The sequence below is a fragment of the Eutrigla gurnardus genome (genome assembly GCF_963514095.1).
Source record: "Eutrigla gurnardus genome assembly, chromosome: 13".
Lineage (NCBI taxonomy): Eukaryota > Metazoa > Chordata > Actinopteri > Perciformes > Triglidae > Eutrigla > Eutrigla gurnardus.
The window spans coordinates 8,004,779-8,248,571 of NC_139936.1; the positions used below are offsets into that span (position 1 = coordinate 8,004,779).

At 42.2% G+C, this 243,793-nt stretch overlaps 25 protein-coding genes and 1 long non-coding RNA gene across 41 annotated transcripts in view; 15 read left to right on the top strand and 11 right to left on the bottom strand.

Annotated features, from left to right (window-relative positions):
• fam222aa (family with sequence similarity 222 member Aa) overlaps positions 1–2,835 on the top strand; it is a 47,563-nt gene extending 44,728 nt beyond the window's left edge. The window contains exon 3 of the mRNA XM_084023918.1: positions 1–2,835. This exon is cut by the window's left edge and continues 4,163 nt beyond it. The gene's annotated coding sequence lies outside the window, so the exon portion shown is untranslated.
• Positions 2,836–5,635: 2,800 nt separating this feature from the next.
• On the bottom strand, positions 5,636–16,749 carry trpv4 (transient receptor potential cation channel, subfamily V, member 4). Its single transcript, XM_084023904.1, has 17 exons — positions 16,597–16,749; positions 15,480–15,561; positions 14,784–15,220; positions 14,032–14,207; positions 13,226–13,378; positions 12,694–12,834; positions 11,037–11,335; positions 10,741–10,920; positions 10,442–10,600; positions 10,075–10,167; positions 9,882–9,955; positions 9,400–9,565; positions 9,254–9,320; positions 8,596–8,900; positions 7,678–7,805; positions 7,478–7,599; positions 5,636–7,371 (listed from the first exon to the last, which is right to left on the bottom strand). The coding sequence occupies exons 2-17, from the start codon at positions 15,486–15,488 to the stop codon at positions 7,271–7,273; spliced, it is 2,610 nt and encodes an 869-aa protein (XP_083880030.1). The 5' UTR covers positions 15,489–15,561; positions 16,597–16,749; the 3' UTR covers positions 5,636–7,270.
• Positions 16,750–17,981: 1,232 nt separating this feature from the next.
• gltpa (glycolipid transfer protein a) lies at positions 17,982–21,332 on the bottom strand. Its single transcript, XM_084023935.1, has 5 exons — positions 21,133–21,332; positions 19,483–19,541; positions 19,237–19,370; positions 18,979–19,129; positions 17,982–18,829 (listed from the first exon to the last, which is right to left on the bottom strand). The coding sequence occupies exons 1-5, from the start codon at positions 21,233–21,235 to the stop codon at positions 18,647–18,649; spliced, it is 630 nt and encodes a 209-aa protein (XP_083880061.1). The 5' UTR covers positions 21,236–21,332; the 3' UTR covers positions 17,982–18,646.
• Positions 21,333–22,060: 728 nt separating this feature from the next.
• Positions 22,061–26,475, top strand: tchp (trichoplein, keratin filament binding). 2 transcript variants are annotated; one of them, XM_084023922.1, is made up of 13 exons: positions 22,061–22,197; positions 22,499–22,696; positions 23,433–23,643; positions 23,733–23,789; positions 24,134–24,202; positions 24,720–24,893; positions 24,963–25,075; positions 25,174–25,240; positions 25,342–25,514; positions 25,591–25,672; positions 25,774–25,959; positions 26,105–26,248; positions 26,337–26,475. In XM_084023922.1, the coding sequence occupies exons 2-13, from the start codon at positions 22,506–22,508 to the stop codon at positions 26,367–26,369; spliced, it is 1,500 nt and encodes a 499-aa protein (XP_083880048.1). In that variant the 5' UTR covers positions 22,061–22,197; positions 22,499–22,505; the 3' UTR covers positions 26,370–26,475. The 2 variants fall into 2 exon arrangements, with proteins under 2 accessions (XP_083880048.1, XP_083880049.1); XM_084023923.1 differs by lacking the exon at positions 22,061–22,197 and adding an exon at positions 22,231–22,252.
• Positions 26,454–40,867, bottom strand: git2a (G protein-coupled receptor kinase interacting ArfGAP 2a). 7 transcript variants are annotated; one of them, XM_084023906.1, is made up of 21 exons: positions 40,479–40,867; positions 37,736–37,869; positions 37,265–37,377; positions 37,037–37,142; positions 36,832–36,918; positions 36,608–36,738; positions 36,396–36,490; positions 36,142–36,187; positions 35,655–35,703; positions 35,483–35,555; positions 34,953–35,050; positions 34,730–34,841; positions 34,495–34,637; positions 34,231–34,380; positions 32,309–32,557; positions 31,342–31,431; positions 29,815–29,897; positions 29,452–29,643; positions 29,086–29,217; positions 28,550–28,613; positions 26,454–28,232 (listed from the first exon to the last, which is right to left on the bottom strand). In XM_084023906.1, exons 1-21 carry the CDS (start codon positions 40,528–40,530, stop codon positions 28,020–28,022), a joined length of 2,412 nt encoding a protein of 803 aa, XP_083880032.1. In that variant the 5' UTR covers positions 40,531–40,867; the 3' UTR covers positions 26,454–28,019. The 7 variants fall into 7 exon arrangements, with proteins under 7 accessions (XP_083880032.1, XP_083880031.1, XP_083880037.1 ...); XM_084023905.1 differs by having other exon boundaries at positions 35,655–35,706; positions 40,479–40,866; XM_084023911.1 differs by lacking the exon at positions 29,086–29,217 and having other exon boundaries at positions 40,479–40,866.
• Positions 40,868–41,862: 995 nt separating this feature from the next.
• On the top strand, positions 41,863–48,751 carry ankrd13a (ankyrin repeat domain 13A). The gene is made up of 15 exons (XM_084024795.1): positions 41,863–42,326; positions 43,222–43,357; positions 43,668–43,792; positions 43,897–43,942; positions 44,140–44,283; positions 44,372–44,561; positions 45,198–45,264; positions 45,380–45,461; positions 45,554–45,615; positions 45,704–45,834; positions 45,949–46,106; positions 46,206–46,337; positions 46,430–46,590; positions 46,680–46,744; positions 46,905–48,751. The coding sequence occupies exons 1-15, from the start codon at positions 42,219–42,221 to the stop codon at positions 47,113–47,115; spliced, it is 1,818 nt and encodes a 605-aa protein (XP_083880921.1). The 5' UTR covers positions 41,863–42,218; the 3' UTR covers positions 47,116–48,751.
• Positions 48,752–53,325: 4,574 nt separating this feature from the next.
• On the bottom strand, positions 53,326–59,056 carry slc6a4b (solute carrier family 6 member 4b). Its single transcript, XM_084024806.1, has 13 exons — positions 58,816–59,056; positions 58,071–58,205; positions 57,671–57,890; positions 57,384–57,522; positions 57,146–57,280; positions 56,119–56,222; positions 55,357–55,484; positions 55,140–55,252; positions 54,795–54,926; positions 54,582–54,681; positions 54,377–54,477; positions 53,841–54,008; positions 53,326–53,735 (listed from the first exon to the last, which is right to left on the bottom strand). Exons 1-13 carry the CDS (start codon positions 59,042–59,044, stop codon positions 53,652–53,654), a joined length of 1,788 nt encoding a protein of 595 aa, XP_083880932.1. The 5' UTR covers positions 59,045–59,056; the 3' UTR covers positions 53,326–53,651.
• Positions 59,057–62,660: 3,604 nt separating this feature from the next.
• Positions 62,661–83,987, top strand: sgsm1a (small G protein signaling modulator 1a). 4 transcript variants are annotated; one of them, XM_084024788.1, is made up of 26 exons: positions 62,661–62,726; positions 62,851–62,894; positions 68,454–68,529; positions 72,790–72,952; positions 73,259–73,411; positions 73,494–73,561; positions 74,721–74,866; positions 75,375–75,512; positions 76,000–76,124; positions 76,568–76,635; positions 76,734–76,897; positions 77,239–77,374; positions 77,455–77,598; positions 78,157–78,286; positions 78,679–78,743; positions 78,871–79,016; positions 79,839–79,967; positions 80,050–80,232; positions 80,329–80,394; positions 80,571–81,746; positions 81,843–81,967; positions 82,220–82,302; positions 82,431–82,540; positions 82,690–82,786; positions 83,198–83,365; positions 83,772–83,987. In XM_084024788.1, the coding sequence occupies exons 1-26, from the start codon at positions 62,708–62,710 to the stop codon at positions 83,858–83,860; spliced, it is 4,011 nt and encodes a 1,336-aa protein (XP_083880914.1). In that variant the 5' UTR covers positions 62,661–62,707; the 3' UTR covers positions 83,861–83,987. The 4 variants fall into 4 exon arrangements, with proteins under 4 accessions (XP_083880914.1, XP_083880915.1, XP_083880916.1 ...); XM_084024789.1 differs by having other exon boundaries at positions 80,634–81,746; XM_084024790.1 differs by lacking the exon at positions 77,455–77,598 and having other exon boundaries at positions 83,772–83,986.
• Positions 83,988–86,477: 2,490 nt separating this feature from the next.
• Positions 86,478–92,168, top strand: LOC311023132 (D-amino-acid oxidase-like). The gene is made up of 12 exons (XM_084024805.1): positions 86,478–86,609; positions 88,111–88,412; positions 89,114–89,309; positions 89,404–89,518; positions 89,834–89,910; positions 90,105–90,170; positions 90,491–90,545; positions 90,725–90,829; positions 90,907–90,989; positions 91,151–91,268; positions 91,489–91,587; positions 91,668–92,168. Exons 2-12 carry the CDS (start codon positions 88,217–88,219, stop codon positions 91,791–91,793), a joined length of 1,236 nt encoding a protein of 411 aa, XP_083880931.1. The 5' UTR covers positions 86,478–86,609; positions 88,111–88,216; the 3' UTR covers positions 91,794–92,168.
• A 770-nt stretch (positions 92,169–92,938) lies between these two features.
• Positions 92,939–98,983, bottom strand: svopa (SV2 related protein a). The gene is made up of 16 exons (XM_084024799.1): positions 98,827–98,983; positions 97,482–97,639; positions 97,158–97,243; positions 96,970–97,068; positions 96,435–96,506; positions 96,126–96,250; positions 95,971–96,034; positions 95,753–95,878; positions 95,537–95,665; positions 95,384–95,457; positions 95,192–95,268; positions 94,690–94,794; positions 94,198–94,309; positions 94,030–94,111; positions 93,801–93,890; positions 92,939–93,715 (listed from the first exon to the last, which is right to left on the bottom strand). Exons 1-16 carry the CDS (start codon positions 98,859–98,861, stop codon positions 93,503–93,505), a joined length of 1,647 nt encoding a protein of 548 aa, XP_083880925.1. The 5' UTR covers positions 98,862–98,983; the 3' UTR covers positions 92,939–93,502.
• Positions 98,984–99,654: 671 nt separating this feature from the next.
• Positions 99,655–105,138, top strand: usp30 (ubiquitin specific peptidase 30). 2 transcript variants are annotated; one of them, XM_084024800.1, is made up of 13 exons: positions 99,655–99,764; positions 101,076–101,185; positions 101,286–101,459; positions 101,555–101,658; positions 101,763–101,861; positions 102,146–102,191; positions 102,276–102,370; positions 102,477–102,536; positions 102,645–102,731; positions 102,935–103,015; positions 103,207–103,429; positions 103,519–103,630; positions 103,787–105,138. In XM_084024800.1, the coding sequence occupies exons 1-13, from the start codon at positions 99,694–99,696 to the stop codon at positions 104,037–104,039; spliced, it is 1,515 nt and encodes a 504-aa protein (XP_083880926.1). In that variant the 5' UTR covers positions 99,655–99,693; the 3' UTR covers positions 104,040–105,138. The 2 variants fall into 2 exon arrangements, with proteins under 2 accessions (XP_083880926.1, XP_083880927.1); XM_084024801.1 differs by lacking the exon at positions 99,655–99,764 and adding an exon at positions 99,823–100,039.
• A 570-nt stretch (positions 105,139–105,708) lies between these two features.
• On the bottom strand, positions 105,709–106,827 carry alkbh2 (alkB homolog 2, alpha-ketoglutarate dependent dioxygenase). The gene is made up of 3 exons (XM_084024812.1): positions 106,546–106,827; positions 106,270–106,468; positions 105,709–106,188 (listed from the first exon to the last, which is right to left on the bottom strand). Exons 1-3 carry the CDS (start codon positions 106,820–106,822, stop codon positions 105,879–105,881), a joined length of 786 nt encoding a protein of 261 aa, XP_083880938.1. The 5' UTR covers positions 106,823–106,827; the 3' UTR covers positions 105,709–105,878.
• A 394-nt stretch (positions 106,828–107,221) lies between these two features.
• Positions 107,222–109,469, top strand: unga (uracil DNA glycosylase a). 2 transcript variants are annotated; one of them, XM_084024811.1, is made up of 7 exons: positions 107,222–107,460; positions 107,800–108,000; positions 108,084–108,179; positions 108,434–108,531; positions 108,635–108,723; positions 108,815–108,993; positions 109,071–109,469. In XM_084024811.1, the coding sequence occupies exons 1-7, from the start codon at positions 107,362–107,364 to the stop codon at positions 109,209–109,211; spliced, it is 903 nt and encodes a 300-aa protein (XP_083880937.1). In that variant the 5' UTR covers positions 107,222–107,361; the 3' UTR covers positions 109,212–109,469. The 2 variants fall into 2 exon arrangements, with proteins under 2 accessions (XP_083880937.1, XP_083880936.1); XM_084024810.1 differs by lacking the exon at positions 107,222–107,460 and having other exon boundaries at positions 107,667–108,000.
• A 658-nt stretch (positions 109,470–110,127) lies between these two features.
• pxmp2 (peroxisomal membrane protein 2) lies at positions 110,128–111,930 on the top strand. Its single transcript, XM_084024814.1, has 5 exons — positions 110,128–110,280; positions 110,638–110,766; positions 110,962–111,124; positions 111,577–111,696; positions 111,792–111,930. Exons 1-5 carry the CDS (start codon positions 110,171–110,173, stop codon positions 111,858–111,860), a joined length of 591 nt encoding a protein of 196 aa, XP_083880940.1. The 5' UTR covers positions 110,128–110,170; the 3' UTR covers positions 111,861–111,930.
• A 553-nt stretch (positions 111,931–112,483) lies between these two features.
• Positions 112,484–113,194, bottom strand: isg15 (ISG15 ubiquitin like modifier). Its single transcript, XM_084024816.1, has 2 exons — positions 113,079–113,194; positions 112,484–112,999 (listed from the first exon to the last, which is right to left on the bottom strand). The coding sequence occupies exon 2, from the start codon at positions 112,992–112,994 to the stop codon at positions 112,503–112,505; it is 492 nt and encodes a 163-aa protein (XP_083880942.1). The 5' UTR covers positions 112,995–112,999; positions 113,079–113,194; the 3' UTR covers positions 112,484–112,502.
• Positions 113,195–114,516: 1,322 nt separating this feature from the next.
• gatc (glutamyl-tRNA amidotransferase subunit C) lies at positions 114,517–116,720 on the bottom strand. Its single transcript, XM_084024815.1, has 5 exons — positions 116,373–116,720; positions 116,232–116,282; positions 115,562–115,731; positions 115,338–115,441; positions 114,517–115,139 (listed from the first exon to the last, which is right to left on the bottom strand). The coding sequence occupies exons 1-5, from the start codon at positions 116,568–116,570 to the stop codon at positions 115,078–115,080; spliced, it is 585 nt and encodes a 194-aa protein (XP_083880941.1). The 5' UTR covers positions 116,571–116,720; the 3' UTR covers positions 114,517–115,077.
• Positions 116,721–117,086: 366 nt separating this feature from the next.
• ssh1a (slingshot protein phosphatase 1a) lies at positions 117,087–136,663 on the top strand. Of its 2 annotated transcripts, XM_084024792.1 has the most exons (15): positions 117,087–117,482; positions 120,647–120,684; positions 126,602–126,702; positions 129,251–129,315; positions 129,982–130,103; positions 130,481–130,549; positions 130,723–130,788; positions 131,092–131,286; positions 131,429–131,522; positions 132,003–132,131; positions 132,289–132,335; positions 132,454–132,600; positions 132,961–133,161; positions 133,279–133,978; positions 134,104–136,663. In XM_084024792.1, exons 1-15 carry the CDS (start codon positions 117,402–117,404, stop codon positions 135,199–135,201), a joined length of 3,153 nt encoding a protein of 1,050 aa, XP_083880918.1. In that variant the 5' UTR covers positions 117,087–117,401; the 3' UTR covers positions 135,202–136,663. The 2 variants fall into 2 exon arrangements, with proteins under 2 accessions (XP_083880918.1, XP_083880919.1); XM_084024793.1 differs by lacking the exons at positions 117,087–117,482; positions 120,647–120,684 and adding an exon at positions 124,357–124,617.
• Positions 136,664–138,056: 1,393 nt separating this feature from the next.
• LOC311023143 lies at positions 138,057–208,313 on the top strand. The gene is made up of 3 exons (XR_014598185.1): positions 138,057–138,141; positions 140,196–140,454; positions 208,304–208,313. It is a non-coding gene; the product is annotated as an uncharacterized lncRNA (long non-coding RNA).
• On the top strand, positions 143,220–173,609 carry coro1ca (coronin, actin binding protein, 1Ca). 2 transcript variants are annotated; one of them, XM_084024802.1, is made up of 12 exons: positions 143,220–143,356; positions 151,159–151,179; positions 155,795–155,991; positions 166,603–166,725; positions 167,816–167,945; positions 168,087–168,268; positions 168,631–168,750; positions 169,062–169,166; positions 169,250–169,395; positions 169,632–169,689; positions 169,781–170,014; positions 170,842–173,609. In XM_084024802.1, exons 2-12 carry the CDS (start codon positions 151,164–151,166, stop codon positions 170,959–170,961), a joined length of 1,431 nt encoding a protein of 476 aa, XP_083880928.1. In that variant the 5' UTR covers positions 143,220–143,356; positions 151,159–151,163; the 3' UTR covers positions 170,962–173,609. The 2 variants fall into 2 exon arrangements, with proteins under 2 accessions (XP_083880928.1, XP_083880929.1); XM_084024803.1 differs by lacking the exon at positions 151,159–151,179.
• LOC311023138 (uncharacterized protein) lies at positions 177,434–178,490 on the top strand. The gene has a single exon (XM_084024813.1). The coding sequence runs from the start codon at positions 177,449–177,451 to the stop codon at positions 178,184–178,186; it is 738 nt and encodes a 245-aa protein (XP_083880939.1). The 5' UTR covers positions 177,434–177,448; the 3' UTR covers positions 178,187–178,490.
• tmem119a (transmembrane protein 119a) lies at positions 182,282–184,230 on the top strand (the record flags this gene model as incomplete). Its single annotated transcript, XM_084025669.1, has 2 exons — positions 182,282–182,404; positions 182,836–184,230. The coding sequence occupies exon 2, from the start codon at positions 182,842–182,844 to the stop codon at positions 184,228–184,230; it is 1,389 nt and encodes a 462-aa protein (XP_083881795.1). The 5' UTR covers positions 182,282–182,404; positions 182,836–182,841.
• Positions 184,246–185,638, bottom strand: iscua (iron-sulfur cluster assembly enzyme a). 2 transcript variants are annotated; one of them, XR_014598184.1, is made up of 6 exons: positions 185,484–185,638; positions 185,172–185,285; positions 184,975–185,085; positions 184,811–184,889; positions 184,357–184,673; positions 184,246–184,319 (listed from the first exon to the last, which is right to left on the bottom strand). XR_014598184.1 is itself a non-coding variant. In XM_084024817.1 (5 exons), the coding sequence occupies exons 1-5, from the start codon at positions 185,580–185,582 to the stop codon at positions 184,603–184,605; spliced, it is 474 nt and encodes a 157-aa protein (XP_083880943.1). In that variant the 5' UTR covers positions 185,583–185,638; the 3' UTR covers positions 184,246–184,602. The 2 variants fall into 2 exon arrangements, 1 of the variants encoding a protein (XP_083880943.1); XM_084024817.1 differs by having other exon boundaries at positions 184,246–184,673.
• sart3 (spliceosome associated factor 3, U4/U6 recycling protein) lies at positions 185,774–193,587 on the top strand. The gene is made up of 19 exons (XM_084024794.1): positions 185,774–186,001; positions 186,972–187,098; positions 187,203–187,307; positions 187,397–187,581; positions 187,791–187,896; positions 188,370–188,494; positions 188,601–188,756; positions 189,481–189,619; positions 189,724–189,831; positions 189,931–190,008; positions 190,096–190,154; positions 190,562–190,671; positions 190,771–190,883; positions 190,977–191,053; positions 191,140–191,311; positions 191,399–191,853; positions 192,200–192,352; positions 192,437–192,621; positions 192,729–193,587. Exons 1-19 carry the CDS (start codon positions 185,804–185,806, stop codon positions 192,904–192,906), a joined length of 2,829 nt encoding a protein of 942 aa, XP_083880920.1. The 5' UTR covers positions 185,774–185,803; the 3' UTR covers positions 192,907–193,587.
• Positions 195,348–197,603, bottom strand: ficd (FIC domain protein adenylyltransferase). Its single transcript, XM_084024804.1, has 2 exons — positions 197,011–197,603; positions 195,348–196,878 (listed from the first exon to the last, which is right to left on the bottom strand). The coding sequence occupies exons 1-2, from the start codon at positions 197,276–197,278 to the stop codon at positions 195,800–195,802; spliced, it is 1,347 nt and encodes a 448-aa protein (XP_083880930.1). The 5' UTR covers positions 197,279–197,603; the 3' UTR covers positions 195,348–195,799.
• Positions 208,314–209,146: 833 nt separating the features above from the next.
• Positions 209,147–211,395, top strand: cmklr1 (chemokine-like receptor 1). Its single transcript, XM_084024809.1, has 2 exons — positions 209,147–209,276; positions 209,406–211,395. Exon 2 carries the CDS (start codon positions 209,425–209,427, stop codon positions 210,466–210,468), a length of 1,044 nt encoding a protein of 347 aa, XP_083880935.1. The 5' UTR covers positions 209,147–209,276; positions 209,406–209,424; the 3' UTR covers positions 210,469–211,395.
• A 2,088-nt stretch (positions 211,396–213,483) lies between these two features.
• Positions 213,484–242,740, bottom strand: wscd2 (WSC domain containing 2). The gene is made up of 9 exons (XM_084024798.1): positions 242,303–242,740; positions 226,191–227,112; positions 222,739–222,853; positions 220,312–220,496; positions 218,081–218,202; positions 217,825–217,999; positions 216,537–216,701; positions 216,236–216,436; positions 213,484–214,222 (listed from the first exon to the last, which is right to left on the bottom strand). Exons 2-9 carry the CDS (start codon positions 226,579–226,581, stop codon positions 213,870–213,872), a joined length of 1,707 nt encoding a protein of 568 aa, XP_083880924.1. The 5' UTR covers positions 226,582–227,112; positions 242,303–242,740; the 3' UTR covers positions 213,484–213,869.
• Between the last annotated feature and the right edge of the window lie 1,053 nt (positions 242,741–243,793).

Here is a 243,793-nt window from a genome sequence, read left to right on the forward strand (position 1 = left end):
CATTAAACCCTGTCATATGATGTTGAAGTGAAGAGAAGACACTTGGGGCAGTGGAGTTTCTGGTGTCTGGCCTTTCCCACCAGTGGAGGTCTGAGGCACCAGTTCCCTCTGCTAATGGGAATATTGGGTGACGCCTGGCTGCTGGACACTGCCAGTAGAGAGAGTATTCATTCGCTCAAAGGGTTGAAATCAAACACTTTTCAAATAGCAAGGGATTTCCTATTAGGCACTGTGAGTAATCTGTCCATTTTGAATGAAACGGAGAAAAAGACGGCACAAAATAAAACTGTTTTTGGTAGAAACATTTCAATCAATTCACAAATTGTATGAAATATAAGATGGTATTTAGATACTCTCATACCATTGTTGCTTGGTGGCTACATTGTCTACTGTACAGGCTCCAAACTGTCTGCTGTCTGTCCTTTACACATAATGAGTTCCTATTGATGGGGATGCATCTAAGCCCCGCAACTCTGGTCCATTCCACAATTCCCGATTTGGACAATGGACGCTTAGCCCATATTAGGATAATAGAATTAAATTTCAAATAGATTTGTGCCTGAGCCGATCCGTGCACGGCTCACTCAGCTGCAGAGAGTGGCATATGGCATGTCATTATCTAAGCCCACCCTCCCCCTGTCCGGGGCCAACAGGGTTCAGCAGTGCTTAAACAAACTGAAGGTTGGAACTGGCTGGCTGGTGTTGAAGGGGAGGACAGTGGGGTTTTTTAGGGGGGGTGGGGGGTGGGCTCCATCACAGCCTCCACAGCGTCTCAGAGGGCCTCAGCACCGCACCACGGCGCCTGGGCTCAGAGGCCTGCTTTAAAAAGCTGGGCCGTGTTTGATGGAGGGGATTTGTTTTTTGTTGGATTATACATGGTTGCTCCCTGCCTGGCTGAGGGGCCCTGTGCAATGTGACAGATCTCCGCGAAAGAAAGAAAGAGGGGAGAGAGATACAGGGAGGGATTTGGGGTCAGAGGAGCCTCGAAGCATCAGTAATCAGGATAATTGCCATGTTCCTGGTGCTGGTTTCAGCCTCCCCTCTTTGGCTCTGCGGCCTCGTATTCAGATTCAATCTTCACTGAAAGATTTATACTGCGCATACATTTACTAAATTCTAGTAAGTGAACTCTTCATTTATAATCATCATTATAATCATTTTTAATGCGCGGAAAAAAATATTTTAATTCGTGCTGCCCAGGAAATGATAGATTACACCCATCAAACCCCACCTGAACGAGGACATGGAGATCTATAACTTATCTCTGTGGCTGCAGACTATCGACTGTTAACGTGTTTTCAAGGGCAGCGAGACGCTCACGAGGATGGCCTGAGGGCAGAGTGGAGGGGAATTGACGTATGCTGGTTGTAAAAATCCCTTAGTAAATCCCAATAAGTCCATGAAGACCTTTAACCAGTGCAAAGGTCTAGTCGCATATTATGCACCTTAAATAGTGCTGAGAAGGAAGGCGGAGCGTTCATCGCAGGGTCAGCTCTCTCACTCTCAAAACAGAGGGGACGGAGGGATAGAGGGGAAAAAAGGCAGCTGCTCGCTCTGTAGAGTCTTGGCGCTGCTTCTCTAACCTACAGATGACAGAGGGGGGGTGGTGAGGGGGGTGACGTCCCCTCCACACCACTTTAGTCATGTCCCCTGGCTGCCCTTGGGCCCCTGGGGCTCTCATCTCAGAGTTCTTCCCAGCATCCCTCCTTAACGTCTGCAGGAGATAAAGTCATGAGGCCAGTCCTCTCCATTTGGCTCCTACCTAGCAAGAAAATACTTTAATCAATAACACAGATGGTCCTGAGGAGGCTTGTATAGTTAACCCGCCAGCCGTATAGCTCTCTTGCACAATATCATTAAAAGATGTGTTGTGATTTGCTACGGAGTTGCAGCATATTACCGCTATAGTGCTGCTGAATGAAACTGGATACGATTTTTAAATGTTGTTTTAAACATTTATGCACACACAAAATCAGGATCTTGAGCCCCAAAGCCCGTTTTTGTAGGCGATGCAGGAGGTCACAAATCCAGGACCTCACAGCTTTTTATTTATTCATTGTCACCTCTATGTATGCTCAGCTGAAAAAAGCTTATGGCCTCCAAATATTCATCTAGTTTATGTGGTGGGTATATTGCTGTATCCGACCTAAACACAAAAGTCTGGGGATTTTGCTTTTTTTCTCCTTCCTGTTTCATTTTTACTGTTTGTGTGGCTCTCAGAATGTTCCTGTGGACAAACAGGGCTTTTCCCTCCCCGAATGATCTCAAATGCACCAACGCTGCCAAAGTCTGAGGGTGCCGCAACCTTGAGAAAATAATATATATGGAAATGGGAAATCTATTAAGCATCTCTCTTATTGTTCTCCCTGCAGTGTTGTGTTTATGTTTGAAAATGATTTTGTCTCCTCAGGATGAAAAAATGTAAAGAATACCTTGCTTTTCTTTTGAAAATGATAATATATGAGTCTTGGATTTCGAAATAAGAAGTCTGAATATAACAACAAAAAAAAAGCTGTAAAATCCTTTCGTCGTGGGGTTTTCAACTTTTGAATGTGCCTACAGCCAAGCATCCCAGTGATTGCTTACCTTCAACCCCCTCTCCAGTTCTGCAATCTCCCTCTCATCACCCCACAACCATCATCTTGAATTTGCTCAAACTGCCACTAACCCCCTCCATCCCAACGACCACAGTAGATATTTTGTCTGTTCCCTGCTTTTTGTCAATCTCAGGACTGAAATTTCTTTATTTTGATGTAGATTGTTGGTTTTCCTTTGACCTCTCCTCTCTTATGTATTATTGTTTGACATAAGTAAATAAAGCAGATGACTTCTATGCTTGTCTTGTTGCTATAATCGACCGTCGTCGTCGTCTTCTTCTTCTTCTTTTTCTTCTTCTTCTTCTTTTTCTTCTTTTTCTTCTTCTTCTTCTCTACTGGTAATATTATTAGTATTTCATTTACACATCTCATATGCCGACCTCCACAATCCTGTTCTTTGCCTGATCTTTTTCAGCTTTGCAGTATATTGTGCCGTCATTAAGGCCTCAAAGTGTCTGGAAAACAGGCAACAGTAGAAGTTGACAGGTCCCTTCTTTACTGTGGAAGTCGTTTCCTGTAGAGGATTTGGAGAATCTGCTCTTAAGCAGAGGCGAAGGTAAGCTAAGTCTCTTTACATGCAATTTACCAAAGTGCTCAGACAAGATGCCTCATGTCGTACAGTAAGGTCATATCAGCTGTTCCAATACCTGAACCTATTTTGTGTTACTGCAGCTCACACCACTTAAGCCTCCAAAGAAACGCAACAAAACAACAAACAAAGAAAACCTCCTTCTGCATTATATTTTAATTTAGTCGTTAATAGTCTATATTCTAATGTCAAGCTATCAGAAAAGGTTTTTTTGGTTCATTTGCGTTTCTAGGTCTCACTATAAGTCCACTTCCTGTGGATGAGGAGCACAACATACGCTCAATCTAAATGTATAACAACATAGGTACCTTCAAGAACTCAATATTGACGCTTCCCTCCTTCTCTCCTCGATCCCAACTCCTCCACCCACCTAAAACATCAGATAACCGTAGACTGATGAGCCAGCCGCCTCCACCCGAGCGTACGGTATTGCGATGGCTGCACACTGATTTCATAGATGCTCGCTCAGACAGAAAAAGAGCTCCGTGGAGCAGAAATGCTTCTCTTATTAGCAAAACTCATTCACCTGCACGCCACATTGAGTCCCTGGCAATTTCACAATAAATCATAAGAGATGCCTATAGAGGCCGTGCAGCCGGGCAGCAGGCTGACGCTCCGCCGCGGCCGTGCCCTCGCCTGTCAGTTTAGACACTCTGAATCATCTCGGGTTCAGCAGCCTTGTTTCATCTGAGATGAACCGAAAGGTCATATCACACGCCACCTAACCAATATGTCTCCTGGCTCCTCATCTCCCAGTGCTTCCAGTGATTGCTCGTTCTATTTAGAAATACCACACCTGGGTGGAATATTTCACTGGGGAGGGGATTTCTAGGCACCGACTAAAATCTATGAGAAAACTGTTTTTAGCTGCCCTTAATGTATGTCTTTGTCTTATAAGCCAATACATTATTCAGTGATGATCCAGCAGCCTCTTTTGCAATGTTAGTCAGTGAAATGTTTAGTGAGAGTGTGACCGATACGTTGGGAGGCTTCCCACTCTGTCAGGCTGTTGGAGCTCGGGCAGACGCTGAATGTTGTACTTGAAGCCATCAGACAGTCTGGACTGTTGGTTAGTGAATAAAGGATGAGTTGGCCCGAGTCCAACCCGGTATCCGGGACTCATCAGCCTAAACACCTTAAAGCTTAACTGTCTGGACAATAGCTGAACAATTTGTACTGCCAATATCTAAGCTAGATAGTTTACTGGAAACCTTTGGCCGAGGCTGTCGTCTTTCCCTAATGGGCGGTTGCTAACTGAGGGCCGTTACAACATGATCCCGCTTTGGTTTGTTGAGACACATTTGTGGCGGCGAGCACATACATGCTGCAAGCAAGTAAGCCATTTTGTTAACAGCTCACACTTCCTGTGCGAGTGTGTGGTTCCAGAGTTGCTGACAGTGACACTTGCAGGACCGAGCCCTGCCCTACTTAACAGGCTGCGGGGAGGAGGGCAGGCCAACTTGTCAGCAGCGTAGGTGCTCACTGCTTAGATAAACCTGGAGGATTAGTGGCCCAGTTAAAGTTGGGGCAAAGAGGATTAGCCTCTTCTCTGAGGTGGTGAGAGATTCCCTGTGTCCTTCAGCAGTGCCGGCCTCAGAGTGGGAAGAGAGGAGGAGGAGGATGGGAGGTGAGGGGGTGAGGATCCAGTTATCATGAGTGGGAATCACCGCTGTAGCATTTAATAACGAAAACGTGAGGTGGAGGTGGAGGTGGAGGTGTAATGATCAGAGGTGAAAAGCAGTGAAGAAGTTCATAAATTGTTACCAGCCTGTGGTGTCATTAGGAAGGCAAAAGCCCATAATTACTGGCCAGGTGTTACTGTGAGGTCAACCAGACCTGAGATCCACAGGAAGCAGACTGCATTCTACAAACCATGACCTATTAAATGTTAGAGTGCTAATAACAGTTAGCCCTGATGATTTAATATGTACAGGTATAGTTCCACACACACACACACACACACACACACACACACGCTACATATAGCCTCTATATATAAATATCCATCCATCCATCGTCTACCGCTTAACCTGTATTCAGGGTTGCGGGGGGGCTGGAGGCGATCCCAGCTGTCATTGGGCGAAGGCAGGGTACACCCTGGACAGGTAACCAGTCTATCACAGGGCTAACATATAGAGACAAACAACCATTCACTCTCATATTCACACCTACGGGTAATTTAGAGTCATCAATGAACCTATCCCCATCCTGCATGTCTTTGGACTGTGGGAGGAAGCCGGAGAACCCGGAAGAGAACCCACGCTTACACGGGGAGAACATGCAAACTCCACACAGAAGGAACCCAAACCCGAACCCATACATTTTCTACAGGAGTAGACACAGCTGACACTTGTCTGCCTCAACTGGGATCTACATGCAACGCCGCAGAGAAATTTAGAGCTCTGCAGCCATCAGTAGGCCAGAGAAGGAACTGCATATGACAATTAACAGAACTCAAAATTCTTAGTTTTTGAGAATTAGGTTTATTGTGGAATACAATGATTATGCATTTTGTAAAAAAAAAAAAACAATTAAAAAAAGAAAACACACAAAAAAAATACGATTTTTAACTTTAGTAATATAACCGGGTCACCGTTTTACTTTACCTCAAAAATGTATTTGGGACATCTGGTCAAATTAAATAAATTCTGGCTGATGCTGTTTAGTAGCAAATGTCCTCGTATAAAATAATGCAATCAATCCTTTAAATACTTATTGTAAAACATCTACAGAAAAAAGGAAATCTCATATTTCTGTGCAATTATTGGAAGACAGATTAATGTGTGTTTCACAAAAAGAATACAGTGTTTATTGTTCTGTGCAAATGTAATGTAAAAACAATATAAAAATGCCTCTCTTTAAAAAAAAGATAATGTACACATAGTGAACAACTACCTGTGACCTTCAACAGCAATTAATCTGTGAAAATTAATTGTCTGGTCTATTTGCTCTTAATCAAACCATGTCATGTAGTACAAGAACACACAAATGTATACATACAGTAGTTGCGCATCCATATGATGCTCTATAGGGCAAGGAGCCAATTGCAATGAAAATACTGCAGCAAATATGGAGAAGCACATAATGGCAAGGCCTGAGAGTTGATTATGCAAATACCCCAGCTGCAAAGGAACAATAACTCTGGAAATTCAAAGACAAACCATAACAAGGAAGGCTATTGTCTCGCATTTGCATATTTGCTTGACAACTATAACCTGCTCATCCTGCCCATCTTGTTCAGAACAATGTCTTTGTGTTCATATAATAATGCACACATCACAAATTGGCATAGTGCATTGTTTCAGTTCAAATAAAAGCTGGGCTGCCTGAGCTAGCGGTCCAAGTCTGAGACTTTGAAACTGTTTGATTAATACGGTGCAGAAAACGGGGGAAAATACACTTTATAGTGTCTCCATACACTGAAACCCCATAGCTTGAACAATAAACATTAAATTATCATATACAACATCATCTTTATGATACATCATATAGGGAGCTCTGAAATATAAAGCAAGTAAATAAAAAAAGCAACATTCTATGAATATCTATTGCAATGCTTCCTGGAAGAATATCTATCATTGTGATAAGATCTGTAGATGGCGCTTCTATCAAAGCTTCTGCTTACGCCGTGAATGCAATCACACAGTAATTATGTTTCTGCTCGCTATTAGAAAACCCACGATTCTGTTTTCTGCACAAATATAATGAGACTGGAAATGCAGAAATGTTGACTTGAATCCCTGAGTGATCAGCCACTGATGTCTGAAATGCAGATGTACAGTACATATGTATAATAAGTGTTGTTGAAAAAAACTAATTACAGCTGGCGAGTCCTTAATGCTACTTTTGCTTATATTTTTTTGTACCTCACCCGCGTGTTTTAACTCTGTTTTGGGTATTCCATCAGTCCTCTCCTCTATCACACTGACAGGCTGTAATATTTCCTATACCTTCTCTGAACAAAGGGCACATGAAATCTGTGTAAATGAGTACAGTTATTGGCTAAATCGTCCCCGGCAGAGTGATCTCACTGGTGCTGATGGCTCACTGCTGTCTCTTTGGAAGAACTGGCCGTCTGCAGGCCTCAGTGCCTGGGCGCCAGTGGCTCCATCTCCACCACCAGATCCCGGGGCCGCGGACCCTTACTCAACTCCATCACCCGCGGAACCACCGTGGACCAGCGGTCTGGAGGGAGAAAGGTCAAACAGAAGGGTTTTCTTTGAACTGCATGGATTAGTTAGTGTGCAATAGGCCCATATATTTATGTATAAGAGCGCAGTGAGAGTCTCACCTCTCCGCAAGGCTCTGACACTCTGCTGCAGCCCGTTGGCTTGGCACGTCTCATTCTTGCCGGGGTCCTCGTTGATTATTGCCAGGTTCTGATTCCAGTGGCACCAGTTCACTTCGTCCACCCTGATACAACGAGACCACCATTGTGTTAGACCGTTTTCTTCGAGGTGGTCTGGTGATTATGAGCCGTGCGTCGTATACCTGAAGCACCAGCGTCGGTCAGGTGTGCCGTCCCAGCTCTTCCCCACCGTCACCATCTCCCCGGCGCGGAAAGACCTGCGAAGGCAGACCGGGAAAGAGCGCTCGATGTCCAAGATGGTCGTTGCCCACTGTGAGAGTACACATCATGTTTAATTACACTATCCAAGACACTCAAATGACAAACATATTTTTGTTGTGAGCCATGCAGGTAGTTTGGGTTTTAGTTGTCCAGGTTGTGAGACAGACTCATCGTATTTCAAACATTGTGCTCATTGTGTTGTTGCAGTATTCTCCGAGACGCCAGAGGGCACAACAACACATTTGGAGAAGTGAGAAGTCAACCTGTCCTAACCTCACCTGTCCGAGTGCACACCTTTGACTCCGCCCACTGACCCGAGTTCAAACTGACTGAACTTCTAACTGACTCACTGAAGTTCTTCTACTTCCCTGGAATCACCAACAAGCTGATAGTCCACCAGAAGAAGAATCCAACCAGAGTGTATTCAACTGATGTGTCGCTGTGAGTAACACTGTATTTCCTCTTGTCTAATAACCCCAAAAATCCCCCAGCTAATTACATCCATGCTCTACTTTATTACGTCAAAGCAAGCCACTAATAGCTACACCGATTTGGAAATGACCAGGAGTCAACCATGACTTCGGTGTTTTCACTCAGGGGCGGATTCTGTGAATTGGGGGCCCGAGGCAATCGCCATTATCTTTCATTTTCACCCTCTCTCTAACTGGGAAGAGAGGCCTACTCAAAACTTTGTTCTTCACTTCTAGGTAAAACTATTGATACCACATAGTAAAAGAGAGAGGCATTATCAGCACAATGTACTTAAATGTACTCAATGTCTGTTAAATGTGGAGCTTTCAAGTCTAATATACTGGATAAGTATAGGTAACTAGGCTCACCTGAAGCTTCCAGATCTTCTTGCTCTCCTTCGACACCTGCCCCACCGTCTCCCCCATCAAAGCGATCAACATGTTTAGCAGCAGGACAAACGTGAGGATGATGTAGGTGACCAACAGAATGAGGAAGACTGCGGGATACTGTGCACTCTGGACCATGTCCAGTTCTCCCATCCCGATGGTCAGCTTAAAGAGGTCCAGCAGGAAGGAACTGAAGGTGTCCGGGTCTCTGCAGTTGGGATAGGTGGGGCAGCCCCCGTCACACTCTGTGCCCAGGGGAGGACACGGTGTCAGCAGGGACACCAGTGCTGTGGGGTGGAAATAGAGGAGGTTGGGTCATGTGTCACGAGCACTTAAAGGAACAGTTCAACATTTGGGGAAAGGTGCTTATTTGCTTCAAGATGAGATGAGATAAACTTTATTGATCACGCGATGGGGAGATCGATACCACTCTTATACGTTAATTCTAATAATAAATAATTAGACATTTAGCTTAGCTTCGACTTTCCTTTATGCTAAGATAAGCTAACAACCTTGTGACTGTGGCTTAATTTAAGTCAATGGAGTGTTATTGATATCTCCTGATTCCTAAATGTCAAACTATCCCTGTTGGTAATGCTGACCTTCACCTGCTGGTTGTTAAAGGTGACCATAAGCCTACCTGATGCATATCCAATCATGAAGAGAACGTACACCAGTAGAAATCTGAAAAGGTCTTTGAATAGGATCTGTAAACCATAAACATAAGAGAGGTAAGACATTGTAGGTTAATGAATTTATCTGAGTTAATTTCCTCCATTATATCACCTTCTGGATCATGATGCTGTAGGTGCCGGTGAGCTTCAGGCCTCTGGTGAAGTAAAGCGTGTTCATCCAGCCCAGGACAAGTGCAAACACCATCACAGACACATAGGCCTTAATGCCAGACAGGTAGAGAGCAGCTGTGACTACAATGAGCACAGAGTAGATGAAGCTGGAGAGGACAGACAGGACGTTTGATGGAGGCAAGAAGACACTGATTGCTGGCATTTTGAGCAGAATGTAGACATCACAGCCAAGTTGCTAATGATTTATATTAACACGGTTCAGAGAGGTGCTTGACATTTCCTGCCCTTTATTTGGATCATTGATTAAATTAAAGTATAAAACAGGGCCAGGGAGGAGGTGGAGAAATTAATTAGATGACTTAATTTAGAGGATGCAAAATGTGCCTGGAGTAACAGTCAGCAAGAGCTTTTAGAGCAGAGGTGAGGAAGACGAGGGACCAAGGATGGAGAGGGGAGACTTACTACAGCAGTTGAAAGGATCCATCAATAAATAAGGACTTCACCCCGGGGCACTTCTTCAAGAACAGGTCCTTAATCTGCAGAGAACAGGGGAGACAGTTCTAAAATGAAAACACTGTTGTTACAGGTTTGAGTTTGATGCAAGAGCACCGAGCAACGAATGATCAAACAAAGAGGATTCAGAGGATTGACTGACATTGGTGAGGAAGAAGAAGATTCCTGATGCCAAGGTGACAATTTCTCCTGCCATACGCAGGTAGTCCGAGGATGTAGTGTAAGGGTACGGAGGCTGGAAGGAAGGAGGAAATAAAACATATATATAAATATATATACACAAAATATATCATGTCAGCGATAAGACGAAAGGAAAAAAAACGTGAGTTAAAGGATTCGTATGCACTATATACTACATACATACTAAATATGCAAAACATTTGCTAGCTGATATAATGTATGTTCTTATAATATCCTGACGATTCAGTGCTGCATGGGCACATTCAACAATTTCATATGATGAATTATTGATCTGTTCCTATGAGATCTAGTGGTTGTTTCACACCCACCGTGCCCTGTGTTGGGTGGTAATAAGCCACGAGGGTGAAGATGATCATGGTGGTGAGGTAGGAGACCACGCTGATGTAAAAGGTGACGGCGGCAAACTTCTGCCATTTTGCCCTCAACAGCTCATTGATGGGCTCCACTGCCAGCATCTCATGGCGGTTCTGACAACAGGACCAGAGACACGACGCTGATGTTATGTAATAAATCATCTTTGCACACACCCAAACATGTTATGCCTTGCTGCTATTAATACTCAGATCTTGAGAGAAACAACATTTTTTAAAAGCATGAACTTAGTCACCTCATTGCGGCTGTTGTAGACGAGGATTTCCAACACAGACGGTTCCTCTCCACATGTGTCCAGTGAAGACAGATCATAGAGGGAGGAGTACACCGGCCCGTATGCCCAGTCCTTAAACTTGCGTGACAGATGACGAACTTCCTCATCTTTGATCTCACGTCGGATGATGTGCTGAAAAACCTGGAGGAGTTTGCAGAATTTGACCTTCTGACATTCGACCTAATAACTTAATAATGGCGAAAACTTCTTTCACTACGCTGATGTCGCCTGACACACTGATGTGGAATGGTCCCTACCCCGATCTTGCCCAGTTTGGCGGCCATCATGAGGGGTGACATGCCATCATTGTTGAACACTGTCTCCAGGCTGCAGTCTGGGTAGAGCTTGGCGCTCTTGATTAACAGCAGGTCGTACATCTTTGTGAGGAAGCGCGTGTTGTCCTTGGTGTTGTCTGCGATGTGCACCAGAGCGTGCAGCACCGTGTTTCCACGTGAATCCTGGCGCCGCAGGTCGGCCTTCTTGTGTGGATTCTCAGTCAGGTAGTGCACTATGTCAGGCTGGTTGGTGCATGCAGCCAGGGAGAGCGGCAGCTCACCTAGGCAGACAGACGGAGAGACAGAGAGATGCTCATCCTGAATTCACAGGAGATTAAAAGAACTGTATTTTCAGATTAAAAATACCACATCAACAGGAGGGTTAATTAAGAACTGTAGCTGGCGTCTGTGTGTTTTTGCAAAGCATACTAAACATGGATCAAAGATCTGACTTAAATCCCCGCTATGAAAACAGCACAATTAGCAGTTGTTTGAGGGAGGGGCGCAATGAGGCCACAGTGCCAAAAGCAGCTGCTGAAAATGAGCCGTTGCCATGGGTGACAGATTACTTTGTCACCTCACATAGAAACGCTCCTCTTCATGGATTTGCACGGGTGCATGCAGAGTGTTAGCGTGAGTCTAAATCCCATTAGCCATCAGCCCTGCCAGGTTCCTGTTCACCTCGCTGCAAAGCTCCGCAGCAAATTACTCACACTGTGCCCGGACACGCAGGGATTTGGGAATGACAACCGTGCTAAGTGCAAATAGAAATCATCTCCTCTGTGATGAGTGAGAAATACAACGCATGAATGTAATCAAATAAACAATCCTTAAAATTGGGTTGGGTAAAAAAATAAAACGGTAGTTCGTAACAAGACTTTCTTTCAGTGTTTTTTTTTTTTTAAATAACATTAAAATCAATTATATCTGCTATAATTATCTTCAGAAGGCTGAAAAGGAAAGCTAAACATCTTTTTTTGTTTCTGGGGTCCACAGTGTGATGTAGGCGGTTGTGCCTCGACAGATGCCATAGAGGGCAGTGTTGAGTTGACTTCTCAGGCTCTAAGTCCTAGTCCTGCCCAGGGGAGGGTCAGCAGAGGATGTTTACTTTTCTTCGAGCGTGACAACCTCTTGAACGTATGACATAATGCTTGTCTTTTCCTGTGTTTTTGGAAACACCACTAATAACGGTTGCTTGTACGATACTTTAGAAAATGTTTGGTCATGAGGTGGACTTCTCTGGACCACGACAGGATCCTGACTGTGTTTGCTCAGCCAAGACCTGCCCCGTTAAAAGGGTGGGGTCTTAAGTTTCTCTGCCATACCCAACTATTTAATCTTGGCAGGCACTGTACTGCACGACGCATTGATGTCAACTCTGTGTCGTAAAAGACAGAATAACCACTTGTGAGTAGAAGCAGAAACACAGAGGCAGTGTGGAAACTGAAGTCATAGAAACCACAGACGCACCACATCATTGCCACCGTATGAAGGAGAGAAAAAAACACATCTTCCTGTGACCGTTTAATCTATTCCAACACCTCAAATAGATTAAACGTTTGCTGAAAACGAAACGGCAGAAGCACGATGAACTCTTTTGGTTTTCACACTAGATCGATGTGCTGACAAAGGTCATTACCAAAGTAGAAGTAGCCCCCCTCGTCTCTGGGCTGGAAGAAGCGTCCCCTGGCCTGGGCGTGAACATCAGCTCCTATCTCCACCAGCAGCTCCACATACTGCTTACAGCGTCGCTCTATGGCTATGTGCAGCGCCGTCTGGCCTGACAATGCAAAGAAAACACGATAATACAAAAACATTTAATGGTATACAACGGTACTGTTGGTGTCCCATGATCTTTTGAATAAATAGCAGCTGAAATAATGTATTCCAGGAGATAATTATATATATTATATAACCCATTAGGGATGAGGCCTGGATCTTCTCAATTAGAGAGCTGTAAATAGTCACTGTACATAATGTAAATACCGTCTTTTCCTCATAATCAACCACCAGCCAGACAGGCTACAGTAACTCTCAACAAAACACTGTTTGCCAGCTTCAACTCGGTGGAAAATGACGGGATCACAGTCTTGTATAAAACTACAAAATTCAACTCCTTTAAATAACAATAGACGTAGCTGCATGTCATCATTATTGGGTCATGTCCATACCTCTGTAGTAGACATCCCTGAAGGGCGTATTTATGAACTCTCGGAGGTTTCCGGTCTTCTCCGCTATGTCCACCAGCAGTGGGATGGTGACGTTCTGCCCACCGTAAAGGTTCAACAGGGCTTTAGGCAGACACGTCTTACCCGTGGACAGCTCTGGTGGCAAAAAAAAACTTGATATTGTTATTCATTTTTTCTGCTTGCTCAAAATTATGATTTACTTTGAAATCATTTCACACAATGTTTCCACAAGTGGCAGCTGCAGAAGTACCCGCTGGGTTAAAGGAAGCCCTGGTTGTTAATCGCCTGTCATATGAGTTGTGACCTACTGGTGTGTTGCTCTAAATGTACTGGGAATGAGTCAGCTACATACAGAAGAAGATAAAGAGTGTTGGGAAAGTAGGGTTCATAAGATCAAACCGTAAAAGATAGGGGTCAAGAAAGCCATTCACTATTTTTAGTCCTTTTGAAGAAAAAAAAGCTGTTTAACTATCTGAAGGAGATGTCAGTTTGCTGTTATTTCTCTCTGCTCCTTGTTATAAGCCTCAGGACGCTTTCCTTGAGCCGGCCTCTAGCAGGACAAAGACTCAACTCCACCTCTTCCCCTATCACATCCTGCCGAGCCAAAAACAAAAGAGGGAGAGGAACAGGGGAAGCTGCAATAGGCCAAAGGTAAAACCATCGCTAGATAAATCAGAGTTTCTGCTTTAGAGCGAGGACAACATTTAAGAAGAAGAACTTTGTGAAAGGGGGCAAGAGTTTCATAACAACAATGTTGCTTCTATGAAATGTTGCTTCTACAGTCTCACCTTTGAACTCCTCATCAGTTAACCTCTTTTCGTGACTTTGCAGGTACTCCAACAGGCCCTCGAGGGCCACGGGGTCTGCACGTGACACGCAGTCGAAGAGGATGGAGCGGTTGAACATTTTCATGACTTTCGGTGGGTCTGAACTCGGACCTTCATCACAGGACGTCTCGGTTTTACTACGAGGACATATAAACATGACATGATGTCGCACATTCACTGTAAGATGCAAATTAATAACCAAATCTGTTGAGCTCCCTTTGAATACATGGCTTCCTTTTCCATTTAATTGACAGAAAATCCAGATTTGAATGGGTGTTTGATGCACAAACCGTCTTTGAAGTAATCATCCACACCCTTTGGTGCTCCAGTAAATAGACCTCTGTGTGTATTGGACAGGTAGGCCAGCCTAAATATTACCTCAACGGCTGCAGGGGCACCAACAACATGCTCTCTGTTAGCTCAGTGAATGGACTGAATGAGGGACCGCTTAGTCCACCTTGGGTATGTGTGGGTGTGTGTGTGCATACTTCCTCCTGTGGCACACCTCTGTCTACAGAGTGGTAGCTGTAGAAGGTTTTCATTTTCATGACAACATTTTTCCAAACCAGCCCTGTTGTCCCTGGGAAAGAATCCAGCCTAGGTTCACTTCTGTTGAGCCACACAGCCTAAACTAAAAGGTCTGAAGGAACACACAATTATTAAGTGCTGGAAACATATGAATTATATTTTAGAGACTGTGAGCCCCTCCTCACCCTCTTGGGAGCTTCTTCCTGCGGCGCTTCTGATTGCTGGTGTTCCTGTAGGTACCATAGTCAAAGAGTGAGTCCATGGGTGCTTTCTTGGGACCTGGAACCACATTTGACTCGTATATGGTGGATTCCAATAGGTCCATATGGGTGGAAATGCCCTTCTTGAAAGCACCCTGGAACTTCATACGCAAGTTCTGTTTGCCGTCTGGCTGAACCAGCTCCGGGGCCGACTCCTGACTCGTGTCCTGAGTTGACGGGGCGCTGTCCTCGTTCTCAAACAGGTGGGAGAACTCCGACAGGGCGAGCGCGGCATCGCTCTCAGGCTGAGCGGCGCCGCCATCACCTGAGTCCAGAGAGAGAGCAGCATTGGCATGAACAGAGCCGAGGGTGTCGGCCTTGGACAAGGCAAGGTGGCACCTTCTTAGGAGAGCAGAACGGCCCTGGAATAAAACAAAAAGGTTCTGGGTGAGCTGCGTGGCCTTTAGGTAGTCAGAAAAGTATAGTTCATGGTGTGAGAAAAACAGCTCCATGACACTAGTAAAAGGTACATTTTCTTTAAACTCAACAGGGAACCTTTGGATATTCTTAATTGATCTGTTTAAGATTTTTGTACTACGATAACTAATTGGAGAACTAATTATATTAAGACTACAATTCTCCCCTTCCTGAAAATCCCACTTAAATTGAACCACTCTGTACCTCATTCATCCCTTTTATCACAATGGTGTGCCAAATTCCTCTTCAGGGTAAACTGGAAGTGATGCTGAAGCATGTGGGCGTCCTGGAGAAACAAACAAAAAAAACAACTGACACAGAAGTACAGACAAAATAAATGTGTAGGTGATATAAGAAGAGCTCTGTCGTTTGGGGATGGAATATATGAGGGAGAAGTAGGAAGGGACCGATGCCAACACCAATAACATGGCTGTGAATCCAGGCTGTCATGGGTCAGAAGGATGTGTTTTCTCTTGCAGGCAGAATCACACCACCCGCGTGTTCAACACTGGGCATGTTTGCTCAATACAACTGCTGCTTCTCTGCACCGGCAAACCAAACTTTACTGCTACAGTGTGCTTTCTCAAGGGGATTTATACAACATGACATCCTCACATGTTCCCCCTGAAGCTTCCTTTCGAATGAGAGAGTTTCCCCGAGTCTTTTCAAGACTTTGACAACTTATCTAAACCAGACTGTGCTGCAAAGGAGCAACATAAACAAGGAAACTAGGGACCCACAAAGGGGAGGCATGATTCACAACCCTGTCTGGCACACAGGGATTACCATGCCTTTACAAGTCAACGGGCATTTGGGAGTAAAAAAAAAAGAGAACAAAGAGAGACTGCCCTTGATGAACTATGACAGAGGATGAGCAAAGGGTTTAGTTAGGTGATGTGTCTGATGTCAGCCAACAGACTGGAAAACAGAATGGTGAATAAAATACAATTTAAAAAAAAAGTAGTTAAAAAGCTCAGTTTATGTCGAGTTATTGGGTCAGGAAGTGGAAATTCCCTTGTGAAAGTTTGTAATGTGAGTGATTGTAAAGCCTCAGAGATGAGGGACTTCCTGCTCACTGTCACTGCTGATGTGACATTATCCAGAGCAGGAGAGGCTGGATGCCTCAAACCACACAGAGACAGTGTTAACTTGTTAAATTATAGCAAAATACATGATGAATATTCGTCAATCAAACGAGATCTATAATAATAATTATAAAATGAAGGTCAGTTAAATATTTATCCCCCCCACACAAACCAGTTCATGTGAGATTAGATCCCTTGGAAAGCATTCAGTGGAAACTATCAGAAGTCTTACTTACCTCGATCTGTTGTTGTTATGTTGTGTTTCTTAAGAAAAGACAAATAGTCCTCAGCTTTTTTCCCATAGTTTGAAACTTATTTAGTCTCTCTTCCTCTCGTGTTGAGCGCTCCAGTGCTGCCTCCTCGGGTTTATGGGACCAGATGACACAAACGCTTTGCCTAAATCACAGCGTCCCTGTGATTGGTGGGTCCGACCGCCGCTGACCTCACCCGAACAACGGATGCTTTCACACCTAGGGCGCGATTTACCGGGGGGGAGGGGGGCTGGGCCACAGTGGCCGCGACCACCCCTCCACGTTACAGTCCGAAAACTTTTATAAAAAAAAAAAGAAAGAAAGAAGAAGAAGAGCAGCAGGCACTAGGACCATGCGGAGTCAAACTCGCGCTGCATTCTTTATTCATTATATTAGCAATGTCCAACCCTCCAACTTCAGCCAGGGAGCACATCAGACATGTCTTTTTCAAATGTACATTGCTGAATGTTTTTTTATTTATTTATTTTATGTACACATGTTATTTAAAAAAATGAGCACAGTCCAGTCCTGTCAACATTTTTTTGTGAAAATCATTTACTGTGTCAGTAACTCAGCAGGAACAGCTGTCCCACCTGTCCTTTATGGACCTGCTTCATCGTGACTTATGGAGGATAGGCTGTAGAGGCAGACAGGCTGGGGAGTAACAACAGTGTGAATTATTAGGTCAGTAAAAGGCTGAAGGGCCACACAAGCAAACACAAACACACGGTCGCTGCCTACACCAGAACCCTGATCAAAATACTACTGCATGATTTTTTTAATTTATTTTTTTACTTTTTTCGCCATGCTATACTATGACTTTTTATGACTTTTTTTCAACATACTATTACATGAATTTTTTTTTCTTCTTTTTTCGGCATTCTATGACTTTTTTGACATCTTATACTAGTAAAAAAATAGTTTTTTAGGGCCTTTTTCTACATACTATTTTTTCGACATATCAAAAAAAGTAATTAGAAAAAGTCATTCTATAGCATGTCGAAAACAATCTTTAAAAAGTCATAAAAAAAAGTAATTCTATCACATGTCGAAAAAAAGCATTAAAAATGTCATAGTAAAATATGTCTGGAAAAAAAGTTATATTATAGCATGTCGAAAAAGTAAAAACTAGGGTCAAACTATAGCATGTAAAAAAAGGCATTAAAAATAAACCTTATGTATCAAATCATTTCATAGTAAAGTATGTTGAAAAGTTCTATGTCGAAAAGTCATAAAAAAAAAGTCATACTATAGCATGTCAAAAAAGTAATAAAAAGTAACCTTATGTATAAAATAATTTTAGTGGGGTTAAAAGCACAATATTGTACAAGATGTACAAGAAAACCACATGGATTATTGCATGTTTTTATTGCAAATTATGGTTTTACATACATTGAAAATACAAGATTAGTTCATTATCATTATACACACACTGCAAGATGATTTCAGCCTCAAGCGACACATCAGACAAGCATTTCAGCACATGAACTACTGATTAACCAAAGGCCACCAACACAAAATATCATATTTGACATTTAATCCAGCTTTGCCAAGCATCTAAAAGTCTATCTGCCCTTATCTTATCTCAGGATAGAGAACATTAATAACATTTTGAATTTAAGATATTAAACATTTTTACAAAATAACTTTAAAAGTAACAAATTATTACAGCAGAGATTACATTTTTGTATTATATTCAGTGTTGACTAATTATATCTGTCAACATCAGACACCTCACTCACTTCAGGCTTTTGTAATAGTCTTAAAAACATTTGCTGAGCAGCACTTAGATTCTTGTTATGGTTACCTTGAATATTAATATCTGGCAAACAAAGACATGTTTTATTCTGCAGTTGCTTTGGGGAACTTGCCTCAAAGTGAAACAATAGTGAGAAAGGAATAAGGAAGTCAACGACAGTGTTGTAAGTACACTCCCACTGTGAGCTGTCTGATAACCTGAAGCGAGTAATGTCACGGATGGAAATCACTCCATAAACTAAGTGGATCACTGGAGGAAAGAGGAATATCTTTGTAGTCACACTGTGTAATCGAGATCAGCGTGCATCTTATTGTACAAATCATAAATAGCATCAACAGTGGCAGTGAAGTTGATGAGGAATTTTCGGATTTTTTCCAAGCATTCCTCTTCCTTGACATCCCGACCTTTGGAGAGGGCTTTCAGGAAATCTGTCTTATATGGAGCCGTGAAAAGAGCTGCCTGGAGAAGCAAATAAAAATGGCAAATTCATACACAACTCTAAATTCTGTTTGCTCGGCAGTATGTTCCTTCCAAATCAACTAGACAAACTCATACATCTGTTCTCTTATATCTCTCATAAAAGACATTTCTATCAATGCGGAGCTCACCTTGAAGAACTGTTGCACAAACCAGCCATGATACTTTTTCAGGGATAGTTCATATGCTTTGGTGACATTGACTCGGATAAGGTTTGGGTTGCTGTCATCCTTTTCGCCATCCACCAGGCTCTGTAGGAAGACTTGAATGAATCTTAGACCCCTGGATGATAAAGAAGCGTGCACAGTGATTATGCATAAGACCTTGCTCACAATATTCATGAATATGTGCCAAAATCTGTAAACTGTGGAGTGTAAAGTTTCTCAAACCTTTTAAGCCACATAAGTGCCAACGTTGCTCCAGCTTTGGGCCATTCTGCTCCATGCATTTCCTTCTCTGCCTCCAAAATCTGCTGGAGTGTCTTGTACCGTCCCGGGTTGGTATCGAAAACCGCCTTGATCTTCTATTGGGTTAAAACAGAACCTTTTTTTTATTGCATTAGAGCGTTAATAAGAAATGTAAGAGCAGAGCCACAGATTTAACTCAGGTCACGTGAAAGAATTGATCACACTTACTGTGATGTTGCCAGATATGTCTGCCTTTATTGGTGCAAAGATAGTCGAGCCAAGGCAGTCTGAGGAGGCATATTTACACAGAGAATGACTGAGAATATTAAAAAACTACACATGCAAACAAAACATGTTGAGCATTAATGAGAATATCAGCATCTTGATTAATGCGACTGTACATTAAACTGGGGAACGGAGGTGAGGTGAGAAGTTAAAACACAGGAGGTTTCCAGAAGGTGTACCTCTTTAAGTGAAATACTTGCAACATACTTAAGTGGATAAACTGTCTTGTGACCTACAATAACTACACAATGATGGATTACGTATTCAGTGTCTGCTGTCTGTTTTCACAGACAATTCATCACAGTATTACCAGGTGAATTAGGTGTCCTTTAATTAGGCTACTAGAGTATTTGGTGACGGAACAGCGAACAATAGGACATCTAGAGTTGACCCAGAGGCACAAAGGAGAGCTTTCAGCTCCTAGTCTGTTGGTGGAAACTACTCATGACAAAGTCTGCTCTATTGTGCTAATGTGATGCATCGCCACAACACTGGTGGCAACAAATCTCATTTGGGAGGCATCTTCATCTTTTATGACTCTACACAAGATTTCTGTTAAAAGGGACAATGCATCTGAAAAGTAAAGTTAACTGAAATTAAACTAATATAATTTACAAACATGAATAAGACCTTTAATACTTTTGTGTTACAAATAATGTCAATTGTTCGGTTCTCTATTTTCTTGCATTAAAACAGGTTTTAACCTAAAAGGTCGGGAAGTACTGTCCACAGTGTCCTGAGAAAGAGGTCTAAGTAGACAAAAACTAATTTAAAACACCTGAATGAATGTACTATGAAAGTGTGCAGGACTTTAATGGCTTGTAGGAAAGTTGGCCAATAAATTTCTAGGTCAGGAAAAACAATGGTGACAAGGAGGAAAGAGCTTAATACTGACATCAGACTTGGTTCCTCTCAAGGGTTTCACATGGCAAATTCAATAGAGGACCTTTGGCATATTAATACAGAATGAAGTCGCACAAAGATGCCCTGGTGCAGCATGCCGCCGGTGAATGGGCAAGGGGAACTCAACACCGTACTAATCAATTTTCACAACTTAAAATCCAGGCCAGTGGATTAAATTATGCATGCTAAAGGATTGTGGACAGCTTGATGGTGAGAAATACGATCCAAAAAAGATTATCAATTGGAAAGAGCGAGATCGTTTCATTAGGTTTGATGGAAGTGTTGTGACAGATTTCCCTCACAACAAGTTTTGTGTTTATTAATCAAAGTTGAAAGATGGAGCGGAAAGAGGTCTAACGCAGGAGACATCTGTCACATAAAACCCTGCAATTAAACAGCCAGTTGGCTTAAATCATACAGTACAAGTCTACGTGATTCAAATGAATGAATATCCCTTATTCAGTGCCATGAATCTGGCCCATACAGTAACAGTCCAACACTGACAACTCAACCTTTATAATAAGCTGAATAAAAATACACTCGTGTATAGAGGTGCCTCTTTTCTCTGCAGCCACTGACATCACATTATTTCCTCACCTTTATTCCCACACAACCTTCTATCCAGGCAATGACAGTGGAGTCTGTCTACATGCTCTCTGAACTGTGTCACACTGGGAAAACTCCACTTACCAAAGAACGGTGGAAGGTATGACACAGCCTCCAGAAAAGGTCTTGTTTCCACCTGTCTGTCAGCTGGCATCTGTCTGAACTGGTGCTCCATTAGCAGAGCCATCTCTTTGGTCCGGGCACACTCTTACCGCTGAAACGATAGCAACAGGCTGTCAACCCTCCACTGTGGATTTATGGAGACACCAGAGGAGGCTGTGTGCCATACCCCACCCCGAGAGAACCAACACACACACACATGCACACACACACATGCACGCACGCGCACACCAGTCACCTTCATTGAACCCAGGTAGCGGCGCGTGAGATGCACGTGTTACTGATAGATCCGGGTCATCGCCCACTGCCAGGTAAAAGGGCCGATAAACGGCGTTTAGCCAGAAGTCCAGAACAAACACAAGAACTGGTCGTGACGTGCTCGAATCAGCTGATCACTAGTTAATCACCCATGCTGTTTTACAGACAACTAACGGAGTTCTGTGGAATATCTTCAACTACACTATTTGTATTTGTAGCCTGACAATCTGACTTCATTTTCCATTCTGCTGCACTTCATAATAGCCTATATTTTTTGTGAAATATTATTTGATTCATTTTATCCCTGGCCAAATGTAGTCGGCAATTCAACAGTCTGGAACCAGATTATACCCTAGTATTTACAATATCCAATGTATAATAATATATGTGAGTGTTTTGTTTTCTGCATTGAAATATTCGAGATAGAAACTAGTGAATCACAAATCGATGATCAGATGTATGATCAGCTCGAAAAAGTGCATTGATCACAACAGAAATGAATGTACATCTTATGATGCTAAATGTTTTTAAATAAAAAGAAATAAAAATAGTACCCGATGCTTAACGGAAATGCGTTTCGCGTTTTCTTCCAGAAAGTAATTTTGACCTTTACTTCATCCCGTAGCGTGGGAGTAACTAGGAAGTGCATGGGTAACTAGGGAAACCGGGGGGTTGAGTCTATGGAATAACAGCGATTTTCCCTGTAGAAATGCAAAACTTCATCTTGTTTTAACGAATATAGAGAGAAAGGAACAGTTTACCACCAAACGGGTAGGTGAGCTGAAAGAGTCATTAACTGAGCAATGTTTCCGGGTGCGAGTGAGCGGTATAACGTTAGCGCTTTGTTTACAGTGTTGATTTCCCTTTTGTATTGCATTTAGCTAACTAATAAACATTACATGGACGAAAATATCTAGCAAAGACATGAAGGTAACTAGATACTTTCTATATGAATGAACCTCAATTTAGCCTCAGTGTGAGGTTGGCCAGGTATTAGCTAACTAGTTCTAAGCAGTTAGGAAGCAGTTGGTTGAGCTGATTCTCTCCATGTATGCTCATCATCATGATTCAGGTCTATAATGGCTCTGCCGAACCATTCCACCCATGTGCCCAGTCGGTCCCGGGTGTTGGCCGGACAGTTGGCCCTGCAGCGGGAGAAGGAGGACCGCTGCCGGCAGCAGTGGCAGCTGCATGCTCACTACTTGAGAGAGCAGAACGTCCGCAGCCAGAAACAGGCGGCGTGGAGCTCCCGGCAGTCCCACGAGCAGAGGTAACTTCATGCACCGGAGCTGGACCGACTCAGTTACCACATACAGCTTTCTCGTATTTCATTACAGACATCCCTGCAATAGTAGGAGGTCAAATAAAACAATGCAATTAAGGATACATCGGTTTGAATCTGTTTTGTGTTACATGTTCATGTTTATTATTATGAATGCCAAGGGTCTACTACAGTATTTCTACTGCGTTTCTCTTTCTCTGCTCTCACTAGATGGCTATGTGAGTACTCATCATTTGTATAGAAGGTGTTTGTATGATAAACGTTTATAAAGAGACAGTAATCTGCTATTACTGCTCCCAATACATATGTACTTATTGGGTAACATGTGAGGCTTTCTCAAACTTACTGTAGAGAGAACATGTGTAAGTATCGTAATGACAAAATATCTGTTCATGACTAGAAGCGTTATGAATCTTTCCACTATGAAATATCATAGTCAGACATGTCAATGATATTTACAGTGAGTAATAGTGAGGGAGTCAAGCCTCTTTTTTAGTGTTTAGTTATTATATGTACACAGTATTGGGCTCAGAAAATCAATATTAGTGTTTCCCCCCCTTAAATACGTGCTGTGATAAAATGTTTGAATGTGTAATGAGCATAACTAACCCCGTCATTTTCTCCTCTAGTATATCTCTGGAATCCTGTTGTTTTCAGCAGACAAATGACAAAAAACGGTGGCAGAGAAGAAGAGCTAATGTCTCTTAATTCTCCATTTTGTCAGTATGTGGGCATACCATGAACAGAGACTGAAGGAGGAAAAGAAGGCGAGCCTGGAGCAGCGCAGGAATCAGCTCAGGGTCATGCTTCAAGAGGAGCAAGACCAGCTGGAGGCGGAGCTGAGGGAAGTAGTTCCTAACAGGAGCACGTTGGCAGGTCAGCTGGTGCAAAAAGCTGAAGAGCTCCGTATAGCAAGAGAGGAAACAAGAAAAAAGGTAGTTGCATTTAATGAGTTGTATATGTATGATCGTGGTACTCTGCCAGAGATGTGTAATCCCTGTTATTTTTGTTTTTTTATCCCAAGCTTGCACAAGGACTGCTGAGGGAGCACTGGAAGAAAAACAACACAGACTTGCAAGAGGTAGATACGTTTAAACTATTAATGGAAATGTGACAAGTTGCCAAACCTCTTACTTAAAAGTCCCACTGCTGGTGAGGTGATAAATGGCCTCGGGACTCCTGTATCCATTCTGTGCGTCTATAGAGCTCTGCAAGAGGATAAAACAGAGACTTTTTGTCAAGACGTCCACTTGATCTGTAAACAAATAGGGCTTGTGATACAGATATTCCACGACTTTCTGTTAACCTGAGTCCAGTGTCGACTTTAGAGAATAAAATGTTCTGGTGTCCCTTCCGCGGAAGGTCAAGTTCATCAGTATCTCTGTCTCGTCTACGTCCTTAATCGCTCTTTTAATCTGTCCACAGCTTGAGTCGTCACTACATAAAGATCATGTTGTCAGCCAATGGCAGGAGCAGATATCTGAGAAGAAACAGGTAAGACATTCATCACAGCTATGAGGCAAAATAGTTGATTTTCTTTTCATTCAAGTGTTATAATAACTGACCAAGGATGATAAGTGTTTTTGATCCGTGGCTCCTTGTTAGGAGATTCAGAAGACTTCAACTCTACCGTTCAAAAACAGTTATTATTCTTACACAGTCATTACCACAGACATAGAATGAGAGAAGAAACCAACATAGGGTGGTCAGAGTGGCATTTTATGTGTAACGTTGCCTGTGCAAAGAGCTGTGGTAAATGCTATTCAAACAAAATTGTGTTGCTCACAAGGACATTTTACATCACCTCCCTCAAGTCAGCGATGACACTCAGGACCCACAAGTCATTAAACGTTGTCGAGACTAATTATTTATGTAACAAAGCAATGTTTCATTAAACAGTCCTCATGTCCTCTGTGAGCACAGTATCAAGTCTGAAATCTACCCACGTTAATCTCCTCAACATGGTACATAATAGAGACTGTAAGACACCCATCTCTCTTTGAACATGCAGAAAGAAGTGGCGGAGCTGGAGCAGAAGAAACGCTTCGAAAATGAGTACGAGAGGACCCGAAAAGAGGCTCTGGAGAGGATGAAACAAGCGGAAGAGGAAAAGAAGGTAGAGGAGCGGAAGAGGGGGGAGGAACTTTGCAAACAGATGGAAGACCTGAAGCTGAAGGAAGAAGAGGTATTTACAAATAATTTGTGTTGGGAAAAATGATGGCAGATGTGTTTTTAAGCTATTTCTCTCTCTCAGGCAAATCGCCTGAAGAAGGAGCAAGAGGCTCTGCTGGTAAAACAATGGGAGCTGGAGAAGATAGAGGAGGAGAGGAGAACAGTGGAGGAAAGGCGAAAGAAGTCTGAGATGGGGTAAGGGAAGCTCTTTCCGTGGATAACTTATCTCAAGTAATACAGTTCTTCATTCTGGTGAGGCATTGGCTTCATTGGATTTGTGTTCCACCAACCAGGCATTTCTTGATCCGTCAATATCGCGCTCAGCTGAAAAGGAGAGCCCAGCAAGTGCAGGAGGAACTGGTTGGTCCACTTCCCCTCCCTTTTGATACAGTATATCTTTGTACATGGAATCCAACTTGCCTGGCTTTCACACCTTCCTCGAACTCTTCTATGCCCACCAGGAGGCCGACCGTAAGATCCTGGCAGCTTTGCTAGATGGACAGCAGGAGGACCGAAGGATAGAGACTGCACGAAGGGAAAGGGCCATCGCCGATGCTGCCTGGATGAAACGTGTGATTGAAGAGCAGCTTCAGTTGGAGCAGGAGAGGGAGGCCGAGTTTGACAGCCTACACAGGTGAGTACGCAGATTCAGTAAGCTTCTGACTGTATGAATGGACTCCCTGAAAACCAATGCATGTCATCCATTTCAGAGAAGAAGCTCAGCGCGTGTGGGAGAAGCGAGAAGCACAGTGGGAGAAGGAGAGGAAAGCCAGAGAACGGCTCATGCAAGAGGTGAATTACTTTTAAAAAAAAGATGAAATTTTAATTGAATATGTCATTTTTCAAATACAACGACTAAACAACAGCTGTCTTTTCTGCTTCTTCCTGGAAAGGTACTTGCAGGGAGACAGCAGCAGCTGGAGCTTAAGATGCAAAAGAACAGAGAGGCTCAGGAAGAGTCCCTGAGGAGACGAGAACAGCTGATCCAGGAGCTGGAGCTGGAGAGAACGACCAGACGCCAGGAGAAGGAGCAAGAAGAGGGACGTAGGACAGCACGGATGCAGGAGATAAATGATCAGGTTGGCACAGTGGTTTCCATAGCAGTAGCTGTCAGTTAATATTTGAGAAGAATCATGAACAGGCATTTCAACCAGCAGCAAAGCATTAGATTCTATAGCTTTTTTAATAATAAAACTGAACTAAAGTTCTTTATGTGTACTCTAGGTGGAGCAGCGGCGCAGAGAGCAGTGGGAGGAGCAGTGCAAGATAGAGCAGCAGGAGAAGGAGGACAGGGAGGCTCTTCAAATCCAGGAGGAGGAGAAGAGGCTGGAGATGCAGAGGATGGCCAACAAAGGGTACCAGGAGAAGGTAAAAGATGAAAGTCAAGCTGAATGTTCATATTCAAAGTCGCCAGGTTGCTTTATTCCTAAAATGTGCTCGAAACTTTCCCTTTCAGATTCACAGCAGACATCGATCAGCCTGGACATGAGAAACCTGGAAGACTGAAGTCTTGTGAGATGCATGTTTTTCTACCTGTAAATTAGCTTTTAAACAGTTTCGTTTTTTTCATTCGTGTTTAAGAAACAATGATCCCATGCCTACATGTAAATAATAACAGTTAGTGGTCAATGTAATGGTTCCTCCTCTCCATAAAAATATGTGATGTACAATGTACAATTTCAACAACCAATAACTCTTTAAATGTACATATGGAAATCTTAGTATTGTTTCTAGACAGATTCATCCGTTTTAAGTGATGAATGGCGCATATATATAAGTTATGAGTTCATATTTTGTGCCATCCTGGTGTTAATAATTCAATGCTGGTTGATGACTTTGTTGTGCACTTTTAGAGCTGAATGTTTTCTATGCCTATTTTTTTAGGCTGTTTTTAATAAAGCTTTTCCTATATAATTATTCCAGTATTATGTATTTAGGCAAGTGAAACTCGATAAATACAACATCTGTAAAATCACAAACAGGCTGTATTTATAAATTAAGTTTATTTAGAAAATAATTATTTTTTCCAAAGTGCAACTTTAACAGCTGCATCACATACATCCCTGCACTCCAGTCAAGTACAGAGAGGGACATTACCTTGATGCGATTTTAAAATGCAGATGGACTCTGAAACACTTGGTGAGGATGAACGTTATGAGACGTCTAGACTTCTATCCCATATGTTGCACATTTAATACATAACTAGCAGCAACGGAACAGAGCACAGAACACGAGGACATACACGCTGTATGGCTATTACCTCTAAATACCTTGTAACGTCACCAACACTGCAAATGGCACAGCAGACCGCAGAATACAGTGCTGTGTGGAGAAACACACCAGATCATTTGAACTCAATACAACAACATCCCGGTGCTGGTTAAGAATACAACTTGGCCCCCCCCGATCAAGCATTAATTGCATTCACTGACTTGACAAATGGGCTTACATGTAAACAGCCGCAATAACTGCACTGCAGACTGGACTCCACTGGAACGGGACAAACCATAGAAACAGCTTTTTTCGATGCAACAAACAGCAAATAGCATGTGCATAAATGACGTTCCCAACATTTACTGGTCAATTTGTTTTTCTGAGATTCAAATTTACAGTATGATGATGCTTGCACAGTGCAATTAGTTAGATTCGTTCGCTACAAGAGTAATAGCATTCAGCAGATTCATGACTCATTTATGGCTTTCAGCATCCATTTCTGGCTTTGGATTGATAACATTAACCATTATCATCATGTGGATTTACTGTGCTGTGGTTTATTCCCTCTCTCAATGAAAGGTATTTACATCGTAAAGGTTATTTATAACTAAGAGCAGGCATTGCTCAAATTGTAATTAATCATTACAGTCCCAAGGCTTGCTAGCTGCTGCTTGATTTAACATGATTTGTGGAAGTTATTATTTGACCTTAAGAGAAATTGTGCTATTACAGCAGCTGAAGTAAAGTTGCTGAATTTTACTTTACACTCAGATTTTGTCCAGAGTTGGCTTTAAATATTTATTCATAAATTAAAAAACAATGCATGCATATACGACAAATACGGAAAACAACACAATCATTAAAAAAAATAGATATATAAGAACAAAACTGAGATGCTGACTGCTCTGCAGCCCTGTAAGTGCTGTTAGTTGGTATTCTCCTTTGTGGTGATGGTGACGAGCTGCTTCGCTGCCTTGGCAATGTCATAAGCACACTGGATGACCTGCTGAGTGACCAGCTGCATGTCCGGTCCTGGGCAGCCCTCGGAAGGCAACGCCTTCCTGCACTCATTCTGGAGCCGGTAAGCACTGGACGTCAACAAGCGCAGAGAGCCTCTCACAGTGTCCGAGCGAGGCTTCTGCAGAGGAAGATTGAAATATATTCATGCTAATGCAAACGTGTTTGTTCAAAAGGTTAACAGATTTGTGCAAAATGAGGCAGAATAGTGCAGATCATTAAGAACCACAGTGTATCTACTTTGGTTAATACACATTTAGGTGGAATGATATGCTTTTTGATTCGAACCAAGTAAAATAATACATCAGAAATTGAAAATATTGCTGTAGTTGGACCTTAAAACTCTGGTATTTGTGCTGGTGATGTTTTCAAAATAACAAATAAAAAACGTCTGACTTCAACATTCTCTCAAAGCAAAATATCTAAAAATGTTATTACCTTGGGAAAGAGGGCAGCCATTTCTGTTACAGCCACATATATTCTTTCTGAACAGGGTATGAAGCTGTGAAGAGAAGAGATTTGTTGATAAGATAAATGTATTGATATCACACGCATACAAATCTCAACATTATTGAAGGAATATTGATAACATCAATTAACTATAAGCTCTTACATGCAAGTCAACGTACTGTATAGTATTCACACCAAACCGTGCATTATCACCTTCAACAGAACATGCTATTCAACACACACATTTTTAGCGTTGTAAGTACAAGGTGTTTTTATTCCATAGCACATTTTTGTATTATTATGGCAACACAGCTGAAACAAAATCAACAAGAAAAATGTATTACATGAAATTCACTGAAAAGCAAGTCACTGCATAGATGTAACTACGCATCAATCAACTGAAGCAAATTCAAGGTCAGCACACTGAAGAAAAAGAGATAGCTTGTTAGCGGGTGAGGCAGAAACGGTGAGAGGGAGAGGAAAATAAAACTGTGCCTGGGAGGCAGGGACAGAGGCCAGAGTACCAGGAGGTGGGGTCAGGGGACCGCAGGCTGAGCGGCTGGAGGGGAGGGGGGGCCTTCTCGGCCCAGGGCACCAGAGTGCTGAAACATCCCAGGCTGTGCCTGAGCCGACGCACACCTTCACGCTCGCAAGGTCTGCTCACAGGCGTGAGGGACGGGGGGGACACGGCGACACCAAAACATCAAAACAGCGAAGCAGATCGGGGGTAGAATGAAAGGGAAGAGTGACGATAACGGACAAAAAGGGGAAATGATGGGCGATAAACACAACTAAACAGAATATTGATGAATGTAAGAGGAAGTCCTGGTTTAAAATGGAAGGAAAAGAAAGCTAAAAAAAACCCAATGAAGGTCCATTTCTTTTCTGACCTGTCGTGCTTGTTCTCCTGAGCAGCTCGCAACAGCTCCTGGATATTCTTGGTGATCTGCTCGGTTTTGCGGATGACGTCCTCCGTGCTGGGAAGTGTGGGGTCTGACTCCATCTCCGAATCATCCAGTTCAGGAATAGAGCTGCCCTCCCCCAGCCAGCCACTGCTCCTCATCCTCCCTCTCCGACATAAACTGCAGAGGTAAATTCAGAAGAAATGATGTTACTGCTAAGTCCCTGCTGTTCACACTAAAGACAAAACAGCACATTATTCTACTTAAAAATGCCTTTAAACTGTATTAAGGAGCTTGAAGACGGTGACATATTTTTGCTCTCATTACAAACATTCTAGACGACGCTCTTACCCCGAATCATCCATCTCAGAGTCAGTGAATGTGTTGTCATAGTCACTCTCCGGCATGCTGCTTTGCTTCTCTAACTTTGAGGCCTAGAAGAAAGAGACGAGAGAAAGAAAGAAAATGACAATGTGCCTCATGCATCCCATGTCACCGACGATAGAAACCAGAAACAGCTGTGGTGAGATCCTAATGTCTGTGCTCGTCGACAAAGAACAAAAACCTATACTGGAAATATACTCCTCGCTGTTGGTCGTAGGTCAAATTGGAAGATAGACAAGTAAAAGCGATGCAGACGACTGACTGAAAATAAGCCAACACAGCTGTGAAGCAAGAGCATAGGATGAGTAAAATAGATTTCAGAGACAGTTTACTCAAATCAGTATGACACAATCACTAACACAGACCTTCTTAAAATGATCTTCTTCAGCGAGTAGGTATGATCATCATCAAATGTGACAATATGTTAAATTAAGAATGCATTAACAAAACTGTCAAACTGAAGCCAGTTCTAATAACACGTGGCCAGATACATTACATCAGAACCATGACAGCAGAGCTTTACTCAACCTCCAAACCAAAGAGAAGTGGACCCATGCAGAGGGTCACGGTTTGAAAGTGGGAAGTTAAGTCATAAATGAAAGTAGATCATAAGCAGAACATTCATAAATTATACTAGATAGGATTTCCTTATGCGATCTGCGGTATTCACTGAAACTCGGCTCCATGCAGTTTCACTAACAGACTCAAGGTTAAATATATAAACAGGAAGCAGAGACAAACAAGTACACTCACAACACAGCACCGATTGTACAACATGTCCATACTCCATCAATCTAAACAGTCTTCCTCTTGTATGCAGTACAAAATGCAACGCAGCACACATAAGCGTGCCTCAGGGAATGTGGTTCACACATACAGTTTTTAAAGATCTTTGTTTTGTCTGAGCAGAAGATAAATCTTTTTAGACCTTAAACAACTCCTGGATCAGCCCGTCGTTTCTGCGTTACTGGAGGAAGTGAGAGCATGCTGTTGGAAGCTCACTATGCAAAACAGCCAAGCAGTTGTTAGAGACAAGGTTAAACATATGACTTCTCTTTATACTGTGAGTGAGAATGTTTGAAATTGAGCTTAGCAACTCACGAGGCATTAAATATACATTTAACAATCTAATTTACTCAATTTCTTTCCTTTTTTTACAGACAAGTAGTATTAAAACTTTTTCAACATCATCTCAAGAAAAGAAAGCATTAAAATTAGCAGGTGCTGCATCACAAGCGCAACTTTCTGCTCGACATTCAGACAGAGGCTTCGCCTCCACAAAACCATACAATTCCAGTTGTGTAGCCGCGCTGTGAGGATGATGCTGATGGAAGGCAGGTGTCTGATGGCGAGGGCGGCTGGTGGAGGGGCGGCTCATGCAGCAGGGCAGATAAGGAGCACAGAAGGAGGTGAGGGAGGGGCAAGAGGAAGAGATGGCCCAGAGTGGATTTGCCGTGTCCCACAAGACGTGAACCGAGTGAGGATGTACTTAACCTTTTGAGCACTTTCGTCCTTCGACCAAGACAGTGTGGATGGAAATGAGGGGAGGGATGAAGAGGTGGTCACAAAAGCGCCCCTTTCCGTCTAAAGACAGGGTTCAAATCACATTTTAAGAACACAAATTTCATAAATTAAAAAGAAACAGACTAAAATGTGAGATGAATGAGATTTGATCATGTTATATTGATTCAAGTTTGTTGTCTCAACTCCAAACTGTATTTTGAGAATAGAGTGATTTCTGTGTTACGAACATGCCATTAAATTCAGGATTAGAAGATTCTATTATTTTAGAGGGGTGATTTTAAGATAAATCATTGCTTGGTTGTTACAGATTATCCTCCTACATTTGTTCGCTGAGCTCTAATGTCTGAGAACAGTGTGCTGGAAAACATATGAGTGAAGAGCCTCAGAGTTAATCCATCGAGAGAAAAGTACCAGAAAACTATGATTCACAGGCTCAAATTTAACTGCATAATCTTATTTGAAAGAAAGAGAGAATCAAACTGATGAGAAGGCAAAGAGAGCTTGTGAAATTATCATGCATTACAAAAACACAGAGTATTTTTATGGTAGTTTTAATGCTTCATCAACATAAAAACACAGTACAAACCTTCAAAGTATATCATAATAACAGCATCTCCTTGCGGTTACAGCTAAGTTCTGTCTGACAAACAAGCAGCACTCCAGTAAACAACAGATAGATGCAGATTATGGTTTTGAATATGGATCTGGACAAGATGAGATGTGACTGGCTGTGTCTAAATGCATGACATTGTGGTTTTGATGACTCCGTCTTTGATGCTGCAAAAAAACTTCCCAGTCGCAAATGAGTAAGGAAAACCATTTTTAAGAAGGCAAGAGAGAAAGGTTTGCAGACAGGGTGAAGACATGAGGAAAAGTGGTGGAAACAGGGCAGTGGGGAGGAAATGGCAAAGGGTAGCAGGGAACAGGTGTTACTTACATGAGGTGGGAAGGGTTGCAGGGTGGGGATGCCCTCCTCTGGGTAGGGAGTTTCCCCTTTAGGGAGATAGGGCTTCAGGCCTGAGCCGGTCTCATACATAGACATGGGCCGACTGGCCCTTGCAGACTGCCGGCGTTTCAGGGCTGAGGGGCTGGAGGGATCGGGGTAGTCTGACCCGCTGGGGATCTGATAGATATTGGCTGGGACGTGCCGCCTGAGAGAGGTGTTCTCGCTTTGCAGAGATTGCAGCTGGAAGAGACGGTCAGCAATACACTAAGAGATGCTCTCAGCAAAGCAAGCTGTGTTCCCTGTTCTGATCCACTTTACAGCACAACATCATATTCCTGTTATACTTTGACAGTATGCCACTGTCAGCATGCTTATAGTCATTTAATTTTGCCAAGCTTTCCATTTGGCATCACTGTTATATTATAAAATTTGAGAATTCTGTTATACCCATGATATAGAAAGTTCAGTCAATATTTGGATAATGCTCTCATAATAATCTACCATACCAGAGAAACGTACGTCTTTGGGATTTAAGTTTACAGACTTGACATGACAATATCATCTTATGTTTTCCTTAAATATCTATTAAGTTGTCAATCAACCTCCTAAAAATCATAGGAATAACATGAATTTTGCTCTGGGAGGGACTTCCTCTAGGTCTAAAAAAAAGCAAAAGCAAGAGATAAGCAAGCAAAAGACTGTTGCGTAGGTAAGCAACACAGGTGCAGTTTAAGTCAAAGATGTAGCCACAGTAGAGATGGATCAACTCCAGCCTTATGAGAGGATAAGGCCTGGTATAGTGGTCAGAAAAGGGAGTAGCAAGGTAGTAACCTCCGCCATAGTGACCCATTATGTTGGGTCATGGCAATGTCATGACAAGCCACATGTCCTGCTTTCTCCACCACATCTTTATCTGAATGTGGTCATTATAGTGAATCTGTTCAACCATAAGCCAGATCACATCATCCAAAACAATACAGTATGCTACATTGCTGTATGTCTACTGCAGTGTCACAATGACCTCGTGTGTGCAGCCGGGAGTCACACACACAGAATTAAGAGCGACTAATTATCAGCGTGCTCCTTCAAAACAGCCAGATTTGATCGATTTTAACATAAGAAAAAAAAACCTCAGTGCCGGGGGTTCGTTTTAACACAATAAAAGCTGTAACATGCTTAAACATCTGTGACCAAAAATGGTCATCGTTTGGGTTTTAGCAGGATATAGATGTTGAAGCACAGTGAATACATGTGTGCAGAATCTCAAACGTAACATTGTCATGTCTATAAATTAGCAGTTCGGTGCAACAGAAAAACAGTATTCCAAGTTTGTATGAGCTAAGGAGTATGATTTCTATGACGTCTCTATGAAATGTGACCACTTAGACAATATATCAAACAATAAATCCACATGTGCTAAAAGGGTGTTACCAAAAACAACTGCTGGAAACATTCAAGGCACACACATAAAATCTAAATTAGTCTCTATGAAGGGATTAAAAACCACTGTCAATTATGTCATGCTTTTTCTTAACATGCTTGTTAGTAACATTAGACAGCATGGATTTATTACAAAAAAAAAAAAGGAGGACTATGGATAAAATGTTTTGTTATTAACTGGAGAAAGGATGCATTTCTTCTGAAATCCAGAAAACAAAGCAACAAAAAAAACAAAAAAAAAGAAAAGCTCCAGTTTCCATTCAAGCTTTGAAATTGAACATGCTGGCCAAAACAGAGGGTGGACCAGCAGGGTGTCACAGCAGCTTATCTTTCAACACAGCATTCCTATTCAGATAGCTCCACACCAGAGAGCGATCCCACTGGGCAGGAGAAGAGCTCTGCTGACCACTGTGGCCCCCCCTCAGTCCGGCCCCCTGGTGTTAGTGATCTTATTGGTGGAGCGCGGTGGATACCTTTTTCTGCATCAGCCTCAGCTCATCACTCAGGTTGTTGTTGGCTTTCATGAGGTGCTGGATCTTTGCTTCGGAGGCAGACAGTGCGGTTTTTACCTCCATGTACTCATGCATAGTAATGGGGCCATCTGAGAGGTCAGAGTCCAGGCTCTGTTGGAGAGAGCGGTTGAAACAAATTGCTTACAGAAAGTCTGACAGACAGACAGACAGACAGAGAGAGAGAGACTGAGACTTTCAAGGTTTGTCGAAGGGACGCCATGATACCTTTGTCCTATCTCCTTTGTTCGAGGGCTGCTCGTGATCTGTATCCTCATCAGACGCCACACTATCGTAGTCAGGCTGGTCGTTGTCCTGGCTGTCACTGCAGTGCCTGACAGCCGTACTCTTCAGGATGAATTCAACGTTGTCTGGAATGAAGGGACACAGAGTGGAATATCATATCTGTGCCACCCTTCAGTTTCAATCAGATCTTGGAAGAAGGTAACAGTAAGATGCTGACCTTTGGGACTGGCTACTGAATTCCCTTGTTGTCTGCGCTTAGCATCACTTAATATGTCAATCACAAGAGTTGCAAATTCATGTGCATTAAATCTTGCCAGCTTCTGTCGTCCCTGAATAAGAAAAACGAAGTCACATCAGCTGTGCGATCTAACTTTCAGAGTAAATGTGAGCAGAGGGAAACGTTACGACATTTGCATGGGAGTTCCTCAAAGCTGACTCGCCTGGTTTCGCGTGGATGAATACTCTGGATTCACGGGAAGGAAAGGCACCACCGTCGTCTCCGTCACCAGAGTGCTGTGATTCTGTGTAGCCAGCCACACTACAGATAATAGGAGAAGAATGAGCTCCGGTTTAGAGGTAGGAGCACAGCTGCAACACCAGTCAAGGATTTCAAGTTTCTGAAGAAGACATTTCTTCTTAAAATCCACCTTTTCAAATGTGTTCACCACCTTTAATTTTCAGTGAACTGCACATTTTTAATTCCTTTTTTTAAACGTCTATTCCCCAGCTCCTCACAGTAGCAGATATATGTAACTATGACAGAACAATACAGTATATATATTGAGTTCTGATTCATTCTTATCTTCCTATAAAAGTTTTAGTGTGATGGTTATTTATTTGAAAAGATTGTAAAATAATGAAAATAATTATTAAAAAAAGCATACAAAGAATATTGTTGTTATTTGAATCCTATGTAATACAACTATAGAACTGAAGAAAAGAGAGATTTTCTTGGATGATCTGACTTTACCTGCATCAGTCTCACGTCTGTCCACCTCATCGTACACATCCATGGCCAGCTCCTCAAATAAATGGTTACTGAGCTGCAGGAAAATGAGCAAATTACACTTAGTTAGACTTAAGTCAGGGTACAAATGATAGTTCAGAACAGTGGAACTTAGGGTTAGGGCAAAAACACTTACAGACTGCAGTTTCTTCTTTGCTACCTTGGCCAGTTCTGATAAATCTAAACTGCTACAAAAAAACACAACTTTCATAAACACAGGCTGGTGCGTTGTTGGGTCCACATAATGCAAACTTAACTCTGTGTAATACTTACATGTTCCTTATCCATCAAAAGAGAGCAATAAAAAAAGATCAAACGTGTGATTTGAATTGAAAAGCCACAGTTTTACAGTGGCTGTTCTGCTCGTTTGGAATTCGACTTGTTTGGAATAATAATTTGAATTATTTGCTGCAATTACAGTGTTTGGATAAGTCAGCTACTTCACAGGGTGGGTTCGCTTTAAAACTGATAGTAGATGCTGCAGAGATCTCAACTGCGTGTCGGAGCAGGCCTCGGAGCAAAAATTCAATCATAAACAAGCGCCTGACTGTACTCGCTGCGTTGACTCGGTTCAAGTTAAATTAGACGTGCATCATGATGAATTACAGCTTGTACTTTCTTACCTGTCGGCCATTTGTGGAACAATGAAGTGCTGGCCGTTTTTATGATCTGTAAGGAACAACAAGAATGATCTGGATGACTGCCAACAACATCATCGATACTTATGGAAAACGTAAACTTTATATATATATATATATACCGGTATATATAAAGTGCATAATGGGTATTCAAGCACATCAAATACAATGAGTGCTTGTGCCTAATCTGCCAAGCCAAAACCATCTTTCATGCATGCCAACACATCCTTAAAACCTACCTGGCTTTCTCCCACACAGGTAGAATGCCAGTCGATCAGTCAGTTCATACTGAATTTCCACCAATCTATCTGCCAGGTCATGTTGGCCAGCTTCCCTACAAAAGGCACATGTTAAAACAAAATTACACAGTGTTTCAAAAGGAGAAACTACAGGACCATAATAATTTGTGTTTGATTCACGAAATTGTTTAGAATGCTTGAAAACAGCCAACCTTGCATAGTCGATCGGCGTTTTGCCGTTGCTGTCGGGGGCTCCAGGGTCTGCTCCATAAACAGTTAATAGTTCAGCCTGAGATACTTGTCCTGCCTTTGCAGCTACATGCAAGGGAGAGTTTCCTTTTTCCTAGAGGGAAGGTTCATTAACAGGACAAACCATTAGGATCTAAAATCAAAAAGAGTAAATGCAAAGATTCTAAATACAGCATTTAAATCTTACTGGGTGAAAGAAATTTGCTTGTGCTCCCAGGGACAGCAACCGCAAACAAGTCTCCAGATTCCCAGTGCGTACACTTGAGTGAAGTTGCTGGAAAAACAAACAAAAAACATTCCATTACTATGGACTGATAAAGTTACAAATAAAGCGTTGTACAAAACATGTTTTAAGTTTACTCTTAATCACATTGAGCAGCCATTTTCCTCACCTTGCTTAAATCCTTGGCTGTCGAACTGTCATCTTCCCGGCAAGGCATGCGATGGACAAATGCCAGCATTTGATATTTGGCTTTAATAAATTCTGATTTGTTTGGGCTTTGGGGATAATATGAAACATAGAGGTTCAAACAGAAAGAAGGAGACAATTAATGAGTCAGTGGCACATACTAAACTTGGAAGTTCATCAATCAATCGCCTTTGTTAACATTTTCACTCACTGCAGTTTGTCCTGAGGGTTGGCCTTGCGTTTGCCACTCATCACAGACGCAGGGTCCAGAAGAGAGTGCTCCCATATTGAATTTGCTCCGTTGCTGTATAATGTCTGAACCATCTAGGATGAGATGTAAAAGAAACCTGTGATGCGTGTCCCACTGAATTAAACTGCAGAATGCTGACTGGCTTTTAACAGTTCCCTTCCTGAACAAACACTTTCTATGTTTGGACGAAATCAATACACCTCAGTGGGATCAGATGTACAACTGTTGTCAACAGATTTATCTTGAGCAAAGACACAGAGACCAGCTGAATTTCAAACCACAGTAATACAGACAAGGGTAGCGTGATCTCAAGGCATTTTAGGAGACATAATACAGCCGAGTTAGCACTTATAAACTAAAGGAAGAGCAAAAGTAGAAAGATATTTACACAGGCAAATATAAATCTACTTTTTTCCTATTTCTGGTTATTACCTGTAGCTGCGTTGGAGGCCATGGTGTGTGTGTCAGGTGGCGGACTTGGGAGCTGTGTCTACCCAGACTTCGATGGACACTGCAGCACTCGTCGCAAATTAACACACCCCTGTTCACCGAAGCCCAGCGAGGTTCTGAGAGGGAAGAGACAAATACAAAGTGTAAATCATGATACTTGCAGTGATCCAAGTGATTTATCACAACTGACTAAAGCTGTAATTTAAGAAGTGGCTAAGCGGCTCTCGCAGGTTGGATTTGCTCTAGCTTTATTTGTGTTTTCTCAGACGAGTTAGAAATGTATCATAAATCATGTCCTCTCTTCACAAGCGGTACCATTATTCAAACCACTGACATGCTAAGTCGTAGCATTGCACTTCTCCTTTTTTGGTTCACCGCAAGAAACTCAGATTCTACATTTTTCTTATTGTCAACAAATCCCAGAGAAAGATCCAAACCCACACTTAATACACCTAACTACACCTTCAATAGACCACTCTAATAAATGTGCCATCATTAGATCAACTTGATATTGTAGTTAATCCCACATTAAACGTCCTGCTGCTACAGATACTCTGAAGCAAATGTGTATTTATACATAGCTGAAAATGATCCTTAACAAATACTATTTAATACGGCTTAAGTAACATTGCTGAAAACTGCACTGTCCAGCTGTTTTAGGAAATTAAGTCTTTTTAATAATGAAAGTCTAATGTTCTATTTTAATTACATATTTGTTAAGATTAAATGGGATTGGGTTTGAGTGACAAAGATGGGTATGGAAATGTTTTTTGAGGGCCAAGCTCGGACCACTGGAAGCATTATTTAGGCTAATGTAATATGAACAAAATAGGGCACAAATATTACAGACTGCTAAATTCAAATCACAACATGTGTTGCGAAGGCATTCACATGCAGACACTAACACATCTAACTAGACAGAAGAAAGATAAACCCCAGTTGGCTGTAACAACGGTAGATATGGGATTTTTTGATCCCATACTGGCTGAACCCATGCGTTGTGCAACAAGGAAGTGAAGACTAGCAGTTGTAGGTTGAAGCACCTCAACCTTATTGTTGAGAAATAGAGCAGCTTCCTCTTTCATATCATTGTAAGAAAAAAAAACTTAAACAAAACAGGCAGATGCTGTCGATAATATCGGTGCTGCACATTCAAGAAATGTAGAGGTACAGAAATAGAGACAGAGTGCACAAGATACAGTATAGTCAGCAAACATCTCAAGACAAAAATACTGTAAATCATATGACACTCCTAGCCGATAAACTATTAAGCAGATTGAGGGGCTGGTACTGTGACAGGACAGTGAAGACTGTAAGTGTCTTAGCAGCAGCTGAGGTGTTGGAGGAACAGCTGCAGTGGTTGCTGGTCAAATTCTGGCACCTGGTTCCCAGTGTTCAGAGTCTCCTCCTTTCTCTCCACCAAGACCTGAGCGTTGGTGCTGACATGCCTCTTTTACCCTTTCCTCAACAAGTGCTGCTAAATTTAATACCACATCTTGAAACTCTAAAAATATTCACAGCCAACAACTGGTAACAGCCGTATGGAAGTGCAGTCCAGGCCAGCTGCTGTGGAGACCTGAGGGCTTTAACTAGTCTGAACAACATGATGATAGCCAAACTAGAGTATTACCGACTATACTAGTCCATGTGTTTCTCGATATTTAATGAGAAATTACACTGTCATATTTATGATATATTGTGCTGCCACAATAGAAAAAAAATAACTTCTGCACTGAAAGCATGCAGTCAATTCACTCAGCATCCTGTTTTGCTTCCTGTGCCTGCTGAAAAACATCACGTCATTTCTATATAAATGAGACTTCCGAAAGTACCTCAAACACAATGCAACTAGGCTATTACTGGTGTGGCTTTCACAGAAATGTTTTATTTTAAAGGCTCAATCCCATTTTCCTCTCATCCCTACTTATCATAACCATTATGTAACAAATAAATATCTGTTAAATGATGCTGGTTAGTAACAAATGACGGACAGAGGATTCAACTGTCTTCATCCAAACGGATAAATCTCCTGCCAATCACTATAGCCTACAGGGAGCAGAGTGCAGTGATTGGTTAAATCTGACTTTCACTTATCTTTTCATTAAATCATTCATTAAGACAGACTTTTCACTGCTTAGTGAATGAAATCATTAAGAGTCCTTTCATTCAGTCATGAAAACAATTAATTTGTCACAGTCACACTTTGTTGTCATAAGATAGGCTTCTCTGTTACTAGACATACAGGAGACCAGTGTGCCCGCGAACTTTCTATGAATGATGCAGTCATGCTAGTGAGAGCTCACGGAGCAGGATGTGTAATTACATTTCAAATTTGCTGGAAACGTTCACAGTCATAATTTCATATATATAAAAACAGTGTGTTACCTGTGACAAACACCTTTGCAGTTACATTGACGCATCAAACGTGCATGCCTGATTATTTAGGGCAAGTTATACAGAGTGTAAACAGTTAAAAACGACAGCTGCCTCAGGTCTAATTGCATCCTCAACCAGGGAGCTATAACGTTAGTGACCTGTGAGCAAAGCCGACTTGCCCCCATCAAAACAACAGTACACTGCATTTCTGATTTACTGTTAAGGAAGAGAGCAGCATGGGCCAGCACGGATACTCTGATTAAAAGTGCAAGGCTTTGGTTTGACGTTACCGTTGAATAAATAACGCACAGCGGCTAAAACCCTCCAGGGTTGGTGTGCATTTGCTTACCTGGAACATTGCAATCAGCGCAGAGCTCAGTGTTTCGCAGGCGTTTAGACATCCTTAACTCAGGAAGAATTCCCTTCAAATGACCACAGTATCACACCCGTTGCGTTATGCTAACCATTGATTACTCTGTGGGGATGCCTTCCGCGTTAGCTAGACCTAGCTAATTAAAAAGAACCCAAACAACGACCTGCTACTTCATTTAACTGTTGCTAGCCCTCTTCGTTTTGGCTAGCGTTTGCGTAACAACAATTCTAACGTTACCCCCGGAATAGTAAGGTACAATGCCGCTTGTCTGCGAGTTAGCTGACTTAGCGCCTGATTAGCTAACTAGCCTGTGACCGTTTGGCAGTTTACTCTTCAGTCTCTAGTAGACAGACAGCGGGGCTACGAGAGCTCGAGCGTTCCCAGTGGCAGCTGCGACTCTGACCTATTGGCTGTGGGCCTAATGCCCGGAGTTCAGCCTCTCAGGAAATAAAACGCATCCCCGGAAATAAACGCCCCTCGTCTCTTTCGCTTGGATTTGAAAAAAATCCATTGGTGGCCCAGGTTTTTTACAGCTACTTTTAAGAATAAAACCAAAATACACCGCAACCATGTGTGTTTTGGTTGAGTTTGTTATGGGTCTGGGCGGTTTACAACCTCGTAGACTAAACTGAGGGGAAACACCTTCAGAAGTAGGGGAGTTTGATCCATTCACCTTCGTGCCACGGTACAAAAAGTATGTTTTTTTTTCCAACTAATAACGGGATGACGCCAACTTTATTTCCATCCACCAGCGGTCGTCTTTTCGTACAGCCTTGGACAAATATCACTATTCTACTGTTACTTACGAGAAAACACGTCATTAACAGTATTACACAACCGAGGTCAGCCTTGAGACAGGGTGGCCCAACAGACCAATGTGTTTGTTGTAGAACTGACTCTAGGCAAGCATATGCTATCAGAGCAAACCGCCGCCGGTCATATGATATAACCTATGATTAATATAGTTTCAAACTACCAAACGCAGTTGTGTACATCCACCACACTGGTACGCTGGCGATTTTTCAACCTCTCAAACCCCCCCCCCCCCCCCCCCGTGACGTAAACACGCCGATCTCATTTCGACGTTATAGGTAACTATCAATTTATTGTCTGGGATAGTTTTTGCTGTGTTTATGTTTGAAGAACCAATTTTCTTTCACATTTAATAAACGTATCGAATGTGAAACGTGTAAAACAGAATCACGTTTCCAAAGAACTACACAAACTATATTTTCGCTCAGATGTTTGGCGACCCCCATACGGATATGTTGAATGGTTCCGTCCAACTGGAACAGACTATTCCCTTTTTTTCTAAAGGCGATGATTTTATTTACAATGCACGTTTCTGTCGTGTATTTACCAAATGCGTGCTTGTTATAACATATAAATTAACTTCCGTTTTAAAGGGAAAGGTAGGCGATCTTTATTAGATTGTATGAATTCGATTGTGAGTCTGTTTCAATAAATGACACCCCTGTCATTATTGGGAACTGCTCCTGGCACTTCCTTGTTCAAAAGTTTTATTTAGGGGAAGGCTTGCTGAAAAGTTGGACTCCGGTTAGACATCTCGACGTTGTTATTGTCAAATGTTGAGGCCATGGATCGTATTTGTCGTGGATATTTGCAGAACTAGCGTGTAGCTATCTCAGTTTTTCCAATGGCTGTAATTACTAGAAGCTGGCTAACGTTGCACTGAGCGACTCCACAAAGAGGAAGATGTCCACGGCTAACGTTAGCGAAGACATCCGAGAGAAGTTCCCCCTGCATTCCGCCGTGTGGGAGAATGACTACAGGACGCTGGAGGCACAAATCACGGTACCACAGGTTGGTGGAGCACGGAACATGTTTCAGACCGTCACACCGATGCTGGGCTAGCTAGACGAAGCCCGTAGTGAGCTGTTGAATCATCCGTAGCCATCCGGTAAAAGTAGGCCAGTCATGTTGACAGACGCTCCGTTGTGCCACACGCAGATAACGTTTGAAATGTCTATGAGATCGTAGCTATTCACCGATCAACAGGTTCGGAAGTTTACTTGAAAAATCTATTCCAATACAGATTTGAAGCACGTTTCCAGCTGTTACTTTTGAGCTAGTACTATCCCAATTTTTTTTGGAATACTCAAACGCAATATCTACATGTGATAACAAAGAACTGCTTTAGCAATTAATATATATATATATATATATATATATATATATATATATATATATATATATATATATATATATTTGTGATGTGTGAATATATGAGAGTTTAATTAGTGTCATATGAATCGTGCTATTATTATTCTGAAGAGTTTGAGTATGTCTGTTGTCTTCTCAGCTTCATTCCTTTCAAACATGCAACTGACCAATCTCACAACTTCTCTCTAAATATTACACGTTTTCAAAGGCATCTCTTATCTCATTGTGTTATTCCTCTTCGTAACCCACCACAGTTAATACTGTGTTTTGGTGCAATGACTCATTTGACATGGTGCTCAACGTTCCAACGTTTTCAGTCCTATATCATTACCAGAGAATACCTAAATTAAAGGTTTAAAACTATGACTCTTTGGGGTATAATCTGAAGGTGCTCAGTTGCAATTGAAGTAACATTACAAGGCCGGGACAGCTTGCTCTTTTGTTCATGTTGTTCGGGTCAATAATGCTTAGATTTTACCACACAAATAGAGGTGCAGGGGAAACTAATGTGTTGTTCACTCCTTGGTTTTCTCAGAATGACATCGAGGCTGTGGATCCCAGGGGTCGGACACCTCTGCACCTGGCTGTGTCGCTCGGGCACCTGGAGTCGGTGAGAGTCCTTCTAAGACACGGTGCTGAAGTGACGAAAGAAAACTCCATGAATTGGACAGGTTAGTCATAGAAATGATATCGAATGCTGTACTATAAATGTTTCCCTCATTTGTTTTGTAAAAAAAATACTTTATGAGAATATGTGGGTTGTCTGATCACTTAGAGCCCTTCTCTGTTAATGTTGTTTCTGGTCAAAAAAAAAAAATCCTCTCCCCGACTTCAATAGAACACTTCCCCCTTGGTTATTGCCATAATTTCTTGAGGTTGTCTAATGGATGTTTGCTACTCCTGGGGATCAGATGCGTTTCTTAAAAGGTTCAGTGGTTTGTTATATTATAATTGTCTGTGTCTGTGTCTGTGTCTGTGTAGTACTGCAGGAGGCCGTCAGCACCGGAGATCCGGAGATGGTTCAGTTAGTGCTTCAACGCAGAGACTACCTCAAAGCCTCCACTGCCCTGGGAGGAGTGCCTGAGCTGCTGGCAAAGATCCGAGAGGTTTTACTTTGTGTATTTTCCTGTTGCCTTATTATTCCATCTGTATGTGTGCCTGGTAACAATTAACGGCAAAGGAAATAATCGCTTTATCTTTTCATCCATAGTCTCCAGACTTCTATATGGAAATGAAGTGGGAGTTCACCAGTTGGAGTAAGTTATTTTATATGTGTAGATGAATATCATAAAAGTTTCTAACACTGTACCAAGCAATTAAATAGCCATGGTTTCATCATCAGGCAGGGAAAACTAGATACCTGCCTCTGAGTGGGGTGATGAATTTGTTTCGGTTTCGTAATGAGTGACTTGGATTTTCACGTGTGGCACATTTATATGCTGTTGCTTCACAGTCCCTCTTCTGTCCCGGGTTTGTCCAAGTGATGTTTGTCGCATTTGGAAAAGTGGCGCCAGCCTGCGAGTGGATGCCACTCTGCTAGGCTTTGAAAACATGACTTGGATCAGAGGACGCAGAAGCTACATCTTCAGAGGAGATGGTGTGTGATCTAACTCTCTTACACCTCCTTTGATTTGGACTTTTTCTGTAAAAATGATTGAAATCCATCCCCGCCTGTATTCGTACAGATTCGTGTGCAGAGTTAATGGAGGTGAACCATGACGATGAAGTCGTGGACACCGAACGCTTCAACATATCTCAAGAAATTGAGGATGTCACGCTAGAATCGATGCAGCCGGCTGAACAGGAAGTTGCCAAAAGGTTGACCACGTCTATTGTCAACACCTACCTGGACACCAAGGACATTGCTTTTGAGAGGCAAGAGTCCCATCTTTTTAAATGTGTCTTTTTTTCTGACAGCATGCATAGACTAACTCCACAAAGTGACAGTTTATCATGAGATAAGATCCCGTTGCTGTCACGCTTGTTTTAGTGGCATTACACTCTGAGTGAGGTTAATGTGTAAACACTGATAACATCAGGCTGATTAATCATCACTTTGAACTGGGTGATGATGTGACTACAAACTAACAACATGCAATAGATATTAACAATGTGAGCAAATGTAACTCAAACATCATGTAATTAGTTTAAAATAATATATTGTCTCTACATAATCTTGCACATCTTCATCTGGATAATGTCCACAAACACACACTTGTCAAACAAACAAAGGTGTAACTAATAACTTTAGTGATGGCTGCATTCCATATAGGTGTTTAGTGCTGTGATATTCTGGCTCAGCTGCTTATTGGAACACCTGAATGGAACTGAGTCCTCTGTAATGTTATTAAATACAGCAGGGCTTCTGCTCAATGTAAAAGTAAAATATTCAATACCTATAGGTTGTATAATTTCTTCCAAACTAGCTAATGTGATGGTTGTTTTTGCCTGTAATGATGCTTTAGTTTTCACAAAAGATAACCATTTTGGTTTTTGGTTTCTTTTTCACAGGAACAAGTCTGGAATTTGGGGCTGGAGAGCTGACAAAACTGAAATGGTCAATGGATTTGAAGCAAAGGTTCACAGTAGTTTACGACATTTTCCTTTTCATTACAACTAAATATTGGTGCCACTCAAAACGGTGGAGCCTATTTATAACAGTGTATGAGTTTAGATTCTGGTTGTTTTTGCAGGTTTTCAGTGTGAACAATGTAAATGTGGTAATCAGGACAAGGACAGAGCATCTTACAGACGAGGAGAAAGCCAGGATAAAAAGTAGGTGGAAAATATGCGACAAATATGACTCTATAACCCACATTTGATGGAAACCGAATGAGCGTTCTGTAGTAAGACTTTATCGTTTAAAGGTGAAAGGAACATCTTGGAGTCGCTGCTTGGGACTGTGGAGCAGCACATTAGTGCACAAGGGGTAAGACATTCGTTCAGTAACCGTATTTAAGTTGTGAGTTTGTGTTGTTTATGCGTGGCTGATTTGATACGAGTGCTCAACTTTATAGGACCTGACTCTGGAGTATGCTACTGCCACCAATCCCACTGCCATCACTCCAGAGGAATACTTTGATCCTGACTTTGACCTGGGGAACAGAGACATCGGCCGACCCATTGAACTGAGCATTCGAACACAGAAGTAAGGAACCGCTTTTCTAGCCACAGAAACATCCTGTTTTATTCCTCATTGCCACCCCTTTTTTCTTCATTGCACATTTCAACAGCATTTTTGCTTTAATCTTGTCGCACCCAGGTTCAAAGGTACATTATGGATGAGCGAGGAGCATCCTCTGTCCCTGGTGGAGCAGGTGACACCCATCATTGACCTCATGGCTCGGACCAGTTCCCATTTTGCCCGTCTACGAGACTTTGTGACCCTGAAGTTTCCTCCTGGATTTCCTGTCAAAATAGGTATGTGGCATTCCCATCAAGTTTAATAGAAACTACACTTTAAAGAAGCTCCCTCTGTTTTTTGTTTTTACTAATCTGTTGTGCTTTCCTCTGTTGTAGAGATTCCCCTGTTTCATGTGCTGAATGCCAGGATTACCTTTGGTAACGTTAACAAATGCAGCACTGAAGAGGAAGCGATCCCAACACCAGCAGCCACACCAACGTCCTCAGGAGAAGAGGAAGAAGCTGCAGGTAGGAACGCAGACAGTATAACCAGTAAATGAGGCAGTCGTTTAAAATAGCCTGTCATTCCTAAACCACTTTTTCTTTTTTCTTGCATCCAGCACTGCCTCTATTTCAGGTGTCTTCTTCAGTGTTTGAGGTGCCTGCCACTTACCACCGCCGAGGAGGCAGCCGGCACACACCCATGTCCAACAACGACGAGGAGATTTTGCAGTTCGCCATCCACCAGAGTCTCCTGGAGTCTCGAGGAGCGCCGGGCCAGGTCCGAACAATCATCGGTTGTTAGAACTTTTAAAAGTCCCTGCAAGTTGCTGCATCCTTTAAATGCCCCTGATGTTTTTGTCATTGCAGGGGGGGATTTGGGATGATGCTGATGGGGATTTCACTGATGTCATGCCCAGTAGCCAGAGTGACAGGTACGAACACAGGTTAAAGTTGCAATTACATAATTATTTGTCATAAAAGGAACAGTCCTTGGCACTTGCTTTTCCTTGACGGGGATTATGTTTATCAGTCCGTCCACCGAACCCTGAGAACTGAGCTGGATCTCACTCTCTCCTGTCAATGTCATTCTAGGAGTATCCCAGAGGGGGTGCTAGTGGAATATGGAGACACCCCCAGCACTGTCAGCTCCCCGTCTGCGTCTGCCTCTGCCTCGAGCCCCGACTCAGAGCTCCGCCTGGCCATTGAGCTCTCTGCCCGGGCTCAAGAGGAAGAAGACAAGATAAGGAAGCAGGAGGCAGAGGAGCTGGAGATGATCTTGCAGCTATCACTCACTGAGAAGTAAAAGGAATACGAGGGAATAATAATGCAACATTTCCAGATCCAGAAGAAACCACCACACCTCAATTTTCCTTCCTAACCACTGTAGTCATCTATGCAACTGCAGGTTTCTTTCTGTAGCAGATCATCCTTGCACAGGCAATATTTTCCAAAAGGTATTTTTGGTAAGATCATACTCCTTTATATATTTGTATCTCAACATAGTGTGTCTCCATCTTCAAGCTTAGTTCATGGACTCCTCCAGATGATTTCAGGGTCTGTTCTACTTTTTATTAAGTTTCTATCCAAATCGGAATCACAGCAGCAACTCGTGTGTTGATCACACTGTTGCTCGGAGTGGGGTCAAATCAGTGTAAATTGTGGTTCTATGAACAAAATGACTACTCAAGATGGCTTCATGTAGTGCTGACACTCAAATGTGCCACTTAAGTTCCAGAGCGCCGTTTGTTGTTTTTTTCCCTCCAACCTGTTGCCTCAGTCACTGGTATTTAGATTGCTAGAATGAAAACAGCCTAGCACAATTAAAAGCCTCTAATACTGTGGACCTAAAGGGACAGATTTGAGTGTTCTTCTGAGCGTGGGCTCACAGAATAACAGAAATCTCAGGGTTCCAATTTTACACACTTTCCCTTCACTTTGGAATTGGTATATAAATCTATTGGGAATTCTTCTTTGGTGCAAAATGGTATCACCCCTGCATATCTGCCATATTGATATTAATTCAGTAAGTTTTGAGTCAAAGGGTCATAAGTAAATCCACTTTCTTGTGCTTTGTGAGTGTACACTCTACAGATTGGTAAACAGAAGCATGTTGCTGTGAGATAAATTTTAAATCGGCTGCATGCTAATTTAATATCTTTGCTGCAGAACAATGGAGTTTTCAAATTTCCCGGATTGTTAGTGAACATTTTCTCAGATTTCATGGTGAAAAAAAATACATGTTTGTTAACTGTCATTGAGTAACTGCACCTCCAGTTCCAAAACGTAATAGCAGAGCCCAATCTGTCCGTGGGTTTACAGCCGGCATGCAGTTTAAAAGCAGTCGCACAACCAAGGCTGCAGAGATTATTCAGATTTCTAAAGGCAGTCTGTTAGCCTTGTGTAGCCTCGAACAACTCTTGACCTCTGAGCGAAAGTAAAGACAGCACAGACTCCTAGCATGACCGCCATATGTAGGATTAGGTTCTTCAGCATGTGCCAAGGGATTGCTTTGACCTGACGATGCTGTGGTGGGGGGCAAGAGGTGGTGATTTTATGTGGTGCCACTTAAGACTAAACATTTTTTAATTTTGTAATATAAAAATGAGATGAAGCGGTTTCAGTTGTACCAGGATGATGCTGAGTAACATGCATTAACCACTAGAGTTGCTTTCACTGACAACCAACCACTTATCAAAGATATCTGCAAAGCTGCTTCTCATATTTAGGGGCTGCAGCTCACAAACTACTTATACAATGAACAAGTTTCCAAACTGCTGAACATTCGACTTTAAAAAAAAAAAAGCTACCTTTGGTTAATTTAATGCAGGTCTTTGTAATATACCGTTCCAGCTGCAAACTTGTTGTTTTTTTTAATGTTAAAAATTTTAAGAAAATGTGTCCGTTTCAAAATGTTCTAAAATAAAAGCACTTTATTTCCATGAGGACTAAACGGGACTTTGTTCATGTGCTTTATTTACAAGAACACAGCTGATAACAAAAGAGACAACCTTATATGCTTTTCTATCATAATGATTTGGATATGTATGTATTTAATGCTGTAGGTTTCTTCCCACTATTGTCTTGTGAAGTTTATTATTTCCTTTTTTTTTTAAAGGCCAAAATGGTTTTAAATTTAGTAATTTTCAATTCCAGAAAAGTGATGAGCAGATTTCCACATTCCACTCAATTAAACCACTCTGGTTTAATTGATGAACATTTAAACAATGACAACTTTGATTTTATAATACCACTGATTTATTGAACGGTTGCAGAACTCCAGGCTTATAGACCAAAATTCCCTTAAATAATAAAATACTTATAACAAACTGCACTAATTACAGCGTTTTCATTCAGATGAAGTGCAAAAAAGGCAATCATTTCTATAATTCCGATGTCCCTTTGTCAGAAGCTAATCAAATACAAATTACTGCAACAAAATCCTGATATCCTGACGCATCAAACATACATCCAGTCTTAAATAACCTGATTTCATGAAAAAAAAGAAAACCCAGTTCATATATAATTGTGCAGTCTGGGTGATAGACGTATATTGCGGTGGCAGAGCTCGGCTGCTCCCGTCGGAGGTCGTTGTGGCTCCAGCGCTGCACTCCGCGGTTCTCGGTACGCGGTTCTCGGTCCTCGGTCCTCGGTGCAGCGGGCGCGTGGACACACCTGTCTGTCTCTCGTTCTTTATCCCACAGGCTTCACCGACGAGACAGCGGTTTGTAGACACAGACAGCCATGATGATCATCAGCACCAGCAGCACCGCGAGGACACTCCCCAGCGTGACTGTGAGCACATCAAACACACGCCGACACAAATTACACACCAGTAAGACGATGGCCTGACTGGTGATGCTGGTTTTAAGTAAGTCTGTTTCACCAGTGACTAGTTGTCACTCTAGAATAAAGACAGAAAGGCGTTTTTGAAGCGTTTAAACGCCTCGCGAGACCGCTAGTCATTGGCTGCACCTACGGGCCTCACGTCGGTTTCTATAGCAACGTCGAGTCTCACCTAAATTCTGCTTCTGTAAAACAACATAAGCTCTCTCGGCCACTTTGGAGTCGGCGGGTTGTCCGTTCACCAACACGCTGAAACACATGATGAGTGTGTGCGGGATGAGACGCAGCATCGTAGCGGCGGAGGCTGGAGGAGGATGAGGAGGATGATGATGGTGGTGATGACAGTCAGGCGGTTCTTCTTCCGCTGTCGCATCCGGGTCCTAAAGCCGTTGGGTTGTTCCCACTGAGCAATTACGTTCACATAGAGACCATATTTTACTGAGATTTGAAACGCAAAGATATTGATTTATTATTATTATGGTTATTATTATTGTTATTATTATTATTATTATTATTATTATTATTATTATTAATATTATTATTATTAATATTATTATTATTATTATTATTATTATTATTATTATTGATTTATTATTATGATTATAGAGGACTAAAGAAACAGGAATATTCCCATGTAGACGCTTCAAGCAGTGCATTTATTTGACAGTGCATGCATCCCAGGGGTTTCCAGGTTTGACTGTGAAAATACAAAGTCTATAAGGTCTCTTTTCTTACTGGTAACCATCACACAAGTGTGAGGCCTCCATCTCATTTCCCCATTTCTGAAATGTCAAAGAGCAATGAAAAATAGACACAAAGGTCAAGCTCCTTGCGGTTATATCCTTATATAATTACTCTGCATGAGTGATGTATATGGCCTTTACCTTCATCCTGCATAGAACGTAGGAGTGCACACCATTGCAAAACACTTATGGCTCTTAATTTTATGCCGGGGAAGCTTAATGAATGTTAGGAAATGTCAGTCATGGTGGCCTGAAATTAAAAGTGGAGACTTCCTCGATAAACTAATCAAAACAAACATTTCATTAAAGCACAAACTCAGAGATCCTGTTTTTAATAGGCGAAGACATTTAAACTGTATCAAACTTTTTCTCTGCTTTGACCTGAGTCAAGAATGGACGCTTGATAGGCTTAATAAGCTATCAAGGTACGGTAATGCACTCTTTTTAGTTATAAACTTCGTATCATTGCCTGACTTTCATCTTTTGTCTGTATGTCTGTGTCGATTCATCAATGGATTGCAACATTGTCATGACAGCACATGAGAGTCTTACATAAGCATAACTGCTTGTTTCATATGCATGCAGATTACTGAACTCATTTATTAACACAACAGTCAAATGAGGCTTCTCAGCAAATCAGCTTTCCAAGTCTCAACTGTCCCAGCACGAAACATTCGGTTCCCAATTGATTGGTTAATGACAAAGAGTGCTAATTTAAAAACATTACCTCCATCTTTGTGTGAAGCACAATACCCACTGGTGGTTGTGTTTCACTGTTTAATGCAGGTTTGGTGGCCCATTAAAACGTAGGAAGGAATGAGCGTTTGTTGTCACCGATATAAATAAAATCTTCTATTACACTATGTGTCATTTTATATCATGAAATCAAGAAAATACAGCAATTATATGCCAGACCAATCGTCACATTGATACAAGGATTATGAAGATCCAATATTAAAACATCAGTCCTGCTCACTGGGAGTATTATACACAGACAGACAATATGACTCTCTGAGGGCTGACAAATCTATGCTGTCTTCTGGCCCCTCATTAGCATAGTAATAGACTAGCAGCCCAAAACATATATATATATATATATATATATATATATATATATATATATATATATATATATTATTCTGACAATGATTGCTTCAGTATACAGAACTGTACCTGGAATCCCTATTTTACAGTAATCTCGTTTTACTTGGATAGAAAGCTACTGCTCTGTGATTCGTCAGGAATAATGGATACATAGTATCAGTCATGTTACCCTAAATATATATGGTTTGTGGAGGTGTTCATGTCAGGCACAGAAGAAACCGGCTATTTAGCAGTGTCTCTTTTATGTGTCTCCTGTGTTTGCCTGTTCTCTACTTCAATGGCAGTCAGTGACACAAAAGGGCTTTGATCTGCACGTCCGTCAACCAGCAGCTCAGCACGGAATCAAATGTTTCCAACCACTTTCTCATCTCGTATACACATAAATACAAATCAGTTCAGTAAGTAAAGATCTGATGTGATTGTGTGTGTGCGTGTGTGTGTGTGTGTGTGTGTGTGTGTGTGTGTGTGTGTGTGTGTGTGTGTGTGTGTGTGTGTGTGTGTCTGTGTGCGTGTTTGAAGGTAGAGGCTGCTCTATTTCCTTGTATGTTGATGGATTCTGGATGTTGCAAATTAGTTTGTTAATTAGAATATCTAATTGAGGTGAGCAACAACAGCCAACAGCCATTACAAAGACATGAAGATCACCATATGGAGATTTACAAGAGAAAATCTCTCGTGTGTTCTGCTACACATCTACCATTTAGGAAAAAATGTAGTTCCCGTTGTAATATACATAGTGGAACTTAACGAAATGCTGTACAACGTTTGGTTTTGATTGTTCGTCTTAATGTTTAACCTCCAGAAATGAAAAGAAACACAAAGATGAAATTTGTAATGTTTACTGTAATTAATTCATACACATCTGACTAGTACATAAACCAGGTTGAAAAGGACTGAAATCACACAACAGTCATCAGTCACATTATTCTCTGAATATAAATAAAATATAAAGCACTTTTAGATAATTTTAACATGGGGTCAAGACACATGTGATATTATTCTGTATCTGCAGGTGGAAAAAACATATTTTTAAATTAGAGTGAAAACATTGGAGAGGCACAATATCAATACAACTTTTACATTGTTTGTACATACAGTGTTTTAAGCAGATTAAGGCATAACAGGCTACCTTGAGTTAAATGAAGGTGTCAGATGAAGATCAAAAAGTTCATTTTGAATATGAAGAACCAATATACAGTCCAACTTCAACTTTTTATTTTCTTGGAAAATGAACTGATCTTTGTCTGAGAGCCTCACGTATCTCCTTGACAAACACTTGTAGGGAAAAACAAAACATTTTAGCAGATATATCCAGCAGCTGGTGTGAAATCCTATACAAACACTGTATAACAGATCTACTGTATAAATATAAAATACAGCATTGGCAAAAACATAACAGGGAGTGTTTTTATTGGTGTATTTGCTACCATTTAATCTCTCTCCTCTGGCTGTCCAGCAAAAACACGATATCTGTTCAAATTGTCACAAAAAAATACAACCGAGCTGGAAAAAACTGTAAAAAAACATTAGCTGACAGTATTCTGTCTACGGAGTGGAGGAATAGCCTGCTGACGTTTTTTATTACATGAAATTACATGCAAAACACTGCTACCACCATTACTCAAGTGGTGAAGTGCACCAATGGTGTTTCCATTGTTTCATCTAACTTTCACAAACCACAGAAAATCTAGAAAAAACAGTCCCATGCAATAGAAATGATGTGCTGAACGTTACATATAGAAATGCATGTTTTTTGTTGTTTTTTTTCCTTGGCATATTGTTGTGAGATAAAGAAGGCTGATTAAGGGGAAACAGACCATTAAGGGACTACTACAAACGCAAGAATGTAACACTTGAAAATGGCAACATGTGAAGCTACATATATATCTGAATACACACAGACCATACACAAAGGTACCAGTATTGCTATCTCAGTTCCTCTTGGAATTAGAAATTTAGCAGCATTTACCATTTTACATTTTACAGTGTACATGTGCAGTGAAAAGTTTGACATGTTGGACATCGTCATCATCAGCAGGTCACAATGTCAGATCGTGTTCCTGTTCGGTCACAAATAATAACTTATAACTGTGGTTTGAATAGAAACTACAAGCAGGGGTATTTTATCACGTGTTGAGGTGTTTTTCTTTCACACGGGCACACTGGCCATGTTGAGGCTGTCAGTGTGGATGTCCGGTATGGTCCTCTCTGGTCTGAGACACACCGCCAACCTCTGTGGAAAACCGAGAGATTTTATTCATAGTGTCATATCACAACAAAAGTTATCTTACATCGAGCAGGACTAGACACGTTCACCCCTCCCTCTGGGTCCACTGACCTGTTTTAGAGATCCAGGGGTCCACACCAGCTTGTAGACCATGTAGACGGGGATCCATATGAAGGATGAGAAGCCAATGATGTATCCCACTGTGATGCTCCAGTCGGGGTACTTATAATCGAACAGCGTGAGGGGCGGCGCTTTCAGCAGGGAGCTCACTATAATATACTGAGGATATACATATACATTTCCACATTTACCATTTCCACATGTAAATGTATTCTATAGGAAATAATATAGAGGAAGGGTAATATATCTGTCACACAAATAAATATATAAAGGAAGTAATAATAGTGTCATAATCCTAAATGTCAACAGGAAGAAAACCAGAGAGAGTCATGCATATAAGAGGGAAGTATATCAAACTATATTTAGATGAGGGATCGATCAACTGTTATGTCTTAAAAGGCCTTTGAGATTGTTTGGTCCTGGTCCTCTTCAGCCCATTGATATCTGGATGACTTAAATGTATGACATCATCAAAGGACTACAGATAAAATATTTCTTCTGAAATAAAAATAAAAATCAAATCTTACTGCTAGAAATGCTGGACTGATGGCGACCCAGCACACCTTCCAGAATAACCCTGGAGCCTGGCCCAACATGGACTGAATATCACTGCTAAATCTTTGAACGCCTGAAAGCAACAACATAAACACAAGATGTGTTTTTCATTGTCATGGATTTTCATTTCAAAATAAAAAGAAACTGAATACCAGCCGATCATAATCTCTTGTTTACCGTAGAACCAGGAAACTGCAATGACCTCAAGGAAACCCACGGCTATAATAGAGGATCCTACTCCGAACTCCTCCAGCAGCTTCACCACGTAGGCACCGCCCTGCCGATAACAGTTTACACCGACTAATAACACAGTCCATCATCAGACTGCACATATTTAATTCACGTGTCCAGAACAACCTGAAAGATGCAGGAAAATGTGAAAAAACTTACATTTGTAAGGGTGCTTAGAGAACCCAAAAAGCAGACAATTACCAATCCCAGAACCAAAAGTTCACGTCTGTGAGAGAAACGGTCTGGGTATTCATCCAGCACGGCGGTGATGATCGCCTCCAGCCCACCAAACTGAAACACACAATAGCATTGTTGTTGTTGTTGGAAGGTTTCAAATATACAGGCGTATATGGTAGCTTCTAGAAATTTATATCAGAAGCCATTCAATATATTTGGAGGCTTTGTTTCAGGTAAAAAAAACAAATTCTCAGTCAAATTAACCACTAGCTGGATAGTTTTCTGACCCAGTGGCCACAACGTTAGTCCAGTGATCACAGTTCGTACCGTGCTGTCCAGTCCCAGCGTGATCATCATCACAAAAAAGATGATTGCAAAAAAGGTTGAGCCCATCATGTTTGCAATGGCTTCTGGGTATGTGATGAAGAGTAAGCTTGGTCCTGAAGGCGTGAAAATATCAAATTAGTGGAGATCAGGGTCAGCGTTTGTTTTCTGATTGAGTTTGATCTTTTCATGATTTGAAATTTAAAACATCTTTGCTGACCTTTATCCTTGGCTACATCCTCCACCTCCACCTTCCTCATCTCTGCCATGTAGCCCAGCACGGTGAAGATCACGAACCCCGACACGAAGCTGGTCAGACAGTTCACCAAACTGGTCACAATGGCGTCGCTGTTGAGGAAGAAATGAAAGCCTGTTCAATAATGACTGTCATCCCTATAATTCTTCCGTAAACCTAATTTTTCATTTCTACCAGAGACACGCCTCGTTGACCCTTCTGACCTTTGTTGAATGGGTTCCTTTATGTTTTCTCTTCAGCTTTGTGTCTGACACACTGAGGATACTCCTGGCTAGTAACCATAGACATCTCACTACAATAGCAATGAGGAATACTCTACTGTAGCCTGGCGACCCCTTCAGGGGTGACCCTGCCTTCGCCCAGTGTCAGCTGGGATCAACACCAGCGCTCCCTGCGACCTGGAATTATAGAAGTGGCTACAGATAATGGATGGATGGATGAATACTCTGCTGTAGTTTGTTGTGTGTTCATTAGAGATGGAAAACATCTGTCCAATGAAACGAATTTGGGAAATAATAACCAAGTGTCAGCTTTTAGTAAAGAAATATCTTCCATCTCCACAGAATTAGTCACTTAAGATCAGCAAATAAACAATCAAAACTTACACTCCAGACTTCTGCTAGTTGTTTTCTTTCTTTTACATAAAACAATCTGTTTTCAGCCAGAATTGACCCTTTTTACTTTGCAATTGAAATGTAGTTTCATAAAGAAATCAGTGTGTCGTACCGATAGCAGTTATTTGTGAAAGGGTTGTAGCTTGAGAGAGCCAGGAGCACCCCGAACCCAGGCCCCAGGGAGAAGAATATCTGAGCGGCAGCATCCACCCATACCTAGAAAAGACAGCAAGGGGGACAGAAAGGGACATTACACTATCTGAGACTATAAGTGCTTTAGGTTGCCATGGGCATTGATTAGCATGAAAAAACAGTATTTCTTTCACCGATTAGACCCAGTTTTTCCACCCTCCAAATGAAATTAATATCTTTAAATGTTCATTTTTATTTGTGTGTTTGGATCCCTCAGAAGCAGAAGAGGTGTTGTGTCAGTGGTATAAAAATCGAGTTGCCGCACACCTGTACGCAGGGAGATCTGAAGAGCAGCACGCGTTCGGTTTTAAAAAGAGGAGGGCAGCTTTGGATATTGGTGAGTGAGACAGAGAGGGAGTCCTTTGTTAATGGTCAGAAAATCTAAACCAATTATGCATCTTATTATCCTGCTCTGTGGCTTATTTATGCATCTCATTTGGTCTCATCCATATTCCCTTCCCACCAAAGCACTCACACATGTTTAGCAAACAGCCGCACTGAGCTGGAGAGGAAAATGAGGACGTTTCATGAATCTCAAAAAAATATATAGGCAGATTCTCCAGGGACTAGTGGGTAGAAATGAATTTAAGGTTTATTCTAAGCCACTGCCTCTTATGCGTGAGAGATCCAGTTGTGTTTTTTTTAATTATAGCAGGTTTAATATGAATCAGCAACGCTTAAATGTTGGCAGGACAGTGGAGAAGTAGTCACATCACTGTCTTACCCACAGTTAAAGAGCTTTGGGAGGTGATACACAATCAAATGGAGTATATCACACTTTTGTACTTGAGAAATGGTGGACAAAAGACATATATCTTCATAATATTAATATAAACATATAAAATAGGATTCTCAAGGGACCAAGCTTACAAGGCGAGACCATGTTTCGACCAAATTTGTATTGTTTTCTGACAAACCAGCAGAATGACCAAGTTTGTACAACTCACACTGGTCTCCAGCAGCTTCCCCCACTGGGGCTTCAGGTAAAACACCACTCCTCTCCAGGCTCCTGGCAGAGTGGCCCCTCGGATGAGCAGGATGAAAAGCACAATGTAGGGCAAGGTGGCAGTCACCCACACTACCTGGTGTGGAGATAAATCAGAGACACAGACGTCGTAGCTATGTGGATGGGAGGATCGTAATTTCCTATGTTATTATGGCTGTGATGCAACTGCAGTGTGTTACCTTCCCTGAGGTCTTCACGCCCTTCCAGAGACTGAAGTATACGATGGTGAAGATGAGAAAAAGGCAGAGCATCAACTGCCAGCGAACCCCCCCGACGTCTCTCAGGCCCGAAGACTTGTGGAGCTCAAGGACATTCCTCCTGTCACGATCAAACAAGCTTGTTCATCGCAGCGTCGGCACGGAAGACAACCTTTCCCGGACGGAATCACTAGCCGGCTATATTTACGTATTACTGTAAAGGCTATTTATACACGTGGTTTCTGTAACTCACACTTACATGCACTTACGTGTAAAATTCCTCGGCCGGAGACCTGGAGGAATTCGTCCAGGTGACGTTGTCGACACCGAAATAGTTGGTGCAGTCGGGGGTGTTCCACACGTTGTCGCAGTTCGTCCAAGGCAAGATGGTGGAGAACGAGGAGTAGAAATAGAAGAGGGCCCAGGCGATGATGGTGTTGTAGTAGAAGGACACATACAGGGCGATGATACATATGGCATAGCCTAAACCTGAAACAGACGAGGCAGGTAAGAGAGGAGGTCTCCTTATCATTCACTGGCCCTCTTTGAAGATGCATTTACATTAATCAAATCACTTTTTGACAACATAACCTCAAACGCAACCACAACCTTTCACTGAGTGACAGCTTGTGAACATCTGCCCTTGAGCAGTTCGGTGTGAAGCCTTACCTTTGAAAATGGGACAGATGTGTTTCCATATGGATATGGCTCCGGTTCTGTGGAACTGCCCCAGTGCCAGCTCCATGTAAAAGAGCGGCACACCGCCGAAGATAGCCATCAAAATGTAGGGGATCAGGAAAGCACCTGCAGAGATGCATGAGGGGTGAATGGTCCATGAAGGTGGTGATGCCTGTCAGCGCTGTCTCGTGTGTGAAGACAAAGTGAGGACATTCATAAAAGCATGGAGACTTAACAGGGCTTGAATTCTTCTTTGAAACATTAAATTATAATGTGAAAATGAGACTTCTCATTGGCCTTTTTTTTTATTTTTTTTTTTACATCAACTCACTGTTAAATTGTGGTTTACATGTTTCAGATCAAAGGGGGATTTACGAGAATCCATCACGGCTGTGTCAACACACTTCTGACGCACTTACTGTATATTCATATACACACAATCATAAAATGAAATGAAAACAGAACCAATCCGTGCAGACATTTTTTTAAAGTATTCACTAAAACGCTCTTTTATTGTTAACAATATTGATAAACACGTGACCAAAGAAGAGTATAGAGGCGATATAACTTTTCTGTGGACTTCAGCACCATGGACAGTTTCTACAAACATTTTGAAACCATTTGAGCACAAATTCTGAGATTGAATCCATTTGAAGAAAATATAAAAGTGTTTCCGTATATTAGATTTGTGAAATGAAGCTGAATGGCGATGGTTTAAAATCTCTAAACCACTTACCGCCACCGTTTTGGTAACATACGTACGGAAATCTCCAAACATTTCCCAGGTCCACCGCAAAACCAATGACAGACAAGAGAAAATCCATCTTTTTGCTCCATTTGTCCCTGGAGTCCGTCTGCGTGAGGGCCGGCACCGGGACCGCGTTGTTGTTGGCGCTGTAGCCGGGGTTCGGGGAGCCTTGGCGGGTCAGACTGCCGGCCATGACTGCTGAGTCCTGTCGGGGCATCGGACTGTGAAAAGTCAGTCAGAGGAGCAGCTCCACGGAGGAGAGGATATTTCTCCTGTGATGACGATGACAGGAGGAGTGGGAGGAGTTGATGGAGCTGCAGCTCACACTTAGGGATACCTGGTAGTTGTTGGAACACCTTTGAACAACCCTCAAAAAGCTCCCATGTGTTTCTGCTCATCAATAAGATGGATGTGAGTCAGTTAACATGCAGCTTTTATTCAAGCAACAGGTTGTCAAGCAAAAGTTGCAGTTTTTCTCAGTCGCTTTGGTGCTTTTCTCAGATCAGAATGAAAATTCTCATGACTATTAGTTCAACCTCCACAACATTTAGTCATTTGTGCACATCATAGTAGGAATTTCTCCTTCCTCTGAACAAATTGCAAATGCTTTTGGACATGTATCAGTTGCTTTCATACAATTCTCTGCTGTTTTATAACATTATCATTTGCTTATGTCATGTCAGTCAAAATGAACTATACTTATGGATGCTTAATAGTCCCCAATAAAACGAATAGTTTTCATTTCATTGCTTGAGTCATTAAATACAAAATTGATGAACTAGTTATCAAATTCTGTCAAGCAAATTTTATACCTTTCTTTATTTATTTATTTTTTTCCTGGAAATGTCTCCTAAATTGAACAATTGCTCTCAGGTGAACTTCAACTTTCACTCACTCCAGGAGATACTTTCCTCGCTGCATTGAAGGGATGATATCCGTTGTGATGTAGATGAAAATATGTTGCCAGACAGACAGGAACGTCTGGATGTGCCAGCATGAAAAGATGACAAAATCATTTGACTATCTTGTTCATAAACGATGGTGTCAAGACTTCTCATTTGATGACACTGGCAGTTTCATTGACATGAATACTTGCTTTTGAGGAATGGACAATCCATTTTGAGCAGGTGACGTGCTTTTGCAGGTCATCCACTAGGTTTTGCAGTTTGCACTAATTGTCTTGAGAAATGCACTAACTGCTGTGAAAATGTTAATAGTGATGTGAGAAAAGCACCAAAGCAACTGAGAAAACTGTATTTTATATTTTTCATTTCCAATATTAAAATAAATAAAATTGGAGACAAAATAAAAAAAATGTAAAGGCGATAAAAGATCAAAGATGGAGAATAAGTTAAACTGGTAAAAAGGTCAAGTCCATTTGAACTTCCAAAAGTTTGAGAAAGCTATAAATAGCTCCTTGAGCCATCTTGCCTTCCTGATCCTGTGCTAATAAAGTTTGGTGAAGAGAATCACAGCAGCTTAACTGCACTCATTAGGAAAAACCTAATAAAAAGACTTTGTAATCAAATCCCCCGCTTTTAGCACTCAGCACTTTGAAAACGCTGCTAACTGGATATTCAGAGAGCAGCAGGAGAGAGTGCATCAAATGAAGTTACTCTGGGAAATGGATATGACACAAATATAGGAGGATCCAGCGATATCATAAAAATGTCACTAACTGTAAAAGCCAAGTGGCAGCCAAACTGTCTGACTTATTGTCCGGCAGACAGACAGATAGACAGACAGACAGACAGACAGATAGATAGATAGATAGATAGATAGATAGATAGATAGATAGATAGATAGATAGATAGATAGATAGATAGATAGATAGATAGATAGATAGATAGATAGATAGATAGATAGATAGATACACATAGACAGCTCAGGTTCCTTCAGATTCAACATGTCTTCTCATTGCTAGGACAGGGAAGAGTAAACAATCAGCCGAGGGAAAAGGGCTGTGGTTGCTCAGCCGAGGTGTGGTGGCCCCTCAGGGTCAAAAGCGTAACAACAAACCATATAGCACTGGCCTTATCTAGCATACAATCCTGTCAATCTGCATTGGCACACATGGGCAGAAGAACATCAGACTGACAGGAGCCTCCATCGCATGCCCCGCTGCCTGTTAGTGCACGTCGGGTCTAATCACACATGGACATGTGCATGTTCTCTGCCGACAGACAAACATGGACATGACACAGCACCGTTATTTGTAAAACGCTGGGTTTGATTTCATTCTGAACTCTTTACTGTTGTCATCTTTATACATTCTTCTCCTCTCTATTGTCTCCTGAGCACATGGAACCATGTGAATGTAACTTTCCTCTTCACTGGGGTTTGGATTATCTGCTGAAATGTGACGACATTAATTCACAAAGTCGCGTCTCCGTTCTTGCAGATTTCTCTCTTCGCTGTAAATGAATGCTGTTGCTTATTGTGTGCACTGAACTGGAAAACACACACACACACAAATAAACACTGTTGTTTTCCCCATTGATAAGTAAGCAAAGGCAAACTGGAGAGGAGCTCTGGTTCGCTGCTTACTCAGGCAGAAGTCCTGGTTTGGCATTTAACAAGACATGCTCCTACCTCACATTAAAAGCCGCTGCAAGGTGTGAGTCATCCCAGCGAGGGAATCCTGGGTTGAAGAGGATGCTTGTGAGGAAAATAAAGAAACAGTCGTCACAATGAAGTAGCAAGGGCTTCTTCTTTTCAACCAAGGACTGCTGCTTTGTACTTTAATAGTTTTTTATACCCAATAACACTTGAAAAGGCATTGGAATTTAAATTGTATTGGAATTAGGACTCAGGGTTTAGGACTAGAAGGCAAGGATTCGCATCTTGATATGTTATGTTCATCCAGAGTGAACATGTGGGTTTTGTTGGTTCTGAATCTATGAGAGGAGTCTGTCATCCTGTGTTATCCCTCCATCCTTTCACCACCTGATCTACCTGACAGCTCTGTCCTGCAGGCACAACTGGTATCATGGCCCAAAGAAACTCCACACTCCGGTGCACTGAAGCCTGCCGACCTCGCCTGCTCACATTTGGGCTCAGATGGAGGTTTTCCTGAACATGTCCTCCCTCATACAATACACACGTACTGTGAAAAATTGCTGTTGAAAGGAAACCCTGATTCTGATTGAGCTGAAAATACTTTTTTTGAGTCCGGGGAATCCAAAATGGCACAGTCGCCATCTTCTGGACAACGTGTGCTATAACTTTTGTGTAACCACTACTTATAGAATAAGTAAAGGTATCATAAAACAGATTTGTAGAATTTGTAAGCATATTAAAACATTAACGTATAAGCATAATAACTTTGTTTTGTGTGAGAACCCAGAAAAGGAACCTCAAGTTTCCAGGAGTGAATCCAGCAACAGCTGCAGGGAAGTATATTTGCTTTAAAAATGCAGAGTATCCCATTCATGACACATCATAAAGGCTCTACTGAATCATCATGAAAGAAAAAAAGATTTTCAGATTCAGTATCTGTTTTACACAAATTCTGTCGTTCCTGATCTTGACCACTAGATGGCATAAAGGTCAAATGTTTCCATGCACAGGACTCCCCTCTCCCCACTATTGCATGTCAGTAATATTTTCTGTATCTATGTGTGTTTGTGCGATGATATAACATTACAAAGAGGATAAAGTGAAGCTTCCCTTTGCTTTAAAGGATATGGACAACAACATATTCTGAATGTGTGCATCTCTATCCAGTGGTGAGCTTATCCTCAGTAGCAGCTGCTGCTGGGATGGAGACACCGCGTGTGTCTTTAAGGGGCGTGTTGGAGGAGGTGGAGTTGTGGTCGCAGTGTGCAAGCGGCACTCAGCTGATGAGAGGGCTGCTGCGTGCAGACAGGAGACAGGATCCATGGCAACAATCATGGCAGGTAGGAGCAAAAAAACCAAAGCTTTCAGGATGAATATCTCCATCGTCTATGTGTGTTGTTTTGTGAATAAAGAGCAGGTGGACGGAGGGTTAACATGTGGAAACTGTGTGTCGCCGTGTCTTAGAAGCAGAGACCCGTCAGAAGCTGCTGCGCACCGTCAAGAAGGAGGTGGGTGTTTTCAGCTCAGCAGTTATCCAGTCGGAAAAACAAACACGTTGGTTTGTATGAAGCTGTTTATGTCAGCGCCTGCAAACAAACACCTGTGCTGAAGGATTTGTCTTCTCCTCAAGATGACACCTCGTCTGAATCTCAACCTCTTTGGAAAGATTTGAAAACAAGCAAATATGACTTGTCTTGTCTTTAAAGTATTTTTTTCCCCCACTTTAAAAATCGAATATATCTTTTTTTTTCCCTTCATTGAATGTTCGTGTTGCAGCTCAGTAATTATTCGGGTGGAGAAGCAACGTGAAGGAAACAGATTGTCTTCAGTCAGTGTTTGTGGTGTTTATGGCAGAGCAAACCATCAGCCTTCTGCTGAGCCATTTGGTCGTTACAGTCACACAGTGTGTGTGTGTGTGTGTGTGTGTGTGTGTGTGTGTGTGTGTGTGTGTGTGTGTGTGTGTGTGTGTGTGTGTGTGTGTGTGTGTGTGTGTGTGTGTGTGTTAGTGAGATGCATGTAATGAGTTATATGGTGTTGAGTGGAAACAAATATGGAAGCAGCTCTGGTGGTTTTGCTTTAGCTCTTCATGTCACTCATCATCATTTGAGGTTACTGCAGTAAAACCGAGTTCAGCAGAGCTCAGATGAGACGTCGCTCCCATTTAGTCTGTCTGACATTCAAACCGTGGATGAGGAGATCTTACAGCAATCTTTTTGTGATAGATGAGAAAGGATCTTTATGATCCTTTTTCCTTTCCTGATTGTTTCGCCTGCTATGTATGTATGTAATATTCTTGGTAAACAAACTTTGGTTGTTTATTCACAAATCCATTACTAAGTTTGTTCCTCATAAACACTCTGGTTCCAATCTTGTGATATTACAGATGGATTAATGTTTTGTTAAAATGATCAAAGGACAATAACAGAACGAAAACCAGTTAAAAGTGATAAAAGTATTCATTCAGACTAAACAAAAGGGGTCAGATGGACTGGCACAAATTAAAATCAGGGGGCTCAGGCCAACCACGCCACGGCAGACTGCCAAAACAGGAAACTAAACTTACCAATCAAAGTAAAACATCTACATATATAAACCTCAAAACAAAGCACAGGCTCAGACAATGAGAGTAAGAGAGTTCAATGTGGACTTTTCCAACGAGATGAAGGTCGTCAGACGACACGGGGCCAGCCAGGAAGCCAAGCCACCAATCAGGAGCACCAGTGGAGCCGCCAGGCAGGAGCACTGTGAAAACAAGACAAACGGTCAGCTCGACGATAAGAATAGTGGGAACGCGTAACAGCTGTACATTAGCAAGCAACTTTTAAAAAACCTGAAGAAGCAGAATATTAACAGTAGATTATTGCTATTCACTCCCCTTTCCTCAACAGATTTATCCCAGTCAGAAACATTTTCTTTAACATCCTTCAGGTTAGAACTGCTTGATTTATTTCATGGGTTTCATCTCCGATTGCCTCAAATTACAAGCTTTAATTTCTGCCAAACAAACAAAGATAAAGATCACATCCTGGATCTAGTGAAAGGAGGATTGAGGAGACTTTGGTCTGATTTGTTTTCCTCCGAGTCCTGTTTGTAGTCTTATCAGCGGAGAGCAGACCTTCCCCATGATTAAAGCTGCCTCCTGTGCGCTGATATGGCCTCACTGGGATTCGCACACCGTGGCTCTTTTACTGTCTATCCCAAATGCAGCCCGATGGAGTCTGTGGACAGAACGACAGCGTATGATAGCTCACTTTATTCACAGATGGCACTACATAAAAACAATAATCTAGGGTGGGTAAACAAAGAATGTATTTCCAGGATATTCAATATATTCCCATAAAAGAAGGATGGATGTTGTTTGTGTTGCTTTCACATTGGTTATTATTACCCCGTGTGGGTTATACCATATGGTGTCTCTATGCTGTGTGTTCTCACGCTGTCCTTGTCCAGCTGGTTATGTGCCACCAGTCTGCTCACATATACCTGGATGAGGGCCATCATCCACGGAGCGCTGGACGTCTGTGGCGGCAGAATCACCTTCTGAGATCTCTTATAGCGTTGATACAGAAGTCCTCTCAGTCCGTCTGCGTCCCTTTGTCTTGCTCTGATCGTGCCTCCGACTTGTGCTCCTCCCACATTCAAACACACACCTGTGTTTGCTAAAGGAGAGAGAGAGGGAGGGGGAGAGACTATTAGAAGAACAGGCCACAGACATCTGCGCCGTGTGCCGTGCTGGGTGCTTGCTCAGGATAAGGTTTCAGGCGGTGGAGTGTAAGATAATCCAGCGGTCTTGTTCTTTGTTTTCTGCTAAATAGAGATTTTTCTGATTAGTAGAAAACGTTTAGACGGGGACAAGCTGCGGGGAAATCATCCAGTATTATTGTTGTCATAGATACTGATAGAGTTACATTGACACTATTTTACAGCTGTTGACCTTCCTCGGTGAATGTATTCATAATAAGGTGTTTGTATGGATGAGACGGGATTACCTGAGTACACAATTATAATCAAACTGAACAAGGTGCCGTTGGCGTGCCTTGTGGTACACCTCAGCCTTGAATGGTAGTGTACGTATCACACTAAACGACTGAGAGTTCACTCTTGACCTTGGTAGTGGACAAAAGAATCAGTCGGCTTATTCATTATTACATTGTTACCCAAATAATAGTCTAGTCTGCTAGTCTGTCTTCAGATGTGTAACTTTAAAACAGAAATGTAGCTCCATGCATGGATTAACATGCATAACTAATGATCATTCCCCCCCCCCCCCCCCCCCCTCCTCAGTGGCCACAGAGATGATTAATAATGAAGGCTGCATGTAAATGGATGGGGCTTTCTCCCAGACTCTTATGTCTTGGCTCTGCAGTTGCAGGAGTTAATTGGAATACTCTAAAGATCCTTTATCACTGTGGCTGACGCCCTCCGGCTACAGTGGTTAGTTCGGAGCACATTCGTCAGGCTTTGCTGCTATAAAAGAGACGTTTAATGGTTGTCACATCGTGCACATTGTTTCATCTGTGAATTCAAGTAAAAGCATATGTTGCGGTGCCATTTTAGTAGGTATTGTACATGTTGTGTAGATGTGTGCTTTATTGATGCCGAGGACTTGGTGGCTGGATGAAATGTGAGACGATGACATCACAGTACAGCAGAATCAGAAACGGTTTTATTGCAGAGTATGTTAAGAAGCTGAAGGACTCCCTAGTGTTGACCGTTTAGTCACATGCGATGATGGGGGCGGGTGGGGCTGCGTTCATCAGGAAAATTCATCTCCACTGTTTTCAGAGTGTTGAGTTTTGTCTGCAACAGGTCGCCAGATCTGGGGCCGACTCATCCCCAGATGAGACAAATGAGGGCGGTGTCATCCGTAAACTTCAGACGGATGACACCGTCTGAAGTTTAGACGGTGGTAGAGGGAACATCAAAGCCTTGAGGGGAACCAGGTCAGCTTTGCCTGCGAACCTACCGTCACACAGGAAGTCTGTGATCCACCTGCATCTAACTGCATCTAGATATGATTCGTTACTGTAGTCGGGGAGCGGCAATGATTTCTGTTTATTTCAGCCATGAATGAATGTTGTTGATGCATCTTCTTAAGCAGAAGCAATCCACTGTGAGACACGTGCCATCTCCATAGAAACCTGCAGGTTGTCTGAGCTTAGACACTTTAGCATATGAATTCCTAAGAGGGCTGATCTGTAGCCCAGACGAGAGATGAGAAAACACGAGGAGTCTGCGTCTTCAAGTTGGCAAATCAATCAGCTTCCTTTATCTCAGGTGCACTCAGAAAGAAGACTATAGCCCCCCGTGTGTGTGTGTGTGTGTGTGTGTGTGTGTGTGTGTGTGTGTGTGTGTGTGTGTGTGTGTGTGTGTGTGTGTGTGTGTGTGTGTGTGTGTGATTGGAGCAGGTGTGTATCACATCAGACTGGCACTGTCTCTTTTGTGTTGACAGCATGAATCATTTCTGTTTACAGTGCTGCGATCAGGCCAAATCTGTGTAATGACTGCCGTCTAATGAGTATGACATTACCTTTTATATAACACTTTTTTCACAAGTGAGAGATTAGTCAGTTTTAGGACCTCGTCTTGTATAAGTGATGGTGTTCAGTGGGCAGATTGTTCCCAGCAGCATCGCAGAAAAACAAGTTGTTCTGCTTCTCTCAATTTTAGACTTCTAATAGGTTTGGGCGATATTACTTTCAGTTAAAGCTCCAGTGTGTTGGACTCAGGGGGATCTAAAAAAATCTATATCATGTTTCATGTCGCCAAAAAACCTAATTTTCTAAGATTAAATTAGCACACATCACAGTAGTTTGTTCATTTTTGTCCGATACTATTTGTTTTGAGCCTGAACGCATCATAATGTAACTCAATGCAATCTCTGCGAAACTCTATCGCTGTTAATGTATATTTCTATTGAATATCCGCCGATACCGATTGGTGACTGATCCAACGGAGCCTCCCTAAGGGCCTTAGAAAGGGAAGGGTGAGTGAAGGAGTACTCGGTTAGTTGCAATCTTTAACCTCCATGCTAGATGCATCTTAAATCCGACACATTTGACCTTTTTAAGTAAAAGATCGCAGCACATCTCCCACCACTGAAAGTTACAGGTATTGTAATCCGTCTGTATGTAGCAAGTAACCTGGATATTAGTATTATTGGTCCATAAAACTGAGCCGTAGTTGAAAGACTAACCTGAAGACCGAACTTTATCTAAGAGAAAGTAAATATTTGAAACCATGAAAATGATATTGCTAGACAGCTGGTTGCTTCTTGGCCACTGAAGAGATTTATTCACATGAAGGATTGAATCAATGCGGATTGGAAAGAAGGTTAAAATAGGGCAGAGGGAAGGCCAGCCTCTGGAGCGAATAGCTGTGTGTCTGTGTTTGTGTAGAAGGTGAATCTGGCAGTGTAATATGGTCGTTGTGGACAGAATCATTTCAACAGGAAATTACAGCTATCTGTGTGGCTGTGTCACACAGGGGGGGGGGGGGGGGGGGGATTGATTTATCAGTCATCTTAACTGTTGGTCTGTAGCTGTTGTCAGGCCAACAAGGAAAGGGGCACATCGCCGTGACGACAAAACCTGACTAATGAGCGTTACCTTGTGAGCACGTGTGCGACCTCCCTTTTTTAAAAAAAAGAAGTTGGGTTTGCGTGGATGGGATGTCATCATCCGTTGACGCAACAAAATCAATTGCTTCCACTGAGGATTACAAACTGTTCAGATAAGGGGGGTCTGTGATGGACATCTCTATTCCCAGTAGAGGATGAGAGCTGGTGACTCATCCACCAACTTAACATGCACTCTTCCCACTCACAGTTTTACTCTCAACTTTTCAACCCCAGTCCCCCCCCCCCCTCTATACATGTTTCTCATTCTCATAATAATTCTATTATAAGTGTTTTTGTAAACTGTGTGTGTGTGTGTGTGTGTGTGTGTGTGTGTGTGTGTGTGTGTGTGTGTGTGTGTGTGTGTGTGTGTGTGTGTGTGTGTGTGTGTGTGTGCCAGTTGTGGCATGTTAATGAGTGAGTCATTCAGCATCTGCAATGTCATTGACAGGTGAAGCAAATTATGGAGGAAGCCGTCACCAGGAAGTTTGTTCATGAAGACAGCAGCCACATTGTGTCCTTTTGTGGTGAGTAACCAAACGTACAAGTGAATTACGTGGCGTTTTCTCTTTAACAACCTCTTCAGCTTGAATAATCTTTCATTGTCATCATTCTGTCATGTATTTATTTAGCCATGGTCACTAAATAAAGGACAATGAAACACAGTTATACGTAGGAAGCTAATTAAGCATAACTGTATTGGAAAATGTTCATTTCTGTTCCACTCTGCAGGCATCTTAAAAATAGAAGGTTACTCACAAAAACAGTACAGGTTTTACATACAGTTCTCCAAATAGACAGCAACAACCCTTCCTTGTTATTGTTAGTTATTCACATTTATCAACAATCATTTGCATAAATATTCTTAGCAGTAAACATGCAGTCGTCTAGTTTACGTGGCGACACCAATCTTAATCCATAAGAGATAGAGATGGAGGATGGAGAGGATAGAAGAAAAGTGTTTCCTTATTATTGGATTAATTTTCCTTTAATAGAGGTCTGTGTCCATCAACAAGAATATATTTGACACCTCTTTAAGTTGAGATTGTAGCTGCTACATTAAAATCAGGTGACATGAAGATCCATCATCTGCATAACCTTTGTATAACCAGTGTTATTTAGAAATAAAGGACACTTAAAGTTCATTATTTCACCAAAATGTTATTGTTCTTGCCTCCAAATGCCACTAACAGAGTGCCGTGTGATCACTGTGAGAAACGCGCTGCCCACATGTAGGCGCTGACACTCATCAGATGTCTGGCTCAGTCCAGAGCTGTGATCAGTAACAAGATATATTTAGGGATTTTCAGTGTGAATAAGTGCGATTCGCAGCTTGCAGAAAGGTTGGATATTCTTACTAGCTGTAAGCCGTGTGTGCAGGCGAAGACTGCTCTTAACTCGCGTGATGAGACTCTCAGAAAGCCATGGAGATGTAGGAGAAGTTATTTATGTCAAATCTCTGGAGGCCTGTCTGCTTTACATGTTGTGAAAATGTAATTGCATACTTATATTTCACAGACTGTGAGTGTTGCCCTTTGTGTGGCAAAGGGCAACACTGCTTTATTGAGTAAGAAATAGTGAGGAACAAAAGTTAAAATCATAGTTTTACCAACTGTCATCCGTACAAAAACAGCTTGAAGGAAGTTCTACCCATTCATGAATAAATCCATTACATTTTGGAAGTCAAAGGTCAAGTTCACTGACCTCTTCTCATTATATTTCAGAATAACTGGAGCTGAATTCTTCAAAAATGTTGCACAAAAGTCCACTTGGACTCAAGCATGAACTGGTTTTAGTGGTGAAATGTCACTGTGAGCTCACAAAGCACATATTTGGGCATAACTCAAGAATGTATATGCTAGTTATGAGAATTCACACAACGGATGACATTTGAGCAGACATGGATCTAAACTGCAACATGATGGTCGGTGGAGGCACACAGCTGTGAGGCAGTGATTCCATTCTTTGTCATGATTGTGGGTTAGGCTTGGGGTTAGTTAGGCTTTGTATGTTTCCATTAGTGCCTCCATGTTCATGCATCATCATCAGTACTCGTGGCATTCAGCGTGGACATTATCTGTTGTATCATCTAACAGCCTATAATAGCTGCTGGTCAGCCTGAGGCCCATCATACGTCCTAGTGGACACATAAAAGCTGGGGATGATGACCTTCTCTCTTTTTCGTTGCCAGCTAGCTTCCTCCTCCTCCTCCTCCTCCCGACTTCTCCCCTGATCCTTATAGACAATGGCTCTTGTTACTCCATGTCCTCTTTCAGTTGTGGTCTGTTTAGAGATGAGAGGGAGTGGAGGATGGGAGAGGAGCTCGGCCAGCTCACCGGGGAGCAATTAGCCTCCACCATCATGGCTACTTTGATGAGCTGCCCAGGCGGTCCGAAAATGTAGGAGCTGTGGAGGGGATGCGTGTCAGAAAGCCACCATTGATTTAATTTATGACACAATGAAAAGCAGCACAGCGAAGCTAAAGACAACCACACGGCGTAGTTTTATTGACGGATTATAAAATCTGATTCTTTCCTTAATTTAGCTGTTGATCAGTAGTTACAAATGGAACGTTCTTTCTTCTTCCTACAGTACATCAATCATGACAGGTGAAAACAATTCTTTTAAATGGAACAATGGCCAATTCGATAGTATTGAGTAGAATTGTTTAATCTGTTTGTGCAACACTGTTGCTTCAAACAGAGTAAAATGTTGTCTTTTTTTTGTTGACTATCTTTAATCTATATCCAAAATGTCAAATGATAGGGAGGAAAATACTGTTATACGGAAATGTCATTAAATATGCATATTTCGGTCTGAAGCTATGGCTGTTTATTAATCAGCAATCAACTGACTGTAGATAAAGATCACGAATGATAAATTGATAAAAAAATATATAGATTTTAATGGATCACCTATTGAATTATTCACTTATCATTTCAGCACCGTCTATGTTTAGACTGATGGTGCCTTTGGCTTCTGTGAGTGAGGTATTGGTCAGCTGTGTGTCACCGTCCAAGAGTCTCTTTATACACTCCCGTTGCCTCAGATACAGGATGGTGAGAGGCAATTTAATGTGTTATCAGTGGAGGAACCACACAAAGCACCGATCCGACTGACATGTCGCCCATTTTCTTCTTGTCACCGCTCGTCGTGATTATCGTTGGGGGAAGATGGTTCGGATAAAACATTTAATTTCACAGAATACCTGTTACATCTCCCTGCCTCGTGTCTCACGCTGAACCCGTTATGTTTGTATTTGCATTGTATTTGTAGTCTGTGGTAGACAAGTGTCCCAAGTGTGTGATAAACAAAGTTGTTGCCCTGCCATTGATGCCGTTCATTTCAGAGTTTGTTACTGAGGCGACTGTGACACGTGGGAATCTTCTCTATAGCTTGGCAGATAGACAGTAGCTCTCAAAAAGTGGGAAGGCTTGGGAGTTGCTTTCTTTTGCACTTTTGCCATCTGGGGCTTGTTGGCAGAAATGATAGTAAGGATGATGAGCTATATTTGGAGACCTTTTTAATGTTACTCTTTGTTCTGACATTTAGCTTCTTGCTCCTGTAATGATGTGGGGGGGGCAGCACAGAGAGATCAGCGAGGGAGAGGACAAAGATGGACATATTTTAATAAAAAGAAAACTGAAAGTCGATGTCTGTGCTGACACTTTTATTGCCCAGATAGAAATGAACCCTGTTAACAGCGAGCGTAGTAATAGCGGCGAGAGAGAAAGTGACAGCGGTGCCGAGTGATAGCGCGGAGGATAGAAGCCGTTGTATGAAGGGGTGAGAATGATGGGAAAGAGAACGAGAGATCGTGATGCTGATGAGCTGCCGCCACCCCTCCCTCCGCTCGTTCTCTTCCCAGAGCTCCATCAACAGGGGTTCCCATGGCAACACCAGCCTTCCCCCTGACCCCATGTGAACAGAGCCACAGGATTAGGCCTGAAAGAGAACTCAAATGTCAACACGGCTCCAGGCGCTGCCACGTAGGCCTGAGAGAGAGAGAGAAGAGGGGTGTCTGTTTTTCTGCACAGCTGAGTGATTGTGCAAGTGTGTCATCGTGCCATTGATTTGTGTTTCCACTACAGCTTATTGGATGGACTTACTTAATGCAAAGATGATTATGTGAAGGCTTGAATTAAATTAAGTTATATGCAACACATCAAATCAGTCAAATGTGCAGTATCTGATAGGTTTGTGCATCCATACACCATATAAAATAAACAATAGATATGCACTGTGCAGTGGATGGTGATGAAGCTCACATCTGACATGTGCATAAATGCGTTGTTGCTATCGTTTGGGGGGGTTTTTTTGCCAACGACTCCCGCGGCACAAAGCACCTGTCGTCACTGAGTGGATTACCCCGGTGAAATAAACTTAATTGAATTGCACCACATGCTATTATGTAAGGCACAAAACTGACTGACACTAAATACCATTGTGAGCATTTTGTGCCACAAACCTATAATAACGATTATGCTGATCTTAAGTGGTGCACATAAAGCTGTACTTTTAGGACTACTCACATTTTCTGTGTAATGTGAGCGCTCCATGGCATCGTGTAGCTGATTATTTTAATTCTACAGTTGTATTTCTTGTATAAGAAGAGCCAGATATTTCCCCCAGCCGTTGGTGGAGACCCAAACAGAGCTAAAAGCAGAGTGAATATTGGATCCGGTTGACTTTATTGATATGCTATTCAGCATACGGCATTATTAAAGTACACTCTGGTAAAGAGGATATCTTGGTTTTGTCCAACCATGTGTTTTTTGTCCACACAGCCGCAGTGGAAGCCTGCGTTCTACACGGGCTGAAGCGGCGAGCGGCGGGCTTTCTGCGTAGCAACAAGATAGCGGCCCTCTTCATGAAGGTGGGGAAGAGCTTCGTCCCGGCTGAGGAGCTGTGCAGGAAGGCCCAGGAGCTCGAGCAGATCATGGAGACAAAGTGAGAGACGCGCGCGTCATGGCTCGCACATCACAGCAGACTTCAAAGCTCACATCAAAGCCTCGTTCAAGCGAAAGCGCTGAAAACAAATGGCTGTGTGCTTACTTGAAGGGCTATTTTTCTTTATGAAAAGCTTCTAAATAATTAATGCTTCTGAGCTTTTATGAATCATGAATCACTGAGGCCATTAGCCTCATGCAGATGCAATTTTACTTAATGGAATTTTGAAACCATGTTATACTTGTTTTATTGGTATTGAAACGCATCTCCCTCTCCCTCTCTCTCTCTCTCTCTCTCCTCCTGCAGACGAAGTCAAAGCTTGCAAAGTCAAGACAGCCTTCGCAAGATGCCCCGACTGCCCAGCCTCACCCCCCAGGGAGTAAAGAACCTGTGGATCCGGACGGCTCTGTTTGAGAAGGTTCTGGACAAGATTGTCCTTTACCTGGCAGAGAACAGCAGGTATGTGGATGGGTCAATGAAATGGCTGTGTTACAAGAGCTCTTTGTCCCCTCAAAATCAAACTTTCACGTCTGTGTTACAGTAAATACTATGAGAAAGAGGCCGTTCTAATGGACCCTGTGGACGGACCTATCCTCGCCTCTTTGTTGGGTAATTATATGTGACATCGTAAGCATGTGTGTGCTTTAATGGAATCACCTCGCATCATGTGCCATACTCCAGATGGGGCTCATGTTTACATGAAAATGTTATATCATGGTGGTCTTAGAAACAACTTTAGCAGATTTTTTTAGGACCAGTATCCTATACAAGGATTTTATCATGCTCTTTTCTCTTTTTTTTTTTCATTTTTCTCCCAATTTGTACTAGCGCGACATTTGCATGAAATCAGGCAGATGGTAGACGGCAGACGGACAATACCTTCTGGACAGCACAGGAAAAACAAATAGTCAGACATAATGGCAGGAGGGCAAAAGAAAACATGCATGGCGACATGTTGCTATGGTGATGGAATAAAACCTATGAAATAAAATGATGTCTAATAATCTCTATAATATTCTGGTCTATTGTGGCTAATAGTTTGTGTAATTATTCTAGTATCGCATGTAGTTATAAACTGCAGCTTTCTCTGGGTGTCTACCCTTACCATAGTCTGTATTCTTACATGATAACATGATATCTGGTTTGCCATTTGCTCGTACTGCAGTCTTTGTTTCTGCTAACTCCGACTTTTTACCACAGGAGGTTTGAGACTGAAGTAAACTAGTAGGGGCCGATTCTGCTGCAATAGGGAATAATTCTTCACCAGCTTCCAATTAGTGAATGGAAGCCCTCATTTTTATAAATGAGGCCAAACCAAAAGCACTGCTGCTGGGGGCTGCATTTGCTTCTCAGCAGGCAATTTGTTCAGTGTTCTCATACCCGTAGTTTTAGATTATGCTGGTATCATTTTCTAGCCCAAAGCAGCAATTCCCAACCAAGAGAGTCACAAGATACATCAGAGGTGTCGGGAGTTGATTAAAAAACATATTTCTGCCAGATACAAATTCAGTTGATAGTTTTTTGTTTGCTTGTTTTTTAACTTTGCCATTGCTTTGTGAATTATTGGATTGTCTCGCACATTCAAGTGGGATGGAAAAACCTCTGTTTGAACTTGCCATTATCTGGCCTCATATGCAACTCAAACACATGTTTCTTAGTTTACAAATATTGTAAGGGTTGCAAGTGAAAGGGATCTCATCTGAGGCCTGTTACAATATGTCTATGAACAATCTATGAAATCTAACAGCTAGTGTCTGCACTCCCACAGTTGGACCTTGTGCTTTGGAGTACACAAAGATGAAGACAGCAGACCACTTCTGGACCGACCCGTCTGCTGACGAGTTGGTGCAAAGACATCGCATACATGGTGGCCACTGCAGACAGGACTCCCCCACTAAGAGGCCTGCACTGTGTGTGAGTATTAACACTGGTAATACATTAGATGAACATGCAGAATTACTTTTATTTTATCCCACACTGCTAAAGCCGGCGGGATTTAAGTGGTGCGCCCGATGTGTTCCCTTCCCTTCTGAGATGGCGACTGTCTGATTAAAGACAACCTGCTCAGGTTACTGCATAAAGTGAAGAGCGTGTCCCAGGAGAAAGAACAGAGTGTATCTGAGACCTTCGTACTTGTTAAGTATTCAAGTTATCAGCGGTGCTTCTTTACAGTTGCACGGTGCCGTGGATGTGTGGGTTTCAAGCAAAAGTCATTGGCATCAGAAACCAGGGAGGATGCAGTGGTGCACATGAATGAATCTTATATTTCTCTTATCTTGAGTCATGTAAACACGAGATGTTATTCACGGCAGAGTGGCTGTTCTGTGATTGGCCAGCTGTAATTTATTCAGTCATCAGTTTGGCGCCGGTTTACGATGTTTGTTATGTGGTGTTATATATTTCTTGTGTCCGTGTTGTGCAGATCCAGAAGCGGCACTCCAGCAGCAGCATGGATGAACGTCCTTCCCCCTCGCCATCAGCTCGTGAATATGTGGAGTCGCTGCATCAAAACAACAGAGTGACTCTACTGTTTGGCAAAAACAATGTGCTTGTACAGCCGGTAAATGTCTTGATGCCTCTTATTCACTCATAGATATATAGGTGTGCTAGCCCCTAGAAATAACATCTAAAATTTAGAAGAAGTGTGAATAATAGAATAGAAGATAAAAAAAAAATTGTCCAGGTTGTCCAAAGCATGCAACATGAATATTTTAAAAACAGATTTATGTAAATGTCACACAGCTATATCATTTCTGTAAAACCGGAGCAATGTTAAAGCCCTGAATAAAATGATAGGTTGTATATTATATTGTCATCTCAGAACGCTGTATAAGAGCCAAATATGCTCTCTGGTTAATAAGACCAAAATCCTATCAGCAGCAACTGATTCAAACAAAATATTTTATGAACTGGAAGATTTATGATTATATATGCAATATCTGTAATGCATGTAAGCTATTTTGTTATTTATGTGTATTATCAATGTAAATGCACGCACAAGACTCGCCGTACTTGAATGAGAATATCCACCCTCATGGTTGTTTCAGAGGGACGACATGGAGGCTATCCCAGGTTACCTCTCTCTGCACCAGAATGCTGACCTCATGACCCTGAAGTGGACACCGAACCAGCTCATGAACGGCTCGGTTGGAGACTTGGACTACGAACGCAGGTGCAAAATGACGCAGTCATACTTCTCATACAGGAATATGTCCCTTTACATACTTGTTGCTGAATAATGCAGCGTGTTTGCGTTTGGCTCGGGCTCAGTATGCAGAGTCAATGCTGCTAATCTGATGAGGCTTATTTGCAGCACGCCAGCAGCCAGCAGATGGTTTATTGACTGAGGCGCTGTCAGACATCTCTCAAACCTACAAACCGTGTTATGGTCCTGTGCCTGTGCATGGTTCGTCTCACCCAAAAAATTGATTATTGCATTAGCCGACTCCTGCTCTTCTGCGCGCGCACTTCGTGACTACTCTCTTTATTAGCCATAAAATTAATGTTCCTTGAGATTTTGACTTAGACAGATGTATTTTCCCTATTTGCTTCTCACTGCGAGCTGAGTCTGGGCTGTTATTGAATTGATTATGTATTTGGTATAATGTTTTTCAGTGTGTACTGGGACTACGCCATGACGATCCCTCTAGGGGAGATAGTTTACTTGCACTGTCATCAACAAGGTGGGTCCTCATGGATCATTTCCTTTATATTCTTATTTATATTTGTTGTTATTGTCTGCAATGAAACACAGCTGTCACGGCCTGTATATCTCCTGCAGTTGACAGTGGGGGGACGGTGGTGCTGGTCAGTCAGGATGGGATCCAAAGACCTCCACTTCGCTTCCCCAGAGGAGGCCACCTGCTCCAGTTCCTCTCCTGCCTGGAGAACGGCCTGCTTCCCCACGGCCAACTGGACCCTCCGCTCTGGTCTCAGAGGGGAAAGGTCAGCACAGTTTCTTTTCTTTCAATAATAAGGAAACGATGCACTGCGTGGTCATTTGTTTGAGTGAAACTAATGAACGTGTGCCTTAATGTTCTCTGCACCACCACACAACACATGTCTGCTTTAATGAATGGATGCTTTTGTTGGACTGCGAGTCACATTGTTTTCTGCAACTAACCAGAATAATGAAAACCACCCACGCATGTTCAGCGACTATTAATAAGCTGTAGCTTGCAGACACTCATCATATTTAATTCACATGGGTGGCTTAGCTGGTCTCTAATGCTTGAGCAGTTTTTGTTGTTGGCATTAGTCTAATATCAGTTATATTCTGATCGCAGGGGAAGGTGTTTCCCAAGCTGCGGAACAGGGTTCCTCAGGGATCTGGAACCGCAGACTCGGCCTCAGATAAGGAGGAGGACGAGGCCACGGATTATGTCTTCCGCATCCTCTTTCCAAACAGCCAGTCAGAGTTTGGTGAGATTCCCTCCAGAGAAGCAAATGAACGCTCCAGATTGTTGCATTTTTATGTAAATGTTACTCATTGTTTGTTCCAGTGACTGTAACCCATCCTCCCCATCTGACTTCCTCCCTCTCCCTTCAACCGAGTGGACAGTCCCCCTCCAAAACAGGGACCCTGGTTGTACCCAAGAGGTCTTGCAGCTGTCCTGAAGCATCCCCCTCACTCACAGGACGCAGCTGTAACACTGTCACACCTCGGCTCGTCTGTCCATCTGTCAGCTTGCTTTAACTCTCTGCATCTAATATGCTCCTGGCCTGTCCTGAGCCTCTGGCAAAGTTCATTGATGTGCGCCATTATTAAAAGCCCCCCCCCACGCCCTACTGCCTTGGGTCACACCTTTTTTTTTTTTTACTGCATTACAGCGCAGTAACCTTTTACCAGGCGATGGGTGGATAAGTGATTGATCAAATATGACTTGAGAACGGCTCTCGCTCAATAGATCTTTGTCTCTATAATGATGTAACTGATGATGACTGCTCCATGCTTTCAAATTGTGCATCAATTCCAGATTGCATGAATGTTTTTCCTCTAAATGCCTTATCTTTGCTCTAACAGGAATCAAGCACAAGCAAATTGTACTGTGGAGTGCTTTCAGCAGATCACCCTTGATCAGCATAATGTTGCTTATGCAAATTGCTTCCAGCTAGTGCAAATGTAATCGTTGTTGTTGTTGTTGTGAGCCTGCACGGCATTATGCTCCTTAAGTGACAGTGATGGTGTGTGTGTGTGTGGGCAGTGACTCCTCCGGACTTGATGGACCAGGCAGCTACAATGTGGCACCCCACCCTCAGGAAGTCCTCATGTTCGTCCTGTTCTCAGGGGAGCTTCTCTGATGGGGCGACACCCAAGGGGTGCAACCATGAGAGGTGAGCGTTACATTGGGAAACCGCCGACCGCAAATCCTCCGCAACAGAGATGAAACCGAGGAAGGGGCAAAGATACAAGAATCTAGCAATTATCCAGAAGACAATTATGTGACATTTAGCTCGCTGACATGAGAATGTGTTTGAAAAATGAGGTGATAAGCAAGGCAGATGCAACGGTTGAAGGCTATAAAACAAAGCAGGCAGCAGAGTAATCACCCGAATGATAAAAGGTCAGACCCCACACCGTAATAAACTCCACATTAGATACAGTATCTCAGGACAACATGAGTGATAATGAGTTACTTCTCCTGCAGGTGATCAGTTGAACGATCATCTTTTAAGGACAGATAAACGTGTTTCCTCCACGTAAGTGAAGGTCTATCTTCCTGCAGGGCTCCTCTGAAGCTGCTGTGCGACAACATGAAGAATCAGATCATCAGTCGGGCGTTTTATGGTTGTAAGTGATTGCTTATTGTTCACATTCACGATGAAAACGTGTTGGAAATGGGGCGTAATATCCTCATTTTAGTTATCAGTGACTGGCGTCTGCGGAGCCGTTGTTAATGAGCTGTATTGTCGAGCAGGGTTGGCGTACTGCCGTCACCTGTCCACGGTGCGAACACACCTCTCTGCTCTCGTCAATCACACCATCGTGGCGCCCGAAGTGCCGTGTGACGCCTACAAAGGGCTCACCGCAGACGTGTGGCAGACATTCCTCCAGGACTGCACAGTGAGTATCGCTGGTGTCACAGCACTGCTGACAGTATCCACACACACTAACATGCATGTCCACTCCCAGGCTCTCTCTTTCACTCTGTCACTCTTCTGTCTCATCCATATTCATCCTCTGCTGATCGCCATTAGTCTCACGACAGTGTGCATGAAGTGTTACTAATCGCCACGTCACGACAGTTACTTTTACTGGGAGTCATGGTGAGCTTAACCTGAGCATTTCCATGTACATGTTATATAAGCAAATATGTGTCTTTAAAGTAAATGCAATAATTAATTGTAATAAGGGAAGTCACTCAAATTAATTTATCTCACTATTAGTGGATAGTTTATTATGGAGACGTTGTCATCACATGACCCGGGGCTAGAAAGATTGTTAAATATAAAAAGATACCTTTTTTTTTACTTTTTGATAAAACCAATTACTCTGTTCAGGTTTTTTCCTTCAAGTGACCCTATAAAACCCAAACAAATCTGTATCAAAACAGAACGTATATGGAGAAACACAACGTATAATTAAACTATGGATTAATGGCTGAGTAACAGCTGTGGACGGCTGTTTTTGAGCTGGACTTTTTATTTATCTTCCTGTTAAGTAAATTCAAAATAATGAGCACATGCATACTGTATAATCACAGTTGAGAGATCGACCGTCGTTTCCAACCTCTTGGATGCATTAGTCATCGGTCTCCAAGCCGCCATGTTGCTCATGATGTTGTTTTGAAGCACTATTGAATGGTTTAAACATACAGAAAGATTGTGGTTTTCTCTTTTTAATGTATGAGGTCACAAAACAGGTACTTGTGTTTTGTGTCTTTAGGCCTACGATGAGGAGGAGCTGCTTCGTCGGGTGTACTTCGGCGGTGTGGATGCCTCGCTGCGTAAGGAGGTGTGGCCTTTTCTGCTGGGACATTACCAGTTTGGGATGTCACAAGCAGAGAGGAAGGAGGTTTGTTAGCTTCCATGATTATGGCTTTGCATCCAAAAGCATTTTCAGCCTGAACCACTGACCCCTGACCCCTCAACCCCAGGTGGATGAACAGGTGCGAGTCTGCTACCAACAGACCATGCACGAGTGGCTCGGCTGTGAGGAGATCGTCCGCCAGCGGGAAAAGGAGCAGCATGCTGCTGCTTTAGCAAAATGCTCGTCAGGAGCAAGCATGGACAGTTCCAGTCAGAAGATGATCCATCACAGCTCCACTGTCAGCAATGAGGTGATGCAGTACTGCACACTTTTATTCAGAGTTAGAAAACAAATGTCTTTTTTATAATAACCTCTTTGCCTGATTAACTTTATTGTTCGCTCCCAGTCCTCCCAGAGCTCAGACAGGCAGAGTCTGGCTCGCCTGCAGAGTGACTCCAGTAGCAGCACACAGGTAACACTCACTACATTACAGCCTGCGAAGATGGTCTTTGAAAAATGCTCTTTCAAACTAACTAAATGACACCACTGTTAGTCTTTGGATTTTAAATATCCTGATCCTGAAGTAATGCATGTGATCTCAACCCTCTGAACCAATACTCCTCACCCCTGCATTCTCTCCCTTGCTAGTTCTTCACATCCTCCCACCCCTTCCCCTGGAGTAGCCTGCTTCCCTTTGGCTTGTTCTTTCAGGTGTTTGAGTCCGTAGAGGAGGTTGACCAAATCGAGACGGAGCCCAAAGGCGAAGAGGCCAAACAGGTGGCAAAGATACCCAATGGAGCCCTGCAGAACGGGACGAGCTCTCCCGACTCCGGACATCCCTCCTCCCGCAACTTCTCAGTCACCTCCGGCCTGTCAGAAGGCTCACTCAGCACAGAGGACAGCGCTGCACCCGATACAATCCCGAGATCTGCAGCTGTCCCTCAGGTACCGCAGAGCCCAGCCAAAACTGCAAGGAGTGAAGGTCCGACAGGGGAGACGGGGAGGCAGGTGAACAACAAGGAGGAGGTGGAGGAGGAGAAAGCACCTGATGTGACCACAACTGTAGAAGATACCAAGACTGGGGAGATGGCAAACGCCAACAATGAGACAAGTCTACAAAGCAAAGCTGAAGAGTCTGCTGAGGAGTCTGGAGCCATTCAAACAGAGGGGCCCGAGTTTGAAGATGCACTGTCTGACTTTGAAGGACTGACATCTTTAGAGTCGGGGGAAACCAGAAAAGAAGTGCTCGACGAGGAGACGATGAGGGCGTCGATAGCGGCCACAGCGAGTATTGAGGAAACCTCAAAGCTTAAGAAAACTTCAGACACAAATGTGGAGAAGACTAAGGAAATGGACGAATCAAAGACAAGTAAACCCCAAGAGGTTTTGTCGGCAGAATGGAGAGAAAATATATGCGTTCATCACGTGGCCCCTGAAGTTGAAAAGAACCTGGTTTTCCCAGCAGACACCAGGGTCCCGAGAGGAGGAGAAGCGTACCTCGCCTCTCAAACAGACGAGGCTCGGGCCACGACTGAATCTGATGAGTCTCCCACGGCCATAGAGATGGAGGACATCCCCAAAGCCAAAGTTTCCATGGTGCCTTGGAGCAGGAAGGGACATTGTGAAGCGTTGTCTTTCTGTGAGGACTCGGCCCCCCGCACGGATCTCAGGCAGGAGGACGAGCAGGGAAAGCCCAGTCCTGAAAGCTCAGAGTCCATCCTGTGTGAGGAGCCAGAGATGGAAAGCCTTTACCCGAACTTTGACTCCCTGGTCGACACGAAGAAAGGAAGGACCTCTCAGGAAGCTGCCGGCAGCACCTTCTCTGTATGCGCACGTATTCCTTTCAGAGTTCAAATTGATTTATAATATATCGTGAGTTTGTTTTATCTGTTCATTTATTTATCGCTTTGTTTGTTTCAGCAAGAGCTTTTGGACTTGTATACACTAAATCTGCACCGCATTGAAAAAGATGTCCAGCGCTGTGATCGAAACTATTGGTACTTCACTCCCGTCAACCTGGAGAAACTGCGTAACATCATGTGCAGGTAAAACACGAAACGTGCTCATTTCACATTTATCTACATATATACAGAAAATGTCTCACATGCCTTTCAAGGCTAACGGTGTGAATGTAAATGCTGGGATTCTCTGCTTATCTTGTTCTTATGAAATAAACGCTCCATAAATTACATTTTAATATTATTTTTGAAAAACACCAACAAAAAACTAGCGTATGGAGTGTTTGAGTGGCAGATAAAACCAGATAAAATCCACGTCTCTTGGTTGTTTATTTCCAGCTATATCTGGAAGCACCTCGACATCGGTTACGTTCAGGGCATGTGTGATCTGCTGGCTCCACTTCTAGTCATTCTGGATGACGGTGAGTCAACACCAAACACTTATCCTCTCTGACATTCGGTGTATTTTTACGGTTATCGATGGAACAACAGCGGACGGCTTTCCCACTCACTTTCTCACCTCAGCTTCCTCTCTGTTTCCTGTTTTCAGAGGCCATGGCCTTCAGCTGCTTCACCGAGCTCATGAAGAGAATGAATCAAAACTTTCCACACGGAGGCGCTATGGATACCCACTTTGCCAACATGCGCTCTCTCATCCAGGTGACACAGTGATAGAAAAGTGTTGACATACACCGTAGGCGTCACTGAATCCATTCATCACCTACAAACGCCCACCTTTTCCACACTTCTCCTCCACCACCAGGCTCATTGCTTATCTTCCTGAATCTCCTCTGATCCTCTCTGTGTAGATCCTGGATTCGGAGCTCTTTGAGCTAATGCACCAGAACGGAGACTACACCCACTTCTATTTCTGCTACCGCTGGTTCCTCCTCGACTTCAAGCGGGGTAAAGTGATGGCATGGTGCGAAAGAGTTTGTGCCAATTAGAGGAGTAGAAGATTTACTCCCCGTCGGTGGATAAAATGCCAAACAACTTGGCAGCCTGCTAACAAGACATTTAGTTATTATCAAGCCTCGGAAGGGATTTGGGAGATATATCTTTTGGAAAAGCATTCCTGGGAGTTTCTTATGAAATAATTACCATGAACTGCAGCTGCATAGGTTTAATCAGACTTTATCCTGGAGATTCAACAATGGTCTTGTTTTCTCGCCTGGGTATCTCTCCCACCCCTGCAAACTCCTGCTTTGAATCTTATCTCTGATAATCCCACTTCCTGCTAACTCGCCTCCCATCCGAGCCCCTCAAAAACACAGATTTTAGCCTGACTCTCGTTTCTTTATGTGGTTTGCCTTCCAGAGCTGGTGTACGATGACGTGTTCGCAGTGTGGGAGACAATCTGGGCAGCCAAGTGTGTCTCTTCGAGTCACTTTGTCCTCTTCATTGCCCTGGCGCTGGTGGAGATCTACAGGGACATAATCCTGGAGAACAACATGGACTTCACAGACATCATTAAGTTCTTCAACGGTAAAATGTGCCGCTTTACATCTGATGTTGTTGTCCTTGTTAAAGGTGCGCTCCACTGATTTTACACATTACACTTTACTCATCATGGGGACTGCTGTTCGGCCTGCCAAAACAGTGGTATCATGTCATTTGTGGACGTGAGTATGGAGTTGCATTATGGGAATTGTAAGAACCAGAATTGTAAGAGCTTGATTTATATGAGAGATTAAAAGCCATAATAATGAATGCCGCTCCTGCGCCAATTTTGTTAATTTGAGTCCTCCAGTATTATTGATTGATTGATTAACAAATTCGCTTTGATAATTCTGATCCAGCGAAATAAAATCTGCTTCTTGTGTGGTTTGAAGTAGTAGAAAAGTATTTTCAAAGAAAAGTTAAACACGTGTTGTTGTTTTTTGTCTTTCAGAAATGGCTGAGCACCACAACATAAAGCAGATTTTGACCATGGCCAGAGATCTGGTGTGTAAGGTGCAGATGCTGATAGAGAACAAGTGATTGTGCTCTTTGTCTTCTTCTTCCTTCCAAGTAGTGTGACCGGCTGTAGCAGCACAAGAGCAAAATACATCTGAGCACACACGCCCTCTCTCTCTCTCTCTCTCTCTCTCTCTCTCCCTCTCTCTCTCTCTCTCTCTCTCTCTCTCTCTCTCTCTCTCTCTCTCTCTCTCTCTCTCACACAAACACACTCACACTACACAAAGCCTTTACAATCACAGTTTGCTGCTATGAGCCTTCTTCACTGTATCCACAATGTTGTTTGTGTTGTCAAAAGATGTATTTGAATATTATGCTTCATATTTGTCCGTATGTTCAAGTTAATAACAAATGTATCTGGGGAAAAAAATCTTTAATTTCTATATATTTTTTTGTCAGAAATCCCTAAAGTGTCAATTTTAATCTGAGTGCACTTAATATTTTGAGATAATGATGGTTTAAGTTGCACATTTCAAGCCAAAATACAGAGCAGAATTCCACCAGAGATTATATTTATGATAAAAATCCACATCGTGGTAATAGTTTATAACATTATTTTAATAGTAAAGTCTACAAGGTTAAACTTTAAATATATCAGTGAGTTATCCCTATAGTCCTATCCCTTATTAAAGGAGAGAATGTCAGCAGACTTTTAATGTTCTTTAAATGCAACACCCCAAAATTAAATTGCTTTTGACTGATGATTGATTCGTCCAAAAAGTAATTTAAACTCCAGTTCTGTTAATAATTTTGTGTTTAGAACCATGTCAGATATTTAGCATCCAACAGTGTTTTGAATGTTTTAATTGAACTGCCTCGTCTGCCAAATATTGTCTTTATTATGTGCGAATTGTACTGTACTAAGAGAAAAATGTGTTTAACGTATGAGGACTATATAATGTAAAATCCTAACCTTATATTTAAGTGTCTCACGGATGTGTGGGCAGAGATTAACATAAAGCAACAAGAATGATTTGATAGCTTTTTAAGTTATTTTTCATTATCTAGTGAACACTGTATATTTTGTAAATTGTGCAGTTTACTCACCTTGTGTTTTTTTTCTTCTTGTATCGTCTGGCACCTATTTGTTGAATTAAATGTTAATTTTAGCTTGAATATGATTTTGGAAGATCAGATGAGACGGTGAAAACATTTAGCTGCAAATGAAACATATTGTGGCGCCACATTATTCAGAGTCATTGAGAGAATGACAAGATGAAAATGAAAGGTGGAGATGACGTTATGAGGGAGATTACTATTTAATAGTAAAAGTTGGCCTCAGTTACCAACATTCATGTTTGTCATCGCCTAAAATTTCACTCAGTTAGTTGGTCTTCAAGTGTTGTGTCATGAATGTGGTAAAATGAATTGCTTTTAATATTGTTGCTTCTGTGAATGCTAACTGCTGTCAGAAAACCTATTTTTTAATTCATTGTAACATTTATTTAGCAAGTATTTATTTATTTATTCATTAATTTCTCATTCAGATGCTGCTTTGTTTGTAAAGCTGACATTTTTATTTTGTGGCCAGTTCTTAATGTGTACTGTAAAACAATCAAATTCTATACTAAGAGTTCATATATAGTATATATTAAATGGTATATGTTCTTATAATAAAACAATAAAAACATGGAATCATAATTATTTTTCCAAAACATTGTGTTATGTGTATTTTTCTCAATTTAATCAAACTGAGGTAAAAGAGTTTGCTGGTTGGTCCACCTCTTTAGTCAGGGTGTAAATATCGAAACCATTGGTTGTGAATCATTTCATGTGGAAATTTCAAGGTTGTACCATTAGCTAATGTTAGAAATTGGGCTTTCCTCAAAGAACAATGCATAATCATGACATTTCAGTAACACCCTCATTCTACGTTAGTAAAACATTAGAGCATAACTGTTGCAATTCTTCAATATGCTTTAAGAATGAGAATAATATTCAAGGTAATACAATGCTGCAGCTGCTACGTGACAAGGCTAAACAGGACCAAGTGGGTACACATAATTACCTGCGTTACGCTCACTGTGGCTATAAATAATTACCGCCCGAACAGGGACTTGAACCCTGGACCCTCAGATTAAAAGTCTGATGCTCTACCGACTGAGCTATCCGGGCTCTGACAGCGCAGTGATCCTTAAATCAAAGGTTCGAAACCCGTGTGGGCCATGGCTGTCTTAAAATCATTGTCTTACCAAGCATAGACAAAAGGTCAAACAACAACAATGTCGATATTGAAGAGTCATACATAGTTGCTAGCATGGCTATAGACGCCTAATAAAAACGGCGTCTGTCTGTCATTGCCAGCTCTGTTAAAAATGGAGACTCGAAAATTTGAATTTTGGTGGAGGACAATGTTGACGTTCATTTTGGATAAAGGTGGAAACACTAAGGAAGAAAGAAAAACTGACGCCCGAACAGGGACTTGAACCCTGGACCCTCAGATTAAAAGTCTGATGCTCTACCGACTGAGCTATCCGGGCGCTCTGCAACGACGGAGTACCATATCATTTTTAAAACTAAACAGTTTCGGATGACTTGATGTATAATATGTACTGCAATGATACGAAAGGCGGAACAATTTTGATTCGACCACAGAGTTTAAATTAAAGAGAATGGTCATCTCCCTCCAAAACAACGACCACCATGGAATGGAGACTGCTGTGGCCTCAACGTTCTCGTCGGAGCCTTTAGAGCGGTACACACCAGCGGTAACGATCCGCCAGCTCTGATCGGAAGCAACCAAGACATCAGACGTTACCGTGAAGAATAAAGGGTGAACAAAACACGTTATTTGTGTAGTCTAATTGTTAAGACTGGCCCGCTAACTTAATAGCATTAGCAGTCAGCGTGAACAGTTTAACGTTGACTTTGCGTTCATAGTTGAAAGTAACGTTAACTGAAGATAAACAGCGGGAAGTGGAGAGCTACAAGGAAGGAAAGCCAGCAGACTTGTTATGTGATTATAGGTTTTCAAAGTGAGGCCACAGAGCAGAAAGGAGACGCAGAGGAAGATCCAGATAGTGAGCCTTTGACATACAAACAGTATGTCATACAAACAGTATGTCACCCAAAAGTGCTTTCGGTTTCGGTTCCAACCATAAGTGTGTAGTCTTGTGCTTGTCCCACCGTAATATCATAGACTACGAGCTACAAGGACCAAAACATACATTTTTTTGCATGAATAATAGTCCTCCGAGCTGGACGGAGAACATTGATCTCTATGCGCAGCCGGCAGCCGGGCGAGTGCGCAGGGACCGTCTGCAAATTGCAAGGCAAGAGCAAGACGCTGCAAACAAAAATCAATTACTCCACTTTTATACTGTACAGAGACTCCAAAATCACTACACACACCAAGGGTGTCCTTATGGTCATACAACAGCTGTTCTGTGCAATGCAGACTGAACGAACCCAAAAGCATATATATATATATATAAACATAGAGACCACCTGACCCTAATAAGAGGACGTTATGATGTGTCTTGGACATGTAGCTTGTCGGTTTTGTTATTTTAATTTCTGTCTTTATCTTCATCTCTCTCTCTCTCTCTCTCTCTCTCTCTCTCTCTCTCTCTCTCTCTCTCTCTCTCTCTCTCTCTAACATTTGCACCTAATAATAATTATAACAATAATAAATATAGCCGCAAGCGGCAATCTGCGGGTTCCAACCTCTTTCGCCCCAAACCGGCCAACCTGACCCTCAAGGAGACCCTTGATGTGTGCAGTGATTTTGGAGCTTCTGTACTATTACAGTGGTGTTATACGGTCCCTACGCACACGCCCGGCTGCCGGCTGCACATAGAGATCAATGTTCTCCGTTCAGCTCGGAGGATGGCTTATTTATATAAAAAACAAATCGGAGTTTTGGTCTTTGTAGCTCGTAGTCTGTGATATTACGGTGGGACAGAGGCATACTTTGTGTTTGAAAAACGTTTTACATCTGATTTATTGATCCCGGAAGTCCAACTCTGTGAATATCTTTCTAACTTTACCAAACTTCAAAATTATCTCGTTATCACTGGAAAACGGATCAAAATTATGTCGTTATCACTGGAAAACGGATCAAACGAGATAAGTTTGATCTGTTTAATAATTGATAATTTAATTGTGATAACGTATTACTGGAAAACGGAGGAAAATTATCTCGTTATCACGGGAAAACGGAGGAAATAAAAAGTATGTATGGATGACCTTTTAGGGCTTCCGTACTTTTAGGGCTTCCGTAAGAAAGTGTATTATGTGCCTTACTTTTGTTTTTTGTTTTACTTTCTCCACAGAAATCAAAGATCAGCAGGTGTAAAGTGTGTAAAGAAGCGCCACCGAGGAAGCCACGCATGAAAGGGTTTCCACGAAAAGCAAACACTAACATGAGAACGGAAAACAATGCTTGGAGGGTTTGCAAGACTGTGTGGTTGGCTAAAGAGTGGCAGACTCCGCCCCTCGCCTCTGTGGAAATCAGGGAGTGATTTGAGGTCGCGCTGGGAATGGCCGGTTGTTTATCGACTTCCCAGAACTCCTTCAGTGGAGGTCTTCTACCACTCCGAAGGTGCAGCTTCACTCCCGAAATCACACAGCTCCGGTAAGTTTTCCACGTCTGCGATTTCCTCCGAAATGCTTCTTCGCTAAACGAATGTCTATTTATACATCCTTTACCATTATATAACTGTTATCGAGAGTTTGAAAACACTTCTCCTCAGATCTCTACCACTACTACTTATTATTAACAACAACAACAATAATAACTGTCCAATCTTTTACAATCTCAATTAAATATCCATATATATTTGAATAAAATACAACATCTGGGTAATTCTCACGCTCATGGGTGGACTGGCAGTTGCCAGAAAGGCTGATTCACTCTTTGGCCACTGGAGAACGAAAACTAAATAGAATGGATCGGCCACTTTTGTGTGTGTGTGTGTGTGTGTGTGTGTGTGTGTGTGTGTGTGTGTGTGTGTGTGTGTGTGTGTGTGTGTGCGTGTGTGTGTGTGCGTGTGTGCGTGCGTGTGTGTGTGTGCGTGTGCGTGCGCGCTGCTGGTGCCATAAGCTCAGGTGAGCCTGATATTTGTAATCTTAAAGCAAATATGTTTCCTTCTTTTGATAAATGTACTTAATGCAATTTGCTTTGGACAAAAGCGTCTGCTAAATGACCTAAATGTAAATGTAATGCAAATAACGCCCGCCCTTCTGAAATTGGGCAGGTGAGGGATGGGATTGCCAGGGCCAGATTCCGGTCCCGGTCCGCCCCTGCTCACACTGTTGTGTCTCGTGTGAATCCAGACATGCGGGTTGCCGTGATTGGAGCTGGAGTCATCGGACTGTCAACAGCTCAGAGCATCTACGAGCAGTATCACTCCACCGTCCGGCCACTGACCATTGAGGTGTACGCAGACCGGTTCACTCCACTGACCACTAGTGATGGAGCCGCCGGCTTCTGGCAGCCATATCTCTACGATAAGGGCAACATCCAGGAGACGTAAGAGCATTCTCCTTAAGTCTCTTGAGTCTCCACTTTATCTGTCAAAAAATGGCCAAAATGGTGATGCTGTGTTTTTTTCCCCCACATTTAGAAAATGGAATAAAGAAACATTTGACTATTTGCTGAGCCAGCTTAGTTCAGCTGAGTCCATCCAAATGGGTATATTCCTTCAGTCTGGCTACAACCTTTGCACTGAACCATCTCCGGTGAGTAGTGTCCTTGGAGTCAATACGGCCTCAACGATACGATGTGAGAACCTTTTTCAACTAAGAGCACTCGAATGTAAACTCGTATGTTTCCCATTCAACTCCAATATCTACCATGACACAGTCCATTAAAATGCAGCCTGAGTTTGTTCCACCACACAAAGACGGAGGCTTGCTTTGGTTGGAAAACCGTAATAGAGAGGCCTCCCCGGGGATTGGGTTTTAATTGGGGTTCTGTATTGTGACAGGAAATGAATCCAGCCAGGACACGTTCAGGACATAAAGGATGTAATCTTGACTCGTTTTTGATTGCAGGATCCCTCATTTAAAGATACTGTCCTGGGCTTCAGACAGCTCACTGACCGAGAACTGCAGCTGTTCCCCGGATACAAGTAGGTGTCGTTCTCAAACTGCCATGAAAACAAAGACTATTTAGTTGGTTAGTTGTTAATATGATACTCAGTCCAAGTGCATCATTGATGTTTAGAAAATCTATTTGTTTTTTATCTTAGGAATCAATATATTGTGTGGTTCCCAATAAAAGTTACAGATATTTATGATTGCCCGTCTCTTCTAATGTGTCCAGTCATGGGTGGTTCAACACTGCTCTCATGGTGGAAGGTAAATCCTACTTACCTTGGCTGATGGATTGGTGAGTGATTTCTTCGTCCTGAGTTATACCGTAGCTGTAGCTGTTTGCGACATCATTTACTACACAATAAAAAGCTGGAAGGAAGCACCTTATCGCTGTCATCGCTCAGTGTTATCTTGCACGTAAATCTGTTCAACACGTCGTGTCTGAAATTGTTAACCATTTACTGAGTTTACAATTTTGTCGTGCAAAAACTACATTGTCCTTGTTCCATGTGTGCTCTGTAGATGTAGACGAGTGAACAACTGAGTAGTTTCAGTTTAACAGAATTTTTAAAAAGTTCTTCTCATAATATGCATCTGATGTTGTGTCATTCTCAGGTTGAAGAAAAGGGGTGTGAAATTTTATCACAGGAAAATAGGATCCTTCAATGAGGTTAATAATGGCTTTTCAATATCATATTTGCATATGTATTTTTTGATTCTCTACTGTTAATCTTTATTAATCATTTTAAGAATGCTTTTTATGTGGAGTCTGTAATATAATAGCCAGAATGCTGTATTTACTTCCAGAAATGTTACTATATGTTACTTCTCACGCTTCCCTTTATTAAGCTGGCAGAAACTGGAGCAGATGTGATAATAAACTGCACTGGGATGAGATCCGGAGATCTCCAGCCAGACCCTGATCTCATACCAGGTCGTGGTCAGATATTGAAGGTGAGAGCGATGATATAACCAGCTGTTAAGGAAACATGGAAATAGTGGCTGAATCTGTTTATTCCTTTGTGTTTTAGGTGGATGCTCCGTGGCTGAAGCATTGGATTCTTACCCACAACCATGAAGCAGGAGTCTACAATTCACCATACATCATTCCTGGGTAGCTCTAGAGACACACGAACATCTCCCGTAGTGGATTTATGTATCATACATGTAATGCATGTTGCCATGTTGTTTTTCCCACAGAGAGTTTCTGATGAGATGACAGAGTTTGTTTTTTTTTGTAGCCAGAAAGCCAACGTTGTTTTTCTGCGTCTGCAGGAGTCGTCTCGTGACGGTCGGGGGCATTTTCCAGTTGGGTAACTGGAGTGAACAGAACAGCTCCGTTGACCATAAAACAATCTGGGAAGGAGCTTGCCAGCTCGAGCCGAGTCTCAAGGTGAGATGGTATAATAAATATTTGCCAAAGCCCATAAAAAGACCTCTTATCTCAACTGTTATAAATAATTTACAATGAGTGTGAAGAGCTAAAGTATTCAAATGTTTATTCATGTAATTAATTTAAGTCCTCAAACTTGTTAGTGGCAAGGAACAATTTGATTTCTCGACAAAATGTCAAGCTTGAGAACTGCTTATTTCCTTGTTGTTACTAACGCCAGCATGCCAGGATCGTAGATGACTGGTCCGGCCTCAGGCCTGTTCGCAGCAAAGTCCGCCTGGAGAGGGAGACCATACCGTCCGGTGCAACTACAGTGGAGGTAAGCTCTTAACAGCACAGCAGTTCTTTAAATAGGAACGTTGGTCATTCTACATCTAAAATATGGTGGCTCCGATTCAGGTGATACACAACTACGGCCATGGAGGTTTTGGGCTCACCATCCACCGAGGCTGCGCTCAGGAGGCAGCGAGGCTCTTCGGTCAGATTGTGGAACAAAAAGGCAAAGGTCCGAAAGCCCGCTTGTAAATCTGGAGTGATGGATGCACTTCCAAATTTCAATGTCAGTGCCTTGTATCCCGTACTGCACACGCTGCTCTGGTTAGTCACTAACATTCAGAGCAAACATGTGTTCAGTATTATATACATTTGTGGTAATTTGCACTACTTTTAAACCAACTTGTGTGTAACCTTAAAAAGGAGACAAGTAAAGTTTTCATCTTTTACAAATGGACACATGGCTCATTCATGTGTTACAAACACCAAGGTTTGGGTCATTTAAATAAGTATATAAAGTGTATAAATCTTTTATAATATTTACAATAAAAAAGTACACAAACTTACTGAAAATGATTCTCACTGATAAAATCATGTTGTTGGGTAATAAATAACCAATTGAATCCACTTCTCTTTTTGAAAGATTATTTACTATAGTATCATACACATTTACATCCAGTGCATTGACAATAATCTGTGCACACAGACACATTAATGCAGCACTATATCTCAAACACTGGTAGGTAAAGAGTCAGCTTGCTTGACATGTATTAGTGAATCTTTTATTCTTTTTTAAACAAATTTTTGCTCACTGACTGGGCAGAATCCGTCTCCACTTCACCCTTATTACAAGCAAAGACAACAACTAAACCAGGTATCGTTACACTATTTACAGAAAGACAGAATGTAACCTGCTAAATGGTTGTGTAGGTCTACGTGTGCACAGCCGCAGAGTAGAGCGAAAAGACGCAGCATTTATAGAACCTAACACCATATACTTGTGTCAGTGTCACTTTTTTAAATCACGTTACTCTCACAAACTTGGGTGATGAAAGTACTCGGATTGAGATTTACGTCTACGTTCATGTTGACAGCATGTGTGGACTCAGACTCCAGTTGTGCTATAATTATGGCATTTCTTCAACTGTATGGTGCCTCTGAGGTTATTTTGCTCTAAAGAAGGCTTCGGCACATTTTAAGATTGTTTTAAAATAAAACAGCCACATAAAATATGCAATTATTGTCCACGTTGAAATGTGAAATAACACTGACACGAGAAAAAAAAAATTAACATATTGATGTGATGTACTGTGCAGTAGATCCTTTCACTGCCTTGACACAAGTGAATCTAAAATGAAGTAACCCTAGACCTCATTTCATCTAATGATCTGTTGATTTGACAATGTGGAACTGTTCCTCAATCCGGCAATACACATTTTTTTATAAAATGTGTTTTTTTTTTTTTAACAGACTATCATCTGTGTCCAGTATGCTAACAGACGCAGGTTTTTGAAAAGGAGTTAACAGGTAGTTTTAAGGCTCTTTGAAAACAAGATGGTTATTATAACACTTTCACCCTCTTCATTCTCTTTTGCTTCCCTTTGCTTTAGAAAAGGAGGATTCAAATACTTTGCTTGAAGTATTTGAATTCTCACTTTTCCATGTTTCACATGTCGTCCACCATTTCTTTTATCAATCACCACTCTAGTTCATTTGGTCTTTCCAGTCACCCTGTGTGCGGTTATTCAGTGGCAAAATTATGACAGCAATGGTGTTTGGAAACTGTATATTACAATATATAATGTTGTGCTGCTTGGCTCTGTGAAGCCACCGTAGCTGAAGAGTCATAGGATGGGACTGGAGATGGACACCGAAAGCTGATCCAGCTTTATTTTCGCCTCTCCTTGCCTCTTTTCCTCACTGTGGTCGCCCCTCTCAGTTGCGCTCCAGCCAGTGTGTCCTCAGCCCTGGGACGCGGAGCTGGAGGGAGGGATTCCCCCTGAGCTTTGGGAGGAGGCCCGGCCCACCATCTCCTGGCCCCACTCCCGGTGGCTGGACTCCTGCAGGCCCCGACCTGTTGTCTCTATCGGCAGTGCACAGGAGGCGATGGCGGCTAGGAGACAGCAGCAGCAGTAGACGGAAAGAGCCAGGTACACCGATGACTCCAACATCACCTGCAGGAGGAAGCACAGGGATGAAAAAATGAGCATCTTCCTTGTGTTTAAAGGTTAAACGAGAAGGCTGATAGAAGGGTTTTACCTGTGCAACAAAAGGTGTGATGAGTGCACCAACCCTGGCCATTCCACTGCTCATTCCCAGACCTAAAGCCCTGGTTGCTGTTGGGTACACCTGCAGGGTTTCAGAGAATACTGAGTAGGCTGCCCTGATGCTCCATTTGCCCAGCTATTGATTGGCTCTGAGCTCGACTAGTAACTGAACTAATCTTGTTTGTAATCTAAAAATACAGCCCTGTGGTTGGATATGTTACCTCTGGAGTGTACACATAAGCAGCCTGGAATCCTCCTGCGATGAAAGCTCTGGCGATGAATATCAACACCGTCATGGATGCTCTGCAACGGAGAAACCAGTCATGCTGGACGAACGGTGGAGCCACGATATCACGTTTAACATGCTCATCAGTATCTCTGCAGCTCACCTCCCGACACAGCCGTAAAGCGGGATTATGCACATGGAGAAGACGAAGAAACACAGCGCCATGGTCTTCCTTCTGCCCAATCGATCAATGGCCCACAGTGTCACCAGCAGTCCTAGACGGTGCAGAATTCCAGGTTTGTAAAATATAATAATCCGGTTTGTATATTCATTTACAGAGCAGAAATTACACAGATTCATGTATGCTTTTACTTATTACTGTGACATTTTGACACATCAGGTTAGCCAGGAGTTTGCCAACAATTCATTCATTAATTATTAACTCCTTTTCAACGCTTTATTATCATTATTATATTAATGATTAACTTGTTCTACTTAAGTGCTTTTTCCTGTGTTATTGGCCTGTTCCTGAGATACACTGAAGTAATGTAGTAACAGTTGTAATCATGGAATAATATTTAGCATTATCATAATTACCTTTTTAATGCCAAGAAATAATGTCACACACACACACACAGAATGAACTGATGTGCACCTGGGAATTCAGATAAAGTGGTCCACAACAGGTCTTTGTAGTCGTCAGAGTTCAGATATTTACACTCCAAGTTGCATCGCAGCTCCCTCTTGTTCCCTTTGGACACTAGAGGGAGATAAAGAGATGAAAACAACAGTACACACCCACCACTGGCTTCATCTATGATTTTGCAAAACATGTACAGATGTAGAGAGACCTTTTTCATAGCAGACATTTTGTTTTGGCATAATAGGAAAATCACAGGTGTAACCACTTAACATTACCAATGGCTCTGTTCCCTTACGTGTTATAGTAGCCTGTCGTTAATGTTATCAGTTACACTTTTGTGCCTCCTGCTGAAACGAGTAAAATGTTGGCCAAGAAACCACATTCATGTCCTGGAAGACATTTGTTTTCTAGTTCAACACACTGAACTACAAAGTCTCTCTAATCACTGTAGCAAATGAACTGTGTGTGTGTGTGTGGGTGTGTGTGTGTCCTTGAGTGTGTGTAGGCTGCTTACTTCCACATGCACCTCCCTCCTGAAACAGCTCTGTAGTGAGCAGCACCAGCCCGTAGTAAGAGAAGGCATTCGCGAACCTGAGGATGGAAACGGTACGAAACGATGGTGTTGAGAAACTACAAATGAATAATTGGAGAATTTTAAAGAAAAGGAAATGTATGAGTGTTTGTTTTTGTCATTCGCTGCATTTACCAAATGAACCACAGCAGAACTGTGGTCCAGCGAAAGTGAGATGAAAATAAGTCTTGAATCTTTCCACGCTCCTCCTAATTAAAAAACAAAACAAACGCATACATTAATAATAATAATACATATTTTTTCGGTTCTGCAGAAACTGCCTTTCACCTGTCTGGCAGCGACGAGTTTTCCCAGTGGCATAGGTGCTCCGTTCTCCGTAGCGATGCGCTTCAATGTGGCCAGAGCTTTTTCCTGGTTCCCTGTCAGCACGTCGTACCGAGCGCTCTCTGGCAGCCACTGTTCCCACCCCACCAAAAAAAACACTGTCATTTGTTATCATCGCACACTTGCAGAACATCTGAAGACTGATAACATCATACTCACGAAACACAGGATGGAGAAGATGAAGAGAGGAATGGTGGAAAGGCCAAGCAGCCAACGCCAGCCCAGAGTGGGCATCACCAGGATCGCGAGGAGGACCTCAAACACAGTGCCCAGCGCCCAAAAGATCTGCAAGGAGCATTTCAGTGCTGTGCAGTTATGGCTGCATGTTTTGTCATTGCTGTACCGTTAAGTCTGAATGATAAGATGATAGTCCATACCTCAATCAGCAAGATGCATGTGGCTCTGGACTTCATGGGCAGAAACTCAGCATACAGTGTCACTCTTATTAGGAAGAATATTTCACAGTTAATCCAAACTCACATCGTTAATAATTAAAGCGTCGTTTTTAAAAAGATGGATGAGGGTTACTCACGACTGTGGGGCTCCTCCGATACCAAAGCCCACCAGCGCACGAAGGACGAGGATCCACCCATAAATAGGTGCAAATGCACTCAACACACCATAGAACATAGTCCACAGCACACTCATCTTGAGACCCTGTGTGTGCATACAATCAAAACCCAACAAGCTGCTGAATAAAGTGTGGTGGTCTGATTAGGCTCAGCAACACGGCACAAAAAAACCCAAACTAAACTTCCAATGCCTATAAGTTTGGTAAAGTTTAAGGGAAACGGAAATATAACTCCTCACCACGTCAAACACAGGCTTTATTAGAACTTACTGTCTTTCTGCCGAATTTGTCGGATATGTTCCCCCAAAGAGAAGAGCTGATCATCATCCCAATGAACACTGCCTGCATCAATTACAAACATCATGTTAATGGCACTGCAGCAGCTTAAAGGCACCTAGCTGTTATTATGCACATCCTGTCAGGTTTACTAAGTGAAGTCTGCACTGAAGTTTTTTTTGTTTTGGCGTGAGCCACTAGAAGTCACTAAATGTGCAGATTTATCCTTTAATGAAAGTTGCATGAATTACATCTCAATTAAGTGATGCTATTAAAAAGATGTGCCATTCATGGCTTCTTATGTTATACCTTTAGTCAAATCTACTGCATAATATGCTTTTGATGGTCATTAAAATCATAATATTGCAACACATACAGTATCTAATGGCATTAGACACATTACGGTTTTCACGTGGCTGTCACTGCTCAATAAAAGCACTTAAAACAATCCCTAAACACTTAACAAATAACTATGAAGACATATAGCGATGCAAGCAGGAGCACTTTACAGACATTAGAGTGCCATTACCGATGTAAGAAGTGCCACCTGGAGGCTGGGCAGCCTCCATTCACAGTGAAGCTGTGGGGCTAAGATGCTGAGGATCATCATCTCCATAGCATCTGCCATCTGGGCAAACAGGAGACACATATTGTAATATGCACACACATACACAGCACCTGAAATAGCCTGTTTTTTAAATAAAGAGCAGCTCTCACCCAGGCCAGACCAGTGAGGATGGAGAGCTTCCACTGAAAGGTCCCAAAGCCGATGGCCTCTACGGCATCTTCTACCATGAAGGTGTCTGAGGGAATGAGAAAGTATTTAAAGCCCTATTCAGGAAATGAGCAGACAAAGCTTCTCTGAACAGTAAGATGCTATTATTTTATACACAAGCTTGTACTTTTGAGAAAGTTCACTCTAGATCTTGGAAGCCCATATAGATGGATGTTACTTGACTGAAATCATGTTATTTCAGGGGAGTGAATAGGAGTTTATTATGACAGACAGGGTGTGTATAATGGAGCCCTGTCATACCGTACCATCAGTTGGATTGGCAAACTCCCGAGGAACTGGAGCTCCGTCTGTAAGCGCCACAGACTCCAGATCAGTCTGCTCCGCAATCCTGACAACCTGTTCTCTGTTCTCGCCATCGTCCTCGGAGCGTGTGCTCTCACCTGTGCGACGGAATCGGACGACACTGCAACAAAACCATTAAATGAATTGTTTTAAAAGCCCATGAGGATTGACATCTCCACAATAATAAGTCTGTTCGGGGGACTTCCAGAAGATTAGTACCAGGGCAAAGCTGAGTGCAAATGAGAGTTGGGAGGCTGTTGCCGTGGTGATGGGAGCCTTTTCTGGCTGTGATTTTTTTTTTAAATGGGTGGCAATATCGTCCTATGGAAGAAACACATCAGGCCAACCGACAGCTCTGAACACTACACTTTACTGCTCGGCAAGCTTACAAAGCCTAAATACCCAGAGATATGCATGTTCGCTACAGATGAAGGTATAATCTTCTCCAACATGTAGATAATAGACGGTTCATTAAGGATGAGACACCATAAGAGAACTCTGAGAGTGCCAATGACATCTTAATCACTGTAATTGTATAGCATCGCCTTGCAATGGGAAGTATCGGTGATGCAGATGGGATTGTAAGATCCAGAAGTGTACGTCTTGTACTGTAAAACACTGTAATTTCCATTTTCAAGCTCTTTAGAGAGAAATAAGTGACCACACATCCAGCAATACGGTAACAAACCTTTGAATCTCTCTTTCTTTTCTTTTACTGAATGGAATATTTTTGTAATGGATGCTTTTCTAATTTCGATATTCACCTATCTTTAAATTTTTATTTAATTCTTGTCAGGAGACTAGGCTGCATATCGTTATTTTACTGTATGTCTTTGAGGAATCCCTGATGACGGTCACGCTAGACTGCTACGAGCCAGCCTTTAGCTTAATGCACGGCAGAGGTTAAAATAAATCACGGCATGAAAGCAAACAACAACAAAGTTATGGCGAAAAACTGAATGAGCTTAGCAAACCTGCTTCCAATCCTCTGAATGAATGAATAGTCTAATTGGGAAATAGTCGTTATATAGCTTACGACTGTAATTAAACTGCACCGTCAGCTGACTGTTTCTGATGCTTAGTTATTTTTTATGTTACCCTCAATGTGGAGCATTTCTATGCATTATAACCGGATACATGTCGTTGTTGAAAGAAGGGTCCTTTTGAGGAACGTCGGGCTATATATGGTCCTATAATCAAACATGCCAGGCTGTCAGAGGGCGAACACGCTGTCACGGTTCAAGGAAATGGACCGAATAAAACCAAAAAGGCGTCAATTATAGTAACAACAGATTGCAGTCTACTCACGGCAGCTGTCTCAGTTGGAACAGATCATCGTCCATTTTGGTGTTTACTGGCTCTGTTTGGCCCTCATCGCCGTTTACATTATCACGACGAGCAGCGATTTCAGCACCGAGGAGAGCTACCTGCTCCGGGTTGTCCGCCGGCAGCCAATGAGAAGCGCCCTGCGCGAGTCACCGCACGAGACACATATGGAGGGGAGAGTGGTTGGACCAGTGAGTCCTCCACGTGACCAATCACTTATTATGCACTTGATGAACAGCGGTAGTGAGTAGGCTGAGGTGATGGGAATGAAGATCATTAAGGTAAAGACGATATATATAAAACAATATTATTAAATACAATATAAATACGCTAGAAAATAAATAATAAATAAAACGAACATGATCAATTCTGATTGGATGTTAACAACTGTGAACCAAAATCTACAGTGTGTTTTGTATTATGTACTGGAATCATCAGAATACTAATTATGAAAAAGGTTTTATTGTTGTAACGATTTTTTTTTTCTTGAAAAAATGTGTTTTGGGCTTGTGGTTCTTGTTTTTTTTAAGCATTTCAAACAGTAGAAAGACATCTCTACACAGATATTTATGGAAAAATATCTCTATATATCTTCCCAAACCGTGAGAGAGAGAAAACAAAAATAAACCAGACGCTTCTTTAAAGAGGGAACAATTCATCAACTGGTTCAACTTTGATATATATCCGCTTGAGAGTTTTGTAGCTATGAATAATTCACATGACTTCAGAAATGTGCGCAACAAACGTTTAAGTGGTCGGACTGTAAACTGTGAGCACATCGGTACGCCCTCCCCGTGGGTCCGTCCTGAAACATGTCATCAAAGACGGGAGTTCCGCAATGATAGCAGGATGTTGTGGTGCAGACCAGAAAGCTCCGATAAGCTTGTTGGGGAGTTCCTTGGCACTGGACACGCAGTCAGGTAAAAGCTCTCCGCCGAGGCTTATTCTGGGTGCACGGGGTCAGGAGTAAAGTGGGTCATGACTCCCGGGTACGTTGCACCCAAAGGTGTAGCATGCGCAGACAAGGATAGCAAACGGGACACCGAGTCCGTGACTTGTTTCTGTTTCAAAAACCTTCTAACGGGGACGAGCAGCGATGAGAAGTGTTACCTTTAAGTCAAGATAGACAGTTAATGGATGTTTATCAATGGAGGCCAGTTAGTACGCCGACGGCACCCTAACCTCCGCGTTGTTGGTAAGTTAGCCTAAGCGCTAAAGCTAACCACCTCTTTTACTGTACTTGTGCTAATAGTGGTGTTAGTTGGTTCGTGGTTACACGTTGGTGACGTATGGTTAGTATCGTTAACGTTACTAACTTTATAATGTCACGAAGAGGCTGCACACATAACGCAACTAACAATAAATAACATTTAAGATAACTCCCTGATAGACACTAGCAGATGTGGCTAGGCAACTAGAGGCTTTGGTTGAGCTGAAGTTGCGTCGTGTCTGGTTCTACCAGACATAAACGGCTCAAAGGTTAATGGGTCATTAAGTTTGCATTACGGTGAAGTCACGTGTTGTTTAGTCTGTGTCTTCAAGAGCATATGGAATCGTGATGGACTGAATAAGACAACTCGGTGACATCTATCTACTACATACTGAACCGAGGAAAGGCCAAACAAACAGCTGCCAGCTTGTTGTATGCATTGCGTGGAAACTAATGCAGTCCAATATAACAGCCCTGCAACACATCATACATACATGAGTGGTATCATGTTGAGGTTTTGCAGAAACTGTTTTGGAGAGGCGTTGACTCGTGGTTTTGTGCAGTTTGTATTGGTTTTGGCTAAAGGGACCCTAAAAACGTTGAAGTCGAGGTCTGAAGTCACGCAGAATAGTCTCTGTTTATGTAGCTATTTCTTGTCGTACTGCTACTTAATATGCATTTTCTGTTTGAGAGTCAGGGTAGCATGCAGACACATAAAAGAAAGCATTTGTTGAATAAAAGATGATATAAAACAATGTCAACAGGAACCTGTCGTCCACAAGAACCATATCCATCTTAATCCTGCAAAAGAAAAACACTGGCATTTATTAATAAACAAAAATGGATATAAGTCTCATTATTGTTTGATGTATGAAAATGTATATTTACCTGTAACCATCATGCCTTGCTGCCTCTCCTATTGTTTATACCTGCCATTTCTTTCTCTTTTTTTTTTACTCCTCTATCCAAACCATCTGCTGTGCTTCATTAACATACCTGTACATAACTGTTGTCTTTTCAGAAACAAGATGATAAAAAACTGGGGTGTCATCGGAGGGATTGCTGCTGCGATTGCAGCTGGAGTATACGTGCTGTGGGGCCCAATTACAGACAGAAGGAAGAGAAAGAGAGGTAAAAAAAAAAATCACTATGGCAACGTGATGTGCACAGATTAGATGTAGGGCCCTGATTGTGAAGGCAGTTACTGACAATTACTCATGTTTCCTTTCAGGTATGGTTCCTGGTTTGTTGAACTTAGGCAACACCTGCTTCCTGAACTCTTTGCTTCAGGGTTTGGCAGCATGTCCGTCCTTCATCAGGTGGCTGGAGACGTTTTCAGGTTCTCCTACGATCCAGTCATGCAAAGACAACCAGCTGTCTGTGACACTGCTTCAGCTTCTCAATGGTATATAAAACTGCGATAAGTCACCAGAGTGTAGTGGAATTGCAGCGTTCGTTCATATTTGCTGACCAGGATGATGCCTGTTTCTCCAATGCTAGCTCTGTCCCGTGATGAGCCTGGGGACGAAGATGTACTGGATGCTGGCTGCCTCCTGGATGTTCTCAGACTGTACCGGTGGCACATCAGTTCATTTGAAGAGCAGGTAGTCCATAATGCTGTTGAGTGGTATGTTTTGAGACTTCTGTATATAATGTTTCCGGCAGTGTTTTATTTTGAGCCGTAAAAGTTGTTTGTCTGTGTTCTCAGGATGCACATGAACTTTTTCATGTCCTCACATCTTCTCTGGAGGAGGAGCGGGATCGTCAACCTAAAGTCGCTCACTTGTTTGACATGCAGTCCCTCGAGGCAAGTCATCATCTCCCGTATTGTATTGTCTGACCACAATTATTTCTTCTATGCCGGCACCTCCATTATACTCTCTATACTCAGTTAATTCAGTACTTTGGATTACACGTGCAGTCTGGAGGGACGTTTTGCACCTTTTTAACCCAGACTCTGCCTCCTACAACACTTGAAATCAGAGTAAATCTCATTATCTGAACTCGAGCCAGTGTTGTAGGAGTGTCAAAAATGACAAATCTGGTACTGCACTCCCAGTTATTTGTACCCATGTGTTTGTTTTATAACAGAGCCTCCCTGATCAAGATGAGAAAACTATGACCTGCAGAAGTCGAGGTAAGGACACAAAGAAATTACGAGCCTAGAATATCAAACCTCAGAAGGAATATATTTCATCTGTAGTCATTTTTCATTTCGCAGCCCCTATTCATCCAATACCAAGTCCTTGGAAGTCTCGGCATCCTTTTCATGGTCGTTTAACAAGCAATATGTCATGCAAGCGCTGTGAACAACAAGTGAGTTTGTTTTATTTGGACAAAGATATGATTAGCAAACTAGTTTGTGTCATTTGACTTTGTACTTTCCTGAGGTGATTTATACCTCTGCTTTGCTTTTGGTTAGAGTCCAGTGCGGTACGATTCATTTGAAAGCCTCTCCCTCTCCATTCCTTTACCTCAGTGGGTAAGCAAAGATGTCAGGAGCATGTGAAAGTGAAAAGTTATCATAGCAATACTTAATATACCTGTTTGTAGTTCTGTTTGTCGTAATTTGATCTGTGTTTGTCCTCAGGGTCGACCTATCTCTCTAGATCATTGTCTTCAGCATTTCATCTCCTCTGAAACTATCAAAGAAGTGGAGTGTGAAAACTGCACCAAGGTACATTCACTGCAGTATCTATCTTGCCATATTCTGGTCTGGTTTTCAACATGTAATTCACAGTAAACACTTGTGACAAAACTAGCATCAAGCTGCTTCCATTTGTATTCATATGACTGGTATGTTTTACGCTGGAAATGCCTTCACGTTTCTTTACAAAGACATTCTGCTGATTATGTTTGCTTTCTCTTTGGGTTAATCAGCTTCAACAAGACTCCACAGTAAATGGACAATTTCTGCAAAGTCAGAGGACAACGTTTGTTAAACAGCTAAAACTGGGAAAGGTAACTGTCATTTATATTTATCATTATCATGTCACTATTAGCTGATTATGAATTACCTAAGATGTCAATCACTCGTTAGAAGTAAATGTTAGGTAGATCCAAACTTGCTCTTATTTCTTAATGAGAGATGTTTTAAATGTTATGTACTGTTTTGTCCTATTGCTGTCTTAATGTGTTCGTCCCTCTGCTAGCTCCCCCAGTGCCTCTGCATCCACTTACAAAGACTGACGTGGTCCAGTGAAGGAACCCCCCTCAAAAGACAGGAGCATGTGCAGTTCACAGAGTATCTGTCGATGGACCGCTACAAACACTATGCTTCCACACAAAGAAGCCAGCGGTTCAAACGGGCCCTGAACCCCATGAAGGCAGAAAGTTCAGATGATTCCATGGAAAAGCCGTCTGTGAATGGCACCGGTATGCTTTTTAAACTCAGTAATATCATCCTGCTTCACATTCTGTTTTTTTTTTGTGTGTGATTATGTTTGTTTCGTTTTGTTTTCCAGAAGCAGAGCATCGTAACAACAACAACAAACCGTTCTCCAACGGAACATGTTCGTCTGTACTTCTACAGTCTCCTGGTGTGAACGCACAGCTCAGTTTCACATATGACTACAGGTAAACTTAATGTCAAGGTGCAACAGCACAAGGAACTCATGCAGATCAAGCTATTCAGTGGTGGTAATCGAAGCCAAACGTTTGGTTGGTCTTTCCTTTATTTGGCACCCATCTATGTCCTGGCATGTCTTCTGATCGTCGCGTGTTTCCTTCCAGTTCCACCGAGTACCTGTTCCAACTCACGGCTGTGCTGGTTCATCACGGTGATATGCACTCGGGACATTTCATCACGTACCGCCGCAGCCCTTCCTCACCTCACACCTCTTCATCCTACAGCTCCCAGTGGCTTTGGGTGTCGGACGACTCGGTACGGAAAGCCAGCCAGCACGAGGTGCTGTCTTCTAACGCCTACATGCTCTTCTACGAGAGAGTCCGGAGACTAAACCTCGCTCTGCGCTCAGAGGAGTAACGCGAAGCTCTCGATCTCACAGCCCGACTTCTGCCTTTCCAGTCAAACGGCCACAGCTGTATGTGCCAGTTACAATGTGGTTACCAACAGGTGGATCATGACTTTGTGACGATGAGACCAGAGAGGAATGCCATCCTAGAGTTACTACATGTTGAACGTTGTTGAATGGTGAGTGGACACTTTGCCTGCTGCTCTGATCCAGAGAAGGAAGCTCTCAATCCCAAAGATTATGGACCTGCAGGATTTTTAATCAAATATATTTGATCATATAAACACGTAACAGTTTCTGTCATGCAGTATTCTGGCTTCTATGGGACAAAAAAACGGGAACACTTACCAAGATAGTGCACACTATTGGCCTGCAACTCATTGTTCATGTGTCAATCTTAAGTTGACTAAACTCTGTGGCATGTTTATTAATGCTGTAGTGTTTGGTGTTCAGTTGGAACACAATATAGTTTAAGGTATTCCTGTTATTTTGTCCACTGCCTGTACATTACAGACACACACAGAAATAGCCGATTAGGGATTCTTGGATGTTACTTAGAAGTTGTTGCATTTCATGAAGTCAAATAGGTAGAACTTCCCTAACTCTGGTTCTCCATCGTCTAATCTAATTTGCATAATCATTCCCAGCCGTGTATGTCAATTATTGGAATTAATGTTTCAATTGACATTGTTCATAAGCAGTTGAATTTGATATTTTTCTATGTTTCCAATAATCCTTACACTGTCGTGATTTGCAGAGTTGAGGTTAAAGTGCCATGTTGTCTTTAATGCTCAAGCCACGTGTGAACTCGCAGTATGATGCATCAGAGCCATTGGGAATGGTGTTTATGTTAAATCAGATTATTAACAATGATCTGCTCTCTCCTAATAAAGCAACAGTTTGACTGCAGGATTTTTGGCAGGTTATGCTGAACATTTCTAATTCTGTGTTGCTGCCGTCGCTCCTCCCAAAATCATTAAGTCAAATATGAGAAATGGCCTGGTGCAAAACTCTTCGTTAATGTTTGCGATTTGCACTTTTCATGTGAGATTGTGTGTATTTTTGTGCAATCTGTAAAGGTGATTGTTTTCAGGTATTAAAAATAAAAAAATAAGAGTTTAGAGGGGTTTTTTTTAAGCAAGATAAGTATTTGCTACTTTTGAGACAACAGATATTGTGTGACAGCAGACATGCCTAAGATTAAGCACCCACTTTCTGAAGTGTCCTTGAGCAAAACAAAAGCTTTCTGAGCAGGTGAAGCTGTTTTCTCTAGAGATAAGAGGGACATTTTTTTTGTAGGAATAAATGCATAATCATACATACTGTACATACATCATAATTTAAATGGGTAAATGCTCCTTAGTACCAAAGGCAGACACTGATTAATAATCTTTTGGTTCACCATTTATAGATGATAATAATAAATTGTTTTGTCAAAGTACATGAAGAGTGCCTTTCAGTGCAACACAATAGTAGTATCAATATATCTAATTTTTTATTGTTTATTTCTTATTTTCTTCAACATCGCCAGCTGCTTTATAAAACTTATACCTGAAGGTTACTGAACGTAGCTGAAGTGGTAGTTTGAACGTGAGTCAGTCAGAAGTTTGGCCACTTTAAATCAGATTCACTATAGAATATGTTTTGACAGTCCTCACTTATTTCACCGTGTTCTGTCATTTAATCACACAGATTCATCCGCTACACAAACACATTATAGATCTGTTATATTTGTCCATGTGCCCGAGGACCGCAAAGGACATGTCCTCTTTTCAGCTTAATCTGGGGCTCCATAGTCCGAGGCTTCTTTGGCACTGGTCCCATTGGCCCAGGTGATAATGCATGCTTAGTCATTTATTTCTGTCCAGTAGGATGCGTCTGAAGGTGAGGTTGATACGAGGCAGGGAAATCTTCTTTCGAACAGGGAGGCTGTGGTACCAGAAAGTGTTGGTGGGCGAGTTCATGAGGAGCAGGCTTCCGTGACGGAGCTCCAGCTTCACAGGATCGACCCGTCGGCGACTCTGCTTTCCCCGAGCATCTCTGTGCCGGAAGACGAAGTCTCGTGCTGCTCCCAGAGAGACCGAGGCGATGGGACAGAGGGGGTCCAGCTCCTTCTCATCGTCTCGATGCTCACCCATGTGATCCTGTCCGTCGTTGTACCTGGCGGAGAGAAGAACACTTTCAGCAGGGGGACAAATATCAAACCGGGATCTTTACAGCTTGCATTCAGGACGTTCTCACCTGTTGACCAGAACAAAGTTAAATGTTTGTCCAGTTGTTTTAGTGACAGCATCCCGAATATATTCCAAGGTTGGAGTCCACGGGCAAGCTAAACGTGTCACTCCAGAATAAGTGTAGGTGAGTCCCGCGTCTCCATATGTGGCCTGCTTTCTGGGTATGTTGTACACTTTTCCAAACACCTGGACCTTTGCTTCTTCCCCTGAAACAAACACAGCCACAGTCGGTCAACAGCACTGCACCATCTGGTCATAACTTTACAGAGAATGTTTGTTGCACCTGTTGAGTACACCACCTCCTCCTCCAGCTGTTTAAAAAGGTGGTCGGCTTCATGCGTGGGGAACAGCAGAGCATAATCACAGTCTAGTCCCTCTGCCTCTATTTTCTGCCAGGGAATAGGATGAGAGAACTCCTCCTCCTCCTCCTCCTCCTCCTCCTGCTTCATCCTCTCATCACTCTCCAGTTTGAACTTCTTCTGTGAAATGACGGCATCCTTAACGCAGGAGCGTTTATCCACAAACTTTTCCATTGCAGTAACCTGTTGACTGTGACACATTCAATTTTAAGATTTTTAAAAGCATGGATGATCCAAAGAAGAATGAAACATTAACACTGATTTAAATAAATGTGTTGGGTTCATTATATCTATATATTTTCCATAAAGGCAGGGCTGCAACTAACAATATCTTTTAATTGTTATTTAATTATTTAGCTAATTTATTATCAAAATAATTAACGATTTCTGGCGGTTGATTAGATGTAAATATACCTAAATTATCCCTTTATACAATGCAATATAATTATAATTTATATTAAATATCACATAACGGAAAATGCTTGAGAACGTATATTTCTCTCAAATGAATATGAGTTGCTTTACCTGCCGTAGAAAACACTGAACAGCTGTTTGTCTTGAACGCAGCTCAGTTTATCGTCATCGTAGTTGTGTCGTCATTTGCTCTTGGCGCCAACACTTCAATCCCGGCAAGAGTTGTGGTGTTTTCCGAGGGGATCTTCGGCGTTTCCTTATTCTATATTAAATCCGTTGAATTACTTCGTTTACAGCAGTTTACCGCCACGGTGTTTCTCAAGAGAATGATCGGACAAAAAACGATTAACTCGTTTTTTTCGCCTGTGACGAAAAAGAGAATTTCTGCGGATCTAAATGAAGCCGAGGAGGATGTCAAAGACCCGGTAAGACTCGCCTCAACTTCTGGTTGTCAGATAACATTCGCCGCGTGTCTAGCGTGTTCAAACATAACGTTAGTCCTATTGAAACGCCACTAAAACTACTTGTATGACAATTTAATATGCAGGCATGGACTTGCCGTTTCCCGCGACGCGTTCAGCGTCACCCAAGCTCGGTTCACAAGCACCACAGCGGTGTTCGTTGTTGTTAAAAGTAGTGCACATAGCTACCACAGCACGGGGATGTTTGTAAGGCGCTGTCGCTCGATTCTGAAGACAGTCTCACCTCCAGTTGTACGCTTCTCACCGGCTTTGTATTCTGTCAAATACACTAAAATTGTGCAGAAGAAGCAAAAGTGCTCGACGGGGGAGCCAGAGCCGCCCGGGCCGCCTGCCGCGCCTCTGTCCCCGGAGCAGCTCGACAGAATGGCCCGCAGCAAGAGAGCTGCGCTGGAGAAACGCTCTTCCGCTCAAGCACCTCCGGGGTTTGGGAAAAGCTGGAGAGACGGGCTGTCTGGGGAATTTCAAAAGCCCTATTTCAAACAAGTAAGAGAACAATTATTCTTCGCACTTCACGTGGTCTCTCTGGTGCTTGGGACGGTTAAAATGACTTAGTTTCTCTGCCGCAGTTGATGGATTTTGTTTGTGAAGAGAGGAGACGCCACACTGTGTACCCCCCTGCTGAGCAGGTCTTCACCTGGACTCAGACCTGTGACATCCGAGATGTAAGTTTATCTGCACTGGCACTTCCCCTGATCCTGAGTCCAACACCACAGTGTACAGAATGTAATATTTCAAGTCCTTAAGTCGAGGTTTCAAGTCCTTAAGTCGAGGTTTTGATCATCTTAAAATCTTGCAGGAGTGTCAATCCGGTTTGTGTAATTGCATGGGCGTATTGGAGCTAATAACATAATTAGTTGAGGCTCGGTGCGTCGTCAAAACTTGTGAGACGTCCTTTCTCTAATTATTGTAATTCTAGGTCAAAGTGGTGATTCTCGGCCAGGATCCATATCATGGTCCAAACCAAGCCCACGGACTGTGCTTTAGCGTCAAAAGCCCAGTGCGTCCTCCGCCCAGGTTAAAACCTTTTCACTACCTCTCCCTTCAAGTCAATATTGAGACCAGATAATATGCTGTCCTGTGACACATTCATCACACCCAGGATGCTTTTCATTTCTAGTTTGGAGAACATGTACAAAGAACTGGTGTCAGACATTGAAGGCTTCCAACACCCAGGACACGGAGACCTGACTGGATGGTCCAAACAAGGTATTTAAAGAATAGAAGTCTGTTGAAAGTTTTACACGACAGGAGAGCGGTTGGCCGTTGACTGACCTGCGTCTGTGAACTCGCCGATCAGGTGTGTTGTTGCTCAACGCTGTGTTGACTGTCCGAGCGCACCAGGCCAACTCCCACAAAGACAAAGGCTGGGAGGCCTTCACTGATGCTGTGGTGCAGTGGCTCAGTAACAACCTGGAAGGCCTTGTCTTCATGCTGTGGGGAGCATATGCCCAGAAGAAGGGAGCAGCCATTAACAGGGTGGGTCTGCACTATTATTATTATTTTTTTTTTTTATTAAGTTCCTAAATCTAAGTTTATGTTCTCTCTGTTTGTAGAAACGCCACCATGTCCTGCAGGCTGTACATCCTTCTCCCTTGTCTGCTCATAGAGGATTTTTTGGGTGCAGGCATTTCTCAAAGGCCAACGAGCTGCTAATGAGTTCCGGAAAGTCTCCCATAAACTGGAAGGCACTTTAAGTTACTCTTTCTACATACACACCAAAACACACCCATAAGCTTTTCACCGTTTCATGTTGCAGCAAACCGAATGTGCAGAGATTTCTTCATGAAAGAGTTCACGTTGGCTGTTTAAACAGTTGTTTACACCAAATGTTCTGAAATGCCTTTTCCTTAAAGTGTTGTTCAACATTGTAAATATTTGTCTTTATTTTTTCCTTTTTTTTTTTCCTTTTTTAAAAATTCATGTTGGTTCTATTAAAGTGGTTCTAAAAAGTGGTTGTTTTATATTAATGTCTCTTAATCTTAAATACATTCACATGGAGCAGATATAGCATGTGCTGTCTGTTCCACAGCAGAGTATAGGATCACTTGGTGCCGCTCTCGAACCAGTTTTCCTGGCTGAGAGCCGGTCCTTTGTCTGTATATATAAACGTATATATATGTGTGTGTGTGTATATATATATATATATATATATATATATATATATATATATATATATATATATATATATAATAAAATTTACATTTAAGGCATTTAGCAGACGCTTTTGTCCAAAGGGAAGGGGGGGTTGTTAGTGGGTCATGCTATGCAGAGTCGAGGTGAAGTCTGAACAGGTGAGTCTTTTTCGGAAGATGGCAAGTGACTCTGCTGTCCTGACGTAAACTAAAGTGCTATATAATCTACTATCACGGTGACGTCATCTTCTCCTCGTTGTAACAAGTAAACGTGTCTGACGTGAGAAAGACGTGATTTTTTTGTTAGAAGTCACTATCTTAGTGAGTTTGTTTGCAAACTGATAACCTTTCACTTGAAATGTTTGATCTTTGGCAGAGTGTTTTGAGCGTTGGACGTGAAGGCGTGGCTCCGTCGGTGACGCAATGACGTTGTCAGGAAGCGCCTTTTTAACTTCCTCGCCTCTCCTTGCCAGTTGTCTGCTGGTAATGTGTGTGTTGTGAACGGTTGAACGAGTGACAGAATGCCCGTGGAGAGTCTGCCGGTCCGGGATGCGTCCGTCCACTTCCGTTTGCTCCAGCAGTATCTGGTTCTCCTGAAGAGATACCCCGTCCTCACCAAGTCTGTAACCAGGTGTGTAGCCGATTCACTGGCGTGGTAGTGGTTACTTGTTGGTGCTTGTTTTCTGTCGTCTTTCCTACGTTTCTTTTTGACTCAAAATCTGACAAGTGCAGTTTATTAATATGTTTTCCCAACTTTATTATTGACTTCAAAGTCTATGTATTAGGCGAGTTTGTACAATAAAAACTATTTGTTTGAACTTCAGTCCTTCAGTGTCAACCCTCTAGCCTTTAACCAATCAGCATCTGGCCAAAAAAACCTCCCCTTACAAGTATATGACATTGAATCCATTTGATTAGAGTGCCTGGTTACGAATGCAGCCGTTTGCATATTGATATAGTCGTGCTTTTTGTCCTTGCTATTTTTCAGTGCCATCCTCACCGCTTTGGGAAATCTTCTGTCTCAGATTTTGGAGGCAAGAAAAAAGGCCGAACTGAGGAATGGATCCCTGGTTAATGAGCTCGACCCAGCTGGAGCTACGCGCTATGCCATTTATGGGTGAGACTTAATACAGAAGCAACATTGAGGGTTGACGTGCCAATCACGGCTCATCTACAACAACAACATGAATGCAATGGTGTGTCTCAGTTAGAATAGAGAGGCACTGTGAATTACATCAACTCGCTTGCAAAACTCTTACATCCATATGTTTGTTTCTGGAAGTAATAAACTTTGCCCGGTTGTCTATTTCAGCTTGTTTATTACAGGACCAGTGAGCCATTACTTTTACCAGCTGATGGAGATGTTGATACCCAGCACGGACCCACTCTGCATAGTCAAACGTCTGCTGCTGGATCGGCTTGTTTTTGCCCCCGGCTTCCTGCTCATTTTCTACTTTGTGATGACCGCCCTGGAGGTGGGTTCATCTCTTAAACTGGCCCTCCTTAATAATCTCATTAAGGTGGAACTCTTGCAATTTGATATTGTGTGAAGTTGGGGTTGGATTGCAAGAAAATGTTAATAAAAAAGAATGGACAGGGGAAAAAAAGTAGGATCCTACATTTCCCATAATGCAACATGACAGTGTTATTCATTAGGCCCTTGGAGACCGATGTGATCTCATGAAGGTGTGTACCGCTTTTAAGGACATTTCCCATGTCACGTCTGTTAATTTTAAGGTTTTCTTGTATAGTTTAAAGCCATGTTCTCATTCCCATCTCATCACGTATGTGGTTGTAGTTTTAAACACGTGATTAACATTGTAAATTCAAACAAAACTACTTGTTTATCTTTAGGAAAAAGTCATGACTTTAACACAAACGAGGGACGAATAAATGTGAATTCATAACTATCTTGTTCTGTTTTCAGGGTAAAGGGTGGAGAGACTTTGAAAAGAAAATGAAAGGAAGTTACTGGTCTGCTTTAAAGATGAACTGGAAAGTGTGGACTCCCTTCCAGTTTGTCAATATCAACTTTGTGCCTGTTCAGGTATGCATTACGCCAACTCCCTGTCATTGAAAGAATGATGTTTACCACAGGTAATGGTTTTCCCCTTCTCTCCCTGTGTCTGTTTTTGCTTTCAGTTCCGAGTGCTGTTTGCCAACGTGATCGCCTTATTTTGGTACGCCTATCTCGCATCTGTGAGGAAATGACGCTTCCCTAGATTTCCTCGCTGACACAACACACCCGGAGTGAACCACATCTTCACTGTGGCTTTAGCGTTTGCCTCTGTACTGTAGGCGACTACTGTTTCTAATGTGTGTGCATTCGCTCCTCTGATTAATACCGTGCTGCTATGATACATGACTGTAATAACAGGACATTAATACATTTATTTTTTTAACAGAGCACTGCCAAAATCTAGTAAGATGTAATGGTCAACTTTGAATGCTATGATTGAGACGGTCTCTTCTAATTATTGGTGCTAAAGTGTGCCTTTCTGGTAACTTCTGATTGAGGTCTGGAGCAAATATGAAACCATGCGCATTTACATTTGGAAAATATTTTTTATTCGTTTTAACAGCGTCGGGTAAACATAACAAAAATGTGTATTTGGAATTATGTGTTATGTATCAATAACATTTATTTTACTGCCAAAACTAAATTAAAAACTAAACAAGATGATACAAATGTAACTACAATAGTCACATAGGAATTTACTGGGCATTTTTCTCCAAATGGAAATAATAATAAATAATTAACATATCAATATTGTTCTAGAAAAAGATAAGACATTTAAGATAAGACATTTAAGATAAAACATGAACTCTGTGGTATTTGGCGCCGAAGTGACGTCAGCCTCCTCTCAGGCGCAGGGTCATGTAGATGGTGCTGTGCGCTTTGACGCCGTAGTCCGTCAGTTTGCCCCCCGACATCTCTCTGCCTTCGTGGATGAGCCTCTGCTGGTTCGACGGGATCTTCTCCCTTTTCTCGACCTGGCTCTTGAAGTTGTCCACGGTCTCGTTGGGTTTGACGTCGTAGGTGTTGAGCTTGCCCTTCTCGTTTTTGAGGAAGACCTGGACGACGGTCGGCTGGGTCACCGGCAGGGTCACCGGCTGGGTCACCAGCAGGGACACCGTAGCGCCGGGATGCAGGCCGTACTCGCAGATGCGCTTCGTGTCGTCGCTCAGCGGCGTGTTGGCGCCGTTCACGAAGACCAGCCTCTGGGTCTTCGAGGGAACTCCCAGTTTGTCCTGGATCCGTTGTTTCAGAGAGCCCACAGTGTCCTGCGGCTGGACCGTCAGGACGTGTGAAGTCCCGTTCATCATTTTGATCGTTATATCCATGATGCCTGAAAGATGATTCAATAATATTAAGTCCAGGAGACTCACTTTTTTTTCGGAGAGAGAGAGCGAGAGAGAGATTCTTACCTCTGGAAAACTTTGAGTCTGCAGATGTTGACAGGAAGACGAGAGATGCTCAGCTGTCTAACGTTTCAACTCGCCACCAGAATATATAGCCTGGATCAGATGATCAGATCCCGCCCCCTTTTTTAAGATTCGTTTTCCCGACTCCGACTTCACAACTTTCGGTTTCCATTCTCCCAACATCATCAGCTGTCCTCATGACGCATTGTTTGCAAACTTTGCATCACTTATTACAGCTGTGTATGTATGTGTTTGCGTCTAATAATCTTTATTTATAATAATCCAGCGTTTTCAGACACACTGTGGTAAACAGCTAGTGTGAATGACTGAAGATTGACCTGATGAGTTTAAGGTCAAATGTACCAAAGTTTTTTATGTTTTCTATGGAAACAAACAGAAAGAGAGAAGTGGGCTATTTGTTTTTTAATGAAAGTCAACAACACAAGAATGAAAACAGGTCACAATATAAAGATCATTATATAAATTACAAATGAAAACAATACACTGAATGCCATCAAAACAGACTGACATGACACTTTTAATAAAATGATACTGAAAGTCAAATATTTCACCACACAGCAGCAGTTGTTAAATGAAACTGAAAAAGACAAAACAGCTTTCAATGCATGACAAACGATGACCTGGCTTTATTTTTATTTTACACAAAAAAAATGAGAAACAAATGAGTGGTAAATATCATAACTCTGAGTGTTTCAGCATAGAGACCCTCTCCTCCCTCTTTGGTAAAGGAATATTTCCTGTGTTGAGAAAAATGAATATTAGTGAACAGATCTTCATATAAACAAACAGAAAAGGATCAAAAAAGTACATCATCAAAATGTATTTATTAATATTGTTTAGAATAAATTCAACGTTGTCATTGCAGAGTAATATACAGAGCAGAAAGAAAATATAAAACAGTAATGTACAACCAATCATAAAACCACAAAATAAATGTATTCAGGTTTTTTTCTTACCGGGTGGAGCCACAAAATATTCTTCTACTGTGTTTTTGGAGAGCCGAAGCAGCTCTTCAGCACAGTCCCCTTCTGTCACCACATCCTCTCTCAGGTTTAATGCCCTGAATGTGCACGGATAAAACAACCGTATTCATACAAAAATACCTAGTTTAAAATTAAGCTGCAGTTGTTGCTCATTTGTTACACTCGTTGGCCCACATGCAAATATGCTGTCTGTACCATACCTGTCCTCCAGGACGGATTCCATAGGTTCAACCCCTGATGTGTCAACAGCATGAAGCTGATCTGCAAATCGTACAGCTTTCTCCAAACAGGCCAAACAGGCGTCTAATAATCCAGCGTTATCAGACACATGTGGTAAACAGCTAGTGTGAATAACTGAAGAGATTGACCTGATGAGTTTAAGGTCAAATGTACCAAAGTTTTTTATGTTTTCTATGGAAAAAACAGAAAGAGAGAAGTGGGCTATTTGTTTTTTAATGAAAGTCAACAACACAAGAATGAAAACAGGGGCCCGTTTCACAAAGCAGGTTCAACAAACTCTGAACCTAACCCTGAACTCTGAGATGGGCAACTCTGAGTTTTCGGTTTCAGAACAGTGGTTTGTTGAAGCAAACCTGCTAGCGAGCAGGTTAGGTTCACGGAGTAGGCTATGTTACCCGGGTAACTGACTCAGATTTATGCTGAACTGGCTTTGTGAAACCGAAAAACCAGAGTTTCCCTCATCTCAGGGTTAACTAACTCAAGGTTTTCACTAAACCTGCTTTGTGAAACGGACCCCAGGTCACAATATCAAGATCATTATATAAATGAAAAAATGAAAACAATACACTGAATGCCATCAAAACAGACTGACATGACACTTTTAATAAAATGATACTGAAAGTCAAATATTTCACCACACAGCAGCAGTTGTTAAATGAAACTGAAAAAGACAAAACAGCTTTAAATGCATGACAAACGACGACCTGGCTTTTTTTTTATTTTACACGAAAAAATGAGAAACAAATGAGTGGTAAATATCATAACTCTGAGTGTTTCAGCATAGAGACCCTCTCCTCCCTCTTTGGTAAAGAAATATTTCCTGTGTTGAGAAAAATGAATATTAGTGAACAGATCTTCATATAAACAAACAGAAAAGGATCAAAAAAGTACATCATCAAAATGTATTTATTAATATTGTCATTGCAGAGCAATATACAGAGCAGGAAGAAAATATAAAACACTAATGTACAACCAATCATAAAACCACAAAAATAAATGTATTCAGGTTTTTCCTTACCTGGTGGAGCCACAAAATATTCTTCTACTGTGTTTTTGGAGAGCCGAAGCAGCTCTTCAGCACAGTCCCCTTCCGTCACCACATCCTCCCTCAGGTTTAATGCCCTGAATGTGCAGGGATAAAACATAACCATATTCATAAAATACAAGAGTTTAAAATCATTAAATTGTTGCTCATTTGTTACGCTCGTTGGCCCACATGCAAATATGCTGTCTGTACCATACCTGTCCTCCAGGACGGATTCCATAGGTTCAACCCCTGATGTGTCAACAACATGAAGCTGATCTGCAAATCGTACAGCTTTCTCCAAACAGGCCAGTCCCTGTTTGGTGCGGAAATCAACCAAGGCAAGTCGCTCCAGTTTGTCCACCAGGTCAGCCGGGATATGAGCAGGCTGTAAAATCAACGGTGGGATGCTTAGAAATGCATGTGCGACACTTTCTTTCCACCATCGCTGAAGAATGTCTTTAACTGTAATAAAACTTGAATAAAGTAATTATGACGATGTCAACAATCTCATCAGCACACATGACTCATGCCACAGAAATGGACCTTTGGTCTTTGCCATGTTGTTATGATGACATCATTGTGTGATTCCATCTTTATAGTAGGAAAATCCCTCCCATTGTTTATCCTCTGCGTGGCTCATTAAGGACATGACGTCTAGAAATCAAAAGGGACTTTTGTACTTAAAAATAACAAATTCAAGTTTGGGCCGGTATGAACAGGGACAATGATTTCAGCAAGAATAACCGGTTTGCACATATGGAACCTGACTACTGTTTAAGAAGAAAAAAAAAAACTACGATACTTACAATCTAACATGAGGCATAATTATATCACCAAGCATTACCAAGTATTGTATTTACATTCAACCCGTCATGAGGATATTACCGGGGGAAGTTGGTCCTCTGGTACTAGTTCCCATGTTGCATTCCCGGGCACCTAAAAGAGGAGACACACAGGAAGTAAGACTGACAGGTCAATGTTCTTCATTGGCTACTGAATAAAATTAAAATAACAATAACTATTTACCTTGGGGTTATGGGGCTGAGAGCTCAACAGACGCGTCACGTCTTTGACGTGGCTTCGCAGGCTGCTGGTTCTTCTGATAAAGTTCTCCGCGTTGAATACCGAGTGTCTGTCGTTTGTTGACAGGTTAAGTGAAGTACGAGTAGTTTTCAGTGACATGCAACGACATGTACGTTTAGCAGCGAGACTTAACACTGACATGTTCGGGACAGTTAGGTAGCCAGATATGCCCGACTTGTATAAAAACTGTGTCACACTTGTCCTTTAGTTTAATTACTACCAGGAAACGCGGTGCTTGGGTCTAAACTAGCATGCAAGTAGCTAGCTAGCTAGCGACTTGCCGTAGTAAGCCCAGGGGAGGTAGAAGGAGGGTCAGCGAGAGCCTTCACCCCCACTTCCTTCCTGTTTCGCTTATAGACCAAAAAGTATACTCGCAATTCATTTTGTTGTTGTATTAATATGCTCATCGGTTGGGGGGATTTTTGTAGTTAATACGAATATTATCCCAATGCTTTTTATGTTGTAAGTATTATTATTAATAATATTAATGTTGATATTGGCTTACTTTTCTGTTTGTTGCTGCTTTCTGTTTAATTCAATTTGGGGTTACTTGTTCATATTCTGCAGTTGCACTGAACTATTTTTTTCTTTACTCTTTATTCAGATTAATTTAATTGTAGCTAATATTCTGTATCCAATCTCATTTTTTTTAAGAATCATTATAGTGTGTTTATTTTATATATTGCCTTAATGTCCTAATAAGTCGTAGATATCGTACTTTTGTTGATAGGTGTACACATGAACTTGCATGTCTGTTGTTTAGTGAGTCATATTTTATTACTATATAGTTATCCTCAGGGTGGCCAGGGCCTTGGGGGCAGCACTTCCTGCATAGACAGCACCGCCTGCGGGATACGGCTCCTCTCGCTCGCTCCATCCATCCGTCCATCCATCAGTTGTATGTATCGTTAGCTCAGCAGCTAGCAGCTCACCAGGCCCAGCGGCCGGCCGGTGCATCCACAGCTTCCAGCCATGGCGTTGGTTACTCTGCAGCGGTCCCCGACGCCCAGCGCCGCTTCCACCGCCAGCACAGCAACCACGGCCGCCGGGGAGGTCAGTTCAGTACTGGGTGGAACAAACAACGATGTGATGAGGTGTCGGTGGAAACACCGAAGATAATGCCGGAGAAAGGCCCGCTGATTGAAGCTAAATTAGCACCGTTAGTTAACGTGTAATGCTAGCTAAATCTTTCGCTATCGGTAGCTAGCAAACGTCTTCGTTGCTGATAATCAGATATTGCTGTCCACCTCATATGGCAAAACGGCGGGTAGAGTTGTCATTTTAAAATAAAATACTTTTTTTTTTTTAAATAAATCCTTCACACCTGTTAAATGTGGCGTTAATTTTAAGAGCTCATTGAGTTTTAGAAGTGCCTAATGAATTATATAAGTTGTAGCTAACGTTAGCTGGTTATGATGTGGTTGACATCGAAATGAACGTTTTTCTTGTCTTCAACGTTATTATAGCGGTTTGCAAACGTTATATCACACAGTGTCTGTCTGCCACACCATCAGCACCACAGCCCAAAACACAGCTATTCATTTAAATTTGGTCATATTACATCTGAGATTTTAATGTTTTAGTCTGGAGGCTTGATTGAGTTATATTCTACAACTGCACAGAATATGCCTGTCAATTTCCCTGTCCTGTTTGTGCCTCCAGTAATTATAGGGAAGTATGAGATTTCCAGTCTGGTAAACAGCCACATAGGTGGGGGAACTAAACTGTAACGTTTGCTTACACATCTATGTCGCAGTTGAGAGTCACAGTTTGAGCTTTTAGTTTTTTTTGGGACCTCACAGCTACAAATAGTGAACATTCCTGCCTCAAAACTGTAATCATTCTAAGATAACTTCCGTTGCTGCTACTTTCAAGTACAAGTATTTTCTCTTCACTGCCAGACGAGGGCGCTAACCAACAGCTATAAACAGGAAAGCTCACCTTACTCTGCTCTGCATGACCAAATTAGAGGAATCACACATGACATCTATACCTGGGTTTATTTACAACTATCAATGTTTGCTTTGTTTTTCCACAGCATTTTCCAAAAACGTGCAACACATTAAAATGTCACACGTAGTTGTTACTTATTGCAAAGAGTAATTACTGCTCGTTATAAAGGAGCTAATGTTGTTGGTTTGACCGGGTTTGATTTCTGTACCTCAGCGTCTTGCTGTAGTGGTTGGTGTAGTCCAGCGTTGTGGTGAGGTGTGACAAATAAAGCTGGTAGGAAGCTGCTGCAGCTATGATGTCATCTACTCATGAGGGGTGGGTGGGGGTGGTGGAGTACTACTGTATGAGGCAGTTAATGCGTGAGATTGTTTCACCAAATACACAATAACGGAAAGTTAGTCATGCATTGTAACATACTCCTTTTGCAGAGTGATTGTCACACATCGAATGGTGCTTATTTTTCTGCATGCCGTGGCATTTCTCTGTGTACTTAACGTGCTGCAGCTGTACATCTGTAGCTTTAAATGTCCAGTGTGTAGGATTTAGGGGGATCAATTAGTACAAATGTAATATAGTATTTGTGAACAATCACCTGAAACCAATAATGTGCCCTTCATATCTACACACAACAATCAACAACACTGGTTTGCTCTAAACATTTCACAGTATTGGATGTGAAAATATGCTGATCTACATGCTGTTTTCCCACTGTCTCGTTCTTTTGGCTGGCTGAGGTGTGGCTGAAGGGCTCGTCGCAATATAAAAGGACAAACATTGCCCAAAAAAATCAGTGATGTATTAAGCCAATCATCCAATCGCCCAACCCTATAGCTCTCCGATATGTTTGGAAGTGGGTGAGCGCAGATGCCACTGGTCCTTTTAAGTATATTTCATTTATCATGAAAAAATGCGAGCACTTTCTGCTGTGTTTGCATGTTAGTCAGCTGAACTTGTCAAGATCTTAACACAGCCTTGCTTATCAGCCCCACATTCACCCTCATCATGTAATTGCTTGTCATGTAATTCGTCGTGGACTGTGCTTTCCTCTGTGCAGTGCAGCCATATTAGCTCATTACTTATCTTGAGGGGCTTTCGAGTCACGTCGACTCTTGCTGCGTTTTGCAAGCTCCTCCAGGTGGTGTGGTTGCTATTTAATGCATACAGCACACACACACACCTGCATTTGCAGTGACTTCACTGGTATTTGCTCGCAGCAACTTATTTGACAGCTGTCTGAGAACAGACGACAGGATTGAATTCACATGGAGTGTACTGCCAGAGTTAGATTTTGTTTCTGCTCCTTTTATGCTGAAGTCAAACTATACTCCTTTTGCGCTTTGCAGTTGCCATGTGATAAAACATTAGTGAGCCCCGTTTCACTACATAGAGCCTTTCACTTCTCTAAAGCTGGGGGAAAGGTGAACCCACAAGGTTTCATATCGCTGTTACAACACAATTACACAGCTTTCTCAGCTCATTTAATGACAAGAACGTTGGCCATAAACCGTATACCAACTTTGAGATTTAGCGTCTTTGGGAATTTTTGGGCTTGTACTTCTCATTGTGGGTTATCTTGTTATCAAAGCTTATGATTGGTAAAATATAGAAAAGCCCATTGGTTCTGTTTAGAGCCCGACGTGGGCCAATATTATCGGCCGATATTAGGCATTTTCCAAACTATCGGTATCTGCATTTATCGGCATTTATAATGGATACGAAACACCCTCATAGAACTTGACAGAATTTGTCTCCAGTCTTGTTCGAAGTTATATTTATGAAGCTTACCAAGTGTTTTAATACTGGTAACTTTGTGTTTGGTTGTTGTTGTTATCGTGTTTTTGTTCAAAGGACTTTAAGTTTTATATCTTAAGTTTGTATTTTTATACATTTTATTTATCAGAACTTTAATATATTATGATGTTCCTCTGTTCCATTGTGACAATAAAATAAACAAGTTTATTTTTAAACTGCATTTTCATATTATTTTTGTGAAGACTCATAAATAACTACAAATACCGAATGTTAGGGAAATCTGTTAATGTTTTGTTACGCTATTCCGAAATATAAAAAAATATATATATATCGGCCGATATATATCGGAATATCGGATTTTTAAATCAACAAACATTTGTAACGGTATCGGCCTTCAAAATCCTTTATCGGTCGGGCTCTAGTTCTGTTTAAGTGGCGAGCTTGAAAACTTTGTTAATAATGCCAGAATGGGTTTAATGTGGTATTAATCTTTTCCCTTATCTGTATTGCAGGATTTTGGGAGTGAAGATGAACGGCGAATAAATCAGAGGTAAGTTCGCTCTAAGTTTAGTTTGGCCTTTCTGTTTGCATGTACGTGGCAAAGCAGGTCAAATTTTATACGCAGGTGTTGTTGACTGATCGGCTGTATCTTTCTTTGAGTCATTTGTTGACATCTGGCTTGGCGGTAGACTAGTCAGTATGATAAACCACCAGTCTGTCTGTCTGTCTGTCTGTCTGTCTGTCTGTCTGTCTGTGTTGTTGGCAGAGTCAGCGATTCCAAACAGCCAACTGTAAAACCATGCTCTTCGTGGTATTCTCTCAAGTAATATGCTGAGTTACTAGCGTGAAGAGCACGTTTGTCTCTCAAGGAATATGTTGACACGTGTCTGTATTTTTTGTCTGGTGAGATTGATTAACTCGTTCTTTAACTGTGCAGAACCAGTTGAGTCGCCTGGCTTTTCCACAGCTTTTTATATTTAGAGTGCTTCTACTGCATTGGATCGTCAGAAAGCTGATCACGATTTTGGGAATTTTACATTCTCCTCCAGTCTGATTAATAAATGTAATTTGTTGTCTCCAAACACAAGATTGCAAGTTGCACTATGCCATGACCCATGTATTTAGACTTTGGTGACAGGATTTTGGTGAGAAGAAATTATGCAGCAGCAAAGTGTTTCAGTATTTTTCATAGTTTCATAAGAATAAATAATTATTAAAAACATATTTCAATAAACCACTCGGCTCCATTAACTTAAAGTGATGGAAATAGTTGTTGCCCTAGTATGTACGAATTTGTCACTTTTAAAAAGCTGTACCACAGTCTCTAGGGCAGTTACATTGTTGTGAGATGTTTTTCAAATAGAAATAGGCAATTTTGACATTGTAATAATTTGTAATTCTGCAGACTAAAAGTTTCTTTCTGGATGTTATGTACCAATAGTGATCCACAATGTCTATACGTAGATTAAGCCACTGAAATGCAATGCCTGTGGAACAATAATTGTATGGACAAGCCCCCACAAGTTTTGCTTCTGTATTTTGCATCTGTTCTACAGGTGTCCAACTGAATGTTCTGTTCTCAAACATTCGCCTTTGGAAACACGTATGCCTAAAATTGAGCTAACCTGTTCTTCGTGAATTTGAATGGAAGCAACTTATTGTAACTCCAAGTGCAGTGACGTCGTTTACTGAAGAGATTTAATTTTGGAATAGATCAATACAGCAGCGTTTTGTCTTTTGGTCCCACATATGATATTAACTTGTCAAGACGGTGACATGATAACAAAGAAAGTCTTTAATGTGCAGTTGTTATTACATTGTAATTTCCTTTTGTGAGATTTGTGGGTTTTCACATCTTCATTGCTGAGAACTCGCTTGGATGATTCGTGAACTGGAGGAACACTGATGATAAGCAAATGCGTCATTCTTAGAGTTCAGTTTCTTTCAGTTATGCAACAGCCTTTGCAATATCCCTAAGCAATGCTTGTCTGTTAGAATGATCTATGCATGATGCTAGTCCTGTCTTGCCTCAAGATTGCTTGAGGGACTGCTAAGCCAAGTTATGCAATTTAATGGCGAGTAAATTCCTGTTTTTATAATATTATGGCGTATTAAGTTGTTTGACAGACATATTTCCCTTTAGATCATGGTGTACCGATCTAGTATACTAGATAGCTCCGTCTGTTGATGGACAGCCATGCAACTGCCAAGTGGGAGTGTTTGCGCTTGCTGTTCCCAACTGACCTTGATAACGATGACAAGGCCAAGGGGTTGATCGAGGCCAACGTCAACATGCCAGTCGGTGGCACTGTACCAAAGAATGATTTAATCTTACCACCTTGTACACTGCAGAGTTGGGCAAGAAGCAAAATTGTATGTGTGTATATGTGCTCCAATGTTTGGAATGGGATTCAGCACGGAGGGTACCACGAAGGATCTGCAAATGTCCTATTTATACTCACCACAACACTTTGTCACTCAAATAGCACACTTGTCAAGACAGGTAATGGTTGTAAATGCGATAATATGTCAAAACACACCCTCGGGATTTGAATGTACAATATGTGTGGATAGGAGATGGGTCTTTATTGTAGGTTAACCTTTTCTGGCATAATGATGTGATTTCTTTCAATGACACCTGAGGAGGAGATTTGTTCCTCCCTCCCTGTGAGAGAATGGTAGCATTGTGCAACTGGCAGTCTCAAGAGGAGGCTTTTTACCCTCACTGTGCTGGTGTATGCAAAACATTGTGAGACCATGAATAAACCTGGTTTCTCCCTCTGTGTAGCCTTTTTTTTTTTTCCAGCGAGTCCCCGGCGTAATCCAGTACACCTCTCTCACATACCGAAACACCTGGGGATTCAGAGAAGTGGCTTAGAGAGTTCATCTGGCCCCATCCAGGTCCACCTGGCTACTAGTGCACACACTATTCCCTAACTCCTGCCTGCTGCTTCTAAAGCTTGATCTCATATGCAGAGGAAGTGCCCTTCTACATGCACCTGATACACTGAGCTGTCCAAGTTTCCACCTGGAACATGACTGAGCCCTGATGTCAGCTTGTAGAGTACAGTGTCTTCTAGTGACCAGGCATTACAGACGTTGTCCTGTTGAGAAGAATAGGAGAAAATCTTATTATCTGTGTCGCAGACAGAGCTATTGTTAACGTTTGTCAGCAAATCCACCCAGATTAACGGAGTCGTGCAACTTCACTGTGTGTGTGGGGTGGTGGTGGGGGGCTGAATGCTTAGTGAGAGAGGATAAGTGAGGAGGAAAGTTAGAGACTATATAAGCTTTCAACCCGCAAAAAGACTATCTGCGAGCTCAACTTCAACATTTCTTTCGGACTCCCGTTGTGTGATTGTATTTCATCTCAGTTTTTTCCTTTCCTTCCATGCGTCTAAAAATAATATTCACTGTTGTTGCCGACGAATTAGACAGACAGAATATTCCCTACTGAAATGATCGTTGTACTGTCACAGTAGCACATTGTTGTTTGTCTGGTACATCCGAGTGAGTGACAGCCAGCGCTGGCCACTTGAAGGAGAGAGACAAGATAATCCCTCCCTTATAAGCCTGAGTATAATGAGATTTGTTTTGTTCGTTTTTGGGGGATTGCCAATTCTCACTGCCCTTTCCGCCAATGCTTGGCACGTATGTTAAGCTCCCTGGAGGCATTACCTTAGATTCTGTTGACCCTTAAGGTGATATGCACATGGAGACATCTACTTAGGAAGTTTTAAAAAAATTCCTCCGTCAAGTGGTCCCGCTTTCTCTGGAAGACAGAGAAAGAAAGCACACTCAGTTGGTTTTGGAGAGACGTTTTTTTTTGTTGCACAGCAACAACTAGAAGGTGACATGTTTTGCATTGGCTAAATAGGAAACCTGTTTTCCACTTCGTACCGAGTCAGACCTGATGGATGACGGGAGTATAGAATTGCAGGGTTCGCGCTGAAGGAAAGGGGAAATCCATCTCTCAAATTCTATTTCAGTGCTCTCTGCAATCTTCTGTCTTTTGCTCTTGTTTGTTCGAAAGCAAGCAATTTATTTACTGACTGTGGAACCTACCGCGTACTGTTAAAGAGCGACACAGACAGCAGACTGAAGGCACGGTTGTGTGTGCCCGAGGCAGCGGGTGGAGACTGCAGTACGTCCCTCCAGGCAGGAGTCTTAACTTGCGCTCAAATACACAGACGCTCAGATGAGGGAGGAGGCACTTCTTCACTGAGCAGCTCAGATGAGAGCAGCCTCCCTCAAGAGCGGCTGGCCAAAACCTGAAACCATCATTCTTTCTCTTTTGCACTTTGCTCCTTCACTGTTTTTGGAGGTTGAAGAAGAGGAAGTAGCTCCTGGCGGAGAGAGGCCTGGATTTCGTACCGGTCAACAGGATGCATCTGGTGGTAGAACCCATTCAGGAGGCCATGATGAAGATGCTACCGTATTTTGTAGAGAACGCTGTGTTGACCCAGAGTGAAATAAACCGCATGTGAGTTAAGTTTATCTCCTGAAATGGTTTCTGTTTGAACTTGTGGGACCTGCACTGATGGGATTTGAGCTGAAATACTTGACTAAGATTTGGACTTTCTGCTCAGTGGTTGGTTTTTTGACAAATTGGATCTCATTTGCTGTTATATTGTTGTCCTTCAATGTATTAGTTCAGTGTAAGCATTTTAATGCTGGCTTCATTTTCAGGCCACCAGACTCAATCAATCACTGAACAGCTGATATGAGATAGTGGACCTCAATCAAAATGAGTTAGAATGCAGTGGTATCTGAGAGTCAGTGGCAAACACTGGTCTGATGAGGTTTGTCTTTCTGTCTGGAAAGGAGGCAGCGGCAGGTTGTTATTCTGTGGAATCATTGAGGCTAATTGGCCAGTTGTTCAGTCTTCGTTTTGCTTTTGATACCAGATATATTTTTAGGCCTAGTGTTTGTGGAGATGCTGATATCGGGATGTTGCAGAGCTGAGACTGTTTATTGAGGACATTTGAGTCCAGCCTGTAAAGCAGTAGGACAGCTCTCGTCTTGCACATAGAGACACATTTTAGAGTGCACTTTTTTCCTGGGATGTTATCGGGTATCGCAGGCCAACCTGAGGGCTTAAAGTTGGGTTACTAGTTGATGGAAGAAAAATGAGAAGCAGGAAGTTGTACACAGCACTGCCCAGTAATGAGGCTGAAGCTGTCTTCTTGCCACTTTTGCCTCATATTATCCATCACTCCCTGAAAGTGGACCCTCCTGACGGCCTCATAAATCTCAAACCGAGAACAGAGGCTGAAACAGAAATCCACCAAAGTGAGACAAAGGCTCTTGTTGAGAAGTGTCCGCCCCCGTGCTTTGTCACTGTGGAACTTTTTGTCCGTGGTGCTGCTGGGGACGGAGGGAATTTATTGTGAGGTGCATAAAACGAAGTCCATTGTTCCCACAACATCATCTGTTTGGCCCCTGCCTTCTTCTGTATGTGGGTTTTGTAAGTCTGATCAGAGAGAGACACAGTTTCTGAGCTGGATATAAAAATGCGTTGGTGAAAGTTTTCAGACTTTTATTCATACCAATTTGAACCAGAGGCAGAGACGCAGGGGATGTGTCCATATAAATGTTTTTTTTTTCCTATGTAGGTAATGCTGTTTGAATCAATACCAGTGACCACAGCAATATAGATTTTTAGTACTTAGACTTTGTAGTATTTAGAGATAGGTCTGTTTTTATTTCCTGTTTGGTTTTGTTTTGTTCCTGTCACTCATCAGTACTGTACTTTCCTAATGATGATCTGGTTTACCAGACTGCACACACAATACATGTGCTCCACCCTGCTGCCAGGTAGATTTATATGCTCACGTTGTCTTTCAGTCAAATGGAATGATTGAATTCAACCCAGCGGAAACATCTTCATTTATGTATTTTTTTATTGCAGTTCCCTACTTATTTGTTGACAGCTCCAAAAGCCTAACATGAAAAGGTTTTTGCTGGAAGGTGTGAACTGGTAATTGCTGGTATTTGAAAATTGTGAAAGTTAATCATCACAAACAACTGCGTTTAGGTCAATCATTTAGGTCTGTGTTGCATGTCAACAAGACAGCAGAGACCTGAAGGGTCAAATCTGAGTGCAGCCCTTGAGGCAGAAAAAGACAGATAAGCTTTCAGGATCAAAGCTTGATTCGTGGCTGCTGCAGACCTGAGGTCTGCCTCTGTAACATGGCAGCTGGGCTATTCCACTCAGCTGTTGAGGTAATTCACCAGGCAGTAGGCAGACACAATTTATGCTCATCTCACTGGCTGTGTCAACTGAACTTTACAGTCGTGTTAAAACTGAATATTTCATTTGTCTTGTGTGCCACTTCTCAGCCTTGCTGTCCAACAAACAAGCCAGAATGATTTTGCGGAGCTGTCGTTCTGTAGCTTGGTGTTTGTCTGATGTGTAGCATCTATGTTTCAGTGCTTCTAACTCCTCTCTCCCATGTGTTTTGCAGTCTGAGCGAGAGCTTCTTCATGGTGAAGGGTGCTGCTCTCTTCTTGCAGCAGGGGAGCAGTCAGCAGGGCCAGAATGCACATCCTCATCACAAACATGCAGGTGAGAAAACACAACGCTCAAAAGACCACACCCCGTTACCCACATCGTTTACCCAAAACTGTAGCATCTATCTCGTCAATCTCCTCATCAGACTACTTGTGTTATATAGTGGAGTTAATGTGTTGCACTCCTGAACACTACAACAGATGTTTGTAGCTGAGGTGAGAAGGATGGAAGCTGCTTCGTTGATAAGTATGTTCCAGACCAGTATAGCTTAGGCAGATTAGTGTTTAAATCCAGCGCACGGTAGCACTGTGAGCAAAACTTCTGTTGACGATTAAAGGAGGTCCTGATTGTTTCCTCTCTTTCTCACTGAGCTTACTTTACTGAGTAAAGGGTACATAAGGTGCATGTAAATTACTATTCTCAGCACACTCAATGACTGCAACAACTTTAACCCGGTGACATACTGTAGCTGTATATAAACATATAGATGTGTGGTGTCTTGTTTATTTTATTAATCGTAGGCTGAGTGATGAACTGGGCCGGTGTCATTAATCAAAGGCTATCCCTTTTGAAAGGCTCAATTATTGCTTTAAAGACATAAGACGTACCTGACAGTCTATTGGCATGATGGGGAATCAGCACCAGCCAACAGCCAAAATGCTGCCAAGTCATTTGGCGTGTCATGGTTGTGGTTGGCAGCTTTGTACACTTCACAAGCCACTTTGTGAGGTAACCCACATTTTAGCTGGTTCTCAAAAAAACCTTTGGCTGAGGAAATTGTTGTATCATTTCCCAGCAACTCTGGCACAGAAAGAAAGTGATGTGATATTTGCAAAGTGCTTGGTATGGTAACTGGTATCTTACCATCAGTAACCTGAACAGGAGACGTCTTCTGGTCTCATCTCATCATCAGTTTAGTGGGAATAAACATGAAACATGAAGTTATTCATATAGTTTTGGACTTATTGACAATACTAGTTGTGGTGGCTTAATGATCTGAAAAGTGGATCAAATGCAGTGCCTTAAACTTGCATTATTTCTAATAGCCAGCGGGGGCGACTCCTGGTTGCAGAACAGTAGAATTGTATAGAAGTCTATGAGAAAATGACCCTACTTCTCACTAGATTTATTACCTCAGTAAATATTCTAAGTCCTCTTCACTACAGATAATACAGCAGGTTATGCTTGAGGGTGTGGCTACCTTGTAATTGACAGGTTGCTAACACAGTGTTGTCCAGTCTCGGTGTTGTCCGGGTTTGTCTTACAACCTTAACCCTTTCACTGTTTATTTTCAGTTCATGAAAGTTACTTGTAACCTTTTTGGTTGCCATTCGGTTGTACTTACCTCCACCCTCTCGTGTCACTTCTACTTGCTACAAAAAGCCAAAGATGGCGATGGGTGACATCACAGTGACTACGTTCTATTCTTATACACAATCTTAGATCTATGCATTTTTTAAATGTTAAGGCACCATATATATTTAATATGAATTTTGTTTGTTAAAATTCAATGCCTTTTATCCTAAAAAATAGAAACTGATGCATAATGTTACGACAATGACCCAGATCAGGTCAGGAAGTTTCTGTTTAATTGCCAGTAGATTACCTCATTTTTCTACCTGTTGTGACATATTTTAACATAGTTGGCTCTCTATCAGCTGCTACTTTTCATTGCTGTTGAGCCACCTCCGCACCCTGTTTTATTATCCAGCTTCACCGACATGCGTTACATCAGACCTGGCATCGAAAGCACTGAGGATGTAAAATGAACAAAGACTTGAATTGTGGTTTTGTGGCAAAAGAAAAATGTATTTGCGATTAATTTCTCTTCCATGAACACATGTCATCTATTGTCCCCTATTTAAATGTGTTATTGTCTCCAGGAGGAAGATTTTAGTACTAAACACTAGGGGGCAGTGTGACTACACAAACCTGCACTAAACTTCAGCAATGCCATTGAGCTCAGGCCTCATTCATCAATATCTTCCTGCATTTTCTCCTAAATTTGTTCTGAAGAAAGGTCCTGAGCAAAGGCTACGTCTGATTCATAATGTGTTCTCAAACTACAGAATTGTTCAAACCTGTGTTCTTATAATGATGAATCCCGCTGTCCTCATAAATTGAAGGCGTGTGCCAGATTATCCTAATTAGCAAAGGTGAACGCCAAGCCATCCCCATAAAAGGGCATGTGCCTGCAGGGCCATGTGCGCACAAAAATTGAAACGCCCAAACGAAAGTCTGAAGAGGGTGGAGCACAGGAATCCAAATGCCTTTTTCTTTATTTCTAGTGCAGATAACCAACACATTGACATTTGTATATTTATAATATGAATATAAAGACAAGAAACAGACACATTCATTATTTAAACAATTTTATCGTTTTAAACACTTTTCGATTGACTGTATGCTGTACTGGGAAAATTTGAATACACTATTATTGCGCCTTGTTTTACTTATTATCAGTGTTCGTGTCAAAATATCACCTTCGGATTATCTCTTTAAAGTTAAAATGTACCTGTATGCTGTGACAGATTTATAATCTCTGACATCAAGCAGCCTCTGTGTTTCAAGTATAATTTTTCTTTATAATCTTCTTCAACAGGCGATTTACCTCAACACTTGCAGGTGATGATAAACATTCTTCGCTCGGAGGACAGAATCAAACTGGTGAGAGTCGACACAAGTGTCTATGCATGCATAAAAACTTGCACACACACACACACAGGCAAGTGACTAACAACCTGGCACGGCAAACCCTCTAGAATGCATTTTATTGTGCACTTAAGACGCTTATTTGTTCACTGCAATTAGGTCATGAGAGCAGGTTTGGACATACTCGGGAGAGCATTACCAAATGTTTCCATGGTGTGTTTATGCATTAGTGTGAAGCTCTGTGTTCTCTTACGTCCTGGGGACTCGGTTAAACCAATTACAATGAATTCGCACATCCAGCTGTGACACTCGGTTCAGCACAGATTTTAGCACAGGGTCAATGCGTTTTTGCTTCTCTAGAGCATGTGGTGTGGTATACGATCAGAGTTTTAAACTTTATGAAGGGAGCATATAAAAAAAAGGAAAACACGCCACACTAGATTTTTTTCAATTATCAGTCAGCCCACACATTTTAAGTGTGTTACTGATTGATGTTGTCTGGTTTTTCACATTCTTAAATGAAAGTAATAACATTTCAGACAAACTGTTCCTTAAATACCACAGTAATTGGGTGTACTTGGCAGCACTCAGGTGTTATGACCGACATAGGAAGCTGGATTTCTTACTCTCCAAAAATATTCTGGCTTTGAATTTGAAGTAAACGGTCTGTACCCTGTCCAGGCGGTGCGGCTCGAGAGTGCATGGTCAGATCGTGTGCGGTACATGGTGGTGGTGTATACCAATGGGCGACAAGACACCGAGGAGAATATCCTACTGGGAATCGACTTTACCACCAAAGACTGGTAAGGGTAAATCTGTTTACCAGACAGTCGTCTGTTAAAAGCTGCCGGTTACAGTAGTTTGTGTTTGTTTTCCCCAGTGAGCAAATGAGAAGATGAGAAAGAATTTCCTTGTTTCCAGTAAATCTCACGTGATTTATTCCCTGCAGGGCTGCTAAGGACTGTGTACTGTATCTAAAAAACATTTAAAACTTAAACCTTGTTTGCCTGAGATGTGTTGAGATGCTCAGATAATCTTTGAGTGATGCTAGAATATAGCAATTATAGCCACAAGGTATGGAAAATCATGTGTATGTTGCTTTGCACGTGCATCACTTAAAAGAAGATTTTTCTTTATTTTTCTATTTGCCTGGTATTTAATTTTCACTCTCCTCTGTCAGCAAAAGCTGTTCGATCGGCATGGCGCTACCTCTGTGGAGTGACACAAAGATCCATCTGGATGGAGATGGGTGAGTCCTCTCCGTCAGCGGGACCCCTGCTGTGTGGCTGCAGCATTTACCCCAGTGATATTCTGCCTTCACTCAACAACGCAAGCCACACCTGACACTCGGGATGAACATGTTCCACACATAGCTGCACTGCGCTCAGGGGGGAATGACCATCTGTTTTGTTTACTCCTCAGGGGCTTTACTGTGAACACGGCGAGTCGGACTCATGTCTTCAAACCCGTGTCGGTGCAGGCAATGTGGTGAGTAATGGACAACCTCTGGAGCCACAGTGGCTGTCTCGAGAAATGGAGCTTCATGACACCACAATGGATCTCCTGATAAACACATGTGACACCCTGCTGCAGTGAGATAGATTGAGGCAGCACAGCTGATTCATTCTGCCATCTGCTGACATGAAGACGCATGTGCACATAATTGCACAGACTCTTTAAAAGATCATTAGGACTGATAGTAATATGATTTTTTGACTGAGATACCTCCCATAATTAGACTCAATCATCCACAACTATGACCTTTTATCTTTCCAAACCAACACAATCTAGGTCAGCCCTGCAGGTGCTGCACAAGGCATGTGAAGTGTCACGCAGGTATAACTATTTCCCTGGAGGCATAGCTCTCACCTGGATGGGCTACTATGAGAGCTGCATTGCTTCGGAGCAGAGCTGCATCAACGAGTGGAACACCATGAAGGACTTGGAGACCACACGGCCGGACTCACCCACCATGTTTGTCGACAAGTCAGTAAACAAAATCTTGGATTCTTTATGTAAAGACTGAAGCTAACCGCTCCTACACTTGTTGTTGAAATAGGTTGACATTTTCAGGAACAACTATAATTGTGTGTGTGCTGAGGTTTCAATGAGACTCAATCTTTGCTAGGCCTTCAGAGAGAGAGAGGACTGGGTGCCTTATTAAAGCCAAACTCAGAAGCATCATGATGTGCCAAGACCTCGAGAACGTCACCTGCAAACAGGTAGATTATATAGTAGAAGTAGTACACACGCATATGAATATATAAACCTTTGAAGTTGTTTCTCGTGGTTTCATTTTCAGTGGCTGGTTTCAAATTTCACTCTCTAAAAATGCTGACACAACTCGGTTTGCCGTCTTGTTTTGAGTTGACTTTTATGGAAGTTATTGTGCAGATGTCCACAGGAGAAGAGAGAAGGATCTGATTTATATTATTTTATATTATAAATGATCATATATGTATGTAATATACCATTTTGTGTCATTGTTATTTAATACTATAAAAGGTATTACCCACTTACACTGTAAAAAACTCTGTTTTTTGTTTGTTTTTGTTTTAATTCCCAATTTTAAAAGTAACATAACATTTATATACTTTTTAGGGAAATAATTTAGAGTAAACTTATTTCAGTGACTGTGATGGAGTACCTTACAACAATACTCCACACATAGACCAACAGATTCTGTATAATTCTCTTGTCAGATCCGCACAGAGGTGGAACAGCACATGAACTGCAACCTGCAGGAGTACAAAGAGTTCATCGACAATGAGATGCTGCTGATCCTGGGCCAGATGGACAAAGCCACACTCATCTTTGACCACGTCTACCTGGTGGGACAACTGATACCGTCTCTTGACCAAGATATCTGTTACATCTGTTCTTTACTGGCAATAACTGAGATAATATTCCCTACCCTTTCCATCCCAAAGGATGACTGCTTCCATGTAAAGCAGAGTTTTTTCACAGTACTTTTTTATTTGTTTGTAGGGATCCGAATGGAATGCATCTAATTTGGAGGAGCTGCAAGAATCAGGGTGATTTATTTCATATTGTGAAGGAACAAAGATAGCCAAAAAAAAAAAAACATATTTTCATTATGATTTAAGCATGAAAGAATGTTGTTGCTGAGTTAACATTATCTTTCCTCCCCAGGGTGGGCTACATCCTCAATGTTACCAGGGAGATAGACAACTTCTTTCCAGGCACATTCAGTTATCACAACATACGCGTCTATGATGAGGACGCCACTGACCTGCTGGCTCATTGGAATGAGACGTACAACTTCATTGTTAAAGCAAAGTGAGTCCTGAGTGGAACGGAAAACATGTTGCTCGTGTTTCAGTTTATGAAAACATCTTATTCTCACTTTTCTACCTGTAGCTGCAAAATAAAATAAGTTAATTTATATGCTGTAACTTTATTTCTTTTTACTTTATTACCAGAATAATATATTTCGGATGCTTAAATAATTTTTATTGAGCGTCAACATTCATTTTTGACTTTGATCATTAGTTTGACAAGCCCCTCATGTACTGTATCTGTAGTAGTTAACTCCATGACAACTGAACAGGCTAATATCACTAAAATGATCTATTTAGTGGACCCTGAGTGAAGATTTATTTTGTCAAGCTATGTTTTGTGATTATTTCTCCCCCATAGAAAGAACCACTCCAAATGTCTCGTTCACTGCAAGATGGGCGTCAGTCGGTCTGCCTCCACCGTCATCGCTTACGCCATGAAGGAGTTTGGCTGGTCGCTAGAGAAGGCTTACAACTTTGTCAAGCAAAAGAGGAGCATCACACGACCAAACGCCGGCTTCATGAGGCAGCTGGCCGAGTATGAGGGCATCTTGGATGCTAGGTACACAGCCCTTTGTGTGTGTGTTGTGTACAGTGTTGTTTTCTAGTCGTCTTCTCTCAGTGGCCCTGTTGTTTTACTTCTGCTCTCTTTCTGCACACTGCATTTGTATATTTCCAGTAAACAGCGTCACAACAAGCTGTGGCATCCAGACGCAGACTGTGAGATGGCAGAGGGGCAGCAGGGGTTGGCTCAGTGTTGTGGAGGGGAGGAGGGAGGCCACCTGACTCCAGAGCCAGGGATGTCTCCCTGCTGTGAGGAGGCGCTGTCTGATAAGGGGGCCGCATGTCCTTCCCCGCGCAGGACCGCACTGGAGATCGACCCCGCCTACAACAACTACTATTTCCGCCGGCTCTCAGACTCGGCGCTGGACAGCGAACCATCAACGCCTGTGCGCGGCCCTCCCCTTATCGGGATGGAAAAGGTGTTTATAGAAATTGAGGATGTGGAGCGAGACGCACTGCTGGATGACGAAGCCTTTGATGGGCAGGAAGGCCTGCCACTCCCCCAATTTGGGCCTGTAGCTGAGGCAGCTGCAGCCCAGACGAGCTCTCGGGGCCCTGAACCTCTGGAGGAGCTGCGACTCAGGCTGGAGTTCAGTACAGTGGAAGAGGAGGATGAGGAGGAGGTGCAAAAGGAGGAGGCAGAGATGGAGGTGTTAATGCAACCAGATGATGGAGGGGGTGGGGAAGGAGGCGGAGGAGAGGAAACGCAAGATGTGGAGGTAGAAGTGGATACAGAGGGTAATGGGATGGACTTGGCATCACTGAATGAAAACTCCAACAATAACAACCATTTGAGCACTCCATGTAACTTCAATGTAAGTTTGATTTATGACTAAGCTAGATTTTAGAATGAAAATGCTGTTTTTGATTTCATGAATCCAGTTTGAAGAAAAATACAAATTCCCTCAGACATTTATTTTTCTTTCCTGTTTTTATAAAGGAAAAAGCTCCCCCCCTGCTTCCTCCAGTTGATGCTTCTGCACTGTCCTGGAGGGATTCTAAGTCCAAGCTGAAAGAAGACTCTCCAATCCTGGTTTCTAAGCTTTGCCTTAACCCCAGTCCTCCTGAAGTCCCAAGTGCTTCATTCCCACCGCCCCATACCTCTTCTGAAGGTCTCCCGTCTTCAGTGAGACTGCTGTGCCCCTGTGGCCCTCTGTGTGACTGTGCCAACTGTGCTGTCTCCCCGCCCACAGCTCTACTCGACAGAGAGGAGCAGCCAGGGGACTCGCTTCACTTACCTGCACCGAAGGACGATAGGGATATATTGGAAGTAATGACCGAGAGTCAGAAAAGTACAACCGTGGCTGCCTCGGATGCTGAGCTGATGAGAATGGATTTGGAGGAAGAGAAGCTTGCTGCGGCATGCTGCATTGACCAACAACAGGAGACCCTGTTTCAGCTGCAGAGGTCGGGGCTGGTCCGCCGGCAGGCAGAGAGACTAGAGAGACTTTCAGGTTTAGCCCAAGAGAGCTTTCTTTCTCTAAAGTCTGTGCACGCATGCCAAAGGTCCCAAAACAGCCCTTTTCACAATGAGGAAGAAGAGGTGTTCTCCGGCTTCACCGGAGACGTCCCTAAATCTTCTACACCATGCCAAGTGCGGTTAGAGCCACTGGTGGTGCCGCTGACCAATGAAGCCTTGTTGGGGGTGGTGGGGTCTGGGTTGCTCACACCCACCTCCTCACCTCATGGCTCCGTGCTGACACGCAGCTCCAGCAGTGACAGTCTGCGCAGTGTGAGGGGGAAACCAGGCCTCGTGCGTCAGAGAGCGCAGGAAATCGAGACCCGCATGCGTTTGGCAGGCCTGACCCTGCCTTCGAGGCTGAAGCGCTCCAACTCGCTGGCCAAGTTGGGCAGCCTCAACTTCTCCTCGGAGGACCTGTGTTCAGCCTGCTCCTCCGACGCAGGAACACTACTGCTCCTCTCGCTGTCCCCAGAGCCAGACCTGGAGTGGGACTCCCCCAGCACCTCTGCTCCTTCCCGGCCTCGCAAGGACCTGCACACTCCAGAGAGAGCACTACTACGTGAGCCCAGAAGCTGACATATACATCCTCTCCACCTATCCCCTCACCTGTCACCCTTTGGGGCTATGGAGTTGAGTCAAAGCAAACAGAAAAACAAAAAAAGCAAACGCAAAACAAAAAAAAACAATGCCAACTGTTGTTATAAGGAGGATACAATCTCCTTTGCCACATTGTTTCTCAAACTGCTGTTGAGTGATGAAAGTCATATTGCTGTATCTGACAAGTGTGTAAAGCCATCAGTTCACCTCTTAACTTGGTTTGATTCATGGACAAACAAGTGCCTTACCTATGAGACCAGAGGCACAGAGCTGTGTGTTGGACTGCAGGATGAGACGGTACAAGAAGCTCTATAACCTTTAACTTCACAGCTGTTAGTACCCGATATTTACCTTATTATGGTATCCATTGGCAAGATTATTTTTACCCGTCTGCTACATTGATGAACTTCCCTCAATGTAGCTCGACAGAAAACAAAGTGTTAATAAACGTAGAGTTGTTTACTTCACCCTTTATGTTTTAGATGCTGAAGGGTTATAAAATTAATTGTTACCTCATGTTGCATTCACGGAGCTCTTTTCAGACGAAGAGTTTCATTCAGTTAATTTGCTGATGTCGAATTTAAGTGAGGAAATCAGTTTTGATGTGTATGTTAATGCATTAAAGTGTGACGATGTGAGTGAGTGAGTGAGAGAGAAGGTTGTGACTTTGTTTTGCCAGAGGCATGCTCACTGTTTTCAACAAACGGCACAGAAACATTTCTGAGTTTGTTGTTCCTTTGCACTGCTTTTTTTTTTTATTAAGTGAACACAAGCAAGATATCTTCCAAAACAGCATCAGAGTAATGTTATTAACCTCATTCCCTACAATGTTGTCGGGAGAGCAGAGTGCGAAGTCATGCTGCATGGCTTGAAATCACTGAGAATTTATGGCAGTCGAATCATATTATACGTTTTCTGATCATTTGGACGACATATGAAAACAAAAACATGAAACATTTTACATTCTTTACATTAGCTCATCCTTGAGGGTTGCCAACATTTTTTAACTCATTCGTGCTTTTTTGAAATGTGAAAAGACCAAAGTTCTTTGGCTGTCTCGACAAATTGGAAACACCATTGAAGCTGTACAAAATATGTGAACCATAATGTCAATCAACCACGTGCGTATTTAAATGCTGTCACATTTTCTTGCACCTTTTTTGGGGGAAACGAAAGAGACTCAGTGATGTCATCAGGCTCATCGCTGTTAAGCTTCTATGCTCAAATCATCAGTGAGTTTGAAAGCTTTTGTGACACTGACTTCGACAACGATCACAATAGGTTACTTCACAGTTTTGTAACCATTTTTTTATATTTAAGTATGCAGTAACTTTTGTACTGTACATTGCTGTAGTTTGAATGCATATTGCACTTTTTATGTTGGTCAAAATAATGTACTGTACGTGTTAATTATGGAAATAAACATTTCTTTTACATAATGCACCATGGATTTGTGTTTATTTTTTCTTTCCATTCATTCAAAACTAATAGTATTAGTGAATTGAAATGTTTGACAAACAAAACAGAAGTGGGGTTATATACTGTATCACCCTGCATGTTATAAATGCTGCGTTTACGACCTCCCTGAATGGGAAAACTCTCACCAGCATAGCTAAATATCTGTGCGGTGACTCGACTTTGATGTTTGTATCCTGAAATTACATCATCGCGCCCCCATCTGTATGCTTTGGCAAGAGAGTCGTTCTCTAACAGCCAGGTTATATAACTTTTGGCTTCCTGTCACTGTTTGCATGACATCAGTGAGTTACTTAAGTTACACGCTCTCGTTCCTCCTGTCCTATATGACGTGCATGTCTGTACAATGAATGGTAGGCCCTGTGTACAGTAGAGCATGTGGTGGGGCATTGAAGCAGCAAAGATGTTACTTTGTGTCGTTTGTATGTCCGTCGGTGCTGCTAGTATACATTTCGGCTCCTTTTTTTTGGCTGATATTTCTAGAAATGTGAAATGGAAAACTGACTGGCTTCTGTAAACTTGTAAAACATTTAAATGACAGAGGGGCTAAATAAGAAGCTTTGTAAAATGCATTATGGTGTGCCAAGAAGCCTGTGGAGGAGTCTGTTTTTAATTAATGATGATCTTAAATTAGAGTCAGATTGCCTTTTGTCTAGACAAGCCTTTGAGCGACCTGTAACACTTTTCAAACACGAGGACTACCGCCTGCCCGTCTGTCAACACAGCAGCCTTCAGTCCGGTCTCTGGGTGTGTGCCGGCGCCTCTTCCCCTTCTTCTGCTGCTGAATTCTTGGCTGACATGCCACCACTTTTGTTTTATTATCTGAGATCGTATCCTGTTTTGGACGTCACTATAGAGACCAAAAGAAACAAAAAAAAAAGGTCTGAGCTATTTTTCAGATCATTTCCTTCACTCCTGGTCTGGACGTACCCACGTTGGATACAATTACTCCCCATGTCTCCTAGACTCAAGCATCCTTTTACAATCTCCTACTTAACTAGGTTCCTGGAATTAAGTAGTATGACCTGTGAGCAGTGTAGGGATAGACTACAAGTAAAAATAAATCACTGTTTGTGTTCGCGCTGGTAATTGACCATATCATCGTGTTTTATTCTCCTGTCTTCTACTTGGAACGAAGATGAAAAAGTTACTTGTATTTGAAAAAACTTAAAAACACATTCTCCATGAACCTGAATAACAAATATATGGCGATGTTACAAATAACTTATTCAATGTACTGAAGACAGCAAAAAGTAAAGCTACAAGTCTGAGTTTCCGCTGATTGTATTAGTCAAATGTGCTGTGACATCACATGGATGTAATATAAGGCTCCCATTGCTTGTGCACTTGAGGGAGGACTGAACATCACCAAACAACCAACAAAGAGCATTCTGTCGGTCCTTAGAGAGAGAGAGCAAACAACTCAGCTACGACGTCTAACTGGTAAGCCCGCAACATATGATACGAGATCAATATTATATGATTCTTCTTTTAGGAGTTGTGTGAGCTGTCGTGGCTCGTGCCCAGCTTGTTGTGTTGTACTATTTGACGAAATGATTAGTTGTCGACTTTCCAAATGCCGAAACTTGTGAGAGAAGATTTGTTTTGAATTCCTGTATGTCGGAGTATGTTGATGCAGCAGAGCACATGGTGATCAAGTGATCAGCTGCGGGCATTGAAGGAGACGAGACAGGGTTCCAGTTGTGGAGAGGAATGCTTTGCTTTAAGGGAAAGGGTTCCCCCACTGAGAGTAGATGGGGGAAAATCAATGACTGGAAGAGCCACTGATCTCGTGATGAATTTAACCTGATGTGTTCTGAAACTTTATTATTCATCTTTTTTTTCATGTATTTCTGCTCTCTCTCTCTCTCTCTCTCTCTCTCTCTCTCTCTCTCTCTCTCTCTCTCTCTCTCTGTCTCTCTCTCTATTGAATGCCAGGTGAACAATATTGTATACAATGTATGTATATACATGTAACTTTGCTTGAGTGTGTGTGAGACTGTTTTATGACTGCATCTAATCTCTTTCTCTGTCTCTCTCTCTCTCTCTCTCTCTCTCTCTCTCTCTCTCTCTCTCTCTCTCTCTCTCTCTCTCTCTCTCTCTCTCTGTGTGTGTTTGTTTTGTAGGTCAACTGTATATAGAAGTAATTTATGTGTGTTTAGGGTCAATAAGGAAAACCTTTTACAACAATTTACAAAATTGCAAGCATTTAATGTCAAACGTGAAAGTTTACACACAATAAAACAACAAACATGAAGTAGAGAATTAAATCAGAAGGCCTCCCTCAATATCTCAACATGAAAATCAGCGTGTTTGTCTCTTCTCACACAGCTGTGCCACTATTGTACAGCGATACCATTAGCTCCCGTTGCCATGTGTCTGGCCAGTGTGCAGGCCTGTCAGATGATAAGACAACAGCAGTCATATGCTGTCACACAGACGGAGCTTGAGGCCATAGACAGGAAACAGACTCATGGTCCAGATCATTGTTCATTGTGCCTCGCCATTTTCTCTGCTTACTGCTGCAGTTTAGCGGGTGAAAACGTATTAAACAATTACACAATTAGACAATCGCATGGAAACGTTGGGTGCTGCAACATGGTGATTTAGGTTTGTCCTCATGTTCTGCTTTCTTGTTATCAACAACTGCTCTCATTCCCCCTCCTTCTACTGCTGTTATTAATAAGAAAGCAATAACTGCTGTCACCAGGACAGGATGTTGTTCCTCTGAGAAGCAAAAAATATACAAATAAGATTAATATAATGCATTCAATTCACAGCTTTCAGTCAGTGGATGGAATATTTACATTAACATTGTTTTTGAAATGCTAACATCTCCCGATTAAAATATTCTGACAACAAAATGCGTGACACAACAAGCTGACTTGAAGATTTGCTGGCAGTCATAAGACTTTGTGAACCTTCATTACTAACTGTGAGGGATTAATCATTTGGCCAGACTCAGTGGTCCTGTTGTCTCTATCTGCAGTGATGCTGATTATCCTGAAACATTGATCACAGACTTTAAATCAACACGGTTGTCCTGAGGAAGAGGCGTTTATATCTTAAACACTGATACTGCTGAATCACTTAGTCCAAAACAAAGGAGTCAAATTCACAAGTGAGATTTCGGCGAAATCTTGTGACTGTAATTTGTCCTCATGTTGAGCTCCTGTGGACACTGCAAGTGCTTGAATAACCCAATAGAAGGTATATTATAGCAGTTAACGTCATAAGATACTCCATGAAAATAGCTCCTGTGTGACTATACATTGTTTGCTACATTGTCCCATCCCATGAGTGAAACCAGTTCTAATGTGAGGAGAGCGGAGTTGATCCCAGCTGTCTGCTCATTTTATTTCTCTTCATTTTCAGCAGTTTTTCAGTGTATATTCAAACAGGAAACATATGTTATGATCTGCAGGCAGAATAAATGACTTCTAGGCTGACATTTCTAATGCTTGGTCTTTTGGTTAACACCATGTCTTTTTCCACAGACCAGTATGGGACAGAACCAGGATAAACTAGAGGGAGAACAGGCCCTCAATGAAGGGCCGGCGGAGACGATGCCAAGCCCCGAATCTGGAGCAGCAGGCGGTTGTGCAGGTGATGTCATGGAGGGAGGAAGCTCCTGTGAAGAGGATGTTGGTAACACCAGGGAAAATTCAGGGGAGCCAGACGCTCAGGATCTGGACGGGAGCCCCGGCCAGGATCCAACAACACGTTCTAGTGAGAGGCACACGCATTTGTGGGTTAGTCCTCTCGCTGAAAGGGAGGTGAGACAGGGAGGGGCTGCAGAAAAGGAGGGAACAGGCGGAGAAGGAGGAGAAGGAGGCAGGACCTCTCCACTGGTTCCACAGAAGACAGACAAGAACCAAAAGGGCAGTAGGATAATAGCAAGGATTGAGGAAAGAGCTAGAGCACAAAGGCTGTCCAATCAAATCCAGAGAGAGAAGAAGACTCAGGAGGAGCTTCACACACCCTCAAACATCAAGATGGAGTATCAGGATGAGGGGAGTGTCCAACATGACGACATCCAAGGTGAATATTTCTCACCTGGAGTTTCATATAAAAAGTCTGGTCCTGCTGTTACCTCAGAGGATGCAACGTCACCTGGAAACACCGAGGAGGGCTCTGTGATGGGGAAGACGAGCAGATGTGGAGCGGCTCATGCAGGAACTGAGTTGTTACCGTCAGTTCAACAACATCAGCGTGGCACCACGGCTGAAGCTGAAGATATTAAACCCCGTGCAGGAACAGTGGGCCACTTGAGTGAGAGGAAGGAACCGCCTACAGCTCAACACCAACAACATCCTTTGAAAAACAGTCTCCAGAAAGAGTCTCTATTAGACGTGAGTGACACCATTCACTGCTACAGTCCAGAAGAGGGAACAGAGAAAGATGCAAAAGAGGAAACGTGTGACGTGAGGCCAGTTTGGAATGACTTCTCTTCAACAAGGCCAAAGGTCACGCAGCAAAAGATAGACTCATGTCCAGTGCCAAATACAGTCACTGAACCCAGTTCAATTTTGGAGAAGCTACTGAAGAGAAATAGAAAGGACACAACTCCCGCTCTTTCGAAAATAAAAGAGTTGGACTCAAACGACAAGGACACGACGATGAATGTTACTGCAAGGCAGATCCTTGACGGCGCCGCAGCAGAGCGATCCACCGATGAAATCGATCAGTCAGATGCAAAGACACCTTCGCCAGTGTGTGGCATGAAAGGGTCGAAAGAGAAACCGCCTAAGGAAAACCGTGGGACCAAAGATCATCACATTAAGGATGCGGACGTGAAACAGACAGCTGCTGCTGACCGTATGACCTCAGATTGTTTTCAACATGGAGTGATTGGGAATACTATGTGTGAGAGCTCACTCACAAAATCCCATTGTTCCAAGACTGATTGTCAGAGTGCAGGGGATTATATCAACTCAACAGACGCTTCAGTCAATGAGGATATGGAGATAAACACGGGCCCCTTTACAAACCTGCCATCAGAGTACTCACAGTCAGCTGTCTCACATGAGAGAGCGTCATGTGAAGTAAGTGGTGTGATCGCTGAGGAATCTGCACCTTTATCTGGGTCTGATGTGAAGTCTCCACCTATAAAAAGCGATGGACAAATTGCAGGCTCATGCCATTTACTTACCGCTGTGAAGAGAGACACCAGAATGAGTGACGGTGAGCCCAATGCTGATCCGCAGTTATCTGGCTCCACAGGCTCAGATGTTCAGTTTGTGAGGAGAATTAAGGTGAAGGATTCTACAGGGGACGTGACTGCACCGGCTGTGGATGCTGGCTCGAAGCAGGATCTTAGTACGACACAAAATATGACGCCAGAGCAACCTGATGAACAATTTGGCAGTGATGACAGTGTGTCTATGAGAGATAAATCCTCCAAAACTCCCAAATCTAGGCCAGTTTCAGAACTCATAAAGGAGACTATTCAACTGCATGAAAAGCTGCAGCACCAGGACCGTTCAAAGCCACCTGAAGTCAAGTGTGATGAGCAGGGCCAGTCCGTCAAGGTGGCACAGATGAAGGCGGCTTTCGACTCAACTCAGAAATCCCCGGACAGGGCAATCGAGAGGAAGCAATCAGTGAGAAGAGGTAAGGTCAAATCTCTCTCTCTCTCTCCCTCTATGTGACACACACAAACTCATACATAAACCACTCTCCACAGTTCGGTTGATGGAATACAGCTGTTTTTCTTCTGTCAACGGTCTGCATCAGTCTAGATGTGTGAAATAATGCCATCTTGTGGTGCTGCACGCCTGTGGTACATTGTGTTCTTCAGGAGAATTAGGATATTATTTATGTCACAAAATTATATCTGGAACTGTAATATTACATAAGCATGGTCTCTAGTTCACTCCGTAGCACAAATTGGATATTATAGTTTTTTTATTAATGGACATTAGAAGTGGCCTGCATAAAAAAAAAATCTGAGAGGATCAAGGAATTACTTTCATTCAGCCATAAGCTTGTGTTATAGCCTTATTGTCGGTATCCACTAATTCACGCCGACTCACTCACAGTTGAACGTACACATAAACACCCACTTGACCTCCCAAATAGTGTTGTCTCACCTGAATTAAAACACAAGTGCAATGGACTATAGTACGGGTCATCTTGCGTCATGTTGGTGCTCCGAAATGCTGTCGAATGAGTGAGCAAGAATGCACCGAAGTAAAATTAATGCTTTTCTAAATTACATGATTATAATATTATAGCTAAATCATGATAACGTTATGGTGTATCGATACAATAAGATTTTATGAACGTAACAATAATAAAACAGGAGATTAAAAAGCAATAAAAGCCACGATTAACACACGATCGATCGTGATTTTCTGTAACTGGGAACCTGGGAGAAAAGGAGGCGCATGTTCTGTTCCTTGTTACCGCCAAAAGTCGCTCTGATTGGATGTCGGAGCTGTTCGTCAGAGGCCACCGGTCCACACAAGGCTCGCCAAGCCAAAGGAGGGGGCGGGACTTGCGAGAGAGTGGGGAAAGAGCTCACAGAGCGAGTGGTGTCAGCACAGCAGCGGCTCCGGCAGAGAGAGAGAGAGAGAGAGAGGAATCAACCGGGATAAGCGTTGGACTGTGTTATATCACTCGGCTTTCGGGAATACTTTCATTTTCTACACAGAAGGTAGGTAGCAGGTTATGTGGAGTGTTTAGCCTCAGTTTGGTTGTTGCCCCCCTTTTTAAAATGGTAACAACGGTCTTCGTTTGTCCACCTAACAGCCAAAATTGCATGCGCTAGCTAAAACGAATTGGGATAGTCAGTAGAACTGTTTTTTTTTTTAGCTAGCACTAGCCTTCAACGGCGGTTAACTGACAATGCCCCAAAAAGTTTCTATGCCAGAACTAAAGCAAGCAGGGTTTTTTTGTGTTCCTTTTGGTGTTGGGTGGGTTTGGTGGATGATTCACGACATGAAATGTGATGTTGCACGTTATGGAGCGGGGTGGGGTGGCTAACCATAGTGCGGCAGGAAAACTTATCTCCGAAACGATAGATCCACATACACGGAGGTGCAGGCAGCACAACCGCGCCCTGGCCCCTGGCACCCTGGCTGTTAATATTGGCTCTTGGAAATGAACAATGGGCGTCAAACATACAATCATCCAAGAATTAACTCTTTCGTTTACTTTTTTTTTTCAATCAAATTTCATATTTATAGTTACATTTCAATATCCGCCATATTCACCCAAACGTCGTGTTCAGATTTGACCCACTAACACACCGGTGTGGAAGACGAATGAGAACGGGTCATAGCGGTCGTTGCCTCCATGCTAGTCACTACAAATGTTCCTCATGTCTGCTTGTTTGGCCATAACACGTGCAGATTTGTTGGTATGGAATTATGCAGATTCTGTGCAGGTTAACTGCATCAACCTGTTATAGTCAATTAATGCAGACGTGAGTGTCGTTTAGTCTTATGCTGTTCCCATTGGTATAACGTTGCTGTTTTTAATCAGGCATTTTGAAGCAAAAAATATTTTTAATTATGTTCAAGTCATATTAATATAGGGTACATTATTTAGCCTACTAGCAGTGTTGATTCTATTTAAAGGTATGTATTGACTGATTAGTCTGGTCTACATTCCATAATATCTATGTTCTTCTTGTAATTAAATTGGGTTTGCACATGAATGAATGTTTTGACATGGAAACGTAATCTTTGTCATAAGTACGACTACCACTTAAGACTACTTCCAATCAAATTAATGTTAAATGAAAACAAATCATGTCCATCCCAAGCTTCCAAGATACTGTCTTCAAATGTCCTGATTTTTCCAACCACCGAATAAGAAGCTGATACTTACTCAATTAACAATGATATATAACAGAGAAAAGCAGCAAATCCTCACATTTGAGGAAGTGGAACCTGGAGAGTGATGACCCAAATAACCCTCCGTGTGACTTCTCCGTCTCTGTACCACTGGCAAATTTGCTTCCTCATGACAACACGGCAGTTTGATTTTTAATATCTATGGCTAGTATGCTAAAAAGGAAACATTATTATTCTATTTGGCCTCTCTCTTGAACTAGGTTACTTAGGTCTGATGTGTAATCAGCTTTGGGGTTGCGGTTCCCCTCGCCGAGACTCGCTGTGGGATGCAGAGCAGGTGAAGGCTGACAGAGTGACCCCAGGGTCGACAGTCAACAGTACTACAGCTGTGTTTGGGCTTGTTAACCATTCCAGACTATCAACCTCTGCTGGTTGTGCTGCAGTACAAGGTCTTTAGAAGTGCGTAGCCTGCCTTCCTATAGAGCAGAGCTGAGAGAGGAAGTGGGTCAGGAAGCAAAGGGAAATAAGCACAAGATGTGAGGGAGTGTTGGTTCTTATCAGCTGCAGCAAGGAGTGCTGATGTGGGATGTGGTGAATTCAAGAGTGCATGTTCAAAATTTTTGAATTGGTGTTCAGGTCTGAAAGATCAGTTGTGCATCCAACATAACCATCACATTTACTTAGTCAGTATTGGCGGCTAAGTCCTGCGGTGCCCTTATGGCCACCTGAAGTCATTTTTCATTGTTGTACCGAAATAGTTAAGGAGTGGCAGTTCAGGCTGGGCCTTTGTTTTGTGGGCTTGTTTTGTGTACATTAGATAGAAAGTAGCAGCAGTATGATATCTCCCGTGTTACACTGCTGGAATAATCAATAATCATTTGGAAATAAGCTAAATATGTGGTCGATAGTTTGGCATCTTCATCTCAGTTGAACCTAGAGTGCATGTTTGACATACCTCAATTTCTGTCCAGTCCTGTCTGTGCAAGATGTTATCTCAGGACTTTCGAGACGACTTTCTGCCAGAAAAACTCAGAATGACATGCCACAACTTGAGTTTTCATTTACACTATGGGTTTCCTGTGCTCCAAATTCGTAGTTATTTCTGAGTACAGGTGGGAGTAAACTTCTCATTACCCAACCACCTGCTTAGCATATTAGTGTTTGTTTGTTTGTTTGGACCAGCCTGAGGATGAAGAGGATCACATGCTGCTAATCGCTTACACAGTAAAACAAAAACAAACACACAGCCCACAGACAGTGGCTATTTTATGAGTTAATGAGTATGATTTTTAAGTTAAAAAAATATTGCTTTTCAACATTTTGTATTCAGAATGTCTTTGTTCAAACCTAAAATTATGTCTATTTCTCACATGAGGCATCCTTGGCATAACTCCTTCCCTTTTATAAAAAAAATGGAGAACATTGCATCAATGGTTCTGCTGCCCCGTCGCAAGTTACAACACTTACTTACCACAGCATATACCGGTAGTTTGCTTGATATCAGGGGTGTGTCTGGCATACCTGGACATCTTCTGAAAAAAATCCATGAAGTCTAGAAGACTGCATGATGGGTGTGGTTTTAGAGCCTTCAGGAGACACATCCCAGGTGTTACAGAGCAGACAATACTGCATATTCTTTCTCAATTTTTAGGTCATTCAAATTGACTGGCTGGTTAAAAACACATTTTTCTGTGATGCCATAAACCAAGAACACATTTTTGCTTTGTCCTAACATAATATAAACATCTAAATGGTTGTCTATCTCTGCTTATTCAATGTGTGTGTGTGTGTTGGTTTTACACACGGGCTAAGCTATGACAACTTAATAAAGGGGGTAAACTATGATAAACTTTTACACACTGGGTAACCCCCCACCCATTGCATCTATGTTCTAGGGTTTTTTAGAAATAAGTTTGCTAGTAATCTCATATTAAAGAGGAATTTCAGATACCCTCCACTGTTTCAATGGACCTCTTTCAGCTTTGTAATGCTTTTTTAGCTTAGCAATTCCAGCAGATGCACACAGACTAATACCATTTCTTCCATTGGTCTTTCCCACCACAGCTGACAACATCTGTTGAAATGGAGCAGTGGTTTGTGCATTGCTCATTGGGGGAGGGGGAAGTAGCTGATCAGGAAGAGGAAGGGACACGCTATGTACTCTCAAACTGTAATATTTAAGGGGTTTTCATTGACCACTTGGTAGGTTTTTTTTGTCCTCTTAGTCTGCTGGGTAAATCTGCTGATAGGAAAGGAGCAAACAAAGGAAAACGTAAGCAGAATACATGTTCAGGTTGTGTTGCTGTAGATATTAAAATAACCCTATACACAAACACTCATGAAAGTAGAGCTTTTCCTGTTGTGAGTAATTTTGTCGGATTTTAAAGTGGTCTCATTTAAACCTTGACTTTTAAGTAGGATAAGAGGTTAAGGAGTTAGTCTTTTAAGTCTTGCAGCACAAACATTTGTTGGCGCTGGAGTACAATTTTATGGTGAGCATTACACTAAACGGACATGTTGTGACATTTATGTTTTAGTCATAAATCTAAAGGATCTGTTGGCAAAACCTTATCTTTTGACTGTGTCTCATCTTTAAATGTCTGACAAGCTATACATGTACATTAACATGAACTAGCATTGAGTTGGACTTGGAGCCATATTGCTCCTGTGCAGGCAAATCTCATTTACTACAAAGTATAAAAATGTACATTAGCATTCCATGAAACACTGGTGCATATGTACTGTGTTCCAGTAGTATTTCAAATGAGCAGACGGTATGGCCACTTGGGGTGGGAGAGAGGTGAAAAAACAGCACCTTATCTCATTGTTGCAAAAAGCACTGGAATGTAGCTGGAATCTGATTACAATGGTGGTCCGTGGCCTTGGTTACAGGAAGGGGATTTAGGTGGCGTCTCATGTGGTCTTGGTGACAAAAGGCAAAAGGCAGCCAGTGTATGGGGAGCACTGAGGCGACATCGCTGGTGTGTGTGTGTAGTGGCGGTGAGGGGTGGCATGGGTAGTGGGAAAGAAAAGTCTGTGAACATTACTGGCTGATAAGTCTCTAAAGTTACAGTATGAGTCTTAGGTAGAATGTTTATATACCCAACATAGGCTGAACCCATCCTCTATCGTAGGATTATTAGCTTGTCATTTGTTCTGCAGTGACCTGGACTATGTCTACCAAAATTAAGCTAGCAGCCACATAGCAGGGGATTCTGCAATAACAACAATGATGTAAAGCACCAACAAACAAAGGAATTGCAAGGCGGAATATGTAGCAGATAAGACCTACAACATGGCAGAGCCCTTGTTTTATTTGCTGATTGCGTGTCTCCGCACAGAGCTTTATGCATGCCAGTGATCTCAGCTTGAGACTAATAAATGGTTCAAGATGAGACAAAAGTTAGGTTGTGATAAACTTGACAAATGAACAGCAGAACGTGGTGTCAACGCTGTCCTATCTGAATAAAGGCCAAACAATATATTTTAGTTTCACGTTTTATTGCACATACAGCAGCCACTATGTTTTTGTATTTTCTGGTGCTGAAACAATTAATGGGTCAAACATTTATTCTGAAAATCTGTGGTTTTACTCAGTTACCAAGGTTCATAAAGCCTTTTTTTTTTGCTCTTCACCTAATTTCTGGTGTTAAGTGACGTCTCTTGCTTCACCATAAGGCTGCAGGAGGAGTGGTGAGTTGTCACACTCAAGTCAAGCTCAACCTGTTCTGAGAAACGGGTCTATTTTCTGTCAACATTACAGTCAGTATGCATTCAGGGTAACAACCCATAGGACCAGCCATTTCAAAAATATTTATAGCCTGTATGATTAATGATAAAAGCTTATGTAATAGTATTGGGGAAACTTTCTTGCACATATAGTGTACAGTAGAGACTGTTAAGGCCATGTTATAATTCTGCTCTAATTCTGCAGTCCCTCCCTTTCCTACATCGGCTCATCCCGATTTGTGGCTGGGATTTTCATATTATGTCACATCTCACTCAGCAAGCGCACTATTAAACACTGAGCATCAAGGACAGGTTTGCCTCCCAAAAACAAGGAGGTGAAAAGATAAGAAGGCTTTCTTTAGAGTTTGTACTAATACAGAGACGGTTCCCTGTGTTGCCCATTGTCCAGAATAAGCCCCTATCTTTGGGTTTCACCGAGCCGTAATATGCAGCAAGGTTTAATCCTGATTAAACCGGTTATCTAAGAAAGTGAGGATCCCATTGTTTAAGTCTTCAGAGTAAGCAGTCTTGTGAATTTCATCCATGTTCTCTTGGAACTTAACTTTAAAAAAATTTACTTAATAACGTGAACATAGCTGTTGCTTGCCGTCCCCTGTGGTTAGCTTGTCAATAGTGAGAGTATTGAAATATTGCGATTATCGCAACAGCCCTACCCCCAAGTGCTTCATTGATCTTGATGTTCACTTACTGCGATGCATCTTGGATCAAGTGACAGTAAAGTTGGTTGTTCTTCCAGTAATACATTCTGGCACGCTGACCAAACATGAGCCATCACTGAGCTTTCTCTTTTGTACTTGATTCCACTTTGTAGCTGTTTTGCAGTCTTAAGTCAGAGCAAAACAATTTCCACTTGGTTTAATGGCTTGCTGCAGTCTGTACTGTGACTGAGGTAGAGATGAGAAACCTTCCCAAATTCTCCCACTATTATCTTCCTTTCCATACCCTATCCTAAATGTGTTTGTAAAATGTAGGATTGTCTATTATTTGATACTTCTGACGCACAACAAATCTTAACCTATATATTAAGTGATATTACAAGGAGAAGCATGACCACATAATTTGTGTTTGTAGTCATTAGTATGGTCAGCATAACCAATGAAAATGAAGTTTAGGACTCATAAGACAGAATTGGCAGATGTAAATGGAGTTGAGGAATGCAAAGGATGCTAAAAAGTGTGTCACACTGGTCCCATTTCCTGTTGGTTATATCCTCAGGCTTTGGAGTCCTCCTTTTGTCTCTGCACATCAGGGTCAGCTCCGCTGGCTAAGGAGGCAATAAGGTACATGGCTCTCCTTTTATCTGATTTGCCAGATACTTGCAATCTTTTTGCATGAATGATGGCTGAATCAGTGAGCTGTAAATCTCAGGAGAGTGTCACTGAGCAGCATAGCATTTCCCCAAGGTGTGTGTGTCTCTCTCTCTCTCTGGCATATGTCTGAGGCTGTCAGACTGGTGCCAGCCTTTTACTGCCTCACTCTAGCCCCTGCTGACATTGTTGCATGCAAATGTCAGCCATGATCATTATGACATTAATGTCGGGGGAAAGGGGTGGGTCATTAAAGATGAATATTAAATAATTGATTTACAGGATTCAGGGTTGACTCTTTAATTTGGCTCCTGTCTGGTTTTTAGCAAATGAAGGATAATTATTAATATCTATTAAATTAATATTAGCAAAATTATCAATAGATATTGATAATAATAGTTATAATGCACCAAAATGATGTAGTTGCAGTTGGTCAAAAAGGCATAAATTAGCCACCAGGAAAGTATTGCCCAGGTTGCATTTCGTAAACAGTCCAAGAATAGAGTGATTCCATCATTGTGGTGGATGAACCAGCAGAGCAGAGTTGTTGTGGCTCCGAGTGTTAAATGCAGCCTTTGCAGTACTCTCTTCAGATGTGCAGATTGAAGGAAACCAGCTGGGTCCTAACTTAGCTTTGTTGCTCTGGTCGTTTTACTGTCAGTGGGCAGACTGTGCTGTAGCAGCTACTAAACGTTGTTAGCGGTGTATACTGAGCTAACCAGGGACGTTTCCTTGCACGTGTTCGGTGCTTCTGCTCCAAGAAGGCTCCACGGTGGTCAAAGATCGGTCGCGCATGGAGAGTAAAGCCGAGGCAAAGAGAAAAGGGCTTCCCTCTGTGCTCCTGCAGTGGAGGTGAGAAGTGGGTGAACCACAGCTGTGCTATGGTTATGGTTGACATCGTGGGTCATGGATTACAGCATCCTGTAGTTACTGTAAACGTTGAGTCTACGGGCCGTGTTTAGGGCTCATGGGTCCTGGAAAACTAAGTCAAATGGCTCTGCTGCCATTTTGAAAACAAGAAATTTGCCCAACCAACATAAGCAGGCCACACAAGCGTCCACCTTCATTTTCTACCTTCCCTTGTCTCTTTTGTAGGCTTGTTTCAGGCTCGGCTCATCAGGTGTGGGTGAGGGATCATGTCCGTACATAAGAGTCCCACTAGAAAGGGAGTTTTTGGTTTGGCATTTGCCTGTAGTTGGGTTGGAATATATTTTCCAGTGAAAGTTGAGGTGCCAGTACTCTTCAGACACAGGGAAAATTTCAACATGGCAGCATGCACTAGTAACAGTAGTATGTTCTCAGCAACTTTGAAAAACTGTCTGCAGAAAAAGTTTGTCTCAAGTCAAAGGCAACTAAAAGCAGCAGCATGACTAATTTATTCCAGCATCTCTAACGGAGGCATGCAGCCGAGTGGGTGTGTGAGGCACTTTGAGTTGCCCAAGATGGCGGCAGACCTAAACACCTGCTATAAAACTGTTAACATTAGTAGAACCTTTTCCTCCCATATCACCCAGCCCTAAGGCCCCAACGTAAATGCAGTGATTGACAGTCCCCAATTGTATAAAAATATTAATTTTTTCTTTTCTGTCTTACCTCAACAGTTGGAATGGCTGCTAACCACGGTGAGCATGCAGTGACATAGAAATGGTGATTTCTTCCTGAAAAGGATTGTCAGGATACGCCTCTGCCACACAACAAAGCTCACTCACAAAGACCCAGTGTTGCATCGTCAGCTGTGACCCCAACCAGTCTGCTCTGACCTACAACGTGTACACTGATATAGCCCAACCCTCTCTTCATAATGCTTTCATATCCAAACTGTCAAAGTGTCAATTTGCTATAATGCACGATGATGCCTTTTTCATTCAACTGTATCATGGCTCACGTTTAGCTGTCATCTTAGGCATAGTGGGATAGAACTAGTCCTGATCTCAGAGTGGTTGACTGATACAACGGTAACGTATAATATTGAACATTTCCTGCTGTTTGTAGAGCTAAATCATAGTGTGACTGGGGATCTTTGTGAAAGTCCAGACTGACCTCAAGAATGCAGTGATTGTTTCGTCAAGGCTAGTCACACTATTGTAGTGATAAACGGTGCGTCTTATAAAGCTCTCCTGCATCAAACAATATACTGTTATGTTGTAAGTTAACAGAGCCAAGAGCAGCAGAATAGTTTCGCTGCTTGTTCTGTTTTAAGAATGGGGAAAGGCTCAATATAACTTATGTGGGTTAGATGTGTCATCAATAAGACTTAATGTGTAGATGATTCAGTCAGCCTTTAGCCAACAAACAGATGACTGAAAAGTGCTTTCCTTAGCAACATCATCATGAAACTGTTCTGCACTTAACTTGATAGGTTACCACTGGGTCTCACCATCATGGAAAGACATGGTGGCTGTTTGGAAATGACAAATTTCACAATTGAAATAGTGTGTCAACATCTGTTTACTTTTCAGGGGAATAGGACATACAGTCATGCTTCATTTTATATCTACAACACCTAAGTAATTCACAAGATTCATTAGTTGAGAGGCACCATGTCAGTGCTCTGTAAAAAAAAAAAAAAAAAAAAAAAAAAAAAACTCCAAATAAAGCTCTGCCTGTTCTCATCATCATCATCATCATCTTACCATCTTCCCATAGTCTGCTGATTGGTCTGGCTTGGCAATCATTACTCACAACAGATAGCCTAAAATGTACATACCTGCACATTCACCCTTATCGTTATTAATAACGTCATGCCTGGCTTACTCTGTCTGTCTGTCTGTCTGTCTGTCTGTCTGTCTGTCTGTCTCACTCCACCGCACATTTGCTAATGTTATGCTGCTCACAGCAGGTACCAATGATACGCAATGGACATGATATGCGGGTGGCGGCAGTCTGGCAGTTGAATAAAAGCATGTGGCTATTAAAATACTTCTGTACTTTGAAGAAGACTAAACCTAAAACACTCGGATGCCATCTTTCTGAGCTCAGCTGCCTGCTACTCCTTTAAGATGAACATCTGGCGGCACTTGCTGTGCACTACAATACATCATGTCAAGACAGTATCATAGAAAGCAGAGCGTCAGTATTTATGACCGTATTGAAAATCCTACCGTTGGGGTTTCTAAATACCCTTGTATAGCGTAATACTGCCCAAGCCAACTTGAGAGGAGAAATGATCATAATATAAATTTGAATTTCTTTCTTTCTTATGCCCACTAAATTGCAAATGAATTGTCAGTGGCCTTTTAAGTCAGTTGTTGCTTTGTGCCCCCTTTTGTGAGATGAGCAAGGCCATATTAAAGAACAAAGGCTCTGTTGTAACCAGTTAAAGCCCGACATGTTTAGCATTATGCAGAAACACAGTTCTGTGAATTTAGAATTAGCAAATGAAATGCATAAAAAAAAGTTTACGACAAGTATGGACAATCACAATTCATTAAAATGTGATGTCTTCAAAGAAGGATCCAATAGTCCCTGACCATATTCAGTTCAATCTGACTTAAAAGGACATTTGACCTTTGGACAAATAGCTGATGAAATTAAAAGATGAAACATTTTAACGACTAAAAGTTGACGATAATACAATGACTTTTCATCTAATAGAACTGGACTTAAGGTTTTGATCTGTCATCAACTAAGGATTAAAATAACTAAAATGTGGCTAAATCTAATGAGCATTTTTGACTAAAAACGGTGCCTAAATCCAAAATAGCTGCCAAAATAAACACCGGTCACACCTGGAACTCTGCAGTGCCTAGGCTGCATTCATTTAGCTCACTGGAAGTCACAAGAAGCCAAATATGTGTTCTTCTGGGTTGTGTCTAACAAGGCTAGCTGGCTCATGCTCCTGTCTGTTCTGCCTCACTAACTGTAGTAGAATTATACGTTTGGCAGGAGAATCAGTAGATTATTCAAATTACTTAGGGCTCTTCACCACTGCATACATTTATAACAAAGCATACCAGCATCAGGTTTTTGTGGAGATAGGTATTTCAACCTGAGGGCAGACGCACACCTCTAACTTGTCTAGTGCATATTGTGCATGCAGTTCTTTTATAGGATTCCTTGTATTTTCTATAGATTTAGTAGATACGGGCAATCATTGCCGTGGAGTGCTACCTTCTGTATGTTAATAAGACAATTACATAAGAGGAAAAAGCTTCAAATGGTCATGTACATATTGTAAATGGTCATGTACATATTGTAAAAAACTATTTTTTTTTTAACTTTTTTTACTACCTTTTAGATAAAACAATCGAAAGTCAATCAACAGAAAAACCTGCACACCTCCAAGATCAGAAAGCATCAACTAGCAGTTTCTGCTGGAATTTGACCGTTTTTAAGCCTCCTGCTAGCCAGGTCGCTGATTTGAGTGTCTGTTCACATGTAGCTTCTATTCCACCAAGATTATGTGACAAATCTGTAATTTCAAAGGTAAGCAAACAAGCCTCACCCCTCATGACAAACCTTGTTGATTGTTACCCCATGCATATATATATATTATTTATTTATTTATTGATTCATTCATTTTTAAAACATTTTTAACTATAAAGTATCTACCAGGATTTCTGGAGACGGTTTCATAGATAAATGCAGATACATTTAGAGGAGGATTTACAGAAGCATAGGCAACTCCTCAATATAAGAAGGATTTTGCCTAACAACCAAGTGTCATTCACCTTTGTAATTTGAAAAAAGATTGTCTTTTTAGCTCACTGTCTGTGTTGGGAGCCATCAAAAATAAACAGTTGTAATGACTGGTGCATTTTACAGAAGGGCTGCTAGGACACTCCCACATCCCTACAGGAAGAACTTCCTGCTTGTGTTGTGATCCTTGTCCTGTCGGAAACATGCCATACAAGTGTTTCTCGTTCTCCCTCTTTCAGTCTCTCTCCCTCTCTCACACACGGACACACACAAAATGGAAAACCATGTCCAAAACATATCCCACATCCTGTGCATGTTGCTGATTCAGACTGGGAAACTGTTACCATGTGCTGTCGTGTCCAAAAAAAAAAAAAAAAAGATTTGAGGAGCTTCACAAAACTAAGATCACTTAGGAGCTTTTGTCTTTCTTCAGGTTGTAGGTTAGATTGGACCTGGGTTCTAGTTGGTTATCTGAATCTGGCCAGCTTTCCATTATCTTTGGAAGTGGTCTGTTATTTTAAGCACAGCACATAGACGTGTAGCTTTTGAATGGGTTTGTTTTCCAGAGCTCTCTTGTCTGCCAGTAGATTCTTGTCTTGGTGAAGATTTTAGCTGAACCAGCTACAAAGTCTCTTTCTGTTTGTATTGGGTATGTCCTGTTTTCCTTTGGAAAAGGCTCTCTGTCAGTTTGCCACATATAAAGCATGCTAGTATTTCAGAAGTGTAACATTTGACCAAACTGAAGATGGGGGAGAGCGGGGGCTTTTTTTCAGGGTAATAACTGGGTAACCCCCGACGACAGTATCCACCAAAGTTGGTCACAATGTTCTGTTATCCAGGTGGCAGAGTTGTGGATGCAGACAAAAGGTGCCATCTATTCTTAAAAGGCAGCCCCACTGGGAAGTGTCTCATCATTCACACGGGAACAAATGATATTTCCTGCTGGCAATCTGAATTGCTGAATGCAGACTTGTCATTCCTACATCCCACGCTGGTCAGTTACTCACTTCTGGTCCAGTCATGTGCCAAGCTGCAGCCTCGATTGCTTGTGACATAGTAGACATTTGTATGAAATTGTCATAATTAGCATATGAATTCTTGAGTTCACCACCAAATTCTAATTGGTTCTTTTCGTGACTCTAAGTGGACATTTGTTGAGAATTTTGCTCGAAGTCTTCCTGAGATATTGCATTTGCAAGAACGGATTGGACGGACAGACAGATGCACGCACAACCCTGCAACATAATGCGTCCAGCCACAGCTGCCCCCTGCGCAGAAGCATAGAAATTAAAAATACGTTGTTGGTCAACTGTGATGTGTTGCTGCTTTTGATTTATGATTGGAAGAGCTCTGCATGCTTGGTATGTGATCACAGGGGTGAGGAGAACCAACATGGTGGATAATAGGTTAAAGTGAGTGGTGTTTGGTGATCTGGCTAGTGTTGAAAACTCCCCAATGCTTACCCAACAGGGTAACAACAGGGATTGAATGTAGTGAAGCAAAATGTCGAAAGGTCTGTGTTAGTGTATAGAGTTTCTGAACCTACCTGTTATCCTAAACTGCTAACTAGCATATCTCTTTCTTCCTCTCTTTGCACAGATATGAGACGAGTTGTACGAATAAGCAAATTCCGTCACGTCTTTGGCCAGGCGATGAAAAATGACCAATGCTACGATGATATCCGGGTGTCAAGGGTCACATGGGACAGCTCCTTCTGTGCAGTCAACCCCAAGTTTGTTGCCTTAATTATTGAGGCCAGTGGTGGAGGAGCTTTCCTCGTTCTCCCCCTTCACAAGGTAAGTTTCTGGTATATCATGTTAGAGTAGTTAATACCACAGTCGATACAGACTGTTCATGGCTGACCTCTAAGACAACCACATGGAGTGGTTACAATGTGTGTAAGCATGTTAACACGCACTGCTTCTTTATGTTACATTAGCAGTGCAAACACTGAGTGCCTGACAACAATTCATTGGTTATGTTGTGGTTTTTGGAAGTTTGTATCACTTGCTCTGAGGAGAAATCTGCTACTTTGGCCACTTTATTGGCACATGACAAAATTAGGTGTCTTTTAGGTGTCTAGTCCATCCCAAACTTTTAAGTTTGTGGGCTGAAATGAACATACATTATCTATCAACTTTTTACATTCTTAACCATCTCATTGATCTTGCTTTTTGATGATTTCTTTCATCTTATTATGTGGAAAAATGATGCATTGAAATGGTGTAATGCTAACATTTTAAAGGCATTGTGTGTCCTTCGAGGTTTTGTTACAGATGATTGAATTGGATCAAATTTTATCTGGATATTTTTAGATGGGGGGGGGTTGAAATTATATTATATTCACGTCAGAGATGACAAGGGAAGGAAAGCTGTTCTCTCTGGGATCATATTTTCGACTGACATGAATGTAAACACAAACTACTTTAAAGGTTGAACTAAAAATCTTGATTCCTGTCTTTTTATTTTTGTTGAGCTTAAACACCCATTTCCCATGTTTTGCATACAGTTACTAATAATTGCATTGAAGACGTCATCTCTTTGTGTCAGTGTACCTTCAGAGTAATGTTTACCAGCAGCCTGTTTCACACACCCTCATGTGTACAACAGAAACTAGTCCAAAGCCCTGGAGCGAACAGTCTCCTGATCCTTGCCTCCATATAAGGAATCGCTCCGCTCCATCTAGAATTACTTTTTGGTTGGGCAAGACGGCATTTGAAGAGTGCTTAGCTGTAAACAGGTTAGGTGGGTAAAAACATCCCGAGCTTTTGTTTTAAACCCTGCAATCATAATTGGTCTAATTAAAGGTGTAACAGAGATCAGACTGAATCCAACAGGGGATTCTGGCATTTTGGTGCTGTAGTGGTGAATTGCTGGCTGCTGCTGTCGCTTCTGTTTGCGAGCTTCACGCAATGGCCAAGTGGCAGGTCCTGACACTGTGAGCGACATAAGTACTGCAATACTGTTGACAGATCTAACCTGGACCTGTAATTAGTGTACACCAGTAGACTGCCATGTCATCTGAGAAGCCTCTGGCATAGGGGACCGGATCCTTAGGCCTGTCATCGCACAGCTTACACCTCTCAGCACCTCATTCAATACAGAGCTTGTCCTGGAGGTGAGCTGCAGGCTCGACCAGTTTCACACTCCTGCCCTCCTCTCTGTTTCGGTGTTTGAAATGATCCGCCCTCTGCATGTCGTGTCCCAGTACTGTAATGGTGTGTCTAGTACTGAACAAAGTCTACTTTCACACTGAACAGGGGGTCTTGTACAGAGCAAACTTCAAGCAATTTCCTATGTGTAAGATAAAAAAAACCTCTCTTGATTTTTTTAGGTCTTCCCACATACAGACTGTGACAGACTGTTCCTTCAGATATAGTCCTCATTTCAACAGGCCATGCATTGAGACCCTGGAGCTGGAAGGGAAATGCCATCTTATTTAGGAATAATAGTATTTTCTGTATGCATGCTTTACTTTGGATAGTGTAACCAGTATATATTGCCATTAAATATAGCCTAGCATATAAATAAAAATTCAACTGTTGGGACACGGGAACAACATAATTTTCAAATCTTAAATGAATATGCATTCCCTTCTTTTTATATTGAATTCATTTTTTTTTCTGTTACCTTCTATTTTTGGCATTTATCACCATGGGAATCGCAGCTGGCAATGCAGGTCTCAAAAGTGGGGCGAGTCTATTTGACTAGACCACTGCAGTGGATTAGCAATGCAGAGTTGCACCCTCTCAGTTTAGCAACCAAGATAATTTCCAATAAACTAATTAACACAGGATCATTGTTGCCTTTTTAATTTGAAAATAGTTCAACTCATTTTTTTTAATTGAATTTGTATTCCATTTGTTATGAGCGACTGTACATTGTCTCTTTTACTTTTATTAGCTTTTGTCAGACACAGCTCAGCTTTGTGCATAAAACTCGGGGCTTAATTGAAAGACACTTCAGTTTGAATCGTCCAGGTCTCATTTAATATTTGTTTCAAGGGCACACATTCCCTAAACAATCCCACCCTCCCACCCCTTCCCATCCCTAATGTGAGGGTGCATCTGTCCTGCTAACCCATCTGCCTCGGCTGTGTTGCTCCCAGTCTCTGTGGGCAGCCAGCTGCTCAGGGCCTTTGTCCCACGTTTCCTCCCAGAGCAACCCTTTGTCATTACCACACTTTGGCTGGGGGGAGGCAGGAGTGTGATGATGCTCCTTCCCCCTTGGCAGTTAAGCCATATGCAACTATGCCCCATCACTGACGTGGTGCAATAACAGGAAGAAGATGTATTATTGAAAAAGAAAAAAGCATTTTCCCCTTCTGCTTCTATTCTCTAACTCTGTCATAATTGTCTGACTGTCGAAATGGATGGAAAAGCATCTTTTGGAGTTCAAAGGTTGATGTTGTGGTTCTGTGAACTGACCTGAGGTCTGAGCCTCATTTTGAGTTGTCAGCCATTGGAGCGATGTCTTTGTGTGACTCAGTAGGGTGAGGTTAGTGCGGCAGGCCCCTGTGACTCAGCACAGCCACGAGTCCTCCTCCTGTCAGAACACAGGGATTTACAGAGAGGGCATCAGATGTCCAGCTCAACACATGTCATTCCCTTGCCTCATGCTTTCAATCTCCTCCTTTCTCATTCTTAGCAGGATGCCCGCTAATTTATTCCCTGATTTCCATATGAAGGAAGCTGTGGTAGTGAAAGCCGCAGCTAGCAAGTGTTCAGGAGAAACATTCCTGATAATTCGTCTGTCTGCTCAGCGTATGAGACGGGAAGTCTCAATAAATCATTACAGTTGCTGTGATTTAGATACCTCATTTGATTTATCTTATCATGCCGTTGTTTAAAATGACATGCTGTCTGTCCTGTTTTAGCCATTATCTTTATTTTTCCTGTAGGCTGTGTGCTAGTCATTTTGTCACATGTTAGCATCTTGCATTTCCTCAACTGCAGCCATAACACCACAGAGTGCATTGCTTAATAGTGAAGGCATAATCCACGCAGTGTGTTTGATTTGGATTCTATCCTTCAATGCATCGTTCATCTAGTGCCCAACCTTTGCTGTTGGTAATTCCTGGGTGTGTGCACAGTGACACATCATTTCTGTTCCGTCTCACATGCAGCAGTTTGGTTGTTAAGTAAGCTACGCTCTCTCTTCTCACAAAAAAACATGGATGTTCATGATATCCAGGGTCTTCCCCCATACTTTGGTCCGTTTCTATACTGCTCAGTTACTCTGTTACTCTGCCTTTGCCGCCTCTGCCGCTCAGTCCTGCTGACTGCAGATTTTACCATATATGGTCATTCACTGCTCCCTGCCTGACAGCCTTCCAAGACCATTTCCTCCCTGCCTTGCCATTGGCTGCTTCGTGCAGTGTCGGCACACATGTGAATTCTGGGATAGGCTGAAATATGAAGAGCGGCCAAGATGAGAGGACTGGGTTGAAGTCAGATGTTGTCTCTGTCACAGTCACTCACTGTATCCAATTGCCATATTAGAATAATTATTTTAATGTGATAATCGGTATGATGGAATACCGGATAATATTTATAATCTATTAATACACAGCTGTGACATAAAACAGACTTCCCTTTTGGTGCAAACCTTAGAACAAGTCTGTGCTACTTATTAATAATTGCAGACGGGAGGAACAATGTCATTTTCAGTCATTTAATGTATTTAAAGTCTCCTTCACAAAAAAACAATTTAAAAAACGCTGATCTTTTGTCATCAATCATCAGCAACCAGCAGTCAGTGTTGCAGAAGCTCTTTCATACTGATCGAGGATTTAGTTCAAAATATTCAGCTGCTCCAAATGTTTCTTAACTGATAGCAGAGCATCCAGTATAGTGGTAGTAAATAGTTTACTGGCCATGAACCAGAAACATACAGTGCTACAGTCTACCTGTAGTACATTTCTGTATTTCTACTTTATCTCTTTGGCTATATATAGCCCATGTTTCTGTCTGTAGTGTGCTGTGCTGTATTGTTCCTGCCATCTCCTACAGACACAGACTTGTAAAAGTGGAAATTTCCATGGAGCTCTGAGCGGCACTGGACAGCGTGTAGACCTTTTTAGTGGTGTGCATGTGTGAATCACATGTTGAGCTGCACAAGGAGAGGAAGTGTGCAGGCCTCTTGCGTGAATGAAAAGAATGTCCTCTGCTGCCTTGAGGGATATCGTTCATCTGCTTTTTTTTTGTGTGTTTCAATGTTGAGCTTTGTATCTATCTATTGCTGTGTGAATCACTCTCATTTTCGGCTGTCTTGCTTGTTGCTATGCAACTGGTTGTTTTCGAGGCGTCAGACATTCCTCTCGAAGGATACAAATGTCTGTAGTGTAGTTATGGACATGTTAGGTATTCAACTGCAGAGTTTAACCCCATGTTGTTGGTGTGGGTGGGCTTTTTGCACTGGTGATTTCTTTTTTTTTGTTGTGGACAAATTAATTTTCACTTCTATGTTGCATGTCTTGCTAAGCACACTGCCTATACCTGTACGTTGGTTGCCTGGGAGATGATTTTGTTGCTTGTTTTTTTTCTTTTTCTGTTCGGGTCCATTTTTTTTTTAGCAGTGTTGTGAAAGTGTGATGTTTCTCACAGTCTTATAGAACTGTTCATCTGCCAGCCAGTCATTGGCTTGATAAATATCGCAGTGTAAGTCTAATTACTAAACTAGAGGAATCTCCTCGTCTACAAATCAAAGCATGGACTAAAATGAATATTTATAGGTGGTTTTTCTTACCTTCTAAACTGGTTTAGTTTCTTTTTTTTAGTCAAATTATTCGACTAGAATTGACAGCAGGATTTGATAATGAGAATCTTTCAGGAGAATCAGAAATCTTGCTGCACCCCATCCCTCTTGCTCTTATTCTTTCTTTACTGTAGCTAGCTTTTTGCTTGTCACAGTGTAAGGTTGCTTTTTGTCAGTATTTTCTTTCTTTTAATATGAGCAATGTCTCTTTCCCTCAAATAAGATGAGCAGTCGGCAGCAGCTGATTTTGCATGTGTGGAACATCTCACTGTCAAAAAAGTATTTGCTGCCAAATAGATGTAGGTCGACATGACCCTGGATTTTCATGATCGGTTTGATCCTTCTGATGATGAATGTGACTACTATTCGATACCATCAACATATCGAGTAACAATGCTGCTGTAAACTCTAAATTAGTGCATGTTTCTTTCAAGTGACTTTTGGCAGTTAATACAGTTTTCCTCCCTCTTTCTAAGTCCACTTAGCAGTTGCAAATATTACTGTCAGATTTGTCTCTGAATCTATGGCCATGATTTGACACTAATAGACCTCTTATATTGGATATTCTTATACTGAACTCATTAAACCTGCATTTAACTCCATATGAGACTCCTGTCACAAGTTTAAAATAAGTTTCAGTTTAATTTAACGCCTCATTCGTGTCTCTCTATTTCACAATTTTCTTCAATTGAAGTAGGTTGTTACATCTAAAATGTAGCATTAATGTAAATCCCTAATTGATATGTCCGTTTACCAGACCATTGTTTGACTTGAAAAGGGTTTAAGAAGTCTGTCGAGATTTAATTTACAAAAATTCTAGACCAAACTAGTCTGGGATTTTTGAGAGGGTGATAGGCTCCAGACATAAATCTGTTCATTCCAAAAATTTGAGCCATCATTGAACTCCCAGTTGAAGACCAGCAATATAATCACGATGATGTGTCTAGTGTGTGACCAAGCCGTAAGACTTTTCATTCTCTTGGGATTAATTAATGTCAGATTTCTCACCTTGGGTTGCCTGTCCTGAGTGACATCTCATTATGCCTGTGGTTGGTACATATTGAGGTTGATGTTTTAGTTCAAATTCCTCATTTTAAGACAAACACAGACTTGCAAATGTGCCTGAAGCTCTGCTTTTTCCAGAGGGACAGAAGGGAGAATGCAGCAAGTTGCCACAGGTTCACTTACCTGCACTGCTCCACCCAGGTGATCCCGGTACTTACAATTACAAAACTCCATGCAAACTTAGTCTCTGCCCTGCATATCATGTTAAAAGTCCACTTGTGTTCGCTCTTCAGACTCTGGAATTTCAAATTTTGTATATTGGACATGAATGCCTCAAACGGTGCTATATTTGACACCCTAGCTGCCCTCTTGCTCTCATTAGTCATACCCATACCAGAGCTGCCTTGGGCCGAGGTGTGGAATGTGTGGAACGCCTGGCTCTCTGGTCGAACTGTTGGGTCTCCTCTGCCCTGCTCGGGTTGATCAGGAGGTCGAGCTCCAGAGCTTAACTTGAGTGTTACTGGGGCTTCATGGTTCATTGCTTTAATTCAGCCGTAGAAAAAAATGTATGCATAAACTATAGAATTCTTGTTTTGTTTTTGTTTGTTTTTTTTACTTTATGCAGTTGACTAAAAACGTTCATGGAAAGTTTTGGAAAACTTAGACCAAAGTAAGAGAATGTTGAGGAATCTTTGCAGCATGTCTGAACTGGAGTTCACATGTGGGATGTGCTGAGAAGTGCCTCTTGAGTGTTGAGGTCTAAATGCTGATCACTCCTGTAGGTGGTCTTAATCTATGAGCTCTGTGAACAAAGTTTCTTCAAGGACTGATATAAAACATGATTTAATGCTTATCATAAATGTTCTGTTTACTTACTTCGAATTGCATGTATGAGCAAGAAAAGTCAAACTAACCCTTCGTCAGTGTTCGTAGTCAAAATCTTCACACACACCACATGGTTTGCATACAGTTTGTTCTGTAGATCATATAGTGAGTTTTACTATACATTCATTGTAAACAGTGATAGTATAGTATATTACATGCCCTGGTCACAGTCTATTCCCTTCTAAGACCTGTTGCTATTATCCTGCACTGTATGTCAGTGTACAGCATAATAGCAAAGTGAGCAGAATTATTAGCCTTTTTATGAAGTGTTTGTGCAGAGTATAACGTATAACCACAGTGATACAACACCAATTGATGTTGAAACGGAGTGTTTTACATGACAGACATGGTTTGGCAATGTTAATACTCAGTGATATTTGGCTTTTGTTGAAACACACTTTTTTAAAACTAGACCAACTTCTTGTAACTTGAGACCCATTTCTGTTTGTTCTTTTGTTCTAATGACCAACTTCCCAAGTAAATGAGAAAAAACATGACAAAAGGAGAAAAAAAACAGGGCTATGTATTATGCCACTGTAAACAGTAATGACCCCATCTATCACAAGCCAGATTTAATGTATTCAGGGTCATATTTCCTCACCACACTCTTTGGAACTTTTACTGCTGCATGGTTGTCTCCCACATTTGGCAGTACCTCCATGGTATCACTAGATGGCACTCTGAGGCCCACTGGTTGGGAATAGAACTCAACCAAATATGATCCATATCACTTGGATCTCTTATTGTTGTACAAATAGTGTGAACGAATCACTGCAGCGTTATTTAAAAACAAAAACAAAATGATAAATAAGGATTGCTGGCTCTTGTTGTGTCAATGATTAGTTTTCTCTTTGTCAGACTTGTTTGTCCGGTTCCTGTTGCTACACCTGGTCATCCGTCTATGTCCTTCTTGCTTTACATCCTGTTCCTACTGTCTTCAGTGAAGGAAAAGTCATGTGAATACAGCTATAATATACATCTCCAATGTATGGGATTGAATATGGAAAGATATGTAATTTCTCATAATGCAAAAATGTCATGTTTTGAGATCAACAAAATGAAAGTTTTAGTCGTAGCCTCAGCTGCAGAGTCACCGGTCTCGTATTTATAGGTAATGTTATTTGGTACCAGATGGTGGCTAATAAATCCCTATTGACAGCAGTTGATTTATTTACATTCGGCTTCAGGGAAGAATTTAGTGTGTGTTCAGAAGTCAGGGTGAGGCTGAGACATGATCTTGTTATTTTCACATACTACACGCGCACACACACAAGTCCATTCTTGCTTGCTGTGGACTTTGTTCACTTCACTTTGAGTTGGAGTACATGTCACAGCCCAGCTCTGTGCAAGTCAGGTGACTGCATGTTAACTGGAGTCACTTCCTGTCATTTGTGTAGATCTCCAGCCATTGTAGGACTGTACTGACCCAGTAAACGCATGTATCTGTTCACTCTCACTGAATACGAACAGGCCACTGAGATATGAATCATGTTACTTGATATCAGCCACGTCAGCGTAGGTGTGCACGGTAACAGCAGTATCTGTTATAGCAGATTCAGAGAAATATCTAAAAGCAGGAATGACCGAGCAACATGACACTCACATCCAGGACTCGACTGTCCCTCCAAGGCCCAGAACATCATCCCCTGCTTGCCTCTGGGTTTTTGTTTCTCACTCTGTTTTGTACCAAAATGACCGGATACACTTTTTTATTTCCTGCTCTTTTGAAATTCTGAACATGGAGTGTGCTGCAGACAGTGAATTGTACTTGGAGGCTAAAATACCATTATTTACTGCTTGTATTCCTCTTCCTGACAGTTCTGTTCCTTTTGAAAGCTTAAAGTCACATGTAATAATTTTGCTTACAAAAGCCACAATGTACAATTTGTGTTGAGCTTGGTCTCTTAGTAACTTTGAGACTCACTCTAACAGTAGCCCTGCCTTTTGTTCACATGGGAGAAGTTTACCCTCAGAGCTGTCTGCCAGAAATCTCCTCAGGTTTAAGCAACAAACCTGCTTGGTTGGGTTTACTTTAAGATTGTGGTTTGGGTTAAAATGAACCCTTTCTGGCAGAAAACCCTGAAGACTAACTTCTTCTGTGTATGCGTTTCGCGGCCAGGTCTCACTGACTAAATTGACATGCTGTTCTTGTAAGTTTGCTGCATCACTGATTGAGAAATAGAATTACATTTTGTTGCTGTGGGAGACACGACTCAGTGGTCCATTTTCAAAACAAAAAATAGACTGAAAAAATTGGTCCCAAAGGCCACTAAAGAAATGCAAAAAACATAACATAACATAACATGCAGTTTCAGGTAACCGTGGACTGTAGTTGAAAATGCCATGTGGATAGTCCACACACATTGTAATAACTTACATCGAATGCACTGCTTCTTCTTGGACAAAGACATGTAATTTTGCTATGTGAACTCCGAATGTGTTTGGAGTCTACTGTCAGTGTAAATCCCTTCAGCACAATGTGCGCATGCATGCTTGCATCTATTGTATATGTATTAGATAAACATTAGTAATCGCTTCTAGTTAATGTTCTCATGAGATTTAAGTCTCCTTTTGGTTGTATCTCTAACTCATCGCTGAATATACAATTCTTAGATTTTATAGCTCTTCTCAAGCAATCATTGCTGCTATTCCCAATCTAATGGCAGAACAGCTCTGGGCAGTGAGTGAGTCTTTTTCTTTTTTTTTTTTGTATTAGGGAAGCCATCATGCTTTAAATAGGGCTGCAGCAGCAGGACTCTTTCCACAGTACGTGACATCATCTCTCCGGGCCTGTGGTGGTACTTGAAGTCAACACAGACTAGGGTGTGTCTTAGAAACCCATCCTCCACAGCATGGGTCTATCCAGTCACCTCACCATGTAAAGAGGGCACCTGGTTCTCCTGGATCTGCAGGCTGATTTTGGGAGGATATACAGTATTATTGAAGTGTGTGTGTGTGTGTGTGTGTGTGTGTGTGTGCATGCGTAAATCGGGAAGGAATTTGTAGCCATCCAATCCATTAGTTGTGTAAGCAGGTTGTATAAAGGACATGGTTTAGTGTTAGGGCTACATGGTTATCATTTTAAAGTAAGGAGATGCTGTGGAATACGAAGCATCCGATGACATGTGCTCCTGTATAATGACGTCACCACTAATAACGTTCCTTAATTACTATGGGTGGTTCAATAAGAGCTAAATCTAATCTCGGTTTCCTTCTATGCAGCACCAATAAAACTCTAGCTTCTGTTTTTTGGGGGAGTGATGGGATGATTAAAAAAATGTAGTCTACAGCACTTGGCAGGAGTGTTTGTTGGACTGGGATTTCCCCTCACATCTGAAGAACTTTCTGACGCCAGACGGTTGCTCTTATTCCTAAAGTACTCACCCAACAACAGGGTGTACAAGTGGCTAAAGATCTAGTGTCATGTTGTGTAATCGAATCCATAACTAATTCTCAGTATAACTCCTGTTTTGAAACATTTTGAATGAGAGTAGTTTGATTTCTTTCTTGGATGCACTTTTTAAAAGTGTATCCAAGAAATCAGTTATGATTCTCTAATTCTCCCTGTGGAAGGAATCTGTTAAAACACCTTTTCTCACTTGTTGCATGTGTTGAGTTTAATTTAGCAGGTGGGATTTAGGACTAGTCTAATTGACCTGTTTCATTACATGCTGACTTTTCCATCGTCAACAATGTTCTCTGAGCAGGTCCAGACTAAGACTAATCTTATCACCCTGTGTTGTTTATCTTTGTCTTTACAGACGGGACGCATTGACAAATCCTATCCCACAGTGTGTGGACACACAGGCCCGGTGTTGGACATCGACTGGTGCCCCCACAATGATCATGTGATCGCCAGCGGCTCCGAGGACTGCACGGTGATGGTAAGGTTTGCTGCACCCTTTACACCTGAACTCTCCCCTCTTAATTGGGGTTTATGTAACACACATTCTTGTGTTTCTAAGTGACGAGTGACTACATGCTTTTATTGCGAAAGGCTAGGCTCTGTTGTAACTCAGGGATGGGTGCAGACCTCACCCTCTGGATTAGATTAGACTCAAATATGTGTTGTAGTAATCAGAGCTGGGGAATGATTTAGCTGTTTATTGAGCTGAGGTCACCGACTTTTTTGAGAATGCAGTTGTACTTTCCTGCATAAGTCCTTATTTGGGCCTTGCAGGGCTGAGATTAGTGTGCTGCTTGTTTACCTTTGTTGCTACCACTACCTCACCTGAAAGTCCCGACTTCCTGTTAAATCTGAATCAATGCCAAATTCAGTTCATGTACAGGGAAGTATAAGCCATGTAAAGAAAGGTAAAAACTATCTATGGTTCCTCTCTTCGTCACATTTGATCTTAGAAGGGAAAGCTCAGAGCCTGAACCAGCTCTTGGTGATGTTTAGATTAGGTGGAAGTGGGTGCTGTAAGTGCAGAATGGTAGATATGCACCGTAACGTGGACATGGTTACACCAGTTATTTGTTATTTATTTTTGCAATAACGAATGGTTGTTAATTGTCACATCAGATAAAGTGCATAGTGGACATGTTAATCAGTGTTGCTTATTAAAACGTGAGCATACTGACCACTTTATATTATTATATCAGCATGCTAAGAAAGGTGGTTGAATAAATAGAGATGAATGCTACAGAGGTATTGCTAAATAATGAAAAGGTGCTTCAATTTGTACTGCATTTTACTAAATGTGACTATATATACCCGACATCTGTTGTTAAATCAAAATGTGCTGTTGTTGCCAACTGAACTCTTAGTCACTGCTGCCCCCCTCAGGTTCCTTTCGGTAACTGCCACTTATTGTGTCCTCTTCGCAGTAATACAACTGGTAGGGTGGGGTTACAATCCAATCTTTGAGAATTAATAATTTTGTCAACTAGGGAGGTAAAAGTGGGTGTCCCTGCAGAAGGCTTCACTGTGTGTTCTGTTCCTTACCTCTGTCCTGGTCTCTTGCCACACAGGTGTGGCAGATTCCTGAGAATGGCCTCGTCACTGCCATGTCTGAGCCAGTGGTGGTGCTGGAGGGCCACTCCAAGCGAGTTGGCATCATCACATGGCACCCAACAGCACGCAATGTCCTTCTTAGTGCAGGTAAGAGCTCTCTCTCAACAAAATCTACAGAACTTGACGAAATTCAATTTAACGTATCATTTGTGCAATTAATATCTTGTGTAACTTGTGTAACTTGTATGTGCTGATTTCCTGCTCACCTTTACACGACTCTGTCATCAGGTTGTGACAACCAGATCATCATCTGGAACGTGGGCACAGGAGAGGCTATGATCACCCTGGATGACATGCACCAAGATGTCATTTACAACGTGACCTGGAACCGCAACGGTAGCCTAATCTGCACCGCCTGCAAGGACAAGGCCATCCGTGTCATCGATCCCCGCAAGGAAACGATTATTGCTGTAAGCAGTTTTAAAAGATTTCTTTGACGTGATATTTTTTTTTCTTTTTATATTCTATTGTATATCAGTGGTGAACATGAATCTAGGTGCAGTGAGATCGGGTTGCAAGTAGAGGGACTGCTCCAGCTGGAAGGCCTGCTTTCAGCAACCTTGTTCCCTTAAAACCTGCACATTTCCCTCTGAGCCACAGCTGCCCCGGCCGTGAAAACAATTAAGCTGAATAAAATGCTATGTGTTGCCACTCATTTAAAAATAGAGCTTACACCAAAAAAATAAAGTAAAAGTGTGAATGAAATACTCAGGAAATGGTGACTGGAGCACACAAGTGTTGTTGACGGTTATACTTTTTCTTCATTTCACAGGAGAAGGAGAAGGCACACGAGGGCGCTCGACCCATGAGAGCCATTTTCCTGTCTGACGGCAACGTCCTCACCACAGGTTTCAGCCGCATGAGTGAGAGACAGCTCGCCCTCTGGAACACGGTAGGATGCTTTTGCTAACTGCACTTCATCAGTTCAGTGATTATGGGGCTCTACATCTGGCACTGTTATTATTATGTTATATTCAATTATGTGAAATGTTGGTCTTACCATTCTACAATACTGGATTTCCACCAGAGTCGGTAGATTGTTTTGAGAGCAAGCTTTTCATTGAAGTCAACAGATGTAAATAAAACCATACACGAGTTAAAAATAAACACCATATTCACAACTTTGTTACCGTGAAATCTGCTGTATTATTCTATTAAAATTACAACCATAAAGTCTAACTTTATGCATGCATTTTTTCTCAGCAAAACATGGACGAGCCCATGACTGTTAATGAGATGGACACCAGCAACGGAGTGCTCTTGCCCTTCTATGACCCAGACACCAACGTTGTTTACCTCTGTGGAAAGGTGAGTTCCGTTTTTGAGCACTCAGTGGTTGAATTTCCCTGTAGCTTAATACAGAAATAAAACATTTTGTTGTTTCTTGACAGGGTGACAGCAGCATCCGTTACTTTGAAATCACGGATGAGGCTCCATATGTTCACTTCCTCAGCACCTTTGCCTCCAAGGAGCCCCAGAGGGGCATGGGCTATATGCCCAAGAGGGGCCTCGATGTCAATAAGTGCGAAATTGCAAGGTGAGCTAAGATGGGTGGCTCATGATCATCTAACAGCAGAATTTGTGGTTTAAGTTTTGATTGTAATCAGCCAGATTGAATGTGAAGTTCCTAGCTTCACCACTAGGTGAGAATGTGATCTTGACATCCCTCTCAGGAAAGTCACCTGTAAACTGTCATAAAACGCTGTCTGTTACCTTTGTTGTTTAGGAGTGCATTCAATTATGTGTAATTGTTATTCATTTGTATGTTGCCAGATTCTATAAACTGCATGAAAGGAAGTGTGAGCCTATCGTGATGACTGTACCGAGAAAGGTGAGTTCTCGTCCCTAAATGGCTTCTTTGTCTTATAATGTGTTGCTTAAAGATTTTTCCTCACGGCTTGTCACTTCTCCTTCCCCATCAGTCGGACCTGTTCCAGGACGACTTGTACCCAGACACATCTGGACCCGACCCCGCCCTGGAGGCTGAGGAGTGGTTCGATGGCAAGAACGGAGACCCCATCCTTATCTCCCTCAAGAACGGCTACGTCGCAGGCAAGAACCGCGAATTCAAGGTGGTCAAAAAGAACATTCTGGACACCAAGAACACAGAGAACTCGAGCCCTGCCAACAAGTCTGCCTCCCCGACTCCATCGATTGTGAGTATTTGCTTTTTCCAAGATCTCCACAGTGTCTGACCAAAGTAGCGCAAGCTTACATTAAATAGTCAATGTCCAATCAGTAGAGCAGCAATATGAGACGATTGATCAACTAATTCTTTCAGCTTTAGACTGCATGATATTGGGAAGTCTAAGTGAGCATGTCTATCTTTTTATATACATTTTTTGAGACCATAACCAGGTTTGTCTATCCCTCCAAAACATCCCTCACATGATTTAGGATGATGGACAACTGACAGTGAAAGCTAATGTGTTTCCCAGAGTTATCAATCAGTAGACATCCATCTCCGTCATTAATGCCGCCTTGCCGCTGGCTTCATCTCTGCGCCGCTACCTTTGTGGGGCTCACAGTGTTAAGCAGACTAATTGTATATGTTCGAAGCAGGGCAGATTGCTGGCTGTCTTCATGAGGTGGTTTGTAGATGATGTTCAACCCACTCTCTGCCCCACAAACTGAGGGGTCTGTTGCCATTTCTGGGCGCCTGCTGCTGGGCGTCCTGCCGCACCTCACCCACAACACAGCCACTCGCCTGGGACCAAGCCCATGTTTCTCTCTTCAGTTCTGCTCTGTAATCACAGCCCACTGGGCTCCAGCACTGTTAACCCTCAGAGAACCAGACCCTGCCACATGGCGTATACTGTCCAAGACTGTAGGTAGCGGCTTTGACACAGGAAGTTCCTTGTGCCATGTTGTAACGTGCCGTGAAATGTGACTGTAGTTGTACGTCTGTGCTCGTAGCAGCATAGAGATAGAAACGAGTACAGACATGCCAAGAAGTCTCACTTGTCTCTTGTGTCTCCCACAGAAATCTGAAGCCAAGCTGGAGGAGATCTTGAAAGAAATCAAATCCCTCAAGGACCTGGTCAGCAGTCAGGAGAAGCGAATCATCAAACTTGAAGAGCAAATGTCCAAAATTGCCATTTAGGGACCCTTTACCCGACCCGCTACAATTCAGGACGTTCCATTGGCTGGGGGGGTGGGCGGGACCAGTCACTGCCTATCTCAATGACAGTGTTTCGTCTGAGGCCTGCCTAGCAACCATCCCTAGCAACATTCCAGATGAACTTTTTCTTAGCCAGCCCCCGACCCTCAGTTTAACACAGGTGGAATAAGGATGTGTGGCAAATTTAGGCTTTTGGTGACAAAGGAGTCTATTCCTTTTATTGTGTGGCAGCCATTTTTTTTATTTTGTCTACTTGTATAAAAAAAGTTCTTACATATTCCTTTGCATTTTAGAAGTATGACCAATTATGGTCATATTATATAAGACACTTCGAATATCAATAGTCCATTTGCCATTGCATACCCAAATATTTTTTTAAGTAGGTATCAGTGTTTCATGCTACCATTACCCAAAAATATTAATGTTGCCAAATTTGACATTTTGTTTACACCTCCTTAACAGTATTTCTTTCTTTCTCTTCGTGGGAAGAGTCAAAATGCAAACAGGGACACCCAGTGCAGGAGACACCGATCATTAATTAACTATGAGATGAAGAATATTTAGATCAATTGGATGGTTACACAAGGAAGATCTCAAACTTCCAAGGAGGACACAAATTCAGATTGAGAACCCATTTAGCTGCCACAGTATACACCAAGCACCCAGACATTACATAAATCACGATTCCTGCTCTCTGTGTTAAAGCTGAACAAATTAACTCCTGCTTTCTACCTTTTTTTTTCCTTCTCATTCCTGTCGCTTCCCATCATTCTGACTGTGGACGGTAGTCCACGTAAACGAGCATTCCTTTCTGTCTCGCTTCATTTACACCATGCACTTTGTGCTTATTAGAGAAAATGACAAACACATTCCACAAATCTCATTGGCAGTTCTTGGTGTCTGGAGGGGGAGGAAATACTGCCATAAAGTTCCTCTTTCTGTGAACACTCCACTGTAGTGGCTCAGTTACACTGGTTGGTTGTTATTGTGACCTCTCTGTGCTGCCCATAAAAAGACCAACTTTGTGGATTCCAACCTCAGCTCTGCTTTGTTTATGTGAGAGGTTCAGTCAGCGACCTCAGTGTTTGGTAGCCACGGGCTACTAGTCGGGTGTAGTGTGATTATTTTTTGTCACTGGCACCTTTTGCATTATATGCCACCTGAGACCTGTATCGTGTGTACAAACAAACAGGAATTGACATGAAATGACACCAAGTAATCACACATCGACTTGACTATTTAAAAACCCCTCTGGTGATAAAACTGGAGATTACTACAGAAACGTTTCATGATGGACCTTAAAGGCCTAGATTGTGTGTGAATATGTGCCTCATGTCTTTGGTCTTCTGGGTACCTGTCACTATGGATGTTCCTGGTTTGTTTCTTGTTGGGACGCGGGGAGGGTTTTCAAAATGGACTTACAGTAGAACATCCGAGACTTGCCTCTAACTTGGATAAATTGAATAGTCGTGTTATTGCTTCACTGTTGATTTTAGCCTGTTTCTTGTTTCAGCTGTGCTTATATCCCTCTTAGCACCTCCACTTTTTTTTAATGGTTTATTTCCCAGATGCCCCTACTCAGTATAGTTGTCACAAAATCAAGGAACCATTTGAATTGTCCAGTCTGAGCTGTGTTGACCAGACAGCTCTGACAAAAGCTCCTCTTGATGTTTTAGATTAGTTTCCCAGTGGGAAGCTGAGACGGGTAATGGTTCAGTCTGTTGTTTGCCTTCAATATTTGTTACCACTGTAAAGACCTGAAAGTGCCATAGAGGTGACCATGGAAGTGTTTGTTGGGGGGACTGTTGTGAGAGTAGATTTGTGTAGAAAATGGAAGATAGGTGCCCAAATTTAAAACCACTTTAAGGTGCTACGCTTAATAAAACACTACATTCAAAGGACCCTGCTCCTAAAGTATTGTGTCAGCTGTCAAGAAGTCCTGCCACACATTACACCAGGCAGCGTTACTAGTCGGGGTTTGTTGGTAAGCAATTTTCCCCTGACTTTTTGACACTTTCCACCTCGGTACGGGTATTCAAAACATCTTCAAAAGTGATGTCAAACCGAGAAGCTGTCGGCAGATGCAGTTTGTGAGCAGCGAGTCGTAGAATGTTAGTGATATAAATGACAAGAGGGCTACAGAAATGATACTGGCCTATCTGCCACCGTTCTTTATAGCACAGTTGGCACGAGAGCGGAGTTTGGAGGAGTAGTGAATAGCGATCCAAAGGGACATTGTAGGTTGGAGAAATGTGCTGTTGAAAGATAGATGTATGTTTGTAATTTAGGTCTAGAAAACTGAGTGAAAGCTTTGTAAATAACATGACCGTTTTTTTTTAAAGTTCACTTTTGTTTCGTGGTCGTGCTGAAGAGGGTATTTGTATGGGAGGTGTGTTTTAAATGTTTCCCCTTTGTCCGTGTTCCCTGCACCTTGTCATAATGCATCATGAGAAAAGCAGAACCTCCGTTAATGTCGGAGGTCGTATGAATATCGAGAAAGAAAATCAAGACGAAAACGAACCTGGATGAAGCCTCGTGTTGGAGGCCTGCTCAGCATTTTTGTTCATTATTCTTGCTTCAAGCATCAAACATTGATTATAAGAAAAATTAATAAAGAATTTTTAAAATGGCCTCATTGTATCGTTTACATTCACTCATCTGTTTGTCGTCTTTAATGAAAAGTGTTTTACATAGAGAGAAGACAGAACTGGAAATAAACCTCAAACTATTTGAAGGATAAGGTTGGTGCTATCCTATATATCTTTTTCTTGTCAACAAACCCCATAAAAAGACCCAAACCAACAAAGTGTTGGTCTGTCTCTTGATTTGAATTTACAGCTTCCTTAGCCTGTACAATCTGTTTCTCCGAAGACACCAATCTTTGAAAATGAATCACAAATTTATGTAATTGTCGTTTCTCTGTCATCCCTCATACAGGCAAAAATGCAGGACTTTTTCTGCTGCAAACTTTTGGTGCTTTATTCAGAGCTGCGTATGGCAGAGGTGTATATGTGATTAACTCAGAGTCAATCACTATTTGTTTGGGGGGGGGGGGGCATGACAGCTAGTGCAACAGTGCCTCTGTTTTGTATCTACTATTTTTTCAGACTTTGGCACAGAAAATCCTTTTTTAATATAAAGGATGAATTCATGTTTGGTTTTGGTGTTTTCATGGGTTTTGTTGACAATAAGTAAAATGTGATAGGAAAGAATAGACGAGTAGCAACTTTTTCTTATTTAAATTATTAAATATTGTTATTCTCTATTTTGACTGATCACAAATCTACTGGCAAACGGTTATAAAGTAGACGGCTGGAAATGGAAATACAGTTAATTGAATTTAAGATAACGTTAACTAACATTGTGTTTACACCACACAAAATAGCCAAACTATTTCAGCATCTGTCACAGCATAACTCGGGAACAGATCTATTGTTAGTCACAAAGCAGGTAGCAAACACACTGAAATAGAATGAGGAATCCCTCACTCTAGTTTCTCTGCATCCTGAACATGGAAAATGATAGCTATAATAGCAACAGCTCGCACCATCTGTCAAAAATAACTGAATGAAATTTAGAAAGGAGGCGTCAGAAGCCTTAAATAGACAACCTGCACATTTGGAGACACATCCAGAGATAAGTGCTGCTGAAGACCATGAAGTTTATGTGTTCACTCTGTACATGTGTTTCAGGATTAAAGGAGTTGCTGTCTCTCTCTCTCTGTGTGCTGGTCTTGTGTGCCCTGTAGGCAGGCTGTAATCAGCGGGGATTTAATTAGAGAGGACTCAGTGGGAGGCAGAGGAGTCCTGCGACTCGCCCCGCCAAGTACAAAAATACACATTTCCTTAAAACATGGGAGTCATGTACTCACTGCAATGGCTTTGAGTTTCAAAGCAGAAAACTCCGTTTAATGAGTCGGATGAATGAACGCTGAATGTTGTGGTAAATTACATTTTCATATCAAGTGAAGATCTTTCCTAGAGACAGTTTAGCATTAATCCAAGTATGAGAAAATGTCATTGTGTGTCCCTGTGTCATAATTCAGGAAATAAAAATGCACAGTAAGAAGGTTTGATCCCAAATGAACGCCCTATAAGTGCAGGAGGAGGAAGAGTGGGTTATGGATGTTGAGAAAGAGGGAGGAGATGCTGAAAATAGAGGGATGGACATAATTTTGCAGTGAGCAGACTTTTTTAGAGCTCCGTAAAAGAAAACTGTCAGTATAGTTCAGCGGGGAGGGCGAATGCTCGGAAACTCTCTTTCACTCTTACTTTACTCTCATTCCTTTGTCTCTCCTTTATTTTCCTCCGTCTTCTGCACGGTTGTGCTGCTCAGAAGATAAAGCCGGGATAACACTCTCTGTGAGTATAAGTTTATATTTGTATTTATTTATTTCAGAGCTGTGTGTCCAAATTGTGTTGAGAAAGGTTTCCAATCCTATGATCATATAAACTAACATGAAGTGGTGGAACGTAACTCAGTACTGCAATTTTGAGTATTTCCATTTTACTTTATATGTATACCTCTCAACATTTCTGGGAGGAATATTTAACTTTATAATCCATTAGATTTATTTAATAGCTCAAGTCGCTTTACAGATTCTCAGTTAATAAAATATGGTGCATTATTACAGATTAAACTACTCACAAGTGTACCCAATTAACTAGTTGAAATTAGCTTCAACTCTACAGCCATAATAAGAAAATAATATCTTATAAAAATCTATTTTTCTGCATAACCAGAACTTTAACTTTTGATACTTTAAGCACATCTTGCAAAACATAGTTTTGTATTTTTACTTAATGCAGATTTTTAATGCAGGGCTTTAATATTTTACATTGCTGTGATGTTACTTTTACCTTGTTTAATCCTCTATGCCTTTTCTTAATTCTATTTAAATGATCTGTGTTATAATGAATGTTTATCTTGTGTGACTATTCCACAGTCTTGTTTGTCTTTTTTTCCCTCATAATGCAGAAAAATAATAATAATAATAATAATACCTGTAGGTAACCAAACATGTTTTGTGCAAGAAGGTGGTCTTTGCACATTGCCTGTTTGGGCCTTTTTCCATTTTATGGTTGAGAAAAAACCACCACGTATGTCCGACTGAATCTGATGTAAATGTGAAATAATTTATGCGTAATGATACCTTTGTAAATTTAAAGAAAAATCAAGAGTTTGAGACATTAAGAACGTCATGAAATGGCTTAATTACATATGTGGTGTGTGATGGCCTTCAGTTGAAGGTAATGTGGACCCTTTAGTGAAATACAGGGGATGTAATTATGGCTGTAATTATGAGGATACAGGGGGCCGTACTGTCCTATAGCTGTACATCCAAGGATGAAGACCCAGCCTACCATGTGTGGTCTAGCAGAGTACAGTTTGACCACACAGGAGGGGGGAGGAGGGGGGGGGGGGGGGGGGGGGTCACTCTGTAATGTAAAGCAGAGCAGCAGCAGGTTCATGATAGCATCATGCTGATTAGAAGCTTGTCTTCACAGCTCAGCACTGTGTAATTATTCTGTGTATTCTGAATGGTAACAGGCTGAGCTGCACCGCTGGTTTTCTGTGTTAAAGCTTGACTTCACCTTGAGAGGAAGAAGGATGGAGGGAGAATAATGGAAGAAAAAGTAAAACTGGATCATGAAGTTTATTCAGTCAGTCAGTTGTGCTGTCTGTAAGTGCATGTTTTCCTGGAAGCAGAAATATCTCCAACAGGTCTGTGCTGCTGTGGGCTGGTGCAGCCTCCAGCAGCTGCTGCCCAGTGTAAATATAGAGGCCACGGCCTCTGTGCTCCCCTGGAATAGAGCTTCCTCCTGGCTTTGGTGTGGTGGATGGGTGGCCTCCCTCTACTTTACAAATTATAAGGCCTCCAGCACCAAACTCCCCGTCTCCACCCCATATAAGTAATGGCTGCTGTGCTGCCTGCTAAAATAGATCTGGTCCAAGATGGGGAACGGCAGAAACAGCTAGAAAAACCAGAGTGAGGATGAATACTGGAATGACATTTCAGCTGGAAACAGGCTTTTAAAAACATTGTATGTCTCTGTTGCATGACAGACTGCTGGACACGAGTTAGCATAATGCTTGAGGGTTGGAAGAAAAATCCCACGAGGTTACGAAATTATTAAAAAGCTTGAGGTTGCTAGGCAACCAGCAGACTGCAGGACCAAGGCGCTCAATACTAATAGTTATAGGACAAACATGTACATCTCCCCGCCGTGGGACTAATAAAGGATTATCTCATCTCTTATCTTATCTTATCATGACTCTCTTTTATCCGTTTCTGTCTATATGCACATGAAACAAACTGGATGATAAGCTAACAACCTCCAGGCTCTGGCCTTAAAGATGCCTAAAGCCTCCATGTTAGTGGATCCCTGCAAGATTTGATTTGGAACTACATGTATTTCCTCTCTCGATCCTAAAGTTCGGGTTGTTGTTGCAGGACTCAAAGGAGAAGATGAAGTCCCATCTGGTTTTTCTCGTCGCCTGTGTGACCCTGCTCTCACTGGGTCACGCCACCCCTCTCTTCTACAACACGTCCATGGACGGCAGTGGCGATGAAGCGGAGCTGGAGCTCATTTTTCCGACCACTTTCTCCACCCGAGCGCCCGTTCAGATCTCCGCCGCCACTGGAGCTCCCACCTTCACCAACACCATCACCACCACCATGATCCGCCTGAAGGACTTTGTCTTCACTCGAGTAGTGGACTTCCTGCAGGAGAATCTGCTCATCATCATCGTCGTGACTTCTCTGCTCATCGTCATGGTCTTCATCATCTGCTGTGCCTCTGCCATGAGTCATAAGCGCAAGCTGGAGGCCTACAAACCCCTTCCTCAGCCAAACAGGAAGTTTACGGCGGATAAAACCGGCGGAAGCAAGAATTCTGGTGAGGCCCTCGAGAGGCCGTACGCCGTCGACCACGTTAAGAGGGTCCAGACTCAGAGCATGGCCTCCCCCAAGAATCTGCGCGTGCCCTCCAAGGCTCTGGTGGGAGAGAAGGGAAGAGACGTCAGGTCATCGCCCCGCCAGGAGGTCAGAAAGGTCAGGGAGGCAGAGGAGGTGGAAAAGCGTAGAGAGGAGCCCAAGCTCAAAGAGCAGCTGAAGAACAAGGAGGAGGTGCAGCGGGGCTCCAGCCCGAGCACCAGCGCCGGTCACTCAGTCTGCACCTGTCACCTGAAGAAGGGCCACCACTAGGGCATGTTCAAGGCTGGCGTTGGCCTGAGAGGTGAAATGTTGCAACCATGACCTAAAAACAAAATCAGACAGGTTGGTTTTACTGCAAACACATGGAAATAATATGTATGTTCATGAAAATATGAACTAGACTATCGCCTGATTTAAAAATGAAATTGATGGAAGATATTTGACTCGAAATAAATACTGAATTATGTTGCTACATAAATCCTGTCGATAAATGTTGCATGTCACAGTTTTTGAATCATAAAAAAAGATTAAAGAGCTGACGATTGATGTGAAAAAATATATGAGCTTGATTGCCGACAACCGTTTAAAGCAGTTTAAAGTAGCTCGGTGGTCTGTGTGTCCTTAGTCCTGCAGTGGTCTAGTTGTTTCTCATCAGTGATTATTTGAGTCCCAACCACTTAATATCAGTGTGCCATTGAAGTAGCATCACTTGAAACAGCAAAATACATGTTTTTCATAATGGTTACGATTTCTTTTAGAGGAGAGAGACAAGACATTTTTTTTAAATAGAAAAAACAGCCTGTATTTTCCCATGTTATCCAAATAGAAATAACCCCCGAACAAAAATAGTATTTGTGTGTTTTTACACACTTGTTTGTGTTTTTGTATGACTCCGTCTGCCTCGACAGAGGAATCTCTCCAGTATGTCCTGCTGTCCGCTGTGGCATCTCTTCAGGAGCTACAAGTGTTAAACCAGTCGGCTTTTAGAGTTATATCTTTGCTGCTGTAAATAAAGCAAAGTGAGACTCCAGTAAACTAGATTTGTTGGAAGTAAGAAAACAATCTCTTTATATTTACATTCATATTTACTCTATTTTGTTATTTTATGTCATGTCATATTGTATTTTGCGTTAGCTAACCTATTCACAAAGCTTTACACCTGTATTATTTAAGTAAAAACATAGTCAATAGTATAACAGTAAGTCAAATATATATAATATTAATAAATAAATATGCTATCTGTTTATGTATTTATTTGGTTGATAGTTCTGATTTGTTATAAAAAAAAAACTTTGTGAATCAGGTTCTTTTTTTAGGAAGTAATACTTATGTTTAAGATAAATTATAGGTTTTTGTGTTTAATGTAATCATTTAAATCTTTAGTACAGGGATAGATAGTTGGCCTGTTTTGCTGGTGTAACAGCTTTAACTTTGACTCATGGTGGCTAAAAAACAGTTTTAAAAATCAAAAACTGAGGAGGATATATTTGTCATATTCATCTGATTTTATTTGACTAACAACTGAGATTACACTGATCGTTTGTAAAAAACTCTCCATCTCACTGTCCGTCCAGTTAATGAATCCAGCATCTAAACCAAATGTGTTTGTATGATTTATGGGCCTTAACTTTTGTCATGTTTTAAAACTCTTTAACCTCAGATTTTTGTCCTCAGATGTTTCCACACAGATGTGACCGTTTCAATGCTCACACAATGGCTGTTTTGTTTTGCTTCTATTGAATTAAATTGTTGTCAATATGGAAAAATTGTGGAAACTATTTTATAATGAAAGACAATGCAGCCCTGAAGGTATTTATGTTTAGAAAAACAGGTCTTTAAAAACAACAACAACAACCCATGAACCTGTCTGTCTCTCTGCTGGGTAACTACGAACCAGTCTGTCTGCACTGAGGTCAAACTGCAGCTAAACTGGCCGATAACGCGGTTCTCTCCCGGTGTTTCGAGGCGGAAGCTTATCGGCCACCGTCTGGCCCGTTTTATCGCTAGCTAGCAGCACTGTTTCCTTGTTTACACTTTTCTTTGGATGCTAACGGCCAGACGGAGATATGCATGATATATATTTTTACTATTATGTTATAGTCTATATTCATGATAATTTCGTATTTGTAAACCCCCCCCCCCCCCTCTTTTATATATTATTGGTTTGTTCCAAAAGTTTCTGAGTGATTAGCTGCTAACACAGCAGCCGCGCTCATTTACAACAACATATGCAGTTAGTTTATCACACACCTATTTGCCTTTGTGAGATATAAAGGCACTGTTTGATTTGCAGGATTGTTGGTTAGCTCCAAGACAACCTGAGCTAATTTACCACCACTGTCACAGGTTATAGTTGGCACTGAAATACATTTGACATCTTTAAGAAATGATGATGCAGAGGAAAATGTGAAACATGCAAGAGGTAGGTTGTCTTAGTCAGATTTCTAGTGGTAGCTATTTGTCCTTCATGGAAATGCAGATTCATTTCAATTTCAGACCAATCACATGAGGATGGGCCGCCAGATCTGTGGGAAACAGGTAGAGATAAGTGAATAGCCTGATGGGGGCTACATTTAGAATTTAGCATTATGTCACTTTATTTAATGTATATTACTATACCAAATATGGTATCAATACTGTGATGATGTTGTAGGTTTGACAATTGGTGCTTTCACAAATTATTTACACAATTATTTTTTTTATTTTTATAAATAATCATCAGTATTATGGAAAAAATGTACAGGTGGGTAAAGGCAAATAATAGAAAAACTAGACCATTCTGGTAAATTTAGGAATGTATGCCATATTACAACATCCAAAATCTAAGATGATATCTAGTCACATATATAATACGATATTGATTAATTTCCCAGTCCTATCATCATGTATTTTAAGTTGTTTTCTGACCATTTGTGTTCAGCTTTTCTGCATTCTCGTCTCATTTCCCTTACATTTGGGTCATTTCAGGGTGCTTTCTGTTTAGACGTAATTATATTGTGTTTTATAGGTGAATTGTTGTGTATAATGCCTGTAATTTAAGTCATTCAAACTGGAATGGTAGATATTGCCTGTCTAAAAGGAGCAGCAGTACCGTCATTTAATACGTCTTCACCCTCTGCTGCTGGATGGTAGATATTCTAACATTACAACCACACTGTTCTTCACTTCCCTGGCATCAACAAGCGAAGAGCGTTCCTCAACACTTCCAGAGGCCAAGCATTCAGCCCGCTCTGAACGGCCACGCCCCCAACGGACGCTGCCCGAGCCTATGTTCAACTCTGAAAATCTGCTATTTTGAGCTGCATCCACTCAAGAATCATGGGTAACTATTTAAGGCAATTGCCCAAATGTCAGATTTGATCTTTGGAGACATGAGCTAACTTTACATTTCATGTCCGAGCTGTGCACACACACAAAACTACATACACACACACAATGATTGGCCTTGGTGAGGCAGCTGGCACCATCACACCCAAACAGAGGCCTGCAGAAGGTATTAGAGCCTGGAGATGACGAGAGCCCTCTTTGTCCTTCGCTGGCTCCTGTACAAGATTGTTTAAATATTTCAACAGCGGTAAACCAGATACATACAGAGCCCTTTGCTCCAAAACAAAAGCTCATGTATTGTCTATATACAAATCACTGATTCCTTCTAGTGACGTTCAAATACAATTTTTTTACTTTTGGGTTCCTTAATTTGAAAAACAATGGAATAGTGCCCTCATGTGAACACTGCAAGTATTGATTTATCAGTTATGTATGTTAATGCACTGCTTCTACATCATAGGTTTAACTGATATGGGTACACACATCTGAAATCTGCTGTTAAAATGTGTTTCAAATGTAATAAAATGTGATTAAACAGCTTAATGTTTACAAACCATTTTTACGTTTGATCTGAATCATATATGGTTGAAAACTTGGAACAGATCAAACATCAAAGATGACAGAACAACAGCTCAAAGAGTGATGCTGTGGTGGCTGAAACACGAGCCCTGACAGAGCCTTGCACTAGGGTCAGATTCCCTGCTCTTTTGTCAATGAGGTGCTAAATAATTTGAGAATATACTACCCCTTCCCTTTCACTCACCAGGTGATGGGAAGACACACGGACCGGGACCACCCAGCACCGCTCTCCATCCGAGGCCTGCTGACTACATCCACCGTCTGTTTCAGTTAAAGGAAGCTTGCTAACCTAAGATACGGAATGTTTGGGACACCTGTGTAGTTTTTCTTTTTTTCACCATATATCTCGTTGGTGTTGCTCTATGTATTTTGACACTTTTCACTGTGTGTTATTGGCAAGCAATAGGACCTCCCAATCAATTTGATTGGTGAAGAGGATCCAGAATAGGTAATACAGCACCTTAAGGCTGCCGTTAAACTTTGATGAGCATCTTCCAGGGATTCTCAACAGCAGCAGTGGTTATATCTAAGAGAGACCAGCCGGCCCATCTCCTCTGAGGAGAATACAGACAGAGAAGAATGGTAAGTGCTTTGGCCAATATTCATTTTCTTTCTTTCTTTCTTTCTTTCTTTCTTTCTTTCTTTCTTTCTTTCCTTATAAGTTGCCTTATGTCAGGGGTTTACAAGTTACTAATAGCTTTATAAATGGTCTGCAGTTTTTAATACTTCTAAGACGTTAATAAATGGATTATGGTCCAGATTCCCTGCAGCTCATTTATAGGGTCAGAGGTCAAACAGTTCACCTATCAGAGCAGTCAAGAGGTGAAAACAAAGCAAGTGTCCTGCTGGAGATTGTTTCCAATCTCTTATTAATTTCTGATTGATAAACATTAGTAAATGTATTAAAAATGTATAGAGTTACAACTTATTAACTGTGTTTTCGTATGCTGTGTTTTTTTTTTTATTTAGAAATGTGTCTAATGTGTTCATCTCTGCTCCATTATTCCTGGCAGTGAGTCATGCTTTGGTGCAGATGTGGCGTCCTACTGGTTCTCTGCATCTGTCCTCCAGCCTGCCTCACAACATCTCCCTGTCCTCCCGGCTGCTGCTGTCCTCGCCGAGGACTGCTGGTTTTGTGCGAGTCTCTGGGTCTCCGGTCCCTTCCTGGCTCCGTCCCTCTCAGTACCTCGGCTCTATCTGTGGCCAGAAACCAACTGTGCGACGTGGACCACATGTTCCGGCCCTTCTCGGACCTGCAGGAGCTGAGCCTCAGTCATAACCAGCTGGCGCGCTTCCCTCGCGGCCTGCCCCCCAGCCTGGAGTCCCTGCTGATGCAAGAGAACCGCATCACTTATATCACCTCGGGTGCACTGCGACAACTGGGGAACCTCACTCGCTTGGATCTGGAGGACAACCGCATCCGAGCCATCCAACCCGGGGCACTTCAGGGTCTCAACAAGCTGCAAGTCCTGACACTGAAGGGGAACCGGCTCACGAGGCTCCCTCTGAATCTCCCCCCATCACTGACGCATTTAGACCTCTCTGCAAACTGCATCTCTGTCCTGGACCTGCCCTCGCTGTCTGCGCTGGTCAACCTGCAGGTCCTGAAGATCAACAGCAACTGCCTGCGTTCCGTCCCAGAGAGCGCCTTTGACGCGCTGCCACACCTCAGGTCTGTGGACCTCGCCAACAACCTGTGGGTGTGCGAGTGTGACATCTTGTATCTTTACCGCTGGCTGCTGAGTAGCAGGTTACGGATGGCCACAGACCTGGTGTGCTCCGAGCCGGTCCATCTTGCTCACCGCCTCCTTCTGAACCTCTCCGTTATGGCTATCTGTCCTCGTGTCCTGAAGCCAAATGAGAGGACACACCAGCTGAACTCGGCTAGGGGGAGAAATCTGGAGGTGCCGACAGTTAAGCCCACAGGACCAAGCTCGGTTAACAACATGTCAAAGCAGAAATCACAAGAAACCACTGTTGGACTTCTTTTCCAACATGTGCACAATCCTCGTGTGTTGCCTGATCCCTACAGTTTAGAGACCCTTACCTATGAGGAGTGTTTGTCCCTAAATCAAACACAATCAGAAAACCCACCCCATGTAAAAACCACTACTTATATCCCTGACGAGGAACAGAAATGCAGAGACAACATCACAGCTCGGACCCCTCAGATAAACGCAACCTTGTCCGAAGGGACACGATCTTTGCTCTCCACCAACAGAGACGCACTTTGGCCCACTCGGAACCCACAACCCTTCACTAAAGAAGACTCTGCTGTGATCATCGCTCTGCTCGCTGCATTGTGCGTGTTAGTAGTTCTGCTAATGCTGGCAGTGCTGCTCGTACTGAAAAAGATACTCGTGTGCCAACAGAGGGTGGCGCCGCTTGATGTAGGATCTGGTGGATGACATCGACACAAGACGCACTCTGAAAATGTTTTTAATATTTGAGTCACAATAAGCACACAGCCTCATACAATATTCTGCATCCTGATGACCTCACTGCATTTTCATACTGAATCCTCCACGTGGGACCAGTGATTTTATACAACCAAGCCAAATACAGTCTAAATGCCAAACCTATATAAAGAAAAGTATGCCTCAAGTTATAGTCTCTGTTTTATGATGTCCTTTTTAGGAAAAAGTAGGGAAAAAAGTTTGAGAATTGAGAACTCAATTTCACTCATCTGATTCTAAACAACACTATATATTTTTAAAAGCAAAGCAGTGAAACGTTTCAGGGCTGATTCCGAGTTACAATGGAGAGTTAATAACAACACGTTACTCCTTCTTGTCCTTTTGTTTTATTCTGTAGTCGGACAGCGCTGCTTTGATGGCATCTTCTGCGAGCACTGAAAGAAAAAAGAGTGAGAATGTTTTATAAACATGAGACACGTTACTGAGACAGTATGGCTTTTCCATCATCTTGTGTTTAGAATATGCACCATAACACTGCTGTCATTCTTCAATGTTATTGCTGTGAACTCACTGGAGCAATGGAGCTTGACTGGGGGAAGGCAGAGTTCTTTGGCAATGTCTGTGTTCCTGATCTTCAGAGCATCATCAACCTACAGGGCGAAAGCAGACTTCTTCAACAACAACAACAACAAAAAAGAAAAAGAGCAGAACCTGTAAAGCCAGTATCCTCCTTACCGACTTGCCCTTCACCCACTCTGTTGCAAGAGAGCTGGAGGCGATGGCTGATCCGCAGCCAAATGTCTTGAACTTTGCGTCAACGATCTTGCCGTGGTCGTCCACCTGGATCTGGAGACGACATTGCAATCAAACGACCCGGTACAGCAGCAAGGTGGTAGTCACGGTGACATGCTGCATTTGACCCCTAAACTTACCTGAAGTTTCATGACATCGCCACAGGCTGGTGCACCCACCAATCCGGTCCCCACGTTCTTAGAGTTTTTGTCTAGAGCTCCCACGTTTCTCGGGTTTTCGTAGTGGTCCACCACCTTGGAGAAAGAGACAGAGAGAAGATGACGCGTCGCTGTCTTGAGTGATAAAAAACATGAGCACAGCTGGTAAAGTTAGCTGCACCTAGCTACAGTCGGAACAACACACGTAACGTTAGCTGTTAGCTGCTAGCTGTCAATAAAAACGCGACATCCGTTGATTACAAGTACGCGTTAAAAACACATTTGCTTCGTCACCTTTTTGTGATAGGAACAGATGGCGTTCAGCTCCGGGCTGAACAGCCGCCTGGTAAAGAACAGCGAGGACGCGGACTTTCGTAAAGACGCAGTCGCCATGTTTAGACGATGAACGGAAGTCAACGAGTGAGCACGAGAGGCGGCGACCACTTCTTTTGTTTACAAACAAGTGAGGAAGGACTGTGTCGCAGATTGGGGCGCGCCCACTAGTGGCTAACAGCAGTCATTACATGTCATGGCGCCTACTGGGGGTTCAGGCTCCGCCCCTCACGATACTATCCTGCCTTGTGGCTTGTAACCAGGCAGACAGACTTTCCAACATGGCAGCGTCGAGCAGCGCAGAGCAAACGCAGTTGCAAGATATGGAGGAGGAAGATGCGGGGATGGAGGAGAGGGACATGGAGTCGGACGACGAGGAGGAGGAGGGCATGGGGGTAGAAAATTCAGACGAGGAAGAGGACGATTCGTCAGAAGACGAGAAAGAAAACGAAGCGGAGATTCAACGGTTGGAGGAGCAGGTATTTGGCGAAACAAGCCGAGCTGAGTTCACTCACGTTAGCCGACGAGCTAATGAAAATGAATGGATGGTGACGTTAAAACGGTCCGCTAAAACGAACCAGTAGCCTTGAAATCACGAGTTGCTCTGCCCTGCTCTGGTTTTATGTAAACTAGAAATATAACTGTTGTTAGCCTAAACAATCAGGCGCGTGCGATACGACGTCATTCACACAATTTAGCCGTCGTGATTAGCCGACCTGCTAATCTGTGATGCTAACGGCTTCTCGCGTCATACGCGCCTTTTCTCCTGTCAGTCCAGTGGGACGTTACAGCTCCCAGTCAAGCTTAGTTACAACGTGTATGTGTAAACATTTAAAGTAAATACCATCCTGACTTTACTGAGTGTCGAGTGGGTGTTTATTTTACCATTTATAATCCGTTGTTGGGACACAGTGAATGCTGGTACTTCCTCTATGCCAGCAGAGAGAAACCACGTTTATAACATTACGCTAGTGCAGCATTATTTCTATTACACTCAGTTTATCAGGCCCACCAAGATGAACTAGTGCGATACCTGTCCTGCAGACTGCAGTTTGTGCATCACATCAGCTGTGGCTCGGATTAAACTCCCACGTGACACTCAATTAGGAACATCTGAGGTTGGATCCCAGTTTCTCACGTCTGGATGCTGAAGGGCAGGATACTGAACCCATGAAGGCTGGACCGCTGGACCCTTGGTGTGTCAAGATTAGATCCTGATGAGTGATGCATTAAGTGGTCAGGAAACTGGGAAGGCATTATATAAATGCAAATCTGTTTATTAGTAGTTTTGGACAGGATTACCTAGTAATCCAGCAATTGAGTGTGAAAGCACTGTATATATTGTATCACTTTGTTGATGATGTCATGATTTAATCTGTCATGAATGCAATATTAATTTGAATATGTTTAAATGTATTGTTTAACGTCTTACCCTCGCCTCTTTTTCAGCTGTCAATCAATGCTTTCGACTACAACTGCCACGTGGATCTCATCAAGCTGCTGAAGCAGGAGGGAGAGCTTGTCCGTCTGCGAAAGGCCAGGCAGAAGATGAGTGAACTTTTCCCACTCACTGAAGGTTGGTGCATCTCTGGTACAGTTTTTTGGGGGGGTCAGAAATAGCAGTTGACAGCTGCTCTGATCATTATTTGCAAATGACACCATATTTATTGAACCCTGCAGAGATCTGGCTCGATTGGCTCAAGGATGAGATCCGTCTGAGTGAAGAGGAGCCAAACCGGGAGAAAGTGTATGAACTTTTCGAGAAAGCTATAAAAGACTATCTCTGTGAGTCCATCCCAACATCGTCACCCGCCTTTTGATTTGACATTTGGTGAATTCATGATTTTAACATTTAACTCTGTCTCTACACCCAGGTCCAGATATCTGGCTTGAATATGCTCAGTATTCAATTGGAGGCATGGGTTTACCAGGTGGGATGGACAAAGTGAGATCCATCTTTGAGAGAGCTGTGACAGCGGTGGGGCTTCACGTGACCAAGGGACAGACGGTGTGGGAGGCATACAGAGAGTTTGAAAATGCCATCCTGTCCACAGTACAGGTTTGTGTTTCCATCACTAGGATCTTATCAGTGGTCAGAAATAATTTTTTTCCTTCAAAAACAATTTAATTACCATATCATTCGACCTGTCAGAGCTTGCTTTTGAATGCTAATCCACTCATTTTTCCCTCAGACTAATTATAAATGCTGAATTTCAATGGGCCTTTGCTAAATGTTGACAGCATTTTCTCCGCTGTGTTTTCTCACAGCCTCCCCCTGGCAAGATTTCCAATCGCGAGGAGCAAGAGCTGCTGAAAAATCAGATGGAGCGTATCCATACGCTGTTTCGCCGCCAGCTGGCTGTCCCCTTAATGGGTAAGCATGATGCTCTTCTGTCAAGACGGGCTGCTGTACAACAAGCAGTATTCGTGTTGCACCGGTCATACGCCAAAACACCTGAGAAACGGTGAACTACCACACTTAAATGATGACGCTTCTTTTTGCAATGAGTTAAGTGTGGCTTTTGATGCAGAGTTAGAAAGAGGACACGCCTCTTCAGGCCCTGACCATGCTTTCAGTTTGTTGCAGGAGTGGACAAGAGAAAGCCAAATGTTGTTGTGTTGTCAAATGTTGTTTTTTCTGCCCCAGCTGAATGGACCGGTGGCATTTCTGTTATGTTTTAATTCTTTTCTCATCCGACATCAACAGTATATATTAAAACATTTGCAAAGTAACACATTCCTGCAACACAATTAAAATCACGTAACTGTATGTATCTTTATTGATGCATCTTTTTCTTATTGAAACATGTCTTTTAACTTACAGACATTTTTATTGTTGCATTGTAGACATGGAAGCCACCTATGCAGAGTATGAGGAGTGGTCTGAACATGGAGTGGCTGAGACGGTCATACGTCAGTACAAAAATGCTTTGCAGCAGATGGCCAAGTGCAAAGCTCTGGAAGAATCACTGGTAACTGACTTGACTTGATCCGAGTGTTACAGTTGTGCCACTTTTATGTGTATATAATGTGCAGTTTTGTAATGTGTTATATCTGCATGCTGTTGTCTTCCTGCAGATAGTAGCAGAACCTCCTAAGCTGGCAGAGTATCAGTCCTACATTGACTTTGAGCTAAAGGAGGGCGATCCAGCACGGATTCAGATGGTCTATGAGCGGACTCTGGCAGAGAACTGTCTGGTACCAGACATGTGGGCAAAATACACCACCTATCTTGTGAGTATTGGTCAGTGTTTGGCATGGTGCTGTTGGAATTGAATGCTTATTGGCATAGTTATAACTTGTTGGCATTGCACAAGGTATTATCTCCCAGTCTGACTGCTCTCAATCAGCACCTAAAACCTGCTCACTCCATCGTCTGCCAGCAAAGGCTAAACAGCTATGGTCAAAATGTTAATTTGATCAATTACAGGCAGTGATGTCTCCAACAGCTCCCCTTGAAATAGATAAATGAGTCCTTCAATGTTTGTAACAAAGTTTCTTACATTTTAAACGCTTGATGTTAACTAAACAATAACCAGGTTGATTATCATTGTACTCATCTGAAAGGAATACAGTCATCTTTAATCTATGGGAACTCTCTTAGGACAACAGCATCCTCTGTCAACATTACGGACATTAATGCAACAACTTCTTAGACACAATTGAGCATGAGAATGACCATTATATACCTCCATCATATTGTTCAAAGTCATTATACACTGTAATAGGGCTTTAACGGACCATAGTGGATCCTTTGACCCCACACACTGTTCAGCACATGTGAACTGTAGGGCTAGTGGTCTGATCCCCATTAAATGTGATTCTCTCATATTTCAGTGGTTTGTCTGGTTTCCTTGACGTTTAGTAACATTTATATTAATATACTTTACAGCAATGATCTTGTGAGATATCAGAAAGTGTGGTTACTTATGAAAGTGACTCTTAAATTCTTCTACAGGATCGTCAGCTGAAGATCAAAGACATGGTTCTCTCCTGTCATGAACGGGCCATCAGGAACTGCCCCTGGACCATGGGTCTGTGGAAGAGCTACCTGCTGGCTCTGGAGAGGCATGGGGCCGACCACCACACTGTCTCGGGTAACAACTAGCGCAGCGACAAGCTGAGTCCACTGCTGTTATCATGCTGTTGTGTTCCTGTTATGAGGAAATGTCTAGACACAGTGTCATTATCTTCCCCACAGATGTTTTTGAGAAGGGGCTGAATGCAGGTTTCATTCAAGCGACAGATTATGTAGAAATTTGGCAGGCATACCTCGATTACCTGAGGAGACGTGTCGATTTCAGCAAAGGTGAGAGTGAACTTCAGTGTGAAACAGAATTTATCTTTGCATTTAGAAACATTTGATCTCACTCATTGTGTGCTTGTTGATTCTCTTTTGGCTTTGCAGAGTCGAGCAAAGAGTTGGAGGAGCTACGAGGAGCTTTCTCACGGTCTCTAGAATACATGAAGCAAGATGTTGAAGAAAGTAGGTGGATTTTAGTCTGTCTGAGATTTATGTTTGTGACATACTTGGTTTGGTTTTCACATAATTCCCTGTCTTGTGTCAATGTAGGATTTGGTGAAAGTGGAGATCCTTCTTGTATCATAATGCAGATCTGGGCAAGGATAGAGGTAAGCAGTGTTACTATGACATCCAAAAATTTCTGTTTTGTTCGGATTGTGTTTTAATTCTGTTTTTAATCAGTTTTGGGTGTGTGTATGTGTGCATTATTTGAACTTGTGTGTGGAATCATAGGAAAAAGCAATGCGTGTACATTTTAAACCTAAAAATAGCTGTGTATAACTACTCCATGATATACAAATGACCTTGAGGCATATGAGATTACTACTTAAGGCCCGTTGAGACACATGGTTCAGGACTACAGAACCAGATACTCAACTATGGCAACACTTTCTATTCCGTTTTAGTTAAATTATACTATAAGAGATAATCTACACGTGTGTTTAAAATTATGAGACGTTCATGTGTGCAGACTGTTTCCAGATTGTACATGTGACATTGATGTGTTTTCCATCAGGCCCTCCACTGCAAGAACATCCAAAAAGCCAGAGAACTGTGGGACAGTATCATGACAAAAGGGAACGCTAAATACGCCAACATGTGGCTGGAATACTATAACCTTGAAAGGTCTGTAAATCAATTCCTTCATGAAGTGCTGATACCGTTTTAGCCAAACTTTGTATACGGCGTCCATGATTTATATATTTATTTTGACTTTATTTGTAGGTCCTATGGAGACCCCGTTCACTGTCGGAAAGCTCTCCACAGAGCCGTTCAGTGCACCTCGGACTACCCTGAGCATGTGAGTGAAGTCCTGCTCACATTCGAGAGGGTGGAAGGTGAGTCCCAATATAACAGTCTAACCTAGCATACCAATACAGAGATTTTCATCAGTTAGAGCGTGTCTTTGTATTTTTCGTCTTCACCTTCAGGTTCCTTGGAGGACTGGGATGTGGCGGTGCAGAAGACGGAGACTCGGCTCAACAGGATTAATGAGCAACGAGCAAAGGTGGGAGCACACATGCGCATTGCACAGGACAGGTGTATCAATAAGCTGCTTTTGGCTAATGTTACCATGTTCTCCCCATCTGTTAGGTGGCTGAGAAAGAAGCCAACCTGGCTCGCCAAGGGGAGGATAGAACGGATCAGCGGCGGAGAGCCAAAGCAGAGAAGAAGACTCAGAAGAAGTTCCAGAAGGGTCCTCGAGCTGGGGAGAAGAGGAAAGCAGATCAGGATGATTATCATGATGAGTGGAACGATGACTCAGGTAAATAAAGATAATTTGTATGTGAAAACTTTTTATTCTTTAGGAAAAACTGCAGATATGTTTGCTAATTCTTTGCCTGTGTGACAGAAAAAGCTCCTAAAAGGTACAGAGGAAATGGGGGCCAAAGCACAGATTACATGGAGACGGAGGCAGGACTCTCTGGGAAGAACCCTCCTCCTGGCTACAAGCCTGCTCCACCCGGAAATAAAAGAGCCCAGCAAGGAGCTGCTGCCACCGCCAAGAACCCGGAGGACGACAAGCAAGAGCTTCGCAATGATGACAGCAGCGTGTTCATCAGCAACCTGGCATACACCCTGGAGGAGCCAGAGGAGAAGCTCAGGACGCTGTTGGAGACCTGTGGTTCCATCAAACAGATCCGCCCCGTCTTCAGCAACAAAGGGACCTTCAAAGGCTACGGCTATGTACAGTTTGAATGCCCGCTGTCTGTCGCTGAAGCCCTGAAGCTGGACAGACAGGAGGTGGAGGGCAGGCCCATGTTTGTGTCACCTTGTGTAGACAAAAACAAAAATCCTGACTTTAAGGTGAATATGAACACAAATAACATGTTTGTTTTATCAGAACTAGAGTATCTGCAGGTTTTGAAAAGCCCTTTGTAGGTGTTAAATAATCTTAAATTTGATTTATAAATTCTTGTTTTCTGTTGCCTTGAACTTAAACTTATGAATCATCCTTAATTAGTTAATCCATCTATCCATTATTTGCCGACTGGCAAGGTTTTATTCTAGGTCATAATGTCTCTTCTGGTTATTCATCACACTTTGGCCAGTATAACTGGAAACCAGAACAGGTGTTTCATTGAACCCGTGGTATTAAAAAGGTCTTACAGAGTCTTAAATGTTACCGCAATAACTTTTAATGTCCCCGTAGGTGTTTAAATACAACACGACCCTGGAAAAACAAAAAATCTTCATCTCTGGGCTGCCGTTCTCGTGCACTAAAGAGCAACTTGAGGAAATCTGCAAAAATCATGGGACCGTCAAAGACATTCGTCTGGTCACCTATCGCTCAGGAAAACCCAAGGTGAGATATAAAGGGAAAGTAAAGTATCCTGATTAATCTAATGATTACCTGTTGATGTACTAATCTTGCTGTGGGGCTCTGCAGGGTCTGGCATATGTCGAGTTTGCAGACGAAGCCCAAGCTTCTCATGCAGTTCTGAAAATGGATGGCATGTCTGTAGAGGACAACCCCATCTCTGTTGCTATAAGTAACCCTCCTCGCAGAAATACGGATAAACCTGGTTCCAACAGGGCCACAGCAGACTTGATGCCTCGCCAGGTCTTTGGATCGTAAGTTTACCGACAGATTTTCTATTTCATGCTAACTCAAATGTGAAATTCTGCCATCCTCTGAATTGTCACTGTATTGACAAGCTGTTTTTTCCTCGTTTTCCCAGGAGAGGAAGGGGGCGTACCCAGCTCTCATTACTTCCACGTTCCCTGCACCGACAAAGTGGGCCTGTAGGCAAAGTTGAGAACGGGACTGAGCAGGCGGCAGGAAGAGACAGCGCTGCAGCCGGAGAGACGAAACCTTTGTCAAATTCAGACTTTGCCAGGATGCTTCTCAGCAAGTGAGAGGATGAGCCAGAGAATCACGACCACCTTCACACTGAAAGCCATCTTGTGTCTTTACAAATTAGTGTTGGTGATTTTTCCTGTAATTGGTTACCTGGCTTCCCTTTAATATCGGTATCTGTTCTGCGAGATTTGCCTTAATCGCCAAGCTCCCGCCCTCCATCACAAACCCCTTTTTCAACCAAGACTTTTCACCAGTGTGTGACGTTTTCATTTGGTTTGATTGAAGGTGGCTGGCTGGCTATTTTATAAAAGAAAAAAAAAGAAGTGTATCATATTTGTGTGTAAATATACTGTATCTAAAATTGTACGCCTCATGTTGCAAAGTGTCTTCTTTTGTCGTGTAATTTGGAAGGAAAGTGAGAGACGCATATGTGAGAATATCTTTTTTAATATTCAAAACAGCCAACCTTGTGAATGTTGTTTAAAATGCTATATGCAGAAGTCCAGGTGTGGTGTAATATAGATGGTGTGTGTGTGTGTGTGTGTGTGTGTGTGTGTACAGGAGTCGGATGTGATGAAAAGACATTCTCCAGGTGTTTTAAGGAAACCTCAGACTTCTGTTTTGTAGCTTATTTTTACCTTTTGAGGACGTTAATAAGGCTAGCAATTACTTTTTTTCTGACTGTATACTTCATTAATTTTACATAATACCATCTGTGAGTTATCATCCACTATCATTGGGTTATGGAGTCTGTAAAAGATACAGTATTAATCAATTGGCCCTTATGTCATACTGCTAACTGTATATCGGTTATGGTATTTACAGAACTGCTAATAGTATACTTTTTCATCATTTCTTTGTGTTTTTAATCGGCTCGGAGTAAAAACATCCATCTCCAAGTTACCTATATTTTATTAGATATCAGTCTGACTAATTCAGAGGGAAATACCATATTTCCGTCACCTTGTGAAAATCAAAGGGTGCACATGTAACCAGGGTGTTTGTGGCTGCTTGCCGAACAGTCGAGGCCACCACAGTTAATCCATCAGTAGAAGATTAACTGCAGAGGTGGGGAGTAACTAAGGACAAATACTTGGTATCTATACTTAAGTAGAATTTTCAGGTATCTCTACTTGAGTATTTCTTTTACTTCCTACAAAAAAACTAATATCTGTGCATTTGAGGGGAGTTATTGATTTGATCTGATTTTTTTTTTTATTATTATTTTTATTATTAATGACATGAGATTCAGTTAGCCTTGCAAAAAAAACAGCCAGTAGAAATGTCCTTCATGGGCATACTTTTTAGTTTATACTTCGAGTATATTACAAAGGCTGTACTTTTCCACTTTTATTTGAGCAAAGAAGTAGAATAAGTACTAATTTTACCTGTCGGTTTGAAATATCTGTACTTCTACTTGAGTATAGACTGTACTTTTGACACCTCTGATTAATTGTCTATTTTAATAATCATATAGGTGAAATGTCTATTTCCATTTTCTCACATTTTGAGTTAAATAGAATGTATTTGGGTTTTGCTCATAGTGGTACAGAAAACATTTGATGATGTAACCTTAGGCTCTAGGAAATTATGTTGGACATGTTTGTTTTCTCACGTTTTGTAGACCAAACAAGAAAATAATTGACGGATAAATCGATAATTAGTTTAAACTGTTAGAAAGAGTTCAGATAAAGCCATAAATGCAAGAAGTAAATCTGGAACTGTTGTGTGTGTACTCTGTAAAAGTGAATCCTTAAAACATGGTAAACTGAAACCTATTTTCATAATTTGGTTTGGACCTGGTTTTCTTTCTATCAGATAGACTTGATTTCACCCTCTGAATGAACTTGTTATCCTGGCTGGCAGCCCTGCAGGCGTCTGGTGAAGAGACTATTGCTGTGATCCTCACATTTAGGTCTGCCTCTCCTTCAACACGACAGAATCTATGCAGTTTTTCCATTTGTTTTCCCGTTAAAAGTCGACCATTCAGCCACTTGTCTTGTTGTATATTATTCTGCTTGTGGTCATAGTGTTCAGAATTAAAAAAAAATACAGATAAATTTAAGTTTTCAATACAGATGGAATACAAGCTATATGTAATATGTATTGCTTTCACCACAGTGGCCTAAACATCAAAAAAGAAATATCAATGTGGTCTCTAAAGTTACCTTCCGTTTTATGTCCAATACTAATAGGTGGTATTTGTGCATTGCTCTTGTTTTGTATGAGTTATATATTCAATGTTTTGAATTCGGTATCAAGGTAAATAATAAATCGCGTTTTTTGGGGTGTTCAGTCACAGTATTTATTGAGCTGCCAGTCCCATTACCTACCCTTGTGTTTTGGGGGTCCTGTAAAAAAAAAAATGATGAAAAAAGTAATGTCGTATTGTTTTTTTTCCTGGTCTTAAGCATTTTAATAAAGTCATGTAAAACTTCTTTGATCCCAGAACACTCACAACTTTGTCAAAAAAGTGTATATCCTAAAGACATTATGATAATAGAACACCTTTATTTTAAAATAAAATAAATAATCCAATACGTGAACATTCTTTACAGTGTTAAGAGACATCACCTTCAACCCAAAGGTAGATAATTAACTAAATAATCACGCACTTCACATCTGCACTGAGGCGTCTCAAGTCAAAGCACGCGATAAGAAAGCTTTCTTTCCTCCCTCACATCACCAGTAGTCAAACTTAAGATTGTATTCTGATCGTAAAAGATAATCATTATCACTCTTATGGAGATTATGGTTTCAAACTGCAAGAGGGTTTCCTCATTAAAACCTAAACCGTAAAGTCAGATTTTCTTTCAACCTCCTGCAGCCTCAGCAGGTCCACAAACCCAACTGAAGCATAAGGTATATTGCCAAAGGACTAGGCAATGCCACGTGTTATCGGATACGATTGTTATCTAAGGGCTTCTAGATTTTCCTCCCCTCTCTAGCTCAGTTGTGAATGGGGATGGTCTGTTTGCAGTTGGGACAGGCGTGGTCCTGGCTGGCTGCCGGCAGCCCCACAGCGTGCTCCGTTGTCGATATCAACAATGTGTCTAACGTCATCTCCGTACATTTGGCTATGAAGCGAATGAAAGGCCGTACATCGCCCTCATTGGCCGTGTCCAGAGCTGCGTAATACTCGGCTCTTTGTTCTTTGCGAATGGTGATCGGTGGGTATCGTGCTTGCATGAGCACGAGATTCATGAGCAGCCGCGACGTGCGTCCGTTGCCGTCGACAAACGGGTGCACGTACACCAGTTTGTAGTGGGCGAGGGCCCCGTACTCCACGGGGTGCATCTGGAGGGCCTCCTCAGAGTTGAGCCACTGGACCAGCTCCTGCATGTGTCTCTGCAGGTCCTGAGGGTGTGGAGGGATATGGTGGCCCACAAAAACCTGGCTGGTGCGCAGCCGCCCCCCCTCCACAGGGTCCACATACCCGAGCACCCGCCTGTGAATCTCCAGGATGTCATTGACGGCCATGGTTCCCGCTCTGGACAGCAGCGTGGTGTTGATGTACTTCATGGCCGCATCCACACCGATGGCCTCGTTCTGCTCCATCAGGCTCTTCCCGGGGACGGCGTAACGCGTCTCAATGATGTGGCGGATCTCGGACAGAGTGAGCGTGCTGCCTTCAATGGCCACCGTATGGTAGATGTGGTGGTAGTAGGTTTCCTCCATCACCCGGCGGAGTGCGGAGTTGCCTTTAGGGATTGACATAAGCCGGCGCACTTTACTGTCAATGATGCTGAAGTAACGCTGGTCAATCTCTTCCACCAGGGGGAGAGTTCGGTCCCGGCTGACCAGAGCTCTCTCGTTACACGGGGAGATGGCCAGGGCCTTGGTGTAAAGGTGGTCTGCCTGGACGACATCTTTCTCCTCCAGAATGGTCCCCAGCTCCGTCAGGGCGTCCACAAAGTCTGGATTCATGCTGAGTGCATGCACCAGCAGCTTGTGAGCCTTCTCCCTCTTCCCCAGCTTCTTCATCTCGAGAGCCAGCTGCAGCGACGCCTTGGCTTCCAGCTTCATCTCTGCAATCAGAACATGAAGACAGAATGGAGGTAATAACACAGCAAATGGACATTTATTGATTTTTCTGATCTTGTCTTTGACATATGGTTTTGAGCTGAACTGTGAATGACTACACCTAGTCTGGGTTTTACCTTTGCTCGGCTTGGACCTGAGGGGCAGCACATCAAGGGCAGTAAAGGGGACCGTGAGGCTGGTGGACTGGACAGCTGGAGGCTGCTGAGACTTCCCCCACAGCTGGCAGCGGAGCTGTGAGAAGCCCTTCAGGGTGGCGCAGCATTGGTCCTCCACCCCCACCAGGGGCATCAGGACGGCCACCAGGAAGCCGAGGAGGACACACAGCAGCGGGCCCCAGCCTCCGAGGAGACCGCTGGTGTAACGACACACCGTCAGAGCAGACATGATGATCCCCGGTTAAACCCTCCATCCTCTGGTGATACGGCTCCCCATGTAAGTTATCTCCGCCGCAGCTAGGAGAGCCGAGGAGCGGCTGACAGTCGGGGGAACACGGCCATTACGACAGCTGTTTGCTAACACCTTCTAGAAAACGCAGCTCAGTTAGCCTCCTTTCTCTGCCTGTGAGTTAGTGACGTCGTTAAGTCTCGCTACGTTAGTTTAGCTTCATTTATCGACTCAAACCTGAAACTCCAAAACACCGACGACGTCAACGACTAGACGGCAGCCGACTTGTTCTTAGCGTCATCACAGTTGTGTACAAAAAGTACCCAGCGTCGACTTCCTCCTTGGACGCACGTGTGAACATCCTGGAATATCATTGGTCAAATATATACTAAAGCGAGGCGTTGATTGGCTGGAACGCAGCAATACGACTATGCATCGTAGCGGTCTCTGATTGGTTTATATCGATTGAACATTTCTACCCTGAGTTTAGACTTTCAGGCACCACTGACTCCAACGTGGTGTACAACAGTTTGCCTTTCTAGCAAGCATCCCTGCAGTTTTAAAGATTATATTCATTACGCATTCTGTTGTCCTCAAAACGTTTCTTATTTAAAATTAATTATATTGGCAGAATGCTTGAAGGCAAACTTCCCCAAAGACCTTCAGAGGGAGCCCAGTAATGATAATATGACTGATATTTTAGGGCTAATATTTACCCCACAGTTTTTGAAGCCAAATTTCAACCACAAAACCTACCAATATCACCCTTCTTGCACTTTAATTGGTCATGAAGCCACTCCATCCTACCTCCCATGACCTACAAACAGAGGTTTATTGGCTAAAGAATAGTAGAATTCTTATATGATTTGGCCTATTACTGTTTCCTTGTCATTCATTATCAAAGGAAGTAGAATAGTTATTGTGCCTTGATGTGATTGTCTTCTAACACTTTTCACTGTCTGGGAGTCGGAAGTAAAATAAATAGTGTGAGAGTTCAATCTACTTTTACATAATTAGCATTAAGTAATGGAATGCAAGGATGCTTTTTAATACGGTACATTTTATTGCTCAGTATTCTTTGATGATCCACCTCCACCTTTACTAACCACTAACCAACAGAAGAGGGCAGCATTGCTCTGTTATGCAAACATCACATCCATAGTCCAGCATATCCTCCTCTGAAGACTGCAGCAAGATTTCTTGTTATGCAATCTAGTTTGTGAATGCAATAAAGAGGAATCTATATTTGTATGACATGTTTTATGAAGATCTTCCTCCTTCACGTTATGCGCTTCCTCTTTCCATGAACATCTTGTAATCTTCGGTTATGTTTCTCCTTCGCGTCATTGTTTTCAGTTTTTCATTTATTTTCCTTCAAATTTTACACTTCTATATGCGTCATCTCTTTATGGTGAAATTGCCCTCAAGAAAATTTCCACCAGCTGTTCCCTGGAGTTCTCAGACAGAACAAATTATGAATGAGCAACCACGGATAGATGATTTTGTGTGGAGTTGGAGATTAAGTAGGTCTGTCTGAAATTTGGGGTTTTGAATTTGTCAAGTCATGTTGCACACTGTACTCACAGTGAGCTGTGGAGCTGCACACTAACCTCATTTACCACCACAGAGCCCCTCTGTGCTACTTTCACCTTGGAGGGAAATGGAGCTGCATTATTTCTTCTACTGTTATCTGTCTTAAAGCAAAATGGGTGATGTAGCAAATTATGGCGGTCAAGGCAAGAGTATGTTTGCATTTATTTCTCATTAATGAAAGAAACAAACAAACAGACAAACCTTTAGGGGAATATTTATTCAACATGCTGCCAATGATTAACTGAAGAGGGGAAGGAAGGGGGACCTATTGTTGCCTGTGGGATAAAGGCTCTGAGCTAAGTGTTTCTGTGGCTCAAATCCACTCAGTGCTGTATAATTTCGCCACTGCACCAAGACACTTTTAGTATTGCTATTTGGCTGGGAAGTAGGGTTCACACCATATTTTCCTCCACATCTAACTCTGGCCTGCAGGACCTTACAGAGAGGAATGATCGTATATTATAGCTCAGGCATCTGGGCAGCCAACGAAGGCTTCTGGCCTCATTTTCGGTGTTCAGTATGGATCTGAGCCTTAGCTTCTTCTGATTTAATATCATGCGGAAATGTGTTAGCTAAATTGCCTCATATCCCCTGAATGTAAAATGCAAGATCAATCATTGGGTCTGCCAAAACCCATTTCAATTCCACTACCAAATTTAAATGTTGGCAACCGCCGCGTGTGGAAGTGTTTCACCAAAACAGAATCTGCTCGGATGCAAGAAAACAAGCCATGACTCTCAGAGAGCAGAGCTTCAGGTTTTATGGCTCTTCAAAATGTGTGTCGGCCAAGCAATGCCAGTTTTCTTAAGATCGTGAGGTTTTGTTGAGTCACAAAAAAAAGGGAAACATTGTATGATGTTATCTGTGTTTTCTGGAGGAGTTTTGTCAAATCTGAGAAAATAACTGACGACTCCAAGGTGATGTCCTCTCCGTTGTCTCGTCTTGGGTTTTAAGACTTCAAATTTACGACAGAACACCTGAGCTACAAACTGGCAGTGTAGCTTGAAGGACTCAGGCATTTCCAGGCAGTGAGGGTCTAATGAGAAGGTGCCCTCTGTTGCATTATGGGAAATGTATTCCCATAATGTTTTTGGGATTTATCTCTAAAAGTCAGGATATTTTGGCCTCCTCTGCTTTGATTTTTACCATTTCTTTTGAATATTGCCCCTTTAAAAAAGAAGTTGCCCTTTTTGTGGCTGATGATGTATCCTAGCTTTGTGTTTCCTGTGAAGCTGACTCTGTGATCATGATCAAGTTTCTTCAAAGTGAAAGTGAGGAGGAAATTAATTATGATCTGTTTTCCTTAAACTGAGCATTAACAGAATAAATGAATTCTAAACTGCTATCTGTCTTGTTTCTTACACAAACGGGCATCAAAGCATTGAAATCTTCTCAATACGAGGCTGCATAACAATTGAGTTTAGACTCGGCGTTAGTTGAAAAACCAAGGACAAATATGGCAGAATGGGCGCCTGATGAAGGAGAGATGATGGCATGAAATGAACGGCCCTCGGGTCATTTTGCGGACTAATTCTATGCCCATCTGGCATATGCTCATATGAGCTTAAACCCCCTCAGCTGTGGAAACAGATAAAACCGAGTCTGCAGTGAAAATCACTGATGAGTGCTAATTCTGTTTTTGCTGTGTTTATGCAATTAAATGCCTCATGTCACTTTGGGATTATTGTCAGGATGGAACGGCCCCGTGAAGAGTTAAGCATCTGTTATCTTCAATGCATTCCTGCAGAATGCCTCCATCTTCTATATCAGTGTTGTTAAATGACTGCGATGCATGGGGACATGAATTACACGCTTTCTCATTAATCTGTGTGAGAAAACAGGTGAGCATGTGAAAGAATAGGATGCTGCATGCATCAGCACGATGCTCACATCAGCTGAGACATTAACTCGAAGCTCCGTCCAGAGGTGACCTGTCGCAGAGTGTTATAATAACACCCTGTCTTCTCACTTGCTGGAACTGTGCTTCAAGAGGTAGAAAATCCATCTGCCCACCTAGGAAAAAAAGCGGCCTGTCAGGACAGGAAATAAATCCCTCTGGCGCAGGCTCCTCACCTCCTCCCATCCCAGCTCGCGCTCCTCTCCCCAGCCTCTGTGGAGCCATCAGCCTGCTCGCATGTCTGTCTGAGAAGAGGCTTTGTTCCGGGTGACAGAGCTGGGTGTCAAAGATAGGGGATCTTGTTAGACAGTCAGCGGGAGAGAGGGACGGTGGCTCTCTTTCCACTCTCTGAGTGTGGATGGCTAAGAAAGCAGGGATGATGGGGCCCGGAAAATGTACATGAATGGAAAGCTGCATTGGGAGCAACAACTGTCAGCATCCAAAATATCCAAAAGGAGGGTTTGCTCCGAAATGCAACATCCACACGCTTATCGGCAGACTGACAAGTGCTGTTACAAGATGATTTGGAAGGTCAGGCTGTCTTTTTTTCCCCCCTTCTGGTGACAAGACAACCTGTCCAGGAGTTGCTCCAAGAAATCAGAGAGATACAAACACCTGCAACAAAAATAACCAGCATTTTACAGCAACAGATGTTTCCTCCATCTCCCTCCTTCCTCCAGTGCTGAGAATCCCCAGCGCTGTCGTCAGAGGACAGGAGAGACATGTGGCTGCCTCCCGGGTGTCACAGCGGTAATTAATGGAGCTCTGTCCGTACTGTTTTCCTGCACTGGAAGAACGGCCACTGTCCACCTGAAGTCTAATCTGTTGGCTCTTGAGAAGGACATGAAACAATGGTGCCTTTAAAAAAAAAAAACCCTAGCAGTGCCATCGCTGCACACAGTTAAACTGTATCAGAGAAAACATCCCCTCTATACCCAACCCAATAAAATACATCTAAACCAAACACATGACATACAAACAATTGACAGTAAAATATAATAAAATAATAACAAATCACTAGAATGCAAACTGTTAACAAATATTTTTATATTTATAAGAAATTAACTCTTTGATATCTGAGTTTTCTGAATTGCTTCTGTCTGTCCCTGACCTACATAATACATCGATGTCTGCACGGTTGTTCAGGCAGATACTCAAGTGTGGCTTGAGAGTCTTCTACTGGCTATAACATACAATACATCCAACACAACCTTCACAATAGGGTTAGTTCTCCACTCCCACACTCCTGCTCAGTTCTTTTGTGAACTCTGCTGCAAAGCTCGGCCTCCACTTGCTGCTTCCACTCATCTTTCCCATCTGGGATTTCCTGAAGAAGCTGTCCTACAGTCTGCCATGTCCACCAGCTCCACGGCAACTCGCATTAATATACCAGAGTCGACCGACCGAACATACATTTTATATAAAGTCCATAAAATGCAGCAATACATAAACCAGGAGGATCATGGATAATTAATTTTACTGACTGATTGTGCAGAAGGTGGAGTGGATGGTTTTTCCTCATGACTTCTTGCCTAAAGCCTGAAGAGACTGGCCATGATTTATTCAATCCATGTTCTATAGCTGTCCTCTTTCTCATTGTCTCTAGGCCCTAAAGGGAGCCATCTCACATAGAAGCAGCTTGAATGAGTAAAAAAAACCTGATGATTTATGTTTGTTTCGGGGGGCAGAAGAATGGACAGGCAGGTTTTTTCATCTTGGTGTCTAGCTATGACAGTAGTTAATAACATTTATATTAATAAAAATAGTGTTCAACAGTGTCATGTTTGCTTGTTTGTCACCTGTAGCATTTACTTAAAGATTAGACACCGTCCCTCGGGCCCCGTCCCACATGCTCGGCCGGGTCCTTCAGGCTGGTCACCTGCTCCAGGGCTGCAGCGGCGCCGACGGTAGAGTAAATGATCTGTTGCAAAGACAGGAGACAGAAATAATGAGGTCTCCACTGAGGGGCAGTCATTAGCAGAGACCTCCCTCAGGCGTTTCTAGTCCATCCCTGAGCTTTCAGAGAAAGGGGGTCTGCGAGCCGACGGCTTTGTCAAACCCACCAATTCTGGCACCAGCAGTCATATCAGCAATGACTCAGCCACTGTGGGTGGCTCATTATTTTCTTCACCCACCGAGAGATGACTGGCTGGTGACTTTGTTTGGTTTCTTTGGTAATGTACAGGGGGGGGGCAGAGGGGAATACAAAATACAATTATAGCTCCTTGTAACGTTAATTAGAGACAACACAATACAACCAGATGACACTGTTTGCTTATGTGTGCTCCCCTCTAGCGGTGCTGAAACTTGCCTGTGAGACTTTGCAAAGGAAGGCTGGTGATTTTTATGGCAGGGGGAACAAATGACAGTCTGAGTGGAAGTGCTCTCACAGCCCCAGTCTGGATCGCTTCTCAAACGTGTCAGACAAATGCATATGATATTATAACAGTCAGTCATAATGGCTGCATCAAATACCTGCTGGCTTAAACGTTTTGTCACTGTGCTTTATATGCTTTCCTTCCAGTAGCTTGGTTTACAACCAAATACCTGCAAAATAAATGACGTACCAATCAAGTTCCATTCACTAAATTATTATGATGGACAAAGTAAACATTACACCTGCAAATATGGGCAGATTATGGGACAAGCTAAGGTGGGCACAGCTATGCAAAGGGACCCATCACCTCTCCCACAGGAGCAAGACACACAGAGCATGTGGTTGTTGTTTGGTGTCTCCTCTTGGTCATTGTGTGAGTCTCCTTGTGTCTCTGTTTTGCATCTCTTTGTAGTTGTTTTCATGTTTGTTTGTGGTCATGTCACATTTAATTTATCATCTAACTGATATTCAATTTGGAGGCACAAGCGAATGTTGTGACGCTGTGATTACAAGCTGAAATCCCATGATCGTGAGCCTGTGTCACTTTGAGGATTAGAGATGTAAATTGACTTGTTCTGTGCCAAAGGATCTGTTCTGATCACTCTAACAGGATTTAGATGGTTAAAGGCGGCACAGATGATCACATAAAACCACAGATCCAGAGACATATTGGATTATCATAACTGTAAAATTTAAGACATCTATGCTCTATCCCATTAGTTCAAATTCTACCATCTAAATCATCTTTAATATAGAATATGTGGGCTCAATAAGGTATTATTGCACAAATATATATCTGGGCAGATTCCAAACAGATGCCAAGACTTGGAAAAATGAAAGAAAACATAAAACCTCTTGATATATATATTTTTTTCCATCATCACAGACGAAAAAAGAAAAGAGATACAACAATGTAATTCAGTCACTGAACAAGAAAGAAGTGAAATGAGAAATGGAGTCCAAACTTGAAGAAGATCTCTGATGTCTGCTTTTTTCCCATCTTTTTGTGGGAACCCTAACCCTTGTTGACATATTATTGTAATAATATTAGGGATAGAAGTATCTCGAGATGAATTCTTCTCCTCCCACTGTGGTCTGGATGGATTAAACCCTGTTAATGTAAAGACTTAACATGGAGTCATGTTGGTCCATCTGTGCAAACAGTCAGCTCTAATCCTCCTGTGTCTATGTGTGTGTATGTGTGTATATATTCACATATGTCAATGCATTTGTGTGTGTCCTCTTCTCGCTCTCGTATGCCCCCTCTCTGTATGAAATCACAAGACAAATAAACATTCATGACTGGAGCCTCTTTTCATCTCAGCTCAGTTTTCTGAAAGTATATCATGGCCTCCTTCATGTTCCATTCACCACATCACTTGTAACAACTAAGAAAATACAAAATAATCTACTGTATGTACTTTAGAACTTTTACTGGGCACAAAGAGTCAAGTATTGGTTAAGTTATTCTTCTATGTAATACATTAAGGAGTCAGGGTAATTCGGATTACATTGTGAATTTCAGCAAACCACTGAAAGGAAATATTTTTTATTTGTTGCAATGTATTTTGAGGTGATTTTTGCTTCTGAAACAAAACAAAAACAAATCCCTTAAAATTTGACATGATCATAGAGTCTTTCAGAAGTGGACGTCATTGTTATTTACAGCAAACCTATTAAATATTTTTAATATTGAGGAAACATTGAATGTTATAATGCTATTTGATACTTTCCAACTTTCCATTTAAGGTGCTCTAAAACTGTACAGTAAAATCACATGACATTTGACATAGTAATGGGTCTCTTTATTAATTGAATTCATTTGTATGAGGATAAAGCTGTTCCCTGTAATCTTCCAGAATTCCAAATATTCTCTGAAACTATTATTATAATCAGAAACATTTTTTTTTTTTTTTTTACCAATTATGGTTTTATGTGGTGGTATAAAATGTAAATACAGTTTAAAACAAAATAAATGATTGCTGTCTTGAGTCTTTTTGGCCGCTCCAAGGACCGGTACCATAACAGCGGGAATAGACGCGCATTAAAAACCAACGTCAAAGGGCGGCTTCCGTTTTCGCCAACGGCGGCTCTCTTTTCTACGTTAACAGTTATCTACATTTTTATGACGTGAGAAATGGACGCGTGGCAACGTGTGAACATTGTTAACGGTCAGTTCCTGAGAGTTGGCAGTCCCGTGGGTGACGTAAACAAAACACAGATTTAACGTCACCCACATGTGCGCGCTGTGTTTGGCTAACGTACTAAAATGCTAATATAGCAAAGTGCCTCAGGTGACTTCTGCGTTCACTTTTTTTTTAACCTTTCGAGGCCTTTCTGCTGATTGTGACCTTTAACCCCGGATGTGACCGCAGAGCCTCATTCAGCTCAAACCTGTTTGAAAACGTTTTAGTGGACTATGAACCAGATCTTGACCCTGTGGAGGACTTCAGACCTCAGACCTGCTAGCATAGGTGAGTACAACAATGGCCGCTGTGATGGTTTGTACGTGCTTGTGTGGCCATAACTATTCATGCAGCTCTTTTTTTTTGCTTTAATATGTGGGCTTGTGACTGCATTGGCTATGGTGATTGTATTGTTTTTATTGTTCTGTCCTCTTTGCTGTTTATTCTTCTGTCAATGTCTATTATTTAATGTATGTAGCCCTGTTGTGCCCGCCGTGGTGTCTTTCCACAGGTCTTTTTGTCCCCTTTTCTTGTAGATATGATGATGATAAGATGGGGCAAAGCTGTTTAGTGTTTTAAATTCACTTCAAATAATCTTAAAATTAATAACAGGTTTGAAACCAGGCTAATCCAACAATAGTACACGGCCGTGCTAGTAGTTCTGTGATGCTGTGCAGCGGGATAACATGCTCACAGTGACAGTGTATAATGTTCACCATCATAGTTTAGCCTGTTAGCATGCTAACATTTTTCAAATAGCATCCCTATAGCCATGCTGGCAGCAATCCTGCTATTGCCAATGCTTTTTGAGTGGCTTTTTGCTCATGTCGCATTCAGAGGAAATCAATAACTCTGCAGTCAGTGGTGATCTGGTGATTGATTTGCCTATTTGCCTTGCAGCTGTGCTGATGACGGACTCTAACTGGGTCAGTCAGTCAGACATGAATGCATATGTATTTGTTTATCCCCACTTTTGGTGTAACAGAACGATTGTGAAGGGCTCATGACGTCAGGGAAATTCAGATATCATCAGTCGGGGAAAAGGACTACTCTTAACTACTACTACATTTTCGCTCTTAACTACTACGAGCCAAAATGTCTTGAGTGAAAAGGTCTATTTCAGTCTACATTCAAATATGCACCTTGTGGCTTCGCCTTATGCAGAAATACTGTGTTTTTAATCATAACTGGCATATAAGTTAAGACGTATGAATATGAAGTTACAGCATCGCTTCCCGAGGTTGATGGCTTTGTTCCACAGATCATTTCACCGCGATTACTATCTATTTCTGATATAGTGACTCTAAAGACTCGGTCCACTTTAATCTGCATTGTGAAGGTGGATTTTAGGTAAGCAGATTAATGTTGACTGGTGCATCGCTGCTACACTGTAATCTATATAATGGGTTTCAAGCAGGAGACACTAATGTAGCGATAATACTCGAGTTACTTTAAAATACAATTTAAATGGCGCACTGGCTGGCAGGAGTGGAAAGCTGATACTGTGTCCTCCATCAGACTCCTGGGGAGGATGGGGAGACTGGTCCTGATGGCCGGAATACGTTGTGGTGTTAATTGGCTTGTTGCAGGGTTTCAAAGCTTGAGAAACAGTGAATGATTTATATCCAGAGGTGTTTCACAGAGGGAAGGATAAATGAGGATACATGCTGTTATTCTTGTATATGCTGTGGCTGTCATGGCCGGAATGAGAAAGTGATGTAAAGCGTTAAATCAGCCCGGTGATGAGTAATGCAGCCTGTGAACTGTCTACATTCATCACTGTGGAACTGAGGAATTGGATTAGTAGAAGTGTTATTCTGACCACAGGGACACCATGGAAACCACAGGTTTCAAGTCATGATGTCAGTTTTTATATAAAAAAGTTGCTTTCATTTCCTGAAAATATTCATGACCTTCAATATCCGTAAAGAATGAGTTCATATTCGGTTTAAAAAAAACAAACATCACACACAAGCAGGCAGAACCAAGTGGAACCAGGGTTCTGTATTGACAAGACTATTGACACATTTCATGGACGACATTTCCAGTTGTGGCTTATTGTTGAGAATCCAATCGTTCCCACATCAACCATATGTACGCACTTCCTGTCAAAGTGACGATGAGTAATGCAGCGTTTGCTCAATGAAAGCCTCATCAGCTAAAAACCCTAAAACATCCATGTACTTCACTAAACATGAGACGCATATAGTGCAGTGATTTAATGTAAAGTCCCATAACTGCATTTTAACACGTGTATCTTATTAGAGTGTAATGAGATTGGCCATTTGTGCTTGTGGGCGAGCGCGAGGGTGCTAAACTTACAAGCATATCTCTCAAGCACCAGGTTTAAGGTGATATTTTTTTATAGAGACATTTTAGTTTTACAGATCTGTTGATTAAATCAACTAATGGATAAGTCAAATGGACAGCCGTACTCTTTTATACTGCCATTGACTGACTGACTGACTGATTCAGCGATCAGCAGGCTCCTCCTCTAGTTTGGAAAGGCGAGTTTCGCTCTCGGGACGGCACGATTGTTCTGTGCCATTTAATTGGGAATTAACTTCACGTTTACCTGCGTATTAATACACTTCCTAAATATATACTAATGGAGAGAAGTGAGAAGTAGAAGACTGGTATGTTCCTTTATCACATGATTGTGTCTAAATTACCTATTAACTTCATTTCATTAGAATTAGGAAGTAAAATACCCTTTTAGTGCTTTATCAAAGTGTGAAGCATCCTCGGTAATGTAAAGCATGAAATACATTTCCTCTAATGCTTGCAGTGCATTTCCCAGAGAGAGACTGCACGTGGTTTATTGTGTGTGTTTGATTATTTATAACCTCAGCCTTCATCAGGAAATCTAATCTGCAGGGCACCAGCAGGTCTGTGGGTCCTCTGCAGTGAAAGTGATTTTGCTGAAATGCATTTAAATAGGTCAGGTGGGCATGCTGGGTGCAATTAAATAGTTCCTCATTCACCAGAGCTGTGGCTCAGGATTTACATGCGTGCGTTCGTAGAACATGTGAAATTTGCATGTTCATTACAATAATCAAGAGAGCTCGATGACACAGAAGAAATGTTGACAATGTGTCTCTGTCGAGAATGAAACCAAGGTGCTTATATGAGTTATTATCCTACTAATTTCAACAAACTGCAAATAAACTGCAGCACAACAGTCGATGTTTTCGCTTGCCATCCTCCTCACTCTTTATAGCAGCTTTCAAATTGAGTAGCTGCGGTTCTTCTCTTTTCGGAGATGTTCTGTGGCCTGTACTTAGAACAGCTGTTGCTTTTTGTGTTGCGTTATTAGAAACATCTGCACCAAAAGCCGGGGCAGAAATATCACATTGAAATCACTCTGTTCATTTCCTGAGAATGCTTTATGGTTTAATGTCTACTGTGGCCGTTATGTGCCTTCAGCTACATCTGGCTAATGACATGTATCTGGTCTAAAAAAGGGAAATGTCAGAGCCATACCACTAAACAGAGGGAAGTTTAGTATGTATGTTTGTTCATGAAGATGCTTCTCGTTTAACCAGGGGAAGAAGCATTCAATGCTAAGTATTCATAGAATTTAATTGTAACCAGCAACGGTACAGGAAATTACTGAATACTTGTAATAACACAATCATTTCTATGTATTATAGTTGAATATGGACTTTTATATGATTTATTTAATATAAGGCTTGGGCTGGTTTTTAAATAGCTTCTTTCTCAGCCACAAACACATGTTATACAATTTGTGAGAAACCTTTTAAAACCTAAAAATGCAGTACTGAAAGTATTGTGAGGATGCAAGCATTGAGAAACCCCAAGTCAGCTGATTGCTAAGCAAGTGGGCTGCGTCACGTTTCTGAGTCTAAAGGAAACTGCACAGCCCCGTTGACACTAAGCTCTGGACACCATCAAGACAACAGCAGTGGAAAGTCTGTGCTAAAGGTATGTTGTTGTTTTTGTTGTTGTCATGAAGGAGTTAATTCACATTTGTGTAAGCTTTGTTGGAAATGATGTTAAATGTGATAAAATGCTGGTCATTTTAAATGTTTTCCTTTTTTTTCCGCCTCACAGAAATCTTTAAGTCAACAAAATGGATTTTACAGATGATTATGAATATCACCTAGACTACAACTACAGTGATGAAAGCAATTACACTCCACACGAGGAGCACGTTTTTCAGCACCAATCGACGTGTTTAAAGGAAGGTCTGTGCGTGTCTTTGCTTGTGGTCAGTGCTGTCATTTTTCTTCTGGGCTTCTGTGGAAACGCCCTGGTCATCTGGATTTCTGGCTTCAAGATGAAGAAGACGGTCAACACCACCTGGTACCTGAGCCTTGCGATCTCTGACTTCGTCTTCTGCGCCTTTCTCCCGTTCAGCATCACTAACATGGCAATGGAGGAATGGATATTTGGCCGCTTCATGTGCAAATTCACCTCCTCTGTAATGTTCCTCAACATGTTCAGCAGCATCTTCCTCCTGGTCGTCATCAGCGTCGACCGCTGCCTGTCGGTCATGGTTCCAGTTTGGGCTCAGAACCATCGTACTGTTAACAAGGCGGCCGTTGTTGTCGTCATGTCCTGGCTCATCGCCATTGCACTGAGTTTCCCCTCTGCTATCTCTCGGGAGGTTGGCAATCACATGGGTAGGACCATTTGCTACAACAATTATACATCATACCGACACAGTCACATGGCGGTCGCAGTGAGCCGCTTCTTAGCCGGGTTTATCGTCCCGTTCATTGTCATCATCATCTGCTACACTCTCATCGTCCTCAGACTTCGAACCAGCAGGATTTCTAATTCCACCAAACCCTTCCGAGTCATGTCTGCGCTCGTCGCCGCTTTCTTCGTCTGCTGGCTGCCCTACCACATATTCGTCCTACTCGAGCTCAAACACGAGTTCTTCGACCAGAGCGTTTTGATTGCCGGACTCAAAGTGGGCACCTCGATGGCGGCAGCGAACAGCTTCCTCAACCCAGTGTTGTACGTTTTCATGGGCAACGACTTCAAGCGAAAGTTCAAGAGCTCCGTGCTCTCGAAGATGGAGAATGCGATGGGAGAGGAAGGCCGCACCTCCATCCGATACATGTCCAGGTCCAGCTCCATGGATGGCAGAGCCTCTACGCACATTTAGGCCAAAACCATTTCACTCGGGGCGCTCATGTGACAGCAAAAATACTGTTTTCAAATATGCAAGTAATTAACACACAATCTGAAATATGTATAGCTTCACAGTGCTAACGAGCGCTGTTGCTCTTTTCTACTGTTGGCAGCATGCAGAAAGATGATGCCAACTCAGGCTCACAATAATGTAGTCGGAAAATCTGTGAGCTTGAGCCAATGTCTAAACATGTACTTTGCTCGTTGTGTACTGCAGGGTGGCTGACATCAATCTCATTCAGCAGAAGGATTGTTTTCAGTGCAGGATTTGTAGAAAGTTTTGCAGAAACCTTTAACTGCAGCACGTTAGAGGAATTTTAGTTGTAAAATGCAAGGATTGTAAAATATGAGTATACTTTTTGATAATATATGTTGATAAATGTATTGCTGCATTGATAAAAACATGGGTTTGTGATGGGTTCAGTTTGATGAGTGAAACATCCAAATTAGAAGGAGAAGAAATAATCATATATCTGCCCATAGATTTTGTAGACTTGGTTTTCATCTGAACTAACATGATATGAACCCGACCACACAATTGGAAACAAACATCATGAAGTATTGGTGTTTCTTTCTCATACTTGTGAAACTGTCCAAAGAGGATATCCTGAGGTGTTGTTCACTGACACCACAGAATGCAACTATTTTTGTCTTGCCGCATTTATGAATGTTGTTTGACTGACCCGAATACAGATAGGGCTGCTGTTGGAGATGTATGCAGTGAAGTTAGTTCTCATGAATCATAAAAAAAACACGCACCCAGGTGTTATCACCATCTACAAAAAGGATATGTTCAACTGACCTGTATTTTGTAATTTCATGTTTTAGAGCTGTACAGTGAATTTTATTTGTGCAATACATGTGTTCTGTTTGTTTTCTGAAATAAAGTTGTAACTATCAAAAATAACTTTGATGTATTCTTAATATTGAGGCAAAATACATTCATTCATAATTTATCCACAGTTATGATAGTATGATCATGCTCAGATGCTTTTATAAAAAACCCCACTGAGAGCTTGAATATAAATTAAAAGACTTAATTTATTGACTTATAATTTATTGAATTGATACCTCCCTTGCAGTAATAAACGCAGATTTCACCCTGATCACCATTGCTCAGCAGCAGTCAGTAGTGCAGCCTCTTTCCCAACACTTGTGAAACAATGAAGACTGAAAATAAATCTTATCTTGGGTTTGACCAAAAAAGCCAAGTGGTGCAACATCAACAAGGTCAGAAATGTTCTTTCCCTGAAGGTGAAACTTTGAGTGCTAGCAATCTCACTTCCTATCCGTAATGAAAAAAAGGCAATAACGAGAGTGGCTAGTTAATATTTTTTTTTTTAAAGTGGAAAGCAAGGGGAACACCCAGACTGCAGAAGTTACACTGGAAATGAATTGCAATAAAACGTGGGCAGAGTTGTTTTTTGGATTGTGTTAGTCAACTAGAGTAGAGTTGACTTGGGTTTGTGAGGTGGTCAGAAACGCAACCCCAAATAAATGATAACGTTGCTCCATATCTGCTGGATGTGTAAATGAGCAACTTTCTGCTAACATTAGTACAGTATTTTTGTTTGCAGAGCAAACAACATTCCCTTGAATCTCAGCCATACTATGTGTTTAGTGCTAATCATAAAATCTCTGCATGCTCAACTTGCTGTACTGAAATGGTAGATCTCCAGGTTGCCTAACTGTATGTTATACAGGAGATCCCAGATGTGCACACAGGACCGTAAAACCACTGCGTGTAGACTAATATATTAACATATGTAAGGGTATATTAAGTATGATAAGTATACTAAGTATTACCGGATAACATAGGAGCCTGGAGAGAGTGTAGAGATATCCATTTATAATACATTTTCTTTTATCTTCAAAAACACACAATCACGTTCTTCCTGGTTATCTTTAAGAAATTACAGTCGACCATAGCACATCATTTCATGTACTAATTTATTGGGTCTTTTATCACATTACATTCATTCCATAGAAAATACATTCATATGTGACACCTGATGTTCATCAAGTGCCGCCACGTCAATGAAAGCGAGAGCCAATAAAGTTTAAAGCATGTGTTAAAAATAGAAAGAACTTCTCCCGTTTTGCTTGTTGCGATACAAATATTATCGATGTGTCAGTGCACACTATAAAAATATATTTGTCATTCTCAAAATGGAAGTCGGTTAATGTTTTCTAGCTCTCAGTCGCCAGCGTTTTTATTAATTTATATATTCATGTGTCTATTTATTAATGGATTTGTTTATTTTTAAGCATATGGCATAGCACATTGAGTACTGTTATAAGACGTGCTGTTTATAGAATCTGAGCAGATTTTTTTAGTATGAAGAGTAAAATTATAACCAGCTTTAACCATTTCATAGATCTTCTTACAACAAAGCAATAAAACAGTTTGATGATGATTAACTATCATAAAATAACTCTATAAGGAACTCTACTGCTAAAGGTACCGTCCGATCTCTAACACGAGTGTAATGCCTAATCCCTCCTTGATCTTTGGGGCAAGTGCTTTTTGGATTTTTGCATCGAGTCCAGTGTTAATGAAACATAGTCACAACCAAATTAGTCGACATGTGCACTGCACAGCAGAGATTAATAAATGCTGTTGAGATAAATCCTCCTCTCTCCTTGAGTCAGTGCCTTCAAGAGCGATTATTCATCTTCTTGAATATGAGGAGCTGAGTTCTTTACCTCTTCATCATTAACATGATTCCTCTAAGATACAGTAAGTTTAATAACTTACAAAAAACTTGAAAACGCACAGTATCATCATCAGGTAGTTATACCCTGCATATTGCATTCTTCCCCCTGACAAAGGGCTAAACATTTTTAAAGTTTTCATGTATAAAATAGTATTTTTCTCTTAACTGTGATAGCAGCAGAAGATTCATACAATTTAATGTTTTGATTTTTCATATTTCTCTTTTGCACAAAATAAGCTCAGACAACACACTGAAGGGTGTTGGGTCACATGTTTGTTTTTTTACCGGCAACACATCACCCAGCGCAGTCAGACGAGCCTCTCTGTGGTCACAGCGGTTTGTCCACCTTCATGTTAAGGCATGTGCACATGCCTACACAGCACATGTGCATAGAACAAGAAGTGCTTTTCATTCAGCCAAAGGAAAAAAACAAACCTCCGCAGTTAAAACCGCCTCTACTATTAATGCATGAAGCTGCCGAGGTTCAACAGAGAATGAATGAACATGAAGAGTAATTAAAATAGGAGGGTAAAGAGATGGCTTCACAGAAAAATAATTGGAAAAAAAAATATTTAAGTCATGTAATCCCACAAAATATGTCTGTTGACATTGTCCAATTAAAGGAGGGTAAAATAAGAAAACAAGGGGATCACGTATATCATCTTGGCATATATTCTTCTGGAACTCCAGGCATGTTCCTTTTCCTCAAGGCAGCATCTACTGTTCTGATCAGTTCATTGATGTTCGCTCGCATTTCAGGAGTATACGGGTCATACTCAAGCTTTCGCAGCCCCGATCGCTTGAAGTTTCCATCCTTCTGGCTCTCAACGCAGAGAAGGCGATCCTCCGAAACCTTCAGACCCAGAAACTGGACCATCCCCTTCAGCTGGGAGAACAGGTCCCTCTTCACATTCTCAAAGTGGACGACGTGGACGATCTTCCCATAATTCAGCCAGTCCAAGGTGTGGGACGCCCACCAAGGGGCATAGTTCTTCACAAATTCGGGCCACTCTGTAGGACAAACGAGAGTGCAGAAAGTAAATCACCGTGGAAGTGAGGGTGTCGGCGCACGACACAAATCCATTATATTGTGCAAATGTAATTATAGAGGAAATAAGAACTCTGCTCGTCATACTGAAGAAATCAGGGACCATACACAGAATTTAGTATCACAATTTAAAAGTTTTGTGCTAAAACTGAAGACACATTTATCAAGTGACTTCCTCCTTATTCCAGTAATATTAAAGAGTGGCTCTCACACAGTCTCATGCATGTTCAGAGCAGGAAGAGTAGCTTGATTACAGAACAATAGTACAGACCCCAATCTCATAAACAAAGGATTGGAAAAATACAAAAATGACGATGTGAAAAACAAAAAGTTAAATTTGGGACTGAATGAAGGGGAAGTGAGAGTCATGACAGGCATGATGGCATTTATCTGGAGAATCTGGCCCAATTTGTGACGGGGTACATGAAGTAATGTCTGAAATAATTGGACAGTGAAGTGGACATTCTTGGTCGTGAGTCAAGCTGCTGAGCGACTGCAGGAAAATCCTTTGGTTGCAACTTTTACTCATTGATAATCTACTGGCCCATAAAAGTGGCTGCTGGCAGCAGCGTTGCTGCATTAGCGCGCGTCGTTACTGTTCGTGAGGTTGTCGTTAAAAGTTTAAAGCCTGCTGAGTTTGCAGCGCTGCCTCAGAAACCAGAGAGAGGGAAGCACAGTGGACAGAATATTATATGCTGCATAAAAAAATAAAAAAAAGCAGCCGTATAGAAACGCTGAGGAACTGCAGGTCTGTTCAAAAGCAGCTAGAAAATAAGAAAACAATTGCAGCTCCACCATGAACATCAAAAATTTAAGGGTTTTATGTGAAAGCCTTGAACGAAATCCACCAGATAACTTAAAAATAACAGACTGCCCTCTAAAATAAGTAACTTGCCCCTGAGTTGACTTATGGGGCCACACTGGAAGGCATCAGTGTCTGTAACCTCATCCGAGCCCCCCCCCATCCCGCGGAGGTGAGTGCATCAAATTGTACATGTGGCGCCCTGAACACAATGTCACGCTGACTCTCAAACTGGAATCCTCTCGCTGTATTCGAAGTGGCAGCTGTCAAAAAGCTTTTCTCTTTACTGACGTCACTGCATCATTTCCCCCACCATCAGAAGGAATAAACATTTATCGGAAATGGCAGGCCAAATGTGCTGATGTTTCCACAAAGAGAGACAACTGCTGGGTCGGCAACTCTCCAGCCTCTGGAAAATCGATTAAACCTCGCTGAAAGTCAGCGAGACGCTACGCCGACCAGACAAAAGCAGTTGCCATGGTTACCAAGACACATTTAAGTGGAGGAATGAGCCGAGTAAAATGCAGGGGGGGGAAATGCAGAATATGCATGAAATATACATATCATCTTATAGACATTTTCATTTTGTAATGATGTCATGAAAAGTGACCTATTTAATAACCAGTTTTAATATTCAAGTAGACTCTAGAGGAATTTAACTTGACTAATTGCCATTTTATTTAATTGTTGCAGAATGTAGGGTGACACGGGCCAAAATGTCCAGATGGCCAAAAAGGGACAAATTAAGTTTGTAACCGTGCACAGTTCTAATTTAAAATATTAACATTATTAATCAAAAAGCCATTTAGCAAAAGTCCATTAGCTTAGCTTAAAGCCTGGAAACTTCCAGCCCCCCCACGACCCTGAATACAGGATGCGTTTTGATATTTTTATTTATTTTAGAAATTATATTTTATATTTTAAGACATCATGATTCACATAGTAATAGAAGGCTATCCTTCATTTGTTTTCTGTGGGTGTTTTTATGGGAATGTATATTGTTTTGTGCCATGCAGTCTGGGACTCGCACAGGTCAGATCTGGGTCTTGTCCTTCCTTGGTCTTGGTCCCCAACCCCTCAAAGTCTCGGTCTTGAATCAGTCTCGGTATACTCTGGTCTTGGTCATGATTTGGTCTCGCTGGTCTTGAAACTAATAGTCGCTACAGCTGCTCACCTTTTCCTTTCCAATGGGCCTGCGAAGCAAATCCAATGTGACCGCCATATTTTCTGTTAAATTCAGCCATGAGGGCTTTGTAGGGGTTTCGGATCATGATGACGCTGGAGTCAAAGGATTCAATCTCTTTCTTGCCGCTCTCATGTGTCTTAATGCAGATCGTCCTCCCACTCCGCCAGTGGTCCCGCTCCCCTTTAAATCCTGCGAAACAATGACAATCCCAGAGGGGATATATTTAATCCACAGAGATGTGTTCATGAATGAATATGTTGGTGAATATGTCGGATAAATGGATGCCTACCTTTATTGTAAAGAGAGCCATCAAAGTAATAGCTGCCGGTGTAGAAGCCAGTGGCGAGTTCTATGAGGTGGCGAGCCCAGGTGTTTCCGGCTCCGGGGAAACTGGCAAGGGCCACCAGCTGCTTAGCACGGGTGGGAAGGAAGTGCCGGTCCATACAGCGGTTATCTGACAAAAAACACAAAGACACATGGCTATAGTATGTATTTGATGTATAATGAATTAGTGAAAACTCCTATGTTAAACATGGGCATGAGGCATGGGCCTAGAAATGTGGGGTGAAAAACCGCAAATTATGGCTGCAAAATATTTAAGTTGCTCAACACAATCGAGCTTCAAATGGATACTGAAAGTGAGTCACTTCCTGTTTAGTGAGTCATTTTGTAATAAGAGGGGCTAAAGACAAAGAAGATCTGTTGAAACATTAGAAGTTTGTGGTTAAGAAGACATTTAAAATAATTGGAAAAAAGGTCAAAAAAGGTCTAAATAAAGGGATATAGACTCATTCTGGTGTTGTTTTGTTGTGCGTGGGTTAGTTTGACTGTTTCCTCTTCATCAGAAATTGCCTAACAATGCCCACTTACTGACATCACTGGGAACATTATGGAAGTAGTGTAATAGGTGAAGAGTAGAGCTTGTCCAGAATATTGACTAGAAGTCCATTACAATGCTGCTTTTTGTCCTCCACAGCATTGAACCTCAGTTTTTGTTTACTGTGTGTTTTTGCTGATCCAAGCTACAGCTGCCTGGTGTGCTGAGAAAACACCGTCCACAAAAACCCATTTGCTGAGCACAGACTGAGAATTTGAAGGTTCAAACTATATTTGGGAATAATAAAAACAAAGTGTTCATCTATTTTTTAAAGATATGGTTTTATAAAGATGCCTGAAATTTGGTTGAGATAAAGGTACATCTGGGACAGAATATTTAATAGGTGAACTAAATAAACCTTCAGATAGCACTTACAGTATATATATGATGTATATGTGATGTATTTTATTGGGAATTACATTATTTCAAATTATTCAAAAACACAAAGAAATCAAATATACAAAAATAATGTATGTTCAAAACATTTCTATGAAACATAGATGATATTGTATACCAGCTCTAGCACATAAAAATAAACTGGGAGGAGTCGGGTATTCAAAGAACTCAGCATTTTCTCACTTGATGCACCGTACTGATGAGGTTCATGCATGCATTTCCTGCATGCAGGGTGTGACACTTTTCCGGACATGCCTCTCATTCTCATCGCACACATATTCTCCCACGAGCCAACGGACGTTACCTTGAACCTGCGTTTGGTACACCACAAAGTACTCGTCGTTCCCGCAGCTCTCGAACTCCTCGGCGAGGCAGCGGTGGAGACACATGCCCTCGTCCTCCGGCTCATGAAGGGAGAAGAGAGAAGTCGGGAAGCCGCAGTGACATCGATCTCCGGCCAGGACCGCCAGCGTTTTCTCCTGAAAATACGGCTGCTGTTAAGACGCCAAAGACACGATTACATGTACAAATGTACGATGCATGAATCCACCACCCCTCACCTTCTCTGTGCACATGTCCACACATTTGTCCACAGACATGTTTTGGATGACTGCGCTGAAGGGAAGTGCCAGAGTTACATTGTCTGGTCTGTGGAAACACCCTTTGAAAATGGCACTGCCGTCTGAAATGGACAGAAAAAACCCAAATGTTATTAACGTTAGTAGGAAGAAAGAAACCTCCCCACCAAATACTCCAGTTTTACAGTCGCTGAGCACAGCTTCCATCAGGCCTCTCTTCACTGACCCCTCCTGAAGAGATCCCACTGGGAATATTCCCACGTCTACTGAGGCCCTGACCTGCCAGCAGACTCATTCAGTAGCAGCTCTAACGTCTGCAGTGTGTTGATGACCTTTAATCTCAGACTCTCACTCTAGTCTGGTGGATTGACCATAAATCCCAACAACAGAGAGGAGCTGCTGCTTTCTTTCACAGGAAGTTGTTTTATACTTTTGCAGTCTTTATATATATATTAGATTTGAATGATTGGACCAGTTTTTTTCCACTGAACAATAAAAAAATGTGAAAAAAGGAAGTGGTTTTAAATCACAATTGAAATGCTATCATATGTAGCCTTGGACACTTATTGAAAACCGCTGGTTAACGTCACTAGAAGCTAATTCAATTCATCCATTTTACATTTATTTCAGGCTGTCAACATGTCAGCCTTGCTGATGTACATAGGAGGCTTTCTCCACTGGTTTCCTCGGTCTAATATAGGCTTTTAACTGTGACGATGAAGCTTGCTCAAACGTTGCTAAATAAAATATGTGCATGAAGCTGTTTTTCTTCCTATTTATGAGACTTACAAGACTGCTGAGTCAGTGCTGTGAGCCTTTAAAATGAGGCAACGTCCCTTGCTAATTAGTCATGTGTGTGTATCTAATGTTTTATTTATTTTTTGACATTTTTTCCTGACTAAAAGTTGCATTTTTAATGTCATGTCCTAGCTCTGGTTATTTGCCTGCAGTATATCTTCACTGAATTCTCTTTCTAGTTACCCTTCTTTGAGTTTAATTAACCTTAGATGCTTATCTTGTGCTCCATTGACTAGCATCATGCTCATGAAGCATACAAACATCAAACAAGGTCTAATAATAATAAGATCACTGATGCAAATGTAGAAGAACATAATATGGGCTGTATAACAACAAGGCAGGATCATCATAGCATTTAACTTCTACTGAAAACACTCAACCATGTGGCCGTGAAAAAAACCCCACAGAACAGCCACCTCGACACATTCCCTGCATTTCCTCTCTGATGTTCACATGATGGAGATCAGGGTCAGAGGTAAAAACACAAACACGAAGAGCTTATTCAGCAGTCTGATTGCAAACAGAGGGGGAAAAAAGCAGAAATGAAAATAATAACAATAATAAACAAACATCAGTGAAGTGGACGAGGAAAGTAAGATAACTCCGATTCAACAGTAGTTGAATTAGATTAGTAGATCGAAGAAGCGGTAGGGAGATAAAGAAAGAGAAAAGTTACCCCACACTGTGGCAAAGACTTGAAAAGAAAGAAATCACCACAATGCACAGATCTTTTTCACTTCTGCTAATTCAGTTCACTGTAGTTTTCCAGCAGCAGCAGCGACTGATTCAGATGCAGACCACTGCTGGATGGGCTTACATAGTTAGCACAGCTCTCCGGGGAAAGAGGTACGAACAGCCTGTTTCCACACTGTGGCATTAACCCAAAATAAAACAAATATTTTCCTTCGAAACAGACGGACCTGTTAGATTTCTGGATCAAAAAAGCATCTTTTTGTCTCAGTGGATACTGTTGATACAGTCAGGTGTGCACATTTTCAGCACATGGACATCAGTTCCATCGTTGATAGGGCTGTTCTGACTCACTAGAAATTCTTAGTCGACGAACACTCTTTAGATTTTGTTGATTAATCGATTAGTTAATTTAATCGACAGATCTGTAACAGTTTCTCCACGAAGAACCAAAAGAGCACCACTTTAAACCCCACGTGTACCTGATATGTTGTTATAAGTTTTCTGAAAATTGGTCATTCAGCGTCAAATAAGCATAAATAACAACTAATCGACTGTCGGCTTATTGACAAAAGAGGAGACCGGCCTTATGTTGACAGTTTTTTTTTTTTTTTTTATATATGAAATTGAAAGAAAAACAACTTTAAAATGTGCTGCCCTGTGCAGCATGTTGTTCATATGAAGCACGAGGGGGGGTTATTGTTGTTGCAGAGTGTCAGACTCACAGCGCCGCGCCGACTCCTGGCTCAGCTCCAACCTATAGATGGACAGTCGGTTGGCTCCTCCGCACAGGTTGCTCTTCTCTCCTTTACACTCCATATTGCACTCGCTATCTGAAGCATTGGGCGCCTGGATCTTGTGGCCGCAGTAGCACTCTGCTCCGAACTCCAAGCCTGCGTACATGTACCCTCTGGAGGGAAAAGAAGAGGCATTAGCCTGGTTAGTGAGGGAAAGACGGCGGTTTAAGTGGTTTCTTCCTCATCCTTCACAGACCAATGCTGATTATCATTTGGAGCAAATGGATAAACAGCGATCAATTTAATTACGGATGTTGAAGACAAGAAGAGAACGCATCCAAATGTTACTGTGAAAATGCTATGAGGCTCTTAGGGCAATTATACACAAACTGAATCCATCTCTTCTCCCCCTCCTTTTGGCTCGATAGAGGAATTTGACTCCCAAGAGGCCTGTTGGTTGCAATTAGACGTCTAACACGCCCCTCTAACGGAACAAATCCCCCGGGCTGTCAATCAAACCCAAACCTCTGAGCTCCCCTATGTGCTGTTGCTCCTCATTTGTTTGTCTGTTCGTATTAAACCATTGCTCTGGGAGAGGAGGCGAGCAGGCTGCAAGACGCAAGAGGAGGAAGGCGCTGCTAAACAAGCGTCTCTCTCTGTTCCTGTTCTCCGCTCTGTGAATCAGTGATGGGTGTAATTCAATGCATTGGATAGAGCTGTCCCCGGTATTCCACGGGGAGAGAGAGGAGGTGGAAGAAAGATGGGTGAGGTAGCAGAGAGGGGGGAGATGGGATACGAGTAAACAGGAGACAAATGGAGGCGAGGAGCTGAGATATAAATGATTTCAAAACTGGAGCATACAGAGCGGTTCCTTTTTATGTTCTAACTCCATACAAACACGAGGATAGAATTGGATTTTTATGCTAATCCAAGTAAATTTGAATTATAATGTACGAGCAGATGTTTTTGTATGTATGTACGTATGCATTAAAGTGAGTAAATGAAATCTGCAGCAGGTCTCCAGCAAAGTCTATTCAACATGGCTGAATGTATGCAGACACTCACATTACACCCACACGTGACTGTGAAGTGTCATTCCAAAACCATGGATGATTAGATGTTTATATAAGGGCCCAAACTCTTCTGAGAAGCCCTGCCGCAGGATGATTAGAATCCTGCTGCAAGTATGTGCTCCCATACAGCCAGAAGAACTTAATTGAAGTTAAAGCATTGATGTTGATCCATAAGGTCTGGCTAATAGTCGGCTCTTTTATTCAGTCTTAAAAGGCGTTCGATGCAAGGCTAGACTATTAACCTGGTAAAGCACGCCGCCACCCGAAGAAACCAAAAGGGTTTGTGGGTCTTATATCCAGGCTTTTCAAAAGATAGTTTCGTGTGTGGCTGAAACTGGCCAGTTTCATTTCGTAGAAAAACTGCCTGCACGCTGACAAAAATGCTTAAGAGGCTCTTGATTGATTCCATGTGCAAAGAGTGATACAATATGGGGAAGTGTGATAAAAAGGGTCACCATTGTGCCACACAGATTTAGCACATGGAATTGATTCTTATTGCATCACAAGAGCCTCCTCTGGTTCTTTTCTGTGCCAGTGGGCAGGCAATTTGTCTATGAAATGGAACTAACAGAGAATGTAATGAATAACTAGTTGGGGAATAACTACAGCACAATATCAGCTGACATGATGTTGGCTTTAAAGTGTTTCCTCCTTTTTTATAATGTCTCCTGTATTAAAGAGATAGTGTAGGAATTTTTCCAAAATACATGTGTTTAATGAAGTTGTGACACAGATCATTGGGAGACACTGGGGCTTAATAAGGATCCAGCAGCTTATCGCAACTTTACTCCCTATACTGGCCTCGTGGGGGCGACAGGACGGGGTTTGTGCGTGCTGCCATGGCCCTGCTCGACACTTTTATTACTATATTTATATTATTACTGCAGCTATTTCTGCTCTATTATTATTATCATTCTATTATATCTGAACAAGCTGTTGCCTAGCAATACAATTCTGTTGAAACATGCTAAAACTGGGCATTTCAGGACATATTCAGACGTACGGGATGAAAAAAAAAACAGTTTTTGAACATAAAAGCATGTAAACCCCTAAATACAAGTATGAGCTTGGAGTACGTCTTTCAATAAGTCTCCTTTTGGAAAAAGTTTTGTTTCATGCGGTTTCCAAGGTCAAACATGAACTTTGAAACTAAAAAATGAGCCTGCGTTGGTCGTTAACTGACCATCAGATCTATAATTTTGGTTTCATAAAAGCCTCATTAAGATGTTCCTTTTAATCACTGTCCATTCTAATTTCTATAAGTGCTTTAATCATCGGCTTGACAGTGGAAATAGAAAAGAGGGGGTATGTAATGGATGAGTGTGTATTGTGCTCGTTATACCTTTCTGCACAGTTGTCCTGGCAACGAAATACAGTCATTTTTTTGTAGTCAAAAAAGGAAACTCCTCTCAGCGCTCTTTTCTGTGTGTCATCAATGTAGCAGCCAAAGTACTTTGCTGAAAAAGAGAAAAAGAAACGTGTTCGTTATACAAAAAGACAGATGCATTTTCAAAATAAAATACATAGATACATGGTGTTTACTTCAGCTATGAACAACACAGTCATAACAATCAGAGTCAGAGGTGAATACTGTCCGCAACTTCCTCACATGCTGACACAGTGTAGTAACAGAGCACATGGGGAGTCCGAACGGGGGCAGAATCTTTATTTATTTATAAAGACACACATCCCCTTCTAGTGGCTTGTAAGTGTTACTGTCACCTCTCTGCATTTATTCAGGAGTGTGTGGGGGTTGGGCTTCACTGAACCTCTGCAGAGAGAGAGATACTGCAACCCTTCAACAGCTCCTTCGCTCATTAAAACAGGGTTTCTCTGTTTAACCGAGCTGCACAGACTCCACTATACCGTTAACAAACAAACCTCACCACCTGTGCTGTGCTATTACCCCTCTGAGCCTCTGGTGAAAGCTAAATGAGTCCTAGTCCCCTGCATTACTTTAATTGTTATGGACTAAAGACCTGCATTTGTGCAGCATGTGGTGTGCTGGAGGACTCTGCGATAATCTTCCTCCTAACTATTGTTGAGCTGGAGAATAATCTGCTTTATGATGAACGGAAACAGATTTAAATGAAGCCGGAGCCTTGTTTTGAGTGGGGGAAAAGCTGTTTAATACAAACGTTCCACAATAATGAACCTGCATCTGGTGGATCATATTCACTAATATCAACAGAGTTTTTCCAGCTACATTATATCCCCTGTGCAGTCTTGTTTTTCTTCTGTGCCCTACTGCCTTTGCACCACAGAGTGCAAATGTGTTCATGTACTGTGGCCTGCATCTTATGTTCCACTGTTCCCTAAAAAACAAATCCGGAGCCAGCGGGAATTAGTGCATTTGCAGTGAGAGGAGAGGAAAGGAAAAAATAAACCTGCAGAGTAATGAGTGGAGCTGCATGTATGAGAGCAAACGAATGCTTTGAAGCTGCTAATTACTCCATCATCACTTTCAGTTGCAGTCCTGTGAGGTTAGTATTTCAGGATGGGAGGGGGGGAGGGGGGGACTGACTGAGCCCAACTGTCAGATAACCCAAAGCTTCAATATACATTGTAAACATGTTTGTTTTCCTGGCCTTGAATTGGGGAAAAAATAGCTCAGCACTGCGCTATAAAAACACTGGTCTCTAATACTCTAATGTACTGTGGCTCATAGTTTTTATAACAGAATCATGTATTTGTTTCTCTTCTGGCGGGGGTCTCTTCAGGCTCAGAGGGGTTCATCCCTGAGTAGAGTGAGATAAAACTCGGCAACGCTGCCTCCACATTTTGTCCAAATGCTAACAAACGTGCGGTGCAGCAGTCACTCACACATGTGTTTCATATTCTTGGGTAGTTTGGATTCTCCACCTGCCTGTACTGCTCTCTGGAGGGAAACCCACAGAACCACAATGGACTTGGAGTCAAGTTGATTGCTTGTGGATGTAAATAAATAGAAACACCCAAATAGGGTGTGTTGTGTTAAGCAGTATTTGGACCAGATGTTTACATCTGCTGAACTGAATGTTTCTAACTGATGGAAAAATAAGAAGCACTGTGCTTCATTCATATGTTGAGGTACTTGTCCTTTACTTTTTCTAGTATTTCAATTGTATGCTGTTTTATAATTTATACTATACGTCTGCGCTGTGTGTCAGAGAGAAATATTGTTTAATGTACTATACAATTCACCTATATACTTACTAGTTATTTTACAGATTAAGTTTTTAAAATGTGGTATTTATGGATTTCACTGCCAAACAGCTTCTAATTTAGGTAAAATTAGAGTATTTTTTCAGTAACATAGTAGTGTTATATTGTCATATTGCTGACTTTACTTACCGGTAATCTTATTGAATGCAACATGCAAACCTTAATTTATTTCCTAATAGCAGACCGGATATGAGATCTACGACACCTGATGGGAGGTTTAATGTTTTAAATGTCTAAACACCTACAGTGGAAAGTAACTAAGTGCTTTTACTTGAGTAATGTAATTCTACTACAATGTTTTGGTAAATCCATTTTATGCTACTTTATACCTCTATTTTACCAGAGAAAACATTGTACTTTAAACTCCACTGCATTTATCTGATGGCTGTAGTTTCTAGTTACTGTGCCTGATGTCAGCTGGGACCGGCTCAAGCCTCCCCGCGACCCTGAATAGGATAAGCTGTTACAGATCATGGATGGATGGTATTATTTCTTTTACTCAATTAAAGGATCTGAGTTTTTCCAGACTTCCACAACTGCTAAACACTATTGTTGTATTGTGTTTCTTCATGGAGAGGCTTAGTGGTCTTGTCCTACTATCACAGGAGGGTTTTCTCGAATACATGTTTGAGAAAGCCAATGTTATTTATTATTTATGCTTTATCCACGGGGTAAGAAAAGCCAAGAGGAGGAAGAGAGGAGTGAGTCAGGAGTAAATGATATCCTCCAATCGGCTCATTTGACCGTGTTTCTGTTGGAAAGGAAAAAGTAAGCAGGATATGCGTGCCATCCAAGGTCAGAGATATCTGCTCTGGACAATCACTTCCTGTCCTCGAGCTGGTGTTTTCACAACCCTTTTGTGTTTTGATAAGATGTCACAGATGCCAGTCAGGAGTTTATATGTAAACCGTTTCTGACAGGATTATGTAGTCGTACAGTTAGAGAGATAGAAAGTGTAAATCTTGTTATCGTAAAGTCATATAGATGTTGTGATTGTGCAGCAAAAACTGCAGTTGCAGCTCTGTGGGCGAGACCGTCGAAGGTTTCAGTCTGAGACGAGACGGAGGACTTAATCATGATCATGATCTCGCTCCAATCTCAAGAGATTTCCTACATGACCAATTACAACTCGAAATTCCCCGTCATTAAGATGAAGCGCTTTTTGTAATTAGAGATTACTTTTGGATCAATTTCATATTAACATCAAGTGCTGCCTGAGTGTTTGCCAGTGAATGTGCTTCATGATTCAGCCTGTCATAAAATGGTCTAAATTCTTAGAATATGTTGAATATTCTCATTATTTGATGAGAAACAACAGAATCCAGGAGTAGTCATTGATGTTGCAACACTGTGAATGCTGGCACATATTTGGATTATTCCCTCATTTAAAATGAATTTATTAAACCAGTAATTTCTATTTTTGCTTTGCTGATCTGCTTATTAGCTTTACATTGAATTATTGTATTTCTCTTAATCCAATTTTTTATGTGAGGGAAGCCAATTGCAACCATCTTTTATAGTGTATCTATTGTTGAACTAAAAAACAACACCAATGCAACATTATGGTAAAGTAGTGTTGGTATAACCCACCTCTTCCATCGTCCACGTCTTTGGCACTGCGTCCTTTAAGTGCACGGTTCCAGTTGTTGGTGTAGTCTCCCCCCCTGCGCACCGTCTCCTGGCCCTCCTGTCTGGCCCTTTTCATCCACGGAGGGCCATATCTCCGCCGAGACCGCCGTGTCTCCTTAAACACTCTGCTCATGATGCCAAGCCCCCGAGCATCTGACGCTGAAGTGCGGCCTCCCATCACCGACGCTACCGCAGAGTCTTGCCCCCCTCTGGCCCCGGGGCCACTCTCGCCAACGAAGCCAGAATGCAGGAAGACGAGGCTCCCGGCGGTCAGGTAGAGGAGGATGAGGGAGAAGAATCGGACAGGTTTCCTGCGGAAATAGCGCTGTATCTTCAGCAGAGGCTTGGCCATGCTGGCTCCCCCTTCCACTCAGACACCCTGTCCCAGTGGTGAAAAGTCATAAAGCAGAAGAATGAACACTAGCTGTCCCTGCTCCCACCACACAGCCCCACTGGGGGGGCGACCAAAAACGAAGAAGAACTCTGTTGAAGTGTCTTAATCCTCTGTGGAGGTCATCCCAACAATGGCATGACTATTCCCTCATGTAGGCCTTCAGTCTCATGAGGAAGATGCTTTACACCTGTGCACTGTGCTGCGCTGTCGTGCGAGTCCACAGAGTCTCTCCGCGCTCCTGCTGACAGTCCAGCCCTGAGAGCCCGCTCCGGGGCCGCGGCATGAAAGTTGAGCGGCTCAGAGTGAAAGATGATCCCTCAACGCCGCTTTCACTCCAGTTATCAGCCTACAGAGATGCCACACCAGCACCACAGTGGCACTTTCTCCCACGCTGTGCAGAAGGAAGAGGGTTTTATTTACAGGCTGAGCTGAGATCCTTTCGCCTTTTGTGAGGTTGGTATTCACTGAGAAGGGGGCCTGACTCACCACCTACAGTAAAGACACAACAACAAAAAAAGAATGAGCACACATCCGAGTAAGCTTTATTGCATGTGGAAAAGGAAAAAATAACAGGAGCAGGTTAAGAAAGGATGAAGTCAGTACATCGCTGGCAAGGAAATGCATCATCCTTGCAATGCTGTTGTTACAGGAAATAAGTTAAAACTGTAAAACCGTCCCCATTCTTCAACAAGAATACAATATTATAAGCAAAGATTTAATTGAGTTAAGCTGTATTCTCACTGATGTCTTTGGAAACTAATTTATGTAGGAATCAAAGATAATTAAAATAATTATTCAAGCTGATCTAAGGCTATGATAGTTTGTGTGACAGGAAAAGAGAAAACACTTTATTTTCAAAGAACTCTGAGGTCAAAGATGTTATACTCATCCATAGAATCTTGGGCGTACACCGTAATGGGTTGTCTTTTTCTCATCATAAATCTCTTGTGCATGTGTTAGATCAGAATGTAAAGGCGTATGAACAACAAAATCGCCTGTGAAAAGGTTACAGTGGTGATGTTATGTGAAAAAAAAATGTATTGTATTTGGTTGCAAAATAGAGATATCTATATGTACTGAAATGAGCATACTAAGCAGCTAGCCCTGGCTAGTAATACCACTTGTAACCAGGGAGGTGATAGTGAGTCACTGTAGCGACTGGTTGGTTGGTGGTGAGGCAGACACAAATACAATATGAGTCATTGTTTGCCACTTTGGCGTTACTTTCAAGGCGTACACGAACCATACAGCCACCAGCTAGTGGCACAGTAAATACATGTGAAGATTATTAGGTAATTTACTTTTTTATAATCATCTATAACTGAATTTTATGGACCCTAGTAGAGGTGGAATGCTGCCCCCTATGTGTATGAAGCATGTGACCAAATCTTACACACCGCACATAAGATCTAATACTGATAACTGCTTCTTTTTTTTATATTTCTTACTGACTGAATCCTGACTTCTCAGCAGCCTCTTCTCAAAGAGGGCTCTGTTCTGGGACGAGCCAGGGAGTCTACATTGGGAGGTGTAATGCAACACTCCTCAGGGTCAGAGAATTTTCCAGAACATTCAAGGGGACACTCGCCCTTGTGGCTCTCTGTAGGCCCTGAGACAAGTCCTCAGAATACTTGTCACCTGAAACCTCAATGGCACAGCAGACCTCCTTGGCTTTTAGTCTGGGGAAGAGTCTGGGACCCTGAAGGAGAAATGGCTCACATTTTTGCTCATGTGCTTGAATCCGCAGCATCAAGGCACAAAGACAGTCCACATCCTGTCCGACCTCTTCCAACCGCCTCTTTTTCCTATTCAGTAACTTGTAAATACTTGCAAGGGTGTTTTTTTTTTGCTTCTTCTGTAAATGATTTAGTATTATGTTCATTTTCAGATCAGATCTCTTTTATTGAGTCCATGACAAACACTGAGTGTTCTGCCCGAGGTGTAAATGAAGAGTGTTGCAGCTGAGTCAAAGCCAGAGCCAAAGTTGATAGAAAACAAAGCATATCATATTAGTGGGGTTCACACTCGGCACATAAAAGGCATAAAGTCCAATTTGTACAGGCTTCAGTTTTTGAAATAAAACTGTCCTAGAAATAAATCTATCTATTAAGGATTTGTTCTCTCTACCAAGAGTTAAAGGAGAAGAAGCACAAAGTCATAAACATGGGGAAACTGTTAGCCTGGCATTTAAACTCCTTCTTAACTAATTACTGTAACACATTATGTCTCGTTTGTTTAATTCAATAGCAAACAGAAATGTAAAAATTGGGTCGTAGCGTGTTATATTCCTGACTGTTTATTTATGCTAAGCTAATCTAAACAAGAGAGGTAACAAATCTCATATAACTCTCAGCAAGGAAGTCCATTTCCCAAACTATTCCTTTAAACATTTGTGTCTGAAAATTCACAGGCATTCACAAAAGGCACTTACAAAGTATAATAATTCTTTGTAGTCGGTGCTACAGCAGTATAAACATTATTGAAAAGCGACTCCTACACTCTCTCTGTAACCATGACGACTTTTCAGTCCGGTGTCAGTATTTTTGCTCCACGTCGACGGAGAGATGATATTTCAGGACGACCCGGCTTTGAAACAAGCTAGTCTTTGTTTCAAACTGAATAGCTTGTTTGCCTTGGAGAAATTAAATCATATCTGGGTTGTGATTCCTGCAGGGTTACACAGTCTAAATACAAAAAAAAAATCAAACCGCATATTTCTGCATGGCTTTTTACTCCTGACTCGCTGTGGAGGTATCCTGAAAATGTATAGTGGCCTCTTGGTTGGATTGAAGTCTAGTAGGGGTGCTTCTGTTCTGTAAATACAGTTAAAAAAGGTTTCCGAGGGTGAGCAGATGGAGGAAATGACAAGTACAAGTGACACCTCCCCTCTGCTTCTCATGCACTGTACGCAAAATGCCCACGCACAGGTTGATCACTGCTGTTAGTAAGCCATCCCCCTGGTCAGACGGTTATAAAGGCATGAATGTGTGCAGAGTGTATGAGATAGGAGGTGAAGAGGTCTTTCCACCAAATCATGGTAATTACACAAGTGGAGCAGACATGAACTCACTGACTGACCATTAATTCACATTTATATTAAATGAGCCAGCAAATATTTAATCAGAGCGGATTTAGGGGAGGAAACGTCAAAGTTAATCTTTGGTGAGCGGGCCGACGGCCAGCTCAGCTTGTGCTGCAGGCAAACGGCTCCACAAGTCAGTCCATAAATATTCTTCATATCTGTCCTGGGACTCATTGACCAGGGGCCAGGGTTGAGCAAGACAGAGCCGGGGTTAACTCTGTAATGCCTCTCGAGTTCAGAGACACCGTCGGCTACAACCGGTGGGTTCAACACCTGACTGTAAGAATAGCCATGAGCACAACTGTGGTTACGACAAAGAGACGGTGGAAGAAATAATGTGTTATTGTTTTGTGGTTTGAAGGAAAGAAACGATTAAAGATGCATGTTTCTGAAGATTTGGAAGCTGGATATTTGCCATGATAGAAGCAGATATAATATTGTTACTCGGTTCTGCAGATTTCCATTTCGCATCCCCCCCCCTCCCCGCTCTCCGTCTCTCAATTGCCAAAAAGCATTCTTGAATGAGGGTGAGGCTTTTTAAACTATTCTAAGACTTCAAAATCCCCAGTGTAAATCACACCAGCTGAATAAAATGAGTTCTCCAATTGTAGTTTAAAGTGGGCTTTCTAGCTGTGTTTTCGCAGTGGTGAAAGTAATAAAACTACAGGAAAATCTATGTATGGAGGAATCTCAGTGAGGTCCACCGTAGAATCAACAGGGATTGTCATTAGTAGTGGGCTTCTGGAGGGAAGAAACGCACGTTATTGTGATAGAAATGGTCCTAACCGTGGCAGGAAGTGGAGGTTATCAGGTGCACCAGCCTTAGTGGGAAAGGAAATCATTTGAGTCTCCTCTCATTGTCCTTCTGTCCAACCCCCTGTTTGTATTACGCACACACACACACTCGTCTTGTAAATCCTGTAACGCATTTTAACGTGTCGGATGTGTTGGGTTCTTCAGCAGCAGAAAGTTTTAACAGTGTCGGCTGCAGCAGCCTGACCCTCCCCTCACCCCGCGGCCTGTCTTTCCGCTCCCCCGGCGTGTTTGGCCCGGCAGTGCGCATTAGGCGCGTTTGTCAGATCAGATCAAACTAGAGATCACATTCCTCCCGCGGTGATAACGCTGGCCACGCTCGTGTTCCAAGTTTACGCAGATTGTTCCTCCTCGCAAAGTTGCCTGGTGCCTCATTACAGGTCAGGGAGAAAACTTGAGAGCCGCAGGAAGCAGCAAGATTGTTGAGGGCATCTCTGATGAGGCTTTTATACGCAATGTATAAGATGAAATATGTAAAACAGTCAAATTTGCGTGAAAGGAAAAGACTGCAAGTCACACGTCAAGCTGAGAAAGCTCAAGTAAACCAGTCAGATGCCAAACCTTTGCTGATCCAAGCAGCTCACTCCAAGGAATGCACGGCCCCCCAAAACTGGAGTGTGAACACGACTACTGCCAGCACTCACAGCCAAAGCTGTTTTTTTGTCTATGGCCAATGTTTCCATGGTATGCACCAGAGATCTGGCTTCACATTTTCATGTCAGCCATTTTAATTAAACCCGCGTTTGATCTCGGTGCGTGCCCATGTTGGTGATTGGCTCAAGGCCTAATATTACTGGTGGACATTAAAAAAGGAAGCTCCTCAGGCGTTGAAGAAGAATTACAATGGAAGATTATATGAAGATAAGAAGGCAGTTTTAAAACATCTGACAAGCTTTTTTTTCTACACATTGTTCCTTAGTCTACTTTCTCCCAAACCAACAGGATGAATGTGAACCATTTACTGCAAACGACATCCACCCCTGCTTCAGTGCTGACACTTCATATACCCTTTTACTAAAAGCTCTGTCTGTAATCTCTCAGGAAGTCGGGAAAATGTCGAGCAAAAGTGGGATAAAATTAAACAAACCGGTGCTATAATGAGTCTAGACAAACTGCATATTGGTGGTCCGACATCCAGTGACCCCATTCTAATTCATTACCCTCTCATTACTGTCCCGCTGAGAGGTTAATGATATACGATGTTAATGAAAATGTCTTACTTTTCATTTTAGATGACTACCTATGTGGTTCCATTTAGTGAAATGTAGTATTAAATATTAAATGCACATAATATAACTAACTAAACAGTCGTACTAAGATCTGTTTTACCTTTTCTCGTCTGGACAGAAAAGTCTGTAAAAACATGTTTTTCTGTTTCCAAATGGTCTGGCAGTAGAAATTGTAAAATCTGGGGTTTTAAAGTCCCAAACCATAAAAGGTTTCCAGCACCTTTTTCCAGTACATAGTCAAATAATTTGGTTGGAACTTGTTGTACATATTTTCAATTCCTTCAACTGCTAAGCAGCCGATCATTACTTAAGGACGGGATGGAACCTCGTATGTAAGGGAGGACCCTTTTCCCACCAGAAGTGTGTACATGTAGGAAAACCCCACTAAAAACAGGCTATATACTGGCAGTGGGAAAGAAGTCTATATATGCCTTTCTGTTTTCTTTCTGGTTTGTCACGTTCTATATCACAGCTGGCAGAAGCAGGGTTAATAAACAGTGTTACTTATTCAGTCTGTCCCTCAAACCTGATTGATGATTGTTGGAACAGTGGAAAAACCCACAGATTTTCATTTTGTGTTTTGAATGAAGTGTGATTCACGACGATCAGAGAGGTAAAATCACTGTTGTCTGGCGGATTTGAGGACAGCATATTAATTGTATCTTTAGTTACGTTAATAAATGCTAATAATGATCCAAATCCCTGTGGATTTTAATTCACTTCACACGTGTCACAAAGCGTTGCACCAGAAAAGGATGTTTCCATCACTGCGGATCCGAGCCGGAGCCAATAAATACCCCTGGAGAACGAATGGCAGTTGAATCCTTTCTCAATGAAGAGAGAAGCCAGATGTTAGTGGGTGTTAGTCGGGTCTTGCAATGGAAAAGGGGGCTTTAGAGGCATTATCTATATACACACACGCACACCGACAGACCGTCCTATGTGGTAGAAATCATGTGTTTTGACCCTTTTGTGGTAGCTATTTGCATTTCCTGTTGTTTTGTCATGCAACATTTGAAACCGACCAAAGAGATCTACTGCTGTCATGAAATGATCGCTGTGTTCCCTGTTGGTGACACCGTCCCCAGGCCTGGAGGTAATTAGAAATATGAGCACATTTGGCATTGGAGAGGTTGAACAGGCCATTCGCAGTTGGGGTTTTTAAGCACACCCTATGAAGCTTAAAAAATTAAGCCCAGGATGGCAGGGTAAAAGCTCATTGTAATCCTGATAATACTCAATGGTCCATTAGGCTCAGTGGTGACCTTTTATTCTGAAAGAGAAGAGGTAAATTAAAGGGTCTAAAAATAATGTAATCCCGTTCTTTGACTGGTGCACAGTGGAGTTAAGCTGCGGCATTGTAAAGGAGAGAGTGACGAGTGAGTCGTCATTTCTACGAGTACACGCCGCTAAGCAACTGATACAGGCAAAAAGAAAATTGGGCTGAATGAATAGTTACAGCTCCATTGTGATCATGGACACAAGGCAGCAGGGTTCAATTAGGTAGGAGCAGAAAGACAAAAAAAAAATGGAATGAGTCATTTGCACAGAATCTGGATTGACATAATAATTCTACTTGTTTGGTTAATGAGAGAAGAAAAGAAATGAAAGGAGATGGAACTTAGTGCTATTTTGGGGGAGAGACATGCGAAGAAATGTACAAATCTTTGATGGCAAACGGAATGACACCCACAGTAGCTGCCACTCCCAGATCTCCGTTGGCCAAACAGATGGACATTTGAGAAACAATCACTTGAATCGGCCCTCTCTAATGGCTTCATAAAAGAAGTAATTATTCTGCAGCAGGGAGGCGCTGTCAATGGGAGATCAAATGATGTCTTCCACTATCCAACCTGAACAAAGCGCTTCATTCAGGGCCTGACAGAATATCTGCAGTTCAGTTTTTTCAAAGAGGGAAAAGCCCCCCCCCCCCCCCCCACCCCTTTTCTTCTCCCACCTTCACGAAGCACAGACGATCTCTCTGCTTTAATTAAAAGTGAATTCGCCCAGCTTAGTTTTGCTGCACATCTCAGTCCTCTGTGCTTGAATAGCCTTAGGAGGGGGGTTTGCAGTTAAAGTGTGAAAGCACAGAGGCAGTCAACATGCAGCTAAGATATACAGTTATTCATTAACCGAGAACGAGGCACTTTCTTTTTCCAGGATTGTACACCCAGAAATGAGTGGGCGTTTGGCTCAGTCAGAGTTGGAGAAGCTTCCTATTAAATATTTTTAATACTAAGGTGACTCCAGTATTACTATTTCTGAGCTCGAACAACAAGAGGCCACAAAATGTAACATAACGTTTGGTGGGTGTAATTCTGAACCTTGGGCATAACCAAGTTCGCTGTTTCCACAGTCTAAGCTAAGCTAAGCTAACCACGTCCTAACACGCAGATATGAGATTAATATTGATCTTGCTCAAAAACATATTTACCAAAACATTGAATTACTCCTTTAAAACTGCATTAACTGGATAAGATCAGTTGAAACGATTATCTTTTCAATTGATTTTGAGTCCAATAATCACTCTTATTACCTTTGCTTTGGTCTCCACTATGTTCCCCAGCTTCTCTCCAGTTCATCATCCATCACTACTAGCAACCCCTCTCACAGTACACATACACATTTAATACATTATTTTGTAAAGTATTAATTAGAGCAGCTTTAAATCCTGACTCGTTTTTTGGCCGACACCGAAATGAAGACAGCAGGATCCTACAGTGGTATAATAATCATGTCGTTGGGGGGGGAAGTTGTTCACGGAGGAAGATGTTGACACGACTGTCCTTCTGCATCACACGGCTTCTTCTGCGAACAGAAAAACCGAGCCGAGTGCTCGATGGTGCAGAAAGACCCGCTACACATTGGAGCTCCAGTGTCAACGAGATCCTTAAGCAAGAGGCTGAATCCTCCAGCCCTGTTGTTCTGCAGCTAACCCTTCACTCTGACGGAGAAACAAAAAGTGCATTTCTAATTAATTTGAAAGAATTCTAATTTATGACGGTTCAATCTACAAATTACTTTGCCCCAACTATTACAGTGCATGTGTGTTTCAGAAGCACTGAAAGCAGTCGGGTTAATATAAGTGCCAGGGTGAGGCTGGTTCCGTTTGAAGTTACCAGTATTGACAAAATCTCACTTCCCTTTTGCTACAGGCCTGTCTTTTCCTTTTAGTAAAAACCACGGTGTGGTCTCCAAGATTACTTCTACAAAGCTGAATCCATTTTCATTCACTAGAGGAACCACTGAACCTGCCATTGCATGTAACGTTTCAGATTTTGACCAACGTATACCCTGGAGAGCTCGATAAGTCTGCAAAGAGGATTAGAGAGGCTACTAAAGATGTTGTCTGGAATAAAGGGCTGATCCTGCCCACAGCACCACATGCTGGGATCACTTCGGACAATACAATGACAACGTTCCTGTTATCTCATCATGAAGCACAGTGAAAAGTAGGTATCAAGTTAAACAATCAAGTGTTTAACTCGGACAGTTCCTGTTTCAGTTTGAGTGGGGGGAAAAATGTACGTTTTGTAGGGTTATGATTAGGGTTGGGGTTAGGTTTAGGGTTGTTGTTAGGGGTGGGTTATGGGTTGGGGTTAGGGTTTGGATTAGGTTAGGGTTGGGGTTGTAAGTCATAGAGATACGAAAAGTACAGTGTTGCCCCTAGTAACCCATTCGATTCAGAATTCAACAACAACATCAGTCATTACCAGCTGTGACAGCGGTGTTGTTTGTGCGTCGCCATGGCATCACTTCTTCTTGTTCTGCCACATCCGTGCATGATGCAGTCACAAAACAAGGCATGTAGTTGAGATTAAAATTAAGGTTGAGGCTGAAGATGTGTTGTCCAAGTTAGTGGCGAAAGTGCCACTTTATATGGTGATGAGAAATCAACTACAAAAAACGGGTTTAAATGTTTTCCACTGACTGTGGCCTCAACAGGACAGAGTATAAGGCTGCCAAAACACATGTTTTGAGTCATGACACAAATTTCCACTAGAAAACTCTACTCTTGCTATTAGTATGCAGGATATATAGCTTTTACCTCCTACGCATACAACCTACAGCGGAATCGAAAGCACTTGAAGTCCATGCTCGCGGGGTTCAAAGTCTGTTGGGGAAATTTAGTGAGGTAAAGGAAGATGAGCAGGAAAATAGATACAACAGCGAGAACTTTACCACAAAAGAGCCTGTGATTTTCGTTTCACATTATCACAGAGAGATACTTTATTTTCCTTTTTAATGAAAGGGAAAACGACAGCGTAGCATGAGAGCAGGCGGCTCCTCTGCCACTCTGAGTGTTGTTGTATACAAGCTATTTAGCTGTTTTTGATGAGCTCCTCAATGTGCACAGTCACGCAGGGTATGAAGCTCAGTGCACTGGTCTGGATGCATTCATCTGAGGAGCATGAAGTGTGTATGTGGAAGGGTGCTCTGTAAGCAGTGAACCATGGGCCTCATCAGCATCACGCAAATCAGCCTGTAAAGGTCGAGCAGCACCAGAGGCCTGCTGTCAACATATCCTCTTCTATTAAATATGAACATCATTAGAGGCTCATACGTCCTATTTTTAGTCGATTGTTGTTGACAAGTTGTCATTATGTCCTCATTGTGGGTCCCATCAGCCCGACATGAAATGACAATTCCATTACTGAGTAAATGAACATGTAACTTCACATGTATTTTAAGTCTGGACTATAAATAGGTGGGTTGAATGGATGTTGTAGACAAATCTCGAGGTGGTGAGGGTACTTTTACCTCAGTACAGTTTGATTATTGTGGAGGCATAATACCGCGAGGCGGTAATTCTAGTTGGTGGCTTATTGTGGGAGTCAGACTAACAAAAGGATTATCTAGTGTCAGTAGAGATTGCAAATACTGTTTCATAATTCTTTCTACTGTAATAGCGTTCCGAGAATCTGAAACTGTTATCAGTTCACACAAAGTTAAAAGATGAAAGGAAATTGAGAAAAGATCACTTCTGCAATGATGGAAAGGTTACGTGTGTGTGTGTGTGTGTGTGTGTGTGTGTGTGTGTGTGTGTGTGTGTGTGTGTGTGTGTGTGTGTGTGTGTGTGTGTGTGTGTGTGTGTGTGTGTGTGTGTGTGTGTGTGTGTGTGTGTGTGTGTGTGTGTGTGTGCAGTTGTGAAAGTAGAAATGGGCGAAGTGTCTGGGGATTCAGGCTTTCTGGCAGCTGCCGTCTTTGGGCTCGCAGTGCTGCAGCCTCTCCTAAGATGAATAAAATATGACGAGCATGCAGCAGTGTTTCACTGTTGCTCTGATGCAACATGGACAACATCTCTGAAGCAATGGAAGAAGGAGCGTTTAGGACTAAAGAGTGTTTACGAGTGTGTGAGAGAGATAGAAATCTCTGAAATAACGCAGCGGACAGCGAGGTGCTCCATTATTTCCGTAAAAGAATACCTAAACTTCTTTCCAACATGGATGCAGATGCACAAAGGGACAGTTCACTTGTTTCTTAAAAAACATCACAACACATTTCTCATGTCTTGCCTGCGGATAGTTTTGTTTTTATGTGCACTGGTTTTAACTTTCTGCCTCTGAAACTTTAAAGGACTCTTTTTGTTCTGTAGAAAGCAACTCCAAATGAAATGTCCTGGATAACTTTTATAGAAAAACATTGTTCAATGCTGTGAGCGCCACTAGGGTGCAGAAACGTCAGCTATCTAAACTTCTATCTGCATGAATAGATCACAGTACCATTAAAGCTTCATTTAGCACAGAATTCACAAAATAAAATCGTTTTGCTCATCTGATGATGAACTCCAGTGTTAGTTATTGTAACAATTAGCAGCAAACCAGGCAGACATAACAATCCGGACAAGAAGCAGAGAAGCTGAAATATTAATACATAATAAATAAATGGTTGTGTCCAGCTTCTGTTACTCAAAATGGAAGTGGTATGAACGCAAGATAAAGGAGAGGGGGTGAGCGCAATCATCAACCTCCAGAAAAAAACAAAAACTAAATTTGAGGGTCTAACACAGTAGATACTGCTGCCTATGTTGTGGACTCAGTCTAACGGTGTCACCGGACCGTGTTGAGGTCGGCGGGGGGGCTGAGGAGAGGGCTGAACTGGGACCCAGTGAGGTGCTGAATGGAGGCTGGAGCTGAGTCATCCGGCCCACAGGCAACCTGGGAAAGACATGTGGACGGTCGCCGGGAGAGAGCGGAGGTGATGAGGGTTGACAAGGCGTGGCAACTGGGCTTGTGGCCAGACGGGCTTCATTTACTGCATGTGAGAGTTCCTCACATCGCGGCCAACCCTTCTGACAGATGGAGGATATTAGCGTTGCAGCGGAGCTCAAGTGTGTGCTCTGCTTACCGCCAGACTCCGAAAAGTAGCTGATAAGGGGATAGACTTAGGCGCTCATCCCGCTTGCTGCTGGAAATTAATGGAAAAACATGTAAGGCTGAGTGTAAGAATAATAAGCCCTGACTTTAAGTGTGTATAAATAGACGTGGCTCGGTTACTGTTGCACATCGTTCACATCAAATCCCAGAAGATGTAATTACGGAGCACAAAACTAAAATAAGAAGGCAACGCTGTTTACCCTATAATGACGTATTCCCCACGGGAAATAAGCAAAAGAATTTTATCCGTTTAAAAGCTTGAGTATTGTACTGTTATCCCACGATAATCACGGTGGTGGAAGGGTGGAAAAAAGGGGGACGTACATCTTGATTTGCCCAAGTATTTCATTTCACAGCAACCTGACAAATTTGTCTGGTGAGTGTGAGAGCCCAATTAGGTCCAGGCCCGCTGAAAGGGAGATCTGAAAGCCGCTGACACTGAGTGCACAGCTGACAGACTCGAGGGGGGGGATTCACCCCTTCTGATTCCTTATCACATCGGGGCTCCTGCTGCTGTAGCGCAGCATTGTTAGGACAGGGCTTATCAAAAAAATCCTGACGTCTCGTTTAAGCAGAAAAATCCTTGTCTACGCCCTCACAGTGCCGTCTGGATTTGGATGGATGTGTTTTTCACGGATCGACAAACGCTGCTTGAAGTGATGTTCTGAAAGCTGAGAAAACACCACCGGGTGGCTCAGATATAATATCTATTGTATCAATCTAAAAGAGCTTCAAAAATACTTCTTTAAATTTTTTACCCATTAGGATGTATATACCGTTTACTGTGGGAACTCATTTAGGAGTATAAACGGTGCTTGAGGTCCAGCATTAGCCAAAGATAAAACCCTCGCAGGCCGACACACAGGCAGCACTCTTCCTGAAGGCTCGCCTGTTGTCAGGTCGGAGCTGTTGGTGCAGCAGGTACAGAAAACAGAGCCCAGCACTTGAACACTTACAAAAGCCCTTTTTGTTCGGCAGTGATCAAGTCGAAGAAAGGACAAGGGGGTCTGCTACTCGAGGTGAGCAATTACAGCGGTGACGCGCTAATCTCGGCGACTGGCGACGTGTCAAGGTCGACCGCGCACCACGGAGAATCTGGCTTTTATATTCCCCGTTTTCTCCTTATCCTCTTTATGCATTTTCTCCGTTGCTTTCACACTCTGCCCCTCTCGTCACTCTTTCTGCCTCCTCTGAGCGGTTAAGCGATGGACGTTCACACAGTTGTGAGTCAGCGTCGTCAGAGGGCAAACAGTTTGGGTCGGACTGACCTGCTGATGATGCTGACAGTCGTTTTTCTACATTGACTTACGATACTGAAAATCATCTTACTTTAAAAACAAAAAATCTGCTGTTATTTATTAGTAATTGTGTATTATGGTGTATATATGGACTGATTTAAGTCTACTAATAGTTCTCAAACTGTGGCAGTTTGGAGCACACAACCTTGTACCCTGAGACACACACACACACACACACACACACACACACACACACACACACACACACACACACACACACACACACACACACACTCACACACACACTCTGTTTCACTCCTCATATTAGCCTTGGTTGGATTAAACAGTCATGACCTCAGCAGGGAGCCTGTTTCTGTCTGATAGAGCCTGAACTGCATGTCTGGGTTAAACAAAATATAGAATTGGCCACCTAGTTTTTCGTTGTTAATATGTGAGCAAACATTATTGCAGATATTTTTGTTTTAGGTGTACTTTAATAATCTATTTTGTTGACTATGTTGCGTCTGAATTCCAGGTTTGAGCCCGAGATTGAGACATCTGTAGAAGTTGAGGTTTCTGTCTAGCATCCAGTCTTTCCTTGCCACCTGTCTAGGCGGTGATTATCTGGATACGTCTTATGGAAGAGGTCCGGTGTTGTGAATAATCCTCCTATAAGCTGAAAATCTGGCTGCGATGTGCATGCAGCGAGGCTGACCCTCTCCTCGGGTCTGTGTAACCGTAACACCGTTTTAAAGATGATCCTCTTTCAAAAAATCATTTCTTTCGAGGAAGAGCAAAATAGGCTTTTCCAAGCTATAATAAATGAAGGCAAACCCTTTTTGTGTTTTGAATTCACACCAAAACATAAAGTAGAATTTGAAGCCACTGAGTCCAGCTACAATCCTGCTTTTGAACGTCAGACACTATAAACAGTCTGAAGCTTTCCGCACATCTTTGGCGAAGACGGCAGACTATTTAACACCAAGCTATTTTTGTAGGCACTCTAATGAGGATCTTGACATCCTTTCTCGATGCCGATATATCACCACCAAGCCTACACAGCTCGCACTGCACCGCCGTTATTTCCCCGTATGTGTGGCTAGCCGAGGCATGCAGACTGTACGTTTCCTGTCAGCTCCTGTGGCGATCTTCAAAGCCTGCGGGGCCGTTGGATATGATCCATATCACGTCCCAGAGAGGTCGCCAAGAGGATGAGGAGATAAGCGGTGGAGGGATTCCTTCTCATTCTGCTGCCGGCCACTCCAACACTACAAAAAGCATTCCCTTCTTTTAGGTTTAAATGTTTTCGGTGCAATCGCTAAGGGTTGATGCTCCACTTGAGTTCTGGAGGGGCTCCTGTTGAGGCAGAGACTTTGACCTGATTGTTCACTAAAGCAGCAGCAGTGGGAGCAGCACCCTCTCATACGTACAAGTATGTTTTTTTCCCACTTGTTGGCATATTCCTCTTCCTGCGCCCACTTCTGCCTCAGGGAGGATGGAGCTCACGGGACGCCTCAGCCGCCGTTAGCAACAATAACATCTATGTGATTTTTATTTTTTTAAATGAGCCTCCGCAGATTTCTGCCATGTTTAAACCGCATTATGTGATGGAGACTCTCATTACCGGAGGGCTTGGATGGGGACGGAAGGGAGCTTTGATTTGTATTCCACAGTGACATTCATGATATTGATAAGTCGGTCTAGATTCAGGAGCTGTGAACTGAGTGCCACAACAAGAGCCCGTCCTGCTCTATGCTTTTTATTTACTGTCATGCTAAGTGCTGAAATAGCAACAGCACCAGCAATTACTGCCATTCATGAATTGATTTTAACAGCCTAGTGATCAATCTTAACAAACGTTATGTTATTATTCTTCTTACTTGGACACTTGAACAGTCGGTTCAATACAGTGATCTACAGTCCAGAGGTCATCAGAAACAATGAGGGGGAGAGGAGGCTGCTGAATTTGCATAATTCCCTTAAAATCAGGGGTTACCCTGAAAGTAATACGCATGCAGACCCGTGGATATAACATATCAACTGCATGTTTAGTTCTTGGTTGTTGTTTTTTCTATAAAGTGTCAGAAAATAGTGAAACATGCCTTTTAGAATTCTCAGAAACCATGATGACAAATACGTCCACCCCCTTCAAAAAATAAAAAAAGATACTCAATTATATAAAAGAGATACAAATAGCAAATCCTCACGTCTGAAACGCTGGAACACTTGCAAAAAAACCAACAAAAAAAGACAACCCCTGTCGGACCGAAGAGCTGAACTCTTGTTCTAAAACATCAATACATAAATCGGCTCAGAGAAACAAAAAAGTGAGGTTGTGTACACGCCGATACCACTAAAATGTATTTTTTTGGGGGGGGAATGCAGGCGGGTTGAGTCTGCTTCTCATTTGCAGGTCTGGTTAAAAATTAGCAGGAGTGCTCTAATGGGAATCAGCGGCTTCACACTTTGGGGGAAGCGATGAGGGTGTTCAGCCTGTGGGCTACCGACCAACCGACCAACCACCTGGTTACTCATGCCTTCGTACTGCTGATGATGAACTCACGGGGCTGCATACAAACACGACATGTGCAACAATTACAGCACAAATATGAAGACAAACCTTCTCAACTGCCAACTAGCCCAATAAACCCAGTAGATTATAGGCCATCCGGTCTTTGTGTCACCTGAGGATCCTGTCTCATTAACGCATTAATGTGGCCTTTGAATTCACTGCCCAGGCTTCCCTTTGAAAATTGCTTTTTCAGTTTCAGGTGATCACTCAAGCAGTGAAAAAAATACTGAAACAAACACTAGAGAGGAGGATGTTAACCAGCCAGTGTTTCACACAGACTTCTGTAACGCCACGAACCAAAGCTACTTTCCAGGACTCACTGTGGACTGTTCCATCAGAGCGTCTCTTCTATAGTCACTTCCCCTTACCTTAAACACGAGTCCAGAAGAGGCTTTCAGCAGACCGTTTGGTGCAGTTCACAGGACGCAACTCGAGGATCTCTCGGTCTCCGGCGGGATGTTCCTCCTCCGCGATCATTTAGCCAAACGTGCTCCCCGGTCCACTGTTTCCACGGCGCGTCCTCCCGCGGATAAACTACCGTTAGTTCGTCAATCTCGTTCGGTTCGTGTGGCCACTCGGTGCCGTTCAACACGCCGCCGTAGACGAGCGCTTTTCTAGCTTCCAGTCGGAGGAGGGGGGAGTGATGGAAACGGCCCTGCGGGCTCACCGATCCACATCTTCAGACAGCCCGCTCTTCGTCTCCGCAGTGAGCTGGTCGGAGTGCGGACGTGATGCGGGCGCTGGGCCGACCTGTCCTCTCTGCCGCCTGTCCGATGTGAGAGGAGGCGGTTTGACGCTGCGGAGAGGCAGCGCCGCACTGTGCGTCCCTGCGCTCACACACACACACACACACACACACACACACACACACACACACACACACACACACACACACGGACCAACAGCACTGCCTGCTGTACTTAAAGAGACACGGCAGAGCGCATACAGGCGCATTGGCTGCCGCTCCGCGCTCTGCGCTACGCTCCACCGGCCGCGGTAACGCTCCACCGGCCGCGGTAACGCTCCCCTTGGCGCGGTAACGCTCCACCGGCCGCGGTAACGCTCCACCGGCCGCGGTAACGCTCTCCCTGCCGCGGTAACGCTCTCCCTGCCGCGGTAACGCTCTCCTTGCCGCGGTAACGCTCGAGTGAAGTCATGTTTGGAATCCAAGAATCCAAATCAGATGGAGTAGCGTGCGAGCTTAGTTTTGCGCATTTTGCCCGTGCTGATTGGAAACTAGTCACAAATAACAAAAGGTTTCTAAAACATTGAATTTCTGTTTATTTGAACCAATATCAAGTGTTTGTGGCTCTCTGCATGCTGATTGCAGTAGCAGCAACGAGACATGGTGATAAAAGCAGGTTTACTGCAGCAGTTAGTGGTAGAAACAGCAGCAGGCTCAGGCTTAGTTTAGAGTGCAGCTTGATTTATAGTTTGTGCATAAGGAAATTACATGCTGTCAGTGTACCAGCAGCATGTAGTGCAATGAAGGAGTATAATACAGGACAATAGACTTGCACCAAACATTCACAGAATAATCGTATGTCTTGATTGTTTCATAAACCTCTTTTTTAAATTCCTAAAAATCTAAAAATTCATGTGTAGTAAATCCTGGTACCCTCATGTTTTTGCATTTTAAGGCGCCCTTCTTTTGAGAAAATGTGATACATTGCCATATATATATATAAAAACACATAAAGACTCACCCTTCCATCGGGTCCCATTGGTGTGTCACACTACTGTCACATTTTGATTAACAAACCCGAGGTTCGTTTATTTACTTGCTCTGCGTGCTGATTGTAATCCTGATTTCTGCTCCAGCCTCTCAAGCCCACCTCCAGATGTTCAGCTGCTGTGTG

Bases quoted from the DNA above. Each gene is read 5' to 3' on its own strand.
- trpv4 (XM_084023904.1), bottom strand. The intron at 10,601-10,740 runs GTGACTAAGTTC...TCCTGTTGTCAG, and splicing joins TCTACAACAGCCGCAATGAG to AACCGCCATGAGATGCTGGC. The intron at 10,168-10,441 runs GTGGGTGTGAAA...CCTTCCTTCCAG, and splicing joins ACCACCCAACACAGGGCACG to CCTCCGTACCCTTACACTAC.
- gltpa (XM_084023935.1), bottom strand. From the start codon at position 21,235: ATGGCTCTGCTAATGGAGCACCAGTTCAGACAGATGCCAGCTGACAGA. The intron at 19,542-21,132 runs GTAAGTGGAGTT...ATGCCTCCTCAG, and splicing joins ATACCTTCCACCGTTCTTTG to ACTGCCTTGGCTCGACTATC. The intron at 19,371-19,482 runs GTAAGTGTGATC...TTAACCCAATAG, and splicing joins ACATATCTGGCAACATCACA to AAGATCAAGGCGGTTTTCGA.
- tchp (XM_084023922.1), top strand. From the start codon at position 22,506: ATGGCTCTGCCGAACCATTCCACCCATGTGCCCAGTCGGTCCCGGGTG. The intron at 23,790-24,133 runs GTAGATACGTTT...ATCTGTCCACAG, and splicing joins ACAACACAGACTTGCAAGAG to CTTGAGTCGTCACTACATAA. The intron at 25,076-25,173 runs GTAAGGGAAGCT...TCCACCAACCAG, and splicing joins CGAAAGAAGTCTGAGATGGG to GCATTTCTTGATCCGTCAAT.
- git2a (XM_084023905.1), bottom strand. From the start codon at position 40,530: ATGTCTAAACGCCTGCGAAACACTGAGCTCTGCGCTGATTGCAATGTT. The intron at 35,556-35,654 runs GTAAGTGTTTTT...ATTTTCCTGCAG, and splicing joins CAAAGAAGAAACTGCAGTCT to CTCAGTAACCATTTATTTGA. The intron at 28,233-28,549 runs GTAATAACATTT...CTTCCTCTGCAG, and splicing joins TGGCTGCCCTCTTTCCCAAG to AAGCCTCGCTCGGACACTGT.
- ankrd13a (XM_084024795.1), top strand. From the start codon at position 42,219: ATGTCCACGGCTAACGTTAGCGAAGACATCCGAGAGAAGTTCCCCCTG. The intron at 45,265-45,379 runs GTTCACAGTAGT...TTGTTTTTGCAG, and splicing joins TCAATGGATTTGAAGCAAAG to GTTTTCAGTGTGAACAATGT. The intron at 46,338-46,429 runs GTAGGAACGCAG...TCTTGCATCCAG, and splicing joins AGAAGAGGAAGAAGCTGCAG to CACTGCCTCTATTTCAGGTG.
- slc6a4b (XM_084024806.1), bottom strand. From the start codon at position 59,044: ATGCCCCGACAGGACTCAGCAGTCATGGCCGGCAGTCTGACCCGCCAA. The intron at 57,281-57,383 runs GTAACACACTGC...TCTCCACACCAG, and splicing joins GCGTGAAGACCTCAGGGAAG to GTAGTGTGGGTGACTGCCAC. The intron at 53,736-53,840 runs GTCAGTGGACCC...GGTTTTCCACAG, and splicing joins CCCCTGGATCTCTAAAACAG to AGGTTGGCGGTGTGTCTCAG.
- sgsm1a (XM_084024788.1), top strand. The intron at 76,125-76,567 runs GTGCAAAATGAC...AATGTTTTTCAG, and splicing joins GACTTGGACTACGAACGCAG to TGTGTACTGGGACTACGCCA. The intron at 79,017-79,838 runs GTGAGTATCGCT...TTGTGTCTTTAG, and splicing joins CATTCCTCCAGGACTGCACA to GCCTACGATGAGGAGGAGCT.
- LOC311023132 (XM_084024805.1), top strand. From the start codon at position 88,217: ATGCTTGGAGGGTTTGCAAGACTGTGTGGTTGGCTAAAGAGTGGCAGA. The intron at 89,911-90,104 runs GTAGGTGTCGTT...TAATGTGTCCAG, and splicing joins CAGCTGTTCCCCGGATACAA to TCATGGGTGGTTCAACACTG. The intron at 91,588-91,667 runs GTAAGCTCTTAA...GCTCCGATTCAG, and splicing joins CCGGTGCAACTACAGTGGAG to GTGATACACAACTACGGCCA.
- svopa (XM_084024799.1), bottom strand. From the start codon at position 98,861: ATGGACGATGATCTGTTCCAACTGAGACAGCTGCC. The intron at 95,458-95,536 runs GTGAAAGGCAGT...TTTTTTAATTAG, and splicing joins AACTCGTCGCTGCCAGACAG to GAGGAGCGTGGAAAGATTCA. The intron at 95,269-95,383 runs GTAAATGCAGCG...TTCCATCCTCAG, and splicing joins GTTCTGCTGTGGTTCATTTG to GTTCGCGAATGCCTTCTCTT.
- usp30 (XM_084024800.1), top strand. From the start codon at position 99,694: ATGTTGTGGTGCAGACCAGAAAGCTCCGATAAGCTTGTTGGGGAGTTC. The intron at 101,862-102,145 runs GCAAGTCATCAT...GTTTTATAACAG, and splicing joins TTGACATGCAGTCCCTCGAG to AGCCTCCCTGATCAAGATGA. The intron at 102,537-102,644 runs GTAAGCAAAGAT...GTTTGTCCTCAG, and splicing joins CCATTCCTTTACCTCAGTGG to GGTCGACCTATCTCTCTAGA.
- alkbh2 (XM_084024812.1), bottom strand. From the start codon at position 106,822: ATGTGTCACAGTCAACAGGTTACTGCAATGGAAAAGTTTGTGGATAAA. The intron at 106,469-106,545 runs GTGCAACAAACA...TGTTTGTTTCAG, and splicing joins GGAGGTGGTGTACTCAACAG to GGGAAGAAGCAAAGGTCCAG. The intron at 106,189-106,269 runs GTGAGAACGTCC...TCTCTCCGCCAG, and splicing joins AACTTTGTTCTGGTCAACAG to GTACAACGACGGACAGGATC.
- unga (XM_084024810.1), top strand. From the start codon at position 107,698: ATGTTTGTAAGGCGCTGTCGCTCGATTCTGAAGACAGTCTCACCTCCA. The intron at 108,180-108,433 runs GTAAGTTTATCT...TTGTAATTCTAG, and splicing joins AGACCTGTGACATCCGAGAT to GTCAAAGTGGTGATTCTCGG. The intron at 108,724-108,814 runs GTATTTAAAGAA...CTCGCCGATCAG, and splicing joins GACTGGATGGTCCAAACAAG to GTGTGTTGTTGCTCAACGCT.
- pxmp2 (XM_084024814.1), top strand. From the start codon at position 110,171: ATGCCCGTGGAGAGTCTGCCGGTCCGGGATGCGTCCGTCCACTTCCGT. The intron at 110,767-110,961 runs GTGAGACTTAAT...TGTCTATTTCAG, and splicing joins ACGCGCTATGCCATTTATGG to CTTGTTTATTACAGGACCAG. The intron at 111,697-111,791 runs GTATGCATTACG...TTTTGCTTTCAG, and splicing joins TCAACTTTGTGCCTGTTCAG to TTCCGAGTGCTGTTTGCCAA.
- isg15 (XM_084024816.1), bottom strand. From the start codon at position 112,994: ATGGATATAACGATCAAAATGATGAACGGGACTTCACACGTCCTGACG.
- gatc (XM_084024815.1), bottom strand. From the start codon at position 116,570: ATGTCAGTGTTAAGTCTCGCTGCTAAACGTACATGTCGTTGCATGTCA. The intron at 116,283-116,372 runs GTAAATAGTTAT...CTCCTCTTTTAG, and splicing joins CTCAGCCCCATAACCCCAAG to GTGCCCGGGAATGCAACATG. The intron at 115,442-115,561 runs GTATGGTACAGA...CTGCACATTCAG, and splicing joins GAATCCGTCCTGGAGGACAG to GGCATTAAACCTGAGGGAGG.
- ssh1a (XM_084024792.1), top strand. From the start codon at position 117,402: ATGGCGTTGGTTACTCTGCAGCGGTCCCCGACGCCCAGCGCCGCTTCC. The intron at 131,287-131,428 runs GTCAGTAAACAA...AATCTTTGCTAG, and splicing joins CCCACCATGTTTGTCGACAA to GCCTTCAGAGAGAGAGAGGA. The intron at 133,979-134,103 runs GTAAGTTTGATT...GTTTTTATAAAG, and splicing joins GCACTCCATGTAACTTCAAT to GAAAAAGCTCCCCCCCTGCT.
- coro1ca (XM_084024802.1), top strand. The intron at 168,269-168,630 runs GTAAGCAGTTTT...TTCATTTCACAG, and splicing joins GCAAGGAAACGATTATTGCT to GAGAAGGAGAAGGCACACGA. The intron at 168,751-169,061 runs GTAGGATGCTTT...ATTTTTTCTCAG, and splicing joins AGCTCGCCCTCTGGAACACG to CAAAACATGGACGAGCCCAT.
- LOC311023138 (XM_084024813.1), top strand. From the start codon at position 177,449: ATGAAGTCCCATCTGGTTTTTCTCGTCGCCTGTGTGACCCTGCTCTCA.
- iscua (XM_084024817.1), bottom strand. From the start codon at position 185,582: ATGGCGACTGCGTCTTTACGAAAGTCCGCGTCCTCGCTGTTCTTTACC. The intron at 184,890-184,974 runs GTAAGGAGGATA...TTCGCCCTGTAG, and splicing joins AGTGGGTGAAGGGCAAGTCG to GTTGATGATGCTCTGAAGAT. The intron at 184,674-184,810 runs GTGAGTTCACAG...TTTTTCTTTCAG, and splicing joins AGTCAAGCTCCATTGCTCCA to TGCTCGCAGAAGATGCCATC.
- sart3 (XM_084024794.1), top strand. From the start codon at position 185,804: ATGGCAGCGTCGAGCAGCGCAGAGCAAACGCAGTTGCAAGATATGGAG. The intron at 188,495-188,600 runs GTAACTGACTTG...GTCTTCCTGCAG, and splicing joins AAGCTCTGGAAGAATCACTG to ATAGTAGCAGAACCTCCTAA. The intron at 191,054-191,139 runs GTGGGAGCACAC...CCCATCTGTTAG, and splicing joins TTAATGAGCAACGAGCAAAG to GTGGCTGAGAAAGAAGCCAA.
- ficd (XM_084024804.1), bottom strand. From the start codon at position 197,278: ATGTCTGCTCTGACGGTGTGTCGTTACACCAGCGGTCTCCTCGGAGGC. The intron at 196,879-197,010 runs GTAAAACCCAGA...TTCTGATTGCAG, and splicing joins CAGGTCCAAGCCGAGCAAAG to AGATGAAGCTGGAAGCCAAG.
- cmklr1 (XM_084024809.1), top strand. From the start codon at position 209,425: ATGGATTTTACAGATGATTATGAATATCACCTAGACTACAACTACAGT.
- wscd2 (XM_084024798.1), bottom strand. From the start codon at position 226,581: ATGGCCAAGCCTCTGCTGAAGATACAGCGCTATTTCCGCAGGAAACCT. The intron at 222,854-226,190 runs GTGGGTTATACC...TCTCTTTTTCAG, and splicing joins AGACGTGGACGATGGAAGAG to CAAAGTACTTTGGCTGCTAC. The intron at 216,702-217,824 runs GTAACGTCCGTT...GTTTTTTGTCAG, and splicing joins GTACCAAACGCAGGTTCAAG to ATAACCGCTGTATGGACCGG.